At 38.8% G+C, this 288,358-nt stretch overlaps 4 protein-coding genes and 1 long non-coding RNA gene across 14 annotated transcripts in view; 2 read left to right on the forward strand and 3 right to left on the reverse strand.

Moving 5' to 3' along the window:
* The first annotated feature begins 1,047 nt into the window (after positions 1–1,047).
* Positions 1,048–82,054, forward strand: MYOM1 (myomesin 1). Of its 4 annotated transcripts, XM_075023072.1 has the most exons (40): positions 1,048–1,204; positions 4,721–5,209; positions 14,476–14,613; positions 21,001–21,211; positions 23,385–23,542; positions 27,276–27,368; positions 28,287–28,375; positions 28,514–28,576; positions 30,170–30,334; positions 30,926–31,087; positions 33,627–33,768; positions 35,954–36,153; positions 37,774–37,830; positions 38,207–38,331; positions 39,866–40,049; positions 41,043–41,217; positions 43,481–43,602; positions 44,494–44,511; positions 46,430–46,626; positions 47,378–47,504; positions 48,244–48,428; positions 49,472–49,586; positions 54,457–54,613; positions 55,538–55,644; positions 55,766–55,810; positions 59,490–59,626; positions 60,497–60,641; positions 61,273–61,332; positions 61,594–61,661; positions 62,239–62,352; positions 63,036–63,123; positions 63,875–63,913; positions 64,007–64,112; positions 65,935–66,098; positions 67,520–67,556; positions 67,872–67,894; positions 69,523–69,578; positions 74,734–74,949; positions 77,764–77,884; positions 79,100–82,054. In XM_075023072.1, exons 2-40 carry the CDS (start codon positions 4,782–4,784, stop codon positions 79,306–79,308), a joined length of 5,046 nt encoding a protein of 1,681 aa, XP_074879173.1. In that variant the 5' UTR covers positions 1,048–1,204; positions 4,721–4,781; the 3' UTR covers positions 79,309–82,054. The 4 variants fall into 4 exon arrangements, with proteins under 4 accessions (XP_074879173.1, XP_074879174.1, XP_074879175.1 ...); XM_075023073.1 differs by lacking the exon at positions 44,494–44,511; XM_075023074.1 differs by lacking the exons at positions 77,764–77,884; positions 79,100–82,054 and having other exon boundaries at positions 74,734–75,749.
* Positions 82,055–86,693: 4,639 nt separating this feature from the next.
* On the forward strand, positions 86,694–134,594 carry LPIN2 (lipin 2). 5 transcript variants are annotated; one of them, XR_012649756.1, is made up of 21 exons: positions 95,657–96,001; positions 101,872–102,072; positions 105,239–105,334; positions 108,805–109,103; positions 113,129–113,236; positions 117,298–117,421; positions 118,071–118,392; positions 118,634–118,733; positions 119,787–119,974; positions 121,182–121,275; positions 121,643–121,712; positions 121,821–121,910; positions 122,647–122,729; positions 123,837–123,981; positions 124,826–124,974; positions 125,887–125,973; positions 127,733–127,885; positions 128,931–129,045; positions 129,747–129,850; positions 130,175–130,373; positions 131,340–134,594. XR_012649756.1 is itself a non-coding variant. In XM_075023079.1 (20 exons), the coding sequence occupies exons 2-20, from the start codon at positions 101,881–101,883 to the stop codon at positions 130,317–130,319; spliced, it is 2,664 nt and encodes an 887-aa protein (XP_074879180.1). In that variant the 5' UTR covers positions 86,694–86,865; positions 101,872–101,880; the 3' UTR covers positions 130,320–134,594. The 5 variants fall into 5 exon arrangements, 4 of the variants coding, with proteins under 4 accessions (XP_074879180.1, XP_074879178.1, XP_074879181.1 ...); XM_075023079.1 differs by lacking the exon at positions 95,657–96,001 and adding an exon at positions 86,694–86,865 and having other exon boundaries at positions 130,175–134,594; XM_075023077.1 differs by having other exon boundaries at positions 130,175–134,594.
* A 1,399-nt stretch (positions 134,595–135,993) lies between these two features.
* On the reverse strand, positions 135,994–177,180 carry EMILIN2 (elastin microfibril interfacer 2). The gene is made up of 8 exons (XM_075023076.1): positions 176,951–177,180; positions 176,685–176,807; positions 162,594–162,769; positions 158,390–160,324; positions 152,032–152,364; positions 151,411–151,449; positions 145,068–145,202; positions 135,994–144,287 (listed from the first exon to the last, which is right to left on the reverse strand). Exons 1-8 carry the CDS (start codon positions 177,142–177,144, stop codon positions 143,950–143,952), a joined length of 3,273 nt encoding a protein of 1,090 aa, XP_074879177.1. The 5' UTR covers positions 177,145–177,180; the 3' UTR covers positions 135,994–143,949.
* Positions 177,181–179,052: 1,872 nt separating this feature from the next.
* On the reverse strand, positions 179,053–189,771 carry LOC142028969 (uncharacterized). The gene is made up of 5 exons (XR_012649757.1): positions 187,043–189,771; positions 182,680–182,790; positions 180,638–180,756; positions 180,379–180,496; positions 179,053–180,264 (listed from the first exon to the last, which is right to left on the reverse strand). It is a non-coding gene; the product is annotated as an uncharacterized LOC142028969 (long non-coding RNA).
* Positions 189,772–202,336: 12,565 nt separating this feature from the next.
* Positions 202,337–288,358, reverse strand: part of SMCHD1 (structural maintenance of chromosomes flexible hinge domain containing 1) — a 92,269-nt gene continuing 6,247 nt past the window's right edge. The window contains exons 2-48 of one of the 3 annotated variants that reach the window (XM_075023082.1): positions 281,441–281,516; positions 280,817–280,978; positions 269,014–269,096; positions 268,765–268,895; positions 266,923–267,037; positions 266,650–266,769; positions 263,537–263,703; positions 261,253–261,346; positions 260,783–260,993; positions 259,826–259,946; positions 259,541–259,724; positions 258,816–259,013; positions 258,575–258,688; positions 258,041–258,147; positions 257,682–257,764; positions 257,427–257,540; positions 252,948–253,025; positions 252,746–252,865; positions 246,674–246,818; positions 246,345–246,441; positions 242,608–242,680; positions 240,786–240,925; positions 239,627–239,761; positions 238,533–238,760; positions 237,665–237,813; positions 235,644–235,732; positions 234,362–234,480; positions 233,481–233,648; positions 232,110–232,235; positions 228,493–228,572; positions 226,805–226,962; positions 224,128–224,243; positions 223,610–223,671; positions 220,398–220,485; positions 219,852–219,983; positions 218,456–218,605; positions 214,294–214,420; positions 214,010–214,129; positions 212,542–212,627; positions 211,370–211,492; positions 210,910–211,100; positions 209,980–210,089; positions 208,591–208,661; positions 206,743–206,914; positions 204,578–204,736; positions 203,736–203,856; positions 202,337–202,749 (exon numbers count right to left, since the gene is read on the reverse strand). In XM_075023082.1, the coding sequence (XP_074879183.1) occupies positions 202,644–202,749; positions 203,736–203,856; positions 204,578–204,736; positions 206,743–206,914; positions 208,591–208,661; positions 209,980–210,089; positions 210,910–211,100; positions 211,370–211,492; positions 212,542–212,627; positions 214,010–214,129; positions 214,294–214,420; positions 218,456–218,605; positions 219,852–219,983; positions 220,398–220,485; positions 223,610–223,671; positions 224,128–224,243; positions 226,805–226,962; positions 228,493–228,572; positions 232,110–232,235; positions 233,481–233,648; positions 234,362–234,480; positions 235,644–235,732; positions 237,665–237,813; positions 238,533–238,760; positions 239,627–239,761; positions 240,786–240,925; positions 242,608–242,680; positions 246,345–246,441; positions 246,674–246,818; positions 252,746–252,865; positions 252,948–253,025; positions 257,427–257,540; positions 257,682–257,764; positions 258,041–258,147; positions 258,575–258,688; positions 258,816–259,013; positions 259,541–259,724; positions 259,826–259,946; positions 260,783–260,993; positions 261,253–261,346; positions 263,537–263,703; positions 266,650–266,769; positions 266,923–267,037; positions 268,765–268,895; positions 269,014–269,096; positions 280,817–280,978; positions 281,441–281,516 (5,919 nt within the window). In that variant the 3' untranslated portion in view covers positions 202,337–202,643. Of the gene's footprint in view, positions 202,750–203,735; positions 203,857–204,577; positions 204,737–206,742; positions 206,915–208,590; positions 208,662–209,979; positions 210,090–210,909; positions 211,101–211,369; positions 211,493–212,541; positions 212,628–214,009; positions 214,130–214,293; positions 214,421–218,455; positions 218,606–219,851; positions 219,984–220,397; positions 220,486–223,609; positions 223,672–224,127; positions 224,244–226,804; positions 226,963–228,492; positions 228,573–232,109; positions 232,236–233,480; positions 233,649–234,361; positions 234,481–235,643; positions 235,733–237,664; positions 237,814–238,532; positions 238,761–239,626; positions 239,762–240,785; positions 240,926–242,607; positions 242,681–246,344; positions 246,442–246,673; positions 246,819–252,745; positions 252,866–252,947; positions 253,026–257,426; positions 257,541–257,681; positions 257,765–258,040; positions 258,148–258,574; positions 258,689–258,815; positions 259,014–259,540; positions 259,725–259,825; positions 259,947–260,782; positions 260,994–261,252; positions 261,347–263,536; positions 263,704–266,649; positions 266,770–266,922; positions 267,038–268,764; positions 268,896–269,013; positions 269,097–280,816; positions 280,979–281,440; positions 281,517–288,358 lie in introns of those variants that run through there. The other 2 variants (XR_012649758.1, XM_075023083.1) reach the window with 2 other exon arrangements.

Raw genomic sequence — 288,358 nt, forward strand, 5'->3', positions numbered from 1 at the left:
GGTGAAGAAGAGGGTATGGATGAACCATTATACAGAAAAGCCTGGGACCCGCTGGCCTCATCCAGACCTTCTGCTGGGGGTTCCACCCTCAAGGGGAAATGCCTCAGCAGAGGAGGAGGATCTGGGAAGTTCTCAGTTGTGTTGTGTGGTGGGTGTGGTGCAAAGTGGCTATAGCAGAACTGAGAGGGTTAATCTTTCTGTCAATGCAAATGCACAAAGTGGACTAATCACTTGCATTGAAAGTCAAACGTACAGTGCAGAGCAAAAATCTGTATGTACAATGACATCACAGTGCGTTCCACATACTAGACCTCAGATGATGGAAATTGTTCTGATGTAATATTCAGACACACGGATTGTACATTTCTGTGCCAAAATGTTGTGACCAAAATGAAAGAAGACAAGCCCATTTTGTTATCCCTAGAGGTAATACTGTTTAAATTAGAAACAAGAGGTTGGGTCATAGAGCTGTGTTATTTATATCTACTTAAATGCCTCATGAGGTCATGTACTTGATTTAGTATTTTATCTTAAATAAGATGATAAAAAAGTAACACTTTGTCAACAGAACAAAGTATTGAATTGTAACACAGTGTATGGCTTTATAAAGTTTTGCTGCTAATTACTTCTCTAGATTGTCTGTCATTAAGCTGAAATAATCTACATTACATGCACTGTGGCTTGGCATTAAAAATAAAGAAAGGAACCCATAAAATATTCCTATTCTTGTACCATGGCAAAGGTCAATACAGGGACTGATCTCTCCTAGTTTCTGGTTCATAACACAATAATATTTTTTTCTCTCTTAAATCTGATTTAGCTGAGGAAAAAAATCCTAGAAATCATTTTGAATTGGAATGCTGATTTTATATGGAGTTTAGTGAAGATAATTAAAAGGGAGAACTCTCAGTTTGAAGCTGCTGTCATCGTGTCTTTGCACAGAGATAGCACAGGGTATCGGTATCTGTCTCTGCCTCTCTCCCTCTTCGATGCTATATTTATCACCACCCTGGCCATAAAAGGTCTGGACTAAGGCTCTGACATTCCACTGACTGCAGGCATTATTTTTGTTCTGGACCTTGAAGTCCAGTCCTTACCCCTCGTCCTGACTACCTCTTTCTTTGCTGGCTTCATCATTGCTGTGTTTTTCTGCTATTCATCCACTTGAGAGCTATTGCATTTACTGCCATTCATTTGGGCCCTGGTAAGTGTTAATGACAGAAGATTATATGTGTTTGATTATTTTTAATCTGAATCTGCAATGCCAAGTTGAGAGTAGCTCCCTTTATTCTTCTCAGCTCAGCAGTTATTTGAGGGACTTGTGGACATGAACTGAAGACATCTGAGGGTTCAGCTGTGAAACAAAGCAAAGTAGTGCAAGGGTTCACTTATTATCAACTCAACTATCCTTGCATATTGCCACAGTACTCTCAAATGAAGCATGGGTTACTGAGATACAGGAGCAATTTGTTGTGTAACCTCCTTTGGGCTTAGAGAATGTGTAAATAATCTAACTATTTTCTAGTGTATAGGATGTCTTCTGATTTGTAAAGCCATTGACTGAGCTGAAGGAAATTTTTTTTTTCTGTTTACAAGAGTTTCTGGTTTTTATCTATTTCACTATTTTCACTGCTTGATGGAGTAGATCTTTAAAGAATTACACACACTGGTAAACAGTGCAAGAGGTAATGCCAATAAAATCACTTTCTTTAATGTGTAGCTATGACCTATGAACAAGTACAGAACTGTCTGTCTGCTCAGTAGTCATTTTGAAAATTCAGCTCAACAGCTGCTAACATACAGCTCCAAAAACTGCATATTCATCTAACTATGGCCACTAATATTTTTAGGCAAAGCTCTGCAGTTATGAAATGCTATGCAGATCTTAAGAAGGAGTGTTGTCCTCACACTAAAGGGGGCTGATAAGTGGACACAGTCTAAGTAGGTGCAGGTTGTATGGATTTTATAAAACTTAAGAGATGGGAGTCAATCTGATAATCAGACAGGGCTCCAATTAGGAGCAAAATCCTTACAAGGTTCAGAGTTTCTTGTCATCTCTGATAGGACCAGACTACTATATCTGATCAGACTAGTATAACTAAGTGATCCTGACCTGTGAGCAATGCTTGATGCTTCAGAGGAAGTATAAAACATAACTCGTAGTGTGATAAAATACCTATAAAAGCAGTTTCCTCTTATATGACATGAGTCAGAGTTTGCCTTTGATTTGAACCAGGAGATCTGACTTTGTGCTCAGCTCCTGCCTTACTGCCTTAGTTCTTACTCTTGTCATAGACTCCTCTTACTCCTGAGGACAGTGGAGTCCTGACATTTTACGTTTGGAAGAAAAAGGTTGCTTTTGTACATTTTAAATATGCTGACTTTAAGTCTGCTGCGTGTTCTTTTGCTCTAATAAGTTGTAAATGAAATGCCTCCTTTAACTTCTCCTTAATGGGCAACACATGAAGTGCTTTATACTTTTGGATCACCTTCCTTACTTTGAAGCATGGAAGGTTGTGGGAATCCCTGAGTGACAGGGCTGAAAGGCTGTTAGCACTGTGGCTGTTGTATCTGTGATGAAGCCAGTCAACGCTGCAAATAAAGCTGGTGAAGACAAAGGGAGACAACTGTAGTACTCTACAGAAGGAAAACAGGATGTTCTTACGTTCTTTCCCTTTCAGTGTGCAAGACAATACTCATCTGTACGCCTTAACTTTGCTCAGCAGGCATCACAATGTCTTGCAAACCCTAAACCTAGCTCTGCAGAGCTGGGAGAGAAAGCAATGAAGAAAAATTGAGAAGGAATCTTCTGAAACTAGGGAAATTAAGAGGAACTACATACTACCAGAAGCTAACAAAATGACATAAATAACAACACAAAATATTGTTAGGAATTAGAAGCAAGGATGCTAGGCAGAATAATTGCGTTCTTTAGACTTACAGGAAAAAAATAGCCAGCAAGAGAAATGAGGGAATTAAAAGCGAACCTCAGTTTTTGCCATACGGAACAATGGGCTAACACTCTCCCATCCCTCTCCCTTCCTCAGATAAAAATAAAGTAAACTCATAAACTGGTCTCCTCGAAGTCACAGTTACACTGTGGTCAGGGTATCAGCAATTTCTTTTACATACTTAAAGACTTCTGAATGACTTTCTTACTTGTTGACTTTCTGCAAACAAGTGATCTGTTCTGTTATCACAAAAAGAGCAGTTCGAGAGAGACCCCTGAAATATAAGAAAGTTGAAACATTGGGGTTTTTTTTTCATAATTCAAGGTGAGTACCTGAGCAGTTACCAAAGAGAATAGTTTGCAATTTGTTGACTCATTATCAGAACCAAACACTAAGGAAAAAGCCAAGGACTGAAATTTAGGAAGCATAAAGACCAGAGGAAAAAAATCTTGATTTTCATGAAATCATGGTTACACTCCAGCTCTGTAGGTGTATTTTATGTCAAAATGTCAGATCATTGTTCATTAACATGAGTAAAACCAGAAGCAGAACAAGCCTCCTATTGTCATGATTGATATTAAAAACAACCACAATAACAAACACCTCTCACCATTGTTTTTGGATCTTCTTTAAATTCCTCTAAACATTTCTCCACTGTAGCTCATTTTTATTCATAGTCATGTACCTTTTCAGGGACAATCCTAGCCATATCCTAGCCTAATCACCAGTGATCAGAGAAAGAAAAGTTATCATAGGGATTAGTAGAGGCAAGCTGCATGTCAAAGAAGAAAGTAAGTTTTAAAAACAGCAAAATAAAACAATAACAAAATAAAGACTGAATTGCCAGCTTAAAAAAAAAAAAAGGGAAGTCCTTTCTGCACTCAACCCTCATCACATTCTGAGAGAGGAACTACCTCTCACCTGATCAAATTTCCTACTACAAGCAACTGCAAGACAATCTGTTGATGACTGTTCAAAGTAAAACTTAGATGGGGCTATCATCTGGAGGAAGTTTCTCAACAATCTTGAAGATGACATTCTGGGTTAAAAAAAAAGGGTCGTTTGGTCTGAGGAGCATGATATTATTTTACTCATTGCATACAGACTGTATCCCTGATTAAACTGTAAAAGTATGACAAGCCATTTTAAATGGATCTCTGGTATCACAAACAAAATAATCACTGTAATGTATGTTTACAGAAAAAAGTGACATCCTTTTCAATCTTAATGTTTTTAATTCACTGTTAAAATATTAAATGGAATATTAAATTCAACATGAAAATTGGATTACAAAAATGAATGAAATGTTAATATATTTTTATTTCATCTTATATAGCCTTGTTGGAATTGCTTATGCCTTTTAAAATAATTTACTACTTTATTGTCTCTTTTGTAATTTAACAAAAATATTTACACAATCTCTGAAGAAGCTGAGCACATAAAATTTCATTAGTTCGCAATAATGAGTGGAGAAGTTGAGCACATGAAACTTGAATAGTTTGCAGTAACAGGGAGACCAACTACAAATGAATGGACACAATAGTGCAAGGTTTTCTGGTCATGATGAATGACATATGAGTGTCTTGAAACTTAAATACAAACCTATCTTAAAGTCTAAAACACATCATAAAAAGATAACCCTAAATTCATTGCATTTGATATTTGAAGTTTTAAGTTCTGTGTTAGTTTGTATGAAGTTGTGTATTAGTCGCATGCTAACTCAGAAGATTCTTTGACAATATCTTTATGTTTGATCTGTTCTTTTTCAGACACTGTCCTATTTAATTACATTCAGAAACGTGCAGTAAAAAACAAAATTAGAAGACACGCATGATGTCTTTACCTTTCTACCAAAGACACCATGAGCACTATGACCGTGCATACCGCCATAAAGCACTGCAGTCCACTGTAAGCCAGTACCAAAAAGAAGCAAAGAGCAAATCTGCTGTCTATGCTCAGGGATCTACAGCTTATGCTAGGGGCTCTGCAGCCTATCGCCATGCATCTGCAGCAGACTTCAGCCTTGACTCTTCAGCAGCATATAGTCATGGCTCTTCAGCCCATGACCTTGAGTCAGCAGCCTACAGCTATGGATCTACAGCCTATGATTATTCTGCTGCACAAAGTAAAAGATCTGCTGCCTACAGTCTTGACTCTGAATCCCTCAGCAAGACCTCAGCTGCCTACAGCCATGGATCTGAATCCATCAATAAGCTGGCTGCAGCCTACAGGCTGGGATCTGCAGCCTACAGTCTTGGGTAAGTAAATCTGTCTTTGAAATAATATTCTGAAACAAAATTGTTCAACCACCTCCCATTGAAATCAATGGCAAAACTCTCCTCCTCTTCCACAGAAATTGCCTCTTTAAACTTGGTGTTAATGTATTTTCCAGGCTTGGTGTTTTCCTTTGGCTTTGGCAATGGGAAGGACTGTGGTCAGCTTAGTTTGGTAGACGAATTCATGTGTGATGGTTAGGTTGACATAAGAAGAGCACTGACAATGCTGATGTGGCTGAATGATGACATATTCATGCTCCAAACTGGTTAGGCTTGAGCCACCTCTCCTTCCAAGTTTTTTAGCCATATTAGTACAGTTGAATTTAATATGCAGTGTTGAGATAGCTTTTGGTTTGAGGCTGGCTCTTATCTGGTCAGGTTGGAGCAGTAAAAGAACTTAGGGCTGTTCATGCAAGTTTGAGCTGACATGTTCATATATCATTAAACAATTCTTTGGCCTAATGGTTTCACTTTTATGCTGAGTGATTCAAGAAATTGAAATTTTCACTCTGTGTATTGGTTGAGGCATACTATTTCCAAAGAAGGAATACCCTGAAGTGTTCATCTTCCACTAGAAGAGCAGCTATGCTTAGCTACCATGTTTTTTAAGATAATAAATATTGCTCAAGCCCTTATATTAGCAGAATATTTTAGATATCATAGCCTCACATTATTTGTATGCACCTCAGATTTACAGAAATTAGGGGAGTATTAAAATAAGATTAGAGCAGCTGTTAGCAATAGAGGAAATGATCAACGAATGATAGCCCAAAACATCTGCTCACTGTTATATTAATATAAAATTTAGGGTATTATTAGCAGAACTGATCAGGATTTGCCCATCAGAAAATTTAAATTTTGAAAACTTAATATCCTCCAAGGATTGTGGATAAAGATGGATTTTTGGCCAAAACCACTGAGGCAAAGACTACCTGTACTGCAGTAAACTATGCCTTGCAATTATAGCCTTCACTTGGCTTTCAGGAAGTTCAGGGTCAAGTCTTCATTTTCCAGGGTCTGTTCAGGAATTTGAACCTCAGGCTATTAGAGCCCAGATGAATGACTTGACTACTTGACTGTCTTGGGCTAGGTAATATCCAGTCTTTGCTGTTGAAACAATTTCACTTGTGCAAATAATTAACCACTGAGTGGAGCAGCAAGAAACTCATTTATAATCTGCTGATAAAGGGAAGCAAACTGAAGATGTTGGGACTGAGGGTTATGTTTCCAGAGAGAGTTGGGAAGGGGAAGATATCCCAAATTTCTGCAATGATGCAGCTGTGCCTACACACTGTTGCTGACCCTAACCCAAAGCCTCCTTCTTTTCATAGAAAATGTTCCCATAAGAAACGGGAACAGCACTTGAAGTTGCAAAAAATTACTGTAAAAAAACGTGCTTCCAAGTCCCAGTAATAAACACTTCAGTGACTCTGGTTTGTCAGATGAGTTTCTTCTGAAACCTGTATATTCTTACCAAGAAGAACTCTAATGTCAGACAAGTAATATTAAAGGAAATGGAATTGCTTAATTAGAAGAAAACTTAAAACATTTCCAGGTTTCCTGAGGTTTTGTTCAAGATAATAGCTTTTGGTTTAAAATAGTATATTTGGTGATACATCCAAGCTACTCTGTAGTACAAAAGTTGCCAACAGATTGATATACTATCCTGGTAATCAGAGATAAGAATGTCTCACCTGTAACTTCTTTTTTTTGCTGATCCTGTCCTTGTCTTGGAGCTTTGACAAATTCAGTGCTGCTATGTAAGACTAGGACTCAGGAGATTAGACCCACGCAATTTAAATCTCTCTTGCACAAAACTTAATTAATACATGAGAGAATATGGTTCTGAATGATAATCTCAATATTTAACCTAATTTTATGTTTAATGTGGCCTCAACATTGGTATTTTTTTGGTTTTTGCAGCCAATTTTGCTGCAAGTTGCAAGAGATAAAGTAGAACAAGTAATGCGACTATACGGTTAAATGTAGTGCTAATTTGAAGTAATTCTTTCCAAGTTTGTACTGTCTTCCCCAGATAGCCCAAAACACTTCAAGGGATAATGTGCAGACAAAAAGTGTTACTAAAATAGATTGGGCAAATCAAAGAATTTCTGGTTTTATCTCTATGAAATGAATGGTGTAGCAAAAAAAAAAAAAAAAAAAGGAGACGAGTCTTCAAACTCAATTTTCAAAAAGTAGAAAGGGCTGTGAATTGAAATGCTGTACCTAAATGACCTACAACAGTGGTGGTTGCTTGAAACCTGAATGGACACATGAATCCAAATCCAGATAAAATCCTTTGGATAACAATTGGTTATTGCATATTACTGGATTTTAATATCAAATATACATTTATGTATAATGGATATAGTTTTGTGGATAAACCCCATTAAGCCCAAGAGGAAAAGTATACTGTTCAAATACTAAGCTTTTATTCAGGTCACTTCTTATTTTTATCTAAAGTAGCTTCTGCTAAACTTTACTATACTTGCAGAATTTATGTCTCATCCCTTTCTGTAGCCACTCTAAGGAAGAGTGTTCATAAAGCAACAGTGTTGACATGCAGATAGTGCTATGTGAGGAATTCATCACAGGAAAACAGTGGAGAAGGACTAGGGACTAGGTAACCTGCAAGACCTTGATCTGAACCCAATTCTTTGACCTTGAAGCTTCACTTGAGTGGAAAACATGCCCAGAGCACGGACATAGACAGCTTAAAGGAGCTGCAGCTTGCCTTTTCAAGAGGACAAAAAAGTCTCCGTTTGCAAGTGGGCTGTCCCTTCCCCACATTTCAAGTCTTCTTCACACCATGACAGCTTGAAGAAGTAAAAGGAGAGAACTGAAAACTGGCAAAACCAAGAGAAAGTAAGGAAGCTTGCGGCTTTGCTGGTTACAGTTTGCCAAAGCTGCAAAATCTGGGTTTGCTAAAAGAAAGCGAGTCTAAAGGTTGCCACTTCACACCTAGCCCTCCCTACCAGCTCTCAGGGCCATCCCCAGCCGTATACTGCTCCTTCCGCCTTGGCAGAGCCAGGAGGAGCAGGGTGTGCTGCCTCCACAGGGGATCCGGCAGGGTCTGTACAGGTGAGGGGTGGCAGCTCTCTCCCAAAAGCTGTTGTTGTGGCCACCCATCCTCTTCCCTGTCTTATCCTCAGGGGCTGCCAGCGTGGGCAGGCTGGCTCCTGTGGGAGACCCTTCTTCCCGCAGCAGCGTTCCATCCTCCATGTGCTTCTGAAAAGCTTTGAGTCAGGTCTGCCAAAGCTGCTTATAGCACTACAGGCCTGTCAAACGGGACTGCTGGATTTTTTACCTTTTACCCTTTTACCTCTTTTTTTGGAAGCTCAGTCATTTACTTTTGCTCAAACTTTCACTGCTTTTCCAAGTGTTATTTTCCTGGCCAGCAGCATCAGATAATCTCATTGTGTCACAGACAGGTTATCTGCCACCAAATGGGCCAGAGACTTGCTTAGAGAGAAAACAGAAGTTACTGGTGTGGCTCAGGTATTTGCATATATTTTGCAGGTCAAATAAAATAGCAAAGAAGACATGGCATAATTCAGGTGAACCAAGCAAACAGAGGACAGATGCCTTACTAACTTGCAATTGATTAGGCTGCCAGACAGTAAGAGTGAATGCTCTTCTAAGCAATATTGTAACCACGATCAGGACAGGGCTGAGTAAGCAATACACTTCAAGAAACATGAGAAGACCATGATCCTGGCACTGCTCATCTTTTGGTTTATTATAGGTTAAGAGTTAAGAAGGTGGCTTCCAAACATCATAGCCAAGCATGGAAATTGTTTTAATGAGACCTGCTATGTGGAAACAATTCCCCTGTAAAAAAATTTGTTGTGGAAGCTGTGTTAGGGAATACTGTGATTATTGCCAGCAATATTGCCTGGGCCTGTGACAAGTTTGTCAGCAACTTAAAATGAATACACTCACCAGAGAGCACCTCTCATCTTTAGATGCTGGCTTTAAAGACCTCTTTTCTGAGAATCCTTTTTTTTCTTTTTTCTTTCCTGTAATTGGGCTTGCCAATCCACTGTCTCCTCTTTACAGTGAGTAAATTCAAACACTGCATATTAGGAAAGAAGCAGCTGCTAGAAAGAGAGCCTGAAAATGCCTCTTGGCTAATGGAGCTCCACCGGCAGGTACAGCTGGGTACAGCCATTGTGTATACCAAATGCATCTCTTTCTGCTGTTTTAATAAAGTGAGAGAGACGTGATGAAAGCATGCTAAAGACAAGATACATGATTTTCTAGAGGTGTAAAAGAGCTTACAGGTGGCTTTTCATGCAGGGATGGAATAACTAAAGAATGAGGTGTTGTGGTCCACTCCTGGAACACATTCTACATCCACTGGGCACAGACTGTCTTTGTGCAGGGTGGGAAAACTGTCCCTTCAGGCACAGAAACACGGGCAATGCCAACATATTGAAGTATATTTCTATCTGAGAATAAGACATCAAAACAAAACCTCTGTTTGAGAGTTTCAGGGTCCCTGCACAGTGGTGGGGTCTTTAGTTCCTCTGTTGAGCTAGAGGGAAAAGCTAATAGTGTCTATCTGTTTTTTTACATCTCTACAGGACAATGCTTGTGCCTTTAGGATTTTTACAGTCACCCAACTCCCAATCCAGTGACTCTACTGAGAAACTAGGAAAATGCTGTTATTGATATTTTAACATGCTGAAAACCATCAAGAAATGAGGACAGTAGACTTGGGTCACCAACCTTGATAAGGCGATACAGATAGTATCTGACCTGGAAAAAAACATACATACACTAGCTGGGCATATCAAGTGAGGCCGAAAGCTGTTAAAAGGTCATGATACTGTTCCTCCCTGTGAAACTAGAGAGCACTGATACCCTGCTCCTTCTCCTCCGGGGAGATTCTGTTCCACATATCAGGCAAAAGGTTGGAACATTTTAAAATAAAGGGCAAGATTTTAGAATCTGGTTCGAGAGAGCAGAGTCCTCCTTTGGGCTACCTAAACAATGGTTGTAGGCAGGGTTTGGGTTTTGTGTTGCACAGGAAGAAATACTAATAACAAAAAAGGAAAACAGGGAAATAAACCCAATGATAGAAACAGTAATAAATTTGTTTTCCCATGCAAAGACCTCCATTTGAATATGCATTTCTACTAGCCTTCATATAGCTTTGCCTGAATGGAGGCAAATGATAAGAGGATTTGGAAAAGAGAAACATTTTCTGCTGCTTCAAATTTATTCATCTCAGCTCTTGGTTTATGCAGTGCAATTCTAAAAAAGATTTTGGAGTGACTCTGGATACCTCTCTTAAAACACCAGTTGGATGCTCTGATGTGGTCATGAAGCAATTAGGAATTTAGGAACAGCTGTGAGAGAAAGTGAAAATAAACCAGAAAGCATATTGTGTCAGCATGTTAATCCAAGGTATGCTTGTAGCTGAAATACTAGGTGCAGTTCTGATCATCTCATCTCAAAAAGTACAGTCTGAAAGTAGAAAAGGGTCAGATATCAGCAAGGAGGGTAGTGAGATGCATGGAATACCTTCTGTCTGGAGAAGGTAAGATACTGGGGCTCTTACCTTGGGAAGGAGGCAAACGTGGGCATGTAACGTTAATGTATAAAATAGTGAAAGATGTGCAGAGAGTGAACAAGGAATGCTTTTTCACACGGAGTGGCATGTAAGCACAAAAGAGAATATAAAGTGGCAGATTAAAACAGGTTCAAAAGAAAGTGCCACATTCATATATAAATAAATTGTAAGTTCACTGCTACAGCCAGGATGCAACCTCTGGCTCAGGATGTCCCTAGGCTTTGCTTGAAACCAAAAGGATTTATCAAGGGAGGTATTTCTCTACGTAAACTGTCTTTTTACGTGCTCTTGACCATTGCTGGAACAGGAAACTGGTCTAAAAGCACCAGTGGCAATATTCAATGAAACACTTCTCGCCAGGGCCTTGCTTTGTCCAGGTCAAGTTTCTGGAAGAGCAAATGACTGAAGCAAATTGGTCAGAGCATTGTGTTAGCAATCTGAGAATGGCAGACAATTACAGGATCCACATGGATCCATTATTCAGCTCACAGTTATCATCTGTGCTTTTGATAGCTGAGTGCTATCAAAGTATTGGGACCCAACCCTTGCTCTCAGAAGACAGCACAGCAACTCTCGCTGCAGCTGTCCCTTCCAGAGAAAGAAGAAGAGAGGAAAAGGCATCTAGAAAGGTGCTTTTCTGGTCCTGAGCACATACACATGAGGGCCGACCAAAGGATGCAATGACATGAAGGATCCAGGAGTAGTAATCCAGAAAATCCAGTGGTTGCAGCAGAATGTGCCACAGTTGAGAGACATGTGATTTAGAGAAGTCAGAAGGGAGTGGGAATCAGCTGTGAATGTATGGTATTTTTATCCTAATCATCATACCTCAATAAAAGTCCCAGTTCCATCCCTGTTTCTCAGGCTCTGTTGTGATGGAGATCTCTGGCATTAATTTGAAGGAGTTGGGGGATATTTTCATAAAGCCAGGTGTGGAAGGCAGAAAAAATGAAAGTGAGATATTCAACTTCAAACACTTGGAGTGTTTGATTAAAAAAACAACCATCAAACAAACAGAACCTACAGCAATTTATTCTTTCATTTTCAAATAATTTTGGAGAGTTATAAGTGAAAGAGGAAAAAAACCAAAGACATAGGAAAGACATCCACAAAAGGCCTAGCAGAGAGTGATGGGAACTGCTATGTACGCTCCCCATTAATTCCCTGCATGAGTGTGTAATCTGGACTTTAACTGATAGGACAGCCAAGTTCTCCTTTAGGAATAAAGAGCTAGTCTGGATTTAACAGTGCTGAAAATGCCTGAGCTGAAATTTTCCACACATTTAATCTACTTCTATGAAAATAGAAACTTCTTGACATTTAAACTGAAGTTCAAATCATACTCTGATTCTTCTCGATGTAGAAACAACCAGGAATCAAGTGGCCTTATAAAGGATTCAGCCTAAAGCCCCTGAGAAATCTGGTGGCAGTCAGAGTCAAAATCCCAGATTTGTCCCATTTTAAAACAGGACAGGAATAAAAGTCACCTGCTAAGTAAAGAACTGCAGCTCCTTACAGACTATAGTTCAGTTATGAAAAATAATGAAAATACTTTGCCATTGATGTTTCTTATCACTTATTTGATGACGAGTTCTCCCAATGTGTTTGCGGCTGGCCATAGTGATTGTACCACATCATTGCCCAGCCCAGGAGTGAGGCCATTGCGTACCCTGTTTCACTCTGTCTCTTCCTTTTTATTTTACTCTGCCTGGACTGTTCCCAAGTGTTTTCTGCTTGGATTTCTGTCCCTAAAGCTGGATCCACCTCTCTTGGACTCCCTCCCTGGCAGCACCTGGCATCAGACCCCAGAGCAGACAGCATCTCACTCAGTCTCTTCCTTGGCTGACCCAGTGGTGCCTGACGTGGTAAACCCTTGGCCCCACTCCTACAGCCTGTGCCACAACCCCTCTCTGTCTGTGCTTTTGTTTGCATGGAAACCAGGATACAGGGGGAGGAGGAAGGAAGGAGAACTGGTGCACAGTTGTTTTTACGCCCTGTACCAAGGGCAGTGGTGCTGTAGGCTCAGTGATGGTGGCTATAAAGAGGGCACCCAGGAAGAACAGAGGAGAGGGCTGCCTCACTGTGATGCCGGATGAGTCAAATACAGTCAAGTCTGATGAGATGGGCACTAAGCAGAAAGGAAGGGACACTCTTATGGATGGTGCTGGGAGTGGCAGGGCAAAGAGATGAGGGCTGGAAAGCAGATGTGGGAGGGGATGTGAATTCAGGCAAGGAACTAGATAGAGAAGGAGAAGAGATGACAGTAGGAAAGCCATTAAGAGAGCTAGAGAACAGAAGACTTTTAACAGGTGTTGGGTAGGGAGGGAACTCAGTCTGAGCAAAGGGACGGGCACAAAGAAACGAAGGAAGGGAAGATGGGAGAATGAAGCTGGACCCATATGATCTCACACACACAGTTTCACATGGATAGACTATTAACACATATTTTGGAAGTTTAGCACTCTTCCTGGTATGACTTGTGTTGGTGGCACCTCTGGAGCTTGGTACTTTTGCAGGGCTGCAGCCTAAGGAAAACATGACCCCAAGTATGTATCTGTAATCTTACATTATACATGTGTAACATTCTCAGGGGCCCAGTGCTAGCATGAGTTTTGATTATATGTGTACAGCATACTGCATAGGGATGCCAGTGTAAGCTACCTAGGGTATGGGAAACAGGTTAGCTGTGTTAGTGGTACATGTCTGGGCTAACGAGCCTTGCTGAGAAACCGCGTGCCCTAATTCTACTCCTGTACCTGTGCACATAAGCAGTAAGCTTATGCTAGACAAATCTCCAGACCAGAAGCAGACTCACATATGATGTCCCTTGGTGATGTTGAGACAGAGATGAAGAGCCACTTTGGGGATTTATAAAAGGCTGACAGCTAATTAGGATATTCCATAGATCTGGGAGTTAGAGATATGTTGCATTGGCAAAGGAGGATGGAGGTATTTGGAGATTTGTTAACACAGTTTGCAACCGTGTTAAAAATTAACTCAAAATGACTGCCACAATATGCTTCACACTCTTCAGAATCCCTCCCAGGATGGTGGGGAGGGCAAACCTTGCCTTCTGTTTGCTTTTCTTTCTTTCCACTCATTCTCCATTTATCTGTGCTATGTTAAATAGTGTTAACTTCACTCAACTCTCCTCTTTCAATGGATTGGGGTGGTATGGGAGAGCAGTGGGAATGGCAACACTGGTTACTGAGCAATATGCTGTCCTACAATTTCTGTAGAGAGACTTAAATGCATTATTACTTTGAATATATCTGCACACCAATATTTTGATTGGGGACCAGACAATTTCAGGACTGTAAATTTTGGAAAAGTAGAGGTCATGAGTTCAGATACAATCTCCAGAATTACTCAGTGATCTCAGTGACTTCAGGATCTACCGAAACTGAGTATACAAACTGTCCAAGTCCCAAATCAAGAAACTAATAAATGTGTATTACTATCAGTTATATTGTTTCTTTATTTAGATTTAATATCAAGGGGCATCAGTCTCATATTTGTAATGATGAGTTTGTCAAAAGTGCATTTAGTTATGTGTTTAATAACTCTGAAGCCATACAAGACAGCAAAAATTTTCAGTACTTTAGTCTTATTTTGGAGTGTTTCTTAACAGCTTTTTTTTCTGAATTTACCAATATTATTTTTATTTCAGACTGAAAGATTCCAATTTAATGATTGAAGATCAATCGTATAAGATGAGTCCCAAAGCAAAGAGAGCAAAACAGAATTTGGTATCTGAAGACAAAGAGAATGAAGCCATAGACTACTCAGTGCCCATATTCACAGGACGGTATGTTCATTTTCCTTTTATTTGGTATCTTGTTTCTGATATTTTATTAACAAATTGTAAAATAACAAATCCATTAATCTTTTTTTACATTCATGGATCTCAAGGTGATTGTTTGCACTTCACATGGGTGATAAAAAGACAAAGAGAAGTCAACTGACTGGCAGAAAATCAGACATTGATCATCCAGAGTCAGAAGAAATGAACCTAGGTGTCTGGACTTTGTTTTGAACACATCGCCAGGGCCACTTTCTATGAAATTAAGATATAATTATAACCCTGCTTATTGGGAACTGGACAAGCATGTTGTCCGCATTATTTAGCTTATTCTTTTGGTTTGAAGACTTGTTCTGTAATTCAATGTCTCTTACCAAGCATTAAACACAGAAACAATGAAACGATGTGCTAATGTTTTGTCCTGGCACAGGGAAAACCTGGAATGAAACCAAATACTTTCTCAAATCCATCATAATGATTCATGCTGATCTCACATATTGATGGTATTTATTGCATGGTTACTACTGATGTAATATATCTTACTGCAGCAGTGTCCTCAGCAAAGCTGAATGTGAACTTTATGTGGAAGCCAGAACCAACATGAGCAAGGAGGCTCCCCTGCCCTTTTCGGGGTATGGCATACTGATTTTATTAGGAGTCTCTGGCAGTTCAAGCATAGTCACTTGTAGCATTCGCTACATATCAAGGTGCCACGCTTAGATCACTGGTCGGCCCGGACCAGGGAAAGAGACAGATAACACACACAGTGTGAGCGCCAACTTCCGGCTTTTATTGCGCAGTTAATTCCTTTTATACTAACAAGGGGAGGTGGGGTTACAGGTACATCACAAGGCTGCGACTAACCCTCTAACTTTCCGTGACAACGCGAGATCTTCCGAACGCCGACCCCTACATCTCTCCCCTCCCCATGACGAGTTGGCTTCTATTGTTATGAACAATTCCACACAAAGAAATAACTATATAAAGTGCCATGAGTAGAAACATATCTCTACAACTACTTTAAAACACTCTATCTTAAACACCCGTAAATGTCCCATTTACCCTGCAGAGCAAAAAGCTCCTTTATAGAAATTCACACAAGAGGTAGATTGAAAGTTAAGACTTGGAAAGAGTTACTTCTATTACTCTATAAGGCTTATCGTTGGTGTGTTGATGTTAAGGCTTAGTGTCCGAGGCACCTAGATTCCTGGCTGCGAGTTCCGACAGTCGGATCCCATAAAGGCACGTATTGATGGACTCTGAGAGGGATGTCATCCGGATACCCAAGGTGTCATAAGCCAGGACAGGATAACAGCAATCTGTAAGAAAACTCAAACACTACGAGGTTAAGGCAGGACGAATCATACGACTAGGAACCCATTTCAGGAGCCCTTCACGTGTTTGTACACAGGCATACCCTCGCTCATGCTATGTTTAATCAAAGTATGCTTAACACACTTGTTCCCTAAAGCAAGTTCTACATACACTTACTGGCTTTATCAGTAAGTGGATTCCGCACTGACTCACAGCATTCTTTAAGTTCTCAAGGACTTTCCAGTGAAACGCCTCTCTCTCTCTCCCTCTCTCTTTTTTTTTTTTTTTTTTTTTTTTTTTTTTTTTACTCCCCTCCAATGCCTCTGTAAGGTGTCCTGTCCCTCCCTTGCCTGTCTCTGTGGCACACTTCTCGATGGCTGCCGTATCACGCTATCCAACCCCTCCTCATCGGAATAATCGGAGTCTATAGCTGCTGGTACCGGGCGCCAGTTTCGGAAGGGCCCAGCCGAAGGATTAACCCGTTCCGGCCCAGGAGCGGCAGATGGCGCAGTTGATGGCGCAGCAAGAATAGGCCCACCGGGGCCAGGCCCCGCAGGCAAAGGCGCAGCCAGCACAGGCCCAGTAGGCCCGGCCCGCGCAGGCAGCGGCTCGGCCACCACAGGCAGAGGCCCGGCCCGCGCAGGCAAAGGTTCAGCCACCACAGGCACGGGCCCGACCGCCGCAGGCAAAGGCCCGGCCCGCGCAGGCACTGGCGCAGCCTGCGCAGGCAGAGGCTCGGCCGCCACAGGCAAAGGCTCACCCGCCGCAGGCACTGGCGCAGCCTGCGCAGGCAGAGGCTCGGCCGCCACAAGCAAAGGCTCAGCCGCCGCAGGCACTGGCGCAGCCTGCGCAGGCAGAGGCTCGGCCGCCGCAGGCAAAGGCTCAGCCCGCACAGGCACGGGCCCGACCGCCGCAGGCAAAGGCCCGGCCCGCGCAGGCACCGGCGCAGCCTGCGCAGGCAGAGGCTCGGCCGCCACAGGCAAAGGCTCGGCCGCCGCAGGCACTGGCGCAGCCTGCGCAGGCAAAGGCTCGGCCGCCACAGGCAAAAACTCAGCCTGCACAGGCAAAGGCTCGGCCGCCGCAGGCAAAAACTCAGCCTGCACAGGCAAAGGCTCGGCAGGCACAGAGTCAACCTGCATAGGCTCGGCAGGCAGAAACTCCGCCTGCTCTCCCGGCAAGGGCGCCTGGTTTCCCTCGCCGGGGGGTGGTTCCCCCGCTGCTACAGTTTTTAACTCTCTCAGCTTCTTGAGCTCCCCCTCCGGGGGCGTTCTTTCCTCCCATTCCTTCACCTGACAGTACAAATCCCCCTTAACATCCCCGCCGGGAACCCAATCCAGGAGGCATTCCCGCAACTCCTTTAGAAGATCCTGCCGTAACACCTCCCATGCCCGCCGCAGAGAGGGCCCATCCAGTCTCGGAGGTACCGTCTCCACCGGAAAAACCCCTATCTCCGCCGCACCCTCTGAGTCCACGCTATCAGTCAGAGAGGAACCGCTCCGCGAGCCCCGCTCCACAACCACCCACTCCGTCTGATCTTGTCCCACCGTCCCTGGGGGCACTATCCCCCGTTGTTTTCGAACCGGCGCTTCATCCGCAAACAGGATAGCTCGCGCCGCCAACCTGCACTCCCTAGCCTTTTGTCCCACCTTAACTACCCCCTCCACCATGTCCCAAGCTCGTAATCGTTCCGCAGCGCCGTGCTCACCCTCGAGCGCCGACTGAAGCAACATCTCCCGAACCACTCCCCAATTTGGGGGACTAAAAACTTCTGTGGGAGAACTCATCCCTCCCCGGCGCAGCACCCATTGGATGCATTCGCCCGTGGGGCCCCTCCTAATCGTTCCTCGGGCACCCACCTCATTAGCCAACCCTTTCAACACCTTAATCACTTGCGCAAGTTCCATCGTCGCCTAGGCAACCGATCACGTCGGGGTCACCACTATGTAGCATTCGCTACATATCAAGGTGCCACGCTTAGATCACTGGTCGGCCCGGACCAGGGAAAGAGACAGATAACACACACAGTGTGAGCGCCAACTTCCGGCTTTTATTGCGCAGTTAATTCCTTTTATACTAACAAGGGGAGGTGGGGTTACAGGTACATCACAAGGCTGCGACTAACCCTCTAACTTTCCGTGACAACGCGAGATCTTCCGAACGCCGACCCCTACAGTCACTTGTTCAGATTAATACATATGGGGGTGTGGTGTGGAAAACTGGTTCCTGATTGGAGGCCAGGAGAAAAATTTCCTGCCCACCTGCAGTTGAACAGAAACCTTCCTTCACCTTGTCTGTCTTCTGCAGCACAGCATTTTTCATGGGACACTTCCAAGCTGTTTCTGGGAGGCAGTGCTTTTCTGTCTATGGCTTAATCAACACCCAATGTCTGCATTGTGTCTAAACTTGTGCTTTTATGTGAAACTGAGTTCCACCTTGACAGTGGGAGATGTTATTGCTTTGGCCTTTTGATCATTTGTGATACTTTTGTGATGACACCAACAGTTTGGGGTTTTATTAATTCCCTCCCACTATCCAGGAGTAATTTTTTTCTCACCCCTTGTACATTTCTGTGTCAGATTCACTGCTTCTTGATCCAACCAACTTTCAGAAGCACACACTATTGCCTTTTTAAACCATTGCTTTGGAGTTTCAGCTATGTCTTCTGTGATAGAAATACATAAATATGTCTCACACAAGACTCACAGTGACATATTTTCAAGGCTTCTCACTACCTTTGCATCTCACCTAGTGTTTCTGCTTATGTAGCAGTAGATTTGCAGCTCACCATCATCTCTCTCCCATGCCCTCAAGCACAAATATCCTCCCTTTTAATGTGTCTTGAGTCTACAAAAGTAAGATTTATAGTGTTGTTCAATAGTTGAAAATCTTGACTGATGGCTAGTACTGCTGGATGATGATCTTTTAGTCTGTTTACAGGCCCCTGTGATCTTAATACATCATGTTAACATCTTAAAAAATCTTAACAAATCATCTTTTTTTATTTTACTTTTTTTGGTAAAATGCATACAGTAATATCTAACTCAGTGTGATGGTGTGTTGCTTCATTTATTTGTGTCTGTGCAATGCTTTGGGATCCTACATTAAAAGATACTGTGGGATTCTTACATCATTGTTACTATTCTTCTTCTTACTGTTGTTGGTATCAATCTTACTTTTTGCACATGGCAACTCAGGAAGTTGTGTGCATTTTTGTGCCACTGAAATGACCCAAACAGTTTGGGTTTTTAAGTAGTTAAAAAATATAAAAAGGACACATGATGATTGTTAGGGTGCCCAACTCAACATGGCATGAAAGGGTTGGGGTATCTGTTTTAGGCTTTTTTTTGTTGGCATGATGTTCGTGACCACATGCCAAGACTGCGGAAGTTGCATGCCACATTCCTGTCAGATATTTATTTTTGTTTGAAAGATAACAGCTGAAGCCCATTGAACCATGTGCATGTTATATGTCATTCCCAAAATCCCCTGTGAAATTGATGTGTTGTTTCCCATGGGCAGATAGCTTTTACAAAGAATAGTTATTTAGAAAGGTCAGCTCTCTGTGGGTTCATTGGAGCTGTTGCCCATGCTGCTGGATGACCTTCAGCGCCTTGTCACCTTTTCCATTATTTGGTTCTATTTTGGAGCCCTCAGGTTCTGCTGTAAAAAACTCCCTTGCTCAGATTATTCACTTCACAACTGTTCTTCTTGAACACTTAGCCTAATTCTTGCAAGATAAAATTAAGGACAGCCAGCCAGTATTCTAGATAATAAAACACCTACAGCTTTGTTTAATGCCACAGGTGCTAAAGATACTGCATGTGCCTTGTTGAACTACTTGCAACCACTAATAAGCCTACACCAAAGGACTGCAGACGGCAGATACCCTTTAAATAATATTTTGTGTGTGCCATTTGGGGTTTGATCCTGTTGTTTCTGTTTGAAAAGTCTCAGCCTGAGACTTGAGTGCAGAATCAATTCTTAAATGGTACTGTGTGCTCTTTCTGATGCATTCAACATTTCAGGGAACATGTTTCTCTTTGATCTGGGAAGATTATAACAGGAAGAAATGATTAGCAAATCTAAATATTTAATACTGTTGATCAAAAACATCAAGGGACCACTACTGCAGATGAGTAGGCTGAGTCCTATATTAGTCTGAGGATATTCATCAGCTCCCAGAAGATGCTTTATGCCCTGAGGAGCAGGTCCATACTGTGAAGTTGCTGAGATGTTAACTACTGTAATTAAGGAGGAAATAATTTCAGCTTGCCTTTGAAGGAAAATGCCACTTATTCATTTAAACTGAAGGTAGCTAGCTACATTCATATTCATTAAACTGAGTTTTCAAAATTGTATTATATTATAGCATATATAGCATTATATTATAGCAGATATAATGTCCTGACAGTGGCAAAACAATATGGCTCCAATTATACTTCCACATGTCCATATGGAAACAAGATTGGACCCATTGAGAGTAACTGTTCTTTGCATCTCTCCTCTGTAGAAAGCCTGAGGAGGATGCTTCAAGAAATTCCTTAATCATCTTCTTGAAAACATTTGGAAGAGCAGTCACCCTACAGACATTACAGGATTGACTTTTCTATGAATAAAGAGAACTTTTTGTGATGAACAGTATTGTGGGTTTTTTGTATAAATCACAAATGAGGACATTGTTATACACCTACAATTATCTCCTACTCCCTTGGTAGTGTTATTATGAATGCTGCAGACATATGTCAGTAACTGAAGATCTGTGGGTATGCCTTACACTAATCTTTATAGCAATGGAGATATAAAGCCACAGCAGGGTAATGGTTAAACTGAAAATGTGTATGGCATAGTTATACAGAGAGGCACTGAAAATGGCCATGACTTTTTAGACAGTGAAATACTCAGTCATTCTGCAGTACCCTTCCAATGTTTCTGCTTTGAATACATACAAGACTGTAATAGCAGGAATATGTTATGAAGGAGTGTTGGCCACTGTAGCTGGCTAATTTGATAAAAAGTATAAATGGAATATATGTTCTCAGCATTTTCCAATGGGATTCTGCTTTTTAAAAATTCTTTCAGAGAAGTGAGTATCAGTGGGATCACAGACACAGAAGAAGAAAGAATTAAAGAAAGTGCTGCATATGTTGCCAAGAGGAACCTTTTTGCCACAGATGAAGGAGTTAGTGTCAGCAAGGTGGCCAAGTCAACATCTGAAGAGGAACATCGTGAAAAAAAATCAAGGAAAGTAGCGATCCGGGAGTCTGCTGAACGCGTGGCCCTGAAGAAAACGGTAAAAGAGTAGAAATGAACGCCTAGACTGTAAACAGTGTGGGTCTTTTTGTTTCATGTTTGCAAAGTGCCTAGCAAAACAGAGCCTGTATTTACACCATGGGCAACCACAATAATGGTAGTAAAAACCCAAAGTATTTTCAATGGAAATCTTTTCAATGACTTAAAGTCTTGTTATCTTGGTGTCAGGTGGATAAGAAAAGAGGCGCTGTGCCTGAGGTAGGCCCCAGGAACACTCCTGTTGTGCTGGGAGAAAGGGACAGAGAACAAGGCCGGGGAACACTCTCAGGTCATGCCCACACCTAGTTAACATTGAGTTGCTGGAGCGTGTCCAGAGAAAGGCAACCAAGTTGGTAAGGGACCTGGAGCATAAGTCTTATGAGGAGCAGCTGAGGGAGCTGGGGCTGTTTAGTCTGGAGAAGAGGAGGCTGAGGGGAGACCTTATCGCTCTCTACAACTACCTTAAAGGGGGTTGTAGTGAGGTGGGTGCTGGTCTCTTCTGTCAGGTGGCTGGTGATAGGATGAGAGGAAATGGCCTCAAGTTGTGGCAAAGGAGATTTAGGTTGGATAATAGGAAAAATTCCTTTACTGAGAGGGTTGTCAGACATTGGAACAGGCTGCCCAGGGAAGTGGTTGAGTCACCATCCCTGGAGGTATTAAAAAAGCATGTAGACAAGGTACTCCATAACATGGTTTAGTGGGCATGGATGATGGTTGTACTCGATGATCTTGAATGTCTTTTCCAACCTAAATGTTTCTATGATTCTATGATCCTTCACCTGGATGATGAGGCAGTTGCTGGGCAGAGAAGAAAGGAACCAATATATGTAACTTGCCAATAAGAAGGTGATGGGATAATTTCTGGAGTTTTATGGCCTGGGAACAAGCTTTCCCAAAGTGTTTACCCCAGAGTTTTAATCACAGGGTGTAAATTAGGGAAGGAATTGCCAAGGACATCTGGAACTGAATCTCTAATTGTGGGTAGCTTTGATATTATTGTGCAACCTCTTAAGAAACAATACCCAGAGAGTAGTTAACAAATATGTTATGACCAGACTGGCAGAATATATCAAGTGCAAATGTGTTTCATTTAGCAAATTTATTTTTGAGCAGAAGAATTGGCGATACGTTTATAAAATATCCTCATGACATGATGTTGAAAAGGGTGTAAACACTTTGAAGGACAAGGTAAAAATTCAAAATCATCTCAAAAATTGAGAAACAGTGAAGGTGAAATTTGATAACAACCAATGGAAATTATGACACACAGAAGGAAAAGAAGTAAATGAGGAATGCCTGGCTAGGTGGAAGTACCTGAGTATCTGGGAGTTATAACAGGTCACAAATTTAATGTCAGTCAATGTAATACCAGTCATTGTTGTATAAAAACAAATGCCATTCTAGAGTGTGTTAACAAAAGTATTGTCATTAAAACATAGGGGGCAATTATTTAATTGTGTGTGAGACTGTTGGACCTCTGATAATGAGTGGTTACTCTTTTATGAATGTTGAGGACAAGTAGAACCTGTCCAAAAATGAGAAACAACAATTGCAAGGAAAATTGGTATTGTGCAGTTTATAAAAGACTGAGAGGATTATGAAAGCTGTCTTCTTTCAATAACCTTAATACAGGGACCTCTAATTCTCCATATATGTGCAAATAAATAATTTAGTTTGCAGAAAGCAAGATTTATAGTATATTAGGAATTTTTTTCCAGCTTTGTGGATAGCCAAGCAGTTGAAACAGTTACCCTGGGAGGATGAAAGAAGCCATCAGCAGGAAAGGTTTAAAAGCAGGTCTGTCAGACATGGTCTAGGCATACATGATCTTGCATTAGAGCAAAAGTACAGAAGACATCTGAATTTCAGACCTATTTCACTTTTCACTGTGTATTAAAAAAAAAGCTAAATGTGGCAAATTATTTTACTTAGAATAGTTTTAAGGAAAAAAACCCCCAGTAAGATAAAATCTAGCTACTTTGGAAGGAGAACTTCTCGAAGATTAAAAATTTATTTTCTGTGTCCAGGTGAGATAAAAACATTAAGTATGTCTGTCTAGATTCTTAAATAAAAATTGTATATTTTTTTACTGCTCTTAAAAAAATACCCTTTTTGCATATTAATGATTTGCACTTATAACCGCTGGAGTTTATAATCAAGTGTTTCTTTTCCAGCTAGAAGACACTCAGGCATTCCACAAAAAGTTGAATCAAGATAAACTTTTACATGCTCCTGAGTTTATTATCGAGCCTCGTTCCCACACTGTCTGGGAAAAGCAAAATGTCAAATTTCATTGTTCTGTGGCTGGCTGGCCAGCACCTCGTGTTACATGGTAAGTTTGTACCTCTAACACTGAAGGTCACTACATAATCAACAGCTGAAGTCATCTCAGTGAATGTGGTATTTTTTCTGGAAAGACACAAGTTCAATTAAAAAAATCAGGTACAGAGACCTGTCAAACACCTTTCAAGTCACCTTGTACAAAAAGAAAGCAAAATATTAAAAGACAAAATAATACTTTGTGTAACAACAATAGGAGTACATAGATTTTTTTTTTTCAGACATCCAATACATTCTTTCTGTCTGCTGATGAAGGAAAGATAGCAGTTTTATTTACCATCAGTACTATCCTTAAAATAATATTTTCCAAATACTTCTGTTTAGTCTACAAATGCCATTCATGTCCCTGAAGCATTAAAGCATGCTTTGGTTAAGAACTAGCTGCTTAGCTGCTAAGCAGTTATAGTACTGAATCTCCATGAAACTGAAATTTCATGATACAGGGTGTTCATAGCAGACACGTCATAATTATTTGAAGTCAAAGACTGCAGATAGATCCAGGACCATCCAAATCTTCTGAAAGCTTTGGAGTCTACTGGAAACTTCCTATTCACTTGAATCATCTTTGGACTAAATCTTTACTGTAAGAACTCCAAAATATACTCTTAGTCATAGCTGAAGGTCTAATTTGACTCTTGCATTAAAGTTTACTCTGACTGGAATTTAATTTAGCTTAATTGACAGTGACTTGGGAAGTTATACTGTCTCACCATCTATAGAGCTGATCTTTCTTATCTGTTTCATGCTACACAGATATCATAAAATTGTTAAGGTGATAGGTAATAACTTTTTTTCAAACATAAAATGAGATTTGATGCTCATTATTTAATTTAAAAGATTATTCTAGAATGTGTATATAAAATGTATGTATGTGTTTGTAAAATGAACAAAGAATAAGCCTGTGTTCAGCTCTAAGGATTAATTAGGAGTAAGTCCTATGGAGATTCTATTTGTGGAGACAACAGAAAACATCTGCTATATAATGATGTTAAGTAATACTCACATTTTGCAATTTACTACTTGAATTGCTTAATGGGCGCTGTGTTTATTTAGGTCTTAAAAACCTTAACCTTGGGGCTTGATAAAACGTGCAACTAAGAGGTACATTAATAGGCCAGAGCTGATGCCCATGAAGTCATTTGATCTCTCTCTGTAGACTATGACAACCAATAGCCAGGCTCTGCACGGACACATTTTTTCTGCCATGTAAGGGTTGCGAGTGCCCTGTTCTGAAATTCCTCCTAGAGAGGATTCCAGACAAACCCTTCAGGTCTGGTCTCAGCTGGACACCAGCAATGATCAGCTATGCTCATGGCTGTAATCCATCTCTGTAACCTGAATCCTAACCAAGAACGCAAAAGCTGAGCCATTTTCAACTTATCCCAGAAACCTGACATGGTTAAACCAAGCCTTCACCTGTCTGCCTTTGCTCTCACTGTAAACCAGCCTGTCATCTAAGCGCTAAATGTGGATGGTGGAAATTAATACATCATTTTACCGTACATCTGAATTCCAAAGGGATTGCAGTTTGCCACAGGCTACTAATGGAAAAAAAGTGTTCACAGCCATTTCAGCAGGTGTCTTTGCTCTGAGATACAGAACAGTGCTGACCTGGATCTGTCAGCTTTCATTCAGCATTTCTAACAAAATGTCAGTCATGTATTCCAAACAGTCATGCTTTGTATAAGCAATGAAGACTTTTTCATGCTGTGCCTGAAAAATTCTAAAGCTTCATGAACTTTCTCTAAAGAAAACCTTACTGTCTGATGCAGCTGTTCTGACTCCCTTGGAAAAAACATATGGAAAACCCAGGACATTTGAAACCAGTAGCAGAAAGCATAAACTATCAGTGCGTAATGACAGTGGGAGGTTGCAGTCCAATATTAGCTAATGACTTGGCTGTTCTGGAATTTGTGTTTCCAAAAATAACAAGTGGTTCTTCTAACACGAGCCCTATTCTTTCCATTGATGAATATATATAAGCGAAAATTAAATCAATTATTTTTTACTAACCTGATAATGAAGACAAAAGAAGTGAAAGTCATCTCGCTGCAAGCATGACTCAGTTAAAGCTTGTTTCTGCACAACACCACATGCTACCAAACACCTTCGCTGCCAACAGGATCCAAGGGTTGCCCAGCCCTTTGGAGAAAAGTTAAAGGGCTTATGGATTCAAGTCCTGTTTCACAGGATTTCATATTCCCTGGAAAATATTAGGAACTAATGGCATTATTCTATTTTCTAAACTATTTGACACACTACATGGAATATAAAGATGCCCAGGTGTTCCCAGGCAGGTCAGCCTGGAGGGCACCATCATACAGATGAGGTGAAGACTGGTGGCGAATGGATTACTCTTACTGGACCCATGTATTATTCTTTGCTGTAAGTCAGGATAATGCAGTAGGAGACCTGTAATGAGGTCAAGCACCTCTGCAACTGTTTGAAGTCCAGAATAGAGAGTATTGCCCTGCATTGAGTCCCTTTTCATAGACATCTTGCCAACAGGAAGATCAGGATGAAAAGTATTAGGGTTTATGATCTCCATTCACTTTGGCACTTGGAAAAATCCCAGTGTGTTACTGTGCCCAAATATTTGTAGCCAGTGAAATACTCTTTATTCCACAAGACTTTTTTCAGATTTATTGTGGATAGAGCTTCATCTTGAGACATATTAAACTAATATTAGTCTTGGTAAAAAATAAAATAAAATAAAATAAAATAAAATAAAATAACATAAAATAAAATTGCTCATTACTGACTTGTTTGGTGAAGTGGGCAAGCCACTGATACCAGACCAGTTTCCTGATTGAAAAACATGAGAGATATAAAATTTAAAATCTGAAATGAAGAAACAAAGCTCTTTGGCTGGATATCTGTTATGACTTATGAAGACAAAGGTTTATTTAAGCTACATCAGAGTAAGAGGTGAAGATACTTTTATCTATTATCATTTATATTTCCACTTCTCTCTGTGAGTCTCAAGCTGTTTATATAAATTCTGAAATTAGCAGTGCCAGCTCACTACTGATCAGTACTTGTTCATTCCTTCAAATTACTAACTGGGAATTTTGAACAGTAAACTTTTCCTACCTGAAGATATACCTGTACCAGAAAACACTCATAGTGTACCTGTAAAGGCAGATAAGTTTTTGGTAGCACAGCTTTTGCCAGATCCCTTGCACTTTACCAGCAAGACAATTTTTCTTTACCAGTCTAACCCTGTTGGGGCTTCTGTCAACTTAGCTATGCAAGTTAAAAAAAGTTAACTTTCTATCTGAAATTTTTGTGAATATGCAGGTTTTAAAAGTAGATCAAATATGCAAACCAAACAAAATGTGTATGATACCTAGTAGGTAAGGACGCTACAGAATTTTCATTGTTTGCAATTCACAAAACTCTGAGATGTTGCTCATGTGACTCCTCCATTCCTTTACAAGTAGTAACATGAAGTTCATGGTTATATAAACTGGTTCTCATCCCATTCAAGACTATTTGGTCCTTTTAATTAGAAAATAAAATTCAGCTGGGGTGGGTCAAAGAGAAAGAGAGAGAGGTTAAACTTCCAAAAATATGTAATGTCTTCCCAGGAAATTAGACTACAGTTTATCTAGGAGAAACATGCAGAAATGGATGTTCTATTTCAAACATCAAGCACTTGACCTTTTAAAGTATATAATTATACACTTCCATTTGTGACATACTGTTTCTTTGTTTTTCCATAGGTACAAAAACAACGTGCCCATCAATGTACAGACTCACCCTGACAAGTATATCATTGAAAGTCGATATGGGCTGCACTCACTGGAGATTAGCATGTAAGGGAACACTAGATAATTTAACAAATAGCTTAAGCTGAAATGTTGCTATAGATTGAGACCTGCAAAATGTGAACATATCTCTTGGGGATGTAAGAGATGCCAAGTTTGTACAGTTGAGGTGAATGCTGTCTACTAAATGTTGAAGCAATTCTGGTTTTCCTCAGTAGAGGATACACAATTTACCTAAGTGAGTAATTTATCTGGATTATTATTCTATTTACGGCTGAGTCAGAAACATGTGGGACATTTGTGATTACTTTTTCCATTTGTCTGCTACATGAGTACAGTTAAATATGAGAAAAATCTAGTTCAGGGTAAAAATATGTGAGTTAACTGTTTTTCAAATACAGCAAAGTTCCTGATTCTTACTGAAATGAGGAACAGAACTGAGATGTCCTCAGTTATACACAAGAAAGATCTTTAACAGTACTCATCCTCCAAATGGAAATTTTTTGCAGTCACTTTGCATTAAAAAACATTGAAAACATGAGACCTCATCACCTAATTTGACAATCAGCAATGATCTAGATTTGACAGTTTAGATACTGGTAGTGTTCTTTGAAAATATTTTATGATATCTACCACTTCTACAGCTTCCATGCTAGGCATCTCTCCATAGGAGACAGTAAACTAGAGATAACTTAAATGTTATCGGACAGTTTTTTCCTACTTCTGCTGTATTCTAAATTTCAAATCTGTAAGTGATATTTGAAAAGAGACATTTATTTCAAACACTGGAGTTTTAACATTGAGAAAAACTTAATGGCTACAATCAGTTCAGTGCATCTGTCTCCCAAGCTTTTAATTCTTTATAGGTTTTACCCAGATTTCTGAGGTTTCTTTAATCTAAAACATAGGAGAGGCTATGCCAAGGAGTAAATGGGTGCCCTTGTCTAATCATTTCTATCATTTTAGATGTGATTTTGATGACACTGCTCAGTATCGGGCCTCTGCTATGAATGTTAAAGGAGAAATTTCGGCTTATGCTTCCCTTGTGGTAAAGAGTAGGTTTGCGAAATATTTTCTTTTTTTTTTTTTTTTTTTTTTTTTTTTTGTTAAGATGCACATTACCAATTTTGTTTTTGTGGCTCAGAGAGCCTTTACTTCTTGGTGATAGTGACTGGAGTTCTTCTTCTGTCTAGGGTACAAAGGAGAAATTGATGCAAGCCTTTTGCATGCTGGAACTGTTTCCATGCCTCTGGGCTGTAAGTTGCAATACATGTTTGTCTGACACATCATCCATTTACAGTTGTGACATCACGATAAATGACTAAGCAGAATATTTTGTAACATTTTTTAAAAAGGAAGCAGGTCTGATTTACAAAGGTACTGAGCTGTACAATTTCAGATGGTGTTAGCCTCACCTATAGGTGAAAATGGCATTGCCTTCTAGGTCTATGGCTATTTGCTTATGTAAGAAACACCCTTTTAATATTGCACTTTGCTGTGGAATAAAATCCGTCAGAGAGAGACACTTCATCATCATATGTAAAAAATGGCCTGGAAAAAAAGCTAGGGGGTGCATGTGCATAAGAAGAGTAGTTGACTTTTGACTTAATCATTCTTGCCTGCTGCTATGCAATTCCATTCGTTGCAAAAATGTGTAGAAAAGATCAAATAGCCAGAACCCAGTTTGAATATTTTGGATATATTAAGGTAAAAATTGTAATTTGTTTTACCTGAGAACGTCACATTTTGAAGTGATTTATGGTATGCATAGATACTGCCATGATGTTAAGACAATCCCCCCATGTATGCTGTGTGGGTGAAGTGCCCTAGGGGCCCTGTGTGTGGAAGGCTCAACAGATGAGACTTGGGGACATCTTTTTTATAGTAGCAGCACAAATAGAATCAGAGATATGCTGCAAAAGCATACTAGCTGGCATTTATATGCCTAAGCTCTGAAATAATAGAAACAAGATTATGTACCACATTACAAAATGCAAGGCTGCACACTTCCAATATAGTTTGGGATTTATCTCTTGGTTATGGGAAAGGAAGACAACGATCTGCATATATTCATTGATCACAGGAAGACTGTGAGCTACCAGTGTAGGGCAGTTGTGGAAAAGGAAAATGTGACTCTATGTTTTATCAGCTGAGCTGGTTTCAAAAGAAACATGGAAGCCCCTGTGCCATGTATGTCCAGTACAGGTTAAGACACTTAGGATATTCTGTCTGGAATACTGCACAACTTGGGTCACACAGCATCAGAAAAGATAAATTCAGGAGCAAGTACAGAAACAGGCTACCTGAATGCCTGGGGGAATGGAGAGCTCATTTTATATTAAGAGCCTCCCCAAAAGGCTTATTTAGCTTATAAATATGAAGGCTGAGTGGACACATGACTGCTCTGAGGTGGAGCAAGGAGCTAAAACAGGGAAAGAGAAGAACCATATAAGCTAAAGATCAGCTTGACCTGAACAAATCACTAATTATAAATAGAAGTCTTTTTAAGTTATAAAACAAACCTTATGATAAAAGGATTAAACGCTGGATCTGAAATTTGGAAATTCTGGAATGAAATTCTGCAGGAGCCTCTCCCTGATAAAATGAACTAGCTGTAAGAACTAGAGTTGTATGAATAAAGAAATAGTTGCTTCTCTGTGATAGTAAGGGCTTGGATTATTTAACACAGCAATTACCTCTGAAGATGATGTCTGAATACATGTTGTTCCTATCTATACCTTAAACTTTGCCTGAGATTGTATTCATAATCACTGGGTACTTTTGCTTCCTACTCCTGTCACAAAAGGAAAGAAAAAGTAAACAGCCAGGTTTTTTTTCCCCTTATACAGTTGGCATTACTCCTCATGGATATGCTTCCAGGTTTGAAATCAGCTTTGTTGACAAGTTTGATGTAGCCTTTGGGAGAGAAGGTGAGACAATGAGTCTGGGCTGCACAGTTGTCATCAGTCCTGATATCAAGCGCTTCAAACCAGACATCGAATGGTACAGGAATGGTGAGAAAGTTTGACAAGAAAAAATATAAACTTCTTTCACGTAAATCTTTATTTATTTCAGCATATGTGAACATTATGATTTGGTCATCACTTTCTCAGATTTCTAAAAAGTAGTATTTTCTCTTTTTCAATTAAAAGTTTTTAAAAATTTAGTGTTTCGACGTGGAACCACAGTTAGAAAACTGACAAAGCACTGTGAAAATGTATTCTAGGGATTTTTTCTTTCTTAAAAAAAAAATTAAATTAGAAGCATTTTGATCAGTTTCAACATCCGTGTGGCCCATCTACATAGCCTACATAGCTTTTACTATTTATTTATATGCCAAAACATTTCTTAAGTAGTTGCAAAAATGTGTTGTGCAACAGCGATAAAAAAGCTATTGCTGTCAGAATTTACACTTTGAAAATGAAGACAAAATTGGCATGAGAGCAAAATTAGCTGTAATTTATGGTTGTGTTTGAAGACAAAAAATTGCATAATAAGAATGGTCTCTTGTGTATTTCCAATCTATTCCAATATATTCTCCATATTCAGAATCTATCCCTCAGTAGTTCCAGCTAGTTCTCATCATGAAATTCTTTAATTTCTAGGTGTTCTTATTACACCGTCCAAATGGGTCCAGATGCACTGGAGCGGGGAGCGAGCTTCATTAACACTGACTCATGCAAACAAGGAAGATGAAGGTCTTTACACTCTACGAGTGGTGATGGGAGACTATTATGAAGAGTACAGTAATTATGTCTTTGTTCGAGGTAGGATACTGTCTTGTCAACAAAAGTCATTACAGAAATGAGGCAAACATGCTGGCAAAATCAGTCTTAGACATTTGAAGTGCTTTTTTCCCCAATAAAAAGAGAATAATTATTTTCTACTAACAGATTCTAGCAATATAGCTTCCAGTTGTTATCTCTGGAAAAACTGAATGCATATCTCATGCTTTGGTGTCATGTGCTAGAAGACTTCTAAACCCCATTGGCATTCTGAGGAGGAAATTTAGTGTATTGTGTAACTTCACTACTCTTTCTCAATTTCAGCCTGTGAAGAGTACTGAACATAAGTCATAAAGAGGAAAAAATCTATGTAATAAGTTAAAAATGTATTTTTGTAAACATCTCACTGCTAGCTAAGCTGCACTGTTTTGATCAAGATTTCACACACCATTTGAGGCATTCTGTCTAACACACAGTGCAGGAAAAAAATACAGTGGAAGGGAAACATACAGATCTGTACCAGGGGAAGAATAACCTCATGCACTAATACAGGCTGGGGGCTGACTGGCTGGAAAGCCACTTTTCAGAAAAGACCCTGGGCATCCTGGTGGACACCAAGGTGAACATGTGCCCTTGTCGCAAAGAAGGACTGTGGCATCCTGGACTGCATTAGGAAGAACAGTGCCAGCAGGTTGAGGAGGTGATCCTTTCCTTCTCCTCAGCACTGATGAGACTCATCTGGAATGTTGGATCCAGTTCTGGACTCCCCAGAACAAGAGAGACATGGACTCACTGGAGTGAGTCCAGTGAAGGGCTGTGAAGGTGATTAAGGGCTTGGAGCATCTCTCATATGAGGAAAGGCTGAGAGAGCTGGCGCTGTTCAGCCTGGAGAGGGCTTAGGGGGAGTTTATCCATGTGTATAAACAACTGATGGAGGGGAGGGAGTAAAGAAGACAGAGCCAGGCTCTTTTCAGTGGTGCCCAGTGCCAAGACAAGAGGCAATGGACACAAATTAAAATACAGGAAAGCTCATTTAAACATAAGAAAACACTTTTTTTTTACTGCAAGGGTGGTTGAACACTGGAACAGGTTACCCAGACAGACAGTGGAGTCTCTATCCTTGGAGATATCCAAAGCCTGATTTGACATGGTCCTGGGCAACCAGCTCTAGCTGACCCTACTTTGAGCCAGGGGTTGGACTAGGGAATCTCTGGAGTTGTCTGCCAATCTCAACCATTCTGTGATTTGCTAAAGTAAAGCAGCAAAGTGTAGATTTAAAATGTAATTTCTCTGGGTGTTGTTTGCTTGTACCATGAAAAACTTCCTTGAATTTCTATTAGAGAAATACTTCTTTAAAAGTAGCCATGGCTATCAGGTTGCATGCTGATTCTATATCCGTCCCATCTGCTAAAAGCAGTTGAAGTGTGTAATGCTAATTCAAAAGGCTCTGGAAATTCTTGGCTCTGAGATCATGCCCAGAATGGCACTGTGTTGGCAAGTCCAGCAGAGTTATGTGAGATAACAGCCTGCTCAGAAAACATGACTGAAACAGATGTTTTCGTCACTTGAAGAAAGAGTCTATTGAAATGAGCATCTGTGACAAGAAGAAGAACTTGTCTTTCTTGCTTTGTTTTAAGTTGTGCTGCCATATAAATAAATGATCACCCTCGTTCCTGTTACATCTTCTAGCAACACAGGTATGACCTGACTGCGAACCCACTACCCCTTTCACCAGAGTACCTTTACTAGCCAATCAGTGTGTTTGCCAAATTCTAATTAGATTAATTATATTCTACATTCCTACTTAAATGGTCCCTGCAGTCTCAGCTGCCTAATATATTCCTCACTGCTCCTCCTAAATTGTAGACAAATTTGCTACAAATGGTTAGCTATGGTATTTAAGCACAAGCAGTTGTCTTTCTGTGTCATGCATTGAAATCCCTGTGTATCGATGGAAGTGAGCAATGCACTAATCAGGCTCATAATGTTATGTCTTTAGATGGGCTTAGAGAGCGTGTGTGACTCTTTTGCCATGGCTACAGGTCAGCATTTGTCAGCAAGCCATCAGGGATGAAATCCTAGCCTCCCTGAGGCTGATCAGCAATGCTGGTTGTCCCAGCTATTTCCCAGTCTTTCTTGGAAAGAAACTGGGGTGTCTCATGTTCCATCAGGTGGTAAATATGGGCAATTAAAACCTTTTGTATGGAGATCACTGAAGACATATTGTTATTACTCTTAATGTTCTTCTTATTTTGTTATGTTAACTGGATTGCTTAGTCTGTATGTTATCATTTTTAAAAATGCCTTGAGTTAGCTGTAATTAGAACCTGGACTCAGTAACTTTGGTACAGCTTCAAAAGCTCCATGTAATGCTACTCTGCCTATAAAAGAAGACACAGTGTAAAGGCCCCTTTTTTTTTCCCTGAAGACTACTCTTTTACTTAATGGAGTGTGTTAAATACTCTTATAAGTATTTCTGTAGGAAATTCTGTTCTGTAGGAACAGAATTTGGTCCTTAATAATTAATAATTGTGAAAGAACTGTGGTTTGCATTTGGAAATGTACATCTCCGTCCTCATAGATGCTGATGCTGAAATCCCTGGAGCCCCTGGTGCACCACTGGATGTACAGTGCTTAGATGCCAACAAAGATTATGTCATTGTCTCCTGGAAGCAGCCCGCTGTTGATGGAGGAAACCCCATCCTCGGATATTTCATTGACAGGTCAGTGAGCACGCCAGACTGGAGAATTCATATTGTTGATCATTCTAACTCAAAAACCTAAAAGCACATTCAAAAGCATGAGTTAAAATGGTCATTTGTTATTTTCATTCTTGTTGCTGGCCAGAAGAAAATAACTTTTTTTGGTTTAGATTGGCTGGGACTAATCTAACTTTGATGGAAATAATGACTTCTTGCTTCATTTAACTACATAGAAAGGATTCTGCAAGACACTGTATAGCTCAGGCCTCACTGCTCACTGTGAGGCTTGAGAGGCCTTGGGACTTTGGAGTTTTTGGTAGCTTACAGGATTGGCTCCTTCATCAGGCTGTGGCTCCTTCTGTATCAGTGCTCTCCTGCCTCTTTCCAAATAGTTACTATGTACCAGAAAGCAAAATATTATCTCAAAGGGACTTTTATGCACTGTTGTTTTTCCAAGCTCTTAAAATCACAGGCTTCATGCAGATCACACTTACGTGTTTTTCTCAGCAACAATAAGAATTGGAAATAATTTTTTTAAGTGTGAAACCTGAACCTGAATGTGTCACACGGTGGCAAGATTCCAAAAGCTTGGGATTTAAGAAATTCAGTCAGTATTTCAAGACTTGCAATGACCTTCAGAGCTGGTAATATTTGTTTGAATATCAGTAACAGAATACATCATTAGTAATATGGAGTTCCTGTGGGCTTATTCAGATGCGTATTAAAAAAACCCAAACATTATATATATATATTTATAAAAAATAAATATGCCACTATATTATGCCATTGTATATACATAAATTACATATGTGTAAAAAGAGGGCATTGCTTTGTGAAACAAATCAAACATCAGTACATTCAATTCAAATATAATTTTACTGGTTTTGACAACTTACGAGTGTCAATTGCTGCTGTAACTATGCTGTGCTAGGTCTAAGATACAGCTCTTTAACATTCATTGAAAAATCCTAAACAAAAGACAGGACTAGATTCTGAAAAATAATATCTCATTTTAAAACTAGGCTATTGAGGGATGTTAGTCCTGAGAGTAACTGTTAGACAAATGGCATTTTGCTTTTTCTCTTGTGTTCACCTCCTTTATTCTACATTTGCTCCTAAATTCAAAGCTGTGTTACTGCTCTCCAGTGTTCAATCCCACCGAAGGTATTTAGGCACCAGAATCTTGAGCCAGGGTAGCCCCTAACTGCCTTGTAGAATGAGGGGGTGACCCAAGGCAGCAGGACCAATCTGTGCTAATGCTAGAGGCAAAGCTCAGGCATCTTTTGGCCCAAGCAGAAACCAGAACCACAAAAACACCTTGAGCAAGATGATGACAATTCCCAGAAAAGAGATGCTCGCATGTGCCAAGGAATCTGGGTAGGCACTGTAACATTTGCTTTGGCGGATATCTCATCAGCAATAAAGAGCCTTTCCTGAGCTGTTAGTTCATGTTGCTGTTGACCATGTTGCTGGATACTGGCAAGCCATCCCCACAGGCTCCTCCTGGCTCCCTAAGCCAAAGTCACTGCAGTCCCTCCCTGCTGCTGGTTATCTCTTCCTTCTGCCAAAAACCAGCCTCCTGCCAGGTGTGAGGCTTCACAGTAGTGGGACAAGCACCACCCAACCAGGTCTTGTCATTGCAATGGCTGCAGCCACTGCACCACAGACTCCCTTGGCAGCCCCAGTGGTGTTTGGAGCGGGGTCCAGCTGAGTGCCTGACTTTAACCCCGTTCACAGCCATCTGTGTGCTGGGCTGGTCACAGAACTCACAGCAGAGGTCTCCACACCTCATGAAGCCCATCATTTTGCAGGATGTATGGTGGAGCACTGTGCATGAAAGACGAACTAGTTGCCTTCTGGCAACTGCAAAAGGTGCGTGTATTTCATGTCCCTTCAAGTATGCTAAAGCTGACACTCCCTAAGCATACTTGGGAGGGTTTGAACCATGGAGTGAGTTCTGCTCATGTGCCTTCTTCAGTTCAGGAGAGAAGGGGTGCAGCTGTGAGGGATTTAGTGCATGCCCAGATGGTACTAAGCCCTGGCCCCTTGGTGCAGCTGCTTTGATGTCACCCGTATGTAACGCTGCTGAGGAAACTGTTATGGACCAGCCGACGAAGACAGATGGTGAAGCTGTAAAGGGGGGGTGTATGCCCCGAGTTTACATTTCTCCCTTCCCAGCACTGCTCTTGCTGTTTGTATTTTTCAGGTGTGAGGTTGGCACCACCCACTGGACCCAGTGCAATGAGACTCCCGTGAAGTTTGCTCGTTTTCCCGTCACTGGTCTGATTGAAGGCCGTTCCTACATTTTCCGAGTCCGAGCTGTGAACAAAGCTGGCATCAGCCTACCGTCCCGGGTGTCAGAGCCCGTGGCTGCTCTGGATCCTGCTGACAGAGCCAGGCTTAGAAGTAAAATATGCTTTTTGCAGGTTGCTTGAGAGGTTTAAGAAGTCACAACTCATTAAAAAAAAAAAGTGTGACTATCTACTCAGAAGCCTTCGAAATCCCACTAGAGGGAGCAATGCAAAACCAAAATACTCTTTGGAGACAGCTTTGCCAAGAGAAATCATCTCAGTGCTTTTTGCACTAAGTGCTCTGTCTGCTGAAATGGGTTTGCTGGCTGCGGTGCTATGCTCTGAAATTGCAGAGAGGGGGAAAAGGCACAGGAGAGCTAATTGCCTAAAGAGACCCACTTTTGTTCAGCCAACAAAATAGCTGAACAGCTCCTGTGAATAGTCTCTCTCTGAGCCACAGACAACGGTGGCTGATTTTGTGCTCATGTGACAATCAAAGTCATGTAATAACATCAGCACAATATCAGGGTAGCCCAACAGACCCCAAGCTCTCTTCTTTAAAGTTAACATTTTACAAGTCAGGATATTTCTCCTGTGGCCTGGCACTATCCCAGACATTTTGCTTCCAAATCCACCTCTCTAACCATATGCCAAAATCGTATGCCTAAAATACAATTATTTCTACTTGTTTCTGAAGTTTTACTCTTTAAAATGGTCCAATGTGAAGGGCTATTGTATGCAAAGCTACAGGGCTCCCATGGTCCCAGCTTGTATGTCTTACCGTATATAGTGCTGCAAGCTACAAACTACAGTCAGATGATCAAGGTTCCCATTCAAAATAAAAACAAAAAGCCTAAGGAGGTTTGGCACTGTCAGGAAACTTTGTGCTCAGACAGACACATGAAACCTGAAGTCTAGGGGAGGCCTCTTCTCAATGGGAAGCACGGAAGCTATCTCAGGAGATGAAGTCTAGTCTTGGTGGCCTATTGCCATTGTATTTCCTCCTCTCATCCCTCTTGATCTGCTTTTCTTCCCACCTGTTCCCTCTCTGCTTGCATCTCCAAAACAGATCAGCCAACATAAGGTGAAGCACATGGAGGTGTAGAACAGCATTTGCAAAAATTATCTCTGAAAGTGCATTGACCTGGTTGATAGCTGAATGTGTAACTGCAATAATATGATAATGTAGAGGCACTGAGAGAGCCACCCAAATCACAGCAAGTGGATATGTTGAGTCAGGCTGAGCCATTTCTGTTTGTGACTGTGACCCATGATTTGAAAGCTGGTAATGTGAGGAAAAGTGGTTAAAAAGAGACAAAAAGCAGCCTGCAGGAATTTGTCTATTCCTTTAATAAGTGAGCTGTTAAACCAAATGAATAGAATATGGAAAATAAAGAAGTTAATTCTTTGAAAACGATGAGCTGAGTGAGCCAAATACCTCTGCTTGTCACCTAGGTGACTTCAGTGATATTTCTGGAAGAAATAGATGTTTCAGTGGATTAAATATTCTAGCTGTATTGATTGCTGAGCTGCTTTCAATATTCAAGCTGGTAAGCCTGCAACTAGCTTGGGTAACTAGCTTCCTACATGAGCAACAGTCACAGCAGTAACCAAAAATGTAGCTCACGTGAATCTTGCAAATATTAGTTTTGAACCACAAAAGAGCAGGTTTTCTTGTTATTTCAAAAATTCCTGAAGACTCCCATTTCCATGATACCTCTGACATTTGTTTCAGGTCACCCTTCTGCTCCCTGGACTGGACAGATTATTGTCACTGAGGAAGAACCTGCAGGTAAACACAGCCCTTTTGCCTACAAAAGTCTAATGTGAAGCTGGCTGAGTAATTAGGAAAACTCCCAGTTTGTTCAGTGGACTTTGGCACCCACCCAAAGTTCGTTGTTCTGAGAGTCACTCGACCTTGAATAACTCACAACTTGGTTGTCAAGGTGAGGCTTCATTATTCAGGACCTAACAAATAAACATGCTCAGAGTTAAAAGAAGGATGTTTAAAACCAATGTTTAGAAGACTTTTAACTCTACTTTTTAAAAACATATCAGGTGCCAAGGTATATTAATACTCTTTCTATATGTTAATTATGGCACTAATTCTGATACAAATGTGAAGGAATTAAATCCAATTCCCTTTTCTATTCTTCTCTGTTCTTCAGAGGGTGTTGTTCCTGGTCCACCTACAGACCTCCAGGTTATTGAAGCCACCAAGAACTATGTTGTGCTTAGCTGGAAACCTCCTGGACAGCGGGGCCATGAGGGTATCATGTACTTTGTGGAAAAGGTAAAATTGGACAAAATCGGAATCATGTTGTGGCAATTTTTACATTTGTTTTGCTGTCTCTTCTGGACTTCTAGTTAACTTCCATTTCCACCTGAGACTTTCAAACTAGGGCCAGCACTAGAACTTCATCAAGATAGCTGTAACTGTAGATTAAGAGAAACTAGAAAGAAAAGAAAGATAAGAAATAGGAAAGTAGATGCAGAATGTGTCACACAATGCAATATCCTTTTATGAATTGTGTCATTGACCTACCCTGGAGTAGACAGGCTGACAAACTCCCTCTATAATGAGAAAGCACGGAGAAAAGTCACATGTTTTTATATATCATATGTGAGATATATATATATATATAATATATATATTTAATATATACATATATGTAAAATAAAATTTGTATAAATGAAGCTTGTCTCGTGGGACAGATTGTTTACATTTTGGGTGGAAGTATTCTGCAAGAGTTTCTTTGCATCAGCACTTTCTCCTCCAACTGCTTTTTCATCCTCTACATTAACCTTCCATTAGCTTCACCAACTCAACAAAATGACAAAATTTCTTTTCTAGAACAAAATCAGTTTAATTTCAGTGTCCTGCTTTTCTGAGATGTTTTTGCATGGCTGCTAGCCTACAAAATTCTTCATGCCATCACCCTTTTTACTTGTATCTCACGGCTCACAAACTTCTTTATCAATGTTTTTCCCTATCAGTCTAGAGGTGTCATCAAGGGAGACATGAATATCTTCCCATTTTGTATTTTTTATCGCTCTTGCAAAATCTGATCTAAATAAATGAGTTTCACTTAGCAACAGGCTTAGAGAGGACGAATATATGAATTTTGAGTTTCCATATAATAAAGCTTTTTAATAACCTATTGCATGCTGAGTACTGAGCACTAATGTGACATAGTCAGATAACGTTCTCCTGAGAATTTGAAATCCCTCAGAAACGAGAACCATTATTTGAAATTATCCTTAATGTAAATCATAGGCAAAAATTAATCCCTAATATTAATGGTATAAGTGATCATGGTATGTAGAGCTCCTAGCCACAGAAATAAAAACAATTCACAAATTAATTGCACGTTATTTTTTTCTGGAAAATGAAGGTCAGATCCTGATTAATTCTGGAAGCCACCCCAGAAACATTAAGAGTGACACAAGAACATCTAGAAGCAATGTGGTAATGTTAGAGTTTTGTTCTTTGGATGATGTTGAATGTCTGCAGAACTTATTTTAAAAGTGGTCCAGAATTGGATGCAGTTAATAATAACACCACTTCCTTGCAGTGGAGAGGAGATTAGCTTTGATATATTAAAACCAGTAAGCTTTTATGTACGTTTTCTGTAGTAGGTGGACATCTGGCACATTCATAAGCTTTGAAATATGCTCATTCTGTGGAAAGGTCCAAAAAAGGAACATGACTCCCTGTTCTCCATAGCAGACATGCATTTGGTGGTCTGGGTGGAAAGTCTTGTTGGGTTAAACACTTAGCTTTCAGAGACTTCTGTTCCAAACATGGTTTCTGGGTTTGACTGCAGTGTGTTGCTGGCACAGAAGACTGGCAAAGGGTGAATACTGAGATCCCTGTGAAGTCTCCTCGCTTTGCAGTTTTTGATTTGGCTGAAGGCAAATCCTACTGCTTCCGAGTTCGCTGTTGCAATTCAGCTGGAATCGGTGAACCTTCAGAAGCAACTGAAGCCACTGTAGTGGATGACAAACTTGGTAAGTGTGTGGTCATATGTATTAAATTACCTCCATGGTATCTTTTCAGTTTATGATGTAATTGTTTTGTCTGAAGACAGATAGCTGCCCAGTAAATAATTCAAGTATGAAAATTAGTCAGTGATTTATTCCCTTTAGCTAAAGTAATTTTGGTTTGGGTTGTTGAACCTTTAATGTATAGTCAAATGACAGATGCAAACCAAAGGAACTAAGCTGCCAATAACGATGCCAAGAACTGCAAAGGCTGCAAACAGTGAAAGAAAATGAAAACTCAAGGTAGTACAAAAATGTTTTGTTTTACTTAGAGTCTTTATTGAAAATAAGCCCAGACATCAGCAGAGTTTAACCTTCCTTGTTTGCCAAATTAAACAAAAGTGAAGAATTTAATACTTACATGAATGCAGACACTATTTCCACTGGAAGAGAAGCCAGGACGTTCACCGCAGTAAAGCATCAGTAGCTACACCTACATTAGCAATTTGTTTCCAAACAGCAATGCAGATTTCAATCCAATTCCCAGATTGTCTCTGTTTACTTCATATTGGTTGAGTTCTCTGAGCCGTTTGATGCACATTAACTACATTCTTGAAGAAGAGTAAAACAGGTCTTCTTGAAAAACACTTTAGATGCATTTTGCTACTTAACAGGGGTGTTGGTTTCTGATTTATTCTGTGGGCTGCACAAAAATTTCAATGTGCACCTAACACATTTTCCCTTTTTGAAAGCTCCAGTTCACATCTCTGGTGCAGATGTTCAGCACAAGGGAATAAACTAATTTAAAGGAAATGCCCTGAATCATAGGCAATGGAGAAGTGAGGAACCTCAACACCAAAGGCTTGAACCCAATGATCCTGTCCTGTTGTGCCAGATTACTTAATTTAAATCAGAAGAATTTTTTGAGGGTTAAATCTGTATTAGTCATGGTAATATAATCAGGAATAGAATGTCATCCTTATTTTATTTGTATAATTAATTTCTGTTTCTCTCTCACAGATATTCCTAAAGCCCCTGGCCGTATTATGCCAACTAGGAATACAGATACCTCAGTTGTTGTCACTTGGACAGAGCCCCCAGATGCCAAGGAGCTGGTTGGGTACTACATTGAGTCAAGTGTAGTTGGATCTGGTCATTGGGAACCATGCAACAACAATCCAGTGAAAGCCACAAGGTAATGGATTTTAAAGCATGGAAATTATGGTCACCAGTTATTAATTTACTGGATATATGTGCTTTCCAGCCATTAGTAGTAGTAGAGTTAATTGCTTTGTGGTAGCCAGCAGGCTGGAATTGCTCTTGCAGGTGAAGTTCATACGAAGTTACAAAAACTTGTTTCAAACTGTTAGCCTTGTCCAAAAGGAATTTATAATCAACCTTATATTAGAAAAAATTAGTCAGGGGGAGGAAACATGGACATTGCTAGTGAAGAAAAGAGAAGCAGCTTGCTAGTTCTAGCTATTGTACAGCCTATCAGTTTGATAAAAAACAGTACAGCAAGGAATGACTTGTTACAAATATGGAAAACTAAATTGCATAATGTTTGGAAGCAAAGTCCTTTGGTTTGGAAGACTGCTGTAAACATTTCTGGACTGCATATCTAGAATGTCAGGAGGACATGGACTGTATCACACTAACAATATTACTTTCTAACTGCTCTTTCACTTGCAGTTACTAAGATATTAATGAACACTCTTAAATAATAGGGTATAAACTCACATTCCTTACTGACATGAAGCTCAGTGGCTAGTCAGAAAAAATAATCAAGATTTAAAACTTTGCAAGCTAAATCACATTTGGTTTTGTTTGAATAAGGATGTAATCTTCAGAGTCTAATAGATTAATTGCAGAACTTTATCTCAAGTGGATTGATGTCAATCCTGAAGCAGTACCAGCTTGTTATGACTGATTATGCTTATTTGTAATTGCTATCCATGACAACCCTTATTACAATAAGTAAGGCTCTGCTAAATACTCTTGGACCAATTTTGTTGTATAGAAGGGCATTGTAAATGCTTAGTATATCAAAAGTACATAAAACCCCACTTGCTCGAACACAAGCAGAACAATTTAAGTATTTTGTTCCTTTATATTGAAACAGTTGTATGTGCCAATATTATATACTTTCATGTATACTTCTGATTTATACTGTGGTTACATCAACTGCTGGTGAAGTTTCATGCTGTTTGCTTATTTTAAAATATGAAACATGATCTTTATTCACCATAGAAATAAAAATATTGTTCCGAGTTACTATATATTATGATGTAAATACATTGCTTATGTTCCTATCACTGCATTTTTAGCCAATGCGATATAATGTACGATGCAGTCAGGCACAGGCTGCCTGTTAACTCTTCGCTTTTCTGGTTGAGTCAATCTCAAAGCATTAGCTGTAGCTCACAGTTTGCATTATGCAGTGTATTTTGATCTTTTGAAATTTGTTGTCTGCACACATTCTGGTGAAAGCAAATGATTTGAAAAAGTCTGGTAGAATGGGTAGGGAAAATTCTGCTCTGAAAATTTTGATTCAAGTTTTATTTTTTTCCCAAAAATAAAATTTTGATTGTGAAGTACATTTTGTTTTCCCCATTATATTTGCTTCACACATTGTTGCATGATGTCAGTGTTGGTAGTGCAAGACATGACATTATGAAGTAGAACAAAATAAAAGTAACATGAAATAAAACACTTAAAATACCTATTGAAAAATAAATATTGTTTTAAATAAAATGTTTAAATTTCCAAAATACAATTTTTCCAAAATAAATTATTCCTGTCTTGGGAAATTTTGTGTTTTCAGGGTGGACACCAGAGAAAATTTATGAGGTTTTTTTTATGTGATCCTTAGGTAATCCAGTAGAAAAACTATACTAATAAAAAAGTTTGTCTGACAGATTATTGTGTCATGTACAGAAGCAAGAAAGTGGACACTTTTTTTTTTTTTTAGCTCTTGTACAATGCCCTGTAATTTTTTTGAACACTGCAATTTTCCATTTACCATTGAAAGCGAATTATGAGAACTTGTGCTACAGGTATCTTTTACTTATGTCATGAAGATGTCCTACAAGAAAATATAGACCTTATCTCTCCAGATTTTCACATTGTTTCCATTAAGAAGTATGGATTTTATACACTAGCAGAAGCAAGGTAGACCCTCTGGTAACACAAAAACTTGTGTAGTCTTAGAAGGAAAGCGTGTTGGTAAATGGTATATCTGAAGAGACATGGGTTTAGACATCATCTTCATTGCATGAATGAGATGCTTAGATACATCCTGCATTCTCTGACCTTCATTTAAAAGACTGGAGTCATGGTTTATCCTCAGTTTTCAGAAACCAGAATAAATTTCACGGAAGAAATGCTTTCTTTTCCCCCTTAATATTTTTATTTTCTTCTTAATACTTTCTAAGTATTCCTTCACTGGTTCATTTTAGATTCATTTGCCATGGTCTCATCAATGGTGAGAAGTACATTTTCAGAGTCAGAGCTGTTAATGCAGCGGGACTCAGTGAATTTTCACAGGATTCGGAGCCTATAGAAGTGCAAGCAGCCATTGGTAAGCTGTTTCCATTGCTCCTTTCAATGATAAACATGGTGATTTTTTAATTAAAGATGTTTTCAGCAACTATTTGTAAATAATTGTTTTGTTTTACAATGCTGTCCACAAATAATAATTTATCCATAGATTCTATGGTCTCACCACCATAGTTTTGCAGTCACTGCACTCTTGTAGACTGTTCACCTTCACCATCCAGTCTTCTTCAGGTGTTTCTTGTGAACCACTGTAAGAGAGCACTGCCAAGTTCACTTCATAGTTATCCTGGAAAATGGAATGTCATCCTGATTCTGTAATGTGGTATTTGTCACCTCTAATGCACACCATCCTATATATAATCAGTGCAATGTGTCTTTTGTAAACCTTCTATAACCCTGTGTGTTCTCCCTGTGTTGATGAATTATTTCTGTTTGCCACTGCCTGAACCAATCCATAAAGATTAATGAGATCATTGGGCTAGAATAAATTGTATGTCTGCAACATCCTCGCTCTCATTTGTATTAAAACTGCATACCTCACAACCTTAGAGTAGAGAAATGTGGCCTAGGGCAATTTTGTGAGATCATCTTGAAAGGATCAGAAATATGGCTTGGAAGATCTAACACTAAAATAGCTGTAGCAAATGAAGATTACTATTAACTTTCCATATTTATTCTGCTCTGAAAAGTAGACATTATCAAAAGAGTATTACTTGTGAGCAGGTTGAGAGGTATTCTATGCACTTCAAATTTTTGTGAATTCAAGCTTAACATTTTGTGTGTAAAACCTGTGATTTGTCATACTTTGGCTGTATTGCTCACTGTACGCATTTCTTAATTCTGTTGACTAAATGAAGAAAAAAAGAATGTATTCTAAATTCAAAATGTCTTTGATGTTTTCTGGCAATTATAGGGGGAGCATTGCTTCATGGTGTGTGTCCTGAACTGAGTGGTAAAGCTGGTGGACTAACAGACTGCACTACCAGCTGGGAAGGCATGCATGAGTCCTCCCAGCCTATCTTTGACACAGATGCTTTGCTAAAATGCAATGCTAAATTTAATAGAGACATGCTACTCGGTAGCTCTGACAAACTGGGGAGTACAGGAGACAATAACATGAGAGAAACGGTTAAGGACGCTGTCACATCTGCACCACAAAAAGTTGCTGCTAAACAGGCAAGTAAGTCTCAACCTGGGTATCTTTTGACACTGGAAAAAGTGACAAAGAAGAAAGATAGAGGTGAGAGTTAATAAAATAAATAGATTTCACTGCTTTGGTACATCCACTTCAGATAGTTGTAACCTCTGCTCCTTTGCACCACAAGTGAACGCACTCTCCAGTGAGGAATCTTCCATCAGACCCATGAATTACATGGCAACACTCTGTTAAGATTATTATGCATGTAATGGTATTGGAGACCATTTTACAAACTTAGTGGCTACTGACAGTGAAACATATTAATCCGTTTACTAATTTAATAGCTTGTTTGACTACATATTAATGTATCCAAGATACTGTATTATTTCTAAATCACTTCAGTAATTTTTTAGGAGTTTTGTTACCTAGTCTCTGGGTTATGTACATGTGAAGAAAACAAAATCTGATTATGATGGTAAGCATGAAAATCTGTGTTGTGTTAGGATATGTGAAGACCCTTTGTGGATTTATGCCTAAGCTACAGCTTATCCTCTGAGACACAGTGCTAATGAATGTTGTGTTGTATCTCTGACTGACAGCAATATGTAATGAGGAAAACCTATCAAGTTGAAGGCACATGTGCAAAATCATGTTTTATATTGTGAACACCTAAACACCCATTGTGCCCGAGAAATGTGGGAGCTTGAATTTCATTTAAGTCCTGGTACCTAGCCAGTGAACTGAATTCCTCCTCAGGCCTCTGAAGTGAGACTCATAAAGCTTGTGTAAAATGTTGAACAGAAAACAAAGTAGAGGCTCCTGAGGCTAGCTGACAGTGGTATAAAGCATTAAAGACGAAAGGAAACATATATGATGTAGGATTTCCATCAAAAGTAGGACTTCAGGGTCACAAGTAAGCCTTTTCATTGGTGAATGACATATTGGGTGGGGCAAGCATTTCCCCACTAGTTACAGAAAAGGCTTTATAAGAAAATGGGTTGGGATGAAGTTAAGGATTTCTGTATTTCTGTATTGTTAAATTTTTTTTTTTTAACAAAGAGGATTATGCCACAAATTTTTTAATGTAACTTCCAGTAACAGACATGTTCTGTTTCTGGTCAGTCTACAGTGCCTATGATCATGCTTCCTTCCATTAAGGTAAGATCGTGTGATGGGTGCAATGATAAAATTTGCACAGTGTATAAATTTAAAAGAGAAAAAAAGAAAGAATGAACAGATAAAGTTCATTCTCGGAAGGGAAGAATGTGGGCCTATTTAAAAAAGGAACTACAACAAATATTGTATGTGTGAAAAAGGGTTTGCTTTCAGCAATACAAATCATTGCATCTCCAATTTTTAACTTTTCCTGTAATGTTAGTTTTAGTTCCTCATTTTTCACAGTTTTAAAGCGAGTCCTGATCACTTACATCAGAGCTGCAATTGCAACACATTCTTTCACTATGTATAAGCTTGCTTCTCAAAAAACAAATGATCCTGAAAACTAATTCCTATGCAGTTTGGACTTCTTCATTTGGTTTATGGAAGCTTTTATCCTGCATTTCTTATTCCAACTCCAGAAACTTCCCTTGACCACATAAATATTGTCCTAATTAGGAAATGCAGGATGGGAGCCACCTGAATACGGTAACTGAATGCCAGTTTGACTATTGAAATACTACTTCCAACTTATGTATTATTCACATTGAAACAGCTGCTCCATCTCCACCTTATGACATCATGGTACTTGAGAGTGTTCGTGACTCGATGGTATTAGGATGGAAACAACCTAAAGTCACTGGTGGAACTGAAATTACTGGCTACTACGTGAACTATCGTGAAGTGGTTGATGGAGTTCCTGGGAAATGGATGGAGGCCAACATTAAGGCCATTAGTGAGAAGGCATACAGGGTAAGAGGTTAACTTCTGTTACTGCTGTGGGTACAGACAATATTTCCAAAACAGATCTCAAAGACAGATTCGGATGAATTATGATTCAGTGTACAGATTGCTGTTCAGAGGGTTTATATCCATGATGATAAATTTCTTTAGCTCTGTTAAACTTCTCTGCAAGATTATTTGCACACTGTCACCTGTGAATTCACTACTCTAGACATAGCCTGTTTTTTTGTAAGTCAGGCCTTCACAACAAATGGCATTCCCGCTGGGTTTGGTGGACCTACCCCAGTGCTTGCTGGTGCTAGAACCAGCTCTGTGCTAGCTGCATTTTGTTATCAGTTCTTGACCCAATTTAGAGATAGTGCTAGCTACAACCTCGTTGAGCTGCTTTGCAAATGAAAAGCAATGCCAGGACTGAGTTTCACCCCACTGTGAGGATAACTCTTGCCTTAAGTGAACTTGCTCTGTATCATGAGACAGATTAATATGATTGTTGAGCAATACCCTGCTCCCTCCTTGACTACCAAAGTGTCTATCAGTAGGAAAAGGGGTTTACAATTTGAGCATGCTAAGACTGCTCATGTGTGTTCCACCACTGATTAGAGGAAAAGCCAAGATAGTTATCGTGTTATGTATGATGTCAATAAAGCTTTTGTCTCTTCGGGCACTTAAAAGCATGCTCATGTGTTCAATAATTTTCATTGTGGCTTTCTTCTAAAGCCTTGATCCAAAGTTAATAAGTACCATCTTATTGATTCTGCAGATTCAAAACCTGAAGGAAAACATGGTGTACCAGTTCCAGGTGGCTGCTGCTAACCTGGCTGGAGTTGGGACACCCTCCCTACCCAGCCAGCCCTTCAAATGTGAAGAATGGACCATTGCTGTACCTGGTAGGATCCTGACTGGGAGGCGGAGGTTACTCAAAGCACAAGGGTGCTCTGTGACCAATTAGATTCTCAATGCCTTCAGTTTCCAGGGGAGTCAATGGGCACTGAAGTTCATACTCAGGCTTGAATTTCCATCACTTTGAGTTAGTACAACTACAATGATGCATTAAACAATCCCTATTTAATCAGTAGCATTTTACAAGCAGCTTGTATTTTCTTGATCTTTCCTGCTTGATTCCTGTACTGTCTGCCATTTTTCTTCCTAGTTTAAATGGTAGACATAAATACCTAAAGCACAAGGCAGAGAAGAATGAGGTCCTGTAACCCTTGTCTAAATGTATCACTTCAAGGCCAGATCACTGGCCTTTTAACACTCACTGAAGTGAATGAAAACAACCTCCACTGACTTCAGTGGACTTTAAGCAGTCTTTGAAGCAGCACATTAGCTTAATAATTAACTTATTTCCCTGAGTTTGTAGATTATTTGTCATTGTTGTTTGTTCATGAATATTTGATCAAGATACAAATCTCAAAATATGGGATTGTTCTTTTGGGCTAGTCTTTTTAATAGGCATGGGTTGTATTTATATCAGGTCTAGATATGATACAGAGGAGCTGCACGTGTTATGTCAGCTCTGGGTGTACAACACGGTGTCTGGTTTTGGTTTCTGAAGTCTTATGCACTAGCCCCTTTGGGATTTATTTTGGTACCACAACTCCAACTTTTACTCCTCCCTTTCAGGTCCACCCCATGATGTCACATGCACAGAAGTTAGGAAGGACTCTTTGGTTTTACTGTGGAAGGAACCAGTTTATACTGGCCGTAGTCCCATAGCTGGTTATTATGTTGATATGAAGGAAACTGAGGCAAAGGAGGAACACTGGAGAAGTGTCAATGAGAAGCCACTTCAAAAGAAATTCTTGAAGGTAAATAGCTTAAGATTCAAATACTGGTATAAAAGTATAAACATGAGGAAGTCAGCCTTTGATAGCATTGTCCTGTGCTGATCATGGTTCCGTTTAACGAAATACTTAGCAGGCTATGTTGTGCCAAGGATACACATGTGTAATGCCTGTATAGTCAGACAAGACAGTAACTCAGAAGACAATCTGGTATGACAAGCCTAAAAATAAAAGAAAGCACTGCTAAACCCAAATACCATTCTTGTAACACAGGAGGCATCCCTAGCATTTTCTGGCTCAAAGGGCAAGATAGGTATCACTACACAAAAACAGATGGCACAAAACCAGATGTTCTGATAAGGTGGCAGGTGATTCTTTCTAATACAAAGTACCCTCTCCTCACATTTCACAAGTTAAACCCAAGCTTTTTGCACTATTAGGCTACATAATTTTGTGGAATGACTTCTAAATAAGGGGTCAGCTGTATCTCAGTTCTAGAGGTACATCTGAAGTAGGTTTGGTATTTGTATGCTTTTCAGAATATTTGAAGGACAACTCACTTTAAAGTGTGATCCTTTCATATATGTTTTAAAGGAGTACTCACAGGTGTTATAATGTCAGCATGATTCCTGAAGTCACTACACTTAAATCTGTACCATTAAATGCCCTTCTGTTTCTAAATAGGTGTGACTTATTATCCTGATAATTTCATTTTTAAAACCCAGAATTTACCTGCAGTAAAAGACTATGATGTTTCAGAGTTCAATGTACATGACTTAAAAACATTCCATTCCAATAACAATGTTCCTTTTGCAAAGAAATCAATGCCAGTAATGATGCTGTTTAAATGTTAGCTATGCATACAAGGAAGGAGCAAGCCATACAGATTAGTCATGTCACTCTGGAATTGAAAAAAAAAGAGGAAGAAATATTTGTCAATTGGAAAAGAAGCAAAACAAAAAAAGAAAGGAAATATAATTGTCAAGTATCTAGACTGATCTGTAGTACACGTGAAATTAAAATCAGTGTTTTGTAACACATGGTGCATGTGTATTTGCTTCTTCCAGATAGGTGGCCTAAAACAAGGTGTGAGCTATGTGTTTCGTGTGCGGGCAACAAACCAGGCTGGTGTTGGGAAACCATCAGATGTCACGGATCCTGTTGTAGCTGAAACACGACCAGGTTTGTTAGAAATACTTCCTCTTTTTTGTCATATTTAAACAGGTTCCTGTTTGTGTGATGTGTTTACATGTAGGCTGCATGCAAACAGTCTGACCTCTCTCAAGTCAAACTTTTTTACTAAGCAGGAAATGAGTTGAGGGTCATATCTTACTTTCTTGTCTGGTATATTTTAAGGTCAGAACAGATTTTCTTACCATAACTACAGGTTTGGGAATATAAAAATACAATAAAGTTGTAAAGACTTGCATATATCTATAGACATAGGACCCACTAAGATCAGCTCAACCAAAAAATTCTACAGGTGTAGATTTTGCCCTCCGTGTAGTAAGCCAGTTGTCTATGTTTTATCATTCTCCTATTTTTTAACTTACGTACTGTGCCTGAGGAAAGGGTAAAAGAAATTACTTTTTTCCTTTGGCCTTTAAAATACAGGCTTTAAAAACTTAATGAAGTCAGTTTGGAGACCACTTTCAGTAGGAATTCAAGTGCAAATGTTTGCTGGAGTCACCCTTGCAGGCTGGCTCCAGCATGTCTATAATGCCAGCAAGAAACAGGGCAGAGGCAGAATCTCCATACCTGGAACTTCAGAAAACCCCTGAGTTTTATTTAGCTATACAGGTAACATAGGTGACTTTTTGATCAGAGTCAACACCTTTTTGTCACTAAATCCCTAACAGAATATACAAGCATGGGCTTGTGGCTTACTCATCTATAGACTACTTTAGAAGTGGAGGGTCCTACAAGGTGGAAAAACAAACTCCCAGGTATTTTAACCAAATCTAGTATAAGGTTAATATGATGTAAGAAGGTACAGGGGTACAACCCAACCTGAATCCACCATACACCTTCTTTTCCTCTGACAAGTTCCCTTCTTTCACCTCAGATCTGACCCCACCTGGGAAGGTTTCTAAGAGCCCTATAAGAACAGGAACGAAGGCAGGCAGTGGGCAGGCAGCAGGCAGGCAGGACAGCACGGGGACCTGGGGCAGCCAGGCACAGGGAGCACGAGTAGCAGTGCAGGGGCATAGGCAAAGGAGGTGACTGCTGGGGCAAACAGCTTCCTACCGTGCCTACACAGGTTGATAGTTGTTCCTGCCTGGAGAAATAGTCGGGGTTTATTTGGGACGGTATTGACTGTGACATGTTGAGCAGACATCACTGGCAATCATCAGTTCCCATTCCTACCCTGGTTGCCTCAGGAGCATTTTTGCGCAGTCCTTTCCCTGTTTCTGACTCCCAGGTCCATTTTCACATCTCCTATTACTTCAGCAGCACTGGCCCAGCTCTCATAAATGCCTGGCCCTTATGGCCAGGAGAGCAAAAATCCTAAGAAGCCTTGAGTTAGCTCTCAGTGTGGCTGTAAGTCAAGAAAGTCTGAAAAAGGAGGTCTGAAGCTGGGGGTGTAAAAGAACTGGAAAACTCAGAGCAGGGAGACTACAGCGACTGCTAGTGAGGCTGGGATGGGGAGAAGGGACTGGAAGGAGTAGATGGTAAGTTGAGAGGGTGTAAGATTGGGATATGAGGACAAAAAAGGGTAAGTGTGTGAGTAAGAAGGGCTTGGGATAGGATCTTTCAAAAATACAGTAGCCATCATTTCAGATCTACAAGCTGCTGAAGCACTAGGGCTATTTCCATCATCTGCAAGAGGACTAAGGCAAAACTTAGAAACTTATTCTTGAAAACAGCTTATATACAGCAACCACTTCTAAAAAGAGAATCAAACCACTATTAGTACTAACCTTTTGGTTTTACTAATCCATTTTCTTTGAGGGTTAATATCTATCTGTCAGACTTTTGATAAAAACTTGTTATGATAATAATCTTCAAGTGTACTAAATAAAGGATTAGTCATGCCATTACAATTAAAAAAAAATAAGAACGTAAACTCTTGTGAAGATGATCACCATGACAAAAAAAATTTGTACAGTGTTCTCAAAGTTCAATGAGGTGCATGCCCACCTGGCAATATGAACTTGAGCAGAACATTTGGTTTACAGACCTCACTGTTAGAGAAGGAGGTACATCTCAGGATCATGGCCTTTTTGCAAGTGAGGCTTGGGTTCACAGGTGTAATGCCTGAGAGATCACAGGAAAGTCAGGGTTTGCCCCAGTGAAATCTCAGGGAAGCTGAAAATTATTTACTTGTACAAATCTGGTTGACCCATATTTTGAGCTGAGATCTGCAGATATGGCATCCACCAAACTAAGCTTCTTAAAAGTATTAAGAAAGGACAAAAGGCTTATTAAAAAAATTATTTCAGAAAGCAGTCTCTTGGGCAGGCTTCCACCTTTCTCACTCAAACCATACAAATCTCAAGAACAATCATACCATTTTTTTTAAAATTACCACAAATCTTTTGGTCTTCACCAATGAATGCTGCCTTTATTAACATCTTGGATGGAGACAAAATATTGTCAGGTGTCTCTAAACAATTCCTGCTGGAATGTTGCTTTTGGCAAATGTGTAAAATTGCCAGATGACTGAGCTTTCTAACCAAAGAATGTAAGTAAATAATATCCTGAATGAAAATATTTGCTTTAATACCAGAGGCACCAATTTTCTTTATTGAGTGACATGTATAAATATAATGATGTGATAATATCCATCCACCTTTTCTTACTTGAAAAACCACATTTAATTTTTACAGTTATCTTTTAAAATTAAATGAAAAACCCACCCACATAAACAAATACCAAACCAGGCCACTTTTGAACTGTAACTTTGTCTTTAGACAAAAGCACTTCAGTGTGTATATATCTCACAGAAAGCAGGGGATATCCAAGAGCAGATTGTAACTCTTTCCCATTGCTCCCCTTAGTCCTTGTGTGTATTGGTACAAAGCAAAATTAGATTCTGATCCTGCATCAGTCACTTGAGAAGGGCTTGAACCCTAGAAGTTAATGAAACCATGTCCCATTCAACTTTTCTGACTAACTGTATGCAAGATGATGCCATTAACTCTAGTGTTTTGAAGCTGTCTGCTTCATCTTCATGTTATAGCTTTCTTTTCAAGGTAATAAAATGCTCAGATAAATGGAGATTTGATATGACATCTAAGTATTTTTATTTCTTATGACTTTAAGAGAAGCTCCATGTAGTATGTTGAAACCACCAAGCTACCTAGAGGAGGGAAATTAAGATTGCTACTACTATGGCAGCATCTTAGTATCTTTAGTTCCACTTTGTAGGACAGGTGGAGACCTCTGGTCAGTAATTTTAGAAGGATTTTTTTTTTTTAGTCACATAAATATTAGAGGTAAACACCATCATAATCTCTGGAAATAAATGCTATACATTGTTATCATAATGGGAATACTTTAAAACAAATATTAAAGATTCTGTCCTTCAAATGGACCTTCTGGTTGTAATTCTTTGTACATAAGCCGCCATCAAAAGATTCATGTGCTAATGATCTACAGGAAACTAAACACTAATGAAATGTCAAGTGATGAATCTGCATGTAATAAATTAAATTATAAAAAATTTGCAAATATGCTGCTGCCTAGTAAAATATTTATAACCTTAGACTTCATTTATCATCTATTGGTACTTAACGTGCTTCATTACTGCAAGAGCTGGTAAATAACAGTACCAAAATGGGAATACTAATCTCATCTTTCATTAAATGGTTATGGCAAATTACAAAGACTAAGCAAGCTGCATGTACACAAATTTGTCATTACGGGAGTTACTCACAGTGCTGGAGAGGATGTGTATAGTATTAGGATGATGAAACACAGAAATTTCCTTGTATGCTTGAGGCTCATTACGAATTATGCTGAAAATAAAGCATTTAATCTCAATGTTAGGAATAAAGCTCTTGTCTTTAAGGTACAATACTTTGTGGAGGAAGTGTGTCATTAGCATTCTGGGCAGCCTGGAATAGTCTTAAGCTAAGTAATATAACACGATTGCTCTATTCAGATGCAAGATCCAGCCCAGAGCTGTTCGGAAAAGGACGCTGGATGTTCTCCAGCACCTCTCAGTGCACACGCTCTCCCTGACATTCTCAGACAAGTTGCTGAAATGAAAGTTAACACCACAGATGACAAGCTTGCCGAGCCACCTGAATCCCAGATGAAATTCCCTCAGCTTCACTGGGGTGTGAGGGGGCAGGATAGAGGTGCTTTCGGGTTCCTGATCTGGGATACACCCTCAGGGCCTTTTAATGGACAAACCTGGTAACCTTATCCAGCTCAAGGACTGTAGGTACTGGCAAAACAGGGTGGGCAACTTAAGCAGCTAATTGCAAATATTCACTCCCTTTGTGGGTCCAGGATTAGTGCTGCAGACGGTGGCAGGGCTGGATGCCAAGCGCAGCAATTAAACCAACCTCCGGGGCTGAAGACAGTGTCACTGAAAATGTGCCTCAGTTGCACAAGTGTGCACTGCTGGGGCTATTCGATTGTTTCTTCTTATGCCTCCTGCACCTCTTCAAACACCCACATTTGCACATGCTATTCCCTTTAGAGCTCTTATCTTATTAGGGAATAAGAAATTCATACTGCATAATGAAAGCTCTGACTACCCCTTACCACGGAAAATATTGCTATTTAATATTTCAAACATTTAGTGGATTTAGAGGCTTGCTATTTTTTTTCCCCCTTCAGGTTTTTCCAGAGCAAATATCATAACTCTCATGTGTGCTTAGACCTGCTCAAATAAATCAGTTGATTTATGATGCTCTTTAATCTGTGGATTAGAATAAGAACTGTTCTTGTGAATCAAAGACTAAGGATGCCAATGTTTGCAGCAATTTATGTGCTGAGAAAATGGTGAGGATCTGCTTAATCGACCCTATGAATGTCTATATAAATTAGTTTGCTGGCTCCTCTGAGAAAGTGGAATTGCATTGTTCTGCTCTTTCAGGAACCAAGGAAGTGGTGGTTGATGTGGATGACAATGGAGTAATTTCCTTGAACTTTGAATGTGATCAGATGTCTCCAAACTCTAAGTTTGTTTGGTCCAAGAATTATGAACCGATTGAGGATGACTCTCGACTGAACATCGATACCAAAGGCGGAAAGTAAGAACCCTCAGGGGTAGCAATAGTCTCGTGTTTGAGAGATCTAGACTGGTCACAGAAATCCATCCTTTTGGATGTATGACCTCCGTAAGAGTTACATCTACCTCTGTCACTGGAAGGCTACTTCATGAATATGCTGTTCTCCAGCAAGTCCATTTGGAAACTGTAGCTTGTACAGAATGAGTCAGACCTCCTGTTCAGGCAATTTAGTTATGTTTAGGCATAGGGAGAGAAAATCCATGCTCTGTCATCTTATAACCTGTCAATCAAGGCAAATTATTATTATTCCTATTGTGATTATTTTAAATCTCCAAAGGATAAAATTATTTGGCTGCTTGCAAAACGCTTTTGCCATGTAACACTGTTGCAATCTTTGGAGGTGCTGGAGTAAGCAGGACTGTCTTCTGATGGTGTCACCACGGCCTGATTTGGTAACTTCTATAATGCTCTACAAGCCTACTCTGTTTCTTCAGGCTTTTAACAGAGAGGAAGAAATGGCAAATGCACAGGTTCAGCCTATGAAGTGCCTATGTGCTCTTCCAGTTATAGAAACCATACAGAAAGAAACAGTGGCTCACCACACTCATGGTATTGCATATGAAAATTGAATCAGCCTATACTTACAGTATCCTTCCATGCTCATCAAAGACTTGACAACATGTTTTTAAGCATGCTTGAACTAAGTTAAACTAGCTACCTCCAGTGCTTTTGGCACTATTTGAGAGTTGTGCTGTCTCCATTTGTACCACACATGGTAGGACTTACCCTGATTTATACTGGCCAGAGGCCCCCATTTGCCTGTTCAGTCAGAGCAAAAGCTAATACAAGACTAATTTTATCTGCTGTTATAGACATAAAGGAAGGGTTTGGTTCAGACTGATCTCATTCTTTTATCAAAATGCTTTGGTTTTTTTTTCCCTAAAGGTCAAAAGCTATCTTTAAGGATCTTGGAGAAGATGATTTGGGAGTTTACTCTTGTGTTGTTACAGACACTGATGGAGTTTCATCAAGCCACACAATTGATGAGGAAGGTAGACACAGTGTCTGTTAAGCATGCCTGTTTTGCTTTCACACCTGTTTTTCCCTGCTGCTGAGTCTCTCAGGTCCATAAGACATGCACACCTTATATTATTTCTTTTATGTCTTTTGCAGAAATGAAACACCTGCTTGCTCTGAGCCACGAACGCAAATTCCCAAGTAAGTGAATTAAACGTGTCTGTAGGGGAGAGTTTTTTATGCAGTGGGGTATCACAAAGCTCCTGACACCATCAGGTAGGGAAGTCACTATAGTAATTTCAAGTGAAAGTGGTTTTGATTTGAAAAACTAAGATTCCTTTAATTTTTTTCTCTTTCTTTCAGTATATTTGTGTATTACTGATGTTCTTTCCAATTTGTTGCAGGCTGCTGGTCTAGGCCTATAAATATAACAGTTGGAAAATAAGTATCCCATTGGCTTTGTTTCTTCTGCAAAACAGCCTTACTCAGCATACCTAACCTGATTTGAAAACCAGAATTTGAAAAATTCTCTAACTTTACTCCAACTGAAGTTAACATAAGTTAAATTTAAGGTTAACAAAGCAGGCAACTGTAGTTCAACTGTAATGATCTATATATACAGAATTTTCCTGCGGAAATTTATTCCCTCCCTCCCAAGCTGTAACACTTGACAATATGAACATCCTTCCTGCTGCTTGGGATGGCATTTTTGCCAACTCCACAGACCTCCTATACCTTTGTGATATCCTGGTAGTAGCACAACTTGGTTATTTTCATTGGACTGTAACTTGAATAATTGGGAAAAAAAAATGGATTGTATAATGAATCTATTACATGCAATGAGACGAGACCTAAACTTGGTCTCATCTTCTCCCACTACATTCTCTTCTTTTTCATTCCAGGCACTAGAACTCTTGCCTATGTTTTAACATCTGCAGCTTTGTGCATGCACTGCTGGCACCTCTGCCAACTCAGGAGACATCACGCCTCTCAGCCCAGTCAAAACTTGGCTGTGGAAATGGCCTGTCTTTTTGCCCACATCATCTCTCTTTTTCATTTCTTTCTGTGTGTTTTCCATATCAGCTCTACACTTCCCAACATATTGTATTACCTTTTGACAGGTTAATGACAGCCCAAGCATACCCTTGTTTACTCCTGCTCCTCCTAGTTCTTTCCTCCTATCTTCACACTGAAAGTTAGTTATCACAAAACCTTGCTGTTGTCACATGTCCTTGCTTGCCTCGATCCTTCTCTTCTGAGTGCTTTTCCATGCTCTGTGTTCATAACTAATGTCACAAAATAAGCTCCTCAGGACACAGATCATGTATTCTTTTTTGCATTGTATTGGGTAACAGTACACTTCTAGTTGTGCATGAGCTTCCAGGAGGCACAGGCAAAAAGGCAGATCACTGCAGAACGTATCCTTAAGGAGGAAACTGTCTTACTTGCTTTGGCCACTCTAGGACCTGTGGACACTAAAAAAAAATAAAAAAATTACAAATAGGGATTGAGATTGATCTGGCTATGCCTATGAGGTTAGAAAAAATAAAAATGAGCTCCTATGGATCAGCATGAAACCTTAGTCATATCTCCAGATAATCTGTTTGAGGATTTCCCAAATTCTTAAAAAAAAAAATCAGTTGCTAGGCATTTCTGATTTGACATCAGCTCTAGCACGTTGCTTTGTCTGTAATTCTGAACTGCATTTAATTGTAACTTCTGCTTAGAAACATCTGCAGCCAGTAACTCCATGGGAAAATAGTTTGCTTGAATAATGCAGCCTTACAGAACACAACTACATGTGGGCACGATAGTGCATTGGTGCTAGGTAAAAATAAATTGTTCCAACTCTTCAATTTAGCAACTGCCCAAGGACTCCCTGTCAAGTGCTTGCAGTAATTTGTGGTGTTATACAAATAGGATGTAAAACCTTGTAAGCACGATGGCTGGAAAATGCTTAAAGTAGCTGTCAGTTGGTGCCTATGGAAATATTATTTTAAAGTAAGACTTTTGCTTGTGGAGGACTGTAACACAGATTCGTCCAGATCCTTTGGGCTGAGGAGTGAATGGCCTTTTCCCAAGAAAGAATATTTTTGCATCCTTTCAGCCCTTTATTTAAGAGCTTCTGAGATACTTTCCTCTCTTCCATGTTAGTCTAAAGTTATTCATAGGTAATTACATGCAAATCAAGTGGGGGGTTAAAATTGCTGTAGAGCTGACAGTGAAACAAAAGCAGTGCAGCCTGATGTCTATTCACACCCTCTCCCTTTTGCTTCCACTGGCAGCATTTCAGTCACTTTGTTTTGAAAAATTATGCAAGACCTGAGATTCCTTCTGTTTCTTTCAAGCAAAGTGATGTGCTGGGTGAGGAAGCTTCACATGAACCATTTGCACTGCTGGGGCACACTCCTGCGGAGTTGTTCTTTGCCCTGTTCCCTTGTGGTAATGCCGTCCCTCCAGGCTTTCCTTCCTCTGGTTAAGCCTGTGTCTTTTTCATAATTCTCTTTTTTTCCTGTGACTGTTGCCTCACCTCCCAGAAGCCTTATTTTCACCAGAGACAGGTCCTGTGCCACTCAGGCACCACAAGCATACATGTGGGTGTGGGAAGGTGTAGGTGTGAGGAAGGGCTGAGCGTGGGAAAGGAACACATGGGGGGGAGGGGGGGGCTTACCCCCTAACTTTGTTTGGTAGTGGGGTGGGATGGCAGCTCTGCTCCAGAGGGCACCCCAGTCATTTAGGACAGTGCAAACAGAAGGATGAGCGAAATTAGACACCGCGTCAGTCCCAGTCCTCTCCTGCTGTAGCTGGGCCTTTGTATACACGGAGCTAAAGAAACAACCCTGCCCTGGGATTTGTATGGGAGGAGGTGTGTCTTTACACTATCACCAGACTATATCATCAAGCATTTTGCAATGTATTTGTACACTGTCCTCAGCTGTTCCATGTTACACCCTAGCAATGCAGACTTTACACTGCTGTGAAAGTGGAGACTGGGGAGAGTTCACACAGAGCATACGTATTCCCAAGAGTACGATTTTTGTTGAGAATCTGAGCATCCACCAAGACAGCTAAAAATTATGGAAACCAATAAAATGAGCAGTATGCCCCAATACCAGAGTCTAAATGCTCATGTTTAATGTTGCTGATTAAAATATCTTAACAAAAAGTTAAAGTGAAAGCAAGCTGAGGATTTTTACTAACAAGAACAAGGAAAAATGAAAAAGACTAATATTACCAATGTATAGCCCTTTACGTGTTTGGTTTTTTTTCCCTGCTAACACACGGAATTGGTTTATATGTGGGGGATTTCCATTATTCGTAGGTAAACAAAATGTACTGGGGAGATTGAGGGTGTATTGTGATACTTGGTGAATTCTGGAGATGAAGGTTCCTACTCAGCAAAGAATCAGAGTGCTTACAAAAATCTCCCAACCTGCAGCTCAGCAGCTGGCTTTCTGATCTGGCTTCGTGCTTGGAGTTTTTTGTGGTTTTTTTCCACTGAGTCAGTTCACTGTCTTACAGTAATATTGTCAGGCAACTCATTAAACATGGGTCTGCGCCATACAGACTCACATCATGCTGCAGAGATACTTGCAGTTTACCTTTGAAAGAGCCTTGTATTAGAATGGAGCATAACTCAAATCCTGAACAATTCCAGTCTGTACAGACCTAGTGATTGAAGGCTCAACAGATTAAATCTTGTCTGTCATCCCACATATATGTAGGCAGAGAGGCATTCTGTCTCTATGAAGAGCTATCATAAAGTAGTTACCTTGCATACAGTATCCAACTATGAAAGGAAGAAGTGGCTTTCTGATTGTAGAAGAAAATAGTTGTTGGGGCAATGTATATGCTTCATTCTTTTCTTTCTTCTTCATAGCTGTCCCACTTGCCTCTGAGTTGGCAGTGGAAATTTTGGAAAAAGGAGAAGTGAGATTCTGGTTGCAAGCTGAAAAACTGTCTGGCAATGCAAAGGCCAACTTTATATTTAATGATAAAGAGATTTTCAATGGAGAGGTAAGCCTTTTCATTGCTTACATGCGCTTGTATTTTTATGAATACCAATGAGTATTAATGTCTCTGTCTCAAATATACTTCCAACTAGTGTTCCACACTAACGCATTTTCATGAGAAATAACGTATGTAATTGAAAGCATCATTAGAAAGATTTTGTCCATAGTTCTGAACTCCAGATGAATTCTACTGGATGCAGTTTAAAAGTGGAGTTGAATTACTTCTGCCACCTTTGTGAGTACAATGTATTCTGTTAACTAGAGGGGACCATAGGAATTCCTTCAATAAGGCAGTCCCAAGTAAGCAGCTAGGTTGGTCTTCAAGGAGTCACTGCAGTAGCCCAGATTCATCCTATCTATCTCCTTCATCTATGGCCATAGCATACCCTTATGCTTGGTTCTCACCTCTCTCTACTGTTTAGAGGAATTTACAACACTAAGGGAAAATTCGCAAGTGGTCGTTTCCAGAAGCAGAACTTGTTACTCCCAAAGACATGATATGGCATGCTTGTGTTCCACACTGATATCAGGTAGAAGGCAGAGATGGAACATTCTACACAAAACCTTATAAAAATATAATAATCCTCAAAGAAAGCGTTATTCTGAATGGATGCAAATCTAAACCTTTCTAATGAAAAAGAGCACAGTACTCACCATACAACAGGCATGTCACATGCTTTTATAGCATCAGTAAATAGGCTTCACCTTTAACAGATTTCCTATTTATTTGGTTATATGTTTACAGCTGGAGCTAGAGATAGTGGGAATCTGAATAAAGAAAACAGAATTTCACCTAACGATACCATATAACATTTGACAAATATTTTCTGATGCTGATATCTATTATTTTTTGCTTTACTTTCCATTCCTGAAGAAATATAAAATGAAGGTGGACCAGAAGACCGGCCTTGTCGAAATGATTATGGATAAACTTGAGGACAAGGATGAAGGGACTTACACTTTCCAACTGCAGGATGGAAAAGCAACCAATCAATCCAGCCTTGTCCTCATTGGTGATGGTAAGCTAATCTATATTATGCAGTAGGCTGGAAAAATTTTACTGCAGTTACCTCAGTTGTCGTCTTCACTTTCCACTGTTTTCAATACCAATAGATGTTCCAGTGGTTTTTCATGTCACAGTGCTTGCCCGCCTCATATAGGACAAGCCATGTGTGTGAACTGGAATTTTTAAAGTGCTGGGAGGAAGGGGAATTGTTATAGAATTGTAAAACATTGCAGCCTGTCATGGTTTGTTTTTCTACAGGTGGAATGAAAATTTCCCATGTAAAAAAAATTGCCCATTCCACCAGGAACAAGTAGCTGCACCTCTTAGAGCTTGAGCAGCTTGCTGACTCTGCTGCCGCGCATTTGCCTTCCTACTGAGAACAGAAAGTAGCTGTGTGATTGGGGATTACACTTCATCAGACATGACACATTAAACTCTTGATGACTGCAAGCAGCTAGGAAAGCTGGGTTAGCCATAATCAGCTTCTGACACTTCGAAAAGTGCAGTGAAAATCTGACCCTCTGGCAGGATTCTCACTGACCTCCAAGGGACAGAGTTGCACCTAACTGTTACAGTGACATTCAGTACCATAAAAATGGCAAACAATGTTTAACCTTGTATATCTTGCTGGTTTTAATTCCTAGTATTCAAGAAGCTGCAGGATGAAGCAGATTTCCAGAGAAAAGAGTGGCACAGGAAACAAGGTGATAATATGGATATTTATAAGAATCACATATGTGTTAGTTAGTCTGTTAAGAGTTTGTTTATGTTTATATATGTTAATTTGAAAAAGATGGGTTTTGTCCTGTTACATGGTTGCTTACCTTCTGAAAGAGAAATGGGAAAAATAAAAACCACATTAAAATATAACAGTATTCTTGTCAAGAACAACACATTTGTCTTTGGTTTTGTATCATGAATACCATTGATGTGACCTTTAAAAATACATCTGTCATTTTAAACAGGTCCTCATTTTGTGGATAAACTGGGATGGGAAGTTACCGATGACTGTAATGTGATGTTGAAATGTAAGGTAAGGGGCAAGGAAACCATTGAGTGCAATGTTCAAGGCACGTTGACCTACCACTACTTAGATGGAGAGGGTGGGAAGGGACTAAAGACATGTGCTTTGCTTTTGTAGTCCCAATTGCATATTGGATAGTGATAGAGCCTCTGAAGGCTAATCATGCTGGGGCAACTGCTCGTTGCATGCAACAAAATACCTTGGAAAATAACTTAAACTTTTTTCTTCAGGTCTGTCAGCCACCCACCCAGGAAAAGGCACCTGAATACGAATGACAAGTCTTTGTAAAACCTGGGACTTTCTCATTTTTGGCTGGTTTATGTGTGTAGAAATCCCTTGGGCAGGATCCACTGGTTCCCTGGGCTCCTTGAAGCTGTTGGCAGTCCTCTTCTCTCTCTTTTCATCCCTGTTGTTTTCCCTCTTGCATTCCTCATTTTAAAATGGGGGTCTGCAATAACTTACTGCGCTCAAGTTGTAAAGCTTGCTGTTCTTTTGTGAGAGACTTGAACAGGCTAACCCATGTGACACTAAGTTCCCCTGCTCAAATGAAGAGAATAATTACGATGTGGTTTTTCATCCATCTTAGGTGGCTAATATTAAGAAGGAAACGCACATTGTATGGTACAAAGATGACAGGGAGATAATGGTAGATGAAGAACATGACTTCAAAGATGGCGTGTGCACTCTGCTGATATCAGAGGTGAGTGACTGTCCTTGCTAGCCCTCAGCTGAAGTTAGTGTTACGAATTCAGATGAATGCTACAATCTAATCTGATATTTCAGCAAAACAATCAAAAAAGGAAGTGGGTTTTAAAAATGCAAAAACTCACGAGGCGTCTGTGTTTTAGCTAAAGCAAATGTCTATCTATAACTGCTTGTTCAGATTTTCAGGAAATGATGACAGAAGAGATAATAAGCTTGACACTTCCTTTACATGTCAGTTTAACAACAGAATGAGACCACATTTATGTTTCAAATGGCATTTGGAAAGCGCTTGTCACTCAGGCTTTCAGAGGAGCTCGCTCTCAGAGTCACCAGAGAGGTCTGGTCCATACCCAGCCTTGCTGCAGACCTTGGGGGGACACCTGCATTCACCACTTCATCTCTTTGCTCTCAGTTCTTTGGCTGAGGAAGGGAAGAAGAGTCAGGCCCCCTAGGGCCAGGGGCTCCCCCACAGCTCCAGGCCAGGACCCCCAGCCAAGGCCTGTTCCACTGCCCCAGCCAGGATCAGGGCAGCCGGGGGGGCACTGGGGCAGCCCCAGCCCTGGGCATTAGGCACCTCCCTGGGGATGGGGATGGGACATCAGCTGGGTTCAGGAGTAAGATCTAGATTTTTCTACAGTAACTGTTCTGAAAACTGGTTTTACTGTTACAATATTGCAGTTTTCTAAGAAAGATGCTGGCACTTACGAAGTCATACTGAAGGACGACAGAGGAAAGGACTCCAGTGAGCTAAAGCTTAAGGACACAGGTCAGAGTCACTTTCTGCATACTGTCAGCCACACCAGCTGACAGCCTGACTGCTCACCTGCAAGCAGGTTCAGGGTAGTACTGACAACTGCATGTGTCACCTTCCTGTGGCTTTGTTCCTCCTGTATACAAGATCATCTTATTAGAAAAACTGAGATTTTTCCATTCAAATAATGTTTGAATACAGCTCATTGCATCTGGATTCTGTATAAGTTTGGCAGAATACAATGACTAACACTAAGCAAAATGATAACAGGTTTCCTCAGGGGGCCATCAGTAGTGTAAGTCTACCAGTATAGAAAGAAATTATAGAACTAGATAACTTTAAAAGATTTCACATTTTTATTATGTTTTGCCATTCATTTATTTAGGGGACTTTCCGCTCATTGTGATTACCATATTTTTAAAATCTCACTTACATTTCCAAGCAAATGAAGAAAAATCCTATCCAATAGAATGTATATAGATAGGTTAGCATTCCAACTGAACAGTGTAATTTAAAAAAAAAAAAAAAAAAGTTCTGTTCAGCTGCAGTAGTGTTCATCAAGGCTGCAGTTAAATAAAGTCTGGAAATAGTGGAATAACAGACTATATTTCTGCATCACTTAGATTTCTAATATGCTTTACAAGGTAGGTCCGATTTCTTTTTCAAGCCTACTGGGGACAATATTTCAGAGCCAGTACTTGTCCTATTATTGACTGTGTTTCAGCTGCAGACACAGAGTCTTAGTCTCTGGATTTTATTTCCACAGCTTTTGCAGATCTGATGAATGAAGTATGCAGAAGGATTGGTAAGCACTTAATTCTCTTTTCGAATGAATGACCCATTGTGACACTCAGTGAATGGCTGCATGGCTGCATAAAACCATGTGCTCTTCTTTCAGCTTTATCTGCCACAGACCTGAAAATCCAGAGCACAGCTGAGGGTATCAGACTGTACTCCTATGTTACTTATTACGTGGAAGATCTGAGAGTAGGATGGATGCACAAGTAAGTACGCAAAAGCTTTGCAAAAGTCAGTGCAATTTTGTTTTTATAGACTCAGAAAGAACCTGGATATATGAGAGAGACAAGGCCCAGGTTTCTTCTCATCTCTCATGAGTCCTTCTCTCACATGAGTTAGTTTCAGCAAATTACATCCACACGAAACTAGTACTAGAGTCAGGTGTTGGTGGTGCAGGGCCCTCCTGTCGTTGCCCTCATGAGACAGACAGTCCCATGCCATGGGATGCTGTCAGGGCTGTGTTGCTTCAGAGCACTCCCCACCTCCTGGATGGGAGCTGCATCTTTCCCTGAATTAGTTTTAAGGAGTGATGCAAATATAACCTGAGAGACCAACAAGATTTAAAAGAGGCCAGCACCACGGGTTCAGAGATACCTACCTGGAGATCTGCTTGTCTAGAAGCTGCAGTTCACGGGAACTGGGACAAGCGGGCACATCATCTTAACACATGGGTTCATGTTTAGGAGGGAAAGCAAGTTCCAGCGTGTGCCCGCAGCTGTAAAATCCGGACAGCCCCTCCTGTGAGCGCTACGAACCTAAGACAGACAGAAGAACTGAGATTTTTAAAAAGAATTTGAATGCCCAGCTCCCCATAAAATTATTGGGAGTTGCATATCCAAATCCATGAGACAGCTTTGAATTCTCAGCCAGCACAAACAGCATGCACCGGAAAACCCAGAGAAGTAAACAACTTAGATGGCTTCAAATCTATCTATTGCTGTTTCACTTCCTCTGGACATGGTAGTAGTGAGTCTTTAGGATGGAATCTGAATTACTGATATCTCAGTAAAACTCATGAGGCACAGAATACCTGGGATGTGCTGTAGCAGTCTGGCTGTAATTGACACTGATGCTAACCAGCAGCCCTGTCAGAGAAATGAAAGTAGTTTGAGGTTTTCCTGTTTCTTGGCACCCATTTTGACCTGGTATCACCAGGAGTCCTAAGTATTTCAAGACTATAAGTGAATATGAAGTATTCTGGGGTTTTTTCCCCTCTCAAATTTCTCTTTCTTATTTTTCTTTCTTTCTTTTTCTTTCTTTCTTTCTCTTTCTTTTTCTTTCTTTCTTTCTCTTTCTTTCTTTCTCTTTTCTCTATTTAATTTTTTAGAAACTAGTTTTATCTTGAAGCACATCAAATTAATCTAGAAAAAATGTTCTTTGTCCCTCCAGTATATTTGAAGTTATCAGTTTAAAGATAAAAATAAAATGAGTAGCTTATCTGACAAATATCTTTTGCCTTATCCAGGGCAATTAACTGTTTAGCTAGAGAGGTGAGAAATTGATATTTTCTGTGGAAGAAGATATACTTATGTCACAGTATGTTTCATTGTAAACGCCAAAGTATAGCAGAGCACCAGAAAACATTCCAACTGGGCAAACACCATTTGTGACGAAAGCGTGGGGTTTTGTAGGTACAGTCCTGTATAGTTCTGTTTCGCTCAAGCAGAAATAAATCTATGCTAAAAAGAGAACATAAACATTTGAGGATGCATGGATTACACTTCAGAGATCTGGCTTTTAAATTTGTATAAATCTTCTACGGCCCAGGTCATCGACTAAGATGCATAACCTTTCTGCAAGGTTTGAGGAGAGCTAGACCTTGAACAGGGAAAGGCTGTCATACCTATTCTGCCCCGGTGGCCCACAGCTTTAGCAAGAATTTGACTTCAAAAGTTTCAAAATATAGTGGCATACCATAGCACCTTGGAAATCATTTAGTAACTGCAGATGTACTCAGGGACTCAACATGAGCAAATCCCATTTATACTCCAGTAAAAAGAAAGGGTAACATTGTTTTGTATTTTTCAGTGATACCCAGATTAGGTTTACAGACCGAGTGAAGACTGGTGTCACCGGGGAGCAGATCTGGTTGCAGATCAATGAGCCAACTCCACAGGACAAAGGCAAATACACAATGGAACTCTTTGATGGTAAAACAGGACACAAGAAGACAGTGGATCTTTCTGGACAAGGTAGGCCTTTCCCTCTGCTAACGTCACCTGTGTGTGGGCATTACACTGTGGCAGGGTAGGAGCATCTACAGCAGGATGTTGCTACAGTCCTGTTACCCACTGGGTTGTAGGGTCTGTGTGTGTACCCAGCAGCCTGGCAGTGTTTGTGGGGACAGTGCAATTTGTTTTCCCCAACCTGTGCTCTCAGGTCATAAATTAAGAATGGCTTTTTCCTATTCCAAATACCTGCTTACAGTTTGCCTACTGAGATGTCAGCCCAGTTTCTGAGCTATCTTACAAACCCCCTTGTGTTGCTGGCATTGATTGGCAGTTTTAAATACAAGTTGTAGCACTGAATGCCTTTTGTCTCTCTCCCTTCCAAGTAATATTTGGAGAAGGAAGTGAGGGACAAGTTTGTTCTGCTACTTTCCTACTGTATTTCTTTGATGGATATAACAGGGCTTCTTATTCTTCAGAGATGTCAAGACCTTTCATGAACACTATGAAGGACTGTTAGGGGAACAGCTAAGATTATTTGGATTGACTGTTGGAAGCTTTTACTCTGAGAGACCTCTCAGATCCTAGGGAACAGATTAGCTCCTTCCAAACTGCTGAGTTTCCATCCCCAGCTCTTCCCATGCCTAAAGCTTCACTTTGGGTCTGCAAGCTCTGTGTAAGGGCACTAACCTTATAATCATCTCCACGTTGCTCCTACTGTACTCTATCTCCACCTTCTGAGAAAAGAGATTTCTTCTTCCCTTTCAAAGCGGGAGAAGTTGACCTCCCATATGATGGTAGCTTAGCCTGAATTTACAAAGGAGATAAGAGTTTGCTATTTGGTTTGTTCATGGCCATCAGTGTGATGCTTCGGAGCAGACGTAAAAAGCACTTGGAAAAAACAGATCTCTTGTATTCCATAAGCCAGTGGTCTCTGAAGTGGGGTGCATGCAAGGTGACCTGCTGGGGTGTGGGAAGAAAATATGAGAACTTCAGTAGTACATCTACATAATTTGTAAATAAATATACATATATTGGGGGTGCATGCTCAAAAAATTTTAGATAGGGCTGTACAATCAAAAGAATTTGGGAGACCACTGCTGTAAGCTATCATTTAGGTGGTGTATTGTGGGTTTCTTCCTCGGCTTTGTGAAATTATTTCAGCCTATTGCTCTCCTGCTATCTCTTTGTCTTGAAGCCTGACTTTTAGAAGAAAAAAAAAGTGTGTTTATGTGTTCATATGTATATATAATATCTGCCATATACAAGATGGCCTTTATTAGTTGAACCATTCAGCATTTTAGGACTTACACAATATACATGCATGCATCCATTGATATTTCTTTAATAATGTCTACATTTTAAATTTATTTCTACATTTTAAATTTAAATGGGATGATTTATCTCTGAACCTACCTTTAAAATCAACTTTTTTCTTTACAAAGCATTTGATGAAGCCTTTGCTGAGTTCCAGAGATTAAAGTAAGTATTATGCCATCTAAATACAGTAATAGCAGCCATAAAATAATAACAATATTTGTTTGTTTTGTGCTGGAGCTAACTATATCCTATGAAACAAATCCTAGTCCTACAGAAGCCTGTAGGAGTTTTGCATGTGACTTCTTTGCTGTAACTCCTATATAACAGTTAGGAAACAAAGAAAAAGCAGTATTACCAAATGATATGAGAGATTTTCCTTAACAGATTAAAGGCAGTTAAAAAGATAAGCTATTTTTCAATCACTCTAAGTAAACCTCAACTGAAATTGGTCTTTCTTTTTGTTTCTTTCAACTCCAGGCAAGCTGCGATTGCAGAGAAAAGTAAGTGGGCCCTCTTTGACAATGGTTGCAATAAACTGCTTATGAAGGTTTTCTTCCTCTCCAGGAATGTTGTGTGTTGGGACAGGGAGGGCATGTATACATATGTGTGTCTGAGTGTGCTCATTCTAAAACGAGTTTGTCCTTACACCAAGGAGAAGCAAGGAGAGTGACCTTTTAGTGATTTAACATTGGTGCACATTGCAGCTAAACACATTATAGTTATGGGTTATGTTGATTTTTCCTGTCTATGCTCCTGTTCTCATTACCAGTTAGCCTTCTCTAAAAATTAGCTTTATTGCTGAGATCTCTCTGCACAAAAGTCACTTCGTTTTTAAAGATGGAGGAAATCACTTGGCTAGTTATGAACTATCTAAAATGTCAAATGATTCTGCATTACATACAGAAATGGGTAAGAAAGCAATGGTAGCTTTTGCATTGCTTAAAGACAGATCCCTGAATCTCCTCATACTTTTGCCTGTGTGTCAATTCCAACATAGCAACTAAAACAAAAGTATGTATTAATTACTTATGGAATAAGTCATTAGAATTCAACTTGAATTATTAAGCTCAATATTCTCCCTGTTTACAGAAAAATGCATGGAAAAAATGTAACACATCACAAAGTTCTCCCACTGCAGATGACTTTCAGACCTGTATAAAAATGAGGGGGCAGAACTGGCATTTGAAAAGTTATTGGAAAAAAATGTGTAGAAAGATCTGAGCTAACTCCTCCTGGATGTATACTCCAAACAGAGCACGGCTTGGATACATACGGTGATCCCTACATATCCCAGCTGAGACAGCGCAAAGGGATCAGTAACAGCCATGCCCTGGGCATTTCATTTCTAACCCTGGACCCCATTCATAAGGGACTACCATGTTACTTGACATAACACAGTCCTGTTCCTGGTCTCATAAGGTTACCTCTGTGCTCCAGAGCACATCTTTTACAGAATACATTAGAGGGGAACATTCTGTATAGTCATTTCCTTCCTCTGCCAGGCTCCACCAAGATGTATAACGAACAAAACCCATATTCTGGAATAAGTGCACCAAAGCCCGCATGTGGTCAGCTTATTTGTATTTGTGTAAGACTCCTATGGGACTCTGAGCTTAAAATTAGACCAGGTATTGATCTCATTTACACCCCCAATATGTACAAAGTGGTGGAATTTCACTGCTGTCACTGAGACTGAAGTCTGCCTTTGTATCTAGATCAAAACTAATCTCCACCACTTCATTAGGCATCATTCATTTCCTTTTGGAAACACAACATTTTTAGTTTACAACACTAAAAATTTAGAACAACAGATCTCAGAAATTCAGATTTTTTTGGCGCACTCAGAAGTAACACTGAATTGATGGCAAAACCTGCAGGACACAGCACATGTACTTTAATTCCACTCTGTAAGTGACTGACACCAGCTATTAACACATCTTTTGCTGGGATTTCAACATTTTTTAAAGTCCAAATGGTGTGCTAAGAATGCGAATAGTTCTCTGCTAGCCCAGATATCAGAGGCAAGTTGTACATAAATAAGATAAAAGGAAAGAACTAGAGGGGAAACAGAATCTGGGACACAGTTGATTTTGAGACACTAAAGAAAATTATGCTTATTTATTTCCAGATCGTGCACGGGTACTTGGAGGTTTGCCTGATGTTGTCACCATCCAGGAGGGCAAGGTACAGTAAATTAACTGAAGATTTACACAACAGCCCAACAGCTTGAATGCCTTTCAATTATGGGAAAATATTCACCTTTTTTTTAAAGATGCCGTCTTTAAAATCTGCTACATTATTTATTCATCCCCTGCCTTCTGTACATAATTCAACTATCTTGCACAGATGGGTTTATGTATTCAGGGCAGCGTCTTTTCTTAAGCATTAGCTAAAAGTGAGATGACAATGTGAGTTGAGACTAAAACTCCTTATATAACCAGCTCTTTAAAAATTCATGCACAGGTTTCACAGTGTTTTTTTTGTAACAGGGTATCAGGGAAGCTTAATTCCTTTTTTACAAGATAGCTAGTCATTCTATGTCTTTTGCAGTTAACTTCCTTGCAATGTGGCAGGATAGTCACACCTATCAAGGCTGGCTTTTAAATGATGTGAAAGTAGTAAACCATAACAACTCAATTGTCATCCAGACAAAAGGAGAAACTTTTCTCTATTTCATCAGGGTAAATAAGAAGGAATTCAAAAGAAGTCACGGGTGTTACACTGGATTATATTAGCAGAGTTTAGCTGAAAGATTATTGCAAGGCACTCCCAGAGGAACACAGCTACATCGATGCTTCAGCACAGAACAGATGACCCAGAAAGTCAGTTCTCAATCTCACAACCTTTTCCCAGTGCACTGCTTCTACAAGTTGCTGCTTAATAGTACTGAGACCAAGAAGTGCCTGCTCTTCACTTCCTGCTGGTCTGCCGCTAGCCAGTTCCTCTTTACAGTGTATGCGAACATTGAAATAGGGCACATGAATGTCACTGAATACCTTAACATGACAAGTACAGCAAGGCAGCTTCCTGATATTTCTGGCTTTATCTGGCAGTAGGTCAGCTGGGTTAAAAGTATTTGTTTATAAGCTGAGCAGAAGTGTTAAGAATCTAAAATCTTGGTCTGAATTGCTTAACAATGCAAGATATAGCATAGCCAACAGATAGCAGACTGCAGCAGTTCTGTGAAAATTAAGTATGTTGGCATTAAAATATGAAATAACATTTTGTTAAACCTTTCACTAAAGGATTTAGCAGTTTGGGAAATGCTGTACAAGTAAGAAGCGCTCAAATGGGCATTGTAACTGTAGGTAGAAGACACAAAGAAACAAAGAATTTGCAGATTCTCAGCTAATAGTGCTTGTGCTTGGAGACGAGATTCTCATATTGCTTTGGCAGGGGATAAATTTGCGTGGTTATTAACAGTTTTAAGCTTTCTGCCAAAAGAGAGTTGATATGAAGTCGAGTATGAGCTCACTGAAGCAAAATGTGTAGTGTTTATAAAAAGGGAGTTTGTAAAAAATAGGTTGCAAAATCTTACCCAGACGCACATTGTCCTTGACAGTAAGGACATTTGTAATGTTTGAATAAGTGACTGAAAAACTCCCAGAACTCAAGACAAATATCCTTGACCTTATGTTTCTAGATTCAGTAGATGGTCGTTTCAAGAAATGAAGTAGGACAGAGAGTGATCAGGGAAAACTGCTTGTTCGGGTGGTGTTGGCTCATCTGTGTGTTGTTTGCATATATGCTGGAGAGAGGGGAATGCAGTTCTCTGTTGTGTAATTCATGCAAATTGCACAATCATCAAGGATTTTGAAAAACAGTAAATGAGGTAGCAGAGGACTGGCAATTGCAAGCTTTGATTCTGAATACCAGTGCAGCCATAACTACAAAGTTATATGAACAGATTGGTATACCTACATTGAACTTCCAAGCATACGCATATCTCAAACTTAAAAACACTGTGACTGTGATGCTATTTATTAGTTTTTTACATGTGATCTGAAGGATATGTGTGAGAACAAATGAACCAGTGTTTACCCAGTGTTAATCAAACAGTCTTCCAGATGGTCTAAGAGGCTTCCACTGATACACATAAATGCTCTTCAGCAGTGTGATACAATTGGAAAAGGCTAAGTGTCAGTTCATGTTAGGGAGGAATTTGATCTGACAGAGAATACTAGCATAAGTTTTGTGTACAGCTGGCCAAATTAACCTAAGTGGCTGTTTTAATGAAGGCCTGTAAGTGAGTAAGGGGGGTTTATTTTTAAAAGGAGAGGCTTAGGATTCTGACAGATGGGCACTTTCAGACCTAGAAGCAACATGTTACATCTTTCTGCCCACCAACTCCCCATTCTACACTTTTGGCAGGGGTAGGTGCTCTCATAGGCAGGCTGAAAGAAGTGAGCAGGTTCCCCTGATTGAGCTGCTTCAATTCACTCACTGGCATCTTAGCCCAAACCACCCATGAATGTGAGTTTGTGCTAATATGCAAGAGGAACAGCAATACTTGAAATACAATGACCCATTTGCCTCTGCCACATGTACTACCTGACTCATGATAACCTGCAGTGAAAGGCAGAAAAGGTAATGGGGGAGCACAAAGAGTCTGGACTTGCAGCTGTTGGTTGCTCCAAGTGCAGGTGCCTCAATGCCCCAGGTGCGGACTTGTTATGGGAACTTCTGTGTGGAGCTCTGAAATACTGAGATACGGCTCAAAGAGATGGGATTTACTCACCTAGCATTTTTCAGATAGATCAGATTTCCTGATAGATTTCATTCACTAACCACAAGATCTAGACAGGTTTCCAGTCCTTTTCCCCACACCCCTGCCCCAGACAATCATCAGAGCCAGACAACTACTGGAAAAGGGGGATTATCTTGAAGGGAAAGGTGCATCTTCCCCACCAGAGTACAGGACACACTTTTTTTACCAGGATAAGGATTTCAGGTTGAATACAGCATTATAATCAGGGGTTTCAGTGAGTAATAAAGATATACATGAGCAAAGGCAATCTCCTGCCCAAAGAACAGAAAATCTGAAACAGATAGGTGCAGTTGCAGTGGCCAATCACTTCTCCTTGGCTAAGGCTCCATAATTATGGAATTACCTTCCAGAAAACCAAAGACCTCACCATCTACATAGTGAATGATAAGATATATCTCTGCACATTACTAGCTGGAAAATGAATACTAAGAGTTGGGAACATCAAGAGGAGCACTGATGTCAAACAGGAGCTAGTGATGCAAGGTTAAGCAAAACACGGCTATTTTAAGGAATTATTTAGAAGGATAAAAAAGTCATCACTGCTGCTTGAATCTCTTTGAATTAAAGAGTACTGACACCACTTCAAATACCCAAGGTTTGCATGATGCCACTTATAGAGCTGTCTGGACATGGATGTCAGCTCATTAGCATCTTGGAGTGGCAGCTGGGGCCACTTGGTGGTGATCTCTTGCTTGCTAGAGAATCAGAAGACAATAAAGAAATACTGAGCACCTGAAGGGACCCATATGTAATGCCTGGCTGAGGCTGAGGGCATGTTTGTATCGAGAGAGATAGGGTGGGGGGGGTGGTGGGGTGGTGTAAAACCTCTTGTTTTCCCCTTGTTTTTCAAAAAGATGGACTGATATGGCAATCAAAACCACATTCACATTCACACCAGTGGGCTACGAAAGAAGGCAGTCAGCAGCCCCACACAGTCACCAGCTGTAGGTGCTGCAGGAAGTCAGATAGAGGCCATTTCCACTGTGCCATAACTTGCATGGCCATTTCCACCATGCCAGCCTCTCACTTGGAATTTGTCTTTCCTTCGGTACCAAGAATTATGTGTTGTTGATGGAGGAAAGAATCCCCCCTCCCTTTTATTCTCACTTTGGTCCTTAGAGCATGTGGGATTTATTTGGTTTTTATTTTGTTCTCAGAGGTACAAAAATCTTTCATTTTTATAAAGGTATCAATTTTTTCTATCTGCTCCTTTCAATAGCCTTCTGGGTGTCTTTCTTCTGTCCCATCTTCCACCATCACACTACCAGATAAGAAGCAGAGAGGTGAAGGGAAGGCAGCCTGTAAATAGATTTCTTAGAGTAGATTTTTATCATGACAGCCTATAGGGCCAACAATGTGAGTGCTCTTCAGTTGTCTCTACCTTTGATGTACTTTTATCAAGAGCCTTTAAAAAAAATGGAAGAGAAACTTGATTCCAGTCAAGTGGAGGCTTGTCCATTCCTTACATATGACTTAGTCCATTCCTAATGAACCACTGAAGACCATTTTCTCTGCAGTAAAAATTCTTCAATTTCCAATTGAGAAGTTAGATTCCACTTTGAATAATATTTTAAATTCAGACCAATGTACTATTTAATAGTTAGATATAAATAGATTCCTTCCTAAATAAAGGTCCAGAGAAAGGCCTATATACCACTGAAGTTTCATGTGAACGTTTTTCACATTTGAATCTCTATGTGATAGTCACTTTTGCAAACTCATTTGAGAAGATTCCCATGGCACTGTGACCAGAGTAGGGGATCATTTATATGTATTGGTATCTCCCAAACATTAATTTCTCAGCTGACAACAAAAAAAGTAGGCCTGAACATTGTGTGCACAATAGACTTGCCAGCCTACAGAAAGTATCCAACTGCCAGCGATGTCTCCAACAACTGACTCTCTGGCAATGAAGATACTTCCTTCAGTCTGATGGGCCTGAATTCAGCCCTTAAGAACATTACCAACATCAAAGGGAAATACTTATACGAACACCAAAGAAAGGGTAAAGCCTGTATTGGTTTCAGTTAAAAATAGTTTTACAGGAGTGCATAAAACAATTCAAGTCTGTTGGAAGACCTGTCAGGGCATAGTTTAAAAAGATTTTAAATTAAACAAAATATTCTAGGGACACTTTGTTCTTAGTTATTTAAAAAGGCAGGCAACTAGCTTTACTTCTGGGGTAAATATATAGTGAGCTTAAAGTGAACAAATCCATCCGACAATTCCTCAAATTCTCATTTCAGGTCTAACATATAAATGGAGATAATATCTAATTTTATATTAAACAATATGCATGGAGAAAGCTCTATTAATGATTATGAGAGTAGAGAAGAAGGTCCATAAAATATTGAAAGGTTTTAATGGTGGTTTTGAATTAACTGAGTTCCTTCTTTTCCTTTATGATACAGAAGACTGACAAAAATTATTGATTATTGATGATGATATGCATCCATTTACTAAAATCAGGAAGCTAAATAGGGAGTTGGAACATGTGGAGAGTCAGGCATCAAAAAACACAGCAAATATTTACTGACTCTTACTTATAATCCTTTTGTACTTTTTCTATAGGCACTTAATCTTTCTTGCACTGTCTGGGGAGATCCTACACCAGAGGTCTCATGGCTGAAGAATGAAAAACCATTTGTATCAGATGCTAATTGCATCCTGAAATTTGAATCTGGAAGAAACGTCAGCTTTACCATTTCTACTGTGTCCACACTTGACTCTGGGAAATACAGCATTGTGGTGAAGAACAAGTACGGCACAGAGACCAGCGATGTCACTGTAAGTGTGTTCATACCTGAGGAAGAGAGACAGTCTGAGCAAGAGAAAAAGAAAGAAGATAAGAAAACAAAAGTGTGAATTTAAGACTAGAAAACAGAAGTATGGGGAGATTTTGGATGATAGGCTGACATTATCTGTGTGTGTAAATGGCTTTCTGCTTTAGCAGGCAGCCTTGGATTTTTCCATTCACTTCACTTTTGCTTCTAATACACTTAATTGTGCCAGGGAAAACAGGGCCTTTCCTAAATATTATCTTACTGCTAACTTAACAGAACCTAGCTGTAGCATCTTCAGCCAGGCCAAATGCATGCTGGCTGTAAACAGAGGTCCACCATTTGACCCTATGCCATTTGATGCCATTCCTGGAGCATTTCACCCTACAACAAAAATGGAAAGGGTGAAGAATCGTTTCAGTGGAGGCAACTGATGAGGTAGATGGAAAGATGAAAAATGATTGAGGCATTTTTGAGCAGCAGGCTAGATTTGTTCCAACTTTGGTAAAGTAGCATAGATGAAATGTGTTAGAGAATTAAATCACGGAGAAATTAGAGCTGGTTTTTGTCTACATTAAGCCCCCTTTGTATTGCTGTGTTAACTTAGACAGGCCTTAATATGGATGTCATTTACATCCATAAATATTGTCTAATCTGCCCAATTGGGGTAAAAGTACTGTAACATAAATGAAAATTAGGCTTAGGAGGCCAGAATACTAATGTGTGTGTGTGTGTGTCTGCAAAAATGTACAAACTCTCCTCTATATTCACAAATAAACTGAATTCACTTCTTTCCTTCCATCACAAGCTCGTTTCACTGTGTCTTGTTTTACTAGTCACAGTTCTGGTAGTTCTGCACACTATCTTAGTCTCTCACCACTGTAATTACCTGTAGCTTCCCTCTAGATCCCTGTTAATCTTCACTGTTCATGACAAAACCCACAATGACATCTCTTCACACCTTTCTGTCCAGACCTTCACTACTTCACATCTCAACTCAACAAGGTATTCAATGGACCTGCTCATGAATTTTGATTTAAGGGTGATTGATAGGTATTTTGTTAGACAAAGACCTCAGTTAATTTCATCCAAACTTAACACTGGAGGTCAGAAATAACATACTTTGTCAGGATCTTTTAAAGCTACAAAAAGAATCTTCACTGGAACCTAGAAAAAAATGTGGGTTTTTTTCAGATAAAAATGTTTCAGTCAAAAAACATTAGTTCAGATCTTTGAACACACTGACATAGATTAAAAACTACATGTCAGCTATTTTACAATGCCACTGATTATTATTAGCTGAGGAAGAGCAACAGAATGTACATATATGTCCATCCTGCTGGACATATGTATGATATATACAGGGGATACAATATATATCCTATATGATCAGAAGCAGTTAGCAGTCCAATTCCTTATTAGGAGAGCAATGTGCCAGATGAATAATCCTTTTCATTACTAGTCTCACAACAGCACAATTCTTCACACCAAAATCTGAAGAACTAACATATATATTTTCAGTATAAGCATGATCTTGTCATACTTTCTCTTGTCATTTTTAGTTACTGTGACTGCAGAAATAGTGCTGTTTCCCAGGCACTTGTTTTGCTGCAGTATTGGCATTTCTGTGAGGATGCCACTAGTAAGTGCTGTACAGTTAATGCTCACTTAAACCCTTGCCACCTGAGGTTTTACTGTCGGCTAGCATTAAAGGCAAAGTGGAAGCATGAGGGAATTCTTAATGGCTCAGGTAACAACAGATTCAACACAGTTATCAATGGTGAAAGTGGTGATTTTTTCAACTTTTAAATAGCTCTTTATCAGTTTCTACAAAGGGCTAATGATTATGATCTTAAACATTAAGAAACCCAGCCAGATTTAGATCAGATTTATGACCTACCAAAACACTTTAGCATGTGCTTAACTATATGCATGAATAGTACCACTGGTTTCAAGGAACACATTAAATTTATCTGATATAAATCTTTTTTATTCCAGAATAGATTTCACATCACAGGGATTTTTAACATGGAATTATGTAAAACTAATATGTTTTTAGCATTTCATGTAAATACTGTATGTATTCACACAGCCTTATCTTCTAAAATAGTTAAAACTCAAGTATCAGACTTGATGACATTATTGCAATTTTAAGGTTTAAGTGTGTAATTTTGTACATTAATGAATCAATACCTGTTATAAAAAAAGTTCAGACTATTTAGTCACAACAGCTGTGTACCAAAGTAAAACAGCTTAATTTTTAATTTTCAAAATATAATCATACCTGTAATTTGAGATACAGCAAGCTTTCTGAGTTTAAAGAACTCACATCATATTATTTGATAATTTTGCTTAGTATGAGATGAAGCCAATTCAAGGATGATAAGCAGGTCACTCCATCTTGGTCCCAGGACATACACCTTAAAAGCAAGTGTCACACCTCTTCCATCTTCCAGAGTGCAAACAAAAATATGAGTTGCTCTTGGCAATACCTGATAACTGATGTTTACTACTTAGCATATTTTTAATAATGATTGCATTTTGGCAGCAGTTTATTTCTACTACTTTATTTTCAAAAATCTGTCCTCCTGCCTCCCTCCTTTTGGCAGAACTGTGAGGGAATACAAGTGGGCCATCTCCCAGATAACAGGCTGGATTCTACTTCTCCTTGCTTTAGAAGATGTATGTGTCCCCGAAAGTTAGAGTAATAGCTGCTTCTAAATGTATTGCTGCCAGGGACTCAGTTATGGTGGTTCCAAACTGAATTTGTGATGCATCCACATTTCTCGCTTTTGCACTTTTTGTTCTTGCTTTGCTTCAGGTGATTGTGATTTCTGTGTCAGGACAGACTGACACAGTCCAAGGACAGGATCAAAATAATTTAACTGTATCTAAAAAGAAAAAAACAACAGCAAGCAAATGGAAGGAAGAGGAAAAGAAAGGTAAGAGCAGTTTCACCTTTGTGGTCTTCTACTCCAGTGAAAAAATTGTTAAACATTATGCAGTTAATAGTCTGTGCCAACCAATATTTCTCAGGTCCCAAACCATCAAGTTTACAGTATGTATGCTCTTAATCAACAACAAATGCAAAGTATGAATTGCCAGGTTAAACCTCAGTGAAAGAGATTTAAATCAACACATTTAAATCACCTTTCCACTGGTCTGTGAATTCTCACCTTGGCTCACCTGGCTGATGAAATTTTTTAAAGCCTTAATAAACATTTTCAAATTTCTAAATGCAGATGAAAGACCCCCTAAGCATGGATAAACATGCACAGATAGTGTTATTTTCCAAAGTGAGACTCATTTCAGTAGCTACATGCTTGACACTTAACAACAAAAAAGGCCTTGCTAATTAAGGGACCCTAAATGCCAAAGTGTTTTAGAAAACCCTGATCATAGAGCCACTATTTGAGATTAATCAATTATTCTCTCTTAGTTTTATGTCCATATTGAATGGTAAAGTTGGAATTATAAGTGACCATTTTTTTTGTCCAATTTAGAGAAAGGATGGAAAATTAAAAGCTCTCTAGTGATTCAGCATTCTTGTATATTACAGATTTTTACTGTTCTTTTAGACTCTTAATATATATTGCTGCTTGGAGATTGATTTATTCTTCACAATTACAACTCCCGCACGTAGAGCATTTTAGCTCCAAATAAGGCTTAAATTCCAACGTTACCAGAACATCTGTTTTACATATTTTTGCCTAAGTATTTTTTTCTTTGTATTCAGGGTGTATACATGTTATATCATTGCTGACAGAACATTTTATACTCTTATTCCCCTCCCCTTTCTGCTCCTAAGGCAAAACAAATATTTAACTGCATTTCTTTCCTCTCTTGCCTTATTGGTATGGGTAGCCTAGACATTTCTGAGCAGTCCTGTAAATGAGATGACTTATGTAAGAAACAATTATTTGCATCTGTAAATGTTTTGCAGGTTCTACTCCTTAAGCTTTTTAATTAGAGACCATAAAGACTGAGGTTTGCCTTTGGCTCTGTAAAAAGCAGTAGTGTTATTTGTGATACTGAAACTCTTTATATGAGTATGGAAAGAGGAAAAGAATATGATAAGGTCATAACCAAAGTGAAAGCAAAATCTTACTCTACATAACTCTATGTTGCTGAGCATTTCATTACTTCTCCTAAATCAGATTTTGTTAAGCCACACGTAGAAGAAATTATTGCTACAGAAGACACACCTGATCCAAATGTAATCCCCCTTGTGGAAACAGAAAAGGGTACCAAGAGCAACCAGCAAGCAGCAAAGAATGATGGAAAGGCAACAGCAGCAGAAATAGTTCCTCAGCCCACAGAAAGCTTGGATGGGCAGGGAAAGAAACAACTGGGAAAAAAGCCTTGAGTAAAACCTGCTGTTCTTGAATGAAGAATGTGATCTTGTTATGATCTGGATAATAAATTCAAGCTGAGGGTGGTAGACTAGCCATGATACTTTAACACAAAAGTTTATTAGTGGTTTTTTGTAACATTTGAAATACTTCATAACTTTAAATGCATAGTAGATGGGCACTTATGTCTCAGTACCAGATTAGTTGCACTGCAATAATTTCTAAGTATCTTAATAATGATCCATGTACTGACAAAGTGATTTTTAATTACTAAAAATGTCCATGATAAGCAGAGATTATTAGAGCTAATCCTGTCCAGAACTGACATATTTATGACTCTCTAAAAGAATGTTGATATCAGTTATGTGGATCTGTTAATTGATATTTGTAGGCCATCACAGCTTGAGGCAGACCCCGCTTACTTTCTTAAGGAAACCATACATACAGTCCTTTTAATGCCATGTGGGTTGTACTTTTCACCACGACCAGTTTGGCCACAGGGGAAGATGTCCAGAAACAGAGGCATCTCCAATGGATGCAGGGGGGGCATAAGTAGGTTTTCTTTTGATCCAAGTTTCTTTCATGCAAACCTGTTTCATCAGGTGGATCAGGATGACATCTGGTCATTTCTTATCACTGAGACTCACATGATTGCTTTTCAGTTCTCTCCATTAATTCCGTCATGGACATGGTGAGGTACTATGGATATAGCATTAACCCATAAAAAATCAGCTGCCCCACATGCTCATTCCTCTCCACCCTTTTTGCTACAGCAATATTTCTACTTCCAAGACCTGCTAAACCCACTGTCCTCCTTCCCATCAGTGACTCAGCCCAACACTATCTCTTCTTCCCCTCACTAGGATCAGACTGGTTTCTTATAAGAGAGTGTAGTTTCACAGTCCATGTAAGTGAGAAATAAATATAAACCAAGAATCTCTGCTTTAAATCATTACTGCGCTCATTCACAGTCATTACTGTGCTCATTCACATGTTTATGCACTGAGGATATAAGAAAATATGATTCATTTGTGGATGCTTAAGATACCTTGGAAGAAGCAGAGTTCAAGCTGAAAACCAAACCAACAAAAATAAAGGTCAGAATTTACTTTGTTAATATGCAAGCTAACTTCAACTTTTAAGTGACCAGAAATTATTAAATACAAGAAATAAAAAGATATTTTAATTACTAGGAAAATATTTTTATTGATTTCAACTCTTAAAGGGTTCAATCATTGGCTTTTTCCAGATGGGTTATTAATGAAAGATTACTGAACTCTGCTGATATTTCTAGGGTGTTATATCTATGACAAATGTGGAAATACTGAAAACACAAGAAATATCAGTTTCTAATCCATCCTTACGGAATTGTTAGCATAAGAAAACAATCTTAATAGCATGTAAATGTGTAACACCTGAGACACTGATATCTCCGATGGAAAGAAATCCATTTCCTTCCTAGTAGAAGTCCAGCAGGGTTCTATTCAACTCTTTCTAAAACCAACAGAAAGATTCCTGCGGGATGAAATACTAGATAGATTGCTTATATGGAGGCAATTAGAGTAATAACATTTCTATAAACAAGGTAAAGGATTTAAATAATTTGGATGGCCCATTCTGAGTGACAGAAAGATGTAGGATGCAAACCAAAATATTGACTGCTACACAAAAACATGGGGGGAGAAACTGAAAATACAGACTGAACTACAACTAAAATCATCCTACTAGACTTAGGCACTGTTTGATGGGTAGAGCTTCATTTAGTTCTATATGACATCTTGTTCTACATCTACGAATTATGGTTTAAATTAGTAGAAAACCGGAGTAGCCCAACAGCGAATGATGTAAGCGTAGGTCCCATACAGCAATGCAGTAAGAAGCATTTCCATGGTAAGAGGCTTTTAAAATGAGAACCTTAATGCATGTAGATTCTGAGGTAACTTACAGAAAATGATAAATATCTACAGAAGTACAATTACATCACTCTGCCAGAGAGTTACAGAGTCCGGCCTTTCAAAACGCTACAAAGCTGCAGGTTGTTTCACACAACTCATAACCCTCTCTGCCATGGCAGTTATTTCAACCTGCCTTACTTCTCTAAAAATCCATCACCTCCTACAGCTCCTTCAGGCTGGGAGCCTATCTCCCACAAACATCAACGGCAGTGTGTAAGTTATATATAGAACAGATTGTACCACTGAAAGCCTGATGCAATTCCTGCAAAGTGCCACCAGGGTTCTTTTCATTAGTTTTAATAGAAAACAAGCTCAATCTCAGAAGAATGTTCTAAAAACGTCCCAAATCTCAGATTACAAAGCCCATTTTGCTCACTGTGAAGCCAGTGGCAGATCTCTCTTTTGTGTCATTGTAGCAGAATCAGGTCTTAGCTTTTTGCTGAAAGAAAAATCAGTATTTTCCTGATATTTCAATCAAAACCTACTGGAAATACTTTTAAAAATTTAAACTAAAATGCACTAGGGTTTAGGATCTTTTTTGTTAAATTTGGATGGTTCCTCAAAAAGATGGAAATGCAGTCACATCAGTATTGTTCTACTGGAAACTATTTGCTGTCCAGGAGCATAGTGTTGTTATGCATGGTAAATGAAATATACAAATAAACATACCAAAGATTAAAAAAAACCCAAACCTTAATTTTTGTCATTTTGATTATTTAAGCTGTAGTTGTTCACAAATCTATAACAAAATGTTCAAAATTAATATTAAACAGAATTGTTGAGTATATTAAAGTTTATTATGTTACCATGGTTTAATAATTTTTTTCTTCTAATCTAAATGTATAATTTATATTCTATTCTCTGTGATAACTATGAAAAACTGTTGCAGTCTCTGTCCATTACATGATGATAGAATGCAAATTATTTCTGAAGCAACAGAATCTCCTATCAAACACACAGAACTATTTGACTACGTTTAAAAGCAGACATGGTTGCAATGTTTATCTGAAGTGCCACTTTTGGATAGTATCTTCTTTCTCACCTACATATTCCATTCCAGCATACATTACTCTTTATATTCAGATTTATAACTCTATTATAAATTCATATTCTTGTGTTATAACAACTGTATTTAACAGTGTGGGAAAGTGTTGCATTAAGCTATATTATCTAATCACCTTCCAAAATTACATAGGGTGATTTTTTAAGATGAAAGAAGATGTGAAAAATAGGCTTTGCCTTCCACTGTAGTGGAATTGTGATTCCAGGTGTCCTTGAGTTCTTCTGAGAATCAGTTCTGTATTTGTTAGCCAATTATTGAGGAAGATCTGTCTGTGGTCTGAGACTGACAAACCATAATTTGGTAATACAGAAAGACATACTCTTTGAAGTAGCTAGTTGCAAGGTGAGATTATCCTTAAACTAGTGTAGGGTGGACTTCTGCTCTGTATCCTTGAACAATAACTGTAAGGTCAATACATGAATGATATTCCATTTAAGCTGCACTTACACTGACCAGACAGACATCTGAAACAAATCTTTCCACCCAAGTTTTTTTGTCTTGCTAAAAGGACAATAAGCTTTAAGAACTGAAGCAAAATGTTGGCCTGGGGAAAAGAGCAACAAAAGCTACAAAGAGAAAAACGTTAAACTACTCCGTTCCACAAAAGCTTCTGGAGATGAAGGTACTGTGAGAAAGATGGTGAGGGGATTAGACTGATGGCAAGGAGAGGAAGGAAGGCACCAGATTTGCCTGCAATCTTCCACTGCCTTTTCCCCTTGTCTCATTTCCTATTTCATTATGTGAGATGTCTTTTCTGTAATCTTTCTCCTTCTGCACATTTTCAAATGCAACACCTTTCCTTCCCTCTTTCCCCACCTTGCATCTTCTACCCTCCATCCTATTTGACACAGTCATTTCCATTTACTGTTTCATCACTCATACTAACAGGAGCAGAATAAAGCCTCCTACTTAATTAGGCTGTGATTTTGGCAAGGATAAGGAACCTCTTAACAGGAGGCCTGAAACCCTGTCTATTAGAAAATGGTTTGTGGAACACCTGATAATGATTGACAAAGAATGGAGAAATACTGCTCACATGAGACTTGATCTGAGTGTGCTGACTTAACTAAATATCCCAAACCTACAAACAAGTCCATCAACTACAGCGGGACTATCAGTGTGCTTAAATATTTTGGTGGCTCAGGGTACAGTACCTTACATCCTCGAATCCTTGCTATTAACTTTCCTCATTTTTTTCCCAACTGTTAAATGGGATTAAAAAGATAAACTAAACTAAATTGTTACATCCTGTCATGTCATTCTGATCTCAGAGAAGTTATTGAAACACTCCTGAGAGGACATGTGTTACTTGTGACTAAGATGCAGAAATAAGCAGTCTCTGAGGTTTACTAGGGGTAAGACATAACAGATAGAGTCTAAACAACAATTAAAAAAAAAGTTTAAGGATATCCTGACTGCTGTAATATCAGCAGTGGTGATGGTGTATATGGAATAAAAGACTGATCCAAACAATGGTTTCTGGGTGCTGTATGCATACAAACAGGCAAAATGACATAACAATACCTCATCACTGATGTCAGCTTTTTTTGCCTTAAGTGGTCAAAGACTGGTTTTTTTTTAAACTGCTGTAACAACTAAACAAAAGGTCATTTTTTCTTTCATCTACAAATGTCAGCATGTATGGCACTAGGTAACACACTTTCAAATGATTTCCTCTCTGCCAAAAAAAAAAAAAAAGAAAAAGTAAGCAGTTGTTCTCATCACACCCTCCCCTGTCCCTGACTGGGAAAATAACAGTGACATTTGTGGTGAAAAGGCAAAATGAACGTAAATGAACTGGCAGGTTTCCTGTGGCCTGGGGGCCCTGATTTAACTACCAGTGAGTTATAGTTCAACAAGGACCGCAAATCATGCATAGATGTAGAGAGATTCTATCTACACCACTATGGTGTGTAAGCCCATGCAGTCAGAATGGAGACAAATCTCACTTGATACACCTGTGGAAAATGCAAGCCATTTTTACAGCTTGATTGTAATCTTCTATGTGTAAGTGCAAAAAGAGTAGAGAATACAAAAGGAAAATACTGAGGGCTGTCTACTTCTGTAGCCTTCTGATTGTCTAGAGATGACAATTTTGGCACGGAAAAGCCTACCTAAAGGGAAAACATTGTGTTTTCAAATAAATGCTTTTTAATCAGAAGTGCCTATTCCACGTGTGAAATAGAACAGTATAACATATCAATTTGTTACCCCTTTTCAAGTAAAGAAGCTAGCCTGCTTTTGGATTAGGCTTAATTTAATAATAGGATCTATCTTAAAATTGATATTTGAGGACATATGATAGGTTTAGCCCCTACCTCCTACCTCCCTGTGAACCAGGCTGTCAAGTGTTGGAAAGGAGAATCTCCTCAACTAAAAAAATCACTTGCTGTTATGACCAACAAAGATCATGGGAACACAAGTAAAAATATTCTGTTATAGCAACCACTGATGTGGTTACCCTCACAAACTAAGCAACTAAGATGCCAAATAAAGAAGTCAGTAAAGCAGGGAAATGATCTATTAGCTGAAGCGCAGACTGCATGTTTGTGACAGATGTTATGCTAATGTGGCTAGGTAATTATTATTACGGCATTATATTCAAATGGAAGGCCTCTTCAGAAAACTGCTGCAGCTGAAACAGGGTTGCACTGAAGGGTGGAAAATTGCTCCATTAGTCTGTGTTGCATCCATATATCCTGAGTCCTGGAAAGTGTTCCAAAATTAACTCAGAATTTCTGACACAACAATAACATTATCAAAATGAGCAGGTGTGAAATCTGACTTTTCTTTCTTTTTACGTATGTACGGTGTAGTCACCGTATCCATGTAATTCTGTGTTTTTGTCTTCTTCCATGAACTGCTTTCTTTAAAAATCCAGCCTGCATGTTATGCAGAGATAGATTTTTTTTTTAGTTCCATGCTCAAAGGGATTTAAATATATTATTTGCAAATAAGCAAACTCACTGACTATAATCTTTTAGGCAGCTTGTCCCAGGAGGTACAGATGAATAACCGGATCTTATCTCTTTGTAGGACTGGTACAAAAGATTGTCAAGGATCTTTCTGGAGATACGTGGACTATCACAGTAAACTTTGTCTGCATACTACTTTGCATGCTAGCATGTCTTTTGGTCAGCTGCACTGAATTCTCTGTTAACTAGCCTGACTTCTTATGTGACAGTTATATAAAACCTATGTGAGAGCCCCAAATGGCTCTAACACCAAGTGGGGCAAGGCCAGCTTTTAACAAAGCTCTTGTCAACAGATTAGCAGATGAAAAAGTAATTGGTGGACAAATAAAAGTACAGTAAAATAAAGAAGTAACATGGCTAGTGTTAGAACACTTAATTCACACTTGTGAAACCTAAACTGTATTTCCAATTATGCTACTTCTCCAAGTTGTTTGGGGTGAGAATATTATCCTGTTTTAGTACATATTATGTCTCAGTATCATCTGGGGCCTCTGGGCAATAGTGTGACTCAAGTAAATAACACATAATCAAGCCAACTTCAACAAGCAGCAGTGTGAATCACAAAAGCAATGGGCAATGAAGCTGCTGAGCTGAAATACATACCTGGGCTGCTGGACACGTTTTGATTTTGCAGTTCTACCCTTTCATTAAGAAAAAAACACCAAAACCAACAAAACACCTTGGCACGTAACCTTCAAAAGAAGGATGCAGTGACAGACGTATAAAGCGGCAAACACCCCGAACGCGGAGTTTCTTTTGCCACATCCCCGTCACGAGGTGTTAATTCTGAGACACAGCTCGGACTACGACTATAAATAGCTGCAGAGAGCACTTCCTCGCCGATCTCCCCAGCCCCGCGCCTGAGGAAACGGGCGGCAACCGAGTCACCGCGGTAGGTAGCTGGGATGCGTCACGTCACCCAAGCCACGACCGCTCTGCGCTTGCGACACCAACTCGGGGCCGGGCCGCCGCCTCCCAGCGCCCGCCGAGAGGCTCTGCGGCGCCGGGGAAGCAGAGGAGGAGGAGGGCGGGCGAAGAAGGCAAGGCCGGGGGTGACTGCCTCAGCAAGGCCGCGGTCGCCACAGTCTCTGCTCCTCTGTCCCGCTTCGCTGGCGCCGGTCAAAACGCCCGCAGCCGCCTCCTGCCCCACACGGCGCAAGTTACGCGGGAGCGGTGGCGCTGCCGACCCCGCTGCCCCCACCCCGGCACAGCACAGGGCAGCAGCGACGTGCGCCCCGCCGCCGCTCCCGCCCCGTGCACGCGCGTCCTTCCCCCTCCCCTGCGTCGCCCCAGGGTCACGTGGCGCCCGGAGCGAGGCTGGACCGCGCCGCTGAGGTGGCGCGCGCCCTCGCCCGCCCACTCGCCCGCGCCGCGGCGGCGCGCCCCGCCCTCCAACCCGCCGCCAGCGCGCGCGCGGACGTGCACGCGCCTCACCAACCGCTGCCTCTTGGCGCAGTTCGTATCCAGCCGAGCGCTGCTTTTCCTGCTCTCCTCTTCCGCCCGCTCCGCGTCTGTTCCCCTCCGTTCATCCATCCGTCCCTCCTCGGCTGACGCCGGCCCCGCCGGGCTCCGCCCGAGGTAAGCGAGAAGGGGCCGCCGCCGCCGCCAAGTCGGCTTGGGGAGGGGGCGCGCACGGGGGCAGGGTGTCTGCCTGTGAGTGAGGGAGAAGTGCGGGGGGGGGCCGCCGAGCGAGCGAGCCAGCCGGACCGGACGGCTGCAGGGGAAGGTGGGTGGCGGAGGGGCTGCCCCGGCTCCCGGCCCGGCTCGGGTCCCCTCCCCGAAGAGGGCTTTCGTCGTGGGGAAGCGGGGCTGGCCGGGCTGCCCGCCCGCCCGCCGGCGGTGCCTGCGCTCCCAGCCGCTGCCCTGGGTTCCCCGCAGCCCAGGCCGGCGGCAGCCAGGCTGTGCTGGTGTGCGGGGCAGCGGGGGGGAAAGGGGAAACATCCCCTCCCATCCCATGGCTGCCAGGTGTGCTGGCTAGGTTGGGGGCGGCGGGCTGCGACTCTGCCTGCCCTGCCGGCCGGCGCTGGGTGACCCCTGGAGCTGCCTTCCAGCCTTGCCGTGACAGGAGGGCGGCGTACCGTTTTGAAACGTAGGTTTTACTGGCTCTGCTTGGCGGTGCGACTCTTAAATGTCAAAAATCGCAATACGTGCCTTGCTGCCCGAGCTCCTTCCGTTTTACGGATACACGTTTCTTACACTCACGCAGTTAACTTGCCTACCTGCGGGGCACTCCTCCTTTGTGTTTATCCCTACTGGTGTAGGGAGTATGAAGCGTTAATCATTGGAAGTACACCGTCCGCGTTTTTTGTATATGTATTTGCGTTTTTGCCAAGTGCACGTCTAAATTAATTTGTGTGAACTGCATTCTTCCTCTCATTAAGTGGTTACTGAGTACATGTAGCAGACATCAATGATTTTTAATAGAGCAAGACAATATGCTGTTTAAACGTGGGCATTTCCATCCAACAAAATGATGTCATAAATATACCTGTATTTTTGGCTGCACTTTGTATGTGCACGTTGTCTGATTACTTTTCTTTTTCTCCAAAAAAATTCCATTGTTGTTACGAGGAAGAATTTGTTAGCCATACCCCATAATGGTATATGGTATTGTTTAGGATACAGTCAGAGAAGATAGACAATCCTACAGAACTCAGTTGTTTGGGGTTGGTTTGTTTTTTGGTTTTTTTTTTGTTTGTTTGGGTTTGTTTTTTTTATACTTTGTAATAGCATTTCCTAGGACAATTTTGAATACTGAGCTCTTAATGTTTGCAAAAATGTCTTGAAAGAGGAAAAAATGTGTAGTGTTATACACATTTTAAGAATGTACAGATATTAGTCACAAAATGCCTTCACTTTGTGTTACTGAAAGTGTGGGGAGGTCAGTCAGTCAGTAGGTACCTAACCATTGTTTGTATGCATACTAAGCAACTAGCTCCAGCCACAGCCATCAGTTGTGCCTTCTCTCCTAGCCCCTGCTATAGTTTCTTTGCATCCCAGAACATAAAGGAATGTAAACAATTTTGTCATCTCTTGCAAAAATCAAGGAACATCTCCTTACCTGAGTGGAGTAAGGGAATGATCTGTGAGGTGTTCTGTAAAAGCATATTACTATTATATAGTAGAATATTAAACTGATAAGCTGAAGTTAAAAAGTTTCTAAATTAACTCAAAATGTTGGAACTTTGAGTGTTGTATTATGTGGTATTATTCTTAATTTCAGTAGGAGTAACTAGATAGTGCTGAAAGGCTCTCATAAGCAATTACAGTATTAATTATTAAGCTCATAGCATAACTTTTCAGTTAAGTGTATCAAAATATTTGGGGTTTTTAAGAGCCTGTAGAAGAGGTGGTGTTTGAACTTGTCTTATTCTTAGTATTTAACATTTCAGTTTCTTACAAAATTTAGTTCTTTGTTATTATTTACTTGGAAGACATACATGTGAAATGTTCCAGTTTCTCAGTGCAGAGAACTTTTTGTCCTTTCTCCCTACTGCCAGCGTTTCTTTCCACTAGCGTAGAGTCATGATCAATTATGGGGAAACTGTACTTACTGCACTTGACACATCCTTATGTATCTGGAGATCCAGAACAGCCCTTCTTTCCATCGCATGCTTTATGACTTGGTCTCTGCCCCAGAGAACTTGCAATCTAGATCAGATAAAGCTGAAAGGATTTTGTTCAAAGCCACATAGGGAACCTCTATCAAAGCTAGAGGTTAAATTAGTTGCATTTGTTTCTCTCTTTCTGGAAGATGCTCACATGGTTAATACTCCAGATCATAATTTTCTTCTTTTCCAGTCTTTTACATTTTAAGTGCAAGATTACAGCATATAGGAAAACAGACAGTTCTTTGTTGTCTATGTGTGAGCATAGAAATTTTTTTTTTTGGTAAAATAGCTTTGGCTTATATACAAAGTAACTTTTAATCATTGTTTATATCATGAATTGCAAATACGTTGTATGTAACTGTCTGAAAAGGGATGAAAGGACACCTGGTGTGAGATTCAGTGCTGCATGTTACATGTATCCAAAGTGAAAATGGTTTCAGGCTTATACAGAACAGTGGGTGATAATGTGTGTGATCAAATTCAGGTCTAAAGTGTATGCATTGTATGTCTTCATCCCATAGTGGGCAAATTCTGAGAACATAACATAGTAGCATATTATATCCCAATGATTTTGCATGTGACAGTGCAGACCAGGAGTACTTTCTTTATGAACCTTTGATCTCATTGAAGTTGCATTTTAAGGTTCTACAGTAACACAGAGATGTCATCTCTGTAAATATCTCACTGTTATATAGGCAACCAGAGTTTTTTTAAAATTGTAAATAAAATTATCCACTTCAAGCATAGTAAAAAAGTTGCTGCTTTTGCAAAGAATCACTTAAAAATGAGTTTTTATTCCACCTAGCTGCTATCTCGCTTGTTACAAACACCCTAGTATGTAGTAAAGTTAGTACTTATATTTCAATTTGTGCAGGCAGGCTGGTTTAATATGAAACTGTTAAGTCAGCTCATCTTTGTGTTTGAGGACAGAGCTTAAACACACTTTTGGGGGACTTTATTATTATTATTGACAGAAATTTAACTTTTTCTTGTGTTTATATTTCAAGGGAATTTCCAAGTAAAGGGTGCTAGCTTCCCCTTCCTAGTTAAGTATTTTATTGTTATCAGTTTCTTTCAGATTTGCAGTAATGTAATTTGACATTAACTGCTAGAAGTTGCCCCGAGTCACCCTTTTCCCCAAACTAAGGTACACTTCCTCATTGCTGCTATCTGTACTGAGTGAATGGATAAGATTTTTAACTGAGGAACTGGCCCTTTTCTTTATCCAAAGTGCTTAAGTTCAATACCAGAATTGGACATATGCAAAGTAATAATAGAAAAGTCTCCAGTGTACCATGTGACATTTGTGTGTTGGTATATGTGGCTGAAGCCAGCACATGCTAAGCCAGACTTAGGCCATGTCTTTAGGTTTTCTTGTCTTTTTTTTTAGACTGCATAACTGTCTCCTTAGGAAATGTACTTCCTCTAGATTGACGGTTAAGAAAGGCCTCTTAAAGGAAATGTGTAAAGGATTCTTTGCAAAATTTTTTCAGAGAAGTGCTTTCAATAATGAATTGTAGCTGAGATTCCATTAGAAATGGAAGTAATTGTCTCTTACTTGGCTAACAATAGAATTTAGTTTGTGATGTGAACTGAAATACAATGATTTAAAAAAATTACTTGACTTGAAGCCATTCATTCCCCAAATGAAAAGTGAGCATGTTAACACAAACAAGAAATCTGAGGCTACTTTGCAGGTTTGTCATGTCCCATGTAGATGGTGTGCAGACATGCTGTTGTGTGCTAGGGGTGAACAGATACATCCTTCAGACAGATGTGATCTCTGTGTGCATTAAAACTCAATAATGCAAGTAGATTGTGTTTGGTGAAAGTAAACATATGCTACTTTGCTCAGCAATATCTAATTTTCCCCTTTCAAAGATCTCATGCTGTGAATACCTTTGTGTGGGAATTCTGTAAGACTAGCATTTTTTTACCTGATTTTCTAACAAAGTTGCCAAGTCGTATATGCAAATTAAATTTATGGATGTTGTTCTCTATTGGTACATGTTCATCACTTCAACACTATGAGAGTTTATGAAGTAAGAAAAGGTTTCTTGTTTATATACACTATATTTAGAAATTTTGGGGTATTCCATATATGTATTGTATATGAATGAGTATATTTCTGTTCTTTCTTGTCAACCTGAAGGTATGTACTGGTCTCAGATCTTATATTCCTGTACCTATTCTAAAGGTAACCAAATTATTCACCACTAATAGATCAGGATGCATTTCATGCTTAAATATATGACTATGTTCTTTTGCTTTGACTTTTAAATTCTGGAAGGTTGTAAGAAAATATAAGTACACCTCAGGCAGATCAGTGCCTGGAAAGAAACCTTTTAAAATGGAGAAAATAGATAAGGGACTGCTCATTAGGGAAATGCTTAGTGCTTTCTAGAAACATACAGGAAAAGCTTCATCTGCTCTCTTGCATCTCATGTAAAAATGAGATAGATGGAATTTCTATTCAGAAACTTTGGTTTCTGTGGTATGTGTCTAGAAATAAGTTCAGCCAAGAATGATGTGGCTGTAGAAGTGTCTGTGCAGCTGGAAACGGATGTCAAGTGTGGCAGGCACTTGTGAGGGATATGGCCATGCAGATTCCCAAGGGGTGCACTCTTGGATTAGCCAGTTACTTCTTTTCAGTACCTTGAAAGAAGTTAAGGTCTTCATGTACATAAGAACTTTTTGTGTCCATGTAACCTAAGTTGTCCTGGTTTCAGCTGGGATAGAGTTAACTGTCTTCCTAGTAGCTGGTACAGTGCTATGTTTTGAGTTCAGTATGAGAAGAATGTTGATAACACTGATGTTCTCAGTTGTTGCTCAGTAGTGTTTAGACTATAGTCAAGGATTTTTCAGCTTCTCATGCCCAGCCAGGGCACCTGACCCAAAGTGGCCAACAGGGTATTCCATACCATGGGACGTCTCATCTAGTGTATAAACTGGGGGGACTGGGGGCAGGGAATCGCTGCTCAGGGACTAGCTGGGTGTTGGTCGGTGGGTGGTGAGCAATTGCCCTGCGCATGATTTGTACATTCCAATCTTTTTATTACTACTGTTGTCATTTTATTAGTGTTATCATTATCATTATTAGTTTCTTCTTTTCTGTTCTATTAAACTGTTCTTATCTCAATCCACGAGTTTTACTTCTTTTTCCCGATTTTCTCCCCCATCCCACTGGATGGGGGGGAGTAAGTGAGCGGCCGCATGGTGCTTAGTTGCTGCCTGGGGTTAAACCATGACAGTTTTTGATTGAACTGATCATTTTAACAGTAAAACTCACTTTATGGACTTCTAAAGTATACTTTGTTCTCACTGAAGTTCCTTTGTAAACAGAAAAAGAGGTAACTTAAAAAAAAAAAAAGAAAATGCTCAAATTAATACAATGAAAGATGCCATAATAATGGAATCAGATGATTCATAGTAGAACATAGAGATATAAATGTCGACGCATTATAAAAGGGCTAAGTCCAAATAAATAGCGGATTTCCTTTCTTGCTATTTTTTTTTTTCCCTTGGAGATAAAAAAATACTTAAGCTGCACTGGAAAATATTCTAATTTGAATGTCTTTTGACTCTACCTGACAGGAGATCTTGAAGGCATTGAATTTACTGTCTTGCATCGTAGATGGAAAACTAGACATTTGATTTTATTCATTTTTAACCACCAGTTTAGTGGGCAATGGTGTTTCTCTAACATCAGTTAACTGCTTGGATTCTAGTACCATGCTATTATTACTTGTGGCAGGGTTTTTTCATTATTTTTATTTTTTGGATGGCTGGGAATTGTGGGTAAAAGCAGGTTACGCTGCCTTTTAGTCTTTTTCAGCATTTTTGAGCAGAATTTGATTTTTAGTTGCATGTAACATTGCTAAAATGGAAAATTTCATTCCAAGTTATATATTAGCCACCTTCAGCTTTTGTATGGAAAATTTTAGCAAGTATATATATTTTTTTAATAAAAAGTGAAACTTGATAGTATGTTTCCACTCTACTAGAGGAAAACTGTAGCTGTTTTCTCTTAGAAAAATTCTCCTGCCCCTTTCAGAAGGGATCTGAGGCAGATGGTCTTCATACATTTTGTCTTCTGTTATTCATGTCTAAATTTATTTTATTTCTGCAAAGTTATTAGCCTTTGAATTAGGTTTAAAAGTCCATATTGAGAATGGATAAACTTTTGCATTTAAATGTAACAGAGACGCTGTATTGAATGTATTTTACCACAAGCTGGAATGAACAGAGCTTTATTTCCAGTTTCAGTAAGAAGATGCATCAGACCAGGGCTAGGAGCAAGAACTTGGCCACAGGAGAGTGTTTTCAGTCCCAGTCTGATTTTCGTAATCTCTGTAGGAGAACTGGGAATTCTTCCACTTTATTTGCACCCAATAGACAAAGTGTAAAAAGTGCATGAAAATAAAGTGTGGTGAAATTTAGGAATCTGAGTTGAAGCTTTGGGAGGAAGGACCTTTTCCAATATCAGGGTGTGTGAGACTGAGAACTGTGGTGCTTAAGTCTAAATTGATGGTGTAAAATGATTTGTGTCAGGATGGGGTAAAGGAGACATACGGGACATGAACAATGGTTGTCCCATACTTGTCATACCTATTAGGGTATGTTAATTAGAGAAGGATTTGTCTCATTCGTCTTAGCATATTTATCCTGATCTCTGAGTGAATTGTGATTGTGTACTGACAGAAGCTTATGTCTATAGAATTTCTGCTTCCTTTCTTAGAATGAACTTAGAGTGACATGTACTGATGAAAGCTGGGGAAATGTCCTGTAGCTGTGTTCTGGCCACACTTGTTCTACAGTTCCCATACAGTACAATCGTATCACTTAAATATAATTTTCACAGGCAATCAGGCTTTTTTTTTTTAATGACCATCTGGGATATGTAAATCTGATTAGTAGCTACAAATGTAGCCTATGGAAGCAATGTTTTGAATATGCGAAGAGGTAGAAAATGGAGGGAAACTCTGCAAAATCAAGTTTTAACCCCCTGTATTTTTAATTCCTAATCTCCTGGCCTGAGTTTTCCATTGCATAAGTGAAAAAAATAATACTGCGTCTCTGGGATGCTGTAAAACTAAATTAATGCAATCAAATGTATTATGAAGGTTACTGTAGAAAACTATTATTTAAAAATGGAATCATACTTCCCATCAGGGATTTTGACTAATGAGCAATGGGATAAGATGTGTAGACTCACAAAGAGCAGAGAAAAAAAAGAACATAGGATGATGACTGACCTTTGTCAGCAGTATTAACTTGCATGAGGCTAGTGAAAAAAAATATGGGCTTTCTGAGGCTAAACCACAGTAGAAGAACCTACCCACACCAAAGAGCTGGATTAGGGTTGCATGAAAAACATTGCTTCTACTACTTCCCGATATGGGGTATTTGCTTTTCAAAACTAAAGCTAATTTTCCTGTGTAAATTGTAAGGAAATAACATAGTACTCATAACGGTGTTTTTCACCATATATTAATGGAACACACATGATAAAGGAATGATGAACGAGCAGAGTAAAACTGAGTGTGTCTAGTAATTCTTAAAATCCTGTGAAAATACATGTTATGTCTGCTAACAAACCCAGTAATTTTTCCTGTGAAGAGCCACATTAAATATGAACTTATTCAGTGTATAGAAAAGGGCCCAGATATGGTTGCAGCTTATTGCAACCTTACTGCAGATGTAGCAGTCCCCACACTCAATTTAGGAGCTTGTCATCAAGACCAATTTAGTTTTAGCCTTGAGTGTAGTTCATTAATTATTTTGGAAACCTACAAGCCATTTTGCTGCATCCAGTAACGTCATTCTTTGTCCTGGCATCAGAGTCTAATGCATAAATTTACAAAATGTAGAGGATAGAGTGAAGATGGTAGTAGTATCCTAGGTTATTTTTTCACTTGTAATTCAAGAAGTAGTCCTCCACAGTCTTCTGTAGCAGACACGAAGTAACACTGTGGGGGTCAGGAGAAGATGCATGGGTTTGGGTAATGAGAATGTGTCTATGTTGAGGGAATATTAATGGTCCTCAGAGAATGTCTCTCCCATTCAAGGGTAGAATTGTTTCCTTAGACTTCTACACTTCTTCAGTTATTTCCCCTATCCATGATGCTATTTAGAGAAGTAACGACATTTCAAAATTCTTCAGATCAAAAATTAATTCTTATTCTCAGTCATGGAGCTAGGTATACAATAAGCTTGTATGTATTGTACACACACCCAAATTATACTGCTTTAACAATTCAGTTTAAAGAAAGTAGGAAAATTTCCACAGGAAAAAAATTTTTATTTTGTTGTGCATTGTTTTTGTATGGTTTGGTATAAACTTGACACCATGTCAATTGTCTCAGTTTACTATTATAATGGAACTTCAAAAAGGGGAGAAAATAGCCCACAAATACCAGACCCAGAAATGTCATAAAATTTGCCCTATAAAATGTGACTAGCTAGCCCAGTGAAACCATCAGTGGAGGGAGCAGGCACATGGAGTGGCAGCAGGCATTCTTGAATTAGGTGTGCAGCAGGCTGAACTAGGACTTTGAATGCTGCTACAGGTGGTAAAGTTGCAACAGTGGGCGAAAAGTCTCCAAGTGAGCTAGTGTAGACTTTGCTTAAGAATCATTAACTAAATCCCTGTTTCTTTTTGTGGGAGCTTCAGCTAGTCACGTGACCTGATGTAAAACAAGATCGTTACCTATCAGTGCAAACATATGGCAAAGTCTGCCCATGTTATTACTTATCTCAAAGAGCGCAAGGGGGCTGTGACATTTCAAGCAAAGCCTATTGGTGAGGGAGTTTCTATGTGAGCTTTCTTAAAGAAGCGCTTCCTTTTTAATCATAATACTGCGTGGGAAAGTATATCAAACATTTTTGTCTTAAGAGACCAGAAGATTTACATAATTCTGCTTCTATGGAAAGAGAAGAAATGCTGATACAACATTCTGTTATGGCTGTAAGCTTTGCATTTACTTGTACTGTGGAAAGTTAGTTTCCTGTTTTCTGAGATGTATTTCTCAGAAAAGGATGGTTTTGAAGATGACTTCAATAGAAGTGTTGCTGCCCACGAAGGGGTTTCTTCTGGAATCTTGGTGAGTTTGACAGATTTATTGCCAAGCATGGGTATATAATTTCATATAGCGTAGTTAAAATATGTAAAAACTGACTGCCTATATTTAATAGTAAATGGAAGACTTTAATTAGGCATTCAACAGACTTACTTTGTTTCCTATTTTTGTTCCGTAAGTGCTCTGTGCAGTACTAGAAGCAATCCTAAACCCCAATTAATATCTCTACTTAGGAGCAAAGATGTTTCTGTTGGCTTGTTTTTACCAAGTAAACCTGATGCTATAGTGGTCCTGTTTCACATAGACATTTTTTTGCTGCCCCCCCCCCCCCAGTCTTTTCAGGTTACAGAATAGAAGCTAGTAAAACACTTGCTAAAGATTTTCTCTGGTTAAGGAAATCTCCTACCTCATAAATATATATATATATATATACACACACACACAAATATAGGTAAGATGAGATAAATTGAGGGAAAACATTACTATGCATGTTTTTAATTTTGTTTTTCTACCTAATGTCTTGAAACAAATGCAACTTCTTTACTGTTTACATCATGTGGCATTAGACTATCTTTGAATCCTCTAAATGTATCTCAAAATAAATGACATGTATAAATATCTACTCTCTTGTAAGCTAAGATCTACATTTAAGTAACTTTTTTTTTTTCAGTGATAGTTAAAATTCATGCCCTCTAAAGCTGTATCTCTCTAGAACAATCTGATAGCTTGCCTTTGAGTAACTTGCAGTCTTCTTTTTCTATTGTTGAACTGGACATTTGTAGCATTCACGTTCATATGGGTGCATCTGTATAAAAGGTGTTGGCTTTAAGAACACAAAAAAAATGCAGTTTACCTTTACTAAAGCAGTACTCCAGATACACAGAAAACAAATTTGTGGGCAGACTTTTGATTATACCTTGCACTTGTGTATGGATATTACTGAGTAACATAAAAAAAATTGTTCAAGAAAACGTGTTGGTTTTGTAGCAGGCAAGATAACATCTTTGTTAATGGTACATAGATATAATTCCTATCCACAAAACCTGCTCAAGTTGTGCTAATGTAAGCATTTCCTGGTGATGAGTTTTGAGAATTTGGCTATCTATCATGTGGAGCATGTTAGATACTTAATCTGAGCTGTAGTACTGTTTAATCATTATTTGTGAGAGCCATTCGATTCCTCATTGCTGTAACATGAGGATGTCAGCCAACATATGCAGGGTTAATTTTAGTTTAACTGATCTGAGTATTTTATAGGTGGAGGCACAGAATTTTATTTTTAGTTCTTGAACTTCCAAAGTAGATATTTTCTTTTCTTATTTTGTATTTACGTTTATGTTCTCTCTCTCTCTCAAAAAAGGAAAAGAAAAAAAAAAAAGCACTTTCAGTTTCTGTGTTTTGCATTGTAATGGCTTCTTACCAGAAAAAAGTCTTTATGATACAGGGCAGAGAGATCTTTTCCCCCATTCCAATTACAGTTGCACTTGGCTTAGTAGTATTAATATATTCAGATATAAGAATTTTTGCAAATTAGGTGGTATTGCCTAAACATTCAAAAATCAGTCTTTCTGGAGCCTCAAAAGTCACAGTAAGTGTTTTTCTGCTGTGAGACCTTAGGTATTGATAGCCTTCTAATTTGTCATCCTAGAAGACTAAGTAGCAGTGAGCTACATTAGCTTTTATGCAGAGTTCTGGAATTTGACTGCATCAGGTAATGTATATACGCTGGATATCAAAATAAATAAAACTTAAAAGCTAAACAGTATTGTGAAATATTGCTGCATTGCCCTTTCTTAGCTTGTCTTGTCCATCAGAATTCTGTCTTGAATTGCAGAACTGGAAACTGGCATGCCTTTTAGGTTCTTGTAGCAGATTATGAAGGCATACTGCTCTCTGCTTTTGTCTGCTTTCAGGACAACGACATTTAATAAATGTATACTAAGCATGAAATAAAAAGTGTCATTGAGGAAAAGCTTTGTCTTACTGGTTGTTTTGTGATCAGGCTGTTTCGCATTTGCAAGAATTCACACAATAACATTTTACACTGTCCCTCTCTATAGTCAGATCTGGTACTGCTCACCACAAGTTTTCTAACAATATACAATAAAACTTAAAGGAAAAAAAACCCACCAACCTGCAAAATTTTAAAATCTCCTAGCTGGGGTTATATTGGCCTTTGAGATACCTGAGAAACATGAGATGTGTAATTTATGTAGTGACACTTTATTTCTGGTTGATCATTTGCTTGCTACAGTTTGAACCTTCTTAAATAATATGTTTATCTTACAAAGTAAACCATTCTGTTAAAAGCTGAACTACAACATGATAAGCAATAATATAAATTAGTTTCTGATCTACAATTTTGTTTACTTACAATGTACAAAACAATGTTTGCATTAAGACTTGGATCATAAAAAGCTTCTTTCCTTGTAAACTTACTTTATTTTTAATTTTTATTTTTAATTTTCAGTAGGTTCAAAAGTTCATAACTTTCACAAGTAAGAGGTTATTCTGTTTATGTATGATCATAAAAGTGGCTGTGCTGTGAGCTACAGAAATATAACTGAGATCTGTGAGAGAACTTTTGCTATAGGAAGACGAGAATATATGTAAAATAGGTGAATGCTTCAGTCTTGTGGGAGTTTTGGGGGGTTATTTTCTGTGGTTAGACAGGGTCTGTTAGCATGTATGTGAGGAAAATTAAATTATTTATCAACTGAACTTAATTCTTAGCAGTTGGTGTGAAATTCTGATCCTTTAAACAGGTGTTACTTAAATGATAGATAATTCCTTGGTAATGTCCACTTCTCAAGTCCTATTCACTAAAATGAAATATATGGAACGGAGACTCTATTAAGAACTTCTATTCCTGATTGTGCCAAACATTTCTTTTAACAGATTCAGTCTCCTTGGTGACATGAAATCAACTTTTCTTTGTAAGCCAATACTATAGACTCCTCTTGGAAGCAGCCAATGTATAACCATGAATGATAATGACTATGTGTTAGAGAATTTTTCCTAAGATAAAAATAAAGAATAAAGATTGACTGTCATTGTAGGGGGAGACTAATTGCTTGAACAGCAAAGCAGAGATATTGCTACCTTTCTGTCTTGGGTTACAGTTCCATGAGATGCAGCAAGTAGCTCACTTGTCAAAAGGAAGATGTTCAGTTCCCTGCCCTAGCCTTTTTCTTCTAGTTCTGTGGTGCTGCTGTGTGCCTTATGACTCTTTGGTGTTGTCACGTTCTTCTTAGTGACCTAATCTAAACTTACTAAGCCACTGACAACAACAACGACAAAATGGGTAGACTTCTGCCAGTTGTGTCAGTGAGCTAAAATCAGCTCATTAAGAGGGTCAGATGAGGAAGGATTGAAGTGAGACCTCCCCTTTTTAGCAAGCATGAGCTATTATTTTGTTAGCAAGCAGTCAATTTTATAGTTGTACATGAAACTACTTAGAGATGAAACTGAATTTTATTAATCACTAATGTTGATAGGGAGTCCATTCTGCTGATCTCATTAGTCATTCAATGACAGTCTGTTCTTTTTGTCTTCATCAACCATATTGTACAAAAGCTACAGGAAAAAATTCTCTAGCATGTTACCTATCATAGTAATTCCATGAATAATTACAAAACAGTTCTAAATCTGGATTGGAAAACTCCCATCTTCCTTTTTAAGGATTGTGGAGAGGAAGGAATTTTTTTTTTTCCAAATATCTAAATATGATTAGGTAATGTATGACTTCAGAAGCCTGAGATAGAAGAAAATACTTGTAGCTGCTCTAAGTCTGTGAAAGTAGTTTTAGATTTCCTGCATGTTTATCATTATATTGATACTGTTAAATGCTACAAAAGTAGCTTCCTTCTGAATGAATGCAATATACCCTGTGTTGCTGTAAGGAAGACTTTGAAGGCTCAGAAATGATTAATTACCTAGATAATGAAAGCAGTATCAGGAGGAAGGACACTTATAGTGCAATACACTTTTGTTTAGAGGCATTAAGAAAAATCCTAAACCTTGTTCAAAGGCTAATAAAAATAGATTAACAAATAGACAAAGAAATTCACTGTAGACTTTTTTTGGTAGAAGTATCCCAAAATAGAATTTTTACAATTTAAGCTCTGTTATGTGTTCAGTGTTATGTGTTTTGCTTGTTTGTAGTGGCTCTTTGTTCTCCCAAATACTACCTTTAACCTCAGAGACATGCAATTGCTTGGATATTTTTGAAATGAGCTTGTAGCAGTCTTTTTGGGTGGGAGGCGGGAGAGGGCAGAATGAGGAAGGATTGCACTTAGGTCTCCATTAGAACACCTTGACGGTTTTCCCTCTTCTTTCTATTAAAGCTCAGATGTTTTGAGAAATCTGTGGACTTCATTTCTTATTGGCAGTCATAGCTCACATTGCATTCTTAGTCTGAAAGATTTGCAGTCATTCAAAATTCATTCATTCACCTAAGTATTTTTAATGGATTAGACAGAATGTTTGATAAGTGATTCTATGTGTTCTTTGTTTATCTTGTTTGACTGTAGCATGATCTTATTGTGTGCATCTTCCTTCCCTTGTATTCTGTCCTGAACTCCCCGCTCTCATCTAGTAAGATTCTTTTGCCTAGGCTACATATTGTTCTTTTTCAATTTTCTGATGTCAGGAGTATGAACAACCACAAAAAACTGTAAAAGATTTGTTTTCTCTTAACTGAAACTTTGTGAAACCTGTGGAAAGTAGTTAGTGGGCAAGATAACTCTCTACAGTTAAAATAATATATTGCATGAGTGTGTAAACCTGGCTAAGACTTGTTTTTCACATATGTAAATGTAGTATTTGGAATTTAGTGGTTATTCTTTAGGTGTAATTTCTGTGGAAATAAGGATTGTTAGCTGGTAAGTCATCTGCTTCTCATGGGTGAGAAGTGTGTTCAGACAAGGTCATGTTGCTAGGTTCACTGTGTTTTCACAGACCAAACTTCACTGCAGCAGCTTTTGTAAATATAGGTATCTACAAGCTTCATTAAGCTGTTTAGAGAAGTAAATATTGCGACTACAGATGATACTTATTGTAGTTTTATTTAATCAAAAGCTAGTGGGAGTGTCTTGGTAACTTTTAGTACCTGGCATCACCTACCATAGGTGGAAGTCTTGCTCATCTCAGTTTTAACTTCTGAAGGTCGATAGCAGTGCTTTTTCAAGAAGGGTTTTTACAAGCTCATGATTTTTATGCTGCAAGAGGTTTGTTTTAGTACTTGTTTCATGGCAAATAAATTCACTGGTGTTTTGCTTTCCTTATATAAGAGGACAACTGGATTTCTTCCATATTTGTTTTCTCCACACTCATTCTCAAACTCCTCTGTCTCCCATTAGAACTTTTGATGATTTCTTTAGGGTGACTCAGTCTCTTTTAAAATATAGAGCTGTAAAGGGAGAGTTACATGTAGTACACCCTACATAACTTTTCCTGACTTCTAAGGGGTTTTTTGCATCCTTACATACAGTTATCTCCATTTTCAATAGAGGATCAGTTGTATTAAATAAGCAATCTTTAGAGAATTAATTTGTCTTTTTAGCTTTTCTGTGTAATTAAGCATCACTTGAATCTAGGTTTTGGGGTTTAAAAATTAAATGCTTCAAAATTTACTTTAAAATATTTAAATAATCATAGATTCAACTTGATAAACTATTAAGAATATGTTTTATAACTCTGGAGACTGTTAGTAATATAAGAACTGACTTAAAATTCTGTTGACTCTTCAAGGCATTTGTGTAAAGCTTGTTACAGTAGTCAGAGTAATTGATAAATGATATTACACATCTATTTAGATGTTTTTTAAAAATAATATTAAAATTTTTTTACATTTAAAAAATTCATTTACTTTTTTTTTTCTTCCCCTCCCTTAGTCTCAGACTATGAACTACGTAGGACAACTTGCAGGACAAGTCCTGGTAACTGTGAAGGAGCTGTACAAAGGCATTAATCAGGCAACCCTTTCAGGATGCATTGATGTCATTGTGGTCCGGCAACAGGATGGTACATACCAGTGTTCTCCTTTTCATGTCCGATTTGGGAAGCTTGGTGTATTGCGCTCTAAAGAAAAAGTGGTAAGTTCAGAAAGTGGGCCAAAACAAAGTTTTGAATACCAATGCATTCCCTTTTTTCCTCTCTTCCTTCCCCAGCCCCCCACATATGCAGTTAGCAGGCTGATTTAGTACAGAGCAGTTTCTCATATATGCTGTACAGAGCAATAGTTTTGGAATGCAAAACAGAACTTCCTGTGGTAATCTAAGGACTCTGCAAAAAAATACTGTGAAAGAAAAGCTTTGACAGCTCTTGAGCTATGCAAAAAGAATAATACAAACATATAGACTTCACAGTCTTAAAATGTTTACATGGCTATTTATTTACTTATTTAATTATGCTTGGAAAGAAATGCTTAATGCCATTTAACTGATCCCTGATGTTGCAAGCAGCTGTTTTTGGAATGTCTGGAGGACAAATAGAGCATGTCTTAAGGGCTGGTGACGTATCATAAATATTACTCCTTGTTAGCTCTGTTCAAGGCTGATATGCAGTAGAAAATGCAGTTGTTGATATCCACAAGCTATAAAAACTGGGACTGAAGCTTCATTCCTATGTGGGCATATTTGAAAGAGAACCTGGTACAATTCCCTGTCCAGCCAGTCTGAGACTGTGGCACTACCCAAGCAGATTGTCCTGCCATACCTTTTCCATAGGCTTTAGTAATCGTGCCTAGGGAGTAGGTTGGATTGAATTGTAATTTGACTGAAAAATGGACCTATTGTGGGGGACTTTACAGTACTCTCTACTGACAGTAATGTATGTGGCAGTATTGCCTGTGGGTGGGTGTTCCTCCAAAGGATGGATTGATTTAAACAGATCATAAAACCTTAGGATTATATGCTGCTTTTCTAATAAGTGAAAGGTCACTGCAGAGAAACTAACCCCCATCTTTATATCTTGGTTGTAAAAAGAGAATAAAGTGCAACTAAAAGAGCAGTTATGTTAGGCCATTTATTTGTTAACGGTCCATACTAGTAGTTACATACATTAAAGTTGTAAGTTTATCATAGTAACACAGACTAGCAGCAGTTTCTCTGTTTAATTTTTTTGTTTTGATTTCCCACTTGCCAGTGTTTTTCTTAATGAGCACACTGATGACAAAAAGTTGATTTTCCTTAACAATTCTGCAACAGATTACGTTACAGTTTTTCAGCAAGGTACAAGAGAGGTGGTATAGCTGTACTTTTTCTAATGTCTAAGCAGGTGAGCTACAACAGGAATGGTCTGAAACTTGAGCTTGCTAAATGTCTTTACAATTCTGAGAAGCTGAACCAAATTTTAGAGGATTTCAGCTTCTGGGTACCTCTAGATAGCTGTTGAATAGTAGAAACATCTACTTTTGGTACCTGCTGTACTAGGCTATCAGCATAGTTCTCAGCTTTTGCTTGAGTGGATGGCTGCTGCTTCTTGCTTCCTTCATCCTTGGAGTTACCATTCTGCATTTGAGTGTTTTCTCAATTGTCAGTTGAATGTTTATTACTGCGTTGTGTACGCGTTTTTCTCTGGCATGTTATGAGGCTAAGATCAATTGGTAGTCTCAAGGTGTATGGGAACACAAAATAGGCATATCTGTGTTTTAACTCTATGCTTAAGATATATACTGAAGTCTCCAGAAACCAGCATGAGGTATAGGAACTAAAATTAGGGATGTTTGTCTGTCTAAATCCGTATAAAGTAAAGGTTGAAAAAAAGAAACACTAAGGTTTGGGGTTTTTTTAACTCATGTTACTGAATTGGAAATTCAAGAAAATATTGTAAGAATAAACTGTGTTCAGTAGCAAAATAAATATGATTTTCAGATCAAAACCATTCAGTTCTTGTGGGGGAAAAATAAAAGCTGTTATCTTAAGGATATGGGTATAGTCCCCATGCATGTTTCATTATCTACCTGTAATTTGTCATCTCCTATGATTGAGCTTCCTTGGCTAATGATTTTATTCTCATAAATGTGCAAATAATGGAGTGGATTAGGATACATGCATACTGTTTGTCTTAGCACTGTGGTGGTGGTGTTTGGTTTTTTTTTTTCTTGGCAGTCCATGTGCAAATCTTAAAATTAGTCCTCTTTCCTTTTTGACTGGCCATTTCATATCATGATAACTAACTGAATATGAGTATTCATGTCACAATACTAGCTGTATGGCTTGGGGTGTAATTTTTTCTTTTGTATTGGCAGGAAACTAGAACTTGAGTAATGTACATACTGGATATCTCATAGCAATTACAGTATTTAACTTGGTCTCCTTTTGACAAAAGTGTCTAAACTATATATAACCTGAAATGCCATTAGCATTTTCTGCAGTAAGACAAGTCCATTGCATTTCTCTCTGACATGTATTAAATTATTTTTAATTACCTAGGCTAAATGCAGATATACACATACCCTTAGATAAGCAGATTTACTGAAAAATAAGGTAATTTTATCTGAATATTGAATAGAACTTAACTGGATGCACAAGATTTCACAAAAAGGAGGAACTAAAACAGTTGTATCTTGGTTTCAGAAGGATGTTTGTTTTTTTTTTTTATTTCGTACATGTAGGGAATGGTAGTCTCTCTCTCCTGTGCAATGTAATCTAAGTTAAAGTATGTTTTTATGAGTATAAAAACATTCTTCCTCTGACAAAAGCACTATGGTCACAGAAAGATTGTGGTCCCATAAACTTATAAGCAGGAAAATCTGAAACAATGTTAACTGAGTTGCATAAATAATCGTGGCAAATCTCTATCCCTTTGAAACAAAGCCTGCCTCCAGGAGGCTTCCAGTTTGTTGTCTTGAACTTTTGGTATTCAGGACTCAGATTCATATCAGGCCCCAATTCAGGTTGAGCTTTAAACATATGAACATGAACAGTCTCAATTATTCTTCCAGGAAATAAAGACTAGATCAATGATTATTATTTATGCTTCTAGCTCTCCAAATTAGTTGAACAAGATTCAGTCTTCAGATGTTTAGGATTTTTTTTTCCAGTTTTTCTTTTAGGTGTTAGGCTAGGCACATGAAGTATTTTGTAGGTTAACAAAATAAAGACCATTATTATAACAGACTTCTTTCAAAAAGCAGATGGAGGAGAAAGAGACATGATTATACAATGGAACAAAGTTTACTGTCAGAGCTAAATGGGCCTTGAGGTCAGTGCTTTGCCCTGTGATGAATAATTTACATTAAATCATCTCTTTCCACAGATTGATATAGAAATTAATGGTGATGCTGTTGATCTTCATATGAAACTGGGTGACAATGGAGAAGCTTTCTTTGTGCAAGAAACTGAGGAGGAAAATGTAAGTGCTTTGTCCTTCATGATTGCTACAATGCAGTATTAACAGAGTAATGTGTTAAAAACGCTTAATATAGTGTTGTTGATATTGTAGCTTTCATAAAAGTTACATTTTCTATGACTGAATCTTAACATCACTCATGCTTCCGGGTTGCTTGGTGCTTTGTATGATTCTGCTACCAGTGATAATAAAGGTAACTTTTTTTTTATTAGAGCATTATTTGAGAGATTTGTTGAATTTATTTTTTTTTACTTTTTTTAAAATATATTCATTATTGTTGATTGCAGTGCCTTATAATAATTTTTGCCTGAAGTTCTTATAGCTTGTGCTACTGAACTCTGTACTAATAATTGTTGTCTATTTTGGCATATTTTTAATTTGTCTTATTTTTAGCACAGTTTGTCATGATTTTATCTATGAAACTTTGACCAGTTAACAGTAACTTCTTCAACTTGAGAATTCTTCTTGTATTATCATACAGTAATTAATTTCCCAAGAACCTATTGCAGCTGGAAGCTAATGAGCCTCTGAAAAGCAGGAATAATGGTTCATTTTTAGTCTGATTTCCTAAGGATATGGGAGCTATTTAATCACAATATTTATCAGTCCTGAGCTTTGGTTTTGATCACTTTTGAATCTGTTGGCATTTTTCAGCAAGACAGAAGGAAAGAAGATCTAAATACAAAGTTCCAAAAGGTTTAATGAAAATAGTTGGTTAGAGGAGAGAGAAAAAAATTTTGTCTTGGTGAAGTAAAAGATGAAGTGTTAATTTTCTGTTGTTATTAGGAATCAGAGTCTTTCAAGGAAATAAGCTTGATCTACTTTTTAGTTTAGGGTGCTACCTGTTTACTGTGAGGGATTGGAGGAAGCTCTCGTTTTGAAAGGAGTTAAATATAATTTAAAGTGGAGGGAGTTAAGATTTAGGGATTAAGACCCTAAACAATAATTTGGGGTAAGGATTCATAACATTTAAGAGAAAGGAAGGTTGGGTTCTGTTTTAGCATACATCATGATTAAAATCAAAACTGGAAGCAGTTTTGTATAGATATAGGCTGTGTCAGCCATTGATGGGAACTGAGCAGTCTTAAGACTTTCAGAAAGCAAGGGTGATAACTGCTACCTTTGTCCCCAGTACAATGTTTTAAAGGAGCTATTGCACTTGCTTAGTGTATTTTAATTTATAACAAGAGTGCTTCATCTGTATAATGTGTTCCAGAAAGCTGGTAGTTCATGACAAAACTATAGATCAAGTTAGCTACAAAGCAGAGGACTGAGTTGTTTTTACTACTTTTAGACATTTTTTTTCTTAGTTTTTCTGTTACGGATCAGTGTGTCCTTGTGGTCACCTCTTGAAGCTATGCTTAAGGTATAAACGATAAAGCTCTCATGGAGTTCTCAATGGATTCAGAAAGGTTCTTTCAAGTGGTCAGTCATTGCTGTTTTCACATCTTGACATTCAGAAGTAACACCAGACGCCTCAATTCACATAAATCAGGACTATTACAATGTAACTTTCAGGCATCATTTTTCGGCCAGTTTTCTTTCAACTTTTCCTCTATTTTTTTTTTCTTCTTATTCTGGATTATTTATCACTAATTGTATAGAATATTAACTTTATTTTAGGTGCTGTCATTTTATTTGGAGGTTTTTCACAATGCAAAATCTCTGTGTCATTAGTGCTGTATAAGGCTGTATTTTGTTCTCCTTTCTCCACTTCTCTCTACTTTACAGCCAGTGGTCTGTAACTCTTAACTCAATGGAGAAATTGAATTTAATATTAAATAATAGCAGTTCAGACTGAACACATCAAAAGTAGTATCAGTGCTCTGGCTGTTTCTTACCACAGTGTAGTTTCTGATTAATCTTCTGCATAAGAGTCCTGTAAAATAGCAGGCATCTTGTAATTAGTTCTATCCTTACCATGAAATTGAGCTCCATAACTTTTTCTCTTTCTCCTCACTATGCAAATTCCATTCTCTTTTTGTTCCACTTTGTCCCTTCACAGTGTGTTTCTTTCAGTTTAGGTGTCAATATCTTTAATTTCTTGTTATGATGTAAATAAACCACAGGCAGTCCATTGGTAAAACTTTTCATTCATTTGAATTGTGAATTGTTCCTTCAAAGGCCAGTGAATTGTAACTAACTGAGGGTTGTTTGTTTGTTGGTTTTAACACGACTAAATTATAGCTGAGTTTTTCTTTTTGAAAGATACTTTACATAAATAGTGTCTGACATGGATGACAAGACTGAATGCACCTTTACCAATTTTGTGGGTAACACTGAACTCGGAGGAGATGTAGACAGGCCAGAAAAAGAGCCACCATGTAGATCCAACTTGGCAGGCTGGGAGACTGGACCAACAAGATTCACACAAGGTTTAACCAAGATACACGTGAAGTCTGCATCTGGGTTGGAAGAATCCCACACAGCAGTACAGGCTGGGATCTCACTGAATGAAACCCATGTCTGCTGTAAAGGCTGGCAGTGTGCCCTGGCAGCAATGAAGGCAAATGTGTCATAGGCTGCATCGTCAGGAATACAGCCAGTGGATGGAGGGTTATGGGATTGTCCCACTCAACCTAGTATATGTTAGACCAAACCTGGAACACAGTTCTGGTCTACTAAGTTTTGGTCTTCCCAGTTCAGGAGAGGTATGGAAAATTGGAGGGAGTCTAGTGGAGAGCCACTAAGATGATCAGAAGTTTGGAGAAGTTGAAATAGGAAGAAAGGTTGCTGGACTTGGCTGTGTTTGGCCTAGAGAAGAGAAGACTCAGGGGGATCTAACTACAGTCTTGCAATACCTACAAGGTAGTTATAGAGCAGACTGAGGCACTCTCTTCACAAGGATGCCTGATGATAAGACAAGGGGCAAAGGGCATTAGAGGGAAATTCCAGCTGGATATAAGAAAAATCCTTCACTATGGGAACAGTATAACACAGGAATATGTTGCCTAGAGAAGAGGTAGACTCTCCCTCACTGGGAATACTCAGCATTTGGCTTGACAAGGCCCTGGATAACCTAACCTCAGGCCCTACTTTCAACAGAAGACTGGACCAGATGATCTCCAGATGTCCCTTCCAATCTACACCTTTCTATGAATCTGTTTCAAAATAAATAGCAGTGGATTTAAGTAGCCTATTTTTATTAACACATTTACTAAGCATGGATAGAACTGGTGTGCTCAAGGGCAGCTAATTTCAAAAACATTCCACTGACTGGGTATTTGTTTTGCTAGCAAAATCAGTTGTTTGTATCTGAAACTGTAGGTATACTAACATTCATTTTTCTGAACTATTTGTGATCCCTCTAGTGAACTTGGTTGCTTTCTGGATATCAGCTTCAATACCACTGGGCTATTGTATGGTTTTTGTCTAAATACAGATGCAAGGATTAATCCGTAGCTGAAAGCTATCCTGTATGCACAAAACAAAGTAAAAAAAATAGTCTGTCTTTATTTTCTTTTTTTGCTTAGGAAAAAGTTCCTGCATATTTGGCAACATCTCCAATACCCACTGAAGACCAGTTTTTTAAAGACACTGACAATCATTTGAAATCAGGTGAAAATGAGAGGACATGTGCAAACTCAGAAATTCCACAGTCTGTGGAAACAGAGACTGTATTCACTCCAGGTTCTGTGAAAAAGAAAAAAAGAAGAAGAAAGAAATACAAACAAGATAGCAGGAAGGAAGATCAGATCTCTTCTACTGGGACAGAAGAGATTTTTGAAATGGAAATAAGCTCAGATGATGAAAAAACTGTTCAACCCCTAAGGTAAACTATCAGATACTTGCTGACTGCTTTCACTGTTACCACTGAACATTTAAAAGGTGACTGGTACCTTTCTTCTATGCAAGTAATGCATAAGTTTCAATAGGCTCTGGGTAGGCTTTTGCTCAAACAAAACTCCAAACCATTGCCTTCCACATCTTTACAGAATCCTTCAAGTTTGACTATTTTGTTATGAACATGAAATCCAATTAAGCCCATTCTGGTCAAGAAGTGTTGTCATGATCTGTTGTGTGACTGAGAAAAAGTTTTGGTGTAGTTGCTCTGATAAGGCAGAGTGGTCTTCTGGTGTGTTTGGTAACCTCTACACAAACTGCAGTGTGGAATGCCTGTGGTATACCACATCTGAATTTGACTTCTCTGTAACTTGAAGTTTACTTTGGTAACTGAAAACTACATAAATGAATGCTCCTTCACATTAGTAAAGGGAATTCTTTACATGTGTGTAGTCATAAAGGAGAAAAAAAATCAGTCCTGTATTTTGAAGTGGATAAACTATTAGTAAAGTGGAGCTTGCAGTAAAGTGGTAGCACATACTAATAAGATGAAGAAGTTTGTATGAGTAATAGGAAAGATTATAGTAATAGAAGAAAGCTATCAAGCATATAAATGCTTAAAATCCAGGAAAGGCCTAATCATCAGTTTTATGTGGAAGTTTCTTAGGCTGCTTAACAAAAGAAGTGGACTTAGTTTTTAAACAAAGCAGGCTGCTTTATTGGACAGCATTACTGTTAAATGTAGTACTGTCTGAATAAATTCAAGATCTGGTCTGGGAATTGGAAGAATGTTTTGGTATAAGAGAGTAAACTATAACTGAAAAAACTCCTTTGGTATGGGTCTTCAAGGGAGTCTCAAAGTTAATAAATACCAGTCAAAAAAAGGTTAGTGCAACAGAAAAACATGAATCTAACTGTTATCACACCTATGACCAATAAAACAGAACAAACAAAATTTGGATTTTAAAGTGTTTTCTAGAATGTCGGTGGCTTTTTTAGTTAATTTGCCTTATATTTTTTCACTGTCATATTTATGTCAGTGAGTTGTCATTTAGATACTCGCTTATCTGTTTAAGTCTGGGAATTGGCATTTTGTTTGGTTTGAGATTTTTCCTTTTCTCCTTTTTTCCAGTTTAATAAAAGCAAGATCTTTATTCAGTCTTCAGTGTGAGAGTTTTAAGACAACAATAACTTGTCATAGTGAAACCGTCAAAAATAAAAGTGACCATCAAGTACAGGAAGGAAGAAAATACAACCCATGAATTGTTTATTCTTTATTTAATAAATTATTACAAATGTATGAAGAATTAAGGAAAACAGCCATTATTGGCATGACATTCATCCAGTGTTTAGAATTCAAATTGCTATTCTAGCAAGCATCTTAATTTGACTAGAGATGAATAAAAAAATTGTAGGTTTGACTGAAATGTCAAATGTTTAGTCATAGCTGAACAGACCATGGTGTTTCCATAAAGGTTATGCTGGTTTTATTTTTTGTACCCTTTAGAATGAAAGATTGAAAAAGCTTTTTATTTATAAACCACATTTTTTTACATATCAGAAACAGCAGTAGAAATACATTCTCAGTCAGAGAAGAATGTTACGATGTGAAAGGAGGAAGATTTTGTAAAAGAATGCTGTTTTCTTGTGAATAGTAAGTAAATGCAGGACTGGAAAAATACATTGTAGTAATGGAAGCCCAGAGACAGTAGGTTTGTGGCTATGTATCTGTTAGTAGAGTTCATATACAGTCATTCCAGTGGGCTGTCAGGGCAGGAAATAAAATGCTTTGCAATAGGCATACACTGTCTTCTTCCCAGCTAAAGATACAGCTGTGGAAAAAAAGTTCATAAGCTTTCTTTTCACATCCTATGGGGATGTAAGTTGATATCAGCAGGTTTGCTTTGATTTGGGTTTGATTTTTTTTTTTAGTTATAAATGTGTGGCTCTGAAAAAGAAAAAAAAAAGAAATAGAAACTTAACTGTTATTAGACATAACATCAGATTTCAAATTGAAACTGGAAGAGGAAAAGGGAGGCTGATGTTCCAACAGGAAGGTCAAAAATTCAGCCACGGGTACCAGTATGTAATGTCTTATCTAGTTCTATTCTTATAAAGTGGAAAACAAGCTGTTTCCTTTTCCTTGGGAAAATGCATTTCCAAGTGTTTATGCAACTTTTAAAAAAATATGTCCTTTGTCTTTTCTGGATATTATTTAGATATGTTAGTAGTACTTGACTTACCTAAAATAAGACCAGGAGGACTGAGATTACAGTGTGAACAGCTCAGAAATAGAGGGCATTATTTCTCCAGGGCTACGAGTGTTAAAGAGTTAAAGTAGTTATCTGTCTCTAAAATCTTATATATTTATTTACACCATGTATAAAGTGGTTAGGGATGAGAAGAAGTGGTAGCACTTATAAAAGTTGCAAAATAAATAGCTTAGAATTGATAGTGCAACTCAAAGTTATAAGTTGATGCATACTGATTTTCCCCCCTTATTTTCAATAATCTTTGACTGCATTTGGATTTTTAACCTTCAGATTTATCCACTTATGGATGAAATTTGATTTTTTTGATGCTTCATATGAACTCATTTGGTCACTAATTCCCAGTGAATAAAATCTGTTCAGTACCACTTGTGTGTCATCTTGCCCGCCCTCTCATAATATTGAGGACCTCTCTGTAATAATTTGTTTTATGTATTTACTTAATTGTTCAGTAATACCTTTTCCTTTTTTGGAGATACTTAGCACTGCATACAGAAAAAGATAGTATGAAACACATTTCTATCACAGTTAGCTTTGGTTTATGAATACAAAGGATGTACAGTCTCTGCAGCTCTCAAGTCAAGCTGTCATCATCAAGTTTCATAAGAATACTACTACTGAATAAGAAGTGGAGCTATTACATTTTTAGAGTTCAGTATTTAACATAGTCTAGACTGTCTTCCAAATGAAAGACTTGTGCAAATGAGGTAGACTACTGTGACTGCTTAGGGTCTAATGGGCAGTACTGAGTAAGTAAATTCAAAATATTTATGTATTTTAATAGATAATGTTAAAATCTTTTCTTTTTCCCATCCATAAGAGAAATTAGTGTTAGCATTCCAAAACAAGTCTAGTGCAACCATGTTGGTAATGGAAGAAAAATACTTTTTCTTTTTTCTTTCATAATAATGGCTTAAATAATTTGTATTGCATTTTACACTCAAATTCCAGGCTTATCTTCTTTGTATTATCTCCACTGTATGGCCATGATGCCCTTCATCTAACCTCAAAACAAGTTAGTTGTATCCTGAGAATAGCTACTTATTCAACTAAATTCAGAAAGCTGTAAAAAGATCTGAAGAACTTATGATGGTAATATTTAAAAGGAACTTCTGTGTAAAATACAGTGCATGCCAGCTCAATGGGTCTTACTGTTGCTTGGCCTTTTTTTCTGTTGTGGATATTGAGTAGACTTCCCAGTGCAAAACAAACCCTACTGTTCAGAAAAGTACACTACTTCTAGCTACTTGTAGTTTATGTTGATTTGTAAACTCGGGTAAATTGTGAGCCTAATACCTACCCCTGTTTTCTTACTGGTTTTAATTTGTGAAATGTGCAGTCATGAAGCGTGTTGTCAAAACTACCTTTTCTATTTAACTTTTCCAGTGATTCTAAGGTTTACATCGTAAAGGTTATGTGTAAATCTTTATGTTCATCTTTGGGTTTTGGTAATATTAGCTGGCAGTATAGAGTAACATCATTTATGCTATTGTGACTTCTTCAATATTAACTTACTATGTGTCAAGAGTAGTAGATTTTTAAACTTGCAATATTTCCAAGTATTAATAATAGTTTTTATATATGTTTTAAGTTGTATAAAGGTGCGTTGCAAACAATGAATTCTTTAAGCTATGCACACCTTTCTTTTGATTTTAGATTTTTAATAACTTATAAGTAACTTTTCTAACTGAATTAGTAATGCGGATTTCTTATAGCTGACTTAATGTCTTATGTATCTCCACAGAGGATCCTCAAATTCATCACCAAAGGGTGAAGAACAAAAAGAATCTTTGATTTATCACTCAAAGGATCATTACCCTTTATCTGATGGAGACTGGTCCCCTCTGGAGAAGTAAGTCACCTTGTAATGTCATCATGTATATAATGATGAATAATTATGAAAAAAATTAATGTGGCTTTTTATTAATTTTCCCCCCTGATCTGTAAAACTATCAAACATGCCTAACTTTTGTGATATCAAATGCAGCATTTGATACTTACTTGGAACTTTGGGAACTTTCCTCTCTACTGTATGTATTAAACAAAATTTGTGTCTTTTTTTTTTTCCCTTTTTCCTCCTCAAATGGAAAAAACCAAAAAACTTTCTTATTAAAATTCACTGTTAAAGAAAGAAAATACAGTTAATAAGATTTCCTTAGGTTGAGAAGGGTATGGAAAACGAGTATGTTCCCTATGAATCACCCTAGCATACATAACATTTGATATGGCATAAAGCAGAAGTGTTGACTATGCAAGTTAGATTTTGGCAGGTGAAGTAAATGCAAATTACTTGAGGTAAAGCTAGGTCCTAAACTTGAATCATATTCCACTTCAGAACAGAGGATTTGCTAGTTACTGGAGTATCAGTTGATTGTGGATTTTTACACATGGCATAATACAGCTCGCCAGTCAGTTTTCAGTTCCAGCAACTAGGGCACTTCTGTTTATGCATTCAAGTTCTTCAGTTTCTGATGTTCATGCTATTATATTCTTTTTGCATTCAGTTTCTAGATTTTTTCAAGGGTCACCCTTTGGATTTCACCACTTCAACATCAATCTCTATTTGCATAAGAAAGCATTCTGTCCATATGCAGTAGTGCTTGAGGTAAATTTTGTACTTTTCCTGAACATTGGACATAGGGAAGGGCATATATATATATATATATATATATATAGCACATAGCATGCTGAGCAGTATCTTGATTCATCTTAACTGTTTGGTGAGTATCTAGTTTTACTACTTTACAGTTTGACTGAGGAATCTGGCTCATAGCAGATACATTCACAGTGTCAGTGAGAATTACTGGTTAGCCTTGTGTGATAGCCATTGTTGCATGTTAGGTGCCTGTTCATCTGTATCAATAGGCGGTAGGGCAGAATAGAACATATTAAGCTTCAGAAAATATTTTTTGAAGTGCATATAATCTCTGATTTGGGTATTTCCAGGGCTGTGGCCTCAGAGTCTGAACGTACCACACCATGCTTGGTGACTGCTAATTCTCCCAGTGCATAGCTTGTTAATGAACAGAAGCAGTTGGACAGGAAATCCCATTATCGTTCCTTCTTGTGTTTTGGGCTGACAACCACATCCTCAATTGTACTTGATGAAATGTACTGTTCAAATGTTCCCCAAAGGTTTGTGGTTTGCGACTGAAAAGCAGTCACAGTGTTTGACCCTCAGGATTGACACAGTATTGTATGGATTATATTACCTAGATAATTGTAGCATAGAGGCTGATATTCCTTTTCAGTTCATAAAACTCAAGCTAACATAGACTAGCAGGCTATATCTGGGAGATATGATTCATGCCTCTCTTCTTGTTTACATATTTAGGGGACAGTCTGCAAACAACTTGTTTGTGCATCATGTAAGATACCTAGGCTGTTCATAGCTTGTTGTTGTTGTTTTGTTGTTGGTTTGTTTGTGTTTTTTTTTTTTTAACAAGAAGCTATCCAATACAGATTGCAGTGTAACAGAGAAATGGGCAATTTTCCTTTCCCTCTTTGGGGAGGGGGTTTGGGTGGGGGATTGTCTCTTGCATGAGCCATCTAGGTGAAGAGAAATTTTGCATTAAATTATTTCTCCTAAGCCACCAAAGAAAGATTCTATAATGTAGCCATGGTACAGTGAAAGAGAAATAGGAGGTTTTAATAACCTCCTATTTGGAGATCTGGAAAAGCTAACTGACTCTTAGTTGAGGTTGGATGTCTTGCTCTTCAGAACCCTTGCAAGGAGCTAAGGGAAGATAGCCTAAGTCTTTTCAATGAGGACACTTCTGGTTTTCCTACTTACTATAATAAAACCAAATTTGGTACCTGATACCATAGATGTTCTTCCTGTTTTAACAAGCAATGTTAGCATGACTAGATCACTATTACAAGCATGGGCCTTTTGACTAAAGACTTGTCCCTGAGAATGATAATGGAAAACTTATGCTTTGGGGGAAGTGGAACAGGCTTATGTTCTCAAAGCCCTGAAGTATTCAATCTTTTGCAGGTACTACTGAATATTAAGAATTAGTCTTAGAAACAGGTTAATATGTCTGCATGGCTTCCAGTTGATTTGTGATATGGGCAGAACACATTATTTGGCACATAGGGAAAATGAGTTCATATTCTTTCTGAAAACAAAGATGTACATGTATTTTCATCAATTGTTACATTAAATAAGCCCTTCTAACAATACAGAAAATGTAATTTCTGTAGGAAATTATTGAAGGAGAACTGAGGGGGGAAATCTAAATGATTTCCTTTTTGAGTCCCCAGGTGCTGAAGGCTGGAAATTGACAGTGAGATGATGAATCATCACTGTAAATGTCCTGCTATCTTGGATTTTGTGGTGTCAGTCAGAGTAATATGAGGGATTCTTACTGTCTGGATTATGATCTGATCTGTGTACTGTCTATTTTTACAGTCTGAATTGTGATCAGTTTAGTCTTGTATGATATTGCAAAACCCTGGCTCCACAAACCTCCAGAAAGTTTCAGATATGATACTGCATTAGATAACTAATTATTGCAGGAATTTTGTAAGGAAAAAAAACACCATAAATTAAATACCTGTAGGGGTTACTGTAAAATTTTTAGTATTAAATCACAGAGCAGCCCAAGCTGGGAGAGACCCCGAAAAATCATCTGGTCCAACCTTTCATGGGAAAGGGGAGTAGATAAGATTATCTGGCACCCTGACTAGTCACAAATTGAAAACCTCCTGTGTTGGGGGCCATGTCCCTGGGAAGGTTGTTCCAGTGAATGATTATTCTCACTGCAAAAAAATTTCTTTCTTATATAAAGATGAAACCTCTCCTGGTGCAACAAGTGCAAAGACAAGCTCAAAGACCTGCACCTGGGATGACATAACTAAAGAGCCTAGTACAAGCTTCAATCTGTGTGGATGGGGAGCAGCCATGCTGAAAGGGACCTGGGTGTCCTGGTGGACTCCCAGCTGAATGTGAGTCAGCAGAGCACCACTGCAGCAACAAAGGCAAATCGGATCCTGGGCTGCTTCTGCAAGGGTTTTACTATCAGAGATAGAGATGTGATCATCCCTCTCTACTTAAGCACTGGTCAGGCCACAGCTGGAGTGATGTATCCAGTTCTGGTCCCTACAATTCAGATTCAAATATTGAGGTTTTTATCTATATTAAAAAAAACAAACTAAAATATGCTATGAATGTCGAAGTGTGAAAAGAGCAGCATTTCTATAATACACAATATAACTGCCCTGTTGAAGAAAGGATAGAATTGGACCTGTTCCAACACTAAATGCTACTTCAAAACAACCTCTTGTGTTTCCTTTCCTCCCTAAGATCATAAGAGCAAAATGATTTTGAAATCACACCTTTCTAGCATTTTGTAGAGTGGATTTTAAGAAGTCATGTAGTCCAAACACATCTAAAGGAAGTTTTCAGGTGATCTCCCTTCCCTCTCCTAAGCTATCTTGTTAATGTTGTTTTCCTTGCATCAGGAATTGGTATTTCGTGCATTTGTGAGTTAGGTTTGCAGGACTTTTTTTACTCCAGTCTTGGCATAGCAAGCTTAATGCTATATTTTCACAGAGGAAAGGAACTGAACTTAAAGCTAATTTCTGTCTTACTTTTGGATAAACTTTTTTTGTTGTTCTGTTTTGTTTGAAAATGGAACATTGGCTGAGGGGAGAGCTATATCTCTACTGCAGATATAGTGGAGGAATCTGTTTAGGGTGATCGCTATGTAAGTCCTTTAATGTGATTTTGGTTTTAACCTAATTTCTCACTGTCTGAATACCCTGCTGGGCTTCTTGCCATGTTCCCAATAATTGAAGCTCTGTTAAGCTGTAGAAAACTCTACCAACAGTAGCTGCACAACAAATGCATTTTAAACACTGTAGCTTTTTTTTTCTTTTTTTTTTTTTTAATTCTTGTTGATTTGCTAGCCCTTTCTCTGAGCCAGTCTGCCCTAAAAGTGATTCGGAACTAGAAGTTAAACCTGCTGAGAGCTTGCTCAGATCTGAATCTCACATGGAATGGACATGGGGAGGATTCCCAGAATCAACCAAGGTAAATTTATTGATTGTCTCTAACTTTGTGAACTGTGTTTTAGCATATCTAAAATTGTTTCCTAAGAGAGGATTGGAAATCTGCTGCGGGTCTTCAGAATACTTCAGCTGAGGTAGGAAAGTAGCACCCCCTTGTGGCTAGGAGATAGTCGAATTTGTTGAGTTCAAAAGCTGGTCAGCAAAGTAATTCCAGAAAACCTAACAGTAAAAGTCTGAAATTTTTGTATTTTTAGTTAGAAGCTGAAGAAAACAATTTAGAAATTAATTTTATTTATTTTAGGCTAAGTTCTAGTTCATTCCAGAGGAACTGTAGCCTTGATAGAGTAAATTTTGTATCTAACAGGACAGCTGGTTACAGCAGCCTTGGTATGTCAAAATTTATGCTGTTTTTCTTTCCATAGTTTGGTCAAGTCAGCACTTCTTCTGTGCCAGTTTCTTTACTGAACTTGTAAATAAGCTAGTATGAAGTTTCTGTTGCAGGGAACTTTGCTAATAAGGTGGGACATGTTTTATGTTGCTAAAATGCATGTTTAAATTCTTACCTGGTTTACTTGTGACCAGGAGTTGTACCATGAGTACAAGTTTAATGTTTAGACCAGAATAAAACAAACTTGTGAATGGAAAGGATTGACTAGAGTTTTGTTTTTCAGATAACCAAGAAAGAGAAACTGGAACATCCCAGAACAGCTACCATTACTCCATCAGAGAAAACTCATTTTAGAGTCATCCTCAGCTCTGACGAAGTTGAAGATGATGATGATGTGAAAGATTCTGTCTGTACAGTACTGAAACCTGAACCAAGAACTCATCCTCTTCTTAAGCAGATGGATGTTAAAGATTCTCTTGCTTCTGCAATCATAGAACCACAAGATCCATTGCCAGTAGATGCTGATCATCATTCCAGACTGTTGGTGGACCCTTTACCAGAAACAAAGCCAACAGCAAAAATTGACTCTCCTTCAAAAAAGAAAGGTATATAATAAAGCTGTTGATTCCTTCCTTCAGCATGATCTACCAAATTTGAGGCCATAATGGAAAAAGTATAAATGTGCCTTTTCAATTTTTTCCTAATTAAAGTCTTATCTGACTAAAATTATAATTAAACTCTTGGATTTATAAATGCTACAAGTAAGTCTGAATCTTCACAGTTATGTTTGTATTTAATGTGTCTGGATAGCTTCATCTTAGTAATCTAAATTGTTAAAATTAACAGGAGTGCACAAGCGAAGTCATCATCAGGGGCCTGATGATATTTACTTGGAGGACCTAAAGGCTTTGGAACCTGAAGTTGCAGCACTCTACTTTCCCAAAAGGTAGTTTTGAATTAAGCTTCTATGGATTTTGGCTTTTGTGGAGTAATCAGTACTGATCTCATTGTGCAATTCTGTTTCTGATTTGACAAGAAACACATTGAAAGATCACGTGGGAGGTCATTACTGAGAGTTTTCATCTTTGTGGAACCTGTATGTTCTGCAAATGGGGGGTGTGTGTGTATAATTTTAAGCTGCAGACTCCTTTTGCACCAGTACTCTATTTTGCCATATTGCCAGCTCTAGATGAGCACATATCAGTTTATTTTTTTGCATGCCCTGCACGTCCCTTCCAACATTTTTTTATTATCAAAAAAGACCAATAAAAAAAGTCCCACAAGATCTTCATACAAGGCAGCTCAGTCTCAAAATTCATTCATGTTTGTTTGTTTTGGGTTTTTTTTTTTTATGAAATCAAAGCACTTTATACTCCTAAAATACTCTCCAAAAGATTAACTGTCTAGGAAGACCTTTGTAAAAACACAGCTTAATAAGGAACAAGTGTCTATTGGTTTATGTTAAAATTGTAAACTTTTCAGTACTTACTGATTACATTACTTGAGATCAAATGAATAACTCTAACCTTAGATGACAATGTGATATTTCTTATTTAAAAGCCCACCTTTCTTTTCTATTATACTTTTTCCAAACACAGTGTTCTAAAAACATCAAGCAATGTCCTTTTTCCTTTTATTCTACAGCTTTCTGGTAAAGATTGAGGAGCGTAGTACTGTTCTGCAAAAATAGAATGTAGAGGCTCTTTTCCTCATTTAAATCCAATTTTGTTGCAGGCAAGAGAAATGTAATTATTTCCCAATTTAGGTGAATGTTAGGAGAACTGGAAACTGTCAATCTGCCAGTATTATGAAGGATTGGGGTGTGTGTTTGTGTCTTTTTTGTTTGCTTGGTTTTAAATTTATATTGTATAATGATATAGTACTTAAATGCTGTAGCAAGGTGGGTTTTCTTGAGTAATCACATAGTGTGTTCTGTAACCTAAAATCTGTACGTTTTTTTGCAAGTGAAATACGAAAAATGTGGACTTCTTTTCTTTAGTGATTCTGATCCAGGCTTCAGGCAGTGGACAGAGTCAGATACCCTTTCTGGTTCTCAGTCACCCCAATCAGTAGGAAGTGCTGCTGCTGATAGTGGTACAGAGTGCATGTCTGATTCTGCTATGGACTTGCCTGATGTTACACTTTCACTTTGTGGAGGTCTCAACGAAAATGGAGAGATTTCTAAAGGTATGTGAAAGACTAAAACATAAACAGTAATAAAGGTCAGGCAGCTAAACAAATGAAGTGGCTTGCATGCTCTGACTTCTACCTTGCAAAGCTTGGCTGCTTATGCTCATATTGAGAAAAGGGAATGGATAATCTTTCATCTTCTAAAATTCCCAAGCATTTGCCAAGCAGAGATAGCAGAATTTAACCTTGAATTAATCAAGAGCACTTGTTGTCTTGAGAAGCTTTCTGTCTCCTTTTTTGCACTATATATTGCATATCTGACCAACCACTCCTGTTCCTGGCTGCAATACTTGCTTAGTCCTATATAAATCTTCAATTCATGTTCTTTCCAACTGCCTGATAATTTTTCTTCTTTTTTAGTTTTTGGGGTTTTTTTAAGCGATTAAAAAAACTTTGATTATTGTGTTGGACTATCTTTTCTCCTGCTTTACTTTTCCTATCCTAAACATTTGTTAACCTTTTAGATTTTTATCAGCTGATTAGTCTCTCTCAATGCTTTGGTTAATTTTAATATTGAAGTTGTATGCATTTTTGAGGGAGCTTCTAGGAGCACATAATCTTCATGAACATGTACTGTAACGTTTTTAGTATACTTTTTTAATGGTCATCCAGTCTCTAATGCATCAAGTGAAATTTAAATGCTTATTAATAAAGGCTCAGAACAGGTCTCTTTGTAATGTGGTAGTAATATTGGATTTGATTTGAAAAAATTGTCTTCCTTGCAGGGGTCTTACACTAAATCATGAATTTCTGCAAACTTGTATAGTCACTACTCATGAAAATGAGATTAGTCAGTGAATAAACAAACCTGAAAAGCTAACGACATCCATCCACTTCCCCTTTTAGCGTAGTATGTAGGCCCCTTACCTGCCATAATAATTTTTAAAGAAAACTTGCTTAGACAAGCATGGATCTCTTTTTTCCAGCCTGTGAACTGAATTAGTTCCTACCTCCTCCCTATCTTCCCTCTTCTAATTTCTTAATTCTCATTACTGTGACTGTTGAAGTGGTATGAGGCCTTCCCTGTTACTAGCAAGGCAGTCACAAGACTCTTGACAGGTAGGCCAGATTAGCATATCTTGAGTGATGTTACAAGATCAGCAGAGACTCTGAAATGACAGAAAGCATTTTCCTAGTTACAAACTAATCAGACATCTTGGGATTTTATATTATTATTTTTAATTAAAATCTGCTTCTATTGCAGAAAAATTCATGGAACATATTATAACTTATCATGAATTTGCTGAAAACCCTGGACTCATAGACAATCCTAATTTGGTAATAAGGATTTATAACAGGTAAATTCTCTATATCATGTAATTAGGTCATAGAAGATCTCATTTAAAATCTACCCTTTAAAGTGAGTGCATTTCTCGGCTTCCATTGCAATTTGTGTTTTTCATGGATCAGTTTCTCAGTCTCAAGGAGAATGATTTTGAACTGAAGATTTGCATTAAATTTAGCTTTAACTGAAGTGAGATTTTTTCAGCAATTACCACTGATGTTGAATTGTACATAGTAAAATAACTGCTTGCAGAAAACTTGAATATTAGTTGTCGGCAGCAAATATATATTTTCATCAACAAAAGCACAGTTTGCACACTGATATTTATTGACCTTTAGTCAGGTTTTGTAATATCTTATCAATAACGTATTTTAAAACAGGTATTATAACTGGGCGTTGGCTGCTCCAATGATCCTGAGTTTGCAGGTGTTTCAGAAGAGTTTGCCTAAGGTAAATAGATACATGTATACTTTTTTTGAAGATTGTGTATGTAGTAACACATGATTATCTCTTTATTTTGTTTTTCTATAAAAAATAAAAACATGCCTAATTTTTCAGGCTACTGTTGAGTCTTGGGTCAAAGAAAAGATGCCAAAGAAGTCTGGAAGGTGGTGGTTCTGGCGCAAGAGAGAAAGCATGACTAAACAGGTAACTGAGATGTATTTTGATTTTTCTTTTTTTTTTAATTTCCTTAGCTGTTAAAAGATGAAAAAATTGTAATGTGTCTGAAGTGCCTCAGAATGCTGCTCATATAGCACTGTCACTGATTGCCAGGTGAGAGTTACTCAGTGTTGCAGTAGTTGTAGCTGCTTCTCTATATTTAGGCTTAAATACCACACCTTTATTTGCTGTTGCTAGTTGTTTCAACAAAAATTGTTGTATCCAGCTGTTGCACAATATTCTTAAAATTCTTTCTTCTAAGCCATAAGCAGTTGGCAGAGCTACTGTTCAGTCACTGCAGTATGTTTTAGGAATGTATACACAAATAAATAAGTAGGTGCTGTGCTGCATGATAGATGTTTTAGACTAAATTAAGCTTTCTAAGCCTTGAGTATGTGCCTTAAACTTGCTTCCACCCCCAAAAAGTGAATTCTATAAGCTTAGAGGTTGTCAGCTCCTTTAATGCTAAATTCATCATGTTAAACTAGCAGTTCTCAACTTCTGGCATGCAGTTTTGTTTCCTGAAATAATAAAATGCTTCAATGGATCATTTCTTCATAAGCGTCCTTTTGTTAAATAATTTACAGAATGAGTGATTCTGAGACTTAATATAGTTTATGTACTATATTGATAGCTATATGCTTAGCTGTGAACTATGAATGACCTTGGATCCGTTTAAAATGCTTAAAATGTCAATATGTTTTTTATTATCATGTTGCTTTAGATACCAGAGGCAAAAGAGGGGAAAACTGAGACACAAAGAGCAAATGAACTGCCAGCAACTATAAAAGAGCAAGTTAATAGTAGGTGTGTTCCTGTCTGAAGACTATTTTGTGGACTGAATAGTGTCTTTTTTTTTTTTTAAATGAAGAATTCCGTAGGAATTTACTGTGGGAAGAAACATTTTCCTCTAAGCTACCGGAGAGGAACCAGATGTGTTTAGCAAACAATTCAGCAAAATAATGTGGCAGCAAACATATTAGGAACTACAAAAACACTACAATTATTTCCTAAATCCTATTGTGTTTACTTCTTAAATAGTAACGTAACTGACAAAACAACAAAGACATATATGGTAACCTTTAGCAGTGGGCACTACTCTGTAAATATAGTGGTATTCTTTCTGAGACACTGTTTGGGTTGTTTTTTTTTTTTTAAGTCTAATATTGTTTGAATAATTTAAACCATATGCATTTTTTGTAACCATTAATTGAAATAATAAAATAGTATTAAATGCAGCACACAAGTTGCCCAAGATCATGGTTGACAACTAGCAGTATTTAGCACAAAACTGTCCCAGTCTAGGTAATTTATTGTGCGTGTTCATATTCTCCCATGATTTTACGAAGATACTTGTAAATGTTGTTGGTGTCTTAAAGATTTAAAAAACTAAATATACTGTGATTGATTACTTCAGAGAAATTAAATGCTGCTTTTAATCTTGAAATCTCTAATTAGCAGAAAAGTAAGTCTGTGGATAACTGTAAAAGGTGAGCTACTCCACTAACTTACCTCCCAGAGTTTAAATTATGTAGTAACTGTGGCAGTTTATTTAAAAAACAAAACACTGTTACTCATTCAGTATCCGTTTTCATCTGCAGTTTACCTAATTCATCTACACAGTAGTAGTGACCACTTGACACTGTCTTTACTAAACCCATCGTGTGTGGAGCCAGCTAGTAATAGGAATGTTTAGAGCTCCACCAATACTAGCATGCATTACAAGTCTTACTTGCTTATTGGCATATACTAGTTTTATCTGGGCATTCACTAGACCACGGACTTTGTTAATCTGTGCTATCAGGCTAGTTGCAAATCCTCAACATCAGCAGAAATTACTCTTGCATAAGAATCGTACACCAATAAAGGAGGATTTTCTGTAGCTTACATTTATTCTGGTTGATGTCATGTTAGACCTCCAGAAGATGATTCTTCTAGTGATGAAGCATCACAGGAGTTGAAGGAATCCCTGAAAATAGATTCTGCCCCAGTAGAGCATCCAACCCATGGAAACATTACATCTTACAAGAAGTCACTTAGACTGTCTTCAGACCAAATAGTAAGTGGCACGCCTTTCTTGTACATAGGATGCTTCATAATTCCACTCTGATTCTAACAGTTGGACTTTTTCTGCTTTTTAGAAGTGACGCATAAGTACATTTTGCAAATTAAAAATTGATCTTTGGGTTACTTTTCTAGCAGTAGAAAAAAAGAATGGGGAAATTTAAAATTTAAAAAGAAATTTAAACTATTTTCCTGTACTAGTGTGGGCAGCTGCAGGGAATTTTTGATTAATTTCTTTCTGTTGTGTTTTTTTAAGAATCTGTGTTTGGATTAAAAAAATACTAATTTCTTATGAAGTTCTATAGTCAAACTTCTACATTAAGATGTTGTCAAAAAAGTGACATTGTTGGCTTCTGCAGTTTGGAAATCCTGCGATCTGAACAGTCTAATAATGTACATTTAAATTGGTATGTAGTTTATTCATTGCAGTCTAACTTATAAGTTAGTTCTGCTATTGTCTAAATGTATGATCTTCATCAGGGAAGAATTTTGGGGAAAGCATCCACTAAGTAGAAAATACTATTGCATACTATAGCAAACTGGGGCTTCCATTTGATAGTACCGTAAGTCTACTGTAATAGCAAGAATTTAAGCAGTAGGGAGTCAAATATCTGCTGCTGTAAGCAGATGTAGGAGCTATGGACAAATACATGTACCCAGACTACAAAACAGACTTTGCCAGCAAAACTGCCAGTGTTAAACCATGGTTCATTTTCTGATGAGTTAATCAAAATAGACAAGGAAGAGTATATGAGCCATTTCTTGTAGCTCATTTATGATTCTAAAAATTGTACAGTGAGGGCAACTTATATTTTCAATTACTTTGATTTATTCTAAAGGCAAAGTTGAAGCTCAGAGATGGCCCTAATGATGTTGTATTTAGTATTACAACCCAGTATCAAGGGACTTGCCGTTGTGCGGGAACAATATATCTCTGGAACTGGAATGATAAAATCATCATATCAGACATTGATGGAACAATAACCAAGTAAGTATCATTGGGGTTTTTTTTCTTTTCTTTGATCCTATCCTGCTTTTCAAAATAAGATAAAGAAACTTGATTTAAGATGACTATTACAGAATGTTCATTAAAAGTCATGAAAAAAACTTGTAGAATCATAGAATCATGTAGGTTGGAAAAGACCTTTAAGATCATAGAGTCCAACTGTCAACCAGACCACTAAACCATGTCCTGAAGTGCCTTGTCTACGTGCTTTTTGAATACCTCCAGGGATGGTCACCCAACCACTTCCCTGGGCAGCCTATTCCAATGCCTGACAGCCCTTTCAGTAAAGAAATTTTTTTCTAATATCCAATCTAAACCTCCCCTGGTGCAACTTCATGCCATTTCCTCTCGTCCTATCTCCAGCCACCTGACAGAAGAGACCAGACATCCTTTCAGGTAGTTGTAGAGAGCAATAAGGTCTCCCCTCAGCCTCCTTTTCTCCAGACTAAACAACCCCAGTTCCCTCAGCTGCTCCTCCTAAGACTTGTGCTCCAGGCCCCTCACCAACTTGGTTGCCCTTAACTTGTTGCTTTGATTTTAATTTGTACTTGCATTTATAGCAAACTAGAAAATGTCTTTTAAAAGAATAATGCAAAGGTGATAATGTTTACCATGTGACTAATGCCCTTTCAGTTAGACTTCTCCAGATTTAGCAGCCATAGGTTAACTTGGAACTGACTTGGACTGTATGGCACCCCTAATTGCTCTGTCTGGAGTAGTCACTAATTCTCTTTTGAACTTGTTAAGACCTTCTGCAGAGATATTTATCATTATAAATTGAAAAATTATCATTATCATCATAAAAATTTATCATTATAAATTGTAGATTCATTAGTGGTTGTCTTTAACAAAACTCATATACTTAGTATCAGCTATCTCTGATGTTGTTTTTAGGTCTGATGCTTTAGGACAGATCCTCCCTCAGCTTGGCAAGGACTGGACTCATCAGGGCATTGCAAAACTCTATCATTCCATAAATGAGTGAGTATGTAATCCATGAAGCAATTGGGGTTTTCTGGAATTTGGGAATTAATGGGCAAGTAATTGGATTGTTGTTAATAATTATGCAATTTATTACAATTTGTTGGTCTAAATGTTGGGAAGTAAGCTACTTCTGTCATTCACAAACAAAACTAAGTTCTTTCCCCATATGTATAATTTTACAGGAAAGGAAGCCACCATTTTTACTAATGCCCTTCTCAAATTTTTGATTCTGCATTTCAATTTCTAAAAACTGTATGTAATATTGTTGTGACTAAAAAAAGAGAACCATAATAGCAATAATTTCTCAAACAGTCATGCATACCTCTGTTTCCACCAACTCAGGTTGATCACAAAGAATATTACCAACATGGTAGAGTGTAAATTCAAACCTAAATTGTGTCCTTCCAATGCCTAAATATTTTGTGTTTTAATGTGTTTGCTACCAAACTCAAGTGAATGCTCCCTAGGATAGATTTCATGTTCTGAAACAAGCCTAATTAACAATGGGCCACTTCCACAAAGGGAAGGTTGGTGGCCTGGGTCAAGTTTTCTGTCACTTTTTTGCACTCCTGACAAAAGCCAATGCAGTTCAGTAAAACAGTAGAAAAGAATTCAGCAAAACAGCAATTTCCCCTTCCCCTCTCTGGGTTAGTCAACTGAACATGCTCACCTTGTGATCTCCAAGAACCTACAGAAGCAGACTGTGTGCCTTCTTCCTTGCAGCAGTGGTGAGGTGTTTGCTTAGTTCAAAAGTGTTGTGAACCACACACTTATAAATGTACTGTTCATCTGAGAGGTATATAGCCTTATAAATATTTATGTCCAGTAACTTAGGGCAGAATAAACCTACATATTTCCCCCCCTTTCAGATTTAATCCTTTGTTTAGCAAATTTTTTTCAAAAATATAGTGATGCCAGAAACAATACTTGCTACTGAGGATAATCATAGGATGATCAACTGTTAAACAGTTCACAATCCACTTAAAATAATCAATTTTTATCTTTAAGTTTAGTAGTCTTTCTTTCCCCAAAAATATTTGGGGTCTTAGAATCTATTGTTGGCCTTCATTCTGTGACTAAATTTTGTCTGTGGCCCCTGGCAGTCCGTGGGAGATAACCTGAACTTTTTTTTTTGTATCCAGTGCATAATAGAAGAGTAGTTTTGGAATTATTTGGAATCAAGTCTTTGAAAATGCACATAAACACTCAAGTCTTCTGTGCGTGCAGTAACTGTGCACAAATCTGTGTAACATGAACCTACAAAGTCTGCAGGAAAAATTTAGGGGCTTGATGAATGCTTCTTGCTATCTGTCCTTCACTCTGTGCTGGAAATTCTGCCAACAACCTGAAAAAATCCCAACAACCAAGACAGGAGATCTGGCATCTGATATTATGTGATGTAGATAATTTAAATAGTTGCTGTCATCCTACAGCTGGGCTGAAAGAAGCTGGATAAAACCAATGTGGCACTTATTTAAACACAATCTAGTCCATCTAATTGTGTAATCTGAGAATTACCATCCCTGTCTTTTTTGCCCTTCCTGTTTCTCAGTTTTGATTGAGTCATGTCTTTAAACTATTATATGCCTTGCAGATTTTTTTAACAGCGGAACAGTCTTTTCCCTGTGTGTGTGCACAGCACTGCAACAAGTCAATACCTAAACTGGTGCCTCTGGACATTGCTATAACTGTATACTTATGTTGGCAAAGAAAGTCTTCAGCAGGAATATGAACTAAGTTGATAATTCTTTTCTAGAAATGGCTACAAGTTTCTCTACTGTTCCGCCCGTGCCATTGGGATGGCAGATATGACCAGAGGATACCTACACTGGGTGAATGACAAAGGAACAATTCTCCCCAGGGGCCCTCTCATGTTGTCCCCCAGCAGTTTGTTTTCTGCCTTTCATAGGTAAGCATGTGGGATTTCATACACCCATTCCTTCCCCATTCAGAGGAAGAAGCAGATCAAAAAGCTTTGGCATGCTGACCATTACAACTGTAACTAAATGATCCACTCTGTGCTAGTTTTGCTACTGAGACTTGATGTCCCTCTAGTGATCATTTATAAGCTATTTGTTTTGTCTGAATTTCACTAGCAGTATACTTCTGTTTCTGTGGGCATGTTAGAAGTGGCTATGAAACACAAAATACCAGTCACAGAGCAGCTCATTTTCCCTGTTCTTCATTCCTCTACTCCATGACTGATTAATATTAGATTCTGTTTATATCAGTACAATTTTGTCTTTTCAAGTATAGCTACAAGGATTGTAGTGCAGTGCTACTATGCAAGATAGAGGGAAAAGAAAAAAAGCTGGGGAATATAGACTGTCCTACTAAATGATCTTGCAATATTGGACGTGCTCCATATATGACTACTTAAAAAGCAATATGGAGTTTAGCTATGGTTCAACTCAGTTGATCTTTTGAACCAGCCATAGTCTACCTGTTCTTGATGGGAAGAGCTAATAGTGGAAAAGTCTTTTTGGTTTTGCTTTTTTTTTTTTTTTTTTTTTTAGTAAAAACCATTGATTCATGGCTAGTAGTGACAGCAACTTCCATTAAGGTCACTAATAGGTTTTCTGCACTCTTTTGTCAGAGACAGGAGTTGTAACAAGCTTGTGTGTACTTGATTAGGTCTTCTGATTCAGATGGTCATCCACAATAAAAGCAGTTCACAAATTGCATTCACAACTGGGAATTTCATGCCATTTACTTAGCCTACGCACAGGTTATTCACCTATTTTTTTTTTTACTATGGATATTGGAAAACAGCAAATGTTTTATTGTTTTGTTGTCTCTTTTATCATTCTTGGAAAACTATTGACCAATATCTATCTAACTACCAATGCTAGCAACAGGAAGCAATAAGAATATAAATATCAGATAAATGGGGGAAGGAGGATACCCTCTATCAAATCATTATTTAGAATTTGACTGTTGAAATTTTATTTTAGGGAAGTAATAGAAAAGAAGCCTGAAAAGTTCAAAATCGAATGTTTGAATGATATCAAGAATTTGTTTGCTCCCAGTAAACAGCCTTTCTATGCTGCTTTTGGAAACAGGCCCAATGTAAGTGTGCCCCTTTCTAACTAAAGGGTTAAAATGCATGAAGTACTTGGGAAGCAAAAGAAATAAGCTTTTCTTTTTGTGTCTATTTTGAATAAGAAAATGGGACACTGGTGCTTTTATGGGTTTGGTCAGGAAAATCCACATGCAGATACCTTAAAAGCTGCTAGAGCTGCTTATATGAGAAAGGTTACAAAGATGTGTTAGTATTCTCAGGATTTTATTAAATATGTGCCACCCTTCCATATTCTTTTTCAGCATTTTTGACAGCTTTATAACTTAAGGTTATTAATTTAGTGCTCCTCAGTCTTGAATCCTTTTTCCTGTTGTATGGTTCCTGTATTTTCTCTGCAGATCAATGCTATTGTAATTGAGCTAGAGAGAGAGGAGGTATTTCAAGAGGAATATTGTCACAAGGAATAGTATTGTGTGGTATAGATTTTGTGTGTGTTTGTGGTCCCAGGCTTGGGAACAGGAACTAAGGGGCTGGGGGTGGGGGAATGTTTTGTTACGGTATATGTATGTTTTTAGGGGTTTGTTTTGCTTTGGTTTTTTGGCTGTTATTTTGGGGGCTTTCTCTTAAGCGGCAGTTTTACTGTACCCTTTTTGGATCAGCTTTTTCTCATTCCTTCAAGAAATTGTTTGTTATGTAATATTCAATAAGGAAATGTTGAAACATGTGCTTTTGTTTATGCTTTTTGCAGGATGTATATGCCTACATGCAAGTGGGAGTTCCAGACTGCAGAATATTTACTGTGAATCCAAAGGGTGAACTGATCCAAGAACGGACTAAGGGAAACAAATCATCGTAAGATCATTTTTGTTATTTCAGCTAAAGAAAGCATTTAGGAATAAGACTTACAAAATAATTGTAATCGTGACCATGATTCGATATCCTATTACATACATCACATAAAAATCTTATTTGCCAGAGACTTACAGCTTTGGATACTTAACTGAAACTTTTCAAAAAGAAAAGTAAACTGGTGAAATAAAATTGAAAATTGCTTCTGCAGTAGCGATGCCTTATTTGACTATAGCTTTCTGGTCTAGACTTCTAAAGCTCCTTTTTGGCTACAGTTGAACAGTGACTAGACTGTTAAATAATGGTCTTTCTTCTTTTTTAATATAGATATTACAGACTAAGTGAGCTTGTGGAACATGTGTTCCCATTGCTTAATAAAGAACAGAGTTCTGCATTTCCGTGCCCAGAATTCAGCTCCTTTTGCTATTGGAGAGAGCCTCTTCCTGACCTTAATATGGATGACCTGGCCTGAAAAATACTTCTCACCTAGAGATGGAATTTCATATTCAGCTAGTCCAGTTTAAATGTGAAGAACTTTCTTAACAAAGATGCTAATTTATATACTGGTACCATAAGTCTTACTAAAGAAATCACTTTAATTCCGTTGGTTTAAAACAAAGAAAATGCAAAGCTACTGTCAAAAAAAATTTTTTTTTTTGGGGGGGGTGGTGGTGGTGGGGTGGTGGTGGTTGTTTGTTTCTTCATTGCTTGTCTTTATATACCTGTTCTAAGGCACTTGAGATTGGCCTGTTATTGATGGTCATGGTACCCAAGTGCTTCCAGGCAACTAAATGCTGAGGTAAACTATGACTTTGCATTTTCATCAATACAGACCTTATTGTAAACACAGATTTTTTGTTTGTTTGTTTGCTTTGGTTTTTTATTACTCTTAATAGTATATTTTCTAAAATGAAGCCAAAAAGTATACGGAAACTGCCAAATAGAATGTCAGACCTATTAATAAAAAACGTGGTCTAATGTTCAGATAGGCAATTAGGCCATTTTTGAAAGGAGCCAGAACCTAAAACCAGTGTGCTCTTTCTCAGCTAAAATACAGAATATGTGTAGACATTACAAGCCTGACAGACTCTGAAGACGCAAAATTCCTCTTTAAATGTAAATATGCCTTTTGCCACATGTACAAGACTGTGCTTGTACAATTCATGCTCAAACTAACTCCGCTTATTACTTTTTTACATGCAGTATTTAAACTATTTCATGAGCTTGTTAAAATGAAAGTTGTCTTCAGATACTTGTATGGCTTTTGCTGTTTTCAGGCTGCACTATGTCATGTTAAGTTTCCTGATGGAAACATCTTGAACGTTTCTGTAAGAGTTGGGGAGCTGGCATTTTTATTTCCTTTTTCAACACAGAGATGATGCATATGTGTGTGTATGCTGTGTAGGCCAGTAAAACATATGTACAGATTATATTCAGGGAATTGTAATACTAAAAAAAAATATGTATTTAATTTTTTAATTGTCTACTGCAGGTCTTTCCAGAATTCTGTATTGAAGGTTTTCAGTAGCTGGAAGGAAATGCAGCTCAATAGTGAGATTCCAGGTATGAGAATGGTTAAATGCTGCAGAGCAGAATAAAACTTTTTTTTTTTTTTTTTTTTTTAAATTTCAGGTTAATCATAAACATCATGCTGGTCATTCCTCAGGTTCAGATCAGAGCCTGTGAACAAATTGCATTCCAAGTCTAGTGTTTATCAGCTGTAAAAGCAGCTAGTATTTCTCTCTCCAAAAATACTTGAAGGCAAATGTAGTTTTGCTTTTTGAGTTAGTGCGTTTAACCTCTGGACAAATCTATGGTGAGAATGTATCATTCCACCAGGCCAGAGGGTTAAGGACTACTGTCATTTAAACATCAGCCCTGGGCTTTCTGGGCACAGAGTCTTTTCTGTCACTCCTTAAGCAAGTTCCTGGGACCATGCAATAAAGATCCTTCCAGGAGCAATGCCCAGAATTTCCACCAGGCTCTGGGCCGAGCTCTGCCCCATACACAGCTGCCAGTGGGAGCAGGGAGGTGTGCAGGCAGGTGTGAGTGATCTTTAGAAGGCATTTGTATGGCTACCTGCTGTGGTGCCTGCACCGGGGCTGCTCTTCTCACAAACAGCTTGGGCAGGCCCTTCTGCTTCAGCTTACTTGGGCTGAATGTAGGAAAGAGCTCTCTTCATTTCACTACCTGCAAAAGAGTATATTTAGAGGATTTTACCCACCCCCTGGAATATTTACTTTCCTTTATCAGGCTGAGTAGTCTTAACCCACAGTTCTGATATAATACCAGCTAATGCTAAACAGTTGGTGAACTGCTTGTGGGGATCATTTCTAGATAACTATGTAAATGAAATTACTTTCTTTTTTTGTTTTTCCTTATAAAACACTAGTGTATTCCTGTGTTTATAAAACATTAGATAAAGAATGGGGGGAAGCAAAATCAACATGGAACCTCTCTTTCAAAGCAGGAGTATGAGTGGGAAAGAAAACATACCTGTCTGTCACAGTGAGCCATGTTTATAAGTGAATTGAAAGGCATCCTTGTTGTGCAGCAAGAACAATACTTTCTGTGACTATTTCAGCAAATTCTTGGTCCTGTCACCAATCTACTCAGAATTTAAATGGATTTCACAGGATTCAACTCAAAGGATACTTTGCTTTTACTGTTTTCTTTTTTTAACTGGCAGAGGCTTTTTTCCTTTTCTTACCTTTTATTCCATAGATTTCATTAGAAACTGAAATTTTCATGATCACCAAGTGCTTTGAATATGAATGGGATCTGAGCTTTTAAGACACTTAAATACTTTAAAATAAATAAATAAGAATCCAACATAATAAAGTATTTTAATTACAAGATGAAATATTCTATCTAAAGATTCTATTTTACATAAAGTGACTGAAGTTGCCTCTCCTAAAACAGTCCATTGTGGATATCAAAGCTTTCTTTACCACACTTAACTTATTCTTGGTGGCCCTGGTATTACACAGGTTTTCTAAAAATAAAACCACTTCATGAAACTGGGATGGGTTTCCAAATGGGACAGATTGTTACCAAGGTTTGTCTGTATCATTCTTGGTTGATTTTTTTTTTTTAACTTGGTTAATTTTTTCTCTTCAGTTCCATTCATCTTTTCAGATTGTCATAAAGATAAGATGTGGATTTTAAGGTGGGGACTTGAGTAAATGAGCAGTGTGGAAAAATTGTATCAGGTATATCTCCAAACACATATAATTTAAGCTGGTATGAATATGGGGGTTGTGTGGTTGTAGAGAGCTCCTCACTCTGCTAACCTGTTACTTTGTATTATAGGGATGTCCAAAAAGATGCTTAGTTAAAAATTTTTCTTTTTTGTTCTGTAACAGCTACAGTTTTGATATTTGTTTTTTGATAAAATGTAAAAGTGTTATTGAATATTTCTGATATGCGTAGGGCAGGAGTTTGTTTTGTTTTTCTAAATCTGGCTTGTATTTGAAGCTTTTCAGATTGTTTGTTTGTTAACCCTGCTTAGGGACAGAATATGGGGGCACTGTACCTACCATTGCATACCTATGTAATTTGGACTGCTGGGCACTTTACTGACTCTAGAAAAGACATCTCATTAGTATCAACCTGTAGGCTTGTGCTGCAATATTAATATGAAGTGGGGTAAATAAGAATTATGCATTAGCCTATCCTTTGTTACCTTAGTCAAGAGAAGTGCCCTGAAACTAATGTTTGAGAACAAGTTGTGCTATACTTACTTAAAATTAGCGCAAGATAAATCATTCTTTCTGTGAAAGAGGAACTTCTAAATGTGTGTGTCTGTAGGCGCATGCACACCCCTGTTAAGGCTGTGTTGTTGAAGATGCAGATACTCTTAGCATTGGAACCATCTCAAAGGCTGAGTCAATGATACTTATCTGGGAATAAATAAGGAACATTGCAATTCAAAACTTGTTAGTAACTTGGACATTACCCGTTTCTCTAATGACTTAAAGATCAGTAACTTCAGTGGTACACATTTCTGGATGATTTTTTTTTTTACTGTACCAAGCATGTTTGTACTTCAAAAGGTTGGGCTGTCATCCCTAACAGTATACAATTGCATGTGCAATCTTGGCTCATGTACCCTTAGCTTCCTGTCATCAGTATACTCCTAAAACTTTTTTTTTCAAGTGGAAAAGTTTTAACACTTGTGTCAACTCCATTATGGAACTTCTGAAGCAAACTCTGAATCCGCTTATGGTAAAGACAAACGAGATGAGATTTCATGTTAATATTTCATACAAGTCTTCTAGAAAATGCTGTCATATGAATGAGAGTTGCTTAAATTACTGTAATGCAAATTCATAATGAAACATCAAAAATAGTGAATTTGAGATGCCTTTAAAGTGTCACTTTTGCCTGAAGAAGTTTTAGTTTCCAAAGTTGAATTCTGCTGAATAGAATGAAATTGCTTGGGTTTTTTTTTTTTTACAGTGTTAATTACTTCCAGATGAATGTTAAAACATTGGTTTATTTTAATGGTGGGAAAACTCTATTCAATCATTTGTTTCATTTTTTATGTTGAAGATGTGGAATACTTGATTGTTAAGCAACCCAATCACTGATAAGGTAGCGTGTTTAAAATTGTCAAATCTGTGATCATACCAATACCGTGGTTTTTGTTAAGACTGGACTATCTCGGGTACAGTAACCCACACTTCAGTGCAATGTTTATTGATGTTCAGAACAATGTTATCACAATAAACAAACTTAAACTAAATGTTTTCTTCAGTTTGTACTTGGGAATTCCATTCTTGTATTGCTGATTTAGTAAATGTGGGTTTATTTAAATTGTATTCGTATTTTACATGGAATTCAAGTTGCTCTTCTAAGGACTATGATACATCTGCTTTCTCTCACACGTGGTTTATTTTTTTCAGAGTATTTATACAACTGATAAATAATTGCTGTCATCAAACTTACATTATGTGCCAGTACCAGTATTGGGTTATAACTATAACAAAAAAGCAAACAAGCATTAATAATATAGAATAGCAGGTAACAGATGCATGACTTGGGAATACACAAGCTGCCTTGAAGAAAATCTTGCAACTGCATAGTTTGAGCTCTTGTAAATCTGCCCTAATTTGGAGTTTTATCTGAATTCAGTCCAAGTTAACTTTTTCCTTTCAAGGCAGAGTATTGTCTTCCACAACAGTTGTTAAATTGCTTGAGGCAATTATTGTGAGACCATCTTGAAAAAGGGGCCTCATGCTTTCACTAGAAACTTACTCTTCCTCGTCTCTTGCTGCTGTTGGTAAATGCAACTAGCTGCCTACCTTAGAAAATCCAACTATTTCGGTCACATGTAAATGATGTCACGCCTTTTAATCCTTCTGCAGTGTGTGTCGTTTGTGTTGCTGCCCCCAGCACCCATTCGCTCTGCTTGTGCACAGACACAACTTACTGCTAGAGTTTTTATCGTCTCCTGCCGCAGTAGCAGACTCTCCATTTCTGTTGGGTTTCCCCTGTGATTCTGCTCACATGCTGCACCCTTCTCTTCACACCTCAGGCACTTTGCTCCTCACACCACGCTCTTCACTGCCCATCTTTCACACCTACATCTCAGTACTTGCTTGTTGTGTGCGGTGAGCAACTACGCCAGTGCAAGCAGTAGAAGAGTGGCATGTCCTATGTTCATGCCAAATGTTCAGATTTGTGGAAAAAACATTTTTGAGCTGGCGTTGTCTCTCCTGTGTCCCTCTTCCCCTAATGGACTCCTAATGGCGTAATCTTGTTCCTGGTGGATTGATTTTTACTGTCTTGGAGCAACGGTCTTAGATGTGCAAAGAATAGAATCACAGAATCACGGTTTCCAAGGATGGGCACTTTCCTGTGTGCGCGCAGGGCACCCTTTCTAGACTTACGTCATGCGGTTTGTACACCGAGGGCCCTGGCAGGCTGTGTGTGCAGCCCTGCACTGTTTTGGTTGGGGAGTACGTGTGCACTTGTGATGGGTTGACCCTGGCTGGACGCCAGGTGCCCACCAAAGCCATTCTATCACTTCCCCAGCCTCAGCTGGACAGAGGAGAGAAAAAATATAACAAAAAGCTTGCAGGTCAAGATAAGGACAGGAGAGATCATTCACCAATTACCGTCATAGGCAAAACAGACTCAGCTTGGGGAAAATTAACTCAATTTATTACAAATCAACTAGAGCAAGGTAATGAGAAATAAAACCAAATCTCAGAACACCTTCCCTCCACCCCTCCCTTCTTCCTGGGCACAACTTCACTCCCAGATTTCTCCACCAAGCCCCCGCAGTGGCACAGGGAGATGGGGATGGGGTTTACGGTCATTTCATCACACGTTATTTTCTGCTGCTTCACCTCCTCAGGGGGAGGACTCATCACACTCTTCCCCTGCTCCAGCGTGGGGTCCCACCCACGGGAGACAGTCCTCCACGAACTTCTCCAACGTGGGTCCTTCCCACGGGCTGCAGTTCTTCATGAACTGCTCCAGCATGGGTCCTTTCCATGGTGTGCAGTCCTTCAGGAGCACACTGCTCCAGCGCGGGTCCCCCATGGGGTCGTAAGTCCTGCCAGAAAACCTGCTCCGTGGGCTCCTCTCTCCACAGATCCGCAGGTCCTGCCAGGAGCCTGCTCCAGCACAGGGTTCCCATAGGGTCACAGCCTCCTTTGGGAACCCACCTGCTCCAGTGTGGGGTCTTCCACGGGCTGCAGGTGGGTATCTGCTCCACCGTGGACCTCCCTGGACTGCAGGGGGACAGCCTGCCTCACCATGGTCTTCACCATGGGCTGCAGGGGAATCTGCGCTCCGGCGCCTGGAGCACCTCCTCCCCCTCCTTCTTCACTGACCTTGGTGTCCGCAGGCTTGTTTCTCTTACATGTTCTCCCTCCTCTCTCTGGCGGCTTTTTCTCCCTGTCCCAACTTTTTTCCTTCTTAAAAATGTTATCACAGAGGCATTAACACTATCACTGATTGGCTCGGCCTTGGCTGGTGGTGGGTTCCTCTTAGAGCCGGCTGGTATGGGCTCTCTCGAACACAGGGGAAGCTTCCAGCAGCTTCTTACAGAAGCCACCACTGTAACCCCCCTGCTACCAAAACCTTGCCACACAAAACCATTACAGCGCTCCTACTTTTTGTAGTTGCTGGCTGAGCTCTTGGACCAGTGGTGAACAGAACTGTAATGCAGCTGGCTGCTCAGAGGTGTTTTCTGGGCAGATGTCCTGCATGCTGCGTGAGAGAGAGGGGGACGGTTCAGAGCTTCCAGAGATTTTACTGTTGGGCACAGCAAGGGCTTGTCTGGCAGGGGCAGCCACTTCTGTGCAATGTGTTTTCTAAGCATGACAATACTAGCTGCTTGTCCTCCCCTCACCTTAGACAAATAAATCAAACCCATATTGATATTTCTACCCCATACTGGAGATGCCCAAGACTTCTCTAACTGTGCAGGGGGCCGTAGCAAAGAATAGCGGAAAGACTCTGGCACTGTAACCCTGTGCGGTATTTTTCCTCATGGCTGAAGCGGTTGCCGGCCTGGACTGAGGACCCAGGCTGGTGTGCAGCAGGAGGCCCTCCCAGCTAAACAGCCGTTGCAGCAGCATGGCTCAGGGGGAGAACAGATGTTGAGCTGCATGAGAGCGAGGACTTGCATTAATGGCTTTTGTGTATAGTGCTTTGAACGGGGCACAATTAACGTTGAGATAATTACAAGCAATGCTAAGCCACTTCCTCAGGAGTGCTACAACAGCCTTTGCTTGTAAGGCAATATGCCAGACAGATAGTTTTGACTAAATATTCATCTTTAGTCTGAATTCACCTGAATTCTGCTTTAAGGACTGGGTGGTTGCCTGTCTCGCCCCAGCACTGAGAGCTGGTACACTTCATGTTTTCTGCCTAGTCATTTCTTTTGTTCCAGTCTTTTCCCTGCCTTCTTCTTTTCCTTCTCTTTCCTACCTCACTGTTCTCTGATCTTACGTTCCCCACTTCTGATATTTCATGTATACGTGTTCTGGTGAGAATAAGCAACATCATAGCCTGAGCTGTTCAGCCTAGAACTGGCTGAAGGGCAGGGCTTAAAGGGTTGTGGTAAATTGACTGGCTGGTGACTGGTCATCAGTAGTGTTCCTCAGGGTTCAATTCTAGGGCCAGTTCTGTCCAATCTATTTATCAACAATCTGGATGCAGGAGTTGAATGCACCATTAGCAACTTGGCTGATGATACCAACCTAGGAGGTGCTGTTGACAAGAGGCCTTGGGGCAGGGTTGGGGGCGTTCTGGATAGATTGGAGCATTGGGCAATGACTAACAGGATGAAATTTAACAAGAATAAATGCTGGGTCCTGCACCTGGGACGGAGTAACACTGGACAGAAGTACAGACTGGGAGAGGTGTGGCTGGAGAGCAGCCCTGCAGAAAGGGATCTGGGGGGGCTGGTCAGCAGCAGGCTCAATACAGGTCAGTAGTGTCCCCCGACAGCCAAGAGGGCAAACCCTGTCCTGGGGTGCATCAAACACAGCGTAACCGGCCGGTCAAAAGAGGTGATTATCCTGCTGTATTCAGCATTGGTGCGGCCTCACCTTGAATATTGTGTGCAGTTCTGGGCCCCACAATTTAAAAAGGATGTGAAGGTCCTTGAATGTGTCCAGAGGAGGGTAACAAAGCCGGTGCAAGGGTTGGAAGGCATGTCCTGTGAGGAGCAGCTGAGGACTTTGGGCTTGTCTAGTTTGGAGAAGAAGAGGCTGAAGGGTGACCTCATTGCACTCTTCAGCTTCCTGAGGAAAGGAAGTGGAGAGGGAGGTGCTGATCTCTTCTCCCTGGGATCCAGTGACAGGACGCATGGGAATGGTTCAAAGCTGCACCAGGCTGGACATTAGGAAGCATTTCTTTACCGAGAGGGTGGTCAAACACTCGAACAGGCTTCCTAGAGAGGTGGTCAATAACACAAACCTGTCAGTGTTTAAGAGGCATTTGGACAATGCCCTTAACAGCATGCTTTAACTTGGTTAGCTCTGAATTAGTCAGTCAGTTGGACTAGAAAATCATTGTACATCCCTTCCACCTGAAATCTATTCTATTCACCAGGAATCAGAGCACTGAATGAGCAACTAAGATGGGTTAAGAACTGTGCTGGCAGAACTTCTGTGTACCACAAAGCCAATGTAACAGTGCTTGACACGAAATAAACACTTAAAATATACATGCAGGCTTGACTAAGAAGCCAGAAACTGCAGTTTTCAAGGTGGTGGAGGAGAGAGCAAAAATTTTGGCTTACAGTGCTGCTGTGTTCACTGGAAAGCAAAGAGCATCCAGACATCACACAACAGATGATAGGCTTTATTTGGACATATCTGCAGTTGTTTTCCATCACAATTTTCTTCATGTTCCTGTATAGTTCCCTCTCTCAAAGAATGTATGTATACATGTGCACACAAAAAGCATACTCTCAAATGCACTGTTCTTTGCTGAAAAATTACAGTAATGTTCCTTTTTTCACAATCAAGATAGCAAAATGGATAAATGGCAAAACCTGCTAATGTAATAATATGTTGCAAGATGTTCTTTCAAGTCTCCCATATACAAAGAACGGGCAGAGCTGTTCTGCATCTTGTCTCAAGTCTGCAGGGTTATGTTGCAGGATGGTTGGTGCTGGCTCCAGTGCAAGTCTGTCCTGCGATGATGGGACACAGCCCCCAGGTATTCCAGGTAACTGGACAATTTGAACTCTATGCCATTACCTGGGAGCAACTAGCAGCCAAAGCCTATCTGCTGATCAAGTATCAGTGGAGTACATGTTCCTCCTGTCTCCAAGCTGAGACTGTGTAAATGCATTTTTAGTTTTGGTGAAATAGATGAGTATCCACTACTGGACCGTAACATAAGGACTTACTCAGCAGATAAAACTCACTTCCAAATGCATGATATATCCTCAGGAAACATTTCAATCCTGATTTGAATCTCCTGGTTGCAGTTGGGGAGCCCTTTACCTTGCATTCCCGGCACATTTTAAAGCTGCAGTGGGTGGTTGAGGGGCATTTTGTTTCAAGTTGCCTTCCTATGTTTTTCACTTACAGCTTGCTCTATTTCCTTGACTATTTGTAGTTTTTCTTGACTGGCTTGTTGGCTTCACCGAGCTGACTAGAGGCTCTCAGCAAAACTGCACAAAGTTGCTGCAAGTAACCCGTCATACATTGAAAAGATACATGGTGGAAAAACACAGAAAATCCTCATTGAGTGGTCAGTATAGAAACGTCTCCACTGTCTCTCAACTCTTAATAGTAAATTAAAATAATGAGGTTTTTTTTTTTTTTACACGATTTGTTGTGAAAACTGGCATTCCTGCTTTGCTCCAAGCTTTCCTGGGAATATGACTGATTTATATGTTGCTTTGTTGTCTTTCCCCATAGCTGCTCTAGGATATACTTGGCATGTTTGGCCAGAGCAGAGTCTCCTCTGGCTGTCGGCATGCTGGCTTGTCTTCAGATGTTCCGCTGCTAATGACCTGGCTATGGGAATTTACCTGTCTCGCAAGTGATGCTGCCCCAGGAACTCTGCTGGTTTTGATATTTGGATAGTCCCTGAGAAACCACCTTGCCTCATGCCCGGCTAAGGAGCTGTCAGACACACGTCTGTACAGCTTCAGCTGGTATGGCGTGGTTTTCTTCCTGTTTTGATGTCAAATGGGAGCACCTGAACTGATTTGCTTAAGAATCTTGCAATCCTCATACACTGCATTACAAAGCAGATTTAAAACGTAACACTGTGATTTATGAAACAGGCAGTATACCTGCCTTAGAGCTCCCACATACAGCATTGTGGGGTTTTTTTTATAGCTTTCTTATTTGAGCTTGTGGATGCTCGTGGATGTAGTAGTCAAATCATGAACTCACAGTGTGAAATGTTCCTTTCAGTGTAGGTAGTTCCTTGTTCTGTTGCTGATTCTCAGTGAAGATGTAAATGCTCCATCAGTGGGTTCAGGGTATTCTGGAGCAGGGCTCTTGCTCCTTTCTTTGAAGCTGGGCTTGGGCTATTCTGTATCGAGCAAACCCTCACTAGGCCCATGAATGCATCTATGCTTGGGTCTCTTCTAGCTGCTGCTTTACTGAATGTTTTATCCAAGCACTTGCTGGGGCAGAGACTAGAACTTGGCTTCCCCCTTTCCTTTGCTATTCAGGGGCTACAGCATTGTGGTCTTCCCAGCTGGGGGAATATTCTACCTTGTAAGCTCCAGGAAAATAACCACATCAGGAGAAACTGAGCCACCTACCCTGATTACAGCAATTACTAAGGAAATGGTAATTAAGGTTCAAGTCTCCCTCAACAAAGGCAGGAAACTAAAACAGAGGTTCCTTGTCAAAGGTTATAGCTTTAGCTACCGTGCTGCTAGAGACAGTGGATGGGAAAAAGCTCTAAAAGGTGCCCTCAAAATATACCGCTGAGATTGGGCTCTGCTTTGACACAGTTTAGGGAATGCTTTGTATCTGTGTACAAATACCAGTTATGCTGCATTATGAGGGCCTGAACAATCTCAGCATTGGTGGCAGCAGATCCTGGGTACAAGGAGAAACTTTCTGGTAGAAGACAGTCCTGTCCCATTAGCAGAACTGGGCTTGTGAAGATTTGTGGGTTGGATCTAGAAATGTACCGGAACGGTTAGGAAAGAATTGGATGATATAACTTTTACAACTCTAGTGCTAAACTTGCACCACTGATTCTTAAAAACGTCTCACTTGGAGCGGAAAAAAAAAAAAAGGTTGTGTTTGCCAGCTAGGTCTCCCTATGCACTCATCTTATTTTGTTTGTTTCCATGAGTCATTTTTAGAACAGGCAACAATAATCTAACAGTACTTGAGTCACACATAGTCTGGAGCCAACTTCTTAGAGAACACAGCTTTCTTGAGGCGAGTGAAAAATATCCTAAAAGGAAAAGTGCTTCTCTGGCTTTCATACATAACAAGAAATTATGTTTAAAAAAAAAGTGGTTGATGTAATTGGCTTTTGAAAACACAGAAAAAAGTCTTTCCTGTCTGCCCCTTCAATTTTGAGACCTAGAAAGGCATGGGACAGAAAGGGGCTGTTCATTTAGGACAAAAGAAAACTAAGCCCCTCTTGAACAAGCAGGTGCTTGCTAACTGCATGCTAATGCCTCATGTTCCAGCACAGGTCAAGACAAATGGATAGGGAAATGAGACAGGGGTAGCTCCCTTTATCAAGCTGTGAAGTGCAAGTTCACTGTACACCTTTGGCTACTAACAGCCTTCCTGCTACGAAATATATCCAGTCCTAGCTTCTGCTTATCAGTAACACTGTCATTCTGAAAATCAGGTGCCAAGAGATCTTCCTAAACCAGGTGCTTTAAAACTCCACTCAGAATTTCCTTCCTGTGTTCACAACTCCTCCAGTGCAATCTTAGCTGCACAGGGACCAACTCTGAGTTCCTCTGTGGAGAGAGAGCTTTTTCTGCCTGCTTTTCTCAAAAGCTGCTCAACTTCCAGGATGTGATAGTTTGTTGTGGGAAGGCCCCATCTCATCGCCTGGAAACACAGTTAGTAGGGAGTATCTATTCCAAAACTAAGTAACAAAGGCATAAGCCTTCATCTGGCCTCCTCACATGGGAAGGGCTTCAGCTGAACTTGTGCCTATGCTGTAAGCAGCACAGGGAGTTCTCCCTTCACCTAAAGGAATTGTTTGTTCTAAGGCTATGAACAGCTGTTCTGGATTTGTAAGAAGGAAAATATACTACACAAACCACTACAATAAATACAACTCTATACAGCATGAATAGACTATTAAGAAGATCAGTTTATATAAGAATCTATAGGTGACAGCTGAATAGTCCTGCTTTCAGTAAAGCATTGCTGGATTTTTTTTTCAGACATGAAAGAGATCAAAATGCTAACTCGAAAGAGCCAAAACATTTTTGTTACCTCCACTGAGAAGGGACTAGTATGAGAAATAAACTAGTGTTGTCTCAAATGTATTTATCTGTTTAAGCTAAGAAAGTTGCTTCATCTGTTTATATAACAGATGCTGAATATTAAAACAAGCCTCGCTCAAAAGCACTGATGCAGCAGGCTGTCACAGCAAGACTTAGTGCAGATGGCTGGTTTGTGCATTTGACAGTATGGGCTAATAAGACTCTTTTCCTGTATCAACACTTTTTCCTCTGATTTGTTTTCTACAATGCAACAAAGACAAAACTTCCTTTGTAATGCAAATACTGTAGGAATGCCAGAAACAAACTTTGTAAAATTTTTTAACAGTTTCAAAATTACCATTTTTCTAGCTAAGCACAGACGATCTAGAGTTTTATAACCTGGTTTATTCATTTCAAGCACCAAGCGTTAATGTCAAGAGCATCATGCTTTACTGATCATCGTCTTTTTTTACTGTATCAATTGAAAATAACCATTCTAAATCTTTCAGTAGTAGCAACTGCACCTTACACTCATGTCTGCCCAGTGGAAAGCTGAGGCAAGGTAAGTTTCTCCCTACACAGCTGCTTCCATTTGAGTGGAATGAGTCACTTGTCTCTTAGCACTGTGTTTGGCCCTGAAGGGAAAAAAGAAAACTGATGCAGACAAGTATCATTTTGCTTTGCACCACCATGGTTAGCAGTTGCTTTGAACAAATTGTTTATGCAAATGCACTTGACCCAAAATATTATTAAACACCACAAGGACTAAGGAAGTCATCAACCATGTCCAATACAACATCACTTTCTTGACCCCGCTTTACTGAAAACATGAAAATAGCTGACCACAACTGTAAACTTCAGTGAAGATGTAAACTTTGATAAACTAGGGAGAAAACAGCAAAGACAATTTAATAGGGAATAGCAAGAGCACAGTGGAAAAAGCACCTACTGAGAACATATTTGTTGTTTAACAGTTCTTGTACAGGTAAACAAGGGCTTGGAAAGGAGTTAATTTAGCTACAGAAACATGTCTTTTGTAGCTACCTCCGGAAACAGGGGACAAGGAAAAAGTCTCAGTATAGACTATAAACCCATCACTGAAATCAAATATATAAACTGAATATATTAAAGCTTTGAATTTTATTACACTTAATTTCTCTGAATATCTTACCCTTCTCTCCTGTTCAAGGTAAACCTAAACATGAGAAATGGAAGGATAAAGGAGAACTCCACTAAACGTGGAGTACATTTCATCAGAGTCTGTGTAGGCCAGTTTGCCTCCCGTTACGACGATGTTGACCTCATCTCCTGCTTTGAGGTGAAGAACAAGGTGGAACGTCCCAGGACCACCACAGGTTCGTTTCCCTGAGTAGGGTTTGTGATACTCCAGCAGTTCCCTTCTGTACCCAGCTGTGTGGAGCTGAGCCACGCTTGCATTGGAGACAGACAGCACTGCTTCTATGTACTCATCCCTCTCTGGAGCCAGCACGGCAGTGATCAGGTAGCGCCCTTCGTATGGTGATGTGAAAATGCCTGCAGAAGACAGACAGACTGAGCTTTTCAGAGTTATTTAAAATGGAGACCTGATCATTCTAAGCACGACGACAAACATAAAGCAACATGGGTTACCCACTGCTACGTATAGGTAACTGTGACAAGGTCAGCCTGGGCAGCTGACCAACTGACAGCCATCATTAGGGCAAAAGGTTGCTGCTTTTGTGTTACAGCCCACCAGTCCTTTGGGACAGAAGCAGGTTTTGTCCACATTCAGAAACCTCCTGGCCTAAGCAGCTGCCACTACTTAGAACTGGGTGAAGAAGTGAGAGGCACCCAGATGGTGTGCAAGTCCCCAGTAGGTTAAGGTACACCTACCACTTTCAAGTGACATGACACTCTGCTTGAGAAGGAGGCAGCCCGCAGTTACTGCTGCTGGGGAGGCAGTTATATATCACCTCCTTTCCCCTGGGTGACCCAGCTGGCTGAGATGCAGTGAAGTGGATTAGCAAGGAACCTCACCTCTGCTACCTGGGCTCAGGTGGCCTGAGGTGGGGTGAGGAGCACAACCAGCCGTGCTGGCAGAGGAGAGGTAGAGGTTAGTTGGGCCTCAGTATTACTGGACAGTTGTGGAAAAACAGCAGTGGCAAAGTGCATGCCTGTCCACATCCACAGGAAGCTTTTACCCTGGTGTGTCTGGTTTAGATGGACTTATTTTGTTTGTTCAATGCACCAGCAAGGCCTGAGATAGCATCAAACACTGGTAACCCATGCTAGTGCCCATCTGGCATCTCTGCGGGTCTGTCCTTTGGCTGTTACCTGTATTGGGGTTATAACAGTCCCCATCATTCACAAGCACTTTGTTAAAGTGAACCACGCCGACATCACTGGAGAAAGGCTTCTGCGTGAGCCCAGCAGAAAATGACACCAGAGAGGCCGCAGCAGCAGCAGGTCCTGAAGTGGGTAACAACATGAGTCAGAGTCACATCACGATGACAAACAGACTCTCCCTGTGATGGTTTATAATCCAGTGTCTCTGTTCCTGCACATACTCCACTTGGACTAACCCCGTCACTTGAGGGATGCCAGAATTAGCAGAACACATATTGCTGGACCAGGTCCCAGGTGTCTCACCATAAAATTTACTGAGTACCATAAAATTCCCCCCTTGGCCACAGCCTCCCCCCTGTTTTTTTCCTTCTAAGGAAAAGATACACGGCTTGTAAATGCTGGCAGTGGAAATCCTACTACCTCCCAATTTAACAATGCTTCTGCCGTGAACCTTCTTCAGAATTGAGGCTGCCCTTGGACATCTCCGCTCCCCGACACTATCACAATGGCAACAGGAGTGCTGAAGGGGTACAGCTCGTGTCAGCTTTCCTAGTCATGCCGAAAAGCTGTGCATAACTTAGATCTTTTACCTTCTCTGCCAAAGGCTAGTGAAAATATCTACAAGAAGTAACACTTCGGTATTAAAGCAAAGAGGACCATCACTGGGGCTTTTCTCTCTCTCCAGCACTTCTCTTTTGAGGGACTTCTCACTCCACAATTTTTTCTTCTTTTCTCAGCAGATCCAACAGACACTTAGGTATTTTACAGTGGCTATCTACTTACTAGCTAAACACTGCTGTTAGACTGGTGTTGGACAAAATACAATTTGGACAATTAAGACAAATTTTTACTTTTAACAGACTGACTTAATGGCAACTGTTTAGTGATCGACCACTTATTAGTCCCATTTCAGTTCCCTTCCCTCTAAACATTTCCTCAAAGGCAGGACACACTGCTAGAAGTAGTCAACTCTTGCTGCTTTGTTTGGGCAATTAAGTAAACAACAAATACACTTAAAGTTGTCCTCAGTTGCTCTTTCTGTTCTACCTTGTTCAGGTTAGGAACCATGTCTTCTCCCTGCTGTTTCACCCCTGCTTCTTCTGCCTTTAAAATAGATGTTTGGTTTTCTCTTCTTCTCATATCACTTAAAAATTGAAGTTAAAAAGTGACAAAACTTCACTTAAAATTTGGATATACAAATGCTCTGCTATCCTTTTTTTTTTTTCTGAATAATTTGGCATCGGGGGGTAGAAGGGGAAGACAAGGGGAAGACATGCCTGCAACTTCAGAAATGGCAAATAACTACCATGATTTCCCTCAGGGGCTAGTAACCAGCTGCCTCATATATCTTTGGAAATCTCCTTATTCAATATTTTGTCTCATGCTCAGAAAACAGACAGAAGCCCTTTTTCATTACTCCTACCTGCCACTGCACCTGCAGGTGCTCCTGTAAGCTAAGATGAGGTTATTTGAAAGGACCAAAATTAATTGCAGGAAGTCTACTTATTTAAGCAGCTTCTGTAAAGCTCCAGCACCTTAATGCCCCACTACTTACAGAAAGCATCTCTTTATATTCTCAGCTTACCCTGAGACTCAAACAAACTGAAAAGCACCTCAACAAACTTCTTGCTGGCTCACTCAGAAAGGTTTCTCTCCCCTGAAGTCATACTGCATAGACAGCACAAACTATTTGCTGCCTGCCCAGAAATGCTGTCCTCTCCATTTGGAGTAGCTCCAGTTCTGTTCAGGTTGGTGTCATCTGAATAAGGGAGCGACTCCTACCCTGGCTCACCATGGCTTCCTTCAAGATTTTCCTGCACTAATTGCTAGAATAGTTATTAGAGTTTGCTGCTGAAATTGCTTCAGCCCTGCAGCCTAGTTCAGCACACCATCTGTGTTTGTCCAAAGGAGAAATCTTAAACCCATCTAAATAACCTGTAGATCGGTTCAGTGGGCAATATTAGGAGGCACAGTGAAGACGCAACATGGCTCCCACCCTCCTCCCTGCTTCCAGCTGGAACTGCAGCTCTCAGCAGTGCTTTTGCAGAACTTTAAAGAGAGGTGAACCACCTTCCCTTACATGCCCCCACTTGCAAACACTTTCCTTCATGCAAAGATCAAAGTTCAGCTTCTCTAGGCAAGGTCCAGGCTTGGAAACTGCTTTCACCTAAGCAGTTAGCGTTGTGGAATTATAAAAATCAGGAAGAAAAGTTTTAAAGCATTTAAAAGCTGGGAACCACATGCACAGCTCTGATGAAGAAACTGCGAGGCAGACAAAAAGTTTCACAAAAGATTCAACCACAGTTTTACAGCTTCTGGGGGAGGAAAAAAACTCTGACTTTAGACCTATTCAAGAAGGTTTCACTTGATATATATTTATACATAAGCAGGAGCAGGTATGCATGTTCATGGCAACCTAAGCTAGTATAATGCATTCTGGGGAGTCAAAAGACCAAAGATACATGGGTGGCCTTTGTTAGGTTACATCTACTTCCACCCATCTGCAGTTGTATTTCTGGTTCTCCACCTCTCTTTTGACTTCCCAGCACAGTTCATGCCTCCCACAGAGCCCAAGGGCCTGAAAGAGGAAAAGAAGAAGAAGAAAAAAAAAAAAAAATTCAAGAAAAACAAAACTGCACAGCATAGGCATTTTCTATCAAGATGAAAGGAGAAAAAAAAAAAAGAGCGTGATGGTGCTGCTGACAATTGCTCAGCAACTGGAATAAGGACTCTTCAAGAGTCTACACAGAAGAGACCATCAGTATGTAATTCATTTGTCAGTGTGCACTTATGATGCCTTTGCATATCGCAGGAGTACAGAAAATATGTCAGATTTCCTCTGCTTGGCCAATAGTCCTAAATCTAAATGAAGGCAAAGTGCATAATTTCAGTTAGAGCAAATGGGACAAAAATATCAGCAATTTATCACCTCCTCACTGTTTTTTTTTAACTCTTCAGTTTGAGACTAACACCTCTCATTTTCAAGAACATTCCCACTGATTATGGGATGGCCATGAAGCACAGCACAGTGCCACACTGATTTCCATGAGCCAGTGCTCAATGAAGCTGGGCCCATTAGCTCTGCTAAGTCACAGTGTTTCTAATGCAGATGATAACTTGCTCAGTGTGTTATGAAGACACAGCTACTTTTCTCCTGAGTCTGTTAGTAACAGCTCTCTCTGCTCTTACGACTCCTACCTTTCACATCGCAGCAAGAGGTTTGCCCTAGCACTTACCTACCGCTCCTTACACAAATACCCATCTCCTACGCCATCCTTCAGCGTGCTTCTGTGAGTTGCACTGTTCTTTCATGCAAACAGCAACAAAACACAACCACTAGTGCAACTGTGGGTGATCACATGTTCTTCACCTCAAAGTCAGCAAACATGCTTTCCCCTGTGCTAGACCACTGATGTGTACTAACAAGAATACTGCTCCCTGTCTAATGATCAAAAGAAAGAGCTAAACATGCAGCAGAACGCGTCACAAGCATGGCAGGGTAATTTATGCATTCAGTAAACTCTTTCTTCAAATCAAGGACCACCTGCAACAACATAAATCTTACATTACAGTAACATCATGCCTTTAATATTTGAAATGTGTCCTCCAGACTTGCTGCCTGGAGTCACATGGAGAAAGTAAAGATGGCTGAGTATCCGACATGTAATAAGAATTAAAAAGCCCAAACCAAAATTAGCCCTTTATCTGCATGGATATATACAGCAGCGTTAGCACAGCAGTAGGGCTCACTAGCTCAGCTGTTTATTACACTGTACAAGGTGTTTCTTTGAGAGAGGAGCAACCACCCTCCATTGAAGCTGCAGGGTTAAGGACACAAGCAACACTGCAGACTGGATGAAGGGGGAGGGTGGAAAAGGCAATTCGTGCTTTCAGTGAATTTTTTTCACTGTGGTCCTCTGTATGCTGATCAGAACGTCGAAATCCTCTGCTTGGCTCTGTCCTTGCCTAGTTGTGTGACCTGGGATCTTACAAGCATTTTCTCATCAGTTCCCAGAGCAGTTCATCAGCCAATTCATTACTTCTGCCTCCTGCAATTTTCTTTGCTCCAGCAAACAAAAATCCTCATAAATGTAAAACTGCCATGCTTCAATAACATTTGCCGCTGATGTTTCTTTAAATAACAGTTGGTTCAACTCTTTATGTATTAAAAGAGATTAGGTGGATGCACTTAGGTCCTGACACTTAACTCACCTTTGTCATGAACTCCTTGCCTGTGAAAGAGCTAATATGTAATATTGTACCTTATACTCTCTCATTAAATACTTTTAAGTCCTTGAAGGTCTCTACCTACAATGTTGTGAGATGCATGCAAAGAGATAGCTAATGAATCTGAAAAACTCAAGAAATACTTAGGTATTGAAAGTATGCAAATTGTGCCTCAGCATTCAATAAGAGTACTAAAGTGGGCTAGTTTAATCCCAGAGGACAGAGTTGGAGCCCTGAACTTCTTCCTGAGCAGTGCTTTTATGTAACAGAAGCTATTCAGAAACAGAAATGAAAGGGAGTACTCAGAAGGCCAATTTAATAGTACAAGCTTCTTATATTAGGAATTACAGTACAAGAAGGTCTGATCTTCTTTCAAATTTGAATTTCAGTACCACAAGACATCATGAACTATTGTCCTGCACAAATTAGATATTAAGGACTCCTTGATGCCTTATTTAAGCATTAAGTTCCTCCTCCAATAAGCCAAAAATCTTCCCTTCCCCAGCTGTTAATTTCCACAACACTGTTAACTGCTGAATTCTGTCCCAGAATGCTTGCTCTCTTTGCTGTCTGTAAGCAGACACTGATGATTAGGGACAGTGGATGTAAATGCTCTAACTCCACAGAAGTCTAATAGCTATTTGTACCATCCTCACCTCTGTTTTCTATAACGGCACCTGCTATTGGGGTTTGCAAGGCATTTTGGGGGAAGTTATAGGACAGATCAGCAGGTATATCTTGTATTTAGATAGGTCTTCAGGGGCATGGATCAGGAAAAGGAACTCCTTGGTCAAGCCCACCTCTCTGGATCCTAGGGTGATAACGTTTCTTCCGTAACATGTTCCACCAAGCAGCAAACAGGCACGCTGCCTGCCACACCCTGCCTTTTTGACCTACTGTTTCACACAGTTTCAGCATACATATATTAAAATACTGCTGTCTATAAATGGCAATAGGTTGTACAAAGTGGAAGAAAACCCCCAGGAAATCCATTTATCACAGAAATCTAGACATCTATATTGGCTTTGCTGGCATCAAGATAAATGAACATTTCTTTACTTCTCATCCTCTTCCAAAAGCCTCATCTATTGCTGCTTGTTCTTACCACCACCATCCTCAAATGCAAAAAGATTGCTGTAAGGCTATGGCAGATTTTTAATTAGAAAGTATAAATACCAGAATTACAGTGTGAACTCTTTACAACTCTTTTTGTCAGTCCCCAGACCAGTCTTCAGGATGTGTATCTGTGATTTTGTTAGGGCCATCAAACCAAGTCCCAAGGGTAGGATTTTTGATGCCAGAAAGCTCTAATGTTTTATTTTCATCTATTTCTCATATTTCCTCAAATTTAGATGAAATAATTCTTTTTGAAGAGGGTGTGGGAATATTCCATTTGATCCAGGATACCATTCCCCAGGGTTTGATAATATCTTGACTATGAGGTTGTAGGGCAGGCAGCACCCAATCAACGTATTTATCAAGGCCAACTAGCATGTCCCACACAAGATTTATACCTGTTTACCATATAAATCCATACATGAACTGTGATATTAACAATTATTAAAAAAAAAAAACAAAACACCAAGAAACCAAGAAAACTGCATTTTGAATCTTTTTAAATTGTGGTTGTCAGTGGCAGTACTCCTACTTTCACTGAAGTTAAGAACACGAGCCCTCGTGATTCTAACAAAGCCAGAAACTCTCCCATGAGGAAGACCTAGTTATGCACTAGCTCAGATACTAACAGTGTTTCAAGATCTTAGTCTTGGCCTTATTCATATCTTATTAAAGAAATATTAAAATTATCAGAAAGAAATATGTATTTTCTCATTAAAAGGAAAAAAAAGGTCAATACTGACATTTGCTTGGAACTAGAAACCCTCTGTATTAAAAAAAAAAAACCACTGAAGTAAGTAACAATAACCCCAAATAAATTATTTTTCCAAACCTCAAAAAAATAATCTTTTCAAAGGATGCAGATTATGTTTTAATGCTTAGGTATAGCAAAAATCTGTCAGATTTGTTCTCTCGATCGTGACTTTCCAGGGACTGAAATAAACATGAAGTACCTGTGTAAAGAATTTCCAGTTAACAGTCACCTTACCTTGCGAGTCCGTGGTAGGAGGAAATAACTTTGGATATCCTACAAAGAAAAAGCAGTATGTGTCACACAGTACATAATGGAGTACACTATGACAAAATATTGCTGCAGTATTCTAAAAAGCACCCTTTGTTACCAAACAGCAACTTACTGAAGTAGCTACCAAATAGCATCTCCTACATAATGCTCAATTATCATTAAGCTGGGGCTGCCACAGCAAAGGGAAAAAAATTCTTACTACAATGTACTAAATCCACTGCAAGCACTACGGCAAGAAAAAAAATATAATTTAAGTTTCCTTAATGGCAAAGATTGCAGTAGTTACCAAGGATTTACATCAGCTCTGCTGACCTCATGCTTAGTGCAGCCTTGGCAAAGACAACAAAACTGGCACTGAACGCGTTTCCCCTACTTCTGTAGCCAGCTGGAGGCTGCAAAGGCCTGTTCAGAAATCGCCTCTACCGTAAACCCATTCCCAATGGCAATAGCTGTAACTGGCATCCACGAAAGGCTGAAAGGTGCCTGGTAAAGCACAACAGATCTCAGTGTCACCCCTCTAGGAAGACCTAACATGTCCATTCCACTTAAGATGGGAGTGATTCACTGTTAGTTTGGTTCTCTCACCTGGTGCTCCAGCATACCCTTCAGCAATGGGCATGGTACTTTGACCAGCCTGACCGTCCACACTCCTAAGCCTCCCTCTTCCTGACATTAAAACAGTGCCAGGAGGCCCTGCCTCTCCAGTCTCCAGGATGATCCCGGTTGTTCCGGGCAGAAATGGCACAACTCCTGATCCTGGCAGCACTGGGCGCGGAAGAGGTCTTGGCTGTGGTGGCTGAAGAGGGGTCCTCTGTCGCGGGGGTTGTATCCTTGGCCTTGATGGCAGCAGGGATATGCCAGGTTGAGGCTGCAGAGGTGGTCTTGGTGGCAATGGCTGCCGTGGTACTTCTGATTGCCCTTTGAAATTATGAAAGAAGAGGAAAGATAGAGAATTATTCGCCTAAAATAGTATAAAATACTCCATATTTTTGTAAAAAAAATACTTCAAAATAAAACAGGACTCAATTTCAGGCCACCTTTCCCCTCAGACCCAAGACTGCACTGGCAAAACTCCATTCCACTCTTGCAGTACTACAGACTCCCTTCTTTCCCAGCCTGTGACACAGGGAAAGGAATGAAGACAGCCTGGAGACAGGACAAGCAGCAGTCACATAACCCATGAACATTCACCCACTAGTCCAGCTTTGACTTTCTGCACCAAGCAGGCTGTGTAGCACACCTGTTCCCACCAGTGCTTTAATCTCCATTGTGTGCTCCCCCTCTACCTTCACTTCAGTTCTCCTGAACACCTCCTGCCCATCACTCCTACTTTCGACTCTGTACTTGCGTAACACCTAGCACAAGGCTGACCCTTCAGCACTACCATAAAGAAAAGTACCCACAGCAAAAAACCTGAGTAAATGAACACCGACATACAGGGGTTTTTTTCCCTACTTTGAAAAGCAACAAACTTAAAATTCCAAGTACTCCCATTACTAATATTTTCTGACATTGAAGGCAGAACCCTAGGTTATAATCTATCAGAAAAACTTTTACTGTTTAAAGAGAAGAGATACCATTAAAAGACTTTTCCAGTAGGGCAGCCAACACATATGACATCAGGGTTGAACAGCGCTGACACGGCTACATTTGTGTATCTGGACCAGTTCTAAGCCCTTTATAGAAATTAAGGCTTATTCATAAAAACGAAGTCTTAGATGGCATTTAAGGATGCAATGTCCTCCCAAGAATGAAGTTCAATTACATCTACATTAAGAACAGGAATTTACAAATGTGCAGATTTCAGCAGATGCAATGACAGCTTTTACACAGAATAATTAGAATTTAATTCTAAATTGAGTATTAACATTTGTTATTTTGATTGCATTTTGAGACTAAAAGCATGGCTTTAGGTGCAGGGATAGAATTGAGTGTTTGGGAAATGGACAAACATCCCCTTGCAAATTTATCTGATGCAACTTGTCACACCAGAGATGCTTGCCATGGTCCACAGTGGAGACCACCGCTCTGATGTCTCAGTGATCAGAATGAAGCACTTATCACAGTCCAAAATCAGCCTGGGTAAATTCATCAGTGGCTAGGGCTAAACCAAATGGCTGCACCTAGAAGCAGACATGGTGTGAGGCTTTCCCTGGCTCTGCTGCATAACTGGGGACCCCCAGCAGGGCCTTATACTGCGCCTTTGAGTGAGAGCTTGCAACCAAGTCATGCAGGTATTGTCTGTGATGCACGGCTGGGGTCCAGACGGTGTTGCTGGCAACCCACGTGCTGTTTTGTGACTATTCGACACCTGCACTTTACCCTTGTGAATCTCGTTTCTTGTTTTCAGTCTCATAAAAAGTCCACGTAAGCCTCCCAGAGTACTGAGAGGCTGTCCGAACTCATAGTCTCATACCACTTGTATTCATTTGCTAGATATGCCTGCTAGAAAAAAATCTTCCTGAGCTTTGCTGGCTGACTTTAACTGCCATGAGAATTGAAACTTATACAAGCAATGCACCACAAAGCTGCACTGAAGCTCACTTGGTAACTCTATCCACAAGGCAGAGGACTAATGGGTGAAATGTTCACTTTATACAGATTAACATTATCTTCATAAAAATCCCAGGATTAAAAAAATCTTCTAAAAATTTTTGAAAAAAGGCTTAAAGTATCAAAATGAATTGTTTAACAGAGTTGTTAACTTAGTGAGACATCTTCTGTCCACAGTGGCATAGATTTAGACCTTCAACTAAGATCTTCAGATTAACCTCATTCAAAATACAAACTGACAAAATACTTTACCTTGGGATGCACGTACTTGTCATTTCTCTAGCCAATTAAGATGAGCTTTATTAAGACAGTGACTTAGACTGACACAGGGAAAATGAATACATTTCTCTGCTTGCTTTTCTAAATCTTTAAATAACAATTAACAGCTCAAATCCCATATCCTGTGCAAACTGCTTCCTTGCATGCAATATCAATACTGCAATACTCAGAATTATGCAACTACACCTCCATAAGCTAAATCCCAAATTACTTGCCTAAAGCTCAACTTAAAGTGCCAGTAATCAGATACGTGTGGGTTGAGAGGGATCTGGTCTGCCACCTTTGCCAACCTTTTTGGCCTCTTCTACTGAGATGCATCATAGCAAGACAAAGTACCAATAAATCACTTGGTAACACTGGAGCCACCCTATCCTGACACTGAATTCTGTAACACATGTTTTCAATTCACAATACAATGAGAAAATGAATCCCCGATGAAGGCTGGGGTGAATCTAGCTGGACCTGCTTAAGCTTTGCTGTGCAGCGGACAAAGCAGAAATCTTCCCCATTATCTTCCCATCTATCTGGGAAGGCAAAAAGCAGAGCTGAGATCATTACACAGGTGAGAACAGTAACACTGTCCTCAGCAGCAGCATCCTTGCTGCCCCAGTTGTCATCACTGGTGTAAGTGACAACTTGGTTATCATGTCACACAACAGCTTCTGCTCTCAGATGCCCATCCGTAACTGAAACGGAAGGAAAGGTTTCCCTACTTAGCTGAAAATAAGAATGCTTTTGTTCCTCTCCCCCTCTTAAAAATATTTTATTTTATTCAGTTTGTTCAGCCAGGCAGCTTTAACCTGTTATTTCACTGCAGGAGGAATGGTCTGCTGGGAAGGAAGATAAGCAGCAACCTGGATGCATGAAGTGGGTGGATCTTTGGGGTGTGTCTGTTTCTAGTACCATTCTGCCCCGACCGTGCTCTCCTCAGCCCCCAAAACACACACAAAAAAGTGTGTAAAAGAAACTAGCGAGTAAAGGAATCTGTGACTGCACTCACAAGAGGCCAAAAAGACCCGACTTGGAATTTTCTTATAGATGCCAAAGGGATTTGACAATTAAGTTACAAAGTACCATTTTTCACAAGCTCACAAGGAGTCTAGAGGAATCCACTATACGACTATTCACACTAGAACACTACGATTTTATGTTGCCTTTTATTGGTGCTGTAAAGCAGAGCATACATTTGGTTTCTTAGACCGTAACCCTGCTACAGAGACAATTACCAGAGGAATTGCAGTTCAGGTCAAATAACCGTAACCAAAGCAAACTGCACTCCCAGCACAGTATCTGGCTGCAAGACCACACTTCTGATTCCTGGAAAACTTCATGAACCTGTATGAATAAGCAGTAAGTTAAAAAGAGACCACTAACTTTAACATGGCTTTCAGTTTTATGCCATTCGAAGAGCAAACGTACCTGCAGGGAGGCACCAAGTGCAATAACCACAACTTGCCCTACGCGACATGGAGCTGCGGGCAGTCACCATTTAATGTGGACGAAGAGCTGCTGGATTACATTAGCTTAGTGAGCACATTGTGCGTGGTCTCCTACATGCTTAGAGCGGACCACTGCCTGCCGCCACCACCGCCTTGTGTACGGCAGGATGCTGCACTGCCTTCACCAGAAATTATGACAAATTAAATACATTTCTGGCCTCTGGGACTGTACCTGACGTACAATCATTCACTAACCTGACTTGTTAGTTTGGACTGATGCACTTGAAACCCCTTAATAAAAAATGTGGAAGAAAACACAGCCATATTCCTAAGATGAGGGTCATTTGACTTTTCTCAGGTTTCACTGCTTGATAAGATTTTATATTGTTATTACTTGCAACATATCCTGGCCTTACTGCCCTCAACAAATGTTATTAGTAACAACTTGTTTCTGTTTCGGCCCTTCCAAAATCAAATTACATCATTTCAATGCTACAATATGCTGGCAAACAGTGCATAAGAAATTCTACATCGATCTGTGGCCAGGACTGACAGCCTTCCTTTCAAATAACATTGGTATCAGAGATGATGCTGCAGATCACGGATGTGAAAATAGTTAAAGCTATACCCCAACTCATGTAACAAGGTTCCCAAACTACTTCCAAAAAAGGCTCTTTTGCCAACATCTTTCTGCAACTCCAGCCATCAAAACTTATTTGGGACTGCTGTGCCAGACAGTGTTACTGTAATTGGAAACATTTGATGACTGAAGTGTGTGCTTCATGAATCCTTCAGAAGCCAGAGGCACCCCTTAACAGTGAGGGATGCTCAGAGTGCCTGCACCCCAGCTCCAGCAGCAGCATCCTGCCATAGGCTCTTGACACCCAATGGTGAACGGAGAGCTCTGCCCTGAAATGGCATTATTTTACAGAAACCCAGGCACACCAAGGCTTTTTAATGCTTTACAACATTATAATAGGGGCTGATAAATACCACCAGCAAGGTCTCTTGAACACCTGCTTTAAATAGCAGAAGAAAGATTACTTGTGTGTGTCTTGGACCTTTCTCCAATGTAGGTCCCTAGAGCAGATTTATTTGGGGCAAGATGGATGAGAAATAGGATTACATAGATACATCATACTGCATTTTAATGGGGACTGGGTCTGCTTCTGTGAGATCTAGGGGTGAAGGTCCTAACCCTGTTGAACTTAAGTCAAGATTTCACCAAAAGAATTATCTGAGAATTACGGACCCCCTCCATTTCCCTTCACTTCTTCCTTTAAAGAATAGAAACTTTTTTTTTTTTTTTTTTAAATTTCACACAAGAGCTTCTCACCTCAGAAGGATTTTTGTGTCAAGTACTGCAATACACTTAGTTTTAAACAATTAAGCACTCAAGAAACACATCTATCACAGGCTTTCAAGTCTCTGCCTCAGAATGAGAAGGATATTCTTCCCTAAAGAAATTGCTTTCAGATCCTTCATGAAGCACAACTTGTCCATTCAAGCAAGACTGCTCATGGTCCTGCATTTGATCTCCCCCAACCACCATCAGCTGCAACAGCCCATAGGCTCTTCCCTCAGCACCTCTTCTTCTGATTTAAGGCCAGTCACAGAAATTGGCCTTTTATTTATCTCATACGTGCACAGAATTAAAACCAGAAGCATCAACCAACTGAAGAGTCCAGTTTCAAAACAGTCTCCAATTCCTCTGTTTTTGCATCATGCTAACAGAAACAGGAACTCAGCTTCCTGCTGTAAACTTGAGTCTCAGAAAAACAACCCACTGCTGAAATTTGGAGCAAGAACTGCAGAGGGAACTGAGTGGCTTTTGGCAAGGTCTCTAAACCTTCATTGCAAGGTTCACCAACATGTTGAGTTTACTATTTCACAGCATTTTGAGCCAAAGGGAATGTGCCTCTGCTTCTCAGCCACTCTAATGCAAACTTTAAACCACCTGTGGATGTGGATTTGAGCTAACATGTTGGACTACTAACAGAAGCGGCTGAGGTGTGAAAACACTGCTAGCTGGGGTGTGCACCTATTGCCAACTTGCCAACTACATTGTGGGAATGGAAACTTCTGGGAGAGCTATGAAGCAGAAGTCTTATATTGCCACAGCAAAACATGCCACAGCTTGTTTGCAGAAGTCCTAAATCAAAGAGTTGGTGCTGAATTATAATCATTAACTCACGCTAAGAACAAAACTTACAGGGAATCATTCTTATCATAAATTTGAATTCCTTTGACTTCAGTTTTCTCCAGTTACTTTTCAATTTCCCCCAAGGAATCAAGAAAAATCTCACACAACAAAATGAAACAAAACCAAAAACCCAGATCAAATGAACTGGAATAATACCCACAGATAATTAATACTTGAAACTCACTTTAAACTCACCATCCAAAAAATATTAGTTTTCCCACTCTCTGGGAAAACATGAAAGCATATAAGACTTTTTTTTTTTTTTGAGAATACTTTTAAAAGCACTTGAAGTCCTCTATGGTGTTCTAGAGCAGAGCCAAAATTAGAGTCACTGTAAAAACAAAGTAGAAACTGTGTAATGAGGAATTGTAAATTCCTCCCTTGTTTAGTTCCTTTATAAATGATTTAGAAGAGAAAGCCAGTTGGAAAACAAACAAAAAAAGCATTAAAAAAAAGCAAAACAACTTACTTGTGTCAGACTGAGATTTCAGCATGCCTTCAATGTCCATGGTGATTTTGGAGACCTGACTATAAAACTGTTGGACAGAATTTTTGAGGCCAGAAATATCAGCGGAGTGAGATGCTATAGTTCCATTCACTTCATGGATGCAGTTCCATAAGCTGTTCACATGCTTATTCAAACCTTCTTTTATCTTCTGCAAGCTACCTGAGACAGAGTCCAGCTTGCCACAAACTTTTTCAACACGTGAGACTCTGCTCTCAACATCAGAAACCCCCTCCTGGATACCTTGGGTCTTTTCTTTGCACTTGCTAAGATCATTCACGATATGGTCATTCAATTGTTCTAGTCTCTCTTTCACTTCACCACAGCAATTATCACTGGGATGAGCAGTTTGATTTGCAAACGTCCTCTGCATTTGATCGATTTTTCGGAAGACACCTCGTTGTGTTTTTCTACAGGTAGAATTGACACCCAGAAGCTGCTCCTTGCAGCTACGCAAGCCGTCTTGAAGGTTTTTCATATCTTTATCCATGACATTTAGACTATACCGGAATACACGTACATCTCTCTGCATTTTCTGGATGTCACGTTGGTTACCCTTAATTAAGTTGAGTTTCTCGTTAAGAGAGCTATTTAGAGACTGCAGGAGAACAGAGTTATTGTCCGTTTTCAAAAGCAAGTGATTGTATTTGTTGTTACAATTTTCTAGCTCTTTCTGAAGGTCTTCCGTACCTTGCGGTGCAGACTGACATTTCTGCCCACAGAGGTGTTCAAGCGACAGTAGTTTGCTCTTCAGGAAATTAATCTCTGCTGTAAATTGCTCATTTGCAAATGCTGCATCACTGGGCAAGACGGCACCAGGATTAATATACATTCCATCTGGGTCTGTGGTATTAGCGATCTCTAAAATAGTGCCACCTAACCTATCTTCTAGTGCTCGCAGCTTTTGGTCAAACAAGTCTCTCAATTCATCTACCTCAGCAGCTATAGCACCGCGGAGAGTTTCCTCAATGTAAAAGCAATGTTCTTCAGCATTTCGTTCTGTAACATTCATCCTCGCATCTAGCTCCTCCAACCTCTCACCAAACATGTCTTCTAGATCTGGAGTTGACAATCGACTGATTTCATTATCTATTCTGACATTCAAGATCCTGTGTGCTTCCACAACTCTGTCAATCTTCTTATCTAAATCTTTTATCTGTTGGTCAAGGTCATTTCTCTCACCCTCCTTGCAACAGCTGGACTTGTTTGATGGAATCTGAGTTCGGAGAGTATTTATTTCTTCCCTCAAGTCATTCTCTTTTCCTTTTATAACATCAATTATTCCTAAACAGTTATTTTCATTGTCATCACACTGCTGCTGGATATCCTGTAGTTTGTATTCACAGGAGTTCTTCAAATCTGCCATTTTCTTTTCAAATCCTTCCAGTATTTCCTGTCTGAGGGACTCAAATTTTGAGTCTATATACTCCTGATATATATTGTCACTGGGCATTGTTATTGTAGGTCCTTGTGCTGCCTCCTGCAGTTGTTTTAATTGTCCTTCATAGCCTTTTACTTTTCCATTCAGTTCCTCCAGCCTGTCATTCCTCATCTTCAAGGCTTCTTTGACCTCAGCTAGCTCAGACTTTATATCTTCCATTTCAAAATCAATAAAAGGGTCTTTTTGATCTCTATTGCTGAGGAGTCCAGGCAGATGAATACTGTCTGTTGCACCACCAACCGCACTATCAGGCTCTGGGCGGTCATAAAGGTTGTTTAGCCAAGTGACCAACATCTTACTAGCATCTTCTTGGACAGTCAGCTTTAGGTTTTCATTCACACCTGCCAGAGAGGACTGAAGTTCCAGCACTGATCGTGTAAGTCTAAACAATTCATCCTCAAGAAACTGTATTTTCTTCTCATATTGTGGAGGTTCTGGCACTTCTGTTGGTTCTGCATCTGTTTCATGGAAATAACAGACAGTCTGGATGTAAATATTCCCAGGGGTATCTGTTTTAATCAGCTGAGACTAATTTCACTTTTCTTTAAAGCCAAATAATGATTTAAATTGCATAATTCCTTTTTCCATAGTTCCCTTTTCTATTCTTGTTTTCAGGAGTTTATAACTAAAACGTTATTAAAACACTCCAACATTTTAGCACATTGACCAATTCCTGCCAAGATACAATGGCAATAAATAAATAAATTAACAAGCAGACCCCCCCCCCCTTCTTTTTCAGCAATGAATCTAAGCTATAGCATATGTAACACACCATTATAGAACCATACACATCACAACACAATCCCCTTAGAGCCACTGCATCTCCTGTAACAGTAATTTGGGAGGTGCTGCTCCTGAATTCCCAATGAAAACTTAAGTGGCAATAATTTATGTGCCTAAAGGGGGTTTGTGCTCCAGTATTTTGCTGAACTGGGGTCCAAATGCATATACTAGGTGGGGTTCTGCAAGATATTCCAGTTATCACACTTGCTTCAAAAATACCTAATCGTTTGACACATATTTAAGTAGGCAATAAAAATGTGTATAAAAGCATAAACTTTATACATCCAAAAATCATTGTATTAAAATAACACCAGCACTACCATTGAATGAAAAAAAGTCAAAGCAGACTTTTAGCTGCAATCTCCTTTTTACCTAGCACAAATCAATTAATGCATCTGAAAACACCCTTCCAATCCATTTGTCATTGGCAGCACCTCATTTGCAGAGCCACGTACAATTCTGGATGTTCAGTTTCAAGCAGTATCTTTGCCATTATGTGCAGAGGGGTACACTCTATAAAAACATCATGTATAATCCTAATTGGGATTTTGCATTATACCTTTTACGCAATGCATAATCCAAAGATCTTTGCACAGTGAACACATACTATTGCATGCATAGAATAGGTAAATAAAGTTAAAAAGCAGAAGCAAAGAAGAAAATATACTTCTTTAAATACAACAGAAAATAGACACACAAATTGTTAGCATTAGAATAACTTTCAGATGACTAGTGGCATTACAGTTAAATCTTCGGACAAAAGAATTTTAGCACTGGTTCCAAGCTATGCATGCTAGATATACAGTGGAGAGCAACAGTGAGATAGGGTCTGAAGGACATGCAGTTGGAGTTTTTCTTAGTTTTAGACTGGATTTCAGCTTAAAGACATTACAAAGGAGGTAGGAAGTCACAAATGTACTCTTCAAGACTGGCAGGGTGGCCGATTCCTTTAATAATAAAAACGTATGCATACACAGAGTGTAGCTATTACATACACACTGGTCTATTTTTGCATTGAATTACAGCTCTTTTAGGGTTGGAGCAGAAAGAAAATCTCTACATGTAAGCAGTGTGCAAGTTCCTCAAAGATATCACCGTGGTTTATCATCAACTTTTGGAAATATTTGAGATGGGCTAACAAAATATTTTAAAAGCTTATTTTTAAAGCAGGTATATAACCTATAGGACTGGTTTGAAACCATGTATTCAGTCCCAATCCATTCCACTACATCAAAACCACAAGTGGAAATCTAAGTGCTATATGTGATGCTAATCTCCAATGATGTTCGGAAAAAGTCCTTCAGAAGGAAACATTTGTTTATCATTTTTTTGTTAATGCAGAAAAGGCACAATACTGCAGTAACAGCATTCCTTCTTATCCTTTCAGAAGACAGTATCTTATGCAAACAAAGATCATTCATTCTTTAAGGTATTTTTTCAGAAACCATTCCCTTACGCCTTAGAATTAAGGCAAGTAATCTCACATGAATCTAAAATCTGCACAAGCCCTTGAACAAACAAAACACTGTGAAACTGCTAGGGAGCATTATATATCATTAAAATTAGTACCTGTTCTTTTTCGTTTTAATAATAGTTCCTCTCAAATACATTTTTTTTTGCTGAACATTGAAGAAACCACAAAAAAAACCCGTAAATTCTTACAAAAAACCCAACCTTAACAAAAAGATTTTCCTGAACCATGAGTAGCCAGCTGCCATTTATGGTCAGTGTTCTACAGCCACCCCTCCGTTATTCTTCAGGAAACTCTCTGTATCGAGACTGTTATTGCCTGGCTATTATTTTCCCACCACGCAGTGTCTTCCATATGGCTTTTGTACCTGCCAGTAATTGAGTTTAATAGAAACCATAACAGTTCTTAGACTTAAAAGACAAAACAAGAAACCAAACGTGATCATGCATACCAAAATTCAAAGAAAAAGTTACCCAAGCCTTTCTTCACAACAGCTTTCACCGGTGTTGCGGGATGATGAGCAGTGTTTGGCTTTTCTGCTGGGCCTTCTCTGCAGTCTTCCCCTTTGTACCCGGGACAACATCTCCATTCCAGCTCTGTTACTGTCTTATATGCAACTGTGTACCGAGGTCTGAAACTCGTTCGGTATCTGCCAAAACAGTAAGCATTTTAAACAATCCGTAACCTAATCTGCTATTTAGATTAAGGCTAAAATTAAAACAGTTTTTTTTTTTTAAATGAAAATCAATTATTTTCATCTATGACTAATTTTCTCCTTCAAACATCAAATGAACAAATGCTTCTGTCTAGGTTTTAAAGTTACCTGCACTCAACACAGTCATATCAGGGAGAGCAAATATGGCCATAGAACAGGGCTTTCGCATATGAGCAGCGGGATAACATGTTGTGGGAAGTGAAGGTTCAACTCATCAGATGCTGCTGAGAATAAGTTACTATCAGTGTATTACTCTATAAATTCAAAACCTTCTCCCTTTAACTAACTGCTTTTCATTGCAAACCCACCCACAGGGCTGCTCTGGTAGCAACTCAGAACATCAAAAATGTTTCTGCCTACTTTGTCCCACTTGTCTTTCCACAGTCTCCACTTAAACCGTTCCTTGGAATCCGTATGTACAGAGCAGTCAAAGCTAGGAGGGATATTCCAGGGAAAGACAAACCGCTGAAAGCAGAGTCAGATAAGGACATGAAAGGAGTCAGATGAAAGGCTACAACCAACGAAGGAATCAATTCTTTCCTACTTCATGAGTGAAGTTGAAGAGGGTCTTGCGGACAAACCTATGCACGTTATGTACGTACAACCTTAAGTTTCCCTGATTAATCACTCAAAAGTTAATAAATGGCGAACTAATTCTGGTTCTGCAACTTTCTTTAACCATAGACTTCCATAACTTTCCTTCAGTACACATACCGCATGTTCAGCTTCAGTCAGACACTAGATCCCACCAGATCATAAGCAGAGGCTGTGCTATTTTATAAAAACTAAATCAATTTAAGGTACAGCTCATTTCGGGTTGCAATATGAGGAAAATAACTAAAACAGGGATTTGCCACCTGAGTTCTATAAATTGGTATACTTGGAACACATAGAAACAAAAAAGTTACCCCAATTTCTCACTTGAATTCCTTTCTCGGAATAAAACAAGTACCATAGTCCTGACCTCCCTACGGCATTTTCAGATCTTTTTTTCTTAAGATTATTTCAGATTAGAACAGTTTGCATCCATTAATGAACAACAGGCTCACTTCACAGCTAACATGTTCCTAAAGTAGTAATACCAGCAGAATAAATACAGGACAGTAGTGAAGGACTCAAGAGGAGCTCTGCAACAGATTTCACTCATTGCCTGGCTGGGCTTATAGGGAGTGTATTTTGGGACAGAGAGAATACAGTACAGAATGGGCACCAGAAGCAGCTGTGCTATCACACAAAAATCAACTAGATTTCATTAAAAATTGTCTTGTATTAATACGCAAAATTCCTTATTGTTTAAAAGTAATCAGTAATCAGCTACCAAATGGAGTTAAATCTTACTCTGAAAAAGTTTCTATTGAAAGTCACAGAGAAAGAGTTTAACTGCTACTCTTCAAAGCTTCTCTTGCCATGCGTGCAAATAATTGCTAAAATAATTTTGTATTTTTTTATTCAGATCTTTCACCTTTATAGACATAATTTTAATATAACGTCTCACATCTGATAGCCATTTGCTGTCCCTTTTTGGTAAGCTGCTTAACAAACTTGGGGCAGGGGGGTTAAAATGTTAACTACTAATTATGAATTTGTTTCTTTTCCAACCATCTCTTTCCCAGTTCTGCCACAATATATTCTAATTTTTGCAATCTGGAAATACTCAGTGTTCTTTTGCATTATTACTTTATCTACAACTTCTCATTAAGGGGAAAAAGTTACTTTGATTAGAGACAATGTCATGTTTCTTCCAATTATTTTCGGGCCAAAGAATAGTTTATTCTAACAAGCCTCTGGATTCCCTTCTCCTGTGAATCTTCACAGGAAGGCAGGGGCAGGCTAGGCTGTAACTCTGTTAGCTGCTCGTAACTGCAGTGGTTTGCAGTGGTTGTCAGCTTTTCAGATTCTGACTTGCAGCACGTAAACTCAGAGTGGGTTTCCAATCCTTTTTTTACCTTCGCAACACCATATATGAAAGAGCTGCAGACTGCACTCCAGCTCATCACTTCTTCTACAATTTTCACTGAAACATCTGCTGAATCCTGTTTACAAATGTAAAGTACAGACATCCTCAAAGTCAAGTGCTTTAAAAATTACAGGAGTGCAATGCGGAGGGCAACTGCATAGGGAAGACAACATCCCGGCCACCCAGGAACTTCCTTTTCCTTCTCCCTTATCTAAATTATTAAACCACCTCTTGTGTAGGTAATTTGGGGTTGATTCCTTTCCTTCCAACTAGCTGCCAGAGTCAGATGAGCGACAGGATTAGCTAGATGCTTTAGTGTTTTGAAGTGGTTTTGAGAGTCATTACAACCTCTCTCACAACCACCACATTACTGAAATGCAAACTTTGAACTTCCCGATAAATTTTCACATGCCGGAAACAGTCGCACATACTTTTCTCTGATTTCCATAACACACTTAACTGCTCCAAACTTTGTGTGTGTTCCTATCTGTACTTTCAGGGCCAAACTGCTTCCTGAAAATTACAGTATTTTGACTATCTTTAAACACCATTGCACTTCTCTATTTATTCCTAACAAAGTTTTAAGAATATAGCTGAAACAACTTTTATAAGAGAAGAACTACTTTTATGCAAATTGTGCACTTCTTTGCTCAAATTACAGAATGAGGATTTTCCTTGTACTGTTTCTGCCATTATCATATTTGTGACAAGTTTCTGTTTGTATACCATCTCTGAGTCATGTTCATCAATGCAGACACCTTCAGATGACTTCAACATTCAGACAAATCACAAGACACAATCAAATACAATAGAAGAATATAAACAAATTAAAAGAAATCAAGCTTAGTATTTTTCATATGGGCAAATTATAAAACTTCCCCAATCTCATCTTAAAAATAAAAAATAAGCAAGTTTGACATTCTCACTTTTTTATTTCATAGTTCCATGATCATACGAGGCATAAAATATTTTAATATGATTTAATACAAAAATTATTTGAAATGCAGGAGAATCCTCCCATTTTAAATTATAAAATATAAACACTGTGTATCTACAACTTTTAAAATGTTATAGCAGTCTATGACTTACAAATTCTTGCAAGTCTGAGAGCTCAAGCAAATACATGAATTGCATCTGTTTTGATTTCAGCTATGGCACTTCAAATACAGCCTAACCTGAATCCTAAACCACAATTCTCCTAGAGCAAAAAGAAGCTAGAATCAAAATGCTTCAAAATCTGGATGTAGAACAGCTTTCATATTTTACATCTTGAACTATGGTAACAAGACAGCTATATTCATGGATGGCTCAGAAATTAAATTGGGATTTACTTACCAAGAACTATCGTTCCTCTACACTGCCAGCCCAGCTGAATGAATCACACTCACGGTTCAGCAAGGCTAGTCACGTAAGGCTAGGAAACAGGAACTTACCCTAACACTTTTCCAATTTGAATCCAGTCACATAAAAGTTTCTTAAAAATCACAGCTTCATTGCTACAGTTTCTCTACTGATGATATGCTCCATACACAGTTGTGGAAGTTGCCCATGCAAGGAATGGTGTCACTGTGCCAGCACTGTCCAAATGCACTGATAAATGACATTCACCAGCATGCATCCAGCCCAAGGGAGATTCTCAATCATACAAGTTTTTTAAAGCCAAAACTTTGCTTGCTCAGTGGATTTCAGTGGAGGAACTGGAGACTTCCAGGATTTTGCCAGGATATAACAGTCTAACAGCACTGAACACAATTATATTCTTGGTTACAGTTCTAAGAAAACAAACCATAACTTTCTGCTAGGGACTGCATCCTGAGAATAATTTGTGATTCTACGTATTTTAATGACATAGGACTGCGAGCTACCAGAATATACAAATCAGACACATCTTTATTTACATTTGTAGTGTTCTGAATCCAACTGCTCACTCGTAGTCACAGCAAACGTGTAACATACAAACAGAAACATGCAAAACATAAAATGCACTCAGTGCAGCTGGAGAGATGAAGTGTTGCTTTTCTATGCAGCTAGGTAGAATTACATGGTTAGAACGTAACATGCCCAAGTTTCAGATCTTTTCTCTTGTAGGTGTGAGTCTTTAAAAGTTACCTAGTGAGGAAATTTGGTCAAAAGGGTTCACAAATAAGTCTCTTAAAGAATTGAGGCTCCACTTTAATGCCTGTATATGCTGGAATGTAATTAAAAAAATAGTGAAACATTAAATCTTCCTCCAGTTGACTTGGATTTGTGCTATTCAATTAAGCGGTAATAAATACCATTATTTTTACAAGTGTCTCAAAGATCTAAAAAAAAAATCCTTATGTGGTTAAAAGTTACATACAATACACCAGTATTTATTGTGCCTAGTCACCATGTCCTCTTGTGGACTTCTAGCCCAGGATGACGGTCATATCCTTGTGGTGAATTGATCTAAAAACTACAAATGAAGTAATTCTTTTAGAAAGCATGATTAAAGGGTGATTTCAACAGTCTCTAATCTTTCCTCACAACAGAGAAAAAAAGAACAGCTGGGTTTTAGGAGCCTTTCCACAACAGGCTGATAACTATGAATGCCTACTACCTTCACCATGAATTCAACATGCTGATCAAATGAGAAAACACATTCAGAACACTCATGCAAATCTCCACTTTTAACATCTAAGTATTTTGCAGCTGAAATAAAGTTGTACGGTGTGGCAATAGCATTCAAATATTCCTCCTCTTTGAGAGAAAAGTATTTTCTTAGGAAAATGCTTAATTAAAAATACATGTTTGCTGCAAATGCTAGACATTTTGACCAGGGAACGAGCTATAATTTTCTCATGGTGCTAAACCACAGAAGGAAGAAGTTACACTGATATTTCGAATGTCACCTAATAGCAATAAAACAAATCAGAAACATTTCAAAAAAATTGGTGGGAAAACATATGGCTCAGTTCTGTAACTAGATATTAACATTCAATCTTTTGGGAAATGCAAGGAGATAAGTGTCACCACATCCTCACTATGAGGAAGGGACTGCAGAATCAGCATATGTTTCTACATAAGCAGTGTATAAAATGTTTATTCTGAGCACAAAACTTCAAGGTTGGTCCAAAATTCTGTAGTCATTGGAACAGGTCCCATAACTTCAACAGCCTGCAAATCACAGTCTTATTGAATAGAAGATAACGAATCTTCATTATTTAATACTTTTATTGAATGTAGATCCATTTCTTGTAAATTATATAGTCTGCTCTTGCATGTCTCAGTCATGCAAATCTCCAATGTACTGCAATGGGACTGCTGAAGTAGCATATAGACACTCCCCAAATATACTACCCAGAGAGATATAATTAAATGCAATCATATTTTGACCAAGCATTTTTTATTTCACAGGTTGCAAAGGCTTCCACTGAAAATATTGGTAAGTTGGCCATTTATACTACACAGTTGCTAAACTGTTGATCCCAAATTTTCTGTTTCCCAAGAGTGCAGGCAACCCCTAATTGCTACCCCTACAAATGGTGGCAGAAATCCTAGTTCCACTGAAATCATGGAGACTTTTAGCGGTTGTCTGTAACAGAGAGTTTCAGCACACCTGAATTTCAGGTGTCTACTGTGTAGGTATGGACAGGCACTAGTTGTCTGTATTCCCATTACGGCCAACAGAAATGTAGTTGATACAGCCAGTAGAGTTGAAACAGGGCTGCATCTCATCCTAAAGTCATTATTTACATCCAATTACCTAAAGAGCATGCTGGACACCACTGACCTGCATTTGAGTCACCACTACTGCAGGTGTCTAAGCTACCATGCTCACATTCACCCGTCTGTATGGTAGATAGCTGAAGTTAGGGTATGTCAGAACCCACCTCTGGATTTTGTTCTTTTTATAACCTTGCTACTACACTGCTGGATTTTGTTCTTTTATAACCTTGCTACTACATGGCAGCGTTGGCAGCTAGCTTGTGTTCCAGCCCACAAATGAGCTTAATTTGAGAAAAAAATGTCTTAACCAAGAGTTTATCCTAAGGCATTCACGGCAAGTGGTGAAAAGATCTTTTGACAGGACTAGATTAGCCTACAGAAGTCTAGGTGTTCAGTGAAAGCAAGTCAGGGAGTCAGTAATAAATCCCAATTATACGTTGCAGCAAAAATCTATTTTAGAAGAATCCTAGTGAACCCCAAAATAGTTTTTGATTTTGATCTGGCATTAGAGACACTAAGCTGCTTCTCACAGATGGACTTAAGAAAGTCTCATCTTTCCACTGCTACTTTTCTTTTAGCTGGCATTTTTGCTTTCCAAAATTTAGATAAAGAAGGTCAGTACATGTGTTTGCAGGCATTGGGGTCTGGGGAATTACTTTTTCTTCAAAAAAAATGCCACTGACTTTACGCACTAGCTCAACACCTGGCCCACTCATAGCCATCTCAATTGAAGTTCCCAAAGGGGCATGGTCAGGTCTTTATATAACACAATAATCAGGCCCTAATCTACATTATCAAAAGCAAGCAGAGAGTGTTACAAAATTGTTTGTGCTGGGAAAAATACAATTTTGAGGCACCTGTGTGGAATACATAAAGTTATGATGACCTCCACTAGCACATATTACCAAGGAGGCTCAGCTTCTCTGGGCTCACAGAGGCACATAAGGGTGCTTTTGATAACATTTGCACTAATGTATAGCATGGCCAACATTTGCACCAGATCTATTCTGAGCTAAATCCTGAATAAAAACCTGCTACCGGCTGAGAGCATTATCAGGGACTGAAACCAAAGGAAACCAAGAGAACAAGTCAAAGCACTATGCATCTGCAGGAATCAACTGCCTGTTGTGCACACAACCAAGACATCACCCATCCAGGTCACTGCAAAGAGTGCTCTAATATGAGACTACGAAAGCATTGTAACTTTACTAAATGTGTCATAAAATAGGAATAAGCATTAGACACCAAGTACTTTTTTCCAGTGTTTATTTATTCTGTGCCTTCACACCACCTGGGAAGCACAATGGGAGCAGACTGCCTTCTGTCTGGAAGAAATTGCTAGGGGGCAGAGACCTGGCACAGGTGACATTTATTCCTCCCTCCTACTACATCCCCAGCATATGAGCTCTCAGGATGGAGGAAGAAAAGTTGCCTTCCTCTACCCCTAAAGAACACTGCCCCCTCATCTCTTGGTGCCAGGAAAGGAGCAAAGCAAAGAATCATAGTGCCCAAATCAGCTCACTACAGCCTGGTCTCTCTCACATGGTTCTCTTTAATGCTGAACATTAGCTCAATACACCCAAGAGAATCCAGCTGAATTTTACTGCACAGTTTGTGTTTTTTCTCCATAAGAGAACCAGAATATTACAGAACTGGTAAAAGCCAAAAATGCTCAACTCTTCTCAGACAACACCACAGGGTTTCATTTGTAGCTCCATTCAAAATCTCCAGAAGTGACACTGTTCATTACTTATACAGTGAATTTTGATGCCACTCATCTCAGAATTCTTCTATCCAAAAAACTGAGATTCAAAATATAATTTTCGCTCTTAGGAGAGAAATGTTTCTTCTTGGGAAGAAACAACCAAGGTACTGCACACTCTGAAACATGCCCCCATGTCTCATACTAGTTATTTCTAGCTGTTGTATATATATCCATACAGACACACATATCTAACTGTCTCTCAGCTGCCAAGGATTTTATTTTTAAAAAACTGACCATAGAAGTCCAGTAGGAAATGCACAAAAAGTAAGATTCAGGTTTAAAATTTTAATACACTTCACATTCATGAATTACCACTCCTGAAAGCTAGGTAGGCATCCTCCTCTTAGGAGCAGAGAAACCAAGACATAGGATGCATTTAAGTAACTTACAACCACAGACAGTCTGCAGCAAGGCTCAAAGCAGAGCTTCATTCTTGGGATTTACAATCTTGAATTATCTTACATGGTTGCTTCCTTCCATTTTGTTGCAAGATAAAGCTATGGCAGTCAACCACATGCTGACAGACCAACAGTAAGCTACTAAAAACCCAGTAAATAAAATGGGATAGGAGAACCCTGAAAACAGTCCTTTCAAAAGGATTTCAGGAAAGTTTTGTATAGCAGCACTGTGATGTAGCCTAACAGTGATGGAACAGGAGCGACTTTGCAACAGGCTATGTGTTAACAACATCCTCACCTGCCTCTTCCAGCAGTGGGGACCAAGTTTCTCACCCTACACCAATGGAAAGGTCAAGTGAAGATGCAGAGCACTGCTCTTGATAAAGCTGCCTGAGAAAATGAGCTCCAGTAGTATCTCTTCTACTTCTCTGCCCATGAAGTAAGCTTATTTCTAGGATCATTCCAAGAAAGAGCTACTGCTGACAGATTATTTGAAAACATACACAGATAGAATAGATAACCAATACTTGCATGAATGCAAGAGCTAACATGTGGGATTAGCTGGGACCACAACTTTCAGAATAAAATGCAGCATTGTTTTGAGAGCTGATACTTTTCAAGACACCAGGTCATAAGTGAACCAGAGGGGAGAGTAAAGATGAGATGTGAATACAAAAGAGGAAGTCAGATGGGAGTAATAATCCGCAATGTGTAAAACTGGCGCTGCCCACTTTCTAATAGAGCAGAACGTTCCTTGGTTATTTTTGGGTGATTCATGACAAAATAGGCCTTGAACAGGTCAGCAGCTCCCTAAAATTAATAATTTGTTGTTTTGGCAAGTTTGGTCCTTAATAGAAGAGGCCCCAGACCTCCAGGTCATACATTTCTCAAACCAGAAAAGGATAAAAACTGTAATTATTTATATTAATGTGAACTGAGGAGCAGTTTGTGATTTTTTTGAATTATTGCAACAAACTCGAATGATGTGTGAAGTGAAAATTGCCTGTCTGGTTCACAGAGAAGAAAGACTCTATTGCGTTAGTGCAAGGAGGCAGAGATGCACAATTTCAAGCTCAGGGAGACAGCCAGGAAAGTTTACCACACCCAGCAGGCGCTCAAAGATTTTCAAACAAGCACTCCAGGAAACTGAAGTACGTTCTGAAGTTTTTTAAGTTTCCTTATTGTTTTCAATGCACAACCCCTTAGGCTAACCTCCCTATGTAGTCAGCTAGCTGGAGCCTGTACAAAGAAATTCTGCTTCATACAAAATACACTAAGTAGGAAGAAAAAAAGTCCTAAGACCTTTCTAGATATTTTCAGGGGAAACATTAAATAGCCCCCACTTTCCATTCAAGTTTTTGTGCATCTTGAAAGTTTTTCTTACGAGGTATATGTTGCTAGAAGCCAGTGGCAGAGACTGTGATCTGTGCTGACTGGTATACCTTAGATTTGATCCTGCCTGGTGCTGAGCACTCTGACACTGGTCTCTATGCTTACTTTCTAGCAACTGAACAGTCTCAGAGACTGTCGAAGGGTTGAAAACTACATGTGGTTTTCCAACACATACCTAGATTGGGGCTGACGTGCTCCACTCAGATCGTTCTGGGCTTGCCAGAAAATGGTAGATCAATGAAGCCATTTAACTTGAACTGGAAGTCTGATATGCTGTTTTTCAGTAATAATATTTCCATTTTTACTCAATATTATTTTATTAATAAACATATTAATAAAAGCTGTGTCCTACTCATAGTCAACTATCCTGGTACTTATGATTGCAGAAAACTAGCAGTAACAGTCTCTAAAGGTATTTCAATCTTTTGCCTTAAATCTTCCTCTTGGCAACAATTAAAACCGTGATTAGTGTGGCAGTGGGCTTATTTACAGTAATTTGAAAGTATTAAATGACAAGAAGTTGGAAAATATTGCTCAATAAGAGGTCTGGAGAGGCTTGCTAATTTAGCTATTGATTAATTTATCATTTTCTTGACCATTTGCTAAGTATGCGCAACCTAGGGAAATAATGGGTTTGCTTATTATACATTTATTATTAGCGTTAAGATGAGAAACTCACCCTAAATCATGAAATCCACTCCCGACAAGCTAAGGACAGGACCTGACTCGTTACACACTTGATCACACAAATACCTTTACTCATATGCATAGAATTAAAGGAGCCTGGTACTTGAATTAGGGGATCTGATAAAACAACCTTCCTTCAAGTCCCTGAACAACCTGATCTAACTTTGAAGCTGGCTCTGCTGTTAGCTGGGGGCTACAGGAGGATTACATGACCTTAAGAGGTTCTTCCCTATCTAGTTTTCTTTCTATTTGATTTACTATCTCGTACAGGTAAGTCCCATTTGCCAGTTCTGTAGCAAAGATGAAAAGGCAGAAAACATCCCCCTGCTTCAGCCGCTTCAGCTCACTTCAAACTTTAAAATTAAAACTTTACTAGTGAAAGCCCAAAAATGCTGGGCCATAAATTGGAGCAGCTATGGTACAGCCAGGTGTCCCAACATACTCTACAGCACAAGAAGCAAAACAAACAACTGCTATAACAACATCCTACCCTGAAGCAGCTACATTGACCAGAGGACGTCCAAGTGAAGCCACAACCCTAAAAAATGTGTAGGATCTAGCTAGAAGGGCAATAAACTTTTCTTTTAGAATCAGACAACGCTATTAGTTATAAATTACTAATAATGCTAATTAAGTTAATAAACCATTCATAAGAAAGCTAGGAAAGGAAATTCACAACAAAAGAAGTGGGGAGGAGTCAGTTATTTGTGAAGCAATATTAGATTTCAAAACATACGAGTTCTTTTTAGTGGGTAAAAACACTAATATTTTTGTATAATTGCCTTTCAGTCCAATGTCCCACTAATAACAAAGTTGTTCTCTCCTTTGCTAGTCAGTTTTAAGAAAAATAAATCAGGAGCCCCCCATACTTCAAAGGGAACATACTTCAAAGGGCCCTTCTGCTTTTTCTTTCTACTCCCTCTCTTCCTATCTCTTAAGCAGCCACACTTCAACTAATATTTATCCTTGACACCTTAATCAGCCAAAGCATTCACTAACTTTTCAGTGAGGAAATCCACTATTGAGCCCAAACACCTATAAAACAGTTAAACAATGAAGTGTAATAATTTCCTGAATTTCAACTTAACATTTCAAGAAATAAACCCTGTAGCCAAACTGAAATTACAGTTAACACTCCTAGACGTGCAGTCATTCCAACAGTGGGGATTTTCTTCAGACAAATGATATTTTAATGGGCCTAAAGGGTAGATAAAAAGGGTTCATGCACGCATATGATTTTTAGGCTTAATAACCAGAGCTTTCTATTTCTAAAAAAATAAAAAATAAATCAGTGCTGACTATAATCCCTATCTGCAATACACACTCTCTTGTGTGTGAAGAACGTGGAATTCAGGAGAACCCTGTGTGTTTAAGGCAGCGAAATGCTCCCATATAAAATGCAGTGAGCTTTTTCATTTAAGTAATTGTTACACATAACCTAGACTGTACCTAAACACTAGAAGGGCTCTTTAAACCTAGTCTTAAAGTAATTTAAATCAACAGTAAATCCACTGACTGATAAAAAGCCCCAATAGTACTTAAGTACTAATAAAACCCATACATCTATGATATAGTTAACAAACTCTTTGATTTGGATCTCACTGTCCCTACTGTCTGCAACAGAATGAGCTCTTAGATGAACCATGGGTATCACAAGGAGACTAAACAGGGGCTGTAGTTTATTCTGATGAATATCTGCTATTTAGTTCATTTTTAACTTCTCTACGTAAGTGTGTAAAGGAAAAAAGAGTAATTTCAGAAAAGTCCTCACAGTAATTTCTTTGTTACTTTTGTAGTTCTTTCCTGTCCTATTTTTGTCAACATTAGCTAACAAACATATATAAACACTTTTTGTTATTCAGACCACTACTCCTACTTTTCACAGGAATGAAGTTAGGGGTTTGCAGGATTTGAACCATGTATTTCAAAGGCTTTGGATTAGTTCCCTTCCTACTCTGCCACTAAGAGAATATGCATACCAGCAACAGAAAGAAAAATAAAAGCCACAGCCTATAAACAGAGAGTTTTTAACACAATAAAATTTCAAGATTTTGCTATTCCAGCTGCTTTCATTGTTAATCAGCTGGTGCTGTGATAGGTACTTAAAATATTTTATGTTAAGAATAAGGAATTATTTTGCAGGTGCCATTACGGTTATGAAGAAAATAAGTGATGTTCACCAAAGGAAGTCAAATTGAGGAAACAAAAGCTTATGGTAAGTATCTAATTCCATTCTCAAAAGAACAAAAAACCCCCATGAGATTGGCCACAGCAGGCGAGACCAAATGTCTGTTTAGCCCCATATTCTCTCTCTGACAGCAGCCAACTCAAGATGTTTAGAAGCACAAGGACAGACAATGCCATTTCACAGAACCACAGAGTAATCTGGAAGGGATGGGACTTCTGAGGTCATCCAGTCCAGCCCCTGGCTCAAGCTGGGCTTCCCCTTCTGACTCCTGCCAAAGATCTCACCCGCTCAAGCAGTTCTCAGTTCAGCAATTTCCTGAGCTAGAAGCAATGCCTTTGCGCTTTCTTCATTACCTACTAGCAGATAGTCCAAGAAAATCCTAATTTACTGCCTCTGATATTCCTTATCTTAATACTTAGTGATTTATGTGTTCAAAGAGCTCAGTTTCAACCACTACTCACTCCTCCGCAGCTCCACTACAGAGACTGCACGCGACAGAGGGCACACCCTATTACACAGCCCATAAGCTCAGTCAGAAGTCCAAAATGGCCAGTTCAACACTCCAAAAAGAAACAAGGGAACTTACACAAGATGGTGTTAACTCGGCTGCCTGCTGACTTTGTTATTTCCCTCAAATTCCAGTGTTTATATATTCCAATAGAGAAAAAGCTGGTTTTTTAACAAAAATAACAATCCAAACAAACAGAAAACAGTGCATTTGAATGCCAAACACCCAACACCTATTGTCACAGGCCCCAGGGCTGCAGCATCATCAACGTCCACAGTCTTTTTTCAGTAGCATCCAGGACCTAGCAGTATCAGTCTTATCCTCACTGTTTCATGTCAAAATAAAACCTATTCTTTGTTGTAAAAGAATCCTCACCACCACCTCAGCCCAACTCTGAGCCTAATCCCACCAAAACCTATGGGTGTCCTTCCACTGACTTCTGGGGGAGGTGAAATGGTTTCACAGGGTGCTTACCACCTACAGCTTTCAAAGAGAAGTGTGTAAATATTACTGCTTTTCAAGTGGGAAACTGAGGAAAGGCAATTTCCCTGAGATTAGCCAGAAGTGAGATACAGCTGTGCCCTGACTCCTGCTGTACCTGCGGGCTTACACAGCCTTGCTACAGCACACAGTGCTGTAGGTGGTCGCGCTACAGACTACCACAGGGTCACACTCAATACCATGAAGCTTGAAATCAAACAAGTAAATTTGTATTACGCCCTGTAAAAATCTCTGCCCTGGCTGCTCTCCTCGTTGGACAACTGACAGGGATACACAGATTGCAAATGCACTGGCTCACATTCCTGGCTCTCCCTCGCTGTTATGCACCGATCCAGCAACACACAGCAACCACAAAACCGGTTTTGAGCGCGGCTGTACCCTGGCAAACCTGGAGCAGGGCGCCTAGGTGCACTCCCAGCAGGTGCTGGCGTTCCCGCCGCCCACGGAAGGCAGCCTCCCTGCCAGCCCCACCGCGCAGGGCAGCGTGGCGTGAGGAGGTGTGCCAGTACAGCTCCCTTTCAGCTGTGCGCAGCGGACTGACTGTAAGGACCGGCAATGCGCTCAATCTGGCTTTAATTAGCTCCGGCAGCCTTATGTTTGTAATAAGAGAGCGCGCTTTGTTCGGGGCATGCAAGGGACCAGGAGGCTGTATGCTTTTCGGGGTGCCGGGAACGGCCCGAGCGCAGCGGCCGCTTCGCCGTCGGGGCTTGGCAGCGGGTGGCCAAGCGCTCTCCCTCCCGAGGTCGCCTCCTCGGCTACTTACACCGGGGTGGGCTGGCAGGGGAACTGATTCCAGGCGCACTTGTACTGGGTCTGGATGTAGCTCTCCGTCCCGTCCAGCACCGAGCAGCTCACGTTCCTGTTCACTATGTAGGCGCACCAGTTCCTGGGGGGGGAAAGACAACGGCCGTCAGGGACGGGCAGCGGCATGAGGGGCCCCACACGCCGCCCCAGCTCGCCCGCCCGCCCCGGCTCGCCCCGCCGCCGGCAGCGGCTCCCGCGGCCCCCTCCAGGGCGGGCGGTACTCACTTGCTGCGGGAGCCCGGTCGGGTGTACCGCAGGTGCGGGGTGGCGTGGCTGAGGCCGGCGCCCAGGGCGAGGAGGAGGGGCAGCGCCCAGCCCGAGGGCGCCGCGGATCCCGGGCACAGCTCCATGGGGCGACGGGCAGCGGCGGCGGGCGAGCCGGGAGGACCGGTGCCTCTCCGCGGGCTCCCTCTGTCCATCCGTCTGTCCCGCCCGCCCTCGCCCGCTCCCAGCTCCCTCACTGACGCAAATCCCCCCCACCCCGTTTCCGCCCTCCACGGCGGCTCCGCACCCCCCCTCTGGCCGAGGCGCCGCTCCCCTCCACCCCCGCCCGGCCGGCCCCGGCCCCCCGCCCCGCTCTCGCCCCCACGGCCGAGGAGGAGCGGCGCTGCGCGCAGGCGGAGGGGCAGCCGCCGGCCCCACATGGCGCCCGGTCGCCATGAGCGGGCGCCTCGGACGCAGCCCGCGCTCCCCGTCCCCTGCCCGAGCTGGCCGGCGGCCGCCCCCAAGCCTGTTTTTCCCACTGGAAAGCTGCTGGGGGGAGAGGGTCGGGCCCCCAGGGACGAGCGGGGCAGGCACGGGTCCGTGCCTTCCCCGGGGGCCCGGGGTCTTGGGGCATAGGGCAGCCCCCAAACCACGGGCAAGTAGGGCACTGGGTTCGCCTTCAAGTGGAGTGGGCGCAGGCTGGGTGGACTCTTGGTGTGTGTGAGGGAGGTTTTGGGGGGCTTGCTGCCATGCAGTGGCCCTGTGGTCCCACTCGACACCACTGCCTTGACATGGTCTGCATTCCCTTGCGCAGCCCAACGGCTCATTCCAGCCCTTGGGCCTGGCATGCCTGCTGGTGACTGCCTCTGCAAGGGAGGTACAGTAGGCCAATATTCATAAGGAGGACCGTTCACTGGGCAGAGAGAACAATGGGCATTCAAATTCACTCAGGCATTAAAATCTAACTTGGGCACCTTGAGTGGGTGACCTGCCTGTCCAAGGCCATCTGCAATGGGTCCCACCACGGTCTAGACCACAGGGAGGCCCCTCTGTCCTCCTCAGCTCCAGCTCTTTTGAAGCGATTGCTTAGGATTCAGGCAAAACTGAATAAAGCATTGAGGCTGGGCCAGGGCAGGCTGCTCCCACCAGAGGGAAGGAAGGGAAGGGAGAGAGCGGTGCTTGGGTGGAGAAGAGGTCGGGACTGAGATTTGGGAGCCCTGCCTGCTGCTGCAGCTGAGCCTGACCAGCCCCAACCCTGCCCACACACTCCTAGGCCCCCCATGGCCACAGCAGCTGCTCAGGCTTTCTAGGTCTCACATGCAGGCAAAGCAGGCAGCAGGGCCAGGCCCTTTCTTCTGCTATAGGCAGTGGCCTGCCTGAGCTGAACCTGGACCTCATTGTCTGCCCCAACCTGCTGAAACAGGCAGGTTTCATCTGCCAGTCTTACAGTCGGTCTCGCCCAACGACTTCACTCGGCCTCCGAGTCTGACAGGGAAATAAGCTTTAAATGCTGAGGTCAAAATTATGCTTTCAGACTGCTTTTTAGTAACTGTTTCACTGGAGAAGTACACTAAAGCTTTCTGCCCCCAAGAGAAATGTGTCCTGTTACAGATGCATAGGAACACTGCACGGGTGATAAGTAGCAATGGGAAAATATGAGATTATTACTGTTACTTCAATCTGTCCCATTTCACTTGAAAAAATGGCACCCTCCTAATGCTCTGCAGCTGCTTTGGAGAGGGTAGCACCTCACTTTCTAAGAAATTATGCTTCAGGCAAAGGTTAAAGAATTTGCTGTGCCACTGTTTACATTTGCAAGAGTATGCCATTCAGGCATCATTATTTGTGCCAGCAGAAATTATTTGGAGTTTCTCCAGCCTGAAGAAAGCAAGACTACAGTTCAGTCCCTAAAAAGCAATGAAGAAGGAAGGCTCGCTCTTCCTTTTTCCCCTCTTCATCCAGTCAAGGAACTCATGAAGTTGGTCCTTTTCCAAAAGTGAGGAGCAACATGGAAGAGCTGTACGTTGTCCCGCAAAGGGAGTCAGTGAATAATGAAAGACTGAGGTCATGCTCGCCTTGAGAATGACTGCATAGTACAAAAATTAATAGGCTGATTTAAACAAAATGAGCATGAAGCAACAGTATGTTTCCATACGCAAAACATTGAGCTTATACTTTGGAGAAGGGATATAAAGCAGATGTTACCTGATTTACCATGAGGGCACCCATCTAACCTGTGAACCACAGACTTGATTCTGTGATCAAACATAACATGGGGCACTATTAGGAGAGTTGTTACAGCCTTTGCTTACCCTATGGAGATAGCAGATGATAAGTCAGGAGTTGCCTGTAACTTCAGGATTCTGTGAATGTTTGTTCACTCAAGAACTGTGCAAGAAAGCCTCTCTCCTGATTTCTGATATGCAGGAGTTGTGCCTTTACTGTCTGGATCATCTACTTTGTAAATATTATGAAACAGGACTTTGATAGTTTTTGCTGCCATTACTTTAAAAGGGTATATGAGACTTCTTCCACTGCAAAACACAGTGTATTTTTGAGTTTGATTCATTTAAAATAAACTATAACAATGAAGAACAAAATCCTGCAGGACCATTCACTTCTCCTCGCTGAAACCAGAGCTCTGTGGGAATTTGAATGCAAGCACTGTTGCAGGGAGGGAAGTTTTATGCGTGGCTGCGTGATGGCTCAGTAAGGAGTAACAGCAGAGGATGACTTGTGCTGAGAAGTATTGAGCTGAATAGAAATGGATGAATTTGGGCAGATGCATACGGTTGACCTCAACTCCTCTGATATTCACACTGGGCCTATGATATCAGCTGATTCAACAACAACCAGTGCAGAAATTGTGCTTTGCCAGGAAAGTCTTCAGCTCAGGTGCACACTGAACATGTGGTCCAAGCTCTGCTCATGGCTGCATTTTTTCTAGGGGTGTAACGAGTTTTATTTCAGAGTGTAAGTATGAAAGTTAATTGTGCTCTCAAGAAGACAGCAATGCTCACACTGTATTTTTCTGTGCTATATCCTCTCATCTCTAAAATTCACAGAAATCCCAAGACAGATGGTTCTTACAGTACATGGAAAGCATCCCTCCACCTCTCCCTCCAAATGGAGCGTAGAGTCTGCAAGTGCACTAGGAGGGCTTTGATGACTGTTGAGGTCAGTACACATGTCCTTGGGAGATGGAGATCACAGACCTGAGTCCATAAATCCTTTTAAATTGTTTTAAAGTTCTTGTTTCTTTACTAAGCAGTCTGGCTGTGTTTTCAGCACCAAGATCAACCGCACTGGAAACAACCAGGGCCACATGCAAGGGTCTGCCAGAGAGAGAAAGGTGCATGGAGTGGGTGGGCAGAATAAATAGCAAAAACATCATCAGAGTATTTACTGCAGAATTCCAGAAGAGAAATGTGCCTTTAATGGTGTGGTACCTGGAGAGGAAATGGTGTTCTCCGTGCAGTTTTCCTCTCTTATGTATCAGCTCTTTCTGTAGATTTCAGCAATAAATTGTTTTGTGAATTCTGGGTTCATTTTCTTCAGGTTCACCACCTCAAAAAATTGCCAAAATAAACTGATGTGAGTGGTTTTTAGAAAGGCGTTTGTACTCCCTTGACACTTCTCTTTAATAAAAAAGCTCTTTTGTCTAGTAATACTGTCTGTGGCACAGAAGGTCTTTCAGGTATTTCTCACCTGGCTATCAGATGCAAGAATCCAGCTACAGCTGTGCATAGTCTGACTTTAAATTTGGCGCTGTATTAAATCCATCCATGAGTCAAAACAGGTCACAGTGTCCCTCTGGAAGGATGCAACTGGTATTGGGGAAAAAAGAAAAGTTTGAAAGGAAGCTGTAGGAAACTCCAAGCTAACAGAGGAAGGCTTGGATTGAGGTGTATGACGCATGCTGGTTTGGATATACCAGGAAAAGCACTCCATGGGGAAAGAGGAGATTGAATACTGTTTTGCAGAGACGTGATACAGCTTTGTCCTGTTCATTTGGCCTGATGTATATGTTGCTACATAGTCATCTTAGCATTAATATTAACATTAACATTTCTAATTCAAGTCTAGGATTGGTGTCCTCCAACTTCTCCCCTCTCAGATGAGATCATGAGCTTTTTTTGCAATATCTTCTCAAAAATTATTCCCCCACTGCAAGACTCAGGTTTCAATTTTGAAATTTTTATGTGTAATCACCTCACTGAAGTCAGCCAGACACATATTTAGCTGTGAGTGTTTAATGAAAATTAATGACCAAATGAAAAGTAAATAACAGATGTTAATAAAATTACTATTTATAAACATGTTAACTTAAAGAAAAAAATCCAAGCCCTAGGCAGGGGTGCATAAACAACCAAAGGAGAGGAGGGAGAGTAGAAGATTTTGGTTTTCTTTTTAATGGAGAGACACCTTGGAGGGCCATAACAGTTACGCAACTATAAAGATTTTGTTAATTCCACAAAAAAGGTCTGTAGTGGACATCCACTCTAGCAGCTTTGGAGCATGCAGAGAAATAGCCCACGTGGTCCTGACTAGTGCTCAGGCCACATCTTCACCTAGCTGAATTGCCATATTTGCCTATCTAGGCACTGACGGTGTGTTCTATGAGCTCTGTGGAACAGGCTCGGGTATGTTTCAGTGCATGGGTGGGCAACCTGGCAATTCCAACCTTTCTTCCTTGGTGTTATTTTCTTTTTGAGGAAACTTTGTGGTAAGTTTACTTATTTAAACAGAAAACCAAATCAGTGTATTACAAACAGCCCAAACATTGCCCAGTTGTGGCATGCATTGTTTGTATTAAAACTGGTGCTCTTTATTGTCATAGTTATGGTTTTGGCTAGAGAACAAAATAAACAAAGGCTAGTCCCTAGGAACAGCTATCTGAGCACACTATTACAATCTGCTGAAGGCTTCAAGGCAGCACAGCAGAGATCAATATACATTATTCTCCGCCAGGAAGAGTGATCTGCTTGAGTGTTGGGGCATTGTAAACCACAAGTATGCCGCACTTGTCGAACGTCCTGTCTACTTTGTACTGAATAGTCATGACAACTGAAGAAATAGTGGTTGAGGTCTACACTGCTTCCATAGGAAAGATAAGCGCTCTCTCATATTACTTTCTTACTATATAATGTGAGAGGACTGAATGACATACCATACACTGTTACTATGGATTTCTGAGCACAGCAAGTCTGGAGCCTGTGCAGAGAGAAGACATCAGAGTATAGGATGACAATCAGAAGAAAACATTTTAATGCTCCGCAAGATCTTTTGGTGAAGAGCCCGAGGCTGGCTGACACATGCACAAAGGTGGAAGAAGTTAAAGAGTACTGGAAAGAAGATCAGAGGAGATCAGCATTTCTTGGCAGATGGGTTAGAGGTGGGAGGGTAGAGGAGGTATGGGGAAGAGGTTTCTTTTGTGTCTGCTTATCTTTGGTTTAACTACTGCTCTAACCTGCACATACAGTAGGACAAAGTTGGTTCATATAAAGCTACGTCTGCTACCTGTGCAGAGACCTTTCAAAAAATCTGAAGGCAAATTGCTGAAACATACTTAAAGACCGAGTCTGAAACTGTATGCAGTGTTTACCCTTGCTGTAAAGAGTTTCCTCCAATCTTGCTTGTTATGAAATCAAGAATTGTCATATTGGTTTTGATATATCACCTCTGATAGTAATGCAATATTTCAGAATAAAAAATAAAACTGAGGGCATTAATTATTGTGCAGTCCTTACCTCCAATACAGGGCAGCTTCCAGAGTTTTACGGTATGCACTGCCCTTCTTAATCTGCCACTCTCTGATTGAATGTGTCAGATTTCAGCTTTCAGGATTTTTTAAAGATGAGCTGGAAAGGAGAGAAAGGGAGTGGCACATGACTTTACAGTGTTTGGGATAAAGCTGTCAACAGCTTTTTAAACAATTACATTGTTGCTGATAGAAAATGACTTTATTCTGAAGATTTAATTCCTTGTTTATCTGTTTATCCAGTCTTTTGCTGAAGCTCCTGGTGTTTTAACTAAGCCAGAAAGTTACATGAGTTTAACCACAACAGGTGTGAGTTTCTATGCAGACATTATAATCTCAGTTTAGGCATAATAGATGTTGTTTTATTTAAAGGAATTGATTAAAAATGCAGTAAGTCCACTTAAAATAAAAATAAGAAGCTCTTCCTGAAAACAAGAGATGGAAATTCTTGGTGTCGATAAGACCTAATACTGTAATTCACAACATTGTTCTTGCTTCCTTGGAAAAAACTCCTGGCCTAATTATTTCCCAATCAAAAAAATGACTGCTAGTTTTGTTGCAAATATTCTGGTAAAGAAATCAAAATTTAATCACATAGAAGAGTTAGGTTTGATTAAGGAGTAAAATTTTGAAGCATAATGTATAGGATTGTTAAGTTTGAAATGTAGCCATAGAAACTTTAGGAACTGTGTTACGTGTGACTATAGGAACCATAATATTGTTAAAGTTTGAAATAGCTAACCATAGAAACCTCACCATGAAGTTACTGGTCTTTCTATGTTTTGTTTCAAAAAACTAAGGAAACTGTCATGGACACCAGTTTGCTGCTTGGAGACCCCCTTATCCTTCCCATCTTGATTTGAGTATTGAAGATTCCAATCAGTAGGGCTAAGTGTAACTGACCAATGATTGTTTTTAAATAAGAATATTGATAAGATTATATAATCAAAGGACCAATCATTATAAAGGTTAAATTTAAGAATGAGCATAATATGCATTTTTATGTAAAGAGCTTATGTAACAATAACCTGACAGAAAAAGTCTATAAAAACTGATGGATTTTGATACTAAGTGGGACACACCTTTGGAGGAGAGATCCCCCATGTCCCCAGCGCTGCAATAAACAAAGTGCCTGCTTCTTAACTTCACATTGGTGTTAAGGAGTTTTATTCTGGATTTCGGTAACAGTTTTAAGGAAGCCTTCTGTACATTTCTTCTGATTCTTATCTATTTTGCATTCAAAAGGAAGGTTAAATTCACCTTCTGTTCAACTTGCACACAGTAAAGAAGATTTAGGGTTCTTAAAGAAATTTTGTGTTTCGAAGTGAGCTAACTAAACACAAAAATGCCACGGATATAAGACCTCATTAGGTAAAGACCATGGCTGCAAGTATTTCATGCTTCTTTGCAGTCACACCGTGTTTTTAGAAGAGGATTTATATAGGCTAGTTCATTTTTCTAATTCAGCCATTTGGACACTGAGCAAATTTCTTCAGCTTCTCTGGTTTCTCCCTGGTAGAAGGTGCTGCTCATTATTTGTCCTGTAAATTCTTGTTAAGGTTACAGCAGCTTGCAGATGCAAAAACCCAAATAAAAGACAAGAAGAAAACTAAAATCTCTTTTTTCATCTGCCTTCTCCAATCTTATATTTTCACTGGATGATGATGTTGTGTGGCTGTCCTAAATCTCAAAAACTACAACGCAAAACCTCTGACTGCAGCTTCTGGTGAACAAAATGAAATAACAACTCCAGGCCCTGGTGCCTGCAGCCAGTGAGACTGCTCACCAGAAATGCGAAACTATGGGGAGGAAGCGGGGAGGAGAGTTCCTTTTAGCAGATCACTGTCTTTACACTTCCCCAAAGGCACTTTTCTCCCCCTACTCAGTCCCCAAAGTTGCTTTTGTGTGGAAGGACATTTGCATCCTTCTACAAATACAGGATGAGACTATAATACTTTTATTTGCACAGACCTACTAAAGGAGCAGGACTTCCTACATAATGGTAAGTCTATCACAGTCCAATTCATAAAAATGAACATGTAGCTTCTACCCAAAAGAGTTTACAGTCAAATCAGACTCCGGCAGCAAATGATACACTGCCTGTGTCTCAGCACAGCTGTAAGCTCCACTATTGTATTGTGACATCTTATTTTGTTATAATGTGAAATGCAAAGGAAACTATCTGATCACTTTTTGCAGTTGCTTTTGATTTTTTTTTATCATTCAAGAGTTTCAAAAGAGGTGGCAATTTTTAAAAATGGGAAGTTAAACAAAAGAAGGAAGAAAATGAAGTAAAATGTAAGAGGCTGCACAAGAGTGTAACTGGGGATAAGGCACAAAAAGGCATTGGAAGCAAGGTGTGGAAAGAGGTAGTGAGCTCTGTGGTGTAAGGATGGGCAGCATCTTGCTCTCATACATGTTCACATCCTGTGAAACATCATTCTTCACACATCTGCCTTATTGTATTGTACTTTCTTGTACTTCATGTACTCTGACATGAATTTCTAGTAGTTGCAGCTGGGGGGAAAGTGTTTGTTCTTCCTCTGGCTCCCCCTGTATGTTGGGGAGAGCCTGGCTGTAAATGTTTCACTGCTGAAGATGACCCCAAGTTGGGAGGGAGGGTTGATCTGCTCAAGGGTAGGAAGGCTCTACAGAGGGATCTGGGCAGGCTGGATTGATGAGCTGAGGCCAATTGTATGAGGTTCAACAAGGCCAAGTGCTGGGTCCTGCACTTGGGTCACAGCAACCCCACGCAGCGCTACAGGCTTGGGGAAGAGTGACTGGAAAGCTGCCCACCAGAAAAAGACCTGTGGAGGCTGGTTGACCGCCAGCTGAATATGAGCCAGCAGTGTGCCCAGGTGGGCAAGAAGGCCAACAGCATCCTGGCCTGTATCAGAAATAGTGTGGCCAGCAGGAGCAGGGAGGTGATTGTCCCCCTGTACTCGGCACTGGTGAGGCCGCACCTCGAGTACTGTGTTCAGTTTTGGGCCCCTCACTGCAGGAAAGACGCTGAGGTGCTGTAGCGTGTCCAGAGAAGGGCAACAAAGCTGGTGAGGGGCCTGGAGCACAAGTCTTATGAGGAGTGGCTGAGGGAACTGGGGCTGTTTAGTCTGGAGAAAAGGAGGCTGAGGGGAGACCTTATTGCTCTGTACAACTACCTGAAGGGCGGTTGTAGTGAGGTGGGTGCTGGTCTCTTCTCCCAAGTAACAAGCGATAGGACGAGAGGAAATGGCCTCAAGTTGCACCAGGGAGGTTTAGATGGGATATTAGAAAAAATTTCTTTACTGAAAGGGTTGTCAGGCATTGGAACAGGCTGCCCAGGGAAGTGGTGGAGTCACCATCCCTGGAGGTGTTCAAAAAAACACGTAGATGTGGCACTTCAGGACATGGTTTAGTGGGCATGGTGGTGTTGGGTTGACAGTTAGACTTGATGATCTTGAAGGTCTTTTCCAACCTAAACGATTCTATGATTCTATGATTTCTAAATCCCTTCTGAAGGGATGTGGGGTTGCAAAGACAAATATACCAAGAAGCATATTAAACTGGAAAAAAGGAAAGTTTGTATCTTATTTTATTCACCGAGTTTACCAAAAAATTATCTGTGTTTATTCTAGAGATTATTCTAGAAATTATTGTCAAGAAATTATTCTCAAGAAATGTTTTGCATTGTGTCCTAATTGTGTGTCTAATTGTGTGTTAATCAGACTACGCAAACCATTTGTATTGAATTTCTCAGGGCTGCAATTAAATAAACTGGTGATAGCAGTGCTCTAGTCTGATCAGTTAAGCACTCTAAATGAGCCAAGGGCAACATCCTTAAATCAGGTAAGTACTTCACTCCCACCAGTTTTGATGGGAGTTAACAGCCTGCATCTCTTTGAAAACTGGAGCTTAAGCACCCAAGATTTGTTTTAGTCAAACCTCTTCTGGGTAACATCACTGGACACCATCTAAGTGCATTGTGTACCTCACTCTGTCACCTTCTTTTGAAAATCTCAGGCAAAAATCAATAGTTTAATTAAACAAAACCAAATATTCTTTTGTTCAGACATGCTGGCTTAAAGCATTCTAGGACTTGGGCAGCAAAGTTCATGGAGATCGGGGAAGTATAGAAGTGTTTTCCACATAGGATGGCCTTGTTGATTGTTTCTTTCCAGTACTGGGAGAGGTGGGTAGGTCAGTTTAAATACATGGCTCCTAACAAGCAATAGCCATGTAGTTAATTGCAATTAGTAGAAAGTAAGGAATACCTAAATATGTATTTAAACTGTTTCATATCTAACAACTGACATTTCCATTCTGCATCATAATATCCTTTAGCTAAGTATTTATTAATATTGATAAATACTTACATTTTAGAACATCTCAGAGATTTCGGTAGTATCTGTAAGTTATCTGTGAGAGAAGTACAGCTCAGTCTTGAATTTCCTTTTTCCCACCTGAGATCAAAACCTCCTGGTGACACCATTTCCTCTGATTCATTCAGACACGTCCTACACTTCAGCACCGTTCCTGCTGCAGGCTGTACGGATGAGCGTTCTTGATCAGCCACCAACTTGTATCCTCTTTAATTTGTCTTTTATTGTTAAAAGGAAATATCCATTGCCAAAGAGGGTGTGTCTTTTATATCGTTTTGGAAGAGCAACCACTACAAGAATGATGATTGAGGGAGAAGAAGTTAAAATGTTGAATGTTGCTGGTGTGTTTCCTGTGTGGTGGACCAAAAAACGGTGGATCAAATGACTGTAATACTTCCACTGAACAACAAGATTGCATGCAGTAAAATGAACTCATGGTTTCAGAATTTACTTAGGAGACCATAAGATATGAAGAATTTATGTATAGCAGCATGTGTTCAAGAATGAACTCAGTCATGGACTCAATTCAGGGCATCTGGCATTATTTACAGCATTCACTTTTACTTTTAGGAGCACAGAATTTCAGGCTTGTAGAGTGTTATTTAAAATACTTTTTTATGACAGTTAAAATTGAACCCAAACTTTAGGATGAAGTCTGTCAGGCATCAATACTCTCTGTGCCTGTTGGTGTTAGGCTTTTCTTTCTATTCCCTTTAGCCATTTACAGAACAATACGGTGGGGTCATTACTGTTCTAGGATGAGAAATGATTAAGGAAGGAATCCTGTTGTTTTATAGGTACCTGTCAGTGATGCTAGAGGATATGAACAAAATCAGAGCTTTGTTGTCTTCAGTGTTACGCAGTCACAAGCTTTGTGCCAAGGCCTGGTCTCTACAGAGAGTTTTGCCACTTCAGTTATACTAAAAGTGTTACAGCTAGAAAAAGATCTGTACATACAGCTGTGGTTATCATGCATAAACTGGTATAGCCTATTTCAGTCTGGGAAGTGGTTAAACTCTGTGCCAGGTGAAATTCCCTGTATTCCAGTAATAACAGCATGCACGCTAAGTCTTGTAGGCCAGCTGAGGGTGGGATGGAGGGGGAGACAGTGGGAAGGAAGCAGAGAAGGGGTAGGGAGTTTTGGTTTTTTCTTTCACATTGTGTGGCTCTTTCTGAAATAAATGAAAAGCTTACATTTGTCATTGCTGTTTAGAAATATATCGGCTATCGTTTCTCTCCTTCCAAATTTCATTGTGGAGGAGCAGGACAATCTCTGCTGTGAGATGCTGCCTTACTTCATGTCAGTCTACACATTCAGTTTGAACAGTTTTCCGATGTTACCAACAATAGGCCACTTGAAGGCAAACATTCAATTAATAAGTCACACCAGCTCATTCCTACTGTTTCCTTGAAGTTTGTCATTAATAAAGAAATAACAACACAGAGGCTGTAGCTGTAGACATATTTTTAAACTGCACTAGGGGAAAATAAATTTTCTGAAGCACATTAGGATGTTTCCTAATTGGAGGTCAAGGAAGTCACTGCAAATTATTACACTGTAATTTCACTGCAAATAGTATACTGCAGAAGATTAGCATGAATTATGGGGACAGTTCTCTTTCACAGAAGAATACATCTGTATCCAGAGCATATACAGTAAGACAAATGTCTAGAAACATCAACTGTGTCTAATTGAAGAGGTTTAGATTAGTTTTAGATAACTCACAACAGCCACTTCACTGACAGTATCCTGAGACAGTCAAAACTTCACTGCCTCATATGCATGAGTTGTCCTTTTTGCCCTGAAAAGGTGGGAATACTTCCAAGATCTTTATTCCTAGAGAGGTCTGATCAGTTCAATGGACTTTACAAGTTACAACTGTAAAATCCTGATGGAGGAGGAATGTCTTATCATTGTTAGATTATGGAATGTATTTTGTTACATCAGTCTTCTCTTTAAAAAAATGAGGCAGAAAAAATAATCTCTGCATCTACTGTGCTTCATTTGTCTTTACAGTTTTTTTAGTATTGCAGCATCTCATACATTTTGCTTTTTCATTCAAGCTCCAGTTCCTGGAATTCCAGTGTGATTTGAGCACTTCAGATTGTATTGCAAGAAAAAGTTAGTTCTGGCATTCCTTCTCAAAGAGTAATTTGAAAACCTGACTCAAAACCATCCTACAGAGTCAGAAACAAAAAGGCAAGTACAAAGACTTTTATACTTTTTAAATATCCTGACTTTTAAGCCATTCTCCTGATTATTTTTTTTATTGCTAGAGTTTTGCAGTAACTCACTCTCTTTATCCAACTGCTTCTGACTTTCAGCAGTCCTCTGGAGTTGCTGTTCTGGAGTTGGCAATGCAGATTATCTTAAAGCATTATTTGCTATGTGGCACATTAAAACGCAACAAAGACTTTAATTAAGTTCTCTATGCAATTATGGAATCAGAGTACTTCACTCTTCTATCTTACAGTTCAGCCTTCCTTTTCAATTAGTTCATTCCATTTTCCTTGCATGTTAGCTTTCTCTGGTACAGGTCATTTAACTGGGTTGTGTTACTGGTGTGAAACTTATAGCATAGGTATGTACTGTAACTTAGAGTAAAAGACACTTTCCCTTCTTTTCCCTTAATTCAGTCTGTGGTATTTATATTTCAGCGGCCCCCTAAATCTGCAGACAGCAACTCATGCCTGACTCATTTCTTGGTGACTTGCAAAACTCTTCTGAGATGAGCGTGTTCAGGCTTCCTAATTGCTTCCAGGCTTTAGTGATTCTAAGTGTGAGGAGCTCAGCTTAAAATTCAAGCCTCGATCCTTTGCATGGATATACTCTTTTGGTTTTAGGCAGTTAGCAAAAAAAAAAAAAGGGGGGGGAGGGGGGGAGAGAAAAAGACAAAAGTCCACAGCCAAACATTGCAACATAGGTTGGACACACATCCAGGGGTGGAAACAAAACAATCCTTCTCTACAGACTGTCTCTAGGGTCTGGTCCTGTTTTGCAATTGGCAAAAAATAGTTATAGAAGATATTACACTGACAACAAAACCTCACTGCTGTTAAGGATGAGGTTGGCTTGGGCCTTTTGAGGGCGAGGGGCCTCTGCAGGTTCCATGCTCTGCATGAAGCATATGCGGTCTGTGAAAATGAGCAAAAGCAGTAAGCACAAAGTTGCTCAGTGCATGTGCAGTTGGTGCTGTAGCTGAGATTGTTGATAATGCACAATATATCCATTTGTGGTTCTTAGACTACTAGCAGACTGGTCTGCAGGGTATTGAGAAAAGCAGGCAGTTGCTGTGAAACTAGGCAAAATACCAACAAAACCCATTTTTATTTGCTTTTCCTACCAGACAGTGAATTTGATTGTACAATACAGGGAATCAATTTGTACAGAGTACATCTTGGCTGGTAGATCCTGGGAGCCACTTCAGATGGGAAGCCTGAATTTTGGCCCCCTGTGTCTGTGCTTTAAGGTGTTAGCATCTGATGTGGCTGCATGGATCTGCTGCTGCTGAAAATACAGACTTTTGGAACATTCAAAATTGTACACATGTAAATGAGTGATGGCTTCTACCTCTGGTCAAGACATTTATCCAGCATAGTGAGGACCAGACTGTTGAAAAAGACAAGACCCATCTGCAGTTGCTCTCTAGTAATTATTAGAACTTTGGTTCTCTTTCTGATATTTTAACCAAAGAAAAAGGGAGAAAGCATTTGGTTTTAAAAACTTAACTTTGTGTGCAGGTTACTAAATGACAGTTAGATCATCCAAAACAGGCAGATTTTGTAGCTATAACAGTCAATGATGAACAGATCAAGTCTACTTGTCATCACCACCATGTACACAAATGGGTACCAAAAGAGAGCCACCGTATTGTGTTCTGAGGGTGGAAATCCAATGGCTTGATTTTCAGTAGTACAGAATAGCCAGCATCTCCCACAGAAGTCTACTGCATCACTGCCTACAGGAATGAATCCTATTTAATCATCTTTAATTTCCATCCTGGAGGAATTTATACCAGCAGACTTAACCTGAAGTTCAGGAAAGAAAAAAAATAATTGTGTGAAGTGACATCCAGCACTTCATCTTCAAAGCCTTTTGGACCCTTTGGCAGAGATAATGTGATAGTTCTTTTTTCATCCTAAAGACTCTGGTTTTCCTTTTTCCTTTTGAGTGGAATTTTACATTTACCACTCGCACATCTTCCTCAATCTTTGCTAAACATATATATGCAGAGGATCAGAAAACAGTTATTTTTTTAAAAAGTAAGCTGACAGAGGAAATTATGCAGATGAAAGCTCTAAATGTTACGGATTCTGAGATGGCATTATTTATTTTTCACCGAAGTGAATTTTAATGGGATTTGACTACTTCTGTATCTCTCTTTCTGTGTAGTTGCTTTGTCAAAGTGTTCCAAGACCAATAATGGGCACTGCCCAAAACCTGAGGAATGTTCTCACAAATTTCCTTATTTCCCAGGAATCAGAAGCACTGCTGGACTGAGTGAAGGGAGATATACTGTCAGTGTGCATGCAAAATAAGGCAAATTGGTTCCATAGACAGAGCAGACTTAAAAGTGATAGCTGCGATTTTGAAATTCAGAAACATGCTGAAAGCTGAGAACAAAAGAACAAGGTAACAATTAATAAACTTGCTGATTTTCAAAGTTCTAACTGTATTGTAAATGTTTTGCAAAATTGTATTTTAGTGCAGAACACTGAACTGCTTTCTGCTTTGCCAACTCAGGAAAAAAAGCCCAGATTTCTTTCCAGTTCTTACCCCCCAGGAAGATGGCATACTTTTCGTTATGATTTTTCACATGCAATCTCTGCAGATGCAGGAGAGTTTTCAACAGAGGAAGGGCTCACATTTCAAGTAGTGCTGTGGAAAATGTTCCATATCATCAGGTCCTTGACACACTACATAGATGTGTCAGAATGTCTTTATAAGGATCTGGAACAGTCAGTCTTGGCAACAGAGCTAAGCAGCAAACTCTTTGACCCCAAATTCCTCTATTTTGATAATGTTATCATGCAGTTGACACAGGGTCACTGCTGTTTTCTTACATACAGGAAACTTCCAGAAGAGAAACTGGTTAACGCTTCTTCAAGAGAAATCCAGTCTGAAGTGATAACCTGGACCCCAAAACAAATACATTGCAAATATCCTTTGTTTTATAGCTATGCTAGTTTTCTTATCTGCTGAGTGCAAGAGGATCTAAATATGAAACAATTCTGACAGATCATTTGAAAACATGGTTCTGCTATTGAGAAGATCCATCTGGAAAAGCAAAAAGAAAAAAATAGTGTGAAAATATACCATTTAATTCAACATCATGAAGCATGAATGAGGTTTGAATTTCCTTAGTAGCATCCTGAGTGTAAAAGTTTGAATATAAACAGATCTGAATAAACCATGTTAATTCCAGATAAATCTATTTGCCAAAAATTTAACAAAAGCATCCACATTCTGCTTTCTCCATGCCTAGCAGAGCCCCCTCCAGACCCTCAGACAATGCAAAAGAGTTCAAAAGTTCACTTGTTATTTGCACTTCAACACATTCGGTCAAAATAATGTTTCCAATCTTTCTTTACACCAGAAGTCATATATATTACCATTCTAAGATAAGAGGCAGTAGAGCACTTCAGATTTTAAATGTATTTATGGGATTTAAAAATCAGTGTATCAATATACAAGGAGCCACTCTTCTCCAGAATACCTGACATTTTGTATGTAAAGCACATGAAGTATATCTGCTTATATTCATAATTATTTCTCTTTCTCCAAGCCCACTTAACTTAATTTTCTAGAAAATACTGCTTACACTTCTGAAATGTTAACATAAAAAATGACTCGGACTTGCATAGTCTAGAACACATGTTCCCACACTGGGATTCAGTGGGTGGCTGAGTAACTGGGGATTAGATGGCTCTGGAAGCCACAAGATCCCCCACAAGGAAGATAAGAAATCTAAAAAAAATCAGAGTGTTTTCTTTCCCATAAGAAAACTAGCCTATTTTACCACCAAACCTTGTTTAAAATTGATTCTGTTTCCATGACCTTTCAGCAACCCAGGGAAGTTACGTGATCACAATTGTGAGGAAAAGCGGCCCATAAAAAGGCTTTTGGGATAGAGTATTCGGCATAAGTTGCAAATCCACTACATAGAGGTTTTGCAATGTATAATCACTAGAATCCTGAATCTATGCCTACCTGTTGATGTGGAAACAGAAACAAGCTTTAGGAGTCTCGCTGTTGAGGTTATCCATAAATCTAACACAGTAGCGCTCTCATGTTGATAGATGTGTCCATCTCTCAGTTCAGCTTTTATGTTACTTCTTGCGTACTTACTTACCTGGGATTTTATTTTCAGGAACTCCAGCAGTTTCTGGTTTTCTGCTCATCTTCTCTGTGCTGTCAGCACCTAATTGTAGGGACCTCCTACCTCAGAGACGAGTCTCTTGGGGGCTCTTGAAGTCATCTGCCAGTAGCCTCCATGGCTGGTTCATCTCTAACCCTAAGCTGCTTCAGTCTTGGAAGTGTCCCAACAACAGAGGCCAAACAAACTGTCAGGTCTCCTTTTGGGAGATGTGAAACTTCAGACCCAAATTTCAAAGCCAGTGATGTGTCGTTCCTTATGCCTTCTTCATCGCTTTCACACTTCTCCCTTCCCTGCCACACACTCCTCCATTCAGACTTCTGAGGGCTCTTTATTATATTTGAAGTATCTTAGCACATGTGAATGGCAAAGTTTGGTAGAGGAGAGAGACTACCAGCATTACAAGCTTACTCTTAATAACAGTTAAGAGGAAAAAGTAAAGACCATTTTGGCTTTGTGCAGTGGGAGACAAGCACAGCCCTCTGCCAGCACTCCTGCTGGCCTCACAGAGTTTGCAGAGTAAGGAGGATGACAAGAATAGTCAAATCTCATACAGGTTGGATGCTCTGACACTGACTCCCAGATGAGCTCAATTCTGGAGGTAGATAAAATCTTCATCCAGAGTCCAGCTGGGTAAGTCAGTCTTGGCCTGACCACCCACTTTGAGGCATTTTTTTCCTTTTAAGCTGTGCACAACAATAAACTGCCTTTGGCATCTGAAGGCTCTCCACTCAGAATGTAATTACAAACTTCAAAACGGTGGTTAAAATGCCAATGAAGGACATGATTAGTTGCAAGCTTGCACATGTCTAACAACACACTACAACAGCAACACACCATAACTTAGTAATTGATCTAACCCATCCCCATTTTTACTACACTGTTGCAGCATTTTGACTCAACCAGCCTTGTTGTATACCTTCAGGTCATTTCAGGCATGGATGATGGAAGATAAAGTTGCTATACTGAAGCCAGCTCTCTGTAGCCAATTTATCTGCCAAAATTACCATTTGCAAGAGAAGCAGGCTCAGTTTCAGCATGTGAGGCTTCTCTCATGTGTACCAGTCTTCAGTGTGCTTCCACTTCAGCAGCTCTTTGATTTCCCATCACTGAGTTGGCTCTGGATGCATTACTAAAACTACTCTCATGACTGCTTCTGCCAGAAGTCCCTAACATCAAGAGGACTTCTAACCATCCCTTCTCACTTTTCACAGGACATCATCTGTCCTAGAATTGCCCCAGGACTCTGCTGAAGAAAAGAAGCTCTTGAGCAACTTGTAGAATGGCCTCCTCCATTGTTTCAGAAGAATTCTTTTCACTGCATTCCTCAGGCTGTCATGAATCTTCCTCTTGCACAACCAGCTCTTCCAGCTTGAGCAGAGCTGGACCTGCAATCTGTATCTTCCAACACAGCAGTCATTAATTTAGGTCAGTATTATACCTGCACACACGCACACATACGTGCTAAAAGATCCTTAGAGTTAAAAAGACAGGTTCTTGAAAGTAAGACAAAGTGGGAGCATGCCAGCCCACCTTGTCTGTTTATTATGAGGCAGTCTTTAATTAAGTACTAGTTTTATGATACTGCCATTTCATTTCTCTACTATATTTTGATCTAGTTATAACTACATGCTAAAAGCAGGACCTGTATGCAATATGAAATATTCGTCTTCTGTTTACTGGAGAAAGTTAACTTTTAGTTTTTTGGGCTCATTTCCATTAAACAAAGTATCAGCAACTGTTAATTCAATAGCACAGTGTTTTATTGAGTAACTTTTTAACCTACCAAGTTTTTTATGAAAAATGATGAATGAGGGGTTCCCACAGTTAATTAATTCTTCCAAACTTGTAAGTACACTGGGGGAAAATAAAGTAATTTTCCTGTTCTAGAAATAAGGCTTGAATGCAACAATTTGTGTACTTCTTGCCTGATATGGTTTAGTTGATTTGCCACAATTATAGAATGAGGGATAAAGAGGGAGTGGGTGATAGGAAATGAGAGTTCACTAAATGTCCTTCAAGCAACTAGAATGTAACATTCCTTTGCTAAAAAGAGTGAATATTATATAGTTTAGGCAGAAATTCTTGGACTATGTTATTAGATGAAAAAAAAATCTTACATCATTTGTTCTTATGTAAGACTGTGAAACAAAGAGTTCTCGTGGTGTAAAATATTTTCAATTTTGGCAAACTGAAGGAAGGTCTATTCTTTGTGGCCCGTTTCTGCTGCAAACTACATGTGCGCTTGATTGTGTGCACACAAACAGGGCCTAAATATTGTAGTTGTAAACAACTAGCTGCAGCATACTATAAAATAATTACCCACAAAGTAATGAGTGGGGGCTTCTTTAGAGCCCTCATAAACACTCAGTCCTATAATAACTAGTGAGAGTTGTCAGAACCCATTAACATACATTAAACATACAGTAAAAATTGTGGAATTAATATATTTGCAAATTGAAGGTGCTTGTTGTTTGCCTCTAATATCTGAAGATTTTCCTTAGTTTTATATATAGGTTGGTTTAAAATAAAATTGCATTCAATTAGTTTACATGCACACATTTTTTATGTAAGTTTTGTTTGCTAAAGCTGAGACTGCTCTGTTCCTTGTAACCATTTCATTGCAGAGTAGACATGCAGCACAGGCGTAGATAGAGTATCTGTGCAGCTAAAATACAACACAGTGCAATTTTATGTTTCCATAGTCACAGTGGGTGTTGGAAGAGCCTGTTTATGGAAATATAGAATAGTAGAGGAATTATACGTATGCATATACATATATATGTTTGTGTGTGTATGCACATACACATGTCTATACTTTTTTATGAAACAGAAATTATCCCTGTTGCTGAAGCCTGGGGAGATGATATGGTGTGGCAGGAATGTCAGCATCACTGGATACACCCTTTCCAGCAACAGGCAGAAAGGGAGGCTAATAGCTACTTTTTACTGAAAGATATTGTTACTGTTACCATCAGTGAAATGTGTTTATTCCTAGAGGATAAGCAAACAGACTTTTAAAGAACTAATTTGGGCTTCTCCTATGCTAGACTGCATCTTGGCAGGTGAAAAGGAGTTGACTGCAGATCTGTTCTGTGATGGTCGCCTCAGTGGAAACAGTTACACTTGGTGTGTGCTAATGAAATGCAATCTTAACCGGCTTTGTTTCCTAAATATGAAAAAAACTTGGGAGCAGAATTTATTGGGAAAAAATGTTGATGCATGAAGACAGACAACATTTTAATGACAGTTCCTTACTAATGCTTTATTAAATGTCCATAAATGTTCATCAAATGACACCACCACAACCCTGGCCACATTCTATAATCATAAAAGTCTTTGATTAAGAACCCCTGTTCCACTGGCTAGGAAAAGAGATTAAAAACAACGGTGACTCCTTTGCTGCTATCACATGGAAAAAAAAGAAAGTAAAAGAGAAGTACACTTGAGGAGTCAGAAAATACAAGCTGTGATAAAGAAGGATGAAGGTATCAGCAGAAAATGACTGTTAGGATTAACAACAAAAAGAAGGAATGGAAAGTCTGAAGCAAACTCACTCCTGGAGTGGGATGATATTTGCCCAAACAATTAATTTTTAATGAATGTTCAAAGGCCTGAGCAGTGTCAAGTAAAATGGAGTTCTTTGAATCATAGAATGGTTTGGGTTGGAAGCAGGAACTTTAAAGGTCATCTAGTCCAACCCCCCTGCAATAAGCAGGGACATCTTCAACTAGATGAGGTTGCTCAGAGCCCCATCCAACCTGACTTTCCTTGAATGTTCCCAGGGATGGGGCATCTACCACCTCTCTGGGCAACCTGTTCCAACCACCCTCATCATAGAAAATGTCTTCCTTCTATCTAGTCAAAATCTACCCTCTTTTATGTTAAAACCATTACCCCATGTCCTTTTGCAACAGACCCTACTAAAAAGTTTGTCCCCATCTTTCTTATTAGCCCCCTTTAGGTACTGAAAGGCTGCAGTAAGGTCTCCCCAGAGCCTTCTCCTCTCCAGGCTGAACAACCCCAACTCTCTCAGCCATTCTTCATAGGAGAGGTTCTCCATCCCTCTGATCATTTTTGTGGCCCTCCTCTGAACCTGCTCCAACAGGTTCATGTCTTCCCTGTGCTGAGGACCCCAGAGCTGGAGGCAGCATTCCAGGTGGGGTCTCACCAGAGTCAAGCAGAGGGGCAGAATCACCTCCCTCGACCTGCTGGACATGCTTCTTTGGATGCAGCCCAGGGTACGGTTGACTTTCTGGGCCGCGAGCGCACGTTGCCGGCTCATGTCCAGCTTTTCATCCACTAGTACCCCCAAGTCCTTCTCTGCAGAGCTGCTCTCAATCCCTTCATCCCTCAGCCTGTACTGATACTGGGGATTGCCATGACCCAGGTGCAGGACCGTGCACTTGGCCTTGTTGAACCTCATGAGGTTCACACTGGCCCACTTCCCAAGCTTGTCCAGGTCCCTCGGGATGGCATCCTGTCCCTCAGGCATGTCAACTGCACCACTCAGCTTGGTGTCATCAGCAGACTTGCTGAGGGTGCCCTCAATCCCACTATGTCATTGATGAAGATATTAAGCAGTACTTGTCCCAATGCGGACCCCTGAGGGACACCACTTGTCACCCATCTCTGTCTGGACACTGAGCTGTTGACCACTACCCTCTGGATGCGACCATCCAATTCATTCCTCATCCACTGAACAGCCCATCCATCAAATCCATATCTCTCCAATTTAGAGAGAAGGATGTTGTGTGTCAAAGGCCTTACAGAAGTCCAGATAGATGACATCCATAGCTGTTCCCTTGTCCACTAATGTAGGCACTCCACCATAGAAGGCCACTAGGTTGGTCAAGCAGGACTTGCCCTTGGTGAAGCCATGCTGGCTGTCTCGAATCAACTCCCTGTCCTCCATGTGCCTTAGCATAGCTTCTAGGAGGATCTGTTCCATGATCTTCCCAGGCATAGAGGTGAGGCTGACCTATCAGTAGTTCCCAGGGTCCTCCTTTCTACCCTTTTTAAAAATGGGTGCAATATTTCCCTTTTTCCCATCACCAGAGACTTCACCTGACTGCCATGACTTCTCAAATATTATGGAGGATTGCCATTCCTGTGTCACAAAACATACATGCCTTAGTGAACTAGACCTGTCTTGAGTGCTCATAACTTCAGTTGTGCTTTATTCACCAAGGACAACTGAGTTTGTTTCACTTCCCCCTCTCCCCCAGCTGAACTACTGGATCCCAGTTATCTAGAAACACGCAGCAAAAGGGATGGAGGAATAACTGCAAAATGCACCTGTAGACACTGCATCCTTGAAAAAACATATTGCAGCAAGTAACTTACATGTCTTCCTATTGTGAGCAATTGACAGTATGGACCATTCATCAATGTTGACTGCAAATCTCTTGACCAGCTTAGTTGAAATGTCATTCAGAATAGCAATATAAACCTAGCTTCATCAAATATGCACCTACTTTGGAGGCTTCAGAGCAAAACATCCAGTAATTACACTGCTCAAGTCTCACAGGGTGTCTCAATGGACATTTGGAATGGGTGCATTTTTCATCCAGGCTACTGATGTAGTGATAGTATAGCATCATCCTGCAGCGGTTCTCTGCCTCGCTTACTGCTCTGCCTTCCTTTTGCTCCCCGTGGGCATCATCCTTTCCTACTTCCCTCTCACTGCTCTTTCCCTGAACTGGAGCCCTGGTGGACAATGGGACTCGGAGAGGCCCTGGAGGCGGCAGAAGGAAGTCACAGATGAGATACATGTGGCTAGAGAAGTACTGGAGAAGATGGTGATACTGGGATGGTAGAGTTGTGGAGCCAGGGCTCCCGATGGTGGGGCTGTAACACCACAGCAGTGTGGTTTGGAAAGGAAGGACTTGTCACTGACCAACATCACTGGGTTACATGGGGTATCACCCCTCACCTGACACAGGCAGTCTCTGCATCCCTGCTTGCTAGAGGAAGAGCAGAAAGCACGAAGTACACACTAGCCTAGGGGAAGCAGAGCTTAAGCACCAAGTCAAGCTATGGTCCTTTAGAGGTGGGTGAAGGAAAAAAAAAAAGCCTTGCCATTGATGTTTTCTCCTCTGCTGAAGGGAGGGAGACTGGGAAGAAGGTAAGTACAGTTGCTGACACAAGCCCAGGCACAGGACTTACTTTAGGTTTCCTCTTGATAGACTTTTGCCAGAGGTTCCCTGTCCTACCAGAGAACTCAGCAGCTTACACCATAGAGGTGTGGCCCCCTGTCTTTCCTTGTTGACGTGACAGGTGCTCTAATTTCCATCTTCGCTGATGAGCCCAGCATACAACACGATGATATTGGGGTCTGATGGGGCCGGGAGAAATAAAAGCCGCAAGCTGGTGAAAGGGCAAGTCTCAGGTCTTTCGATGAGGGAAATCTTGTCTACCTTCTGAGTGGGAAAACTGCTGTGGGGGGTACAGGGCCCGCTGTGTAGAGTGGGGTCACCTGGCACAGCACTGGGCCTCCTACTCAGCTTCCTGACAGCATGCAGCGATAGGCCCACTGCAGACACCACCTCACACTGGGACAGTGGCACCATGCCAGTGTCTCTGGGGGTCTCTGCTGGAAAAAAAGGAAGAAGGTGAAGTCCTGTCTCCCTGGGCTGGGAGAGGTGCCCGCGGCCAAGAGAGAACCCAGGGGATTCCCAGCCAGCCCTGCTCTGCGGCTGCTGCCACTGGCTGCAGTACAGTGAGGGTCTGACCTGGTGTGCCTGCAGCCCACTCCTCCATCCCATCACCACCCAGCTCCTCTCCCCACAGTGCAGCAGTGGGCAGCAGCCTTTCCCCACCCGGAGCTGCTTCCAGCCTCCATCAGAAACCAGCTCCTTGTTCCCATGAGCTGGCCCAGGCCCCAGCCAGAACCGCTCCCTCTCACTTTTCCTGCACTGCTCTACACCAGCCCCTCATGAAATCAGTGAGACAACATACACACCCTAGTTTTTAGTCCCTAGTTTGCTCTGTAACAGAGTAAAGAATGGGTAAACTAAAAAAACAACTGACACTTACCTTCAGAGCTTGGATGTTTTGTCAGGACCAAATCAGCTGTCCTAAACAGCTATGCAAAGCAGTAACTTGGACTGTAATCACCTGCAACCCCTCTGCTGAAAAATCCTGAAAATTCCCTGGTGAAATTTCCCGAAATCTCTGATAGCTATTGCACAACTCTGGAAATCATCCTTAATTTCCTGTTTGCTTCTTCCAGCAGGGAGATACATCACATGACACTGGTAGTGCCTACACTGACCACTGAAGGCAAGAGATGAATTTCAAAAGGAAACATTTCTGCTGGAATAGGTATTTAAACAAACAAGATTCAAGGCCATCCAGAGGTTGGAGGTTGAGGCTAGACAGATGTCAGAATTAAAATAAATGCATTTAAAAGAAGTACTGAGTAACTTGGTGCAGTGGGACAATTTCTTAGGTGGCAAACCCCATTATGGCTGCCTGGTTCAAGTCTTGATGTCTAAACTTAGAGCTGAAAAAAAGGAAAAAGGGCTGAGGCAGGGCTAGCATAGTTTTTGGCTGGTGTTACATGTTGTACTTGAATGTATTTATTTTCTTTAAGAATAGGACAAATTGATGTCTAAAGTAATTTAGACTATCTTTAAGACATGAGGTTATGAAGAGCCTTCTACCACAGAAAGCACTGCTTAATTTCTCCTTAATTTGGAGAAATTTAGTTTTATTAGAAATGTCATAGAGATGTGCACCAGTGATCAGCATTCCGAAACTTCTAGCAGGATGCCATGAAACTTCTGTCAGGATGCCAGCATGTCTTTTTAAGTTTAAAGTCCCTTTTCAGAAAAGCCGTATATAAAATGCATGTTGCTGAGTGCATATAAATCAGCAGATTTGATAGCAACTTTCACTCCAAAGCAGAAATTCTTTGAGGCTGGTGTGAACCAACATGTCCACATCCTTGAACCCCTTCTCCTGCTATGTTCTTTATTTACATAGCTTCAACTAATATTTTTATACTGCCTCAAGTTTAGCTTTCTACTCTTGCCCTATCTTTTTCATCCAGTCAATCGTATTTCCAGCTGCTCACTCTCATCCTGGCTGAAATTGTATCTTTAATCATGCCTGGTCCTCTTCTGCCCTGCACATTACTAAAATCCTTCTGATGCAGATCGCTAGAGGTAACCTTTGACTCTCCCTTCTTTTTTTTTTTTCTCATTTACCTGTTGACTACTTTCTCTAGCATTTTAAGACTCTGTTTCATAAACCATGGAAAACTTAATTTTCTTTAGGTATTTATGAAGCCAACAGAATGTTTTTGTTTGTTTGTTTTTTAAAGCTGGAGACAGCCTTATAAAGTAAAATTCTGTCCAGGTATCTACAGCTTCCCAACACGATTTTCTTATGTTCAGCTTAAGTCTCCATTTCCAACTCTTAAACTGCATACACACACAGTTTTTTATGAGGGTTGTGGTAATACAGATGCTGAAAAGTGGTCAGTACAATATTGTATCTCATTTGCACCCATGAAGTATCCCTACTCACCACTCTCCCAATCCATAAAATAGCCTCCTAGTAAACCTGTTACACTTTTCATACTCACAAGCTACTACTTTGTTTTTTCCACTGGCACTGTCTGAAGGAGATATGAATTCCCACATCAACACCTTGGACACAGCCTTAGATACTGACTTCTTGTTAACTGTCTAAAGGCTCTACAAACGGCTGTGGTTAGATCTCAGTATATCACTGCTCAAACCCTCCCTTTTAAATTGATACTACCTCAACAGCTCATACATCCAAAAAGAGCAGTCCAGAAAGTTCTCTTCCCCAAGACAGCCTGGGATGCTTTTAAAATTAAAATCTCATTTTATGGCACAATCTATTGACTTAATTATAACAATCAATTATATTGGCAGTGCTTTGTACTGAAGCAGTTTTATTGAAAAGATTGAATTTTTTCATAAATAAAAAAGGATATACTTTAAACTTTTTTCACACATGAACATAAAAACTCTGAAAGCTTTTAGAAATGAAAATTAACTATACAAAAATTAGGCTATCAATGTTAAATACTTAAATTTTTGTTACTACTAACTGAAATACATTTATATCTTCTATCAGTATAAAAATCTTCATAGTAATGGGTAATACAACATGAATATTTCCTTTAACTGAATGTATTCACATTTTCAATACATAGCTATTTTCAGCAAGTCTCATCAGTCTTATGCCTTTCTCTTTCGTGGAGTCCCATTAAGTTCTGAAGGGGATATTTGCAGCAGTTGCTGTTGCTGCTGCTTCTTTGTGGGAGAGGAGATCCATTCTTCTGAGCTAAACAAAAACATACCACAGTAGCTTATAAACCAAGCCTTTTTTTCTATATATATGTATTATATATGTCTTTTTTATTTATATATATATTTGATATAATTGATGCAAAAGCACAGAGCTCCCACTAGTATAAATATTATAAACTCCATATTTGTGCACAGCTTCTAATTCCTGTAATTATTTTGTTAAAATAAGGAATAGCATCAGGCTAATATTAGACAGTTTGAATGCATGTGGATAAGAAAATTAAAATAACAACAAATATAAACAGACATAGTAATACAGTGAAAACTCATTCTGAGATTTAGAGAACACAACTGAATAAGATTTAAATAATCTCAAAAATATGACCATAGTTCAGCAAAGACAATGATGCACTCATGAGGAGAGAGACAAGAAATGGAAAAGTCAGTTCCATGTCATTTTAAAGATACAGACTTACAGATTTCCCTGATTTTCTTTTAGAGGTGTGTACAAATGCTCATTAGCCACTGAGGCAATGTAGAAGTAGATACACAGGTAGAGAGGTAACTGTGTTAAATACTTTACCACCGGTTCACCTCAGACAGTTACTTAGAAAAAGTTATGTAAGAATAATTCTTTCTCTGTTCATCTGCCCAGTATTTGACATTGAACCTTAAAAGACTTGACAGACCAAGCCATCTCAAATATTTCTGGGGTGTAGCAGAGCTGAATATACCCGAAAATATGGGGAACATGAATGCACAAAGATGCCAACCAATCAGTTCAGAAAGAGAAACAGAATTAGAATTAGCAAGCATATCTTTATATCAAGCTTAAATAACAGCAGAAACTTTAAATAAAAGTTACCTTGAAAAACAGCCTTATGCAAACTCTACTCATTGTTAGTTATTGTATCCAAATACAAATTAAAAAAAAATAATCTCCCATGTAAAAAACCAAACTAGTTTTTGCTTTGAATTCAGGATATGGGAAAGTAGTGACTAGATTCAGAATAGACTTACCTATACAATTTTTTTACTGTTTCTCTTCGCATTCTTTTGGGAGGGATGGGGGTATCAGACATATCTAACATATGATGTGGCTGAAGTAATGATTCAGTGACTTTATCTGATGGAGTCATACCTATGAAAAAGTTGCAAGTAAGAACAAATTTAAACAAATACTAATCCTACTGGTTATAAATGGGCCCTGTAACAGTAGTGTTAAACCTTTGAAGTAAGGCTTTAGACATGCCATAAATTTTACAGTTATCTTATGTCTGAAACTGAGTTCAAAGATGACAGGTAAAAACATTTGCTTTACTTATAGTTGTCACAGAGTAAATGTTGTTTTTTTAAATATATTTTGAAATATTATAAATTATTTGTTATTGACATAAAAAACCTTTTCTAACTAAGAAATACTATCCTTGCAGGATTAGGGGTGTTTCTTTTTATAGTACAATGTTTTGATTGTGTTTCCTTAGCAAAAGCAATTCAGCTCTTTACTATGCAGTCATTTCAGAAAGAATGTCAATGTTCTCTACCACTGGGCCAGCCAGACTAATAGTTATATAATCCCGTATTAGTGAGAACATAGTTTCATGTTCACAAGACACTAACTGACCACATTTTTATTATCTGAACACATTACAGGGCACTGCTGGTCTAGACAATATCCACAGCACATACTACATACAGTTTTTCTATTCCTTCCCTAAAATGAGACATCTCTAAGCTCTTAATTAACTTTAACAATCTTCCTTCATAGTTTGAACCTGTTAGTTTGTAAGAGTAGAATACATCTGGATGCAGTTAACAGTTGTTCTCCTTTAGGACACCAAAAATATAATACAATAACCTACCCAATTTTTGCTCTATTAGCTTGAGGCTTTTCTCTTGTTCGGCAAGTTCCTGTTTTTTCTTCTGCATTTCTGGAGTGTTAAGTGACTGCAAATGTAAATCAAGGTCCTTATTCACATTTTCAAGTTTCACCACTGCTGCACGGTATTGCTGAAGAAGGTCTAATTGAAGAGTAAAATAATAAAACACAAAACAGTAAGTAAGTGGTCATTTTGATTTAGAAGGCTACCAAATACAATCCAGACAATGTATAAGATTCACAAGAAAATATATCTTTCAAAAGCACTACTTAAAAAAAACCCACTCAAATTTATAGTGGACCAGTGGCTGTTCTTAAAATGACTGTAAAGACAGACTGAAAAAAAATAATCACACCCAATATTTTGATTCCTCTTTTCTTTTTCAGCCCATATCTTAGATCACAGTAAATTACCAGTGAACCCTGAAAATGATGTGGCAAACAGGTATTTCTTTACGTATCTTGTCACTTGTGTGCTCCAGACTGAATTCTCTAACTTTGATGCCATTAAGTGTGCTTGTAGTATGTTTTGCTTTTAGTGCTGCAAAGCTGAAGCTTGTATTATTGACTTGAATTCTAGTCCACCTTGTGGAACAAGAGAACATTTACTGAGTTTCACTTTGTCCCACCTACAGAAATTTAAACAAGGAGACAGCAGTAGACTCAGGTAAACAAGGGTGTATTTTGCTGACAAACTTTGTTCCTCTTAACATATGAGACAAAGAATTTTTCTTTGTCCAGGCATTGAATAAATATGTCAAGGAATGAAGAAAAGGTTCATGCATGTTAGCCCAGGCTCATTCGTTTTACTTTGTGGTGAATATGAGGAAGCTTGCACAAAGCTTAATTGAACACTAAATTACCTTACATTTGCCACAGGGCGAAAGCATTCACACAGATAGTTACTGCAGACTGACAAAAGGCACTGTAAATTCTTAGTACGGTTTATTTTACATTGTCAGTGTAATCACAGTTTAAGTAGCTGCTTTCCTTTTATGCTACAAACATAGTAGAAGAGCAAGTCAGAACTAACGTTAAGGCTGAAATTCAGTTCAAAACAAATCTTGCATAAAGAGGTGCTGTCCTTTATATGGAATTTCACTACTATTTTTCTTAAATGTCTAGTAACTATCCAAGCGAAATTAAAACATGCCCAATTTACCATGATTGTTCCTGTACTAAATTATAGACAATTCCAATTTAATTCACATTGGGTAATAATTGAGTTCAACAATTGAAAATGTGGTGATAGAAAAATATAGTGTGCTAAACCCAGCATATTTCAGTCTGTAGCTGAAATGCTTACTACGTTTTTCCTACATGTAATATATTTTTACTGAAATGCCTAGGAAAGATCTTTTTACTCTTTTTTTCTCCCTCAACTGGTCAATGTTAAGTAGTTTGCTCATATATAAGGCTACTCCAATAAGTACATGTGTTCTCTCTATCATTCCCCCGCCCCCTTTCCACTGCACATTTCTAGGTATAATGTTATGGAAAAACTTCATGTCCTTTCTTTTGAAAACTAAGTATTTAAGAACAATCTTATTTGTGAATAAGACACTTCAATGTTTTACAAGTCAGTCAGGTCAGCTGTTACGTGTCAGAAGGTGCCATCTTTTAACTTAATTTATAACCTTTATTCTGAAAGGAAGAATCCAAGCACGTAATGAAATATAAGTGATCCTGCAGGAAATATAAGGCATCTTCTTATTATGGAAATAATGTAGATGTTGTGCATAACTGATGAGAACAGGAATTTTTCTATCACTGCTTCATAGAGCTTACTTGCACAGTAAGACATTCTAAATTGGTGTACTGATGTATGCTGTTTCTGAAGGAAGACGACCTGAAACGTGTTTTTCAAGGATGCCTGCTGTTTGAATGATTACTACTGCTTATACTCTTGCTTTAATAAGACTAAGAAAAAGGGGGAATATCTCATGATTATTATTTTTGCTTTCAGGAAATTTAATAGCTATCAGCTTTTAAGAAAATTCATAAATAGGACATTGTACAGGCCATATTTCTTAAAATAATTTTATGCTAAATTGAAGTTTTCCTTTTTATATTACATAAAAGAATAACAAACATAGGCAAGCAATATATTTTTGGAAGTTTTGTATTTTCATGACTTCATTAACCCACCTATCTGTCCAGAGTAAGTAGAGTAAAGTTTTGGCATAGGTGCTCCAAATACCATTCCTCTGAGTTTGTCCATTGGAGGAGCTTTATTCTGAAGGCCTCCAAATTTTCCATTGCTGCGAATCCTGTCTCCTTCCCTAGTCAGCAAAGTAGGGCAATGTGTAATTTTTACAACCTACACAGGTATAAAAAGTGATACTAAATTAGTAACTCCAGGGAAAATCTAAGTTTTTAGCAATGCTGTTGTGAAGCTTTGTGTTTTTCAACTATGATACAGCTTGTTCTCTAATGAGAACTTATTTACATTTCATGACTTCTGCTTACAAGTAATAGAATGCATATATTAAACAGTACTGTTGATAATTATGAAGACTAGATTTTTTGGAGGTTTTTGTGTCCTCAGATTTTAACAGAACTCTGGAGGCAGAATTTAGATCTATACTGGGAAAAAGATAATTATCAACATACACTATGAAGTAATGGCAATAAAAATCAGTGTTGATAAAAAATGTGAGCACTTATTCAATTAGTTCATGAAGATGGCTTTATTTTTTTTTTTGAAATGCACAAGATTTAAAGCATCTAAATTCCAAGGGATTTATTTCTTATAACATATTCAATAAAACTTCCAGAAAGTTGATAAAATTTACATGTGGTGAGTGACTGGAAAAAAATGGGGTGACAGACTAACCAAGTGAAATGACCCAGACCTCATTTTGAGAAATGACCACATATACAAACTCCTTTTCCTGAACAGACACAGATGGTCAGTCTCCTGACACTGATTAACAACCAAGACCTGACTCTCCTGCCTCTTCTGTTAGATTTTTCAGTAAAAAATATATACTTTTTGATGAAAGAAGCACACACAGTCTTCACAGTTGAAAATGGTAGCTATTTGTTCACTTGATGGACACCGAAGCGGTTATAACACATGATGAAAATTAAAATATTTACATCAATCATCTGTTTTTTACTATGAGTATATCCATATTTCTGAGACACTCTGGAAACATTCAGGACAGGCTTTGTTCCCAGGTTACCAGCTAGTGGTAGCCATTAAAAAGGGAATGGAATCATAGAGCAAAAGAGCTGGTCAGGCCCAGAGCATAGAGCAGGAAATCCATGCTGTGCCGACTCTGAAAGAATGAAACAGGCAGCCAATTTTAGATGCCACCAGAGGTTCCTTATTAACTTGTTGTTCTCTTAAGAACAACCCTGCAGTACAATTTCTTATATTTCTGGAGAGGGGAAGAAAAAAAAAAAGAAAAAAAAGAATGCCCGGCCCCAAGAGCTTAATATTTAATCATACAGTTCTACATTCTTATGCTGAATCATTATTTCAATTCTAGCAAACTCATAAGCTGAAACAGAAAGTGCCCAGTGTCAGGACTTCCTCAGAGACTCTTGCCTGCCAAAATGTGTCCCATTAAACCTAAATAAAATGGGTCAGAAAAAGGTCTAGTAAGTTTCACATCAAGACTTTAGTAGTTTTAGTGGATCTGAAATTTCATCATGTGCCTCACACTCCTGTGTTTTATTATACATACTGGGACTAGGAAAGTACTGAAGAACTTGCATTTAACACTAACAGCAAAATTAAAAATGTTTATCTTTAAAAACATGGTCCCATGCTTCATGGCAACATTCACATGGAATTTGTTGAATGAAGTCAGTGCCAATAATAAAGATTTCATTCACTGTTAAGTGCATCAAGACCTACAGACAGTAAGCACATTTACAGCTAATGCAGCATTAAACTTAGCAATCGTTCTAAGTTTGTAATGTATTAAATATGTAGCTATGCAAAATATTTGTTTTAAAAAAATATCAAGAATAATTGAAACATACCTCTTTTCTGTAATGGTTGGCAGCATCCAAGTTATCTATAATGATAGTGTCACCCAAGAGCATCCCAAACACTGAAAAATATAATTTTTTGAACCATGAAATTTCTCCACAACAAAATAACTTGAATTTTGAAAAATCAATTCTGAGGCATCATTATTACAGCTTTTCAGATAAGTGCAAGGGAAATAGCATGTGCATGATCTTTTTTCAATGAAATTTTATTCTGAGATTGAGATAAATATGCAATCTTCTGTTTTCATCTAAGACTTCATAAAGAAAAAAATTTACTATGTTTAATTGCCTTATGGCATTATTGACTGTTTTTTCCACCAAAGTACTCTCTTGATATCTTACATGCACATTTATGAAGAAACACATAATAAAATCCCAAGTTTTAGGAAATTATATAAATGATAATTTTAAGTCCTCCTTGAATTGTGTTCTTAGTTTCTTAATGTTTCTTAATATTCAGTGTGTTATCAAAGAAAAAAAACATTCACAGGCTGATGATCCAACTGAGTTTAAGACTCTTCTTCTGCTAATAAAAGACTGTTCTATACAAAGTCTAACTTGATGTAGCCTTGCATGAGGTATGTCAAGCAATGTGGTTTTCAAATTCCCCCAAGGGACACTAAGAAGAATTTATAGTTAAAGTCTTTTACAATATCAAACTTTCTGAAAATAAAGTGGATTAAAAATTGTTTTTTATTAACAGTAGAGAGGATTATTTCAATACTGGGAAGTTGTGAAGTAAAATAAAAAACTTATTGAACTAATTACAGATCCCAACTCTCCATATAAAGGAGTAGGTCTACTTAATTTAAGAAAAAGAGTGTAGGAAAAGGTAGGTACTGCTAAGTTGTTAGAAAGAGTGAGAGGATGATGGTTCCCTAAACTGCAATATACATAAAAATTGAAAGCTTATTCTCACTGTAACTATTTAAGCATAACATACATAGTCATGTACAGTTTGGTCTCAGTGTACATTAATCTACACATTACAGTGGACTGGAAAAAACAGCCTAACAAAAGCAGGAACATATGCAATATGAAAATATAAAACCAGTATCACGATTGTCAGTTTCTGCTTACATGAGCTTGGGAGTAAGATAATGCTGCAGCAATTTAAAAAAGAAAAAACCTCTAGTATATACAGTAGAGAAAATAAAAATAAAACAACTAGCAGAAGACAGTGGTCATTGCTGAAATTTTCACAACTCTTCTTTGCTAATGTCATCATCTTTTTACCAGCAGACCTCATGAGGAATCTACACTGCTATTTGTAAATGTCTCAAGGAAGATTACTGAATGGATTATGGTTTGTGATGTTTCTGTATTTCATTTATTAAAAAGAAAGAAGTTACGAACAATTTCTTTAATATCATTTACCTGTTTGACAATGCTCTACATTATCTGGAAATGCTAACAGATCTCTGGCAAATACAGGATTTCCAATAGGTCTGAAGAAGATTTTTCCATTTCTTAAGTGAGGCAAAGGCCTAGTTAAAGAAAGGGAAGAGTGAGGGAGAAGAAAAGAAGAGAAAAAAGTAATTTGTCCTTATTTCATTATTGCTTCTGAGAATCTAGTCAGAAATGTCAAAATGAATTGAATGCATCTTAACACTTCCACATTAGGTGCTAAGTGATCCCAACATTATCTGAAATCCCAGTTATATTAAAGATGCTTTGTTGAAACACTTATTTGTAATAAGACATATATCCAACAAGTTCATATGACTGATTTTACGGACAAGTTTTAATACACTATTTTATAAAAACTGAGATTTTTGACCTTATAAATACATCTGCACACGATATGTTTTCTAAAAGTCATTCTTTATGATATTAGCAGTCATCTTTATAAGCAAATTATTTTCAGGCACAGAATTATTATATTTTCATTTATCTTCCAGGAAACCAAACCAGCAGAATGACATTCTATTACTACAGATGATTTTAAGGAATGTACTTTGGAATTCAATTTTTAAAAAAAGTTAGAATTTGATTTGAAGGACTAGAATTATTTAAAAAAAGTTCCTGTTCTAGAAAACATGTAGGAATGAAGGAAAAAAAAAAGAGATTTGTCTTCTCTTTTTAACAGAAACACACTATTAAATAAAGAACAAAGCACAGCAGTTAAAGATACAAGGCTATTATTTCAGCTAACATTTCAAGTGACATTACTGTTGCTGTAATTATGATGCCAGAAATTTTATGCTTTGAATCTTTAATAGGAGTAAAGTTTAAAATACAAATTAGAAAAAAAAAGTTGAAGAAGTATTTAATACAAATGCAGAAATTTCTTTGTTTTTTCTCTACCTGTTCCAATCAGGGAGTGTCTTCTTGTAAATAGAATCAAGGGGTAACACTTGTTGTCGACCTTGAGTTTCATCAAAAATAGAACGAGCAGCTTCAGTAGTCAGTGTGACTACACAGTCCATGTCGCTTGCCAAATGCCAAGAGATAACTTTTGCTGCTTCATTATCCTCAATTTGAGCTAAATGTGCAATCTGTACCACAGAAGTTAGAATAGTCAAAATAGAAGCCAAGACCACCTCTCCTTTTCATACTAATTACAATCATCCTGCAGCTTCAACCAGACATTTAATTCCCCTGTTGATGGCTCTGTTAGAAGAGCTGGTCATCTGATGGGTTGAGAATGCTATCTTTTTTTTAATACTCCTCAAAAATTATTTGCATATTCAGTTGACTAATTTTCCATCACTACCACTTCCTGGAACCAACAAAACTCATTTGAAGGCTCTGAGAGAAAACTCACCTTGCCTAAAATATCCTGGTTGCCTTTTGGATAGTTTGGGAGGGTACAAGTTCGTCTTGGCTGTTTCATTACTCTTTCTTGATCCAACATCTTTTGTTTTATAAGAGAATCCACATACTGAAGCTGAGAATTAAAATTTAAAGTTAGCAAGCATGCACCATTGGGCTGAGCTGCAGAAGTAGTTACTTTATCTGCTGTCAGTCAAGTTCCTAATAAAAAACATTCAATAATCTGAAACAGACTCTTAATATATAGGGGACCACTGCATATAATCTCAGAGGAGAGCAAAAGGACGCACACTGCAGTTGTGACTATGAACTTTTTTATTACTACTTTTTTCTTTTAAAGACTTCAGGAAGCTTTTCACAAAGAGCTACTGGAGCTTTATTAGAGCCAAAACTGAAGAAAATTTAAATCAGCAGGAAGAGACGACCACGAATGTACAAAAAGAAACCATTTTACAAAGGGACTATATCCAGCCCTGAAAAATTCAGCCAGCAGGGGGAACCTGGGTATCATGATTGCAGAATGTGTATAATTTAATTCTATTGATTTGTGATTAATGACTGTAACACTTGTTTTTATTTGATCTAAAGATAACTGATTGTTTACATATTTTTTTTTTCAAAATGTTAGTAGTTTGAAAACTGTCCCTTGAGTTTCTTTAAGATATAATTGGATCTTTATGGGAAATTAGTGATGGGGTACATTGCCCTGAATCTTTCAAACTTCTTTTTACATCAGCTTTGGCAGTAACATATGAAATTCTCTAATTCTCTGAAAAGAAGTATTTTCCTTTGGTCTACTTATGCCAGAATACATCCATTGTATATTGATCAGCCTGCAAAAACCAATTATGAAAACTAGCAGTACCAGTAACACAACTGGTAACCTTAGCAGAAAGGCAAAACCAAGATCAGGATATAAATGAGACGTTTTTCTTATTCCTCTAGCAGTTTCTTTAAGAGACAGTCATATTGGTAGAGCAGTAAAATTTAAGTTTGGTATTGATCCACAAATTTTCCTCATGGTTTAAACTTTCAGGGTTTTGGTAACAGGTGCTTGTGTATATACCAGTGTGATTCAATAATGTTATATAATGATATCAATTTCATATTAAGATCAGATTTATTTTTAAGATGTTATGGAGTTTAGTAAGAAATAAGCCATACTGTGTTTGTCTGTGGTAATTCAATTTGGTGTTTTCTCAGTTCGTTCTTCAGGTGAGTTTCTCTTGTTTCAGCTTCTTTAACCTGACCTGAAACCAATAAAATCAACAAAGAGTAAGGAAATATTAGAAAGCAATGGAACACTTCTTACAGAATTTCTTACAGCTTTTCAGAATTATGCCACACACAGCTGATCCTATCTACTTCTTAATTTCAGCACAGAATATCAGAATTTGTCCACAAAGATCTTGTGATTTGTCCAGCTTCTAAGCAACTTCAGCAGCTGCCATCTCCTTCAGCTTCAGGAAGCAATGGGGCCAGTTCTTAGATCAGTCTGAGGATGTAAGCTCTTTTCATCCTCAATTGTCTTTCCAAATGGTTCTCTAACAGGTGAAATGGCAAGAAGGAAGGGAGGAGTAGTAGCTAGCACTACCCTCTTTTGTCTCTTATATGGGACACCACTTTCTGGACAACTCTCATATCTGAACTGAAGCAATTTTGGGAAAAAAAAAATTAAACAGATGAGTTGCTTTCTACTCTATTCAAACAGGTTTATATTTGGAAATGTTATTGAAGCATGAAGTATAATGTTGTGCTCTAACTTACTCTAGAGATGTGCAAAAATCTGCAAATAGGAAACAAAACTTTTTGCCTTTCACACCGGAATTCAGGAATTTGCATGCATAATGACAACATGCAGTAAGCAAGTAACAGAGTCATAGCCTTGTACTAAAATTACAAGAAACAGCACCATCTTCTAATTCCAGCATGCTTTATTTACATTTAGTGATTACTTAAAATAAAAATTCAAAATGCATCTATTAAAACAAACCTTCTGATCAACAGATAGGATGATTCAAACAAAAAAATAATGCAAAGAAAACATTTCCTTCATCTCTCCCATTCCCATAAATCACTGCCCTCACAATGCTCTGCTGTTTTAGACTTTATAAAGGATTACATTTGCTGAAGAACATAAACAATTAATAGCTACACAATACTTTTGAATAATGTATATAGGGTCAAATGTGGGGCAAAAAAGTAACATTTTGAAAATGTAAGACTAACGTTTTGAAAGAGGTTTATCTATAGTTCATTCCCTAAAATTGTTTTTAGGCAATTGTTGAATTTCCAGATGGATGAGCGTTCACACATCCATTGCAAAGATGGGAGTACAAGGCAGTCATGGAAAAACTGAATCAGACCACCAGCTTCAGTGTTTTATTCCTCCTTTTGACCCATTCTGATATAAGATGTTCTACCTCAAATCAAGACCCTTTACAAGTAGGTCTGTCTAAATAACTAGATGCTTCCCTGCTAATGCAAAGATATACTCCCGTCTGCTCCCCTCTAATTACTGCATCTCATGATTTCGGTACCAATTTTTCTCCCCCTCTATATTCTCAAAAGTAAAAAAAAGGAAAAAAATCTAATTCACAGGAAATTTATTTACATATTTGATTGAACTTACATTTAATTTCAGTTACAAGCTGATTAGTAGTATCAAACCAATTTCTGTAAACACCTATGGACTGAGATAATTGGTCTCTCTCCCTTGTAAGGGTTGCCATCTGTTGCTGCTTCTTGAAATCTATAGAAATAAATATTTTTAGAAGAAAATACAGTAACATACTTAGTTGGTTGAAACATCAGCAAAAATCTATTAAGCTATTACACAGTTCTGAAGAAGTATTACGGACCTAAAAATAGTTGGTTCTAAGTAAAAGCAAGCATTTTAGAGTAATTGAAACATACCATTGTAAAACATAAATGACAGACAGTATGGTTCCAAAGGTTTTTTCAAAGCTGGCAGATCTGGCTCAAATACAAGAATATATTCAGTGCTATCTCTTCCAGGGCTGTTTTCAGCCAGCACTAGATTCTAATAAAACAAACAAACAAACATACCTAAGTTTATGTTCACACTTGAGGTAACACACAAAATAAAATAAACATTCTTCAAATACTAAAACTCTTAAGTTACCTAACACATGATGTCTATACAATATCACTACAGTTTTAAGTATTGGCTTGGAAATGCCTTTTATACCTAATAAACAGAAGTAAAATACAAAGATTTAGCAGTAACTATTTTATTATTTAAGAATTAAGATTGTCATTTTACCTGTTTAAAAAGTCTTATTATTTTTGGCTATGTATTCTATTTCAGAGACATATGCTCAGAAAAAATATTCTCTGCACTGTCCCATAAGCAAGATTTCCTCGCATTTACCTCATTCAGCATGTGAACAAATGCAAATGGAACATTGAAAACAAAGACCCAATGCATAAGCACGGAGAAGGAAAAAGAAACTATTCCCATTGCTGAGTTAAAGTTACTGCTGTTACCATGGAATTAGACAGCAGGTCCCAAATGAATGAACAATACATGTCCAAACACTAACATGAGCATCCCATTTCTTATCAATTCCTTATTGAAAAGACAAACTAAATCCTTCACCTTTCTTTACAAACACAGGAAATATTATAAAACCATAAAGAATGGTAAACAGAAATAAAATTAGTATAGGTAATATCTAAATGTGCTGTTACTTTGGGAAAGGTATCATGCATAAAATGAATAATGCTTATAATAAAACTCATACTGTTTCCACCTTTAACATGTAGAAATTGCTACTCAACTGGCCAAATCAAGAGAGGTGGCTGCGGCCTAAAAGAAGAGATAGATATATAACCTTCAAAGATAGTCTTCATGGCTTTCAAAAATATTGTAGCTACATATTTAATCAGGAGAAGTAGTCTGTAGTGGAAATATCTTTTCCTTAGAAAATTTATACTAATAAAAATCTAAACATTTTTCTTCGTTAAACAAGTTTAGTATTCTTGAACCTCAGTGTAAGGGTAAACACATCAGATTATCAGCTTCATTAAACTGATGCTAACTGAACATAATTATATTTATAAACAAGATGGAACAATTTCAAGATACTTGAAAAAACACTAGTGTATCCCCTCCCCTTCCCATTATTAGTCTTCATATGAAAAGTACATTGCATCACAACCAACAAATCCTTGCCACATGAGTTTTGTGAGTTGTCTAAAGTCAGAGAACTCAGTATAAACTAGACAACTGAAAAATGCCTGAAGAGGGGAAGAGATACGGGATTCACTTAAATGGAATTACTCCTGATGGAAGACTAGGGAGCACAAGTTACTGTCAAAAGCAGTAGGATCTCATCAGATCACAGTAATGAGAAAGCAGAACGCCCCCCCCAAAGAAACCAGGAATATATATGTAGAAAGAAAAAGCATGTGTTTACAAAAAAAAAAAATCCAAAACAAGACAAACAAAAAAACCCCCAAACATCCTACCCACCCACACCCCCCCCCCCATTACATAGGTTGTTAGCTTAGTCACTGAAGCAATACTGGAGTATTTAGGTTACAATGTCTCAATGGCAGGTTACTAGTACTTGGAGGTAAAAAACCAGTTATTTCTGCATCGGTGAGGAGTCTGAGAAATTATTCAGTAATTTTATCTGAACTGTCAGAGTCCACTCTATGGGGTTATTATTCCCCTCAACAGTATGAACTTTTAAACATCTGTTCAAATTTCTATACCATAGGTGTAAATGCCAGATCTGTGGAGAAAAGTGCTATGTTATTAGACCAGTGGCTATACCGGTCTTTTTCCCACCCTACCTACCCAAGAAAAATGTGTTCACAAACCAATTAATTCATTACTCCTGAAACATGCTTGCACAACAAGAGAAACTCAGAGTACACCATAAATCAATTAATGTATTAATTTTATCTGACACCTGTTTTTCATACATATTTTGTCACTTTTCCTTACAGATCAGAGCAGACCAGCGTTTGTCAGATTGTTCAGTGAAAAATGTTTGCCCACATTAATTGGAGGTTTCCATCCTTGACTGTTATTGACAGAGAATTTATTTATGCTGTGTCATTAAGTTTCATCTATGTAGTTCCATAAAAGCAGCTGATGTACTGAATAAAATCTATTATGAAGAAGTTTGTATGTAGGTTCTGTAGATTTTAGTGATTCTACTGGGGTTTTATTGTGGTGACTTCCAAAATGTATTGGGAGATTTTGTATTTGTTGCTAAGGCAGTGTCTGCCTCCACCTGGCACAGACTGAAGCTGGTCTGCTGGGAAGCTGCTTCCAATGAACGAGTTAGAAAAGGTGGCTGAAAAAATTTCTTTAAAAAGTTGGATCGTCCTTCAGTACACCTTCTAACTGTTTGAAGATTTCCACAGACTTCAGGCTGGTAAAACATGTGACAAACAGAGGAACCAAGTGAAGTGGGGGTATACTTTTGCTCTGCAATTCTTATATGATACTTAAGCAACTTAAAAAAAAAAAACATGTATATATACACCTATTTCACCACATGAATAGTCCTGTTGACTGAAGTTCTCTGTAGACTTTTAAGAGAGAGACCGTGACCGTTCCACTCAGAGGAAATGTGTGGGTCTAGACTCAGCTGTTTTTTTGGGTGTATTTTGAACAGTTTCTGGTTTTGTGCATGTGCATGTTTTAACTTGTGTCTTTTACATTATATTTTGTAACAACTATTACAAATGGAACTCACAGGTTTTAATAATTCAATCTGTATTTGTTGAAGAAAAAGTGACAGTGATGACATGACTACAATATGCAGTACTTTCAGAGGTATGCATGATGCTACAGCCAGAGATTCAAACTGAATTAAGGCAAGCATTTTTGACAGTCAAGGGCACTAATGACTGAAATAAAGCATAAAGAGAAGTGGTAGTTTTATCTTTACTTCTTCAAAGGAGGATAGGGTGCCTTTTTGCAAAGTACATATAAACCCAGTTAGCTTGACATAATGTAAAGAGAATCTGGCAAAATCTAATTTTATATATATATATATATGAAGAGGTCAGACTAAATGATCTTAAGATATTACAGCCAGTTAGCATTATAAATAAAAATGCAAAACGCCACTAATATTAAAAGTTTAACTACAAATTGCTGAAGTTTTATTTACATGTGAAATTCAAATGAAGAAAAGACTTATCCTGGATCCCCCTATATGTCTCAGTCCCTAACTGAATGTACTTGTAAACCTCCTGTGCTGGTTTTGGCTGGGGTAGAGTTAATTTTCTTCAGAGCAGCTAGTTTGGGGCTGTGTTTTGGATTTGTGCTGAAAACAGTGTTGGTAATTCAGGGATGTTTTAGTTACTGCTGAGCAGTGCTGACACAGAGTCAAGGCCTTTTCTGCTTGTCACCCCAACCCCACAAGCAAGTAGGGTGGGAGTGCACAAGCAGTTGGGAGGGGACACAGCTGGGACAGCTGACCCCAACTGACCAAAGGTATACTACAGACTGTATGATGTCAGGCTCAGCGTATAAAGCTGGGGGAAGAAGAAGGAAGGGGGGGGACGTTCAGAGTGATGGCGTTTGTTTTCCCAAGTAACTGTTACATGTGATGAGGCCCTGCTTTCCTGGAGATGGCAGAACACCTGCCTGCTGATGGGAAGTGGTGAATGAATTCCTTATTTTGCCTTGCTTGCGTGCATGGCTTTTGCTTTACCTATTAAACTGTCTTTATCTCAGCCCATGAGTTTTCTCACTTTTAACCCTCCTGAGTCTCTCCCCCATTCCACTGTGAGGGAGGTGAGTGAGCGGCTGCATGGTGCTTGGTTGCCTGCTGGGGTTAACCACGACACCTCCCTTGCTTGGCAAAGATAAACAGTTTAAAGAATGTCCTTCCTTCAGGTTTTCTGAAAATCAGCAACCGAACAGAGAAAAACTAATTTATCTACTTATCTGTAAGCAAAGACTAAAATATATGCTAAACCTCCACAAAACACAATGAGGTGCAAGATCAACTTTGAAACTGTAGGAAAACAGGCCTCATTAGATGCATTGCTCACAGAGCTAACTGCGTGTTTCAGTCACACTTACAATTTCAGCTGATCCTCTGTCAAATGGAAACTCAATTGTACTGACTTTCCCCTGAAACTGTGGGATCTCTGTGTCATCTTCACTGGGGCTTTTAATTTTTGCTATTATTCTGCCAACTAGATCAATTCCAGTGCGGTTATTGTATTCATCCTGTAAGTAAAAAAGACAAAGTTAGTTTGGAACATGAACTGAAATAAGTAATCCATTTATATACTGCTTTGGGGTTACATGGCAAGGTGCTGGCAGTGGGGGGGGCTGCAGGGGCAGCCTCTGTGAGGAGAGGCCAGGGCTGCCCCATGCTGAACACAGCCGGTGCCAGCCGGCTCCAACCAATGCACCGCAGGGCACGGCTAAGCCCCTAAGCCAAAATGGTGGTTCCTCTGGGAAAATATATTTAAGAAAGGGCAAAAATGCATAGAGGAGAAGAAGGGGGGAAAAAAAAGTGATACAGCAGAGGGAACACCAAGGTGAGAGAAGGAGGAGGGGGGGAGGTGCACCTCCAGGCACCAGAGTAGATTCCCCTGCAGCCGGTAGGGGGACCACAGTAGAGCAGGTATTTCCCTGCAGCCCATGAAGGACCACGGTGGAGCAGATATTCACACGGCAGCCTGTGGAGGACCCCACACTAGAGCAGGTGGGTATTTCCTGAAGGACTGCAGCCTGTGGAGAGGGCTCACACTGGAGCACTTCATGAAGGACTGCAGCCCATGGAGGGACCCACAGTAGAGCAGGGAAACTGTGAGGAGGAAGGAGCGGCAGAGAGGAGCTGTTATGAACTGACCGTGACCCCCATTCCCCAGCTCCCTGCATTGCTCAGGGAAGAGTAGAGGAGTCCAGAGCAAACTTGAGCCTGGGAAAGGGTGGGGAAGAAGGTGTTGCTTTACTTTTTTTGTTTCTCACTACTCAAATCTATCTTAATTGGCAATAAATTAAATTAATTTTCCACAAGTTGAGTCTGTTTTGCCCATGGCAGTAACTGGCACGTGATCTCCCTGTATCCCTGTGAACTTTCAAAGTTCAGGAAACCTTATTTTTTGTAATACAAGATTTCTCAAAGAAACTATCTCCTGGAAGAAAAATCATGGAGCAAAACATCTGCTGTATATATAAGTGTTTTCCCACTAGAATCTATTCTTGAAACATTTTTTTCCTGTGGCAACAAGAAGTGGGTTTCAATTGAGATGCCTGGCAGCAAGGACTGCAGGTTTCAGTTTTGGTCATCTGTATGTAAATAAAACAAGATGCACCTGTCATATACTGGAAATCACTGACTTACATCTTTTTTGTGAAGTTAATCTGCAAAGAGATAGCAGCAATACCTTACAGAAAAATTCAACATATTTTTAGCAGTCTTATATATTTTCCTAATTAAGATTTTGTATTAAAGCATAGTTACCATTACATGGAGGTATAAATCCTTGACCAGTGTACGGCTAGTAAGAGTTCGAACATTGGAAACTGCTGGCGTAGCTGGTAAAGAATCAGGTAACAAGCGTACAGGGTCATTAGGTACAACTTCAACTATAATCTAGCAGAAAAAGGAGGAAGAATAAAATAAAACAAAACAAAATAAAGACTGATATAATTCACTGCAATTCACCTGCACACATGGGTTGCTCAAAAAATACTGGAACAAATGCATATGAAATATACTGACAATCTTGAAATAAATTAGCATGATCACAAAACAGTTCTACTAGGTTGCAAATTATGCAGCTCTGTTATTCCACAAAATTTCTGCTTAGTTGTAAAAGCTAGTGAAAACATATTTTGATAATCAACAGTTTGAAATCAGTAACTATCAAAAATAAAAATCAATTTTTTTGCAAAGCTTGGAAGTGAAAGTATTTGCATTCTGAATCTACAAAGTATTGTAATATTTCTCCCAGATGATTCTGTATTATATGTTCTTGGCTACATATAATTAATTATAGATTCAAACCTGGTCACTGCTGAGCATATTTGTCTTATCCATTGCAAAGGTAAACTGGATACTGTAAGTGCCCACTCTCTCTGGAACCACTTTATCCCTAAATAAATCAAGAACAAAAACCAAGCAAAAGCGAGTCAATATTGAAGTGACAAGTATGTAAGTATGCAAGCAATTCAAATTCTGAGTACTCCTCCAAACTAGTTAGAAAGTCCTGTTAAGGCACAATGTATTTTAGTACTCCTCCATAACACTCCTCCTTCAGCAAGAATGCCATGAAAGCTTCTCAAGAACTAGAGTAAGGCTTCTGGAAGCTTGGATAAGGAAAGTCTCCTTCAAGGGTTTGTCTCTACTAGCTGACAGGAAGTTTGTCATGGTCCTATTATTCAGAAATCTGCAAGTCTACCTCACTGCACTTCCCATTTAATGAATTTTCACAAAGCTACTGAGACAGAGCATAGAGATGTTTAGATCTGCAAAACCAAAAAATTCTCTCAAAATTTAATCATTTGGCTTGAACTTACATAAGATCTGAGTAGCTAATTCCATCTCTTACTCATAAAGTGTACAAAGTTGGGCAATTTGGACCAGTGGACAAGGTTGAGTATAGTGAGAAAGAAAAGAGTTCTCATTCTACCTTACAGTGTTCCAGAGTGCAGACTACTGACAAAGAACCCCTAACATAAAAATATGAAAGGAAGACAGACGCCTGCATTTCTGCTGCTATAAACAGAACTTCACCTAGCAAGGAAGGCCACACAGCATCCAGAAGACCGCAGCAGTGTTTAACAAGGGACAGCAGTGACTTACAAATGCTCTAAACTTTTGAGGAGATGCAAACAGTCTCTAACCAAGATTGAGACATTTCTCTGAGAGGATGACTTGCAGTACTCTTGAATTGGTTAATGAGATTTTTGTTTTCAACATACAGCATTTTATCTATTCTGTCAATAATACTAAGCAATTTGTTTCCTCTTATTTTGTTTGGGAAGGAGTAAGATGCAAGATTCCCTGGAATGCTTAACTTGTAATAAACAAGATCCCAAAGCTTTACCTATTTCTGGAATGGGCCATGACTTTTCCTTATTGTATTTCATATAAAGAAGGAACAATTCTACCTTCTTTTCTGCACTTTATCTAGGTTTAAGATTGAAAGTAGCATCTGCCTTGTCAGGATGCATTAAAAAACTGAGTTGTAAATAATCTGCTAAGGATCTTGTGGCTGAGCACCATGTAGCCAGACATATGCTTTAGAAAAAGAAGAAATTGCACAGTTGCTATGGAAGTTGTAAGACTGTGTAATAGCATCCATGTTACTGATTTGGTGTTAAATAGATGAAAACCATCTGTGGCTGTGCCAAGGACAGGAAAACTTGAGAGAAACCAGGTGCTAGACAGTGATGCTACAGACACTGGTAGCAATGAGTAAATACGTACTTTCCTACAAGGGCTGTTAATGGGTAGTCTCGACCATCTGTTCTCTCAAATTTGTCAATAAGGTTGGGAGTTTTAATTCTGGACATTTGTGGACAACTAGTAAACTACAGGTACCAATGTCAAGATTTTAATAATTCCATATTCAACTCTATATAGGTTTTTATATCACACTGACCACCATAGTGCTTTTCACAGGAAAACATTTATTAGCATGACTACACATTGGCACATTCATTCTAGTTTTATTTTTCGGAGGTACAAATCATGATGCAGAGTGCCTTGTTCTGATAATGTTTTAGGAGTTCTTACGTTTTAACTACACCTATAACTAAGAATTTCTCAGAATGATCAAGGCCACAGAAATGTACCTCATACTTAGTGCAAGTCTGATTAGAACTTTTGCTTCTGGAGAAATTAATTCCATAACCTTGGACTACCCACACAGAAGGCTCTGCTCTGTTAGAAGCAAAATTGCACCCTTATTTGGGAGCCTTCTTTTGCTGTAGCTGCCAAACTCAGCCATAGAAGGCTTTGGAACCTCGAATGCCTTCAAGGTAAAGACAGATCTTGGTAATGATACAAAAAGCCATGCTTAAATAGCTTTCTGAATTAGTTGTAATCTCTTAAATGAAAAAGCCTTCATATACAAATACATTATGCTGCTGTGCACGATCTGAGAAGCTAAAAAGACTGAATAAAAAGGGTTCTATAAACTGCCTTCCCAGATAGGATAGTTTCTTGGCTGGCTGTGACAGAGGGACTTACAGATGGAGGTATGTTTGGATTGCATATCAAGCTGGGTCAGAACCCTGGATTTGAGCCTCAGCTCCCCAGGGAAAAAAGTGTTGAAGACTTAATGCTACATCAAGGTCTTGAAAGCACATAGATTTCCCAAGGATTACAAAATGGATGCCTAGCTTCCTGAACTCTTATGTGCCTCGAAATGGAGGAGAGCTACAGCTGAGAGGCAAGATAGGAAACTTTCTATCACCTCTTGAAATGCTGCCACTCAGATGCTGCTGGAATCTTGACATAGCTGAGCTGCAGCAGCCTCTGTTCCTCTAATGTAGGAACCAGATCAGCTGTGCAACAGTGGTATCTGCTGCGTTGAGGTGATCCTAAAGTCTACTTTCTAAAAGCAGAAGGGAAGTCTGTTCCTATGAGGCAAGAGCTTGAATCAACAGCCAGTACCACAACTATGTAACTGATCCCATAGCACGCCTGCCAAGAATAGATGTAGAAAGAATGTGGCAGTCAGGCATCAGCTTATGATGAGCTCTAGTTCTGCTGCCTGTCATCTAAGACACTACCTCTGAATAAGTAGCCCAAGGAAAGACCACTTAACTGACAGGGCCAAGGTCATGCTTCAGGATTAACACACAGCCACAGAAGGTATTAAATCAGAGATAAGTCCACTTTGTCTAGCCTGCAATTCTACAGCAGTTGAACGTAACATTGAAAGAATTAAGGAATGTTACCAGACAAGTGACAAGCAGATGATGTAGTCCCTTCACTGCTAGTATTTCTCACCATGTATTCTAATATATTATCTTAGACTCTCTTCTTCTCTACTCTCAGATTAAACAAATGTCAAATGTATCTAGGGAAGAATTCAATCCTCATGCTCATTGCATCTTGCTAATATCTTTTACCATTTTGTAGCACTCTATCATACTAATTCTATAACAGATTGTTATTATCAACACCTAAAACTCTTTTTTCTATTTCAAACTATGTATTTTGCACAGTAAGTTGCACCAGTAATTATAAAATAAATGCTGCTATACCTGAAGTAGAAGAAACCATCTTCTTTGTCATCCTTCACTTTACTACAGCTAAATGTTGTAACCTGAAAAGATGCAAAAAATTTAATGCAATACACTGAAAGTTGAAGTACCTTACTTGTAATATGCTATCAAGTCTTAATGATTTGCAGTTCTGATAGCATACAGTAATTCAGTGAGATCACCTATTATTTAGACGCTAGTTTCATATTCTTAATTCTTGGACTCTTGTCTTTGCAAAATTCAGAGTGGCAACTTTGAATAGTTTCCCTGCTATTAGTTAACTTCTGCAGAGCAGTAGCATTTTTGTCCCTACTATAGTCTTGACATTTGAACAGTCTGACAACTTGTAACAGGACAGATATTGATAAAAAAAATATGATTGATATGTAATACTTGTTATTTAAAATCTAGATCAGGATATTGATCTAAGTTAAACGAAGCAAAGTTTCTACTACAAATGTATTTGTCCTATGCTGGCATTTTGATACTCATTTTGAAAACGCATTTTGATGACTTACATCAACTGGTGTCCTAGTTCCACTGCTCTGTGCTTCCCACATTTTCATAGAAATCCGTGCTGGATTAATATTTTTAATAATGTTGTCATCTTCAGAAAGAACACTAACCATAAAATCTGTCGAATGAAAGACAACATTTTTTCATGATTTTTTTATTCAGAATTAAGATCAAACTCCATGAATTTCTGTGTCTCCCTCACACCTAGAGATAAAACACACAAAACCTACATCCCAAACAGAACCCAAACAGCAAAACTATTTAAAACCAGATACAGAAAACCTTCTTTCCCTAGCCCTGTAATTAGACCAGGTAACAATCCTTAGAAAAAAAACAAACCCCACCTACTTTATCCAATGACTGCTTTAAAAAAACCCCTCAAATTTCAAGTCTGCCTTTCCCTGATTATCATTCTTATCAAAATAGCAAGCCAGGCTTCTTCTTGCTCTCAGGTAAGAACAATCATTAGCTAGTTAAGTAGCTGATTCCTTCCTTCAAGGGCAGGAAATCCAGATCTCCCACTTCCTTCAATGGCTAAATGCTTTAGCCATTGAACTACTGGCTAGAAAGGTGCAGTAGTTGTAATGAGACTGTACCAACACCACTACCATTTCCCCCATCTATTAGCCACACATTGGAAAGAAATAGAATCTAAACTAGAATAAAGCTACCCTTCTAGTTGAAAATGTGAACTAAGCACTTTGACACTATGGTTACAGGGGGATTTCATTCATGTAATTGAAGCTGCACTGCTCAGGTAGAACTGAATTTTGCACTTTAAGGACTGCACTTTGATGCGCAGGAAAAATTCAGGCATGACTTCCTCCAAAATTACATTGCCTGCCCTCAGGTGTACCTGAATTCACCAGTAAATCCAATAATTAGGATGTTAATTAAATATGAGGTTGTTAATAAGGAATTCAATATCTAATTTTATATCAAAATCTAATGTCATATTTACTATGTTATCTCCTGAAGTCCACCTAAAGGCAAGGGAAAGACTGAAGTATAGGAAGGACAGTGTAAGTAACAGCTTCAAGAGCCTTTGGTTAAGGAACTTGCCAAAAGCTCTCTAAGAAACCAAGTACTCTATATCAGCAGGATCACTCATATTCACACAGTTGTCAACTCCTTCAAACACATTTGCAAGGCATCACTTGTCTGTACAAAAGTCATGTAGTTCCCGGCCTGCTCCCATTTCTACATCTACCCATGTACCGACTTAATTATATTCTTTATATTCCTTCCAACAGCTGCCCAGTACTGAAAACATATCTACTGATCAAAAGTTTCCTTTACCTCTCCTGAAACTTTTTGAAAACTGCATCAGATTTGCCACCTTAATTTATTCCTTTCAAATAAAGACCAAATTAAATAGGATTAGCATATCAGAGTTAGTAACTTAGCAATTTCATGCCTAAATTAATTTATAATTCTTAAGGTAATACCATTCAGTATATGAAATTTGTTAGTATTTACTTCATCAAATAGGTCTAAAAGTTATCTACTGAAGATTCTAATGTGATTTTTTAATTTTTTATTTTTTTTTTTTAAACCAAGGATGGGATCAAATGGAAAAAAAAAATAGTTTGGAAACTACCTTACTCTCCTTTACAGGTGCCACTGACAAAATACAGCAGGCTTCCCAAGTCTCACATGTTTTTTGTTTTTTAATTTCACTAAATCGTTACTGAATTCTTTTTTTGCCTTCCTTAATATGGTATTATATTGAAAGTGACAGAATCTAGTTGCTTTCTATTTAACTTCTTTAGATAGGACTTCAGCTTTCTGAAGAGTATCTTTGTATCATGGTTTCATAGTGCAAATGTGTTACTACAAATTAAACAGGGAAATCTTCTGGAAGAACAGCTAGTAAATTTGTGTACTTCACTGGCAAATTCAAAACCAGTATCTCCCATGGTTATCATAAACAAGACTTATTTCCCAAATTAATGGAATTAGTTGGTATAGGTCTCCTATTCATGCCAAAGTGTCCTTACAGGAAAAAGCAGAGGTTTCATATTCCGTTTTGCTTTTAGCAAAAGATGTTTCCTCATGGTCATAACTTGCTCTTCTTTATCTGTTTTCCTTATTGTGAATACTACTGAGATATAAAACAAGAGACGGGTTTTTTCTTTTATGACTTATCAGCCTTAGTTAGAAAGCAAAGATTGTCCTTTTGTGAGAGAACACAGCAGGAGAGAAGAATATTTTGTACTGTCCCTGGCATACTTCTGATCACTTTTTGGTTCCTCTTGGCTCACAGTTGGCCTGTAATTTCATAGCTACCTCCTTTGTTAATATTCCACAGAAAATGAGGTGAGGGAAAACATGCATGAGCTAGCTCAGATCATCTTTTGGGAAGATCAAAACCTGAAATATGGTATTTCACTAAGGACAGAGAAGAGATTCTGTAGTTTTACCACTTATAGACAGATAAAACCAGTAATTTGCAATACATAAATAACAGGTCTTTTGAAATGCTTTCCAAAGATGATGTACGTATCTTTTCTCTCCAAGTATTAAGAGAGGCATCTCAGATACCGCTGTTACAAAGAACTGAGACAAAACAGACAAAAAAAGGTAAGAAAATATACCAGGAGAATCATCAAAATAGTTTTTCATAGGTTTACAAAGCTTTTGAGTGATTGGTTTCCACCAAAGAATCCTTATACTTACCAGGGAAGGTACCTCCTGCTGGAAAAGAAGCATTTTTGTCATATTTAACATTCAAGCAGACAGGTTTCTCAGGATCAGGCAGGACATTTAATGTGATTATAGGACAATCTAATGTGGTCTTGTTGTGTAAGGCTTTGAGCTGTAAAGTGTGCTCTCCCCTGAAATACACAGAAATCATACAAACTGTTATAAAATATCTCTTCTGAAAAGACAATTTTCAACAGACTTCAAGTCAGAATCATGTACATGAAAGCATGACAAAATAAAATTATCTAAAAGTTATCAGTAGTAAAGGGAAGAAAATAAATGGAAGTGTTAATGCAAAGTTAGACAAGTAAAATCAGAAGTTTAAGATATCCTTAATATATTACCTTATTAAATTGCATTTTGCTTTAATATTTCATTAGCTTGATCATGTTTCATTGCCTGTCTGTAAGACACTAGCAACTACAGCTTTAAGGTGCAGAAGACAGTGAGGTGGAAAGCAAGCACAGCTGATTAAAAAGCTGAGAAGCATTCTGCTTTGACAATTTCCAAAGAGCAAATCTGCGTACAACTCACATCTAGCAAAGTGCATTACAAGTATATAATGGCTTCATTGCTATAGAATAACTCATTTTCTTTGCAGTATTAAAAACTTGACATTTAAGATTTTAAACAGAACTGGGAATGATATTTAACTGCATAGAGGCTGTACTCCCCAGCCAGTTTTGATTATGCTATCAATAGTATGATGTTACCACTAACACTAAGCACACCTATTTCTAACCTCCAGCAATATATTGATAAATGATATTCATTATCCTTCTACCAAGATGCAGGCATTATAAATACACCAAGCACCATCAATAGCATTTAAAATAGATTTTCTTCCAAATGCAAAATAATATTGTGAGTCAAATCCTGCAGATATGAATGCAAAAGTATTAATTGCTATGAAAAACTTCAGAAGTTTAAGAACAAGCACTTATTGCTAGCTTCTAAGCTACCTAAAGCCAACCTAGTCTTGCAAGAAAGGCTCAGGGATAGGGTAGCAGAACTGTGAACATGAGGAGGATACAGAAATAATGAATTTGAAAAGTCAGATAGGACATGTGAGTGTAAGGGGAACCCGTGTGACTGACATGAAGAAACGGGAGCCACAGGACACACATCTGAGGGAAATGAGACTTCATTAGTTCTATTGCAAATAAGAAAAAATAAATATGTATATTTAAAATTCTTTTGGACACTTTGCTAATCCCTTAAAACAATGGATAGCACCCAGAAGAAGTGGGGTTTCAACACTCCTAAAATGTGTTCCTAATTTGAAAGCATAGTGTCTGGAGATCTGGTCACCCAAAGGCTGTACATTTCAAATATTTTAAGTGGTTTATGACACCATCTGCACTAGGTACAGGTTGACAATTATAAGCTGTGTTTTACCATGACCAGAAAAAACAGGATTCAGAAAATGAGAGCAGCAGCTTCTCGGAAGACCAAAAGAAACAGCTATTGAATTTTATTTAGTTGAGCACTTAATTTCTTAAAGCTCACTATCTGGCCTTCCACTGACATATAAATAATAAATGTTTGACCTTAGCTCTAGATTAATTCTTGGTAGGTACTTTATGAAATGCGCAGCTTAAATACATCTAGCAAGCGACATTTCAGAATTCACTTTTTTTCCATATAGTTTCACTACTTACCTAGGTGCATGAATACTAATAACTCCCAGGTTAGCCCTACCATTTTCATCTGTTTTAAGTTGCTGGTTTGAAGGAACAATCTGTCAAAAAAAATATTTTTTATTCTTTCAATGACACAGAAGTAGTATCAAGTCTTAGAATAAAATGTATATCTCATTTGCCTGCATACTGCCTTTCCATTTGAGCGATAGCTTCTTTGTATTTTTGCACTCTAAATTAAGGAAAGATACACTATTATGAATACAATATTAAGAGGTTTCAGAATTCTCTCTGGCAGTTTTTAAAGACAATCACTTTATCTCAACTAGGATATTTTTGTTCATTAATATGTTCAATTCTTTTATTAATGTTATTTCTTTAATTGCTACTGATGCTATAATGTCATCCATAGCACATGTTAATCTGAGTATATTTTCAGATTCTAAAATGTTCTACAAACTATTTATTCCCTTTTACAGTGTTCCTCCAGTCTGCACAGAGATTCCCAGGTAGCAAACATTAAAGAATGATATAACTGGAGTAAAAAACAACTAAAACATCTGTGTGTCTCTTCCCCTTCCCCCATTCTAGTCCCACTGCCAAAAATGTAAGACTGCCACACAACCTAGCAAAAACTGTTACGACGAGTGATGAAGTACAATACCTTATTTACCAAAACTTAATGACAAACAAGAACTAATCTCTATACCATAAGAAATGGCATTTAATCAAAGACTACTGAGGATAACTACTTGTCAGTGTTGTTTTAGGATAGTAGCACAAATGCCGTTATACATCCCCTATTTACCTAGCATACTAATTAGGTCTGATTCTAAGTCCTTTGAAGTCAATGGAAATTCCACTATTGACTTAAAGGAATTCTTGCTGAATGCCATTGTTAGAAAATAACTCCCCTTTAACTCACTAGTGTTCTTCAAAGTGTGTTTTCTACGTGCACCCCATCTTTGCCATACTTACTTCCCTGGCACTGAAAGTGAAATCTCATGACTGGCAGTACCATTAAGTCATACTTGCTTTTCCACATTAAATTGCAGAGAAGCCATCACTGCACTTTCCTTATCAACAACTTTTTGAAACTATGGACTCCAGTGTAGCAGATAAGAGAATGCCTATCATCTCACAGAAACAGGTGTGAATCTTAAAGAATACTAATACACTCTTAAAGTAAGCAGAAGCTATTCTGCAAATTTGTGTGCATGCTGCTTTAGCCTTACCTAAGAAATATCTTGTCAACATATCAAAAAAACCTCAGATAGTAGCTTTAAAGTTTGGAGAACAGCAAAGGAAGCCATGGATACGTTCCGAGTTCTTCTCTAATTAATTCCTCTCTAACGAGGAAAATCAACTTTTTCACTGATGATACAACACAAACAATGTGGTGCAAATGTTTGTCATTACCTGAATAGTGTTTGGCATTAAATTGCTTTCCCTTTGCTATTTCAGCACAAATTTCAGACTAAGTGTCTAGTGTCCACTTACATAAAAACAATGTTTTCGGAATACTTGAAGTGGGCAATCTTCTTCCAAAATGATTTTCTTTCCCAAATCTCATGTCAGTAGGTTAAAAGAATGAAATCACTTTAGGAAAAAACATTGTGGAAGTTGATTCATAATGGATCAGCTATGGGAGCATGAATTTATCCTACCATGTCACTAGAGAAAAGCAATGGCAAAAAATGTGTGCTTAATGGTTCAAATGGAAGGCAGCATTGTAAAGATATGCTAAGAGAATTGCCAGATGTTTCATAAACTCTTTTGAAGAGTATATTCAACTCAACAAAATAAGTCTGTATTTGAAATTACTGTACACCACAGAATGGAAAGTTTTAATTTTTACAAGAACCAGTGCTTTGTGCATTTCCACTACTGAGCTGCACATAAGAGTTCAGAGTGTTTCTGTTCAGCCATACTCACTTAGCTGTGGACCTGTAAGACAGAGAATGGAGTACTGGAAATGCATGTTACAACTGCAGAATATCAGGCTTAAGAGACTTAAGAGGATGGGATGTGAATTATAGACAGACAGCTTATCTTAGAATTTCAGTTCCCAGAAGCTTCTCATTTCCTTTGGGGGACTGTGCATACAACCTATTTGAAATGCCAAGGCAATACAGTTCTCTAAAGAGGTTCTCCAAGATACTCATGAATACTGATCCAATGTCTGTTCAGCAACTATGCAGTTGGTTGCTCTGCTAATGTATGAAAGTAACTCTCAGAAATGACGCCGGTCTTAAGTTCTGGGAGCGCGCACTGTAATAAACACATTATAAAGGTGATCCACCTTGGCTTTCAGAACACTTTCTCCTGGACACATCCCATTTGTATAAAAAGCTTGTAGACTTTCTAAGACATGCTGTTGGTCCTCCCTGGAGGAAGGCATAATATCTGAAAAGACACAGCATGCCACCACAACATCTCTTTGATCAGGCAGCACAACCACACGCTGTTACTGTCAAGGTTGTATGTTCTCTCAAGAACAACATAAATAGAAGCCCCAAGGAGCTGCAGCTGCCATCATAAAGGCAGTAGCTGGGGCAAACAAAAATAATCCATAACTATGAGGCAGACTTCTATGGCAAGAGATTCAAAAGAGCCAGAAGAAAAATGTTCAAGACATCAAGAAATTTTCTCACCCCCTCCTCACAAAAAAACCCCAACAATAAAAATAAGTAATAGTAGCATAGTTAAACTGGGGGAAAGGTGAGGCTGTGGCACAGTTCTTGAGGGATGAGCAAAAGAAAGTTCTTGGCTGCTGTGTGTTCCAAGAGAACTGAGGGACGCAAATGCTTGACAAGCAGGAACAAAAAGGGAACAAGACCAGTCCTGCATGAAAAAATATCATGTCCACAGGTGGATGAATATATCCTGTATTGATAATGTACACATTCAATATAACAGTCTCTGCACCAACAGTTAGGAACATTTGACAGTTTGACTTTTCTTTTTTTCTAATAACAAGAACAAAAATTTTAATGAATGGGGTATTCTGTCAAACTCCTTTCTTCATACAGAGCAATGTGCAGACCATCTGACACTCATACCTCACCCATGGAAAGGAGAGTAATCATTTAAATTTGGGTTAGACTTGCATCCTCATTGTTTTAATTTGGTTTATACTGCCAATGCTTTTTCACAGGGATAATCAAGTAGGGAGCAAAGCTGCTGACTAGCTTTACATACAGACCATAAGTCATACATTCAGGAACCACAATCAAAGAACCACCAGATAAAAATGATTTAGTTGCCAGTTTGGACCATATAATCATTGTCATTATTATTCAGTAATTTACCTCAGATAAAGTGGTGGGTGGGGTGCATGAAGAATTTGGAAGAAGGTTCAGTAGAAGATCCAGAATGTATACTAATTACACTTGGACACTGTACTATAGGAATTTTGTTATATTTGTGAATGAAATGAAAAGGAGCTGAGCAATCCGTCCCGGGAACTGTTTACATTACTTGTTGACACTACTATTATATGAGATTAATTATTCTTTTGTGCCCTTACAATGTTTTATTCACTTTTCTAAAAATGTCTTGAAAATGAAGAAGATAATGTAGACTTGACAACAAAAATTTGTGTTAAACAAAGTTCACGTAAAAAGGCCTATGCTTACCTTTAAGTTGTTACCCTTTATAAGGCTGATTTTGACATTAGGTTCAGGAGATGGATTTCCCCACTGATCACACAGCTGAACAATAAGGGGCTTCTGCAATTCTCTACCATTAATCACTGCAACAGGCTGGAATAGATACAAATGCATTATACTATTCTGTTCTAGGTGTATCAGACATTCATGGCAGGTCAGGAATCCCCAGAGCAAGTGTCTGCCTTTTCCATACTATTTGTCTCCCATAACAGCTAGACTATAACAGAACTGTAAAACTCCAGGAAGGTATTTCTAGAGTTTTCCCATTTACATTCTCTTGTCTTTATAAAATGCACTACTTGAATTGAATTGCATGTGTTACTCGTGTTCGTGTGACTAAAAGGAAGGACGTGCTTCTGAAGAGGCTTACCAAACAGTTTCCTTGTTGTAGGAGCACATGGCCTAAAAATTTATCTTCTGATATGCCTTGACAGCCTTCTAGACAGTAAAAAGTTATAATACTCCCTGAAACTTTTGTTTCACTTTTTTCTTCAATAACTTCCTTCTCCATTTTCTCAACATGCCAATCTTTATTTCTGTTCTCTACTCAGATACCCAATTTTCTTTTACCTGCTTCCACTCCCCTATTTTGCTTTCTGCTGCAACTTCAGCACTATCATTTGAATAGCCAAGTAAACACTGAAAAATAAAAAAAGCCCCATCAAATAAATAGATGGTACCAAAAATCTCCATCCTTTACATTTGATATAAGTACTGTACTCCCTTCCCCACTTTCTGACTGTAAACACTTGTAAACTTAAGTAGATTTGGGACTGCCTTCCTACACCCTAAATATCAAAAAAAGCCCCGATAACATAAAGGAGAGATGAGCTGCCAACTAGTACTACCATTAAGGACAGTATCTTTGGCAAAGAGCAGTGGAAGATTGGTGTCAGGATCCAGCCCACAGTAAAATTGCTGCACCAAAGAAAAGAAAAACACATCATCTGTAGAAGGGCAAAGGGGACAGAATAAACAGTTTAAGTGATATTACAGAATACAGTGTTGTAAACACACACACGAGTTAGATTACTCTAAAATAAGTTCGCTTTTAAAAAACTAACATAGTTATTGTTCACAGCTACAGCCCCATTTAAACCATGTCTATATAATTAGACAGATTGCAAAATACTTTCTTAAATTTGCTTGTGTTACGTTGTCCTGTATAGAATAAAAAATGCCTCCAGAGCTGTCATATTCTGATAATTTTTAGAAGTATTAATACTGAGAAGTCAAGGTTTTCAGCTTTGAATCCTGTGCTCCAAAAAGCTCTGGAAATGAATGACCTGCTGACTAGCGACCCCTTGTTTTTTGCCAAACCAAAACTGTTCAACTCACCTTTTCTAACTCTGGCCAATCCACAAATTGTAATTTAGCAGGGGATCCTGCAGTTAAATTTACTCTGAGAAAGTCGGAAAATTCACGCCAAGCGAAGCACAATTCTTTGCTTCCAAGTAAACAAGGTTTAAACCGAATACCTTTTACTCTCATTGTTAGAGTACTTTCCTGTTGAGAAATAAAATATTTTATCAAGAACAAATAAAGGGTAGTATAATTTATTAATTTTTTTCAATATGGTATTTTAATATTTATGCCTGCTAGACACTTTTTTCTGTTTTTACTGCGAGACAGTGGACTAAAAATTAAAATACAAGTTCTACTCCTTTTGTTAAATTTAAATTGACTTCTTGTGCAAGAAGTGATCAATGTTAAACTCAAGCATTTCTCAGGAACCTGTTTTTCAATGTATGAGTTATGTACAACTTAGTTATACCCAACATATTTTAAAAGGTATAAAACGCGTTTTAAATTAAACTATGGTAGACAATATCATTAGTCCATTCTACAGGGTTTTTCAAAAGATGATAAAATCAACTGTACCACCATAAACTAACACAAAAGAAAAGACTAAAAACAAGTTAGAAGAGAAGATATAGAACAATGGACTAGAAACAAAACAAACCTGACTCAAGCATGAAGTGAACTGGCCCCCATATTGTATAGCTGCAGCAGTGATAAGGTTTTTAACAGATTCTGCTGTATTACTTAGAACAGGATCATATGACTAATGCTTTAAGTCTCTATCTTCTCACAGCTTACCAACTAGTGTTAAATTTGTCTACTTTCCTACAGTTTTGGTTCAATTCTGTGTGACAGAATTAAGACAATTACCACACAAAGGCCGCAGAGAAATAAACTGTATGACATCTTATAAATACCTGCCAAGTTATTTTCAAATTGGATTTATCAAGTCCAGGCCCAGAAACTCCTAGGGAATTTAGACATGCAGATGTCACTGTCTGAACCTGATTTCCATACTGATCTGTAATCATTATATCTGTTAAAAAAACATGATGATGATTAAAATGATTACTAAGATGATTACCTCACCAGCTGCTTTAATGAAACATTATACAACATACAGAATATAAATGTATAAACCATACAATATAGAGAAAATTTACATGAGTATCACAGAATCACAGAGTGGCTGAAGTTGGAAGGGACCTCTGGAAGTCATCTGATCCAAACCCCTGCTCAAGCAGGGCCACCTACAGCAGGTTGCCCAGGACCATGTCCAGATGGTTTTTGAGCATCTCCAAGGATGGAGACTCCACAATCTCTCTGAGCAACCTGCGCCAGTGCTTGGTCACCCTCACAGTGAGAAAGTGTTTCCTGATGTTCAGAGGGAATTTCCTGTATTTCAGTTTGTGCCCGTTGCCTCTTTTCGTGTCACTGAACACCAATGAAGAACCTCGCTCCATCTTTACACCCTCTCTTCAGGTATTTATATACATTGATAAGATCCCCCCATCTTGTGGGTTATCAAAAGGGTATAAATAAGAAGTATTCATATAGTCATATAACATATTTGTGCTTCCCACTTTTTTTGAATAAAAAGATTATTTCTTGCTATAAAGTTAAAAGAAAAAAAAAAATCTTAAAATTGAAAGCTGTTTTTCAACCTGTTGGTTTGTCCTATGTGCTTTTCTTTGCTCACACACAAGCTTTTAACATTCCAAAATACTGTAAGAATTTTTAATTTCTTGCTCTGCAATGTAGCAACTGTTTACAGAAACCAAAGGAGAATGAGAAGACTGATCCCAAACTAACATGCCTTCCTCTTAGGTTAAAGTTAACCTTAAAATGTTTCACTCTGAAGTCCGTGCCTTTGAAATAGTCTGAATGCTGTTATGGCCTGTAAGATTTCAGAATACATCAACTAAACAAAAATTTACGAACAATTTGAACTCAGTGTGATGAATGTCCCAATGTACAAACTAAGCGGCAAATTTTATTGGAGAGTAACTCCAGAATTGTGAAATGGCAATTGGAGAAGTCTGATCATCCTTCCGTGAATGAAAATGTAAACCTGTTTTTTATATTAAAATAGTTGAAGATAATTCACTCTTGATGACATCTGTATGCATAACAGGCTAATAAACTGCAAAGAAAAAGAAATGTACCTTACAGGAAATTGAAGAATAGGCAAATACTCACCAATTTCACTTTGTAGTTCTTCACCCATCTGCAGTGTGTTTGGTCCTTTTAATTTACATTTAATGTGTTTGGGTTCATCAGGAAGTGGTCTAAGTCAGCATATGAAAATTGACTTATAATCAGTCTCATGAAGGTAATCACTTATAAGACCAGACATGATAAAGCATACAGCAGTTATCACTCATTTGCGACTGGAATTTTTTTTTTTTTTAACTTTATCCTTGCACATATTTACAGGATCAAACCACATGTGCACACAAGTTACATAGTAGCTTTCACCTCAATCTTATAAAGGAGAGCTTATCAGACACTACTTACATAACAAACCACAGCAATGTTACGGGATTTTAACTTATCTCTAATAACTTGCCTACTGGTATTTTACCATAGATCAGATCATTAGCCAGATAAAGCAGAATTCAAGTTTGCAGTATTTTAAATCTTGAAAAAAAACCATCTCCAACACTTCTAAGCTGAAGTAACATAGTTGTCTACATATTAAAATATGTCTATTACTGTAAAACCAATTACAATATCAACTTTAATCCTGATACATACATACAAAGGTATCACCGTCTCCCTTGCTATGAAAATATTTGCTGACTTCTTAAGGACCTGACTACAACTAACACATCTTAAATGTTTTAGTGATACAGTTTTTCCTTAAAGCAAAACAAAACCAGAGCACATTACAAAAATTACGGAGAAGATGAATGACCATAAAAAAAGAAAAATCAGATTTCCATTTCCTCTTTTGCTATGATAAAGTAGAGGTCATCAGCCTAAATTATGCTTAACACTAGTGTCTTAAAAATACTTTCTGTGGTTAAACAATCTCAGCCTTTCCTTCCATTTACTTGATGAAGATTAACATATGTTATGTGCTGGCTCCCCAAATATTTAAGAGTTATCTGACATCTGTAAGTTATTTAAGAGTTATCCAACACAATGTTTTTTACTATTTTTGTGCGTTCTAAGCTAAAAATTGCAGTGAGATCTTTAAAAATCCCATTAGAATGACCTCCAGTTAATTTTTACAACAATGACAACAGAATAACCCCTAAATAAGAAGTTCCCTGATCTGAGACTGTTTTTCAACGACAAGCAAAAATGTATTAAAAATATTCAATAAATCAATCCACCGTTCTACCTTCCTTTCAAGAAGACAGGTACCAATTCAGTCTGCTTTTCTGCTCTTCTTAAAACAGAAAATACAACGTAACTGAAAATCTTTCTGTCTCCGACAGTGCTACATTATGGACAGCTTTTTACAAGCACTATGGTCCGAATATTTTAAAGCATCTTAATGCTTGGTCATGTAGGTTTTTTTTGTACTGCAGATTGGTGAAATGTCTAATTGCTGCAAATTTACCGCATCAGTGTGCTATAAACTAGTTACTTAATCTTAACCTATTAAGAACACATGAAACACTAAAGTAATTTAGAATCAGATTCATCTTAAAAAACTTTACAAAGATATAATAAGTAGAGCTAAATGCCAAGACTCACTAAAAGTGATAAACAGGCAATTTTAAAGTTCAATTTACAGCCTGTCACTTTTGACTGAGATACCAGATGCAAGCATCCAGCATTTGGCTAGATAAATACTATCTTTAGCTTCAAAGTAATAACCTCTGTAAAGGTAAAAATTAACTTCATAGTTATATATCTCTTTGTAAACAGTGACCTGACTCTTCAGTAAAACTAGTTATTCTATAAGCTAAGGTTTACTGAAAGTTTTCAAAGATAGCAATAATCTTCAGCGTATGTACGCTCACAGAAGTGATTATAGGGCTGGATACAAACAGACCATGATGGAGTCTTTTACATAGGTAATATTCTCATCTGTAAACAGCTTGCATAAACCTCCCCCCCCCCAACCAAACCTACATTCCCCTGTTAATTTGCCAACTGTTTCATTATTTCACCTTCTGCAGAAAGATTTTTTTGCCCCAAAGCACAGATCTACAATCCTTTGCCAACTACATAATTCATAAAAAAAAATTTTCACATGAACAAACCTGACTGTGAACGCACTCTCCAAAGACACATGGTCATCAAGATAAGTAATTAGACAGTAACGAACATCTTTTACTGATGTTGGTACTTTTACATCAGGTAATAATCCCTGAATCAGCTGTTCTCTGTTAATTCTAGGTGTCCAGTTAACCTAAAATTAAAATTTCTTAAATTAATCAAAAGCTAAATTATTAATGACTAGCTACATAATACATCCGTGGTCATTCTAAATATGCTGAAGTAACATACAGGCAATAGAAGCTTTCAATGGAAAGCCTGTGCATTTCCCAATAGTAAACAATGCTATCTTCCCAAATACAGAAAATTACTCTAAAAAAAACCCCAAACAAAACAAAATATACATTGTTTTCCTTACTTATCTTGAGTTAGGCAAGATATGATTCTGAAAAATCTCACCAAAAAAAAAGCGTCACATATTTGGTGAAGCTCTACCTTCATATTAGGCTCCACATATGTACACAGGCAAAGCGATAAGATAGGTAAGCAAATCTTCATGAAGGAACATGCCTATTCAAGGTTCCCAAATATTGGGAAAATCCCACATCTGAAGAATCATAACTATGCTGGAATTATTTTATTGTGTTTAGGAGAAGCACTGGAAATTACTAACCTGCTTTTCATAACAGAGCCCTGAAGCTTTACTTAACATTTCATTAAATGTCTTTATCTCATTGAGGACACAATTTTAATAAAATTATTTTTAAAAATTTATTAAGCAGAGAGTGAAGTGCCCATTTTAATAATACAGTCTTGATCAATATTATTTATAGTCTGATGTCTATGGATTTTAGAGGATCAATATTGTATCTTTCCCCCATATTATGCTGCTGTTTACTCAAAAGAACTTGCCTTGATTTTTTCTGCCATAGCTGGAGTTATGTGTATCTCCCTTTCTCCTTCATCATACATCTGAAATATAAGGTTGTGCATGACATCGCCAGCAACCCAATTAATTTCATCCTGATGTTTAATTTGAATAGCTTTTTGTCCATCCATACTTAAGATCTGTAGTCTTGCAACATGACTGCTAGGAAGAAGTTTAATTATCTTTTCCACTGGTGGCACATCTTTACAACTCTATACATGGGGAAAAAAAAAAAAAAAAAATATTAGATATACCTATATGCATAAATATCACTCCATAATAGCCTATGGCACTACTCAGGATTACCAGGTGTGACCAGGTAATCAGCTTGACTTGTCAAAAGTAAATCAAAAGGATATGCCAGAATACTTACAACTTTTAACAGATACTAGAACTGATGCTAGCTATTTAGAAAACATTTTCTATTCCAAAAGTACCATGTTATACAATTTACAAAATACTTCTTAAAAGTAATCATAAATATCCTTCCATAGCGGTCATCTTGCCATTTTAGTGTTTGTTTACACATTTTTTACTGTAAAACACCACAGGTCTTATTTTCTCCAGCAGTGTGGCTCTCCTGACTACCAGAGAACTGGGATGTTCAACAGCATTAAACAAAATTCAAATTTCAAGAGCTTTAAGACTGAAATGTTACAAAAAGCTATTGATCTTTAACCTTTGAAAAAATATATCCTTCTTTACTAAAGTTTTGGGGAACATGTTGCCATGTCTATTCTGGCTCTAAATGTTTATGCAATGAAGGCAATTTGCCAGAAGGATCCAGGGACTAAAAAGGGGAATAAAAATCCTAGAAATAATGCATATTTCTGAAATACTTTAGGGATTTCAGAAATAAAGATTAAGAGGTGAAGAAAAGGTAGGAGAAAATTCTTTGCCTTTTTATGATTTCCCAGAGAGGAAAAAGGGCAGCCACCTGATTATCAGGCTTATGGTATCTAAAACAGTAACTTTGGGGAGTTAAGTTGATACATAAAAGACTTCAGTACACTATCAAGACAGTACAATAAACTGTTTTCAATCTTTTGTTCATCCAAACATCCAAATCAATACTTACAAGTATTTCAATCCTTGCTTTCAGCAACTGGTCTTTCTTGATATTCTGTACATGTATAACTGGACCAGTTAAAATGTTTGTTCCTGCATTACTGCAGTCCACAGAATACACAGGAAGGTTTGAAGCACCTAAAAACTATTTAAAATATAAAATTAAACTTCAGGTTTCTTCTACAGAACTACTAGGATTATTCCAGAAAAGATTATTTGTACAAGTCCAAACATATATAGAATTATTTACAGATAAATTTGATAAGATTTCAGTTTTCCAGAAGCTTGCAAGATCAACACCTATATTTTTTCACAGGTCATAAGAGATGTGTGGGAGAAAGGAAGAAGTTATAGAAGTAATATTTACTGTCTATTAAACTGTTTTGTATTAACACATAAACACTAGTCTCTTTTGCCATTATGGCAATAAATTCAACTATGTTGTTAAATAAACCTCCTTTTTATTAATTTTCTAAAAATCACACATTAAACAGAATTTAAATACCAAGTTCAACATGTCATCATACTACTGCAGACCTAGTCTACAGAAAAAGAATGTACGAATATAAAGTGTAAACGGAATGCAGACTTTTTTGCAGTGCGAAAAACATTTTTATTTGTCTATCTGTTCTTGCTGGAAGACTGATTTCACTAGAACTGGAAAAGTCACTTTCTTGAGTTAATAAAAAATAGGTCCAAAAGGGCAAAAGTTTTTTCCTTCTAAAAGCCACAGTAACGCCTGCATTCCCTTCTGAACTTAGATAAATGCTTATGATAATATTCTTATGTAGTATTATTTTTAGGCACTAGACTTGCATTTTCATCTTTAAAAACAAATCAAAAGTAAGCTGTATGAAGTTTTTTTCCTGAACAAATTTTAGCACTGTATATGGCAACCATGACCTAAAATACCTTAAAATTGTAGCTATATATCCTCACATAATTTTCTCTTCCATTTCTAAGGCCAAGTTCCTCTGATTCTGAAACTTATTGAATGACTCATAATAGATGAGGCAAGAGAGTCACAGTTATGGTCACCAAGCTACAGAAACTTCAAAAGCATTATTAAAGATAATAAATTCTATCTAGATGCCAAAATAGCCTCTTTTCCCAGCCCTTTAAAAAGCAAGTATCAAAATCCTCATGACACATAATGAAATGCAGCTTACCTTACAATGAACTATCAACTTTGGCTGTGCTGTTATATTTCCTGATTCATCCAGTACTTCAACCTGAAAGGGGAAAGCTGTACCATTTTCAATCTTTAGAATTTCAGAATCTGGTTTTACTTTCAGTTGATGAGGAGGGCCTGTAAAAATGCACAATTGCAGAACAGTAGTTATATTTTAGGTAACTTGTGAGACACTGGATTTCAATTTTTGCTAACTCAAAAAGTTTTTAAAGCTAAGCTACCAAGTTATTTGTGGTAACAAACCATTTAGACCAATTCAAGTGTATTGGTTTATGCTGAGAAGTTCTAGACGCTTCCTGTCCTTCAATACATACCACCTGCCAAACTTTTGAATTAATTCAATGAGGAATACTTAGATAAACCTGATAAACTTCAGCATATACAAGGTCTAAACACATGATATAGTGCTATTTACATACTATACAGATTCACATTCATCAAAAAGAAACTTGGAGCTTTCTCCTGATATGTTAAAACCAAAGATATTAATGTTGAGATATCTGATCAATCATAAATGTGCAGCAGTTTAACTACCAAAACCACCACAGCTACAACTCGCATGCAAAGAAAAGCAAAAGAAAATTTTGTTGGCATTACTTGGATAGTGAAGTGAAGCTATTCAAATAAGTCTACCCCCTGGAACATATAATTATTTTATGAGTTTTAAAAAAGAGAAGGAAGTAATAGAAGGAACAAAGAAGGCCATTTTTCAGAAACATCCTTTATGCATCATTCATTAAAACTTCCATTTCAAACTCACTGGTTGAAGAACAGGAAGGAAAGACTGAAATAGCTTTTATTCACTCCTTCTTCAAAAAACAGCTTTAAAAGCCAAGGATAAGTCCAATGAGAAGAAAGGTAGTGAAGCATCTCTACACTGCCAAAAGCAAAAGATTCTAATGAAGGATGAAGTTGCCTTCGGTCCAAGGTAAATAACTAACCAATACAATACAATCTGTCTCAGGTCAGATCATTCCACTCCATTTTCTACATGAAGCCTTAACTCCCCAAAAGATAAAGAATAATGAAAGAAACTGTGCATTGTTGGCCTAACAAAGCTTGAAGTACACAATTTCTCTGCAAAAAAATGAGATGGGAAAGCCCAAAGCTTGGTAACCTGGGAGGCCAAAAATCAGCCTTCAAACTATACCTTATCTCCCAAATCCAGAAAATCCTAGGTAACAAGCAATAACAAGTATAATACAATGGAATCCTCAATATCAAGACATCCAACAAAACTTAAAATTCTGGTAAGGGCAGTGGACTTACAGACTTCTATATTGCTCTCTTGTGTTATGATAAAGGCAACATGAAACACTAAAAATTTCAGACAAAATCCCAACTGCCAAAGCATCCCCCGCTTTGCTGGGGTAAGAAACTAAATGAGCACTTATTCATTCACAAGATGTTTTCTCCAGGGAAAACAAGTCAATGCAGATCAGTACAGGTTTAAAGGGCTTAATGCTGAAGAAAACCAAGATAAATCCATTCATTCATTCAATGGTGCTAGGTTAGAAAAAGATTTTAAATAATTAAAGAAGTGAAAAATCAGTCTCAAGTAAGCAGACAAATTCCAGCTGCTAGAATAATAGACATGATTGGGCTGTGAGTTTGATGTTACTCCTGCCAAGAATGACATGCCCTTAGCTTTACTTAGTTTCAGTCATCCCTTGGATGAGCTAGAATATCCTTTTTTATGCCTCACTAAATATTTTACCTTCTTGGGAGAAGAAGCATTTCATTAATAGTGTCAGAATAAAGTTCAACAGAAATTCACCAAATATTTTAAGGATACTTACCAGGCTGCAATCTTATTTTAAAGATTTGTGTGTCTTCTTTCAAACCAGGAAGAGTAACTTTCAGATTAAAGTTCTAATGAAAAGAGTATTTTAAATATTAGCCTTAAACAAAACCAGATCATAAATTATCTCACATAGTCATGTCAGTTCATATACATATACATTTCAGAAGTCCATCCAAATTTTCTTGCACTACTACATAAATCAAGATTTTTTTCCTGTACTAGTATCTGTATTTTTCATGTTACTGTTTCCAGAGATGTTCAATCTAGGATTTGCATGTTAAACTACATGGTTCTGAAAACATTAAAAGCAGCTATCATAACTTGTGGTTTTCTGCTTAGAGGCTGTTTTAGTTGGGGAAAAAATATATCAGTTCAAAAAAAGTAGTTTTAAAGAAAGAGCCTGCAAGTTCTGTGTTCATTATTCCTTAGCTAATTGCCTGAAGCAAGGCAGCACAATTACTATCCATCTCATCTTTGAATAAGGTCATAAGAAAAACAACTGCTGTAGAACTGCATCGCTAAAACTGATTTTCACATTAAAATCAGAGAATGAAGCATTCTAATCAATAGTCTTAAAAGCGCCAACTTTAAAAAACTAGTTGCGCTGCAGATACGTGAATTTCGTATTTTATATGTTTGATATTTGAAAGTATTTAGTTGCAATTCATGAATTGTCATTTTTACACATTCAGAAATGCTGCCTCTGGAAAGGTTTAGTTTCATAATCCTGGCTTATGCCCTTCCCATGCCTGACAGGGTATGCACAACATTAACAACTTGTAGACTGGATGAAAACAATCAGGTAATTCTTTTGGTTGGAATCATTGAATCGTTTAGGTTGGAAAAGACCTTCAAGATCATAGAGGCCAACTGTCAACCCAACACCACCATGCCCACTAAACCATGTCCTGAAGTGCCACATCTATGCATTTTTGGAACACCTCCAGGGATGGTGACTCTACCACTTCCCTGGGCAGCCTGTTCCAATGCCTGACAACCCTTTCAGTAAAGAAATTTTTCCTAATATCCAATCTAAACCTCCCCTGGTGCAACTTGAGGCCATTTCCCCTTGTTCTATTGCTTATTACTTGGGAGAAGAGACTGACCCCCACCTTGCTACAACCTCCTTTCAGGTAGTTGTAGAGAGCGATAAGGTCTCCCCTCAGCCTCCTTTTCTCCAGACTACACAACCCCAGTTCCCTCAGCCGGTCCTCATAAGACTTGTGCTCCAGGCCCTTCACCAGCTTCGCTGCCCTTCTCTGGACACACTCCAGCACCTCAGCGTCTTTCCTGTAGTGAAGGGCCCAGAGCTCAACACAGTTTTGTTTGCTGGGTAAGAGAAGCAGAAAGTGCAACAAGGCCTGGGCCAGATGCATCACAACTGCAGCCACATGAAACTCATGAGCTCCCCAGCTGATGGCTGGCCACAGAGGTGCATGAAAACTCTCCAGCTCTGACCAGCAAGCCAACCACACTGGTCTGCCTGCAAGCCAAGCAGCACGTATCAGCTAGAGCTCCATTAAACCAAATGGTGAATCACAAGAAAATGGGAATATACTGAAAAGTTTCATGTTGGGGGACTAGAAAAAAAAAAAGCGGGGGGGGGGGGGGGGGGGGAGATGAGGGAAAAATAAGGTAGGAAATAAAACCACAGGAAACCACTATAGCTGATAGCTGCTGTTTAATGTTAGTAAGTTGAATTCTTCAGTAGTTCATTCACTCAAGCTTTGTATTTATGCACTAGACACTCCTGTGCTCCTCCTTTTTTAGTTTCAACCCTTCTTCTGCAATAATAATTTTTTACTTAATACTCTCTTCTTAATACTGCACTATTTTCTGCCTCTAATTAACCAGTTTACATCTTTAACTTCATTCCTTTTAATCTTTCAGTATCTGCGTCCTCTAGGGAAGTATTTTCCCTTATCCTTCATGAACCCTTTATCTACTTTCCTTTTGCTTTCAAGTCTGCTTCTAGGTATACTGCAGTATTTTTTAAAATAAAAAAGAAGAATAAAGAAATACTATTTTCCTTTTTTAAACTCCCTTCTTACCCTTCTCCTGACTGTATTCAAAATCCTATAAGGCAGCAGTCTTCTTGATAATGCTTACACACTTATCTTAAAATTTTCTCTTTGATTCCACCCACGATCAAAATATACTTCCTTCTATCTTGACTGGTTTGGGTGGAATTAAATCAATGACTACAGAAGTAAATGAAGTCTGCTTTCTCTTTTCTTCTCTATCAATGCTTCCTTCATTGGCAACTTTTACATTCTGTATTTCCTATCTCAATCAAGTTTCTCCTCTCCATTTGGCATGATTATTCCTTCAACGTTTTTTTCCTTACTCCTTTCTCTGAAAAACACTAACTTTAATTTTTTCCAAGCTCTCCATTTCTTCCTTTTTCTTCTTTCATTCACTTTCTCCTTCTAAATTCTTTCCAGAATCCTATTACTAGCTTTTTCTCAGAGATATTTTAGCTGTTCTGCTACCATTTCAAAATTAACTTTTAAAATACTGAAAATTTCTCCTATGTTCTTCTCTGCTTATTTTAATTTAAGCACCCAAAATTATACGGTATTTATGTTTTAAGATTATCTGTTGGTTTTAGTCTGTTGTCCCACCATCCTGCTTTTTGCCATTGTTTTTATTACCACCTTAAACAATCCTTTTTTCATATAAATTAGAACCACTGTTTTCAGTGCCACTTCCTTTATTGCCTCCAACATTTTATGCAATTAAGCAATGTGAGAAAATAACAGCCCTTCTTTTCCATTATTATGGTATGGTATTATTTCTGTACTGCAAGTTCCTTAAATGACTTTTGGTCTAGCCCCTCACCAAATTTATGTCTTGCCCCAGCCTGGCACTTCCGCTCCTACACACTTTATTTCCCATAATCCACCTCTATCCTCTGTCTTTCCACCAGCAAAATTATTTGCTTCTTTCTAAACAACAATATTAACAGTATAATGAGGTATCTTCAGCTACCTCAGTTCCTAGCTTTGTCTTTACTATGTTAGACTGCAAGACTAAATGACAGTATTAGGACCTGGGTAGAATACTGTGTAAATATGCCATCTACATGATTTTAATTTTTTTTTTTTCAATCTTCAAATTTATATTTATCAGAAGCATTAAGATCTGTTTTATGAAAGAAATCTTTTTAGCATATAACATATGTTTTTGGTTTTACAGTAAATTAGCAGCTTGACTAGGTGCTGAGAATCCATCAATAACAGGTTGGATTTGGATGACATTTATTTGCTATAGAAGTGGAAACAGCATTTTGCAAATGTCTAGAGAAGCTCGAGTAGTTACGGCTCATATTAACTATTACCACTTATCTCAATTACAAGAATGAAAGATTTCAGTGCTCCCTATGCTATTTCAGTGCAAAAGTCACCAGGATGATTTGGCTTAAACCAATTCCAGCACAAGTTTAAACTAAGACAGCTGATTTAGCACGCTAAGTATACTCTACCACACACTCATGCGTTGCTCAGCCCCTCCAGCTCCAGTCCCATCCGCTAACATAATGCAGTTGTGGGAAAGACAAATTGCTCCAGGTAGAGCCGTAAGAGATCATTTGAAAATATCCCAAGAAATACCTGTAGTCATTAGTGTAGACCAAACTTAGATAACACTATGTGTTGTATTTTACACAAAAATTATTTGCTCTGTGGTTTTTTTTTAAAATATGTTACTTCAAGTTTAAATTCATTAGCCTACCTTGCCCTGGCAACTATTTATACAGCCTTTAGCAGTGACACCCTTAATGATGCACTTTGTTCCTGCAGTTACTTCTCCATACTGCAATGACAAACCACTAGAAAAATACACAGAAAACAAACCAGAATCAATTTAAAAATAAACACTGTGTTTTGATATACAAGATACTTTCAGATACTCTTATGGAAATAAAAGCAAAAATGCCAGTCAATTTATGTGAAAAGTATCCAGTATATCACTCAGACAAACCCCAAAGATTTATTATATTAATGTCACATAAAGAAAGGACAAAAAAATAATTTTAAAAAAAAAAGAGATGGTTGAATTACCTAGCTTCAAGAATTGGTTTCATGGCAGTTGTCAGCTGTGTTGCATGACCAAATTCATCCTGCAATTCCAAAGGAATATTAAAAGGTACTCCAACCCGAAAAGGAAGCTCCAAAAGACCAACTGAAAATTTCTCTGGTTTGCCCTCTAAGAGAAAAGAATAATATATTTTTAGAAGGAATATGCATGTTCATTGGCTTTTTCTTAGTTAAAGCTGCAATTAAGTCAAGTGGTTTTCAGCCCTGAAGTAAATAGGCTGTTCAGAATACTGTTGTAACCAAAATCAGTTTATTGGTTGATCCCCTTTTTTTAACTTACACTAACATAAAAACAATAGTTAAAACCTAATAGCAGTAGACTACAGTATAAGAAACATAACAGGACAGCCCAAACTTCCAAAGTACTTAGAGTATCAATACAGTACCTGAAAGTGGGTAAGTTCCTTGTAGACAACTTTTCTTAAAACATTTAGTTGCTTTAGTTCTGTTAAAATAAAATCATTCATGCAAAAAACCATTTTTGTTCTACAGCTATCCCAAATTTGAGAGATAAAGATGATAATGATGAGTATTTGAAAAAGAAACGTGAGTGCATCCTTTCTGTGAAATCTGGCCCCATTAGACTGCCTCCAATTAGGCACTAAAAAATGAGACCAAACAGAGCAGTACAAATGGCACCTTGCAAAACAGAGTAACGTTTTGTGGAATAAAACTGTCTTGGCCAAGTGGCCTTTGAGAAAAGAAGCAATACAATGCTGAGCTAAACGGTAGATAAATATCCTATCAAGTTATTTTGGACTCAAGTTAAGAACTACTTTCACTACCTACAGGTGTCATTATCAGGGAGCTTCTTTTGCACAAGAGATGTGAAAATCATGGGGTGAGAGAAAATGTTACCTTGCATTGGCCAAAATTATTACTGGTTACAACAACAACAAAAAGACCTCAACCTTACAGTGTTTATTTACAAGTGAATTATAAAACTGTGAAATGATTTGACAAAATAACAGTAGAAGAACTTCTGCGCTGTCAAAGTGAATAACTACCAAAAGAACATGTCTGAACTAAAACCAGAAAACTTACAGATTGACTTAGGAAGTTCAGTTTTAACTGGCACTTATGATGATTTTTTAGCTTGGCAAGAAGAACTGTAAACACTGAGCAACAACCTGCTGTTAGAGAAATAAAATAATTTGTTTCTCAGACAAAAAGGCTGCTGATTTCAGTTTAGATTAATTGTTCTTTTCTGGATTTTTAGAATCTATACACATAAAAGGTCACACAAATATTAATATTTTGGAATAATGAGTGTAAGGATTTATGGCTGCCTCTGAGACAACAGAAAACATTGCAAAAATAAAGACTTTTCAACACTGAAGATATTAAAAATGTCAAAATATCTTCTGACTAGATAAAAAAGCAGCAGCAGATAGCAAGAGTTGCTTTGGTACCCCTTGTGTTAAAAGTACCAAACTATTAGTTCATTAGATTTTTAGAGTGTGCATTCCTTTCCAAGCAGATCTGTCCATTTCAATTGTTATGGCCAAAGGAACCTTTAATTGAAAGCTGCCATGCTGGGGAAAGCCACAATACTACCGAAAAATAATTTTTAAAATAGAGAACGCAACTTTGCAACTTTTAAGATTCTCTTTTTGCTTTGATAGAGATAAAGAAGGAGCAGACACGGTTCATTTATGTATTTGTTCAGAGAAAGAGAGATAGATATTTTTTTCTTTTCTTGGAACTTCACAGAAGTACCTTGAGACTTCAGTGCCAGGTTTTCAGACATATGTTTAAAAAATTACTCCTTTCAAGTAATGCCAAACATTTTTCTGTATTATCATACAAGAATACCTCTTTCTATTCTGCCAGTAATACTTTTGCAGAAATTTTTAGAAGAATATGCTACAAAGAACTCTTTTCTTCCTAAAGGGTTTGCATTCAAAGCCTCTAGTTTTGCAGAAAAAAATAGGAGGCTACTGAAAGCATCTATTTTTTCTTGATCTTCTGGAAACAGACGTTAGCTCTACCTCCTAAACTTGTGATGAAAATATCCATTTCAATATTCAATGCAAAGGAAGTACTATTTTTTTGTCTTCCCCACTCTCCGTCTCCCTTGTAGATAAAGCTCACAGAATGGTTGGAGTGGGAAGGATTCTCTGCAGGTCATCTTATCCAACGCCCTTGCTTCAAGCAGGGCCACCTAGAGCCAGTTGCCCACGACCATGTCCAGAAAGCTTTTGAATATCCCCAAGAATGGAGACTCCACAACTTCTTGGGCAATCTGTGCCAGTGCTCAGGCAACTTGTGCCAGTGCTTGGTCACCCTGACAGTGCAAAAGTGTTTCTGATATTCAGAGGGGACCTGCTGAGTTTCAGCGTGTGCCCACGCCTCTGGTCCTGTTACTGGGCACCAACTGAAAAGAGCCTGGCTCCATCTTCTTTACACTATCCCATCAGGTATTTATAGACATTGATAAGATCCCCATGAATCTTCTCTTCTCCAGGCAGAGCAGCGCCATGTCTCCTAGATATGAGAGATGCTCCAGTCCTTTCATCACCTTCATGGCCCTTTGCTGGACTGTCTCCAGTATGTCCATGTCTCTTGCTGAAGATACACTCTGCCCCATCATCCAGATCATTAATGAAGACATTAAACAGGATCAGAACCAGTATTGACCCTATTGACCCCTGGGGTAACCACTAGTTACTGGCCTCCAATTAGACCATGCCATTGATCACCACTGAGACCAGCCGTTCTGCCAGTCCATACTTCATCAGTTTCTCTATGACTTATGAGAGACAGTGCTGAAAGCCTTAGTGAAGTCTAGGTAGTCAACATCCACTACTCACCCCTCATCTACCAAGTTAGTAATTTCATCATAGAAGGTGAATCCATGCTAACTACTGATAATTTTGTCCTTCATGTGCCTGAAAATGGTTTCCAGGATTAGTTACTCCATCACCTTCCCAGGGATTGAGACAAAGGTGACTGGCCTGTAGTTCTGTAGGTAGTCCTTCTTGCCCTTTTTGAAGACAGGAGTAACATTTGCTTTCCTCCAATCATCAGGCAGTTCTTCCAATTGCCATGATTATTCAGTTACTGAAAGTGGCCTTACAATGATATCAGACAGCTTGCTCTGCCTCATGTGTGCACACCCCATTATGGCCCATGGACTTACATATGACTAGTTTGCTTAGGTATTCCCTGACCTGATCCTGCTTCCACTAAGGGTATCTTCCTTGCTCCAGACCTTCCACCAGTCTTTGGGGCCTGGGATTCCTGAAGGTCCATCTTGCTAGTAAGTATCAAGGCAAAGAAGCTGTTCAGTATCTCAACCTTTTCCATGTCCTGTGTCCGCTGCCTCATTCAGCAAAGGGCCCATGTTTACCCCAGTCATCCTTTTGTCACCTATATATTTATAGAAGCCCATCTTGTTGCTTTTGATACCCCTTGCCAGGGACTCCAGTTTCAATGCAATTGGACTCTGGCTTTCCTAACCCCATCCCTGCATGCTTGGATAGTGTCTCTGTATTCTTCCCAGGTTATCTGTCCCCACTTTCACCTTCTATATACTCCTTTTTTGTGTTGAGTTTTGCCAGGAGCTCCTCGTTCATCCATGCAGGCTTCCTCATATTTTTGCCTGACTTCCTATTCATTGGGATGGACTAGACTTGAGCTTGGAGGAGGTGATCTGTGAATATTAACCAGATTTCTTGGGCCCCCTTTCTGTTCAGGGCCTTATCCCATGGAACTCCACCAGGCAGATCTTCAAAGAGGCCTAATTTTTCTCTCCTGAAGTCCAGGGTTGTGAGCTTCCTTTTTGCCCCCCTTCCTTTCACGATCCTGAACTCTACTATCTCATGGTCACTGCAGCCAAAGCTGTCTTCAGCTTTCACAGCCCCAATGAAACCCTCTTTGTGAGTACCAGAGTACCTCTCCTTGTTGGTTCCTCTATCACTTGAGTCAGGAAGTTGTCATTAATGCACCCCAGGAACATCCTGGATTGCTTATGCTGTGCTGTCTCTCCAGCAGATATTAGGGTGGTTGAAGTCCCCCATGAAGACCAGGGTCTGTGAACATGATGCTGCTTCTGGCGATCTGTAGAAGGCCTCATCCACTTGTTCTTCTTGGTCAGATGTCCTATAGCAGACACCCACTACAGTGTCATCCATATTGGTTTGCTCTTCAACCCTCACTCATAAGATCTCAGTTGGCTCATCATCCATCTCCAGGCAGAGCTCCATGCATTCCAGCTGTGTCTTACGTAAAGGGCAACTTCACCTCGTCTTTCTGGTCTGTCTTTCCTAAAAAGCCTGTATCCATTGCAACTTTCCAGTTATGTCAGCCACCTCACGTCTCCATGATTCTAGCAAGATCATAGCCCTGCTGTCTCTAACTTATGTTTATTCCCCATGATGCATGCACTAGGGTACATGCAGTTCACAGAGGCACCAAAGCATGCTGATTTCCCAGAAAGGTTTTGGCGATTTCTCCGTAATGGTGCCATGTAGGCATTTCCTTGCATACATGCAAATGCTAGAGGTGGGCTCACTTCAGCACCATTTTGTTGATTTTCTGATTTTGAGATTTTTCTGTCACTTCATTCCAGGCCCTTTGCTCATCAACCATGTCCATCACTCCCTCACAGGGCTGCTGATAATGCTCTTCCTCCCTTGTCATTCCTAGTTTAATTTTGGCTTGGTTTTTGCCACTTCAGAAAAAGGCAAAGTCACAGCATGGCAAAAGGGCTGAACAAAAGTTTTCCTTTTGAACTGGAGACTGAGAGCAGAGACCAAGAGAAGATCTATTTTTTTAATGTATGTAGGCCACAAATTTTTTTAATACTATATACAAGCACACTCACATGAAAGGATGAGTCTTGGTGATAAGACAGAGCAAGAGATGTATAATCCACAGTTAGCATGTATTTTTGCAAACTAATTTAGCAAGTAAATACAGATTTTCTTTAAGATGAATTATGAGGTACAGAATCAAAAGTACAGATTTATTTTTTTAAATCCTGTGAAGTCTCATTTACAGATAACGTATTATTCCTTTATAATCTAAAAATTAATTGTGTTTCATATTGCTGGACAGAAAGAGCGACTTCAAACTAGTCTATAGCTTTACCCTTTTTCATAAATATATGCCTATTTTCCCTGGAAATGAAATCTTTTCAGCAAAAATGAATAAAACTTCTTCAGTTAGAAAAACAAAAACTAACCAGCCGCTAACAGATAAATGCACACAAATAAATCAGAAAATAAAATTAACATCTTTGAGGATGAGAGAAACAGGACTAGCAAGGCTGTACCAGAAACATGATGTAATCCTACATTGTACATCTTACGGTCTTCAACAGTGTCATTAAAATCAGAATCCGTTAATTTTCTTTAGAAGATATGACCAGTCACATCTATTTTAGGTCACATACATACACATCAGAGTGTATGGCAAGACAGAGTAACACCAGACATATTTAACAGCATTATTTCTATTCTGGTATTCCAGTAAGTATTTTATGATGGTTAATCCAAAGATACACACCTATTATAACTGAATGAGAGTTTAGTTTTGCATAGGAAACTTCTTTTACAAAAAAAAAAAAAAAAAAAAAAAAAAAAAAGAGAGACTTGGATCTCAACATGCATATTTTAAATGCACAACCTGTTTTTGAATGAGTTTCTTTCTGTGGTTTATGCATGAAAGTTGGCCTAACGAACACTAGTTTTATGAAAGAATATTTATGCCAATGGCATCAGGAAAAAGGGTGATTCTAATTAAGAAGAGGTTTATTTTTATCAAGTACATTTAGCAAAGTTCACATCAGAAAAAAGCTCTTGATTCCACCACCACTTTACTTTTTTGTAAACCTGACTGTATAGCAGAGCCAACATATTACAGGTGAGATCAAAACCTATTAGACAAATTTTTTTTTCTGAAAATATTTTGTATTTGACATGCAAATGCTACTTTTCAGTGCTGACAATTACCTCTCAACTAAAACATGAATAAATGAATCAAATAGAAACACTAAAAGTAGAAGAAAATTGGCATGACTGAAATTCTTACCTATAATAGTAAATTTAAGTGTTTTAGATGGTAGAGGCCTTCCTGCATAAGTGTCTGCATTGCTTTCATTCAATACTACTTGCAGTTTCAAGGTGTAGTTCCCAAGTTTCTGAAGATTTTCTAAACAAAAATACGAATACAATTAGAAAGCAAAAAAAGTAAAATTATAAATAAACTGAAAATATTGCATATGTGAACTTACCCATTTTTTTAAACCAGTATGGCCATTTGCCTCCATGCTGGCTGATATGGGAAATTATTTCTTTATTCCCAGTAGGTGCTGAAAAACAAACAATTAGCTACATGTATTTAGATTTTACACCATACTTCTTAATTTTTTCAGGTATTACTATCACTCATTATTAAGTATTACTATCACTTCTAAATCTAATAAATATAAATTCAGCTTCACAATTAATCACATTGATCACAGCTACAAAAATGAATTCCCTACCTAATCCTATTTTAATTAAAAATTGCTAGCCTCAGACACATTAAACTGAAAGCAGCAGGTTTGTAAAATAGAATTTTATTAGCTCTTTGGTTATATGTTCCCCGTTAAGTCTGAACACTTGTAGGCTGTGCACTCCACACACTGGCAACTGATTGAACTTGACAAATGACCCTAAAAAATTAGCTTAAATGGGAACAACGGTAAAAATGTGCAGCTGACTGAACATATAACTGACGAAAAAGAACATTCCTTGTTTGCTCCAAATTATTGTATCTGTCTTTATAAACACTTCTGCAGCATTAAGACACATCCGAAAAGATAATACACTGAAACTTCGAGGTAATTTTTTAGTGAATGGTACTATAACCTAAGATGAAACCAGGAATAAGGTTTATTGTTTGCAACTTCAAGAGGCATTAATATATTTGTTTTTCAAAACATAATTTTGAATAAATACAGAATGTGACTGCAGTAAGACTACAAAGAATAAAAAGAAATGCAGTAAAAATACACATTGTTCTATAGCTAAATACAACTGCTTCAGATCCTGTTCTTGCACCAAGATAAAGTAGCATACACGAGATAAAGTAACAGCTGCCAATTTTCTTAGGTGTATTTCTTTGAATGTGTAATACTGGAAGTATTGGGTTATTAAAATAAATTTTGATGGCATTTTGTAGCAAGAGCTAATTCAGTTTTCTATACTGGAGAGTTTTCTACCCTTGGTAGTTACTAACACTGAGAAAACAGAACTTCTCAAGTGAGTGCAGTTTTTGTATTGTTACCAAGTTAAACTGAAAGTCTCTTTGTATTATGCAAGATGCACAGCTGGAAGATATACACCTTTCTTCTTGTATTGCCCCAGTACAGACAGATAATCTAAGGTGGAAATTTATCTATAGGAAGTGAAGAAAGTTTAATACTTCTGTGCATAGTGATACACAAAAGATGACAATAAAATAAATGGGATCTTGGAAGAGGACAAATGAGAAAACCCTGGCTTTTAAAGGCAGGGCTGTTATGTTCTGATGTTCTCTTCTGAAAGAGGAGACAATCCCAAGAGCAGTTCTGCATAAGAAAGTTATCAGGTATGTCCACTGCTGCTGTTGCGGTCTCTGTGATGAAAAAACATCCTGATGTTCTATTTGAACAACAGACTAAGTTATTTCAGTGGAGCCACATGCAAAGATTTAGAACTGTCTTTGGAATTTCTCCATTTTTTCCTTTGCTAGAGGAAAAGCCCTTCAAACACTTTGTATTAGTAGTGATTAATGAGCTCCCCTCTGTTGTTTTGGTAGAAAGCACCATTGGGACTTCCTAACCACCATGTTCTTTTCTTGACACTTTCACACAAACATATTTATGAATATTAACAGTTTCCCTACAATCACTGAGATACAGAACGCTGCACTTGTTGCAAACTGTGTACTGCAAACAGCACAAGAAATTAAACGGGGGTAGGGAGGGAGAGGGAGAGACACGCATCTGAAGAGCATCTCCCATTGTGGTTTACAGGAGAGAAGTGACAAGATAATTGTTTGGTCAGAGGAACAGTCAACTAAGTTCTAAAATAAATACTTAGGTGATGAAAACAGTTTGCTGAAGAGCTCAAAAACCTGAAAAGATGCCTCACTATTGCCACAGATTGCCACAGCACCTATTTGAGTATTTTAACAGAGGTACCTGCAATTTTATTGAGTAATCAGAAGTGCTTTAAAAATAATATTCTGAGATAGAAATGGTTATTTCTCAGACACACCTTAGACAAGAATCACCCAGGCATGACTTTGAAAAAAACCCCACCAAACTTCCCAGAACCCAGCTTCCTGGCAGCCCCCTCTGCCTTGGCAGCCTCCTTCCACCAACCCTAACACGAAATTTTAGAGTGAGCCTTAGAGAAACAACCTGCTGGTGGCCCAGGAAAAAAAACAACACATCCAAACAAGCAAAACAAACAAAAAAAACCCACCAGTCCATGCCTCCTTTGGCAGACACTTTCTGTAGGCAGTCTCTTTCTCTTTATCCTACTCTTTCAATTGGTAGCCCATTTCTGTTCCTGCTCCACCTAGACTCTTCAGCTCTCCCTTTTTCTCAGCTCTCCCTTTTTCTCAGCTCTAACCCATAACCCCAACCTTATTTTTTGGCCAAACCTTACAAGCCCCAGATAAAAAATTTCTCATATCCCAGTTGTCTTGCCAGCCCTCGCTTCCCTTGTCCAAACCTTGGACAAGGTGCTCCTGCCATGGTCCATACAAGAAGTTTCTCACAGTCTAGTTCTCCTGCTATCCCACCCTTTCCTTTGGCAGCTTTTGTCTCCACTGGACCCCTCAACTTTCTTATTCTCTCAACCATAATTCAGACCCTAATTTTGAATTGAACTTTGTATAAGGCTCCCCAGTAACAGACCAGATGAGCTATGAGAAACATCTTAACTGTCTTGGCAGTCTGCAGTATATTTTGCCAGGTATTCCACTCCTCAAAAGTGAAGAGAAACTATTTGTACATTGTAAGATGTTTGCTGTTGGCCTTCATATGGGTGTAACCACTTTAGTACAAATGAGAGCTTTATATTCTAAGAAAGACTAGGGGTTTGAGTTTGACAGGTGTGCCATGCTCAAACTGTTACTTGCAGGACTTACTCATTGTTCTGGTGAAAAACAGTGGGATTATCCTAGTGATGCCTAAATTGACTAGAGACAAAAGTTAAGATAGGAAGCAGTACAAACAGTTATAATTACAAATTTCCATCAATGAATCAAAGGGGTCAGGAGACACGAAAGGTCTGAAGATAGACGTTTCAGTGATAGGAGGCAAAGGGCAAACTTAACTTTATTTTTCCCAGCAACACCACTGACAAAACACCATGCCTCTTTCAAGTTTATACATCCTGACATCGTGATGGCCTACCTCAATTAAGGTTGCAAAACACTGATTTGTCCCCCAGGCTGTTGGCAAATAGTCTGATAATCTGTATTACATGAACACGTATTTTCAGTTCCAACTTCTTCATGCCCTGGCACACTACCTTGGACAATGGACATGCACAGCAGACAGTCCCCATACAACAAGTGCCATTAAAATACCATGTGTAGTCTTATGACACATATGCTGAACTGAAGCTAAGATACTTCCATTTGATTTCCTTTGACATGTATCACTACAGTAACCTCAGTGCTTCTGAAGGGTATTTTTACAACTCTTATCAGACAAAGGAATCAGATTTTCCTGTTGTATATGTAAAGAAACAAGGCAAACAAAATTTTAAGTTCCTAAAAATTTCAAATATATTTGACATGTGCAGGATTGGAGTTTTCAGAGAATTCAGTGTTCTAATTTTGTGTTCAACACACAACTGAGTAATTTCACTTGCCTTGGAGAGGATGCAATTCTTCAACAAATGCAATATAAGAATACCAAGTGAAGCACCCATAAAATGGAAAGCACATAGCATTAAGACATTAAGCCTTGGCATTAAAGCAATTGTAATTTCATGAAATGTGGCTTTGGAGTACTACATGCTCTGATGGGATATTGTCCTTAAAATTAAAAGCTATATCCATCCATCTATGAAATGCTAGTATGAATTATATGTATATATATGTCCTGGTTTCAGCCGGGATGGAGTTAACTGTCTTCCTAGTAGCTGGTACAGTGCTATGTTTTGAGTTCAGTATGTGAAGAATGCTGATAACACTGATGTTTTCAGTTGTTGCTCAGTAGTGTTTAGACTATGGTCGGGGATTTTTCAGCTTCTCATGCCCAGCCAGGGCACCTGACCCAAACTGGCCAACGGTGTATTCCATACCATGTGACGTCCCATCTAGTTTAGGAACGGGGAAGGGGGGGGGGGGCGGGGGGGGGGCGGTGATTTGGCCGCTCGGGGACTGGCTGGGTGTCGGTCGGCGAGTGGTGAGCAATTGCCCTGTGCATCATTTGTACATTTCAATCCTTTTATTACTTACTGTTGTCATTTTATTAGTGTTATCATTATCATTATTAGTTTCTTCTTTTCTGTTCTATTAAACCGTTCTTATCTCAACCCAGGAGATTTACTTCTTTTCCTGATTTTCTCCCCCATCCCACTGGATGGGGGGGGGAGTGAGTGAGCGGCTGCGTGGTGCTTAGTTGCTGGCTGGGGTTAAACCACGACAATATACAAAGAAATTTATTATCCATTATGCATTTTCAAAATAATAAAGACTCATTTAAATATACTGAAATACTTACAATGTAAAATAACCTTGAGTTCAACAAGAAGTTTCTTTGAACCTCCGTGGCTTGTACCTGGAAGTTTTTGCATTGCTTCTCCTTTTTTATTCAAAATTTCTATTCTTAATGCTCCTGTATTTAAAAGAAAAATTATGGACATTTAAAATAACCTGTGATTGGAGATTTTTGTATGCTTATTTTTTTAACAACAGTGTATAATATAATTTTAAATTGACATTTTACTTTTTTAGTATTTGGAAGAATAAAATATACCTATTGGTGTACCAGCAAATCTTGTTTCATTTGGTAATAACTCATCTCCTTCAGGCCATGTTACTGATAATTTGTCAGGAAGTCTAGTGAAAAAGAAAGAATGAACAGTTTTCCTGTGAGTTAAAAAACAGGGTAATTTATCTTTAGTAGAATATACATGAAGCTATTTTTTGGTGGAAAGAAACCCAAAACCTGAACTATTTCTTCTTGGTTTAGAGTTCTAGGGTTTTTTTGTTTCTGCTGAAATAGCTGACTGCTTTCCCATTTGGGAATAAAACTGAACATTTTTCTGTTCCTGAAGAAATACTAAAACTGTTATTAGGAACTCTACAAGTAAATAATTACAATTTAGAGCTTACCTTGCCATTTCATCCTCTATGTATTTTTTAACAGCTTTGTCAGACACTGTTCTGTCAAGTTTTGATATTGGAACAGTTTTCATTTCAGCATACAATGCCTGAGGTTCCTGAAAAAAAATTTAGTGCAGGTATAAACAGCCAGATTATAATATGCAGAGAAGAAATACCTCTCTATCAAGGGACTAGACAAGTAGACATAGACATAATGCAATATGCTAACAAATACTACGTGGTGACTCCACAAGACACTGTTCTAAAATTTGCCGAAATCACAAGGGTTAAGAATGGACGAACAACATACTATTGATACCAACTGTGATACTCTATTTCATATGCAAATTTAAATAAATCAGATCATTGATCATGAATAATAATTTTAATATGTTTACATTAAAACTAATGAACTAAGCAGTCGAAAAATACCATAATTTTCAATACTTATTTGAAAGTCGTTTAAATAAGTCTGACCTGGGATTATGTTTAAAGATTCCATAGGCATACCAGGTGTGTGAATTCTTTTTATATTTGTCTTACCAAAGCAATTTGAACCTCTCCTCCAGTGGCAAATATATCCCCATCATGGTCTCCATACAAAAAAAATTTCTCAATACTTCCATAGAATATTGGAAGAGTCTTAACAGTTTTCACCTGTAAAGCAAAGACAATTGTCAGTACATTGCTTCTACATCAAATGTACAGTAGTTGCCTTTTATAGCATTCAAGTGCTTTATTACAAAACAAACAAACACCCAACACCAGTGAGCAACTAACTTACCAGCTGTCCAGTTTTGTATGTTTTCCCATCCCACTCTATTGCAGCATACATTGTCCAAGGGCTCTGCATTCTTTTGGACGGTAAATCAGTACGTGTAGTTATTCCTTTAAAGACTGTGAATTTTATCTGTTTGTCATATTTTTCATGGCAGTCTTTGAGCCACAAAGCAAATTCTCTGTCAATTTTCATTCGCTGCTCCTATAAAGAGTTTACGAAAGAAATACATACTATTAACATATTACAAAATTTAAATCTGACAACTTCAGAATTATAAACAATTATAAGAGTACAGTGATATTGTACGCAAAAAAAAAAAAAAAAGGATTCTTCTGCTTGTAAACACTACAAAATTCTAGGAAAGCTATACTTCAAGACAGAGAAAGTGTTTCCCCCAGCACCCATATTCCTCTATGAAGGGGGTCTTTCCACAAAAACTGTCATATAACAACTAGATATTGTTTAAGAAAATAAAAGGAAAAAGACTAGCTCTTATTTTTTCAGATTTAAAGAGTCAGCTTTACTACTCAGAGTAGTAAAGTAGTACTTTACTACTAAAACTGGGAGAAGTGTCTGCTACAAAGTCCTGAAAAAGTGTCCAAGGTGAAAGTTCTTCAGAAACGGGTCAATATGCAGTGACATGAACAAATGTCCAGTGAGTACAGGTTTCTGTATCATATGCATTAAACTTTTCCAAGAAGAAATACTTATCAGAATAAAATGATCACCTGTCCGTTGAAGATTCTTGTGAACAGAGTATTCTTATCTTTTAGCTTCAGCTCCAGATCCATGAAAGTGAGTTTGTTTGTGCTGACCTGGAACTTATCATTGGTAAATAATGCACCAGAAATTCTGTTGTAGCATTCAATTGGTGCCAATCCTCTCTTCTTTGGAGGAGCACACCACTCAAAACTTAAACAAAAGGAGAAAGACATTAACCCCCTTTTTTATAAAAAGAGGTTTACATTATAAAAAGAGACTGGTTTACATTGTAGAAGCAGATTACCACTTACTCTTCCACAGTTGTGTATGGTATTAATCTTCCATTCCAAAAACATTCAAAAATAGGCCTTTTTCCTCTGGCACCCTTTTCTACTATAAAGCAATCTTCATCATCATCATCATCGTTTAATTCTTGATTAAAAAGAAGACAGTCTCCATGAATACATTTCTTTAAAAAACTAATACCAAAAACCAGAGCAGTCTAATCTGAGGATTATCTATACTTATTAAGTTAGGCACAGTAGCAGTACACATGATCTCAAGCTAGTTATATATAATATTAGGATTTTTTTTTTTTCTGTTTAAGAAATACCAAGCAGAAAAACTAAGGAAAGCTAAGGAAAAAAAATTAAACAGGGATTGAATAATATACCAAATTTGCAAATTTCAAATTTGAATAAATATTACTTATCCCCCTTAGTTACAACTGATGTTCTTCTAATATCAGAAAATCTTGTCACAATTAAACTCAAGATTTGTTTTGTCAAAAAAAAAAAAATCACCAACACAAATTATTTTAAAACCCTAGCATCTGAAAATTCATTAAGGCTGGATAAAACAAATTTTAAACTAAGGACTTAGACTACATGTTGTCCTCTGAGGTATTCTGATGTTAGAAATCTCTTGAATCAAATTGCTGGTGTTTCATTACTTTCTTAGAGCAAAGATCTAACAGTCACGAAAGTCAAAATGTTTCAATCAGACTGCATTCCATGAGAGTTTATAGTTTGAAATCAGATGGTGTTATGTCAAAGAACAGGTTTACATGAATGAGTTACCACAACAGCCAATTTTCTCACAGGGTTCATTCATCCAAAAGGATATGAACTTTTCTGTTCCACCAGAACCCAAATTAGATAACAACTTACACTTCAATTTAAATTGTTCTCATTTCTATTTCATTAAAACATTTAGAGTAGTAGGACTGTCTGTAACAGGACTGATAAGCTGCATAACGTTTCACTCACTTGATGGAAAACATGGATCATCAGGGTATGTTTCTTTATCATACAGGAAGGGATGATATCGGATGATGCCTTCCACTATACCTTCTCCTTCAACATGTGCCTTAAACTCAAAACTATCTGCTGCAGTATTTATATACAATGTCTGCATGTCATCTTTGATCTCCCTAAGATTGACAATCTTTGGTACTTTTCCTTTTTCAAACATGGAAATCTGGAAAAAAATGAAACAAGTAGATTTTCCTTAGGCAAAAAACCCTACAGTAATTAGCATTTGTAACACTTACCTTAACTGTTAGCAAAATGAATTAGTTCCTATGCTGCAATGGTAAATACTATTACTTTTTAAAAATTAAATTACATACATATCTTAAAATGCTGCTGTAGTTCAAAATGCATGATTAAAGAGAAACAGGCACAATATGAAATGCTGCCTTCAAAGAATCTTGACTAATATGTATAAAACTTCTTACCTGAATGTCGATGTTGTTGAAAGGGCTTATGTCTTTTGTTACAGCATTAGTTTCATTTCCTTTTGGTCCATGGATGTAATAGTGATAGATATGTCTGAAACACATTTTGAATGAAAAATAAATCTCAGAAAGTGAAATTTTAAAATTTCAAAATTTTCAAAAATCTAGATAAACTTGCATTTTTATTAAAATATAACTGGTTCATTGCATTGATATAAATCAACTCCACAACAACATGTATATGTGGTACAGAAGACTTACTAAAGGGAGTGACTCTTTTTCACTCTTTTCAACTCTCATCTCCTTCATGCACAATCATACTAAGAACAATTTTTTTATAAAATACACAGTGCAAACTAATAAAACTACTGTAATTTGTACTACACTCTGGAGATTAAAAAGATCTAGAGCCAAAAAACTTCCCACATATTGTTTCTGATATCAGCTTTGTATTGATAATCTAATAGTAACAGAAGTGTTTCACAATCACTATCCTTAAGTTATTTCCAAAAAGTAAAGATACCTCATTTGAATACACACAGCAGTCATGGATGTGGATTGCATGTTAGAAATAATTTTTCTATTCATAGACTTTATTTTCTAATGGCATTTGTGCTCATTTAAGAAAGTCCAAAAAATCCACACCATCAGATAGATTAATTATTTTCCTAGAGATAGGAAGTTTGAGAAAACTGAGGAACTTAACCGCATTTACTTCCAACTTTTCAACAAGCTAGCTAATTCTTCCAACTTCAGATATTGAGTCCTTAAACCTCAGGGTGGTGGTTTGCAGAAAAATGAGATTATACAAGTCAATGGGACTGAATGTATGAAGGAAGTTAAATGCACCTGGAAGTGTTTATAATCGCTTTGCTTCTGACATCTACTGCACTAAATGCACCCCAAGGAGAAATCTTGGTTCCCATACAAAAGCTCCTCACGGTCTCATTGCTCAGGAGTTTAGACCAGACTGGTATGTCCAAACTGCTTAGCATTTTGTCTGCATCTCCTCCAGACCTCAAAAGGTGCTCTCATGGCCTTAAGACACAATTATTTTGGGGGATCATCTCCCCTCCCTCTGCTTCAAAGCATCCAAAATAATATGAGTGCTGTGCTGTAGCCCATTAGAGCAGAATGAAACTGGTATTATGCATGTGTGGCAAAAGACATGGCAGGACGGTATGAGGGGGTGTTTGAGGGGAAAAAGGCCATTACAGCTGAAATAGTGACACAGGATTGTGTAGCACTGGGAAGCTAAATCTGATTGGTTTTACTGTAATAGCTACAGGGCATACACTAGAATAATTGCACCTCTGTTTCATCTCAAATGGAGGCAGTTCTTTCACTTCAAGAGATAGCTGGAATGAACTAACACAGACCTAAGTTTGGGTATTCACTAGAAGGGCACCTAGAAGCTAATGAGGGACCTAATTTATCTGTCAATGTAGAGGTACCCCTACATTTTCACAAGGTTAAAAAGGGTTTCAGCCACAAGTTTTTACTTGCAACAGTGAATGATGTTTCATATAATAAGGTGTTACCTAATCCTTATACTAATCCTCATATTAAGTATTATCTATTATTATTAGATTACAGGTAAGACAAAAATAAAATTATTGCTTAAAATCAAGTTCTATGGTTTGCCAGATTTCAAAATTGGGCCATGGCTTCATAGTTCAGTTTACATTCACAGATAGATCCATCCTCTTAACAGATAAGTCCACATGATTCACAGGTATCACAGACTTCCACATCTCCAAACTCTGCAGGGCCACTGATGACACTACTATAGTACTCAGTGGACAGTATCACATATCAGTCTGCCTCTTGAACTGGGATGAAGCAGCAGCTTTTTTTTTTTTTTTTTTTTTTTTTAAAAAAAAAGCCAAACCACAAATCTAGATATAAAGGTTAGGAGCATAGCTGTGAGAACAGTAATTTATCGAGTTACTAACAATTATATATCTAATTATTACATTAATAATAACTATTAAACTGAATAAGTTATTGATAATTCAATTGGACAATTATGTATCAATTATCAAGTCACACTGAAACTGATGTTTGTAAACATCTTCATTTGGATGGGGGGCCCCCATTCAGGTGTGCTAGTTTCTGTAAAATCAGTTAGTTAGGAAGACTAATTGTGGCATCAACAAAACATGTATCAACAACCTTAACAGGAATAAAGCCGATGACAAAGTACAAAAATGAAGTAATTCATAATTATCTGACTTTGTTAGTAGTACACTTTTAAATCAAATCTTTTAAATCACAAACTTACGCCAGCTGCCTTGTCCAAAGATGAAAATAGTTTTTCAAGTACTGCATATGATCTGGTTGTACACCTGTAATGACAACTGCTGTGAAACTCTCTTTATCCCTTTCTTCTAATATTAGATTACGAAGAAATCTTTCATCATCACTTGTGATGTGAGTAGAATCAGATGGCTACAAAAAGAGTAAAATAATAAGAGCAAGAATGTAAACTGAATTTCTGATCTCCCATTAGCTTTGAAAAGTATTAAAAAACAGAACAGGAAAAGAGTCCAGAACACATGATGCTAAGTATCACAAAGGATTAACGCTTATAATAAAACCTTCCAAATTAAAGTCAGCAAACTAAGAATCTGACATCCCTGATCCAGTTTATTTTCAACTCACTTTCATGACAGCATTTGAAGTGTTCAGTCTAGAAATGCATTTAATCATGTTTAATGTGGCACTGTGTGATATCCATGTTCTCATCCATCAAATGGAACTACTATGTGTACCAGACATAAGTCTTCTTTAAGAAAACCAAGTCAGAAAAAAAAAAAATATTTGCTTTTAAATGGATAGGCTGCTTTCTTTAGCAGAAATTGAAGTGGAAGAAACATGCTTTTGCCACGGAAGGGTGAATCCTCAGTTCCAGCTGAAATACCCAGTAGTCTCACAGAAAAAGAAGTTCCTGATTCCAGAAAGTCCTGATTGTCTTTTCCTGGATGGATGCACTCTACTCTTATGATAGGAGGTTTCTAAGCTGCAGAGAAACACAGCCATTGATGTCATGTTTCACATTGGACCAGTGGATAATCCTTTACATTTGGTGCATCCAGAAAAGAAGCTATTTTTAACACAAAGATTGAGATCTTTATAGCAACTGCAAACAATTGGTACAATGGAGAAGATACACTTTTCCATGCTGTAGTAAATGCAGCATCATGCCTTGTTTTGCAGGAAAGCAGGCAAAAAGTAAACACATCACAAAGTCGTGAAAGGATACATCTCCTACCTAACCGTAGACAGTGAAACATGGTAGTCAAGGGTGTTCTGTTAAGACTTACTTTCCCCAGGGAATCAAAGAGCTCTCTTTAACCAACAGGATAATCTAACCAGTTGTGGGAACTTTCATCAAAAAAGACTGAAATTCTTAAAATGCTTTCTTCTGCCCACAGCATGGCCTCTTTTAAACCTAACAGTCTTGCTGATTTCATCCAAGTAAGGGGCTGTTTCTATGCCAGTAATGAGATCACAGGTAATAAAGAAAATCCAGAGTTGCTTGGTCCTCATCTCTGTATGGTTTGACCAATGACCTAGAAGCTGCACACCAATGTTGAACAAGTGCTATCCTGTACAACTTACACAGTGAAAGTACCTCCCAAATGCTGTTCCCAAATGCTTTGGTTGCCTTCCTACTACAGATGACAAACTACCATGGTGCTTTCCCCAACATTCCTAGCATTCATCTCAACTAGAAAAGTAGTATTTACTTGTTGGCAATATTAAATGGTCCAGGGAAGTGACTACAGTAAAGACAGGTGCCTATTATCCATCAACAGAAGATGATTGGCTGGGGTGCCATCAGTGCCATTTCTCTTCAGTGTTCTGGCCTTGTTCTAGAATGTCTTAGGTTTGACATTAATTACATCTTGATTTCTTTGCAGAAGTAACTTCCTTTACCAACTCAATGCCTTAAAGATTCAATTATTCTTCTCACACTGCAGTAATCCATTACAACTTCTGTTTCTGCCACAGTATTCTCTTGCTCACCTATGTGCACTGCAGACCATTTTTCAAGACACTAAAGAGACAAATTCACATGTTTAATTTCACATCAAGATAATGAACTGGCCTGGCTATTTCAATGATTTGTAAAAACTTCTTAGACCTGAGCTGTCTATCCAGTATCTCCACACTTCACTTCTATTACTTGAGTGCTTCACAGCATCTCTTCCCTCTTTGATATTTACAAGTTATTTTTTACCTCTAATAGAACTTTACTTGCAATATTTTTCAACGGCATCAGCTTAACTTTCATTTTATATTATCACCTCAACTTTTCAAACAGTTGATTGCACCACCTTCTTGAATTCTTTATTAGTATCTATGCATCCCATTCAGCTAGTTTCCTCCAATTAATGTCTGTTAGAGCTTATTTTCTACTTTTATATCCCCCACACTCCCTTTTTAATATGAAGTGGGGAGGGAAAGCATTTGTGCTCTCTACAATAAACAGATTTTGTCTACTTTTCAGTTTCTATTTCTGTGACTTTACCTTCTTATCTCTATTACAGAGAGATTAAAAATAAAACTCATACATTTTTGATGATTCATTCTTTGTCACAAGTTACTGCCCCAATATTGGCATGTTAAAAACATTATCTACCTCCTGTTCCTCTCACCCATACAAAAGGCCAAGAGCACTGAGATAACCCACAAGATATGGGCTATAATCAAGGTCTGATTACCTCTTCATACACAGCATCCACTTATGCTCCCATCTGCACCCTTAGTTATATCTTGCCTTTATCTTCTTGTCCAAAGAAGAGTTCTTTTCAGTCTTCCTCCTTATCTTGCAGCTTTTTGCTTAAGCTTTTCTTCTTCATGAAAACCATCAGGACTGTTCATTTTAGTTTTCAACTAAATAGTTCATTTCTTTTACAAAATTAGTGGAGATTTGTGAATCCACTGGGTTTTGTTTATCTGGCTGGACTGCTCTCCCATAGACAGGTTAGTTGTTCTACATACTTCTTACATAAGCACAGTTTGTTTCCCTAATTTATTCCTTACTACTTCAGAGAACGGACATTTTTCTTTGTTTCATACATAATGAAACAAACGATGATCTTAGAAAGGTATTTTTAAATATTTTTCTTAACCTGATATGTTAAACTATATGTAATTTCTGTCCTTTATGGTAAACTGAAAAGATAAAAAAGAATCACATACAAATAAAGCTTTATGATATATAGTGCTTTCACGTTTCCCATTACTTCCTTTTACACTCCAGGGTGCAAATGATTCAATAAGATGAAGATATCCCAGATAAGTACTACAAGAATATTACACAGTGAAATCATGTTAACCTGGGAAAAGCTTTCAAATAAAAAAAGAGAAAGTAGTAAGGCTATTTACCTTTCTGTTTCGAATGTATCCGCTATATATTGCTTCTTTGTTTTTCTCCTTCTTTTCAAAATCCTCTTTAGAAAGGACAAGTTCATGAACATCCTGAGAATCTGCAGGTTTGCTTATCATCTGATATTATTAAAGAAACGGTATTTAAAATCAAAATAAGATTTAAAATTAACACAACAAAATAGTTTAATACTGTGATTAAAAGCTAGGATAATAATAATCTGATTATGTAAAAATGTTTTAAAATAATGTTTAAGATTGATATTTACTTACTCTGGCAGACTGTCCAACGAAGAACACTGCTTGTTTGCCTCCAACTCCAAAATATGAGATATCACTATTTAAACTACGAGGCACTGGCAAAGGGCGTACATATCCTGAATGATCACTGAGAGTAAAAGTGTGTTTAACAAGTTTTCTCAAGATAAACGTAATTTAAAAAAAGAGAGAAACTTCTGATCTAAACAGCTTGTATTAAATTCTTCCGGCAGTCACATTGTTCAAAAAATCCTTCACTTTAGACCTATTATAATTGCAACATTAAAACTTATATGCCTAAAATTCTTGATGTATTCTTTTTAAAAGCATGATGACAGAGTAACTCTTTTCCTAAGTCATCTTATAAGATATTTCTGTCCCTTCTAGCAAACCAAATCTTATTCAGTCATACAATTTGCTTATATTACACTGACGTTCAGATGAAAGAGAGGATAATGTTTGGCAGGGAGAATCTGATAGAAAAGAAACTATTACTCTGAAAACTTTTCTCCATTGTTAACTCTGCAACAGGGACATGGTCAACAGGTCTGCATGATAGGTACTGTGGTATAGGTACTGATACTAACTGTGAAGCTCATGCAAATGAAAATGGCTTACAAAGCAAACCTGATCTTTTTGACATCATCCTTTCAGAGAAATACTATTGAGTAAAAATGGGAAATAATGCCAACCAACTATTAAACACAGTCTTGGAGAGACTACATGTGCCATCAGTAATTAAATTCCATGTCTTTTAAGTCAGCTTTGATGGATGAAAAGTCTTACGTAGTTTAAGCAAATGGTAGGACAAACATGTTTTTAAATCATAGCTGTCCCAAATGAAAACAAGGTGTAGATAGTATCCTGCTGTAATTTACAGCTGTGCTCCTATTGAATGGTACCAGCCCACAGGTTAAACTTGTAGCTTAAAAATACTACACATTTCTACTGTTACTAAATTCAGCTACAGCAATTTTAAAAAGCAGGGAATTTCTTTACAAATTACTAGATGACTCCGAATCACTTCATATGCACGTATCTCCAGTTCTCTGACAGATATTAGTTGTTCTATTTTGACGTACTTCTAATACAAAAAAGCCCCCTCCTCAGCTATATTATCACTTTCCACTGTCCCATTACTTTTTACGCTACTTTCTCATAGGACAAATTAGTTATGATTGAGGCTGTGATCCTTATCTTCACATTTACTGCCCTAGGCTTAAGGTATTTAAAAAGTGACTAAAGCTCAAGAACTGTACTTAACTGCTTCTCTGGAATTTCCTACACTAGGGTTAAGTCTGGCTGTGGAGGTTGAAGAGCTCTTGAGAACAGATTCAAAACTGTAAAATGAATTCATATAAACCCACCATAAACCGCCACTTTCTTCTTTAAATGCAAAGCATTTATTTTGCCTAGCCACCTTCAAAAATTACAGACATCTTCAGGTATAATTTTGCATTACATTGTACACAATTATGATTAAAGAAAAAGTAGCGTAACAGACATTGAATGCATTGCTTAATGCGCTACTGAAAGGCTTTCAGGTATCAGATGAACACACTATAAAAAAACCCTCCCCAGAACACAGAATGCCCCTAATTGTACATAGGCAAGTCAAAGACAGCTTAGAAAAGGCTGTTAGAATAAAAACATGTTCTCAGAGTTTCATAATATTAGAAAAGCAGTTTTGTGTTATGAAGCTTCTCTGTTTCCTACCTACAAAAATGTCTATTTATATGTAATCATGGAATGACAGGTTTCAGCTAAGTGTTGGCATAGAGGTATGTGTTAAAATGATATTCTGTGAACCTTCGCAGAGTCTACTAATTGTTGTAAAAATGATTAAAACTTTCTAACCTCTCGAAGTCACCTTGTCTTGTAAACTTTGACAATCTGTATACGGCCCAGTTGTTAAGCTGTTTAGAAGTCATTCCCCTTCCATTATCGATCACAGCAACAGCTGGTTTTCCGTGGGAATCATCAAACAACTGTTTTGGGGAAAAAAACAACCACAACAGCAAAAAAAGAAGCACCAGGGAAAAAAAAACCGGATAATGCAAACTATGCCAACTACACCTGAAAAAAAGTAGAATATTTCTATCTTACCAGTTTTATCTGTATGCTCCGAATACCAGTATTTCGGGATGTAGCTGACAGAGAATTGTCAATCAACTCAGCAAGGGCAAATGCTAAAGAAATTGAAGAAAAATAACCCCATTAAAATCTTGTTCTCAAAAGACAGCACTCAAAAAACAGACACATATTCACAGTAGTTTGTTCTGAGCAATTAAGATAACACATTCCGTAAACACAGACAAGAGCTAAGCACTGTCAGAATGATCAAAATTAGATAACATCTTGATTTAAAAAAAACCAAAAAAACACAAAAAAACTTTTGCACATATACTTTATGATTTGTTTTCTCACTGAACCTCTCACACCTCTGTTGATGGTAAGGACACAATTATTGGAAGTACCTAGGAACAGTGAGGAACTAACAGGTTCCTTACCACAAGACAAACTTGTCCTTTTCCATGATTGGGAATGAATTTGTATGATTCACATGAAAGTCCAAAGTATGTAAAGAACTGACTTTGACTTGTTAAAATATTGAGGGAAGAATGAACTCATTGAAAAAACCTGAATGGAAATGTTGCACAACTTCCAAAATAGAAAGTTATTTGTTTACAACAAGAACAGAAAGAAAACTGTAAAAATCGTTGAAGAATTCAGTGAATGGTTGTATTGGGTTTGTGTGGCGGGGTTTTGGTAGTGGGGGACGCAAGGGTGGCTTCTGTGAGAAGCTGCTCGAAGCTTCCCCGGCTCCAAGTTGGACCCGACTCTGGCCCAGGCCAAGCCCATCAGCACCTCTGGGAGAACAGATTTAAGAAGGGGAACCTGCAGCAGGGGAGGAAATTGGAATGTGAGAGGAACACCTATGCAGACACCCAGGTCAGTGAAGAAGGAGGGGGAGAAGGTGCTCCAGGTGCTGGAGCAGAGATTCCCCTCCAGCCCATGGTGAAGACCATGGTGAGGCAGGCTGTCCCCCTGCAGCCCATGGAGGTCCACGGTGGAGCAGATATCCACCTGCAGCCCGTGGAGGACCCCACGCTGGAGCAGGTAGATGCCTGAAGGATGCTGTGACCTGTGGGAAGCCGATGCTGGAGCAGGCTCCTGGCAGGATCTGTGGACCCATGGAGAGAGGAGCCCATGCTGGAGCAGGTTTTCTGGCAGGACTTGTGACCCTGTGGGGGACCCACGCTGGAGCAGTCTGTGCCTGAAGGACTGAAGCCCACAGAAGGGACCCACCCTGGAGCAGTTTGTGAAGAACTGCAGCCCTTGGGACGGACCCACGTTGGAGAAGTTCATGGAGGACTGTCTCCCATTGGAGGGACCCCACGCTGGAGCAGGGGAAGAGTGTCAGGAGTCCTGCCCCTGAGGAGGATGAAGCGGCAGAGACAACTTGTGATGAGCTGATCCCAGCCCCCATTCCCCGTCCTCCTATGCCACCAGGGGGAGGAGATAGAGAAAATCAGGAGTGGAGCTGTGCCCGGGAAGGAGGGAGGGGTTTTAAGATTTTTTTTTTTATTATTTGAGTGGTAACAAATTAAATTGATTTTGGTCTGTCCGTCCGTCCCCCGTCCCCAAGTCGAGTCTGGGTTTTGCCCATAACCATAACTGGTGAGTGATCCCTCCCTGTCCTTGTCTCAACTCACAAGCTTTTTGTTATATTTTCTCCACCACGGAGGGGGGAGGAGCGAGCAAGCAGCCTCATGGTGTTTTGCTGCCAACTGGGCCTAAACCATGACAATGGTAAATACAACCAAAGTTCTGTCAGATACATGGCAATACACAGCAGAAATAGCCAGCCAAACTACTTGCACAAGTCTGTTTTTTCTAAACATTAATACTTGGAACCCTTGCCTAATTCAAGTTAGGAATACCTAACTTTAGTGAAAAATTGCATTAATTAAGGACTGCAGCATCAATCTGAAAAAAATACATCAAGTTTGGATTAATTCACTCCAATTGGTCAGCCCTAGTAAACAGACATTTCCATTCAGTCTCTCTGATAAGGAAGTTTTATTCCCTACAATTTGCAAGGTTCTTCAGAATGCTACAGTACAAATTACACTGGCCATACACTTCAGACATGCAAAAGAAATCCCTTGAGTATTAATATCATACAGCAACACTGAAGCATTTTGCATTTTCCTTCAAGTTGTTTCTGAAGTATAAAAACAGTTCTTGGTTTCTCTGCAACTTTCTTCACTGCTAACAGGAGCTGAGCATCAGTTATGTGATCCATACTTATTATTCCATATGAAATAACGAAGGCCCTTCATCAACACATGAAACTGGTTAGGCATGCCCTTAGAGATGTTGTAAATGAGGAGCCTCAGCTGCAGTACACTTACCCATGCTCAAAATTGTTATTTGCTCTAATAGTCAATTTTAGTACATAATAAACAAAAGTAGACAGTTTAATATAGCTGTTTAGCAAATTTTAATTACTGCTGTGTTGCAGAATTTCATAAATTACCTCACTAGGGTCTCAGAGTGAGAATTAGTAACATTAGAAAAAAGATACCAGTAACGTCATTACAGAATTGGATATAAAAGTTATTCTGTTTGTAGTCTTGATCATTGTGGTCTCTTTAGGACTGAAGGGTTATGATCAGATGTAGTACGAGAACATTTGGACTACTTTAAAGGCCTTTGTGGGAGTAATATGAACACACGCAGTACACTCAGAGTAAGAATCCTCCTTTTCCCTGTGTCACCTATTGCAGAGTACTGCCAAGATCAAGAATTGACTTAAATATATATGAAAAGTTTCTCACAAAAACCTGAAGCTTGTTCACTCTCTTTTAGAGAGAATAATGATTTAAAGCACCCTAGCAAGCTGCTTTAGCAATAACACGACAGAGGAAAATGTAGGAAAAAATTTACTTTTCCCTTAGTAGTAAACTTCGCTTTACTACTAAAAAAACCCCAACAGACTTCAAAAAGACAACATTGAGATCCCATATTTTAATCACTTCTCTGACTCATAAATAAATATGCCTCAGGCTCTTGGGCAACAGTATGCAAGGACAGAAAACAGCAAATGTACGTTGATGATACTGCCAGATGGATCCAAACAAAAGTTCAACCTGTTTTTAAACTACAGCAAGTTGTCAAGAAACTCTGTTATCTAGGCCCATGGACATTGACAGGCATGATCAAAGTCTTTTTCTCTCCTGTGGATATACTTGCTTCCTGTTTCAGTACTTCTGAACACAAATAAATCTGTCAAAGATGCTGCTATATTTTACATTCAAACCACTTTGTAAAATGCAGTATTTTTACATGTGGATGGCAGATTTGACCTTGATACAAAATCTCTGGATGACACAAGAGGTTATCATTGGAGTTATGTACAGGGAAATGATCATAATATGAGGCAACAGAAGTGGAAAATGTCTTTCATGAAGAAAAAGAAGGAAAAGGAAAAGAAATTGTGTGTGAGGAACTAAAGGAAAACTGAACATACATATGCATTATCTATTTTTCATCTCATATTATTATTCTGAAGCCCGCTGAGAGAAGGAAAAATGGGTTTTCCTACCAAGGGAATGTTCAGCATTTCATGGGAGATGAGCTGTAGCTACAACTTACGTGAACACTTACAGTAAGTGCAGTATTGAATGACTTCATATTCATAAAGATCTTACAAGATGTAACAGTTCCTTCTGACAAACCAACTGTTTGATTGCAGTGCTGTTTATTACCATGAAAACAAAGTGAGAGTTGGATTATTAAGCACATACTGGGGAATTCCTCCAATGTAGAACAGTAACAGTCCTCAGTGTGTATTAATTTTATTTCTTGATTTAATAATTTAAATATTGCTTTAAAAAAACCTAACAAACCTAAACAGCAACACTGAAACCAAAACTCTTTAAAAATGTACTTCTAAACTGAAAACTTGTTTAAACATTTGTATTCTTGACATAAGAAGCCATAAAAACAGAAGAAGGAACTTCAAGTTCTATTCTAGAACTTGATGACCATGCAATATCTTGCATTTAACACACAAACCTGTTTGTTTAAATGCTACCATAAGTAAAGCTGAATGGATGACACTTGACTCTTTGACACTAAAATACTTTTTCTTCTGAGACTTTTTTAAAAAAAGGAATAGGGATAGGCAGTTTTGATAAAGAGCTACAGAAAAATGAATACAAGAAACCATAGGCTACGTATACCTCTTCAAAGCTTAACAGTTCTAATACAAGGTGGTTATAGTAACAACAACTATACGACAGAGGACTAGACTTCTCCATTTTTCTACCCTTCATCTCTCAGTTCTTGCAGTATAGGCCCTTGCTTCCAATTTCCAGCTCTCATCATCTTCTTGTCCCACAAGTTTTATTGTGGTAATATTAACTAAATAGTATTAACTCCTTTCTAGCAATGTTATATGTATTTAAAAGGGAAACATGAATGTATAGTAGCAAAATCCCTTGGTTTTGCAGCATTAAATAATCGAAGGTTCTGTGTCCACACCATTGCACTCAACACCTCACATCATCTTCACATGCCACAGAATTAACAATTTTCTTTTGTTCGTTGTTTTTCTGTCCCAGTGTATGGGCTACATGTGTTTTGATATTGCTTCCTACTTATACCCTCATGCTCAAGTACTTTTTTTTTAAATTAAAAAAAAAATTATTTTTAAAAAATAAAAAAAAAGTCATGCAATGTGGTTGCTAAAGGTTCACTCCTTCAAATCAAGGCTGAACTGCTCTACAGTTTCAGGAACATACTATGGTTTGACTGCCAGAAGTGCTCATTTGAATCTCATCAAATTCTGTGACTGAAAGAATGGAAATGCTTCCAGTTAACATTAATCTAGCAATGAGAACAATATTTCTACCTGCAACTTTTGAAATACTATGCATTTACCTAAAAAAAGCTATTGTCACACTTTTTTTCCTATGAGTCAGCATTAATGTCTGTAAACTAAATAATTCATAGAATCGTAGAACAATCCAGGTCGAAAGATCGTCTCGTCCAACCTTTTATGGGAAAGGGAGCCTAGATGAGATTATCTAAGCACCCTGTCCAATTGCATCTTGAAAACCTTCAGTGATGGGGACTCTACCACATCCCTGATGTTGTTCCAATGAATGATTGTTCTCACTGTAAAAAAATGTCTGTCTTACATCAAGATGAAACCTCTCCCAGATGCAACCTGTACCCATTGCCCCTTGTCTTCTGCACGTGAAAAGAGGGCCTCCATTCTCTTGGTAGCTGCCCTGTAAGTACTGGAATACTGTGATGAGGTGTCCCCTGAGCCTTCTCCAGGAAAAAAGACCTAACTCCTTCAGTCTTTCCTCACAAGGCAGGTTCTTCAGCCCTTTGATCATTTTATGGTCCTCCTTTAGACCCTCTCCAGTCTGTCCACAACTTTTTTGACCTGGGGACCAGGACTGGACACAGCACTCCAGGCATGGCTTGACCAGTGCTAAGTGGGATGATCACATCTCTATCTCTGATAGTAACACCCCTGCAGAAGCAGCCCAGGATCTGATTTGCCTTTGTTGCTGCAGTGGTACTCTCCTGACTCACGTTCAGCTGGGTGTCCACCAGGACCCCCAGGTCCCTTTCAGCAAGACCCAAGCCTGTACTGGGCTCTTTGGTTATGTCATCCCAGGTGCAAGACTTTGTACTTGTCTTTGTTAAACTTCATACAGTTCTTGCTTGCCCACTCTTCCTGCCTGTTCAGGTCTTTTTGTAAGACGGCTCTCCCTTCTGATGCGTTCGCGTCGCTATTCAGTTTAGCATCATCAGCGACACTGATAAAATCACAACAAAGAAGTATCTCATCCTACTGCTTTTGTTCTTTTTTTCTCTTGCAGCCTCCACCATATATGGAAAAACACAGCTTTTAACAAATAACTTCAGAGTCCCTTGAGCCCAAGATAAGAATGGAAGAAGAAACAGTACAAACCATTTGCCAATTAAAAAAACAAAAATCTGACAGATAAAATTAGCAGAAAAGTCAAGCAGCTAGAGATCAGAGTAGCCTAAGATAAGATGCTAACCAACTACCCCAGCATGGCTTCAGCATCCCTAACGTACCTCCCAGTAAGCCACAGTGCATTTCACTGAAACACGACACAGGAGCTAAGGGTACGATTTTACAGTGTTTCATTTTCAGCAGAAAGAACTACCACTGTTCAGCTTGAAGATCTATCACTGCAGCACAAATACAATGATGAGGTATGATATCTGCCAGCTTCATACAGTTATATTCTCCAAATGAACTGCCCCACTGCTGACAACTCTTTGCTATGCAATCAACAATTTTACTGTCATGAAGAGTAGAGGGAACAAAAAAACCTTGACATATAAAGAAAAGGAAAATGTAGGTTTGACACACACAACCCACCCTGATCCATCCACCAATCCTTATTGATCTATACCTTCGTGGCTTTCCCTCTTTTACTTTAAACCCTTTTGGTACTTTGTTCCTGTGTTACTAAGTTTTTGCCCTTGGTGGGCATTCTTAATAGTTGCCCTGGATGGTTCACAACAGCTGGTTGATCTCCAAGGACTACCTCCTCAAAGAATAAGAGTAGTTCAATCCACTGTACAGAAACTAAAGTAAGTGTGGCAGAAGGCCAGAACTGATAAGACTACTGACCAAGTTCAAATGCTGATGGGAAGTATGCATAAGGTTAAAGAGGGGATGGGGAACCAAGCAGGAATACAGAGACACTGACAAAGTGTCAAACAGACAGTCAAGGGAAGTGATTCTCCCTCTCTATCCAGTCCTTGTGAGACTGCATTCTGAGTACTGTGTCTAGCTTGAGGCTTCTCTGAAAAAGACACTGAAATACTCAAGTGAGTCTAGAGGACTCCTCCAGATAATCAGAGGGCTTGAGCACCAGACATGCAAGGAGAGGCTGCTGAGAGGACTGGGATTGTTCAGACTTAAGAGAAGGCTATGGGAAACCTTACTGCTGTCTTATTGCTAGGAGGGTGCAAAGATGAAGCCAGACTCTTCTCAGGTGTACACTGGTAGAACAGGAAGCAATGGATGAAAGTTGGAACATGGAAAATTAATTAGACAAAGATGTATTTATTTTATAATCAAATACTGGAACAGGCTGCCACCACAGGTTGGGGAATTTCTACTCTTTGAAGATACTCAAAAGTCAACTGGTCTTGCCCAGTCACCTAATCTAATTGACTTTGCTTTGAGCAGGGGTTAGATGACATGACCTCCAGAGATTCCTTCTGACCTAAATTATTCTAGGATGCCATGTAATATTTCCACATGCCCAAGATCACCCAACATTTCCCTGAAAAGTCCCTGGATTGTTACTGCAGGTAACGATTACCATACAATGTCATTCATTTTCAACAGTGTCAGGTTCACCCATCAATTCAGTGTCACAAGGAAGTAAAATAGTAATTAGCCTTCCTTTACAAAAGTCTTGAGCTGAACTACAGAAGCAGAAGCATCAAGCTCAATTTAAGAAACTATGCATAGATACGGAATGCTTTGGCTAGTTTGCACTGCTGTACCTCAGTTTTATTCACTTTGTTCAAAAAGTAAACACAAAAGCTTTAATTAAGTAGAACAGAATGTACATGCCTGGAAAAATGGACTCCTGAGATTCATGACTGGTATAGAAAATGTGAACAAGAGATGACAGAATCCTAGAATGGTTTAGGTCAGAAGGCACGTTCAAAGATCATGTAGTTCCAAGCCCCCTGCCATGGGCAGGGATGTCTTCAACCAGATCAGATTGCTCAAAGCCCCATCCAACCTGACCTTGAACACTTCCAATGATGGGGCATCCACAACTTCTCTGGGCAACCTGTTCCAGTTCTCACCACCCTTATAGTAAAGAATTTCTTCCTTATGTCCAACCTAAATCTACCCTCTTTCAGTTTAAAACTGCTACCCCATGTCCTGTTACTACAGGCCCTGGTAAAATGTCTCTCTCCATCTTTCTTATAAGCCCCTTTAGATACTGAAAGGCTGCAGCTTCCCCGGAGCCTTGCCTTCTCCAGGCTGAAAAACCCCAACTCTCTCAGCCTTTCTTCATATGACAGGTGTTCCAACCCTCTGATCATTTTCATGGCCCTCTTCTGGACTTACTCTAACAGGTCCGTATCTGTCTTGTGCTGGGGCCCCAGAGCTGGAGGCAGTACTCCAGCTGGGGTCTCACAAGAGCAGAGTAGAGTGGGAGAATCACCTCCCTCAACTTGCTGGCCACATTACTTCTTACACAGCCCAGGATACAATTGGGTTTCTGGGCTGCAAGCGCACGTTGTCAGCTCACGTCTAATTTTTGACTGACCAGTACCGCCACGTCCTTCTCTGCAGGACTACTCTCAACCCATTCAGCCCCCAGTCTGTATTGATATTGGGGATTGCTCTGACCCAGGTGCATGACCTTGCACTTGGCCTTGTTGAGTCTTATGAGGTTCACACTGGCCCGCTTCTCAAGCCTGTGAAGGTCCCTCTGGATGGCATCCCTTCCTTCAAGTGAGTATCAACCACACCACTCAGCTTGGTGTCATCTGCAAACTTGCTGAGGGTGCTCTCAATCCCACTATGTCATTAATAAAAATACTGAAAAGTACTGGTTCCAATACAGACCCCTAAGGGACACCACTTGTTACTGATCTCCATTTGGACATTGAGCCTTTGACTGCAAGTCTTTGGATGTGGCCATCCAGCCAATTTCTTACCCATCAAACAGTTCATCCATCAAACCCGTATCTCTCCAGTTTAGCTACAAGGATGTTGTGTGGGACCTTATCAAAGGCCTTACAGAAAGAAGGTAGATGACATCAGTTGCTCTTCCCTTATCCATCAACACAGTCACTCCATTGTAGAAAGTCAATGGATTAGTCAGGCACGATCTGCCCTTGGTGAAGCCATGTTGGCTGTCTCTAATCACCTCCCTGTCATCCATATGCTTTGATATAGCTTCCAGGAAGATGTTGCATGACATTACTGAGCACTGTGGTGAGGCCGAGTGGTCCACAGTTCCCAGAGTTCTCCTTTTTAAAAGTGAGTGTGATGTTTGCCTTTTTCCAGCCACTGGAGACTTAGTGACTACATCTGCCAGTTCCCTCCAGACCCTGGGATGCACCTCATTGGGTCCCATGGACTTGTACATTCAGGTTCCTCAGATGGTCTTGAACCCGATCTTCTCCTACAATGAGTGGGACTTCATTCTCCCAGTCCCTGCCTTTAGATTCAGACGTAAGAGATGTGGGAAGAACAATTGCCAGTGAAAACAGGCAAAAAAATTGTTTAGTACTTCAGTCTTCTCCATGTCAGTTGTCACTAGATCCCCTCCTTTTATTTATTGGGAGGGGGAACAATTTCTTTTCTCTTCCTTTCCTAACGTACCCGTAGAAACCCTGATTATTATTCTTCACATCCTTTACCAAATTCAGCTCCAGCTGTGCCTTAGCTTTGCTGATCCCACCCCTACATTCCCAGGCAACATCCCTATATTATTCCCAGGATGCATGCCCCTGCTTCCACTGCTTATACATTTCCCTCTTGTGTTTTACTTTGACCAGAAGATCCTGACTCAGTCATGCTAGTCTCCTGCCTTCCTTGCCTGACATCTTGCATATGGGAATCAATAGTTCTTGTGCTCTTAAGCAAAAAAGTCTTTAAATAGCTGCCAGCTGTCTTCTACTCCTTTATCCCTGAGGGCTGTTTCCCAGGGTGTCCCATCCACCACTCCCTTAAACAACTGAATGTTCGGTTTCCTAAGGTTTAGAGTCCCGACTATGCTTTTCACCTAGCCTATATCCCTCAAGACCATGAATTCCACCAGGGCATGATCACTACAGCCCAGGCAACTACCAGTCTTGACCTTTCCAATAAGTTCCTCTGCATTAGTGAGCAACAGGTCCACTAATGTATCTCCTCTGGTTAGGCTTTCTATCACCTAGATTAGGAAGTTATCCTGAAGAGTCTCCTTGACTGCTTGTAGCTTGCTGTGCTGCTTTTCCAGGGGATGTCAGGGTGATTGAAGTCCCCTAACGCAATCAGGGCCTGCAAGCATGATGCTTCCTGTAGTTGAAGTAAGAATGCTTTATCGACATCCTCCCCTTGAACAGGTGGCCTGTAGTAAACACAAACCACAATGTTTCCTTTGTTGGCTTGGTCTCTAATTTTCAGGGATAAGCTCTCGACTTGTACACTGCTGTTTTTAAAAAAAAACAGCTCTGTGCAGTCAATCCATTTTGGTTTTTTATAGCGAGGGCAACCCCTCCACCTTTCCTTTCTTGCCTGTCCCTCCCGAACAGTTTATAGCCATCAACTGCAGCACTCCAATCATGTGAGTCATCCCATCAAGTTTCAGTGACAGCAATCAGATCATAGCTTTCCAGCTGTACAGTGGCTTCCAGCTCCTCCTGTTTGTTATCCATGCTGCATGCATTGGTATAGAGACACTTTAGCTGGACTGCTAACTGTCTCACCTTTTTGGTGGAACCTTTTTGGAGGGTTAGTGTCATTCCTTACTACTCCAGTAGGTGTGCTAATCCACCCCAGTCCTTGTGAGTACGCTGTTGTCATGGCTTTGCACCCCAGCCCCCAAGTTTGTTAGTTTAAAGCATGATTCACTAGGTCAGCCAATCTGCCGGCAATGCTTTATGATATCTCCCAGCATTCAAAGTATGGTCAACAGGTGAAAAAAATGGTAACTAGCTCAACATGTACAAAAAGGCAGGACACTTCACATCACATGCAATTAAGCTGGTGACTCAATACCACAAAACATTGTGAATACTAAAGATGTTATGATGGTTCATAAAGTAACTGGACAAGTTCATGGAAAAGAGCAGTCCACAGACATGAACTCAAAAGTCCGCAAATCACTTTTGTTGCATCTTTGCATGGCCTTTCTGTTTTCCTAGTATTTCTCAGGTATCTAACACTCGCTGCTGGTGGGAACAAAGCATAGACCTAGACAGAATGCTTTGTGTGGTCTAATACAGCAATTCCTGTGCACAGAGATACACATATAGCTGACCACACTCTTAGTGCACTTTGAGCACAGTTTCTCCAAACCTGAACCAAGACAGTGTCTTTGGCAGGGCAGGGAAAAAACTAAGTGCAGAAAGAGGGAGGGGGCAAAAGGAGACTGGTACTTAAAAATACAGTTGCTATTTATAGACATTGTTGAGATTGTTATGAAACAGAAATCACTGGGGGAATGGTATAATGCTTGAGTCTTAATGTTTGCATTTTTTTTCTGTACAATTGTGAGCCTGCTGTACCTACAATGTACATATAAAGTAATTATAGCCACAGACAATTTTCAGAGAAGCTGTAAGCAGAAATTTTTTTTTTTTTTCAATAAAACAATAGGACATACTAGTTACATATTTAATATACTGGTTAGATAAAAACTAAAGCAGCACCTTTTTAAAGAAATACTTGCTCCTGTTGGTAAGTTAAGCCCTGTAGAAGCACAGATGGGAGAGCAGACAGTAGCTCATACAAAAACTGTTCACCAGTTTCAAACACAAAGTCTATTGTGAGTACAGGAGACAAAAACCTGATAACAGAAATGCTGACCTGTCTGAATGACATCCGCAAGTTTATTATCAAGACTAAATTCATTTTACTTCTAAAATATTCAAACTTCTTAAAGAAGCATTTGAGGAGGTAACTCTGTAAATCTGGATTCTTACACGGCCATTTTGAGTCACTTTTAAAAGAAAAATTTGTATGAAGAACATCGTTAATTCTTCTTTCACAGTTAAGACTGTATTTTTTCACCAACTGTAACTAAAAGTTAAACTTCTCATAACCACATTATATTCATATAAACATCATTTACACAAGATTATTTTGGCAAGTACTTACGCAAAGGATTTTGCCCTTCGCTGGCATAGTACTCGTACATGCCACTTTTGACAAGCGTATCGTAGTGGGGCAGGAAGTCAATTCGCTCCTTTGTTGCCGAAAGCAGCATTTGATCAACTGACTGTAGCAGATACAAAGTCACTCCATCTTGAACAAGTTCGCCTGCAGTGAAGATGAAATATAAAGTATATTGAAGAGCACTGCACCAGGCAACTTCTGCTCTCAAAACCAGTACAGGTTTAGCCTCAGGTAACACCTATATTTTCTTAGGCATTGACTGCTCTGCATCCTAGGAACAACACTTAATTTAAAATCTTTTCACACTTCCAAGCTTAATAATGCAAGTTTTCTCAGGTGATAGCTATTTACATGCCATTTTTTCTTATCATTAACAGAATTTGTGATGGAAGGTAAAAAATTACATTGTAAAACTGTCCATCATACTAACAAGTAGTTGTTAAAAACTTGTTTGTGAAAGTCAATTTTGTAACAATTCTTGGCAAACTATTACAGGATTTTTATTTCCAGTTAATTATTGCATGTCAGAGTATAAACAATCATCATGTGGTCTTTACAATCAATATAAAAAATAGCTGTATTTATTTTGCCATCTAAGATACTTACTGAAGTTGTCTTCTGTAATTTCTTTCCTGTTTGTTGTGGTGATAACAAAGTTTTCATCAGTAGCTATGTCAAATGCCTACAAAAATTGGAGGTTAATCAGTTATGATAACTAAGTACACCCTAAAGTATTCAGATAAATGGAAAAAAAAAAAAAAAAAAGCAGTCTTTCTACTCACTTTGCCACAAACTACTGAGAGGTGACCAAATATTTTTCCCATATTAACTCAGAACACAGTTTAATTCCAGAATTTCATTTGCTTTCTCAACTTCGCCAAAACTGTCTGTACTAGCGTAGCTTGGTTTTTTACCTGCTTAAAATACGTTCTAATGAGCAACAGGAATTTTAAGGAGGAGGAACTGTCTTACAGGTAATCACCTTGAGGGCTAAGGAACTGAACAGCTCTACTGCAGACTGTGCAACTACAACAGCAATAGTCATGATCTAGAGGGTGTCCCATATTTAATTGCACTCTTCTGAGACATTAAACCACCCAACTATTTCTTAACGTCGGATACACATTAAAGTCTTTGTTCTTCAATTATACCATACATTTTAAAAAAATAATTAAGATTTCTTTTAGAAAATTCTTTACCATTAAAACACTGAAGTATATTCTTCTGAACCTAAATAATTTTTGCCACTTTGCTGCCTCCAACTTTTAAATACATTTCTGTAGCTTTGGACTTTTTATCCTGCTTTCTACGTACATTTATATGTCTCTATATCTGCCCTAATTTTTGCACCCTGACGTCCAACACTAATCTCTTTCTCAAAATAATAAACGAAATATCTGTATTTTCTCCTGACTTTCCAGGTCTTTGAAACTCAAGTAAATGTCAACTCTGGTCTTGCTTAATTCCATCAACCCTTTCAGTCCTGCAGTCATGACTCCGACAGGTGTCTTCTACACTTTTAGCCAGATTCTTCCCTGAAGCTCTTGCATTCCCTGTAGCAGCTTGTCCTCATCATTTCCCGTATCTCTTTCTTTCCATCCCTGGTACTCAGGCTCACAAAAATATTTTTAGAACACTGCTTAAGGCTTCATTAGAAGTCTGCTTTCCATCTTTCAGTTACCTTCTCCCTGGTTGTGACTCTGTTAAAGATACAGTTAGTATCCATCAGCAAAATTAGCAAAATCATCAAATTTTTCATAGCACTTGGTGCAAGCGAAATAAATGGAGATGACATAAAGAAACTGATGTTCAGACTTAAAGAGTCTGGAGTAATTATTACTTTTTAACTCTCTATGTTCATATCACTTCAACTTAACCTCTCATGTCACACAAATTTCAACATGGCAAACCTGTGCAGGAAAAAAAAGAAATTGCTCAGAGCAAGGAAAATAAGCAATAAAAAACATGGATACTGTATAACTAACCATTGTGCCATTTGAGGTTAATGGTTAATATAGAATAACTGGAGAGTTTTACATTTGAAAGCACAGATAAGCATCTTTTCCCTCCAGGTATAATTACAGCTTCCCTGTTTTCTGTTTTCTTCCACAAGCTCTCCTGCTCTCAAAACCTTGTGAAGAGTGCAGCATTTACTTTAAGGCAACAAGAAGTTAGGATGAGGTAGTGCATGCACAAGACAGCAGCCTGCTAACTGAGCAGGCGCAGCCTCCTCCTTCTGGTCCTCTCCTCTGCTCCCTGGGCGAGCCTCAACTAAGCCAACTGCAACAACCTCGCAGGCAGAGCTACACCTGCGTTTCCTGGGTGAGCCCAGCATTACTGTATCTATTGGCAGCAGGTCCTTTCCACTTCGCTCCAAATGGCTGTCATTTCAAGATAAGCTACTAGGCAGGTTCATGGACCAAGTCTAGCAGTCCTAACTGCAGATAAGCCATTTTTCTTGTCTGTGCCAGAATTTAAGAGGCTGCATCCTCTATAAACTTTGGCCAACTTAGAAAACATCTCAGTTTGAAAGCTTCACTTGTATATAAGACCTTTTTGTTTTACCTCCTCCTTCCCTCTGTTGCACACTCTTAGTTATCCCACTCCCTGCCACTTCCCATTATGCCAGGTAGCAGTGAGGTGGCTGTACAGTTGTCCCATTATGTGGATGTGGTCTTCAGGAAGATGAGCTGGTCATCCCTGAATAAAAGTGAACCTACTAGGTAATTTACTTGAACAGTTGATGAGGTTTCATTTGATTCTGATAAACAACGTTTGGTGAAATATTTCATTTCTCACTACAATTCTCACATGTAAGAGACATCATGGTATCTTTTGTTGACTTGATATAAAGTTGGGGTTTCACTGCTGAGCCCCTTTCAGCCTAGTATTGTGCCCTTTTTCAAATAAGCACTGAAGATGCACCCAATTCTTGACTTCAGAAGGTTCACGTGACAACCTAGCAGTACTTTCAGATTATAAATCTGTTGCTTCTTCTGAAAATTGTCCAGATACACAATCATGATCTAGCTTTTGATGTCATTAAAATCTTGAAGAGTACAATAGAATCAATATACTCAGAAATGCCTCTGCACCTTCACAATGAAAGCATGTTTGGAGGTTATTGTATTAAAACAGCTAAGCAGAAAGCTTTTATTTTTTTGGAGACAAAAGAAAAGATTTTTGGGAAAAAACAGAGACAAGCTACAAATTAATCCACAATGTAGGAGAAAAAAAAAATTAATGTTCTCTAAAAAGAGAGGTAGATATGTGAAAAGACAAGGATTCCTAAACTATTGGTTACATATGATAACTATATGCAAACGCAAAAGTCAAAACGTTAGAAAGATGAACAGTTATATGCATACAAAAGAGAAAAAAGCCACCTAAAACCTAAAAAGTAGAGAAGATTATATCAATAAGCCAAATTTTGAATATTCCAGGAAAACAACCATAGCTGTTCACTAAGAGCCATTTAAGTTGTTTGCTAAGCCACACTTGAATGCGTACTGAGTGTACACTGCAAGGTTTTGGTATCAGAGAGCTGTAGGGGTGACCAGTGCAGGAGGAGGCGGTGAATTGCCCTGACCCAGTCATAGCCAGTGCCAGATGGCTCAAACTGATGGAAGACAAATGAGAAGCAACAGAGGAGATGCATCAGAGGAGACATCAGTGCTAGGAACACCAGAGACACACTGAAAGGAGGTACACCATGCCAGAGCAGGGATGGCCCCAAAGGTGTTGGGGCCCATGGTGGCAGATCCATGTCAGGGCAGGGATTTTCCCCTCTCTGTTCTCCTACTCCCATGGGGCTGCGGCCTGCAGACAACCCCCCCAGAGCAGAAGAAAACCAGTAAAGAGCATGGAGGAGGAGCAGCAGCAGCAGCAGAGGGAAACCCTGCACATGGCCCTCACATCTCACACCACCTGTTGCCTTACCAAAGGAATTGGGATTGACTGAGCGTGGCACACGGGGAGAACAAGAGAAGCTTGGACTAGGAATGGGAGAAGAGAGGTGGATGACAGAAGATGAACTTGGAGAAGGAGGAGGAAAGGCATTTCCCTAAGTGTTTGTTTAATTGCCCCCCCCCCCCCAATAATCAAAAGTTGTGTTAATTGGCAGTAAGTTAAATTAAGAAAAATTCCCTGAGTCAAGCCTGGTTTGCCTGCAGTGGGATGTCAGTCATTATACCTATGAGATGATACACAAACCAAAAAGCTGTCTTGTTCAAACAAGAGAAATACATTCTTTATAAACTCGAGGCTCACTCTGGAGCACTGCCTATGTTTCATGATAAATAAATGAAGCTAATAACTCTCAATTTGTTGGTGGATGTTTATGATGCAAGATTAATATAATGCTAAAAGGTAAGAGTTTGAAACTGCCAAATGAATGCCAGATGCCCAAGAAGCTTTCAGCAGACCAATTTACAGGAGCGATATGTGAAAGTATGAATGAACTGTGATCTCGTTAACCCTTACATCTGAATCAAGAAGGAAGGTTCAATTTATATACATGCTTCAGTCACAGGTTTTCTTTATAAACTAAAAAACACACAAGCCCACAAATCACAGACAACTCCTCACCAGCTAAGACTCCTTCAAACAGGCCTCAGTTTCTTTTCTCTTTCACATATTAGCACATAAGCACCAAAGCAAATTTTGCTGCTATTTGATCTGAACACACACTGCAAGGCTTACCTGGCTACTAAGCCAACTAGAACAATTAATACGAAGTAAACATAGATTTTGCCTCTAGATTTACCATCTGCCTTGGAAAAGGTGTTCAACAATCAAATGTTCAACATTGTGTGTATAGCACCACAGCTTGCAATAACATGGATAGGCTTGAAGTGGTAAGTGAAAGAGAGAGAACACACTGTAAGCACAGCATCATTGGTCTGCTTCCAGTGGGCCTCCAGTCTATTACCATAAAAGAATAATTTCTGGTGCTGACTTTTCAAACTTAAGGAATATAACAGTCTCACACATGACAGACTTAGGTAAAACAGTGAAACTGAAACTACAATATCTTTAGGGAAGACATTTAACCCCTTGCAATCCAAACTTTTCAACACAAACGGTTGTTTCCTACAATAAGCAACTTCCATACCTTTAAAATGCTCTGTCTCCTCCTAAGGTAACTGTTCCAGCAGGCAGACACATGAGAATGATGTGAAGAACTGGCCTCAGAACATGGTGATGTAGCCAAGGGATAACAGAGACATAACAGCCACCTTCCACGAAGTGACACCTAGCCCAGAAATAATTTTCTGGCTAATGGAATTGCATTGCCAATGTGAACCTCTTAAAGGGGACCTGAACTGTATCAGTTAAATGTAAAGAAATCCAGCAACGGCATTTTCAATGCTGTCCTTTACAGCTACTCATTTTCACAAGACTTATCTACATACCTCAGCTACCTAATGTGATAAAAAGCAATACAGCTTTACTTCAAGTATTTCACATTGATCCAGCGGCTCCTTTGCAGGAACTTGTTCAGGAATCTAAAAAAAGAACCTAAATGCCACATCCAACCTCTGAGAGGCCTGTAGCCTTCTGTAACTTTGCATGCGATTAACTGAGTGTCTCATGCTATTTGCCAATTTATCACCTGAAAGATGTACATTTATTAGTTAGCTATGCTGCTTTATGCCACATTAAAAAAAATTATCAGTCCAAATTGAGAGAAATCTCTTAGATCAACAAGTGGATGAAACTGTAAAACACATTTGAGGAAACAGATTTTATTCTCAAATCACAGATTTTCAAACCAAGAGCTGTCTTTCAGTAGTGCTTAAGGATACTGAGATATTTGTATCACATCTCTCAATTATTCATACATTCATACAACTAGGTAATATTAAGGTCATTCATACAAATTAGCAAATACAAAAACCAAGATACAAACAGATTAAGCAGAGACAAAGATCTTGCTGGAGTGATTGACAATAACCGTATGTAACTCATAAGAGTGCTAATGAGATTCCAGTCCACAGTTAGGTCAGCTAGTCTCAACATAATGACAACCTGCTGAGGATCTGGTAGTGAGGATCTGGTACTGAGTGCTCATGGTAGGACAGCAAGTATGATAACAATCATCTTTAATCATAATCTGAATGAGCTTGCCTAATGTAAGAACACAAACGTGTATTGTCTTTGGACACCAACAGGAAGGGGATCCAAAAGCCTTTGGAAAAGCAGTTGCATTCAAAAAAGATAGAAGTTATTTCTAAGCATTTCTTGGAGCTCAAAGCAAAGAGTTGTATATTACAGAAATACAGGAACACCCAATAGCCCATATTTCCTGGGCAGATGGTTGCTAGAGACAACCTACAGACAAAACCCAGAAATGAACAGTAGTGTTCTGAAACATTTTCCAACCATCCTTTAGTTGGAGGTGACTCTGTCAATAAAGAACAAATTACAGAAGACAACATTTGCAGAACTTGAAGTGCTTTGTCTTCTGTCCTACTTAAAAGTTTCACTACTTTCAGAAGTTCTATTGATACAGTTCTGAATATTTACAAAAAGGTACCAATGAAAGGCGTTAAGAAGTGAACAGATGGATCAACAGAAACACTAAGAACATTGCTACCTATCACAAGAACCAGTAATAGAAGAAGTTTTTATGCGGTATCTTCAAGTAAAGCTTTACACTAGTTTTGGTAGAAAAACAGAGAGAAAAACAAGAGAGGGAAATTGCATGACAGAAGCTGTCTACAGAAGCCACATACATAAATCTATGAAACCTTGTCCAGAACAATGAGTTAACTCAGACATCTTTTCAAGATTTGCAAGATATAACAAGTAGAAAGAAGTTGGGGACCATAGAATTTATGCAAAGAGCATGCTGTCATTACTAGACTTATTCAGTCTAGACAAATTCAGTAACTATCACAAGTCATTGTGTCTAAAAACAGAATCACAAATATTATTGAATACAGCTATCACCCAAAATTTTAACTTCAACTCCATACAGCTTCCACCATGAAAATACTTTGTACGACATCACTTGTTAAAGTAGCAAGAATTCAGGAGCCAGTCTTCAAAAGCAAAAAGTACTTGGTCACATTAAGAAGCTGCACCTGGATAACTAATGCCAAAGGAATGCATATGCTCTGCATCTGACTGTATTGCCAGCACTCAAATTTGAGCAGGAACTTAAAAACCACACAGCTTTCCAAATCAGTCAACACATAATAAGGTAGTGCTTAAGTGCACAAAGGTATGCAAACTGCATCCTTCTTCCCACGGAAATGTCAGTAACAAAGTCGCTATACACAAGCGTTTCAGCAAAGCCTGAAATACAATATGACAGTTTTGGAAAAAACTCACAATACTGTTGCATCTTATACATACCTTACAGTACCTCCAACAGTTTCCTTAAAAAGCAAGGAAAAACTTGCTTGTTTTATGTTTTAAACATGCCGTGCATACACATCTATTTTCAGTTTTTGATTATACAGAATCTTGAAAAGTGAGTAAATTAATATAGATTTTATAACACAAAAATATAATTAT

Source organism: Buteo buteo, chromosome 3, assembly GCF_964188355.1.
Source record: "Buteo buteo chromosome 3, bButBut1.hap1.1, whole genome shotgun sequence".
In the NCBI taxonomy this organism is placed as follows: Eukaryota; Metazoa; Chordata; class Aves; order Accipitriformes; family Accipitridae; genus Buteo; species Buteo buteo.

Bases quoted from the DNA above. Each gene is read 5' to 3' on its own strand.
- EMILIN2 (XM_075023076.1), bottom strand. From the start codon at position 177,144: ATGGACAGAGGGAGCCCGCGGAGAGGCACCGGTCCTCCCGGCTCGCCC. The intron at 152,365-158,389 runs GTAAGTTGTTTT...ATAATTTCAAAG, and splicing joins GAAATCTCAGTCTGACACAA to GGCAATCAGAAGTACCACGG. The intron at 151,450-152,031 runs GTGAGAGAACCA...TTTTCTTTGTAG, and splicing joins AGGGTATGCTGGAGCACCAG to GATATCCAAAGTTATTTCCT.
- LPIN2 (XM_075023077.1), top strand. From the start codon at position 95,918: ATGTATTTCTCAGAAAAGGATGGTTTTGAAGATGACTTCAATAGAAGT. The intron at 102,073-105,238 runs GTAAGTTCAGAA...CTCTTTCCACAG, and splicing joins TGCGCTCTAAAGAAAAAGTG to ATTGATATAGAAATTAATGG. The intron at 129,046-129,746 runs GTAAGTGTGCCC...TGCTTTTTGCAG, and splicing joins CTTTTGGAAACAGGCCCAAT to GATGTATATGCCTACATGCA.
- MYOM1 (XM_075023072.1), top strand. From the start codon at position 4,782: ATGATGTCTTTACCTTTCTACCAAAGACACCATGAGCACTATGACCGT. The intron at 28,376-28,513 runs GTAGGTTTGCGA...TCTTCTGTCTAG, and splicing joins TGCTTCCCTTGTGGTAAAGA to GGTACAAAGGAGAAATTGAT. The intron at 36,154-37,773 runs GTAAAATATGCT...CATTTGTTTCAG, and splicing joins TGACAGAGCCAGGCTTAGAA to GTCACCCTTCTGCTCCCTGG.